This window comes from Macaca thibetana, chromosome 4 (genome assembly GCF_024542745.1).
Source record: "Macaca thibetana thibetana isolate TM-01 chromosome 4, ASM2454274v1, whole genome shotgun sequence".
Taxonomy (NCBI): domain Eukaryota; kingdom Metazoa; phylum Chordata; class Mammalia; order Primates; family Cercopithecidae; genus Macaca; species Macaca thibetana.
The window spans coordinates 10,475,505-10,755,491 of NC_065581.1; the positions used below are offsets into that span (position 1 = coordinate 10,475,505).

At 43.2% G+C, this 279,987-nt stretch overlaps 5 protein-coding genes and 1 long non-coding RNA gene across 17 annotated transcripts; 5 read left to right on the forward strand and 1 right to left on the reverse strand.

Moving 5' to 3' along the window:
• The first annotated feature begins 14,942 nt into the window (after nucleotides 1-14,942).
• LOC126953872 (N-acetyllactosaminide beta-1,6-N-acetylglucosaminyl-transferase) lies at nucleotides 14,943-124,368 on the forward strand. 5 transcript variants are annotated; one of them, XM_050789593.1, is made up of 4 exons: nucleotides 14,943-15,029; nucleotides 22,708-23,913; nucleotides 116,442-116,534; nucleotides 121,449-124,368. In XM_050789593.1, exons 2-4 carry the CDS (start codon nucleotides 22,989-22,991, stop codon nucleotides 121,637-121,639), a joined length of 1,209 nt encoding a protein of 402 aa, XP_050645550.1. In that variant the 5' UTR covers nucleotides 14,943-15,029; nucleotides 22,708-22,988; the 3' UTR covers nucleotides 121,640-124,368. The 5 variants fall into 5 exon arrangements, with proteins under 5 accessions (XP_050645550.1, XP_050645549.1, XP_050645552.1 ...); XM_050789592.1 differs by lacking the exon at nucleotides 14,943-15,029 and having other exon boundaries at nucleotides 22,433-23,913; XM_050789594.1 differs by lacking the exons at nucleotides 14,943-15,029; nucleotides 22,708-23,913 and adding an exon at nucleotides 39,233-51,148.
• Nucleotides 124,369-136,359: 11,991 nt separating this feature from the next.
• LOC126953887 (uncharacterized) lies at nucleotides 136,360-166,043 on the forward strand. 3 transcript variants are annotated; one of them, XR_007725396.1, is made up of 5 exons: nucleotides 136,360-137,007; nucleotides 137,949-138,026; nucleotides 162,112-162,204; nucleotides 163,730-163,845; nucleotides 165,598-166,043. It is a non-coding gene; the product is annotated as an uncharacterized LOC126953887 (long non-coding RNA). The 3 variants fall into 3 exon arrangements; XR_007725398.1 differs by having other exon boundaries at nucleotides 165,609-166,043; XR_007725397.1 differs by lacking the exon at nucleotides 137,949-138,026.
• A 19,857-nt stretch (nucleotides 166,044-185,900) lies between these two features.
• On the reverse strand, nucleotides 185,901-209,243 carry C4H6orf52 (chromosome 4 C6orf52 homolog). Its single transcript, XM_050789608.1, has 6 exons — nucleotides 209,206-209,243; nucleotides 207,933-208,015; nucleotides 201,412-201,493; nucleotides 200,893-201,073; nucleotides 197,150-197,195; nucleotides 185,901-186,077 (listed from the first exon to the last, which is right to left on the reverse strand). The coding sequence occupies exons 3-6, from the start codon at nucleotides 201,480-201,482 to the stop codon at nucleotides 185,935-185,937; spliced, it is 441 nt and encodes a 146-aa protein (XP_050645565.1). The 5' UTR covers nucleotides 201,483-201,493; nucleotides 207,933-208,015; nucleotides 209,206-209,243; the 3' UTR covers nucleotides 185,901-185,934.
• Nucleotides 209,244-209,275: 32 nt separating this feature from the next.
• Nucleotides 209,276-223,293, forward strand: PAK1IP1 (PAK1 interacting protein 1). Of its 2 annotated transcripts, XM_050789596.1 has the most exons (10): nucleotides 209,281-209,654; nucleotides 211,893-212,055; nucleotides 216,708-216,828; nucleotides 216,904-216,978; nucleotides 217,410-217,462; nucleotides 218,485-218,630; nucleotides 218,725-218,822; nucleotides 221,682-221,781; nucleotides 222,515-222,638; nucleotides 222,796-223,293. In XM_050789596.1, exons 1-10 carry the CDS (start codon nucleotides 209,571-209,573, stop codon nucleotides 223,008-223,010), a joined length of 1,179 nt encoding a protein of 392 aa, XP_050645553.1. In that variant the 5' UTR covers nucleotides 209,281-209,570; the 3' UTR covers nucleotides 223,011-223,293. The 2 variants fall into 2 exon arrangements, with proteins under 2 accessions (XP_050645554.1, XP_050645553.1); XM_050789597.1 differs by lacking the exon at nucleotides 211,893-212,055 and having other exon boundaries at nucleotides 209,276-209,654.
• Nucleotides 223,294-233,501: 10,208 nt separating this feature from the next.
• TMEM14C (transmembrane protein 14C) lies at nucleotides 233,502-241,885 on the forward strand. Its single transcript, XM_050789609.1, has 6 exons — nucleotides 233,502-233,814; nucleotides 235,315-235,378; nucleotides 235,706-235,782; nucleotides 236,665-236,766; nucleotides 239,384-239,471; nucleotides 241,371-241,885. Exons 2-6 carry the CDS (start codon nucleotides 235,359-235,361, stop codon nucleotides 241,420-241,422), a joined length of 339 nt encoding a protein of 112 aa, XP_050645566.1. The 5' UTR covers nucleotides 233,502-233,814; nucleotides 235,315-235,358; the 3' UTR covers nucleotides 241,423-241,885.
• Nucleotides 241,886-263,002: 21,117 nt separating this feature from the next.
• Nucleotides 263,003-272,063, forward strand: TMEM14B (transmembrane protein 14B). Of its 5 annotated transcripts, none has more exons than XM_050789616.1 (6): nucleotides 263,003-263,107; nucleotides 264,720-264,786; nucleotides 265,114-265,190; nucleotides 266,071-266,172; nucleotides 270,101-270,191; nucleotides 271,733-272,063. In XM_050789616.1, the coding sequence occupies exons 2-6, from the start codon at nucleotides 264,764-264,766 to the stop codon at nucleotides 271,782-271,784; spliced, it is 345 nt and encodes a 114-aa protein (XP_050645573.1). In that variant the 5' UTR covers nucleotides 263,003-263,107; nucleotides 264,720-264,763; the 3' UTR covers nucleotides 271,785-272,063. The 5 variants fall into 5 exon arrangements, with proteins under 5 accessions (XP_050645573.1, XP_050645572.1, XP_050645569.1 ...); XM_050789615.1 differs by lacking the exon at nucleotides 271,733-272,063 and adding an exon at nucleotides 264,253-264,410 and having other exon boundaries at nucleotides 263,003-263,124; nucleotides 270,101-270,339; XM_050789612.1 differs by lacking the exon at nucleotides 271,733-272,063 and adding an exon at nucleotides 264,253-264,410 and having other exon boundaries at nucleotides 270,101-270,339.
• Nucleotides 272,064-279,987: the final 7,924 nt, after the last annotated feature.

Sequence of the window (279,987 nt, forward strand, 5' to 3'; positions counted from 1 at the left end):
AGGTTTGTTTGTTTTTCTCCCTGGCCTGTACTTCATCCACTTCTTTGCATTTCTTTTAGCATATTTGTCTTTTAATGGCATTTTAATCTCTTTTTAAAACCTCAATATTTCAAAGGCATTTGCTTATTATAACAAATTCAAGCCAGGCGCAGTGGCTCACGTCTGTAATCCCAGCACTTTGGGAGGCTGAGGCGGGTAGATCATGCGGTCAGGAGATCGAGACCATCCTGGCTAACACAGTGAAACCCCGTCTCTACTAAATATACAAAAAATTAGCTGGGCGTAGTGGCAGACACCTATAGTCCCAGCTACTCGGGAGGCTGATGCAGGAAAATGGCGTGAACCAGGGAGGCAGAGCTTGCAGTGAGCGCCAAGATCGTGCCACTGCACTGCAGCCTGGGCAACAGAGTGAGACTTTGTCTAAAAAAAAAAAAAAAAAAAAAAAAAAAAATCAAATGCAATAGGGATGCATAAATTTAAATTTACAAATTAAACTTTTCTCCAAGTCAAAGTGGGAACCCTGGGTCTGGTCAGAACATCTGACTTTTTTTTTTTTTTAAACATGCCTTCATTCTATTCACTCAATTATCAAGTTAGCTTTCTAGTTATAAATGATATACAGGGCCAGACATGGTGGCTCATGCCTGTAAATCCCACCACTTTGGGAGGCCAAAGCAGGTGGATCGCTTGGGCTCAGGAGTTCAAGACCAGCCTGGACAACATAGCAAAACCCCATCTCTACAAAAAATACAAAAAATTAGCCAGGCATGGTGTTGTGTGCCTGTAGTCCCAGGTACTTAGGGGGCTGAAGCAGGAGGATCTCTTGAGCCCGGGAGGTCAAGGCTGCAGTGAGCTGTGTTCACACCACTGTATTACAGCCTGGGTAGCAAAGCAAGACCCTGTCTCAAAAGAAAAAACATAAAAGATATACATGTATTTTCAGACATTGTATAATTCACTTAGACATTACCCTACCAAAGGGGACTGTATTGTCAAACAAGCTCACATATGGCCACTTGTGGTGGCTCACACCTGTCATACTAGCACTTCAACTTTGGGAGGCTGAGGCAGGAGGATTGCTTGAGCCCGGAAGGTTGAGGCTTCAGTGAGCCATACTCCAGCTTGGCTGACAAAGCAAGACCTCGTCTCAAAATAAAAAAGAAACTTAGCTAAAAAAATGAGTTGGGGCAACACTGGGAGAAATAAAGCCAAGCAAGTTTCTTTACTGCTTCTCAGATCTTCTTCTGAGCTAGTTTAAGCCATCAACCTTCAGGATGGGAAGGATTAGCCTTTTTCAAATCGCCTTTTTGTGTGAGTAAATCCATAATAAAAGTTGATCAATAACCAGTAGACATTTATTTTTGTATGAGTAAATCCATAGTAAAAGTTATCAATAACCAGTAGACACTTAAACTTCAAATATAAGGCAATAAAACAAAAACACTGATTTTAGGCACTGTTTGAATTAATCACGCCAGGGCTCCACTTTACAAGCATCTGTCTCTGAAGGTTATTAAATGTGGCGTTGGCCTGTGCGCTTCAGTGGCCAGGAGATCAGAAGGCAAGGGAGGGCCGGAAATGACTGCTTCCCTCCACCACACCCTCTCCTGGATCTGGAAAGAATATATAGAAAAATGGATAGTGTTTCAATTTATTCTTGATTAATCTCTTAATTTCATTAAAGTGAATTAAGTTTTTCAGAACACAGAAAAGAACTTCATAAAAATACCAGACGATATATTTTTTCTCTTTGCATGAATATAAACTGCCCAGAAGTCTCTGGGATTTCAGTTTGAAGTGCCATAGTTTGAAACACGGTACTGTCTCAGGACTAGTATTTGGTCCACTGTGATACTCCTGGAGCAGATGCGGTTTCCACTTTGACATTTCTGGATTTCAGAAATAAGCTCTGCAAATTGAGACTGAACAAAATCTTTTTCCCGCTTATAAAAGCCGTGCAAGCTCTGGAATAGAGTAAAAGTAATAAAAATAATCCATAATGCTACAGCTCAGTGAGAACCACTGTTAACATTCTTGTGTATACATCCCCGTCTTTTTATTCTGTGTATGTGCGAAAGTATGTGTGTGCATCTGTGTAGCAAGAAATGTGTCTGGGCCGGGCACGGTGGCTCACTCCTGTAATTCCAACATGTTGGGAGGCCCAGGCAGTCGGATCACCTGAGGTCAGGAGTTCGAGACCACCATGACCAACATGGTAAAACCCCGTCTCTACTAAAAATACAAAGGTTAGCTGGGTGCGGTGGCAGGCACCTGTAGTCCCAGCTACTGAGGAGGCTGAGGCAGGAGAATGGCTTGAACCCGGGAGGCAGAGGTTGCAGTGAGCTGAGATATGCCACTGCACTCCAGCCTTAGTGACAGAGTGAGACCCTGTCTCAAAAAAAAAAAACTGTAACTGTCTCTCACCCCTGTATTTCAAGTACGTAGCACATATCTACCTCAGTCCTTGGTATAGGAAAGGCATTTCTTAAGTAGAGCATGAATAAATATTAAAAATTAGGGGCCAAGCATGGTGACCCAAGCCTATAATCTCAGCACTTTGGGAGGCCAAAGTGAAAGGATTGCTTGAGCCCAGGAGTTTGAAACCAGCCTGGGCAAGATGGTGAGACTCTACCAAAAACAAAAAAAGGGATCACAATGGGTCTGTTCTTAACCACTTTCAAGTATTCCATTGGAGCTGCCTGATCTCCACCCGGCGATGGCCTAGTACAGTGAGAACTCCCAGATGTGCCCCTTCTGGTGAGAGGCAAGCTTCCTGACAACGCCACTCTGAATGTTTGATTGGCCAAACCTGTTCATAGAGTATTTCACAAGCTGTCCTTTCTTATGCAAACTAGCTGGGAATAAACGGGCCCCCTGTGGGTCTTAGAACTAAAGCAAACATGAACATGAAAGAACAAAGGAAAATCCTTACTGGTGGCAGGAATATGAGGGTGCTTCCATAATACTATTTCACAAGTCTTTTCTACGTGGGCTTCAGTCACAAATGTGGTTTGACAAACATTCACTGAGCAGCATGGTGATAATTCTAGAACACTTATTCTATCCCTGAGCTATTTCTGTGATACAAATATTGTTATATTCTATCCCTGAGCTATTTCTGTGATACAAATATTGTTAAAATATGGCTGGGCACAGTGGCTCATGCCTGTAATCCCAGCACTTGGAGATACCGAGGCAGGCAGATCACCTGAGGTCAGGAGCTCGAGACCAGCCTGGCCAACATGGTGAAAGCCCGTCTCTACTAAAAAGGCAAAAATTAGCTGGGCATGGTGGTGTGCACCTGTAATCCCAGCTACTCAGGAGGCTGAGGCAGGAGAATCACTTGAACCCTGGAGGTGGAGGTTGCAGTGGGCTGAGATTGCGCTACTGCACTCCAGCCTGGGTGACAGAGTGAGACTCTGTCTCAAAAAAATATATATATATATATATATATATATATATACACACACACATAAATATAAATAATGCATTTTAACTATATATATATAATATTCTTGACAAAAAGAATGCTATTGTTTACTCTAACAAAACAAACACACTTCTTCTCTTCCAAAAAAGATGTGAGACAGCTTAGACTGTTACAGTACTGTGAAGGGAACTATTAAAATTTATACCATATTCTAGTTGTGAAATGTTCAGAATAGGAGAAACTTTAGAATCAGAAGGTAGATTAGCAGCTCTCGGGGACCCAGGGAGGTGGGACAGGGACGTAATGGTTGGATGGTTTCTTTTGGGATAATACAAATATTATGGAATTAGATGGAGATGACGGTTGCACAACCTTGTGTGAATATACTGAAAACCACTGAACTGTACATTTCAAATGGGAGAATTGTATGGTATATGAATTAAGTTTCAATAAAGTCGTTACAGAAAATTTACATCATAACAATGGCTTGCGTGTGTAACAAGTTCCTACTTTCAAAGTACCTTCCTTTTATTATATAACTTTAATATCATTATAACCTTATAAAGTACACAGGGCAAGTTTATTTAATCTCCCTTAACAGTTGGTAGAACTGGGACCCAAAGAGACTCAGTGATTTTGCCAACATCACACATCTAATTAGAAGTAGAGGCAGATTTCGAATAAAAATATTTCAGTTCCTATCCAGTGAACCTCTGTTGCTCAATGTCCCATTACTGGGTTTTACTCAATATCCAGCTACTCAATTTCATGTATTTCATATGATGTTATTAAATAATAACAACTCTTATTTATTAAGTGCCTGTTATGTGCCAAGTAGCTTCAAACACTGTTTTTGTTTGTTTTGCTTTTTAGAGAGCAGATCTTGCTATGTTGCCTAGGCTGGAGTAAGTGGCTATTCACAGGCTGGATCACAATGCACTGCAGCCTTGAACTCCTGGGCTCCAGCAATCCTCCCACCTCAGCCTCCCCAGTAGCTGGTACTACAGGTGCATGTCATCATGCCCTGGTATTACAAGTCATTATACAAACCTCACATAGTTTTGCTAGCTGCATTTTACTTCTTTTGGAAGGTAGCTTATTGGTCCAAGGTTGTCCCATAGGGGACATTTAGCAATGTCTGGAGACATTTTTGGTTGTCACAGCTGGAGGGGGAAGATGCTACTGGCATCTAGTGGGTAGACACCAGGTATGCTGCTAAACATCCAACAATGATCAGGACAGCCCCCACCACAGACAATTATCTGGTCTAAAATATTGATAGTGCTGAGGGTGAGCAACCCTGCTTTAAATGATGATGACATAGTATGTGTGAAAACCCTCTACAAATCCATACTGCTATTGTTACCATTTTACAAGTAGATTTTTCTAGTACAACAGCTATTCCTGGCAATGTTAGCCAGCTCTAGGCCCTCAGCTCATGTTTGTTGGGTAGACCCATGTGTGTCAAAGATGCTTAGGAAACATTATGCTAAGTGAAATTAGCCAGTCACAAAAAGAAAACTACTACATGATTTCACGAATGTGGGGTATTTAAAGTAATCAAACTCATGAAAACAGAAAGCAGAATGTGGTTGCCAGGAGCTGGGGGGAGAGGAAATGGAGAGTTGTTCTTTGATGGGTCTGAAGTTTCAATTATGCAAAGGTGAGAAAGTTCGAGACATCTGTCATACAACAATATGCAATAGAGTTAACACTACTCTATTGCAACTCAAAGGTGGTTCAGATGGTAAATTTTATGGTAGGTGTTATTTACACAGTTTTTAAAACTGTTCAGGCCGGGCACGGTGGCTCATGCCTGTAATCCCAGCACATTGGGAGGCCGAGGCAGGTGGATCACTTGAGGTCAGGAGTTTGAGACCAGCCTGGCCAAGACAATGAAACCCCATCTCTACTAAAACTACAAAAAATTAGCTGGGCATGGTGGCACATGTCTGTAATCCCAGCTACTCAGGAAGCTGAGGCAGGAGAATTGCTTGAACCCAGGAGGCAGTGGTTGCAGTGAGCAGATAATTGCACCACTGCACTCCAGCCTGGGCAACAGAGCTAGATTTCACAAAATAAATAAATAAATAAATAAAAACAAAACAAAAAACTCTTTTATCAAGTCTTCAACATTAGTGATTAGGGATAGAATTTGAAGTTTCCAGGTTCCTATGGCAGTGTGTACACCTGATAAAACACTACTCTTCCATCCCAGCTAATTTGACAGAAATGCAACAATATGTTAAATATGGAAGGAGAGGGGCGGGTGATGGGAGAGAGAAGTGTGAAAAGCCCCACAATATGTCCTCATCCTGGAGACACTGAGTACGTGCTTGAAAATAGGCTGATGTATTGAACTAACCTTGGAATTGTGAGAAATAATTTATTTGCAGAAGATAAAAGATTTAGAGGACATTTATAAATGTAAATGTTATTAGAATTAGGTGACCTTCAAAGGAGTATTGAATACACCTGTTGATTTTGGTCACAAAGTTTCCCAAATCATTTTTGTTTTGCTTTGATTATATTTACCTAATCCTGATAAGATTCACCCGAGTGAATAAATGTTATCGCTCTGAGGTTCAAAGTGCAAATATTTTACCAGCCTCGTTGAAAAGCACAAATATTATCTTTAGCATAGATTGGTTTCTCAGGGTAGAAACTGCATATAAGAACAAATCTCACGAAGTTAAGATTATCTCATTCCCGATTTAATTTGTCCTTTAGTTGAATAGTGAGTTAGAGCTAGAGACATGCTTATAAAATTTTGTTTTCTGGCGTCTTTGCTGTAGGACAAATGAAAGGAAACGCTTTTGGAAGCAGCTTCTTGTGTCTGACCAGTTATGCTCAGCTGCCACTCCCAGGTCTGGGGCTAGATGGCTTTGTGACTTTCCTTCTCTGGATGGCATTTTGCTTTCCTCTGTAAAATGGTGTGATGGGTGAGATGACCTCTAAGCCTCTTTCCATGTCTGTCACTGGACTGTCCTCTTACGTAGCCATTTAAGTTTTCTGAATTTAAAAAAAAAAGAAATTTAAAACTTGATGCTCAGTTAAGTTACATCAAAGTAATTAAAATGAAACTACAAGTTGAGTATCCCATATCCAAAACGCTCGGGACCAGAGGTGTTCTGAATTTCAAATTTTTTCTAGTTTGGAATATTTGCATATACATAATGAGATGTCTTGGGGATGGGACCCGAGTCTGAACATAAAATTCATTTATATTTCATATACAACTTATGCACATAGCCTAGAGATCATTTTATACAGCATTTTCAATAACTGTGTCCAAGAAGCAAAGTTTTGACTGCTATTAGACTGCGACCTATTGTATGAAGTCAGGTGTGGAATTTTCCACTGATGGTGCCACATCAACTCTCAAAACATTTTGGATTTTGGAGCATTTCAGATCTCAGATTTTCAGACTAGGAATGCCGAACCTCCATTTAATTTTGCTTTGAGTGTGCCTGGGATACTGGGGAAATTTTGATTTTTAAGATTCATCTCTAATTCTGAAAACAACCTGGTCAGGTGCAGTGGCTCACGCCTGTAATCCCAGCATTTTGGGAGGCTGAGGCGGGCAGATCCCCTGAGGTCAGAAGTTCAAGACCAGCCTGGCCAACATGGTGAAACCCTGTCTCTACTAAAAGTACAAAAATTAACTATGCATGGTGGTGCACACCTGTAGTCCCAGCGACTTGGGAGGCTGAGGCAAGAAAATCGCTTGAGTCTGGGAGGCAGAGGTTGCAGTGAGCCGAGATCGTGCCACTGCACCCCAGCCTGGGCGACAGAGGGAGACTTGGTCTCTAAGTAAGTAAGTAAGTAAAATAAATAAATAAAACCTAAGTGATGGCATGTCACCCTGGGGTGCCTTTCCACCTTCACGTTCTCTCCCAGGTGCTTGACCCGCCCTGCCAGCACAGTCCAGAGGGCCCTCGTTAGCATCCCACATGCCAGGCCTTGCTTAGATGGAAGGCCTTTTCTTCCATCTAATCTAACCTGTCTCTGGTCCCATTTTTCCAGAACCTCTATTGGATGGCATTGATTACTTACTCATGGTGTAATGAGATATATAGAGGTTATTGCTAGGTCATCCTTCTTGACTCAAATCTTATTTAAGCAGTTAGCTTCCTTACGAAACCTCCTAAGGGTCATTGTGGAACCCTTGGCTGGCTGATGGGGCTGCGACCTTGGGATAGGCAGGTTTTTCCGTGCGCCTCAAATGCCACATTGAATATTCCTCATGTCTTTGGAGACATGTCCTTTCCTTCGAGCTGCTCCCAGTCAGGTGAGGAATAAAATGCTATGATGGTGTGAAAACTCTCCCTCGCTCTCATCCATAGATTTGCAGTCACCTAAAAAAAAAGGAAGAGTGTGCCAAGCCACCCCTTATAGGGCCACTGTGTGGCAGCACTGCATCCCGCCAAAGCTTGGGCCACCCAGTGTCAGGCAAAGTGCAGTGGAGTGAGTTTCCAGTTCACTGGCGGTACAGGTAGGCCCTAGAAGTGACCATGCCCAGTAAGAATAGCCAGCATTTCAAAGTATTCACTACACGTGAATACCGCTCAGAGTGCATTCTACTTATTAACACATCAACTCACAAAACAGCCCTACTGGTATTATCTTTATTTTACAAAGAAACTAAGACAGAAAGGAAAAGTGGTTTGCCCGAGGTCACACAACTAGGAACCAGCAAAGCCAGGATCTAGACCCACACAAATCCTTTGAAGCTCATGCTTTGCTACCAAACATCATGTCATTCTGGCATTCACAAGGAAATCTTGAAAATAAAGCAAAAAGTTGTAAAATGGTATCAAGACCACAATCGCTATCTTGATGTTGTGCAGACACAAAGGTATGCAAGGGACATCCGTAGATACAGAGGAGAGGGTCAGCAAACCTTTTCTGGTAAAGGCCAGATGGAAAAGATTTTAAGCTTTGGTGGCCAGATGTGGCAACAACTCAACCCTGTTAATGTAATGTGAAAGCAGCCGTAGGCCCTGTGTAAACAAATGAGCACCGCTGTGTGCCAATAAAATTGTATTTATGGACACTGAAATTTGAATTTCATGTAATTTTCATGTGTCACAAAGTATTTTTCTTCTTTGGATTTTCTCCCAACCATTTTAAAATATAAAACCATTCTAGCTGAGAGATTGTCTAAAAACATGTAGTGAGCCAGATTGGACCCCCCAGCTGTGGTTTTGCTGATCTCTGGTATAGAGGAAAGAAGAGTGACTGAACTTAATTCAGTGAGTGCCTACCATAAGCAAGGTGTTGAAAATGCAGTGACCAGTAGACAGAAATAGTTCTCCATGGGACATTATGTTGAGTGAAATAAACCAGGCACAGAGAGACAAATATTGCATGATCTCACTTATGTGGAATCTAAAAAGTTGTTATCATAGAAGTAGAGAATAGAACACAGTGGTTACCAGAGAGTGGGAAGGGAAAGGAGCAGGGGGTGATGAGAGATTGGTCAACAGGTGCCAAGCTATAGTTAGAGAGGAAGAATAAGCTCTGGAGTTCTATTGCATAGGAGGAGGATTACAGTTAATGACAATGCATTGTATATTTCAAAATACCTGGAAGAGCAGTTTTCGAATGTTCTGATAACAAAGAAACAATAAATGTCTAAAGTGATGGATATGCTAATTACCATGATTTGATCATTACACAATGTATACATGTATTGGAACATCATGCTGCACCCCATAAATATGTATACTTATTACCTGTAAATCATACATTAAAAAATAAAATATTAATTTTTTGTTTTAAAAACAAATAGTCCTCCACGGACTAGTGGTAGAGCAAACAAACAAGCAATTGTAGGAGTACAAGGTTTTATTAGGGCAGGTGAAGGGCTTCTAACCCTAACTTGGAAGAGCAAGGAAGGGTCACCAGGGAAGCAGTGTCACATAGGGACCTGAAAGATGAGTAGGAACTCAAGACAAGGCAGGGGGAGAGAATATTCCAGGTAGATGGCCTACGCAGTCAGAAGAGATAAGCTTGCAGCTAGGCACAGTGGCTCATGCTTATAATCCCTTTGGGAGGTGAAGGAAGGAGGGTTCTTTGAGCCTAGGAGTTCAAGACCAGCCTGGGCAACATAGTGAGACCCTGTCTCTACAAAAAAAATTTTAAGTCCAGGCCCAGTGGCTCACTCCTGTAATCCCAGCACTTTGGGAGGCCGAGGCGGGTGGATCACCTGAGGTCAGGAGTTCAAGACCAGCCTGGCCAATATGGTGAAACCACTTCTGTACTAAAAATACAAAAATTAGCTGGGCATGGTGGTGGATGAGTGTAATTCCAGCTACTCGGGAGGCTGAGGCAGGAAATTGCTTGAACCTGGGAGGCAGAGGTTGCAATGAACTGAGATCGCACCATTGCACTCCAGCCTGGGCAACAACAGCGAAACTCTGTCTCAAAAAAAAAAAAAAAAGAAAAAAGAAAAAGAAAAGAAAAAAAAAAAAAAAAAACCCTTATTTTAATTAGCCAAGCAATGTGGCTGGCACCTGTAGTCCCAGCTACTCAGGAGACTGAGGCAGGAGGATGGTTTGAGTCCAGGAAGTTGATGTTGCAGTGAGCCATGATTGTGCCATTGCACTCCAGCCTGGGCACAGACCCAGACCCTATCTCTAAGAAAAAAAGAAGAGGAGGAGTTAGGTTTCAAAACCCCATGCTACCCTTAACTAATTACTGGATATCAGGCAAGCTAGCATATCTTTGGGTTTAATTTCTTCATGTGCAAAGTGGATATAATGTCAATGCTTACCTCTCAGGCCATCAGTGAGAAAATGGAGACAAGGTGTTATAGAGTAGTCATTATAGTTCATTGTCAGTGTCCTTCATTTGTAAACTGAATAAGTTGGTGGGAAAAATCTGCAAGATTCCTTCCAATCCTGAAATACTATAAATTCTTGATCTTTATTTTTAGGTAAAGAGACCCCACTATTGAGGAGTTCTGGGTGCTGTCCACGTAAATGGTGACCTACCTCAGGACAACTGTGATTGCCTGAAATTGAAGAAATATAGTGTCCCTTGTATTCAAAGGTGACGTCAGTGATGGCGATGGTGGCTCTGCATGGGGAAAAGAGGTGCCGAATGAACACACATTCCACCCTTACTCTACGTGGGAAAACACCCTGAGCTGGCAGTTGTGGCCGATTTGTTTGGGTCTTAATTTGTGGTTGACTTAGACAGAGGTGCCCAAATGTGCCTGGCGTTCGCGAAGTGGTCAGCTGGCCCCACTGGCTCATGTTCAAAGAGTCACCTGATTTTTTTTTCAATATAAGAGAAGAGTTACCGACTTGTGGTTGATCCTCCTTCTTTTAAGTAAATGGTCATATTGCCCTTCTTGCTGAAAATAAGTTGCTAGAGCAGATTTCTCAAGTCTGGGCAGGGAACTGCAGACTGACTTCAGCAATGGCATAAAATGAGGTGAGTGATGAACCGAGAAGAGGCCACAGGAAAACTGAAGGTGAAGGCATTTGAGGTGGTCCTAGGGCTTACGGCCATGTCCATAACTCTTTTATTCCTGTATGCCAACCATTTAGTCCTGCAAAAACCCCTTCCACAGGGGAAATCCTCAAACTCTTCAGTCCTTGCAGAAGTGTGTGGCATGATTGTGACAGACAAGAAAATGTTCTTCAATGAAAATATACCAGTGACGCCATTGAGAAATGTAACTTGCCAGCAATACTTGATCCGAAATCACTACAAAATGGAACCTCTGTCCGAAGACGAAGCCGAGTTCCCATTGGCCTATGTCATGGCCATCCACAAAGACTTTGATACATTTGAAAGGCTCTTCAGGGCCATCTACACTCCCCAGAACATCTGCTGTGTTCATGTGGTTCAGAAGGTCCCACTCGCTTTCAAAGACACTGGAAGAAAGCTACTGAGCTGCTTCCCAAACGTCTTTGTGGCTTCTAAGAGGGAGTCTGTGGTCTGCACGGGGATCTCCAGGCTCCAGGCTGACCTGCATTGCCTGAACGACCTGTGGCCTTTGAGGTTCCCTGGAAGTATGTCGTCAACACCCGTGGGCAAGAATTCCCCCTGAAAATCAACAGGGAAATAGTTCGGTATTGAGGGGACTGAAAAGGACAAATATCACCCCCGGGGTGCTGCCTCCTCCTCACATTATCAGAAGGACCAAATACATGCACTTGGAGCAGAGATACAATTTGTTTTCCTTCATGCTGTGGACTTGGGTGAGAAAAATGCCTCCTTCCCACCATCTGACAATTGACTTTGGCTCTGCCTATGTGGTCCTTACAAGGGAATTTGCTAATTTTGTTCTTCAAAACAGAGGGCCATTGATTTTCTTGAGTGGTCAAAAGACACCTCCTCTCCTGATGAGCATTTCTGGGTGACACTCAGTAGGATTCCAGGTATGTGGAACTTGATTTCCAATCTACATACAGTCTAAACTGTGTGTGTGAATGTGCACATGTGTGTTACACATTGAAAATGGTCTTGATGAAGTTATGTATACCCACCTATGTTTCTAGACTTAATGAATATCCTGTTGACTGCTTTGCATATCTGTTTCAATGAATTAATATAAAATAAATTATACTTCCGGCCAGGCGCGGTGGCTCATGCCTGTAATCCCAGCACTTTGGGAGGCTGAGGTGGGAGGATCACTTGAGGTCAGGAGTTTGAGACCAGCCTGGCCAACATGGTGAAACCCTGTCTCTACTAAAAATACAAAAATCAGCTGGGTGTGGTGGCACTGGCCTGTAATCCCAGCTACTGAGGAGGCCAAGACAGGAAAATTGCTTGAACTTGGGAGGTGGAGGCTACAGTGAGCCAAGATTGCAGCACTGCACTCCAGCCTGGGTGGCATGGCAAGACTCCATCTCAATGAATGAATGAATGAATGAATGAATGAATGAATAAAATAAATCATGCTTCTATGTGTCACTAAATATACTGTTAGCTTATTTCTCAAGGAAAAAATTGCCCCGCTGCAATGATTTGACTTAACTGGCTCTTTCCCAATAAATAGACCCAGTCCTGAATCTCCAGAACAGTCATCATTTTTTCCCTACTTTCATCACCAGACTCTGGGTTTGCACAATACTGATGTATACTTGGATATTTGATGATTTTATTCCTTTGTTGGTAAAAGGCATAGAATTGCGTGGAGCATTTTATTTACCTCTCCAGCAAAATTCCCATGGACTGGTCTCTATTTTTAATACTTTTACAAATAGTACGGAATGACAGGCCATGAAGAAATGATGAGTCATGCGTTCATGAGGAAGCTGAATTGCAGATCTGGGCCCAACACACGCGGTGCAGTGTAAGATGAAGGAGAAGATAACCAGGCATGACCATTAAAATGGTTCCTTTCCAATTAGAAAAAAATAATTCATGACCATTTTAGAAAACATGGAAAATAGGAAAAAAATATGAAGAAGAAAGTAAAATTTCTCATAATCCTAAAACTCTAAAAAAAATTCTGTTAAAAGAGTTGGGCTTCTTTTAGTCTTTTCAAAATAGGTAATTTTAAGAATTGTTGATTTGGCCAGGCGGGGTGGCTCATGCCTGTAATCCCAGCACTTTGGGAGACCAGGCAGATCACTTGAGGTCAGGAGTTTGAGATCAGCCTGGCCAACATGGTGAAACCCCGTTTCTACTAAAAATACAAAAAAACAGCCTGGCGTGATGGCAGGCGTCTGTAATCCCAGCTACTCGGGAGGCTGAGATAGAGAATTGCTTCAACCCGGGAGGCAGAGTTTCCAGTGAGCCGATATCGCACCACTGCATTCCAGCCTGGGCAACAGAGCAAGACTCCATCTCAAAAAAAAAAAAAGAGAAAAGAAAAGAAAAAGAGGCCAGGTGCGGTGGCTCACACCTGTAATCCCAGCACTTTGGGAGGCCGAGGCGGGTGGATCACCTGAGGTCGGGAGTTCAAGACCAGCCTGACCAACATGGAGAAACCCCGTCTCTACTAAAAATACAAAAAATTAGCTGGGTGTGGTGGTGCATGCCTGTAATCCCAGCTACTCGGAGGCTGAGACAGGAGAATTGCTTGAACCTGGGAGGCGGAGATTGCAGTGAGCCGAGATCGTGCCATTGCACTCCAGCCTGGGCAACAAGAGCGAAACTCGGTCCCCTCCCCCTCCCCCCCCCCAAAAAAAAGAAAAGAAAAGAAAAATAATTATTGATTTGGGCTGGGTATGGTGGCTCACGCCTGTAATCGGAGCACTTTGGGAGGCCGAGGGGGTTGGGTCACTTGAGTCCAGGAGTTCAAGATCATCCTGGTCAACATGATGAAACCCTTTCTGTACTAAAAATACAAAAATTAGCCGGGCATAGTGGCGGGTGCCTGTAGTCCCAGCTGCTTGGGAGGCCAAGGCAGGAGAATTGCTTGAACCAGGAGGCAGAGGTTGCAGTGAGCCGAGATTGTGACACTGCACTGGGTGACAAAGCCTTGCTCTGTCACAAAAAAAAAAAAAGTTCAAAAGTTCAATATTTCTTCAGTTTATCCTGGCTTTATGACTGCAAAATTTTTTTTGTTTGTTTTAACTCCGTTGGATTTTTTTTTATTTTTGTTTTAAGTTGATGTCTCACTATGTTGCCCAGGCTGGTCTCAGAATTCCTGGGCTCAAACAACCCTCCCGCCTCAGCCTCCCTAGTAGCTGAAACTGCAGGTGCACACCACCATGCCCTGCTTTATCCCCACTAAATTTTATCAGCTGCTTCTAACTGCAAAGTGTTTGGCAGAAGAGAGGCACACGGCTAAGTACACGGTATGTCTAGCTTGTTCCCTGGGATAGGAATCAGTTCATTCCTGAAAGGGTATGTAAAGAGCCTGTTTGCCTGGCCTGGGAAAAGCCAGAGGTTCAGAGAGAGGAAGTTACTTGCTCAAGATCTACAGCTTGCATTAGAGACGAGAGAACGTGCCTTCTGAAAATGCCCAGGGTATTTTCTACTAAATTCTACTGCCACCTTAGGATTTCCCTTCCTCAGTGAGGGGCGCATTTGAGAAGAACACATATCTAAATCTGTTAGGGGTTACCCTAGGGCAGAGACTATAAGATTTCCTACCAATAACTAAACGTAAGGATGGAACCTTAAACACAGGGGTCTGTGAGGGAATCCAAAACTTCCCCTCTGGATACAGCAGCCTCTAAGGGGGCAAAATGGAGGGTGGTCTTAGGAAAACACCCAAATAATTATCCTGAGGTCTATCTTGGAGTGTCCTCGTGAAAAACCCAATTACACCCAGGGCAGTTACCTTTCTGAGGAGTTTCTTCTTATAACATTCCTGGAGTGGAAATTGATCAACTCAAAGCCCTCCAGGATTCTGGAGGCAGGGGATGAGCTGGTGTCAGGTAGCACCTGGTATCCAGCAGTTTAAGAAATCAGACTCCAGACAGGCTCTCCGTAGTTCTGTCTCTGAGACTCTCAGGGCAGGCCTTGGGGGTGGGACTGAAAGCAAACAGACCTTCCCTCTTTCACATTCCAGCGTTTGTTATTCCACTTAAAACACTAGGGTTAAACTGCGTTTATCTCAAACAGGCTTACTGTGTTCACTGCTGGACGCCTCTGGGCAATCTTATCCTCCTGGGAACCGAGAGAGGTAGGTGCAGGGAAACTGGTGGAGGGAGGAAACTGCAGGGAGCTGGTCTTCCCGGGTTACCTCTGTTAAATCCCTGACAGCAGTTTAAGGTCCAATAGACTGGTACTCACATGGGCTGCACGGATGTTTTATATTTCCAGAACCTAGCACAATGCCGGGCATAAAGTAAGTACACCAAAAAATGTTGAATGAGTCATTTGGTCATGAGATTTCTGTTTCCAAAGGTTTTTTTTTTTTTCAAAGAATAGCATGTTTGTATGTTGTTTCACTACGTGATGGGCCTACTGGGCACTAGGATTTTCCATCTGTCTCTTTAAATCATTAGTATCCTTCTATATCTCAGTTACAACTTTTAACTTTGTAGGAAAGGACAACACTCACTTCAGACTTCATAGTTTATGTTTCTCCGTTCCCTTCAGGCAAGGGAAAATGTTTCCAGAATTTGACAAGGTACTTGGCACTGTCTGGCGTTTAAATTTTTTTTTTTTTTTTTTGAGACATAGTCTCACTCTGTCACCCAGGCAAGAGTACGGTGGTGCAATCTCGGCTTACTGCAACCCCCACCTCCTGGGTCCTGCCTCAGCCTCCTGACTAGCGGGACTACAGGCATGCGCCACCAAGCCCGTCTAATTTTTGTATCTTTACTAGAGACGGGGTTTCATCATGTTGGCCAGGCTGGTCTCAAATTCCTGACTCCATGTGATCCACCTGCCTCGGCCTCCTAAAGTGCTGGGATTACAGGCGTGAGCCACCGTACCCAGCCTAAAATGTATTTTATTTAATTCGTTCTTTTGAAACATTCCTGTGAGGTATGAACCTCATTTGATAATAGGTAAAATTGAAAATGAAGCTCTGGGCCATGTAGAAAAGTAGCAGATCCATATTGCCATTCTATGAAAACCCACCTTCTGATATTAAAGACAGGTCTACTAAGTAAATTCAGGTTTTGCCAAATTCAAAGCTACTTTTCTGTTTTCCTTGTTTTTAAATGTAGGCTTTTGAGAGTCGTCACTTGTAGAGTCTTTCCGCACCTGGTAGCAGATTGGCCAAATAGAGGGTAGTTACCTGTAGGCTGTGGTTTTCCAGAAGAAATAGGGAGACTGTAATCCCAGGCCCTGGGGACCCTGTAGCGTAAAGGATTTGTTTCTTTGCACTCTGTTCTGATTGCACAGTATATTGCAATCATCGGAAGAAGGGAGGCTACATTCTTTCATGTAATTATTCTTAGTGATCAGAAGCTTGAGGTCTCCCTTGTGGAGGTATTCTACCTATGGCGGTGATTTTTGGTTCCTGTAACTTCAAAATCCTATCAAGGACTTTCTGAGGGATAGAGGGCTGGAGGGTAAGAGCAAAACTCCACAAAGGTGAAAACAACAAATAAAGCCCGGGGCACCGAGATGGGGCTGCTGTTCTAGCTTCTCATAATATCCAACTTAGAGAAAACACTCAGTCCTCAACTCCGGGGTAACTTTCTGCAACAGTAAAATTAGACTGCTAAAATGTATGAGGTTCTCTGGCTTCTCCCCTAGCCCCTGGCTTGGAAAGCCTGGAGTTGTCAGATATCTTTTCGTGTGCAAATGCAGGTGGAAAGTACCTTTAAGGCCTGGACTCTGCCTAGTAACTGAGCTGCTATTTAACTGTCCTCAGCCTTGCATTGCCTCAAAGTTATTTAATTGACTGGATTGAAAAGACCGGCTTTCGGCCAGGCACGGTGTAGCTCATGACTGTAATCCCAGCACTTTGGGAAGCCGAGTCAGGTGGATCACCTGAGATCAGGAGTTCGAGACCAGCCTACCAGCATGGTGAAACCCCCATCTCTACTAAAGAGAAAATACAAAAATTAGCCAGGTGTGGTGGCGCATGCCTGTAATCCCAGCTGCTCAGGAGGCTGAGGCAGGAGAATTGCTTAAGCCGGGGAGACGGAGGCTTCAGTGAGCCTAGATGGTATCATTACACTCCAGACTGGGAAACAAGAGCGAAATCCGTCTCAAAAGAAGAAAAAAAAAAGGACCAGCTTTCTCTTATATTTTCCTATTACATTTTTTCCCAGCTATTTTTTGTTAAACGATCGCAACCCACTTCATTTCCCCCTCGTAGCCTCTTCTTCCCCGCAGCTTTCCACCCAGGTCTGGAATTAGCTCTGACTTCTCTACAAGCCCCGAGCTGAGGACGTTAGGTGCCCTACCTCCAGAATCCTCCCAGCATGACCTGGAGATTGCTGTTGCCTTGACTTTAGACTTGAAAAACCTGGCTGGGCGCGTTGGCTCAGGCCTGTCATCCCAGCACTTTGGGAGGCCGAGGCGGGCGGATCACGAGGTCGGGAGATTGAGACTGTCCTGGCTAACACGGTGAAACACCGTCTCTACTAAAAATACAAAAACATTAGCCGGGCGTGGTGGCGGAGCCTGTAGTCCCAGCTACTCGGGAGGCTGAGGCAGGAGAATGGCGTGAACCCGGGAGGCGGAGCTTGCAGTGAGCCGAGATCGCACCACTGCACTCCAGCCTGGGCGACAGAGCAAGACTCTGTCTAAAAAAAAAAAAAAAAAGAAAAAGAAAAAGAAGAAGAAGGAAGGAAGGAAGAGAGAGAGGAGAGAGGGAGGGGAGGAGGGAGGGAGGGAGGGAGGGAGGGAAGGAAGGAAGGGAAGGAAGGAAGGAAGGAAGGAAGGAAGGAAGGAAGGAAGGAAGGAAGGAAGGAAGGAAGGAAGGAAGGCCGGCCAGACTAAGACTAAGAGGCGTGGTGATCTAGCTAGGAAGGAAGCCACAGTTGGGAGTTGGAGGCTCTAAGTAACTGCAGAGTCCCTTCCAGCCTGCCAGATCCACGCTGGATCTCGGTTTGTTTTTCAACAAATGGGTGTTGTTTTCTCAAATTCACTCCAAGAAGAAGCTGTGATTATAAATAAAATGACTTATTCAAGGGTTCCAAGCCTGTCAAGAGTGGCCTTGGTCCACGGAGACTTTCTGACACATAATCCAGGGCTTGTTTTTGGGAACGGAGTTTCGCTCTTGTTGCCTGGGCTGGAGTGCAATGGCACGATCTCGGCTCATCGCAACCTTCGCCTCCCAGGTTCAAGCGATTCTCCTGCCTCAGCCTCCCGAGTAGCTGGAATTACAGGCATGAGCCACCTCATTTTGTGTTTTTAGTAGAGACGGGCTCATTTTGTGTTTTTAGTAGAGATGGGGTTTCTCCATGTTGGTCACGCTGGTCTTGAACTCAATCCAGGGCTCTTTTTAACCATACTATTTAAGCCCTGTTGCTCGAAGCCTGTGGTTATAACCTGTGCTTAAAAAGAAATAGTGATGAGGATAAAACAGGGTACCGAACTTGTCAATAGAAAACACATAAATAAGAAAGAGGAGGCAGACAGGAGGATAGGAAAAGGTTGTCTTTTTGAAAAAGGACAAAATGATACAAAAATTAGACAGGTATGGTGGCGCACACCTGTAATCCCAGCTACTCGGGAGACTGAGGCAGGAGAATGGCATGAACCCGGGAGGCGGAGCTTGCAGTGAGCCGAGATCGCGCCACTGCACTCCAGCCTGGGCAACAGAGTAAGACTCCGTCTCAAGAAAAAAAAAAAACAAAAAACCCAGATTATTCCAAGCTGTTCTTCCTCTGAGACCGCATCAGGCTTTCATAAACATTGAGAAAGTTTCCACTGGCCCCGGCTGGTTTCTAATTTGGGCACACAGATGATGTCATGGTAAAATGAACATGTGAAAAACGCTTCGGGCGTCATATGGTCCATGAATAATTAAGGTGAGGATGATGGGATTCTTGTCTGTGGAAAGAGACAGACTGCTTCTCTTTCTACAATCAGTTATTGAGATTAAACTCTAAATGCAGTATCTTAGTGCAATAAAAATTAGTTTATATCCTGGAGTGAGAATTTATAAGAGTATGTGTTATGGAGAAATAAGCAATTAGAGATTGAACATAATATACACCCTGCCAGTTACTGAGCAACCAAACTACAAGTCTTTGCTGGTTCCCCATTTGTTCAGAACTCTCTATCCCACCTGATCAGTGCCTCCAACTTAGAATTTGGGAGTATTAATTTTGATCTGAAGTTCAAGCTGGAATGAACAATCTCTGCTCTTTTTGGTCACTCCCTGATTACCATCTCCTCGCATTATGTTACACAAATGCAAGAGTCTAGAGCCCAGAATTGAGGAGAGTGATTAGTGATAGATTGTACAAGGGCATCGGGAAAGCTGGAGGGTCAGGAAGACCAGCGTGTCCCATATGCCTACCAAAAAGAAATGCACCAGCTAGCACTGGGTTGATGAAAAAGGAAATAGATTCATATTAATTATTTTTTAAATGTCTAGCATTGTCAAAGATACTATTTTACATAATCATAAATGCTCCAGAGCTCAAAATCAAGGGACCCTCATAGCATTTCAGGTAAGGTACAAGATGTATGAACTTTGCTTGTACTTGCAGCAGAGCACAAAATACAAGTGTTCGTTACCTTGCAACTGAATCAAGTGAGTTGTAAATTCGAAGAGCAGGCAAATGATTCAAGATGCTTCTATGCCTGCAACGTCTGGAGGGATAGAACTAGGCCAAGAATGAGGTGAGAGTCAAAGAAAGAAAGACCTGATGTAATTGTCGGGATAAATTGGGAGAAAACATGGTAAAACTTACTTGACTAGTTTAGATAAGCATCATTCAGCATTGACATTTTCATTTAATCATTCCTATAGTCAATTTCATTTGATATGGACAGGGTCTAAAGAGACATTAAAAGTCAACTAAAAATTAGAGAAATTTTAGCCATTTCAGAAAAGATTGATTTTGTATGCGTACTGTATTGAAGAAGTGATTTGTTCAAACGAATTCTGGATAGATGCCTGAAAGATAGTTAAGAAAATAGATATTTGGGTTGATTAAATTCTATTTTGGGGGCCCTATGGGCACGACTGGGTGTTCCTGAGTCACGCTGTAGAATCTGATTCCAGAAGCAACTAAAAACTGACTCACTGAGTTCTAGAGAATTTTCCCTGTGTCCTTTCTTGTCATCATTTCCTGTGTTCCTGACGCTGTGAAATGGGGTTAGCCGCCGTCTCAATGTGTTCGCTGTTAGCTGGGATAGCGGAAAAACCAACAAGAATAACTCCAGATTCTAAAGTAGTGATTGTGAAGATAATACCCGAGGCACACCAGGAAGCACTATGGAAAATGTTATGGTATAATAGTACGTGCAAAATGCAGGATTTAAGCTTGCATCTTCCTGCATTCTTTTTTTAATTAGAGATGGGGCCTGGCCATGTTGCTTAGGCTGGTCTCAAACTCCTGGCCTCAAGAGCTCCTCCTGCCTTGGCCTCCCAAAAGTGCTGAGATTACAGGCATGAGCCACTCCACCCAGCCTCTCCTGTGTTCTTGATAAAATAAAAATGTGTATGTCCTGTAGGCAAGAGGTAAATGAAAGTACAGGACGTGGAAACACTGTGTTTAGAAACTATCTACAATATCATGTTGTCTTTGTGATTAAGAAAATGAGCCGGGTGCAGTGACTCACAGCTGTCATCCTAAAGCTTTGGGACGCTGAGGTAGGAGGATAGCTTGAGGAATTCAAGACCAGCCTGGGCAACACAGTAAGACCCCCACCTCTTTGAAAGAGTAAATTAATTAATTAATTAAATTTAATAAAAATCAGAAGATATATTAGAAAAATTAGGTATGTTGACTGCACCACATTCTTAGATACAAATATATGTCTCCGACGAATCAGTATTACCTGGAATTTCTCACTAATGTGATCAGGGAAACAGGGACATGAAAACTTGAGCATTCAATCAATAAATAGTTGATTGATGGCTGGGCAGGTGGCTGACACCTGTAATCCCAGCACTTTGGGAGGCTGAGGTGGGTGGATCACCTGAGGTCAGGAGTTTGAGACCAGCCTGTCCAAAAATGGTGAAACCCTGTCTCTACTAAAAATACAAATATTAGCCGGGCATGGTGGCAGGTGTCTGTAATCCCAGCTACCTGGGAGGCTGAGGCAGGAGAATCGCTTGAACCTGGGAGGCGGAGGTTGCAGTGAACCAAGATCGCGCCATTGTGCTCCAGCCTGGGCAATGAGAGTGAAGCTCTGTTTCAAAAAATAAATAAATAAAATAAAATAAAATAAAAAGTTGATTGTCTACTACACACAGACAATGCTAGGAGCTAGAAACATGAGGAATACGTGAGCTCGGCACCAATGGAACATGCTTTCACACCAGGTGCAGCTGACTACCACATCACACAAAACTCATCGCTGCTGTTTTATTTATTTATTTATTTATTTATTATTTATTTATTTATTTTTGAGACAGAGTCTCACTCTGTCGCCCAGGCTGGAGTGCAGTGGCCGGATCTCAGCTCACTGCAAGCTCCGCCTCCCGGGTTCATGCCATTCTCCTGCCTCAGTCTCCGGAGTAGCTGGGACTACAGGCGCCTGCCACGACGCCCTAATTTTTTGTATTTTTTAGTAGAGACGGGGTTTCACCGTGTTAGCCAGGATGGTCTCGATCTCCTGACCTCGTGATCCGCCCGTCTCGGCCTCCCGAAGTGCTGGGATTACAGGCTTGAGCCACCGCGCCCTGCCTCGCTGCTGTTTTAGATGTATAATCTGATTGGCATGGGCTCACAGAGGAGGGAGTAAGGGAAGAGTAAGAAGATTTCAAAGGAGAGGTGGTAATTGTGTCATTTACTAGAAGTGTGAATGTGGGGTGAGGGGTACGTGTGTATGCATGTGTGTGTGTATGCACATGTGTGTGTGCGTGTGTGAACGGGCTTCTTGTTTACTCTGGTACAATTTCGCGCTTATTTACCACCCCAATCTGTTCCTGGACACAGTGATGGACTCTGTATATGTTATGTCATTTTATTCTCACAATTGATCTATGGTGGTAAAATTATTCTCATTTTTTACACCTCCTTTAAAGCATTTGTAAATCTGGACGTAAGAGCCTCTCTCCTAAAGTTCAGGAACATTCAAAACTGAGATGCTCTTCTCTCCTTCCTCTAAGCATCAGGGTTCTCTGTCTGCATCCTATGTGGACCAGGGCAAAATAAACTTGAAATTCACTGATGTTAGCCTCTATGCAATTTTGGGTGCTGATGGGCTGTTAGTTATTTTGTTGTTTTAAAAAAGAAGTTAGCCTTTATTCATCAGAGTGCCACAGTGACTTTGTGCAGTAAGTTAAGTGGTAAGGTAAGCTTGCTAATTAATGTGCCTTTTAAAGGACTTTACCCAGCAGCAGACAAAATTGAGCCCTGGAAAGAATTTAGCCCCATAGCCAGTCGTATACCATGCCGTATAGCATACCCAGCCAATGGGGGGAGAACGAGGTACGGCTGTGGAAAAAGACAGGGTTAAGGAATTTTTTTAAAGCACTACATATTTATTGACAGAATATAACTCCAGGCGGTATTCACATGCTTTAAACTGAAGCTCTTAACTTGGCAGCGCAGTTTAAGCAAACAAACTCAGGCTGTTGAACACAATGATTAACAGGAAGCAGGGGAGGGGACACAGTTACTAGACTCTGGCTGGGAGAAGAGGCTGAGGTTAAGGTCTTAGAGCCGATGACTTGCAGAATGGTCACCTCATCCACTTGCGATTTCACGGTGGGAACAGGTGGACTACCCGGAATCAGAACCTCTCTGAGGATATTTGTTTTTGTGTAGACACAGGTTGCAGGTTAGCGGGAGAACAGGCAAGCCAAATGCAAAGGAGCCACTTCAGAAATGTGTCAAAGAAAAGTGAAAATGCAGCCTAGTGGTAAATGAAGAGGGGAAGAAGAAAGAAAAAGGACTAGAACTGTGAACTGAAGGGACGGGGAACAGCCAGACCAGAGCTTCAGCCATCAAGAGGATGATTTCGGAACGTGGAGAAAATGTAAGTTAAATATATCTACACTCTGATCCTATCTTAAGAGAGGGATCTTTTACTCATTTCCTGGTTGTGAATGATGGGCTCTTGGAAGCACTGTCTTTTTAGCGTGTCTCTTATTTCTGCCCTGATTTTTGTATTTGTTTACAATACTGAGTTATGGGAGAATAGACGTTTTCTGAGGGCAGCGCTCTCCAATGCTTCACTGTTAGCAGAAGCCTGTCATCAGATTTTTGAGGGGAAAGTTTTTTACCCAACAGAAAATGCGTTGAAAACTACCCTTGATGAAGCTACCTGCTATGAGTACATGGTTCGAAGCCACTATGTAACAGAAACACTCTCCGAAGAAGAGGCTGGGTTCCCTTTAGCTTACACAGTGACAATCCACAAAGACTTTGGCACTTTTGAGAGGCTCTTCAGGGCGATTTATATGCCCCAGAACGTGTACTGTGTGCACCTGGATCAGAAGGCGACGGATGCCTTTAAAGGTGCAGTGAAACAGTTACTCGGCTGCTTCCCAAATGCTTTTCTGGCTTCCAAGAAGGAGTCAGTCGTCTATGGGGGGATCTCCAGGCTCCAGGCTGACCTGAACTGCCTGGAAGAACTTGTGGCCTCTGAGGTTCCCTGGAAGTATGTCATCAACACCTGCGGGCAAGACTTTCCCCTGAAAACCAACAGGGAAATAGTTCAGTATCTGAAGAGATTTAAAGGGAGAAATATCACCCCAGGGGTGCTGCCTCCTGACCATGCTGTTGGACGGACTAAATATGTCCACCAAGAACTGTTAGACCACAAAAATTCCTATGTGATTAAAACAACAAAATTAAAAACTCCTCCTCCTCATGACATGGTGATTTACTTTGGCACGGCCTACGTAGCTCTCACAAGGGACTTTGCTAACTTTGTCCTCCAAGACCAGCTCGCACTTGACTTACTCTCCTGGTCCAAGGACACCTACAGCCCTGACGAACATTTCTGGGTGACACTCAACAGGATTCCCGGTACGTACGTCTCTTAACTTTTATTTTTACGAAAAACACTGCATGGCCAATACTGAACAAGTTGCTTTGAAAAGAGTGGAAAAAATGGAACAAATTTCTTTACAGTTCTAAATGTCAAATTAAAAAAAAGCCTTTCATCTGTAAAATGGTAAAATGGAGATGTGTTATATCACCCACTTTTGTGAACCGCTCTGTTCACAGGACGAAAGATTGAAGGAACACTGGCCATATAAATAAAAACGTGGCCGAGCACGGTGGCTCAAGCCTGGAATCCCAGCACTTTGGGAGGTGGAGGCAGGTGGATCACTTGAGGTCAAGAGTTTGAGAGCAGCCTGACCAACATGGTGAAACCATGTATCTACTAAGAATACTAAAAAAATTAGCCAGGCATAGTGGTGCACGCCTGTAATCCCAGCTACTGGACAGGCTGAGGCAGGAGAATCGCTTGAACCCAAGAGGCGGAGGTTGCAGTGAGCCAAGATTGTGCCACTGCACTTCAGCCTGGGTGACAGATCGAGACTCTGTCTCTAAATAAATAAATACATAAATAAATAAACCTTATTCTCCTTTAAGCGTAATGCATTTAAAATCAGGAATAAGTATGATAAATAAAATTTGAATGACAATTTGAACACTTCAATAATATTTTTGTCTCTGTTGAAGCTCCCATCCTTTCGAAATGGGAGCAAGATACAACTTTTAATTTTTTTATTTGCAAGCTCTTTTCTGGTCTTGAATCAAAAATTTAAAGCATGGCCAGGCATAGTGGCTCATGCCTATAATCCCAGTGCTTTGGAAGGCTGAGGCAGGAGGATCTCTTGAAGCCAGGAGTTTGAGACCAGCCTGGGCAACATAGTGAGACATTGTCTCTATTTTTTTCCAAGAAGTTAAAAAAAAAAAAAAAAAAAAAAAACCTTAATGCACCTTAAAGATTTCTAGGCTGGGCGTGGTGGCTCACACCAGTAATCTCAGCACTTTAGGAGGCCGAGGCGGGTGGATCACAAGGTCAGGAGTTCGAGACCAGACTGGCCAACATGGTGAAACCCCATCTGTACTAAAAATACCAAAAATTAGCCAGGTGTGGTGGCGCGTGCCTGTAATCCCAGCTTCTCAGGTGGCTGAGGCAGTAGAATTGCTTGAACCCGGGAGGTAGAGGTTGCAGTGAGCCGAGATCACGTCATTGCACTCCAGCCTGGGTGACAGAGGGAGATTATGTCTCAAAAAAAAAAAAAAAAAGATTTCTAGACCAGTGCCTCCATTTTATAGATGAAGAAACTTCAATGTGATTACATGATGTGCTCAGATCCCACAGCTAGTAAGTAAGCATATGCACCAATTATAAACCAGGTCTCCTAAGCCTGATGTTCTTTTTAGGTTGACTTTCAATTAGGTCTCTATTGTTGCTAAATCAACTCCATCTCTCCTTTGGTCCAAGTTCCAAATGATTTTTGAATCATCTCAAGTTGTTTACAGTGAACCAATTTAGTTCTGCTAGTTCAATTCAAAATAAGAATTCATATTCGCAGTTCAAAGGAAAAAGTAACTGGAATCCATATGAAGATCACAGTCATGGTTTCTTTGGATTGCTGGTTCAACCCCGGATGCACATTGTGATCATCTGGGGCTTCTAAAAATACCTAAGCCAGGGCCTGTTTCCCTCCTTGGGGCAAGACCTAACTATTGATATTTGTACAGTTTCTGAGTGATTCTCATGTACAGCCAGGAGTGCAAGCCATTGCAGGTGCTTGTTTTAGATATTGGCATACAAAGCTTCATAGGCTTAGAATTCTCTTTAAATCTGTGATTTTCTTAGAGCCAGAAGGGGAAGTGTAGTGATCAAAAGAAATTACGGCTCAGGAAAGTCATGGGGAAAGCACAGAGCTGTTTAAATAGAATTGTAGTGTCCAGAGTAAGGGAAGTGAAAGCCCCACTTCTCTCCCATGTGCTTGGAGAAGGATGTAGACTCTTCAGGTCTGGCCACCCTACTGTACTGGGAGACATTGACACAGCAGTTCCCAAGAGAGCAGTCAGGGAGGTAAAAAGGCCAATCCCCCCGCCCCCCTTTGTTTTTTTAAGAGACGACCAAGACAAAGAAACAGGATAATTGATTTGAAAAAGACTTGAAGAGGGATCGGTGTCTTCACTTAATTAAAAGATTTGCTCAGGAAAGAGAAATTAGACCAACTCTGTCGTTTTGAAAGTAGAATCTAGGGCCAGCGGGTGGGAGATGAGAACACGTGGAGCTGGGAATAGAATGGGCAGCTTCCTCAGTGGTGAGCAAAGCCAAGGGAAGCAGGGCTGGGGAAGTGCTGCCCAGGACAGCTCAAGGATTGGACTGGATGGTCTCCGAGTCCCTTGCCACTCTCAGAGTCTGTGATCCTCATCAGCTGACTGAACAGAAACTTAAGGGAAACCCCCCCCCGACTTCTCAACTTGGTGTATCTATTGGAGCTGGATTTTTACTCTCCGTGTTAGCAGTAACAGATTGGCAAAGCAATAGAAAACAAATGCACCAATTAATGTTTTTTAGAAACTTACAAAAGTTAGCCCCTGAAATCATTTCTGTGTTATGCGTGTGGAGGATCACTGCCTGAGGACCCTGACCAGCCCTATCAACTCTTTCATTTTTGGAATTTTTCTTTCTTTCTTTCCTTTTTTTTTGCATCTCACTCTGTTATCCAGGCTGGAGTGCAGTGGCACAATCATGGCTCACGGCCTCAACCTCCCAAAGTGGCGGGATTACAGGGGTGAGCCACAGCACCCAGCCCGTGCTGGTCTTTACCTCCCAGGCTCAAGCCTTCCAAGAGGCTGGGACTACAGGCCCGTGCCCCCATGCCTGGCTAATTTTAACTTTTGTAGAGATGAGGTCCTGCTGTGTTGCCAGCGCTGGTCTTGAACTCCTGGGCTCAAGCGATTCTCTTGCCTCAGCCTCGTGAACCACCACATCAGGCGAGCCTTGACAACTCTTTCACGACCTAAGGCAGGGCTGAATGTAAGAGGTTAGGGAATTAGAAACCTAAGGGGTTGTTTTGTTTAATTATTACTCCTACTATGTGGCGATCTGAGCCATTGTCCATTGTAAGGGTCCTTCTGGTTGATGTGTATGCATTGCAGTTTCGCGTTGTTTTTTTTTTTTTTTTTGGCAGGGGATGCAAGGGACATTTTGATATTGTTCCAACTGATTATAGTGATTGAGGGATTATGATTAGGATTCTCCAAAGTAACTAGTCCAGGCCAGGCGCTGTGGCTCACCCCTGTAATCCCAGTACTTTGGAAGGCCGAGCCGGGTGGATCACCTGAAGTCAGGAGTTCAAGACCAACCTGGCCAACATGGTGAAACCCTGTCTCTACTAAAAATACAAAAATTAGCCTGGCGTGGTGGCACGTGCCTGTAATCCCAGCTACTCGGGAGGCTGAAGCAGGAGAATCATTTCAACCTGGGAGGCGGAGGTTGCAGTGAGCCAAGAGCACGCCACTGCACTCCAGCCTGGGTGACACAGTGAGACTCCATCTTAAAAACAGAAATTAAAAAAATAAAGTAACTAGTCCAGAAAAACATCTCACAGCTGAAGTGGTCTCATGGGAAGGGAGAACAGCACTGCACAACAGGAATGCTACAATGGGAGCCATACATCTAAAATCAAAGTTTAGATTTTCCAGGAGCCACATTAAAAGAAGTAAAGAAGCAAATGATATGAATTTAAAGAACGTATTTTATGCTGGGTGTGGTGGCTCACACCTGTAATCCCAGCACTTTGGGGAGCCAACGCAGGCAGATCACTTGAGGTCAGAAGTTTGAGACAAGCCTGGCCGACAAGGTGAAACCCCAATTCTACTAAAAATACAAAAAATTAGCCAGGCGTGGTAGCTTGTGCCTGTAACGTGAGCTATTCGGCAGGCTGAAGCAGGAGAATTGCTTCAGCGATTTAGGGAACCGGGAGGCAGAGGTTGTGGTGAGTCGAAATCATGCCATGGTATTTCAGCCTGGGCGACAGAGCAAGACTCTGTCTCAAAAAGAAAAAAGAGTGTATTTTATTTAACTCAGTTTGAAATATCACTTCTGCATGTGGCATGTGGCTGTGACCACAGGCAGGGGAGGTGGACCTTGCATCCTCATTGCTGGTGTAGTAGTCAGGCTCTGCTGCCCTAGCGGCACTGAGATGTTGGCCATCCTCATGTCGCAGAGTCTCCACCTCTGCTCGTCTTGCTTTGCCTGCTTCTTTTACATTATTTGAAATTCTTGCCTGTGCTTCAGCGCCTCCCCTGGTTTATGGGCTCCTCCACCCTGTGGCTTCTACTTCTTATGTCTTCCCCTGGTATCTGCCAGATTCCATGCTGCTCTTTTTTTTTTTTTTAAGATGGAGTCTCAAGCTTTGCCTGAGCAACACAGAGACCTTGTCTCTACAAAAAAATAAAAAAATAGCCAGGCATGGTGGCATGCACCTGTAGTCTCAGCTACTGGGGAAGCTGAAGCAGGAGGATTGCTTGAGCCCATGAAGTTGAGGGTAGAGTGAGCTGCAATAGCACCACTACACTCAGACTGGTCAACGGAGTGAGACTCTGTCTCAAAAAATGGATAAATAAATAAGCAAGCAAAGCAAAACATGGGGCCGGGCACAGTGGCTCACGCCTGCAATCCCAGCACTTTGGGAATCTGAGGCAGGGGGATCTCCTGAGGTCAGAAGTTCGAGGCCAGTTCTGGCCAACATGGTGAAACCCCGTCTCTACTAAAAATGCAAAAATTAACCAGGTGTGGTGGTGCACACCTGTAATCCCAGCTACTCAGGAGGCTGAGGCAGGAGAATCGCTTGAACCTGGGAGGCGGAGGTTGCAATGAGCCGAGATTGTGCCACTGCACTCCAGCCTGGGGGACAGAGCGAGACTCCGTCTCAGAAACACAAACAAACAAAAACATGGTCCATCCCCTGTACCTAAGAGGTCCCTTAAGAAGCAGCAGGTCCTCTGGAGGCCTCTCAGAGGATAAGACTCTCTGCATGGCCTGCTCAGGTGAAGGTGCCCATGAGGAGAACGGTGTTACAGAAAGGGAGTTCACATATGGCTTTAAAGATGTCCAAGAAGCCTCACTAGCTGTTGTGAAATTAGGGCTTCCTGCCCTCCTTTTTTCCTCTCCCCGTTTCCGTCTTTTACCCTTAATCTGGTCCACAACAAGATGGCATGCCTTTTAGTTTCTTGTCTGATTCAGCTGTGGATGATTTCCATTTATAAGCCCAAGATGCAAATTCATCCACCTCCCACTTTCCTCCTGAGTTGGATCCTCTGGGTTGGATGGCTCTGCCTGTGATAGGGACATTCAGTGAGTTTATTCCATTGGTCATGTGTGCCTTGGATTTTACACATTTCAAAACTGACCAGTGATTTCTGTTTCACTTGCTACGAAGCAATATTTTGCATATAACTCCATGGGAGTTTATTTCAAACTCACATTAAAATAGGAATGAATGCAAAAACAGCCTTTCCTGGGAGCAGGCTTTGCTGGGGGTGGGAGGAAGAAGGAGTGCCAAGGTGTCCAAAGGGGAAGGAATAGAGAAAGGAAGATACCTCGCAGGTGATTGAGTGCCCGGAAGACAGACCCTCCCTGCTTCCAATTTGTTTTTCCCCTGGAGCCAGCCTGTGGACCGGCCCTGTTGATATTCCATGGCAGACATCTTCCCCTGAACCCTAAATGTGGGTGGCTCATTGTATTTCTATTTGCTGTAGAGTCCATACTGGCCTGACTCTTTGTCACTGTTTGAGGCTGGTATATCCCGTTAATTCCTCTATAAGTAAAAATGCAATGCTGAGGTTCCAGGTGCCAAGACCTTGAGAGATGCAACTTTGGGAGCAGAGAAGGGCAGATCCGAATCAAGGTGGTCTTGGGAACTCATCCTTTATCCCCAGGGATGTGGCTGGGGTCTTACTGCGTGCAGAGGGAATTGCTATGCCCCAAACCAATCGTGCGCACAGAACTTCTGAGATGCTGGGCGAATGGACAGACTTGAAGGGGAGGAAAATGTGGGGATTTTTACTATTAGTTCTGCTTAAGCAATCTTTGTTTTTTATATCTGCCAGAAATACCGATTTTTGTCAACTTCTAGAAAAGGAAATCAGAGAGTTGGGACACCTGTGAGTTCTTTCTTTCTTTCTTTCTTTTTTTTTTTTTTTTTTTGAGATGGAGTCTTGCTCTGTCACCCAGGCTGGAGTGCAGTGGCATGATTTCAGCTCACTGCAACCTCCACTTCCTGAGTTCAAGTGATTCTCCTGCCTCAGCCTCCCGAGTAGCTGGGACTACAACCTCTGCTTCTCGGGTTCAAGCGATTCTATTACATCAGCCTCCTGAGTAGCTGGGACTACAGGTGCCCACCACCACACCTGGCTAATTTTTGCCTTTTTAGTAGAGATGACAGGGTTTCACCATGTTGGCCAGGCTGGTCTCGAACTCCTGACCTGGTGATCCGCCCACCTTGGCCTCCCAAAGTGCTGGGATTACAGGTGTGAGCCACCATGCCTGGCCACCTGAGAGCTCTTCTCAGGGAAACACGGTTTCTTAGGAAGGTGGTAAATGGCCTGACAGACTTCATTTTTTAAATAGGTAGATGATCAAGAAAACAATGGCATTAGTTTTAGCACTTCCCTAGAATAAGAAAGGAAGAGTTTAACCTGCAAGTGATCTTATCTTTGTCTACCTTCTTCACTGATCACTGAGTTTGTTCTTTGGGCATTCTGTAGCTCACACTCTTATCTTTACTTTCTTCTTCCTCCTTGCCAGCTCATTGCAAGTTGAAAATACCAGAAATCAAAAATGCATTTAATGGCCACGTGGGGTGGCTCATGCCTGTAATCCCAGCACTTTGGGCAGCTGAGGCAGGCAGATCACCTGACGTCAGGAGTTCGAGACCAGTCTGGCCAACATGGTGAAACCCCGTCTCTACTAAAAAGGCAAAAATTAGCCGGGCATGGTGGTGGGTGCCTGTAATCCCAGCTACTTGGGAGGCTGAGGCAGGAGAATAGCTTGAACCTCGGAGGTGGAGGTTGCAGTGAGCTGAGATCACACCATTGCATTCCAGCCTGAGCAACAAGAGCGAGACTCCATCTCAAAAAAAAAAAAAAAAAATATATATATATATATATATATATATGTGTGTGTATATATATATATGTATAAGTTGAACTCATATAAGTCAGGGACTCTCTTTATTCTTTCCTGAATTCATACCCATGACACCTTAAATATAAACCCTGATAGATCTGATGGCATCTATGTTTCGTTCTGGAATAACAGGTTTAGTTGCTGAAAGTCATAAAGTGACACAGCACAACTGAGGACTGCTAATGATTTTGACATTTTATTGAGTTTATAAAAAGATTGTAATTTCCCCAGATCAGAAATTGCCCCAATATGTAGTTTAATGGATTTATATGCATTTTATATATCCATATATATTACCATCGAAAATGGCTTACATAATAATGTATATGAATAGTTTTGCTTTGCCAATTATACCATCTTCTGGGATCTCAGAGGAATAATCAGAGATGTGACCCTGTTTTAATATTCTGTTGCTCCTTCAGGTAGCAATTTCCTTTTTAAAACCAAAAAATAGTGTTTCTTCCTATGGGGACCTATCTTAATTTTATACTGAGGAAGCTAAAAGTAGATTGATGAGAAAGAAAAAATTAAGGGTTGGGCCCAGCTGGAGTATAGTCAGATGACATCAATTAGAATGCATTTAAGATTAAGTGGACTGGTAAATGGGTTGGAAAAATAGTCTAAAGATTTGTTTACTCTCTATGAGAGTCAGAAGGCAGCTCACACTCACTGGTGGGGTTTAGAAACAAACAGGCCTGAATTTAAAGCCTGTCTCTACAGCTCACCATCTCTCTTTTTTTTTTTTTGAGATGGAGTTTCGCCCTTGTTGCCTAGGCTGGAGTGCAATGGCGCGATCTCGGCTCACTGCAACCTCTGCCTCCCAAGTTCAAGTGATTCTCCTGCTTCAGCCTCCCGAGCAGCTGGGATTACAGGCATGCGCCACCACGCCTGGCTAATTTTTTGCCTTTTTAGTAAAGACGGTGTTTCTCCATGTTGGTCAGGCTGGTCTCGAATCCTAACTTCAGGTGATCTGCCCACCTCAGCCTCCCAGAGTGCTGGGATTACAGGCATGAGCCACTGCGCCCCGGCCCTCATCTCTCTTTAACTTTAACTCATTTCACTGAGCCTGAGTCTTCATCTATATCCTGGGGATAAAATATCTCTTTGTAGGACTGTTGAAGGATCAGAAAATATGCAAACTATACCTGGCACATCATAGAAACTCATTAAATTTAGAGACAACAGATGAACTTCTCAGGTGTTGATTTTTGAGGTTTTAATGTTACTATTCTAAAAATTCTATGTGCAACTAAAACAAAAAACAAAACCCACTTACATTTGGTTTTGAAAGTGTAAGGTCTAATTTTTTGTTAGAAATCAGGTATGTGAGGAGGGGTGTGATAGTTTATGCCTGTAATCCCAACACTGGGAGGCCAAGGCAGGAGGATCAGAGGATTGCTTGAGACCAGCCTGGGCAACATAGTGAAATTCCATCTCTACAAAAAATATAAAAGTTAGCTGGATGTGGAGGCGCATGCCTGTAATCCCAGCTACTTGGGAGGCTGAGGCAGGAGGATCACTTGAGCATGGGAGGTTGAGGCTGCAGTGAGGGGTGGTTATGACATTGCACTCCAGTCTTGGTGACAGAGTGAGACCCCATCTCAAAAAAAAAAAAAAAAGAAAAGAGAAGGAAGGAAGGAAGGAAAGAAAGAAAGAAAGAAAGAAAGAAAGAAAGAAAGAAAAGAAAGAAAGAAAAAGAAAGAAAGAAAGAAAGAAAGAAAGAAAGAAAGAAAGAAAGAAAGAAAGAAAGAAAGAAAGAAAGAAAAGAAAGAAAGAAAGAAAAAAAGAAAAGGAAGAAGGAAAAAGAAGGAAGGTAGGAAGGGAAAGAGGGAGGGAGGGACGGGAATAAATTAGGTATGTGGCTGCAGAGGTCCCCTCGGGTATAATTCTTCTTAGCAATGTCACCTGTGTGTAGTCTTGTACCGGGAAGCAGCATTCTGTGACTAAAGCCTCCTACCTCGCCAGGCTTCTCACTTTAGACTGGTTCGAAGCCAATGGCCTCCACAACCTTGTTCATGCTGTCTTTTTGTTCTGGAATACTCATTATCTTTTCTTTTTTTTTGAGAGAGAGAGTCTCCTTCTGTCGCCCAGGCTGGAGTGCAGTGGCGCGATCTCGGCTCACTGCAAGCTCTGCCTCCTGGGTTCACGCCATTCTCCTGCCTCAGCTTCCCGAGTAGCTGGGACTACAGGCGCCCGCCACCACGCCCAGATAATTTTTTGTATTTTTGGTAGAGACGGGGTTTCGCTGTGTTAGCCAGGATAGTCTTGATCTCCTGACCTCGTGATCCACCCGCCTCGGCCTCCCAAAGTGCTGGAATTACAGGCCTGAGCCACCGCGCCCGGCCTTGGAATACTCTTTATCTTTGCTGCTCATTCTCATCTCATCAGTTCTCTTCAAGATCCAGTTGAAAAGTCACTGCCTCAGCTGCTTTACACTCCTGCAGAAGGAGCTCCCCTGCCCCCACTTTATCCACACTTCTCTTGCAGCGCCTCCTCCATTGCATCTTAACTATTTGTGGATCTCAGTCCCCTCTACGCCGGGGCCCTGCCCACCCCCCACCACCAACACACCAAATGTGAGCATGCAACCGAATGATTGGCCCAGGACCTAGACTTTTATCCAGCTTCATCACTGAGTGGGCTTCCAATATCACTTTGCATGAGGAATGAAGACATGGGAGAGAAATGGTCTGCGTGTCTAATAAAATGTTCTCTACAAATGGAGAAAATTCCCCTTCAGCATTACAGGAAGTTTATTTTCTGATTTTTCAATTCTAGCTCAGCTTTTAAGCAGTCGACAGGGTGGGATTCTTAAACCTAAACCCCAGCTCCCTCATCACCTCCACCAACTTTTCCAAAGGACACACATCCTTTGCTGCCACCTATGCTAAATCCATTAGCAAACACGCTTGGGAGTGTGGGCTGCCTTTGGGAGTTGTTAGTCAACTGATTGCTAGGGTCAGTATCAGTTACCCTGTATGCATTTGAGGACTGAGTTTGTATGTTGCTTTTGTTCTTTCAATTTTGATTTTAAGTTCAGGGGTACATGTGCAGGATGTGCAGGTTTGTTACATAGGTAAACGTGTGCCACAGTGGTTTACCGCACAGATCATCCCATCACCTATGTATTAAGCCCAGCGTCTCTATTAGCTCTTCTTCCTGATGCTCTCCCTCCTGCCACGTCCCCCACCAGCCCCAGTGTGTGTTGTTCCCCTGCATGTGTCCATAAGTTCTCATCAATCAGCTCCCACTTATGAGAACATGTGGTGTTTGGTTTTCTGTCTCTGCGTTAGTATGCTGAGAATAATGGCTTCCAACTTCATCCATGTCCCTGCAAAGGACATGATCTCGTTCCTCTTTATGGCTGCATAGTATTCTATGGCGTATATATACCACATTTTCTTTATCTAGTCTATCATTGATGGGCATTTAGATTGATTTCATGCCTTTGCTATTGTGAATAGTGCTGCAATGAACATATGTGTGCATGTATCTTTATGACAGAATGATTTATATTCCTTTGGGTCTAAGAGATTGCTGGGTCAAATTCCTGTATGTTTTAGTTCAGGTCTAAAAAAGTAAAATCATTAATTAAGGGAATTTAGCAGAGTTATTTTGGCCCTGAGAGGATGTGATTTAAAATATTCAGAAAATGTAGTTGAAGTAGTTGATTTGGCAGGTAATTGTGTAATTGCAGGGAATTCAAGGGACTCTGAATTCAATTCAGGGAATTCAAACAGACCTCTTTGCCTTTGAGCCAGTTTTCCCCCTAGGCTTTTCTTGGCCTGCAAAAATCCTGGTTGTCTTTGAGGATCCAGTTGAGTTGCTCTTGCTCCTGAATCATTGACAAGCCCCTACTCCCAGGCAGAGCAGTTTGTTCTTTGTGCCCCAAGTACTTTTTGTTGTCACTTTTGTTAGGGTTTGCGGTTTCATCATCTGTTGCTGCTGCCAGAAAGCAAAGTCTTGGAGAGTAGGGAGCTTTATATCTTTGTGAGCCTCAACCCACACAAAGCTTGGTGTCAGATTGAATTCAAATTCACCTTATGTTGCTAGTATGAAATAAATTGTGTTGTTGCTTTCATACAAATACAGCAGTTTTCTGCTAATAAGACCTGCAATGTGAAATTAAAAAAGAAAAAAAAAATAGGTTTCTACCGTCCAAGTCACTGACAGAATCTACAACAGATTGACAGAGTTACAGCTGTTTCCAGCCCCAGTTTTAGACACCATACAGCCTTTCTAGAAGGCTTGCCAGTCATCATCATCCCTTAAGATCTTACAATGCCAGGCACTAAACTGATGGCCTTTTCGGGACTACAGGAACACACCACCACACCCAGCTAATTTGTTTGTATTTTTAGTAGACAGGGTTTTGTCATGTTGTTCAGGTTGGTCTTGAACTCCTTATCTCAAATGATCCGCCTGCCTCAGCCTCCCAAAGTTCTGGGATTACAGGTGTGAACCACTGCGCCCAGCCTCCTATGTTAATTCTATACTTAACATTTTAAGGAACTGCTAAACTGTTTTCCAACGGGTTGCAACATCTTGCATGCCCACCTGCAGTGTATGAGGGTTCCAATTTTCTCACATCCTTGCCAATACTTGTTATTGTCTATCTTTTTTAGTTTAGCCCTTCTAGTGAGTGTGAAGTGGTATCCTCTTATAGTTCTGATTAGCATGTCCCTAATTAACAACGATGTTGGACATCATGTACTTGTTGGCCTTTGATATATTTTCTTAGAAGAGGACCAAGTGCCCTTTGGACATTATTTCTTTGAATTAAGATTGTTGCAATCGCTGAGGACACTGGGATATGGAGTTTGTATTACTTGCCCAAGGACACCCAGCTAGTAAGTGTCAGTGTCAAGATGATTACATTTGAATTTTAAATGGGGTCTATTAGGAGATGAAATTGTCTGACATTGAATTAAGGACACACTATATGGACAAAATGTTAGTTTAGGTCTGTAACTCCTAAATCCTATGACCAAGAAAATAGCTAAGACTCATTTAAAAAATAAATAAATGGGCCGGGCCTGGTGGCTCACGCCTGTAATCCCAGAACTTTGGGAGGCTGAGGTGGGCGGATCACCTGAGGTCAGGAGATCGAGACCAACCTGGTGAAAGCCAATCGAGCCAATATGGTGAAACCCCATCTCTAGTAAAAATACAAAAATTAGCCAGGCGTGGTGGTGTACGCCTGTAATCCCAGCTACTTGGGAGGCTGAGGCAGGAGAATTGCGGGAACCCAGGAGGCAGAGGTTGCAGTGAGCCGAGATCACGTCACTGCATTCCAGCCTGGGCGACAGCAAAACTCCATCTCATAAAATAAAATAAGCCGGGCATGGTGGCTCAGCCCTGTAATCCCAACACTTTGGAAGGCCAAGTCAGGTGGATCACGAGGTCAGGAGTTCAAGACCAGTCTGACTAACTTGGTGAAACCCCATCTCTACTAAAAATGCAAAAAAAATTAGCCGGGTGTGGTGGCAGGCTCCTATAATCCCAACTACTCAGGAGGCTGAGGTAGAGAATTGCTTGAACCTGGGAGGCAGAGGTTGCAGTGAACTGAGATCACCCCACTGCACTCCAGCCTGGGTGACAGAGTGAGACTCCATCTCATAAATAAATAAAATAAAATAAAATAAAACATTAAATCAATTAATTAATGGGGCCGGGCGCAGTGGCTCACGCCTGTAATCCAGCATTTTGGGAGGTGGAGGCGGGCAGATCACCTGAGGTCAGGAGTTCGAGAGCAGTCTGGCCAACATGGTGAAACCCCGTCTCCACTAAAAATACAAAAAAATTAGCCAGGTGTGGTGGTGGGCGCCTGTAATCCCAGCTACTTGGGAGGCTGAGGCAGGAGAATCACTGGAAACTGGGAGGCATGGGTTGCAGTGAGCTGAGATTGCACCACTGAACCCCAGCCTGGGCGACAGAGCAAAAACTGTCTCTAAATAAATAAATAAATAAATAAATAAATAAATAAATAAATGGGATGGTCAGAGAGCTGCTGGGAAAATAAATAAACAAATAAACAAAGCAATTTAATCCTAATATGTAGTTACTGTGATTCGATTCCTTTTCTGCGATTTTATGTAAACAATCATCCCTCTTTTTAAGAATCAAGTGGGTACAGCTCCCTCCTTTCTAATAAAACTGTATCTTGTGTTTCTAGTCTATGTCCTTTTCCTCTCAGCTCTTGCACGATGAGCTGAAGGGTTTGTGCTGAAGTCCTAGTTGGTGCTTTTTGCTTTTACTTTTTTGGCTTTTTTCCATTTTGCAAGAGCTGTCCCTTGGCTGTGGTCTCCATTTTTGTGGGTGCTCATTGGTCTCTGCTATGTACATTTGACCACCTAGAAACTTAAGAGTTTTGTTTAAATCCACATCAAGCCGGCTCACTCCAAACTTCCTTAGTGATTTTTGCTGCTTTAAATACTACCTTTTGTGTTCCTGAGCTTGACAAATTTAGGAGTGTCTGACAGGGTTTCATGTTCTTTTGTTTTTACCTTGAAGGATTCATAAATGTGTCTCTTTCTAGTTTTCTCCTTATTAGGAATAAAGTGAACTTCAAATTCCTGTGATCGTTGCAATCCTAACCTCTTTCGTGCCTTGGTGAAAAATCATAACAGTTTTCATGAAGGGTAAATCAGTCACCCTTGTAGAATTTTCCATTCAAATACTGAGCCATGCGAAGCTGTTTTTAGCTGTTCTCGTGACTTTCCCGAGTTTAGTCCTGGTCTGGGAGACTCAAGTGTCTTCAGGCAAAAGCCAGCAGTGGAGTAGGGTGTAAGGCTTCCTTGCTTTTCAGCTCCCAAGCAGTACAAGGGATGGTTAAGATGGCAGGGGAAATGAAATGAAAGAAAAGGCAAGGTTAAGGAATGAAATCAGTTACAATGATAGGTCACTGTTGACAAGATGTGGGGCCTGAAAGTAGAAACTTGGAGTTGTTCCAGAGGTTTCAGGGTCTAGTTCCAAGGGCAGCTAGAAATGACTTGATCTTTTCCCCGTGTGTAATTTTTTCCCAATGTGTGTTTTTAGCTTCTTAAACTGATTTCTGTAAGGCAGCCTCTTTTGCTGTTCTTTATGCCTCACTGCTGAGCTTCCCTGCCATGTCTGTGCATGCTGACGTGCTGGGACTGGGTTACAGACAGGCTACACTTTGGTCTCAGCAGCATATATGGCAGGCAAAACCCAGGGCAGTTGAAACCTTTTGGCCAGATACCTCTGGCTGAGAGCAGCTGTGTCCATTCTAACCGCAGGTGTCAGACAAATGCAGCTGACCAATGAACAATGTGGGGGTTAGGCCCACTGAACCCCTGTGTAGCCAAAAACCTATGTATAGCTTTTGATTCCCCAAAAACTTAACTACTAAAAACCTACTGTTGGCTGGGCACATTGGCTGATGCCTGTAATCCTAGCACTTTGGGTGGCTGAGGCGGACGGATCACGAGGTCAGGAGTTCGAGAACAGCCTGTCCAATATGGTGAAACCTCATCTCTACTATAATATAAAAAAATTAGCCGGGCATGGTGGTGTGCATTTGTAGTCCCAGCCACTTGGGAGGCTGAGGCAGGAGAATTGCTTGAACCTGGGAGGCAGAAGTTGCAGTGAGCCGAGATCATGCCACTGCACTCCAGTCTGGGCGACAGAGTGAGACTCCATCTCAAAAAAAAAAAAAAAAAAAAAAAAAAAAAAAAAACACAAAAAAACCCTGCTGTTGACCGGAAGCTTTACCAGTAACAATTATATACTGTGTTATTACAATAAAGTAAGCAATTGTAAATAAATATTTGCCAAGGGTCAACTTTAATTGCTTTCAATATGTGTCATCGTTGAAAAGCACTTCCTTACTGAATAACTCATCCCACGTTAAACACTAGATTTCAAAATATCAGAAAGGCAGTTTCCATTTGGTCATAAAAGGCAGGGAAGAGCCATATCTGTTAATAGAGTATCGATCTTTAGGTGGAATCACATTTTAATAAATATCCTATGTTAATTTTGTTGAGTCAGACAATTTCTATCAATCAGACAACCTAGGCAACTCTAACACTGGCACCGTTTTGTTGATGGGAATGTAAATGTTTTCTAAAGAGGAAATTCTTTTTTTTTTTGAGACGGAGTCTCTCTGTGTCACCCAGGCTGGAGTGCAGTGGTGCGATCTCGGCTCACTGCAAGCTCTGCCTCACAGGTTCACGCCATTCTCCTGCCTCAGCCTCCGAGTAGCTGGGACTACAGGCGCCCGCCACCACGCCCGGCTAGTTTTTTGTATTTTTAGTAGAGACGGGGTTTCACCATGTTAGCCAGGATGGTCTCGATCTCCTGACCTCGTGATCCACCCGCCTCGGCCTCCCAAAGTGCTGGGATTACAGGCTTGAGCCACCGCGCCCGGCCCTAAAGAGGAAATTCTATAGGACAAATATTTTATCAAAGAGAGAGCAGAGAGACTAACACTGATGCTTTATTTGGTTAACTCATCTGAACTTCACAGAAAACCTCTGAGGAACATGGTTATTATCTCCAATTTGCAGATGAGGAAGCTGAGGCTTCAAAAGGTAAAATTACTTCATCTAAGTGTGTTTCACCCCTGATTCATGATCATTCTAATCTACATACTGCTTCTCTGAAGTTCCTGTAAGTTATGCAACTTATTTAATGAAAATATTGGCCGGGCGCGGTGGCTCATGCCTGTAATCCCAGCACTTTGGGAGGCCGAGGCGGGCAGATCACCTGAGGTCAGGAGTTTGAGACCAGCCTGGCCAATATGGTGAAACCCTGTCTATACCAAAAATACAAAAAAAATTAGCCAGGCGTGGTGGTGGGTGCCTGTAATCCCAGCTACTCAGGAGGCTGAGGCAGGAGAATCGCTTGAATCCAGGGGTTGGAGGTTGCAGTGAACCAAGATCGTGCCACTGTACTCTAGCCTGGGTGACAGAGTAAGACTCCGTCTTAAAAAAAAAAGGAAAGAAAAGAAAATACTGCTCTTTGAAGATCTATAAAATGTTGAAAGATCTCAGAGAGGTTTTCAACCTTTTATTTATTATTTATATTTTAAAGCTGGTTTTTATGAAAGTAGTATATCCTTATTTTAAAAATTTAAATAGTACACAAAAGATTAAGAAAAATAAAACATGTCCATACTTCCTCATCCTTCTCTGTATACATCCTTTTTCCAGAGATAATCAACATTAATAATATGTTGGTAATCTATGACATACCCATCCACATATAAAAATATGCTTTATGGAATCATTACACTTTTTTTTTCTTTTGTGGTTCATGATTTTATGTCCTACCTTAAGAAATTTTTGCCATCCCGAGATCACAAAGATTTCCTTCAATCTTTTATTTTAAACTAGTTCAAACTTACTATACTTACAAGAATAGTATAAGGAGCTCTCGTATACCTTTTACCCATGTTTCCCAAACCATAATATTTTGTACACTTGCCTAATCATATTCTCCCCTCTCTCTTATTCATATATTTTTCTTAAACTATTTGCAAGTTATCCCTTAAAATTTCAAAGCATATTTCCTAGCAACAAAGACACCCACCCCCACGTAACCACAGTACAACTATCAAGTGATAGTAGCATTACTATTTAATCCACAGACCCTATTCCAGTATGCATGGTTATACTCATCACGTCCTTCACAAATCTGGGATCTGATCAAGAATCTTGAGCTAAACTTGGCCATCATATCTCTCCAGTTTGGAACAATTTCTCAGTCTGTCTTTGTCTTCTAAGATCTTCTCATTTTTGAAGAGTGCAGCTCTGGTGATTTCTCATGATTAGATTTAGGTTATACCTTTTAGGCAAAGATATGGCAAAAATAATGCTGTAGAGCCTTATGATGATGATGACTTTTTATCAGTTGCCTAAGATAGTACCTGACACATTTCTTCAGTGAAAAGCTAGGAAGTGTTTTTATTTATTACTAAGTAGATATCCTATTTATCAAATAATCCTTCCCCAGTTTTGCCATTCATTGGATCTTGCCTGACTCAATTTTTACTGTGATAGTTACCAAATCATGATTTTTAAATAAAATTCATCCTTCTTCTATGTTTATTAGTTGACATTCAACTATAAGGTAGAGCCACCTCTTCTTCTGTGTGTTGGCTTATTTATTTATATCTCCAGGGAGTTAGATTTCTATTTATTCAATGGGTTATAATCCAGTACTCTTTTTACTTACTTTACTGCTCAAATTGTTCCAGACTTGGCCAGTGAAAGCCTGTTCAAGCTGGCTTGTGTGTTCTTTCAACAAGTCCCCGTGATTCTTTTTGGCAGAGATGTTCCAAGCTAATCCTGCACTTAACCTGCCCCAGTCTTGCAATCAGCCATTCTCTCCAAGAAGGAAGCCCTGGTTCTGTTGAATAGAGAATGGTATTTAGAGATCAAAATCTGGGAGGCTGAAACAGGAGGATCACTTGAGCCCAGGAGTTTGAGGCCGCAGTGAGTTAAGATCTTGCCACTGCACTCCATGCCCTCCAGCCTGGGCAACAGAATGAGACCCTCTCTCTAAAAAAAAATTGAAAGTAAATAAATGAAAGCGAACACCACAGTTCTCCTTATGTCTCAGGATTTTTCCATGAAGCGGATCTGGGCCCTGACACCAAGATGTTCCTGGGCCTCCCAGAAAGGGCACTGCAAAAGGACGCATAAAAGAGCAAGAGCTTGGGAGCCAAGCCGTTCACATTCAGGTCTCAGGTCAGCCATTGCTACCTGAGTGACTGGGGGCAAACACCAGTGACCTTCTGAGTCTAGCACCTAATGCCAGTTATCAGCGTGGTAAGTCATACTTTCCTGGTACACTGTTATTACCATCCACTCCACTTGCCAGGGCAGCCGCCTCCCACTCCTGGTATAATCTAGATATATAAAACCTTGTTTTTGTACTTTGTGTAAGTGGAAATATACAGCATGCGTTGTTTTTTCTATCTGGCTGGCTTTTGTTCAACATTATGTTTGTGAGATTCACCTTTTTTTGTTGCAGGCAGTTGTATTTCTTCTTCATTCATTCTCATTGCTGCATAGAGAGAAGAACCCATATTTGAAGAGGTTTTTTTGTTTGTTTGTTTGTTTTTTTCTGAGATGAAGTCTCGCTCTGTCGCCCAGACTGGAAGGCAGTGGCGTAATCTCAGTTCACTGCAACCTTCACCCCCTGGGTTCAAGCAATTCTCTGTCTCAGCCTCCTGAGTAGCTGGGATTATAGGCTCGTGCCACCACGCCTGCCTAACTTTTGTATTTTTAGTATAGAAGGGGTTTCACCATGTTGGACAGGCTGGTCTTGAACGCCTGACCTCGTGATCCACGTGCCTCAGCCTCACAAAGTGCTGGGATTGCAGGCGTGTGCGACTGCGCCTGGCGCGAAGACATTTTTGGTTGTCAGAGGTCGAGGGAGGGAAGCAAAAGGTGCTACTAGCATTAGTGGGTAGAGGCCAGGGGTGCCCCTCAACATCCTACAATGCACAGAGCAGCACATCCCACAACACACAGCCCTTACAACATGGCATTTTCAAGCCCAAAATGCCAATAGTGCCAAGGCTGAGAAACCCTGCTGTTGGTGGAATGCCCACCACAGTCTCCAGTTTGGCTCTATTATGAATATGGCCACAGTGAATCTTGACTTAGGTGGCTTTTGATGAATATACTGCATTTCTGTTGAGTAAATACTGGAGAATGGAATTTTGAGTCACAGGATATAGATATGCTCGACTTTAGTAAACATTGTTGGTTTTTCAACGTTGTCATACCAATTCACACTCCTCCATCAGGGCATGAGGATTCCCGTTGCTCCATATCTTCATGAATTAAGTTGGTATTTTCTGCCTTACTTCCTTTCTCTCTCTCTCAATCTCTCTCTCTCTCTTTTTGTTGAGAAAGGGTCTCGCTCTGTCACCCAGGCTGGAGTGCAGTGGCACAATCTGGGCTCACTGCAACATTCACTTCCAAGGCTCAAGCGATTCTCCTGCCTCAGTCTCCCGAGTAGCTCTCTGTCTCTTTTTAAAAATCCTTTTCTTACACCCTTTTCGAATTCAGCTTATGCCCACTACTCAATGCAGCAGTGTTTATTGTTAAATAATTCTGTTCTGTATTTTGTAAAATATGGATTGTGCCTAGATGTGGTTGCTGTGTGTAGTAATTAGAGATGGCGTTTGGGAGATGACTTGTAACCAGGGCTTCTCTCATTTAAAGATAAGCACCAGCTGTTTGTGTATTCATTTTCTCCCACTACTGCCACCAATTAGTTTTCCATAGTAAATTTTGCTGTAGTGGTTAGATTATCCATCATTTGAGTTCATGTTTACAAAGTATTTCCAAATTGTACAGTACTGTTTACCCCATTTTTTGTTTGTTTGTTTGAGATGGAGTTTTGCTCTTGTTGCCTAGGCTGGGGTGCAGTGGCACAATCTGGGCTCTTCCTCCCGGGTTTTCCTGTCTCAGCCTCTCGAGTATCTGGGATTACAGGCGCCCACCACCATGCCTGGCTAATTTTTGTATTTTTAGTAGACATGGGGTTTCGCTGTGTAAGCCAGGCTGGTCTTGAACTCCTGACCTCAGGTGATCCACCTGCCTTGGCCTACCGAAATGCTGGGATTACAGCCATGAGCCACCACGTCCGGCCTAACATTTTTTTTTTTCCTTACAATATATTAGTTACAGGGAAAGTAGAGATGGGGTCATTGAGGAAAAAAAAAGTCAAATAATTTTGGTCTCTGGTCCCTTGACTCCCAAACTTTGGTCCTAGGATGAGTACTTTCAGCTTTATCTGGGACCAAAATGCAAATTATTATTATTATTGAGACAGGATCTTGCTTTGTCACCCAGGCTAGAGTGCGGTGGCACCATCATGCCTTACTGCAGCCTTGATCTGCCAAATTCAAGTGATCTTCCCACCTCAGCCTCCCAGGTAGGTGGCATGCACCACTGTGCCTGGCTTTTTAATGGTTTTGTAAAGACAAGGTCTCACTATGTTGCTCAGGCTGGTCCCAAACTCCTGAGCTCAAGTAATCCTCTCTCTCGGCCTCCCGAAAGTGCTGGGATTATAGGTGTGAGCCACCACACTTGTCAGAAATGTAAATTATTAAACTCACCTGGAACCTACTGAACTCTTAGGGCCCTGTAACCTGTATTTCTACAGCTTCTCCAGGTGATGAGATGTAAAAGTAAAGTTTGCAATCCACTGATCAGTACTATCCTTATCCTCAAGCTACAGACACACCCAATATGGCTGACAGTTGTGGAGACCAATGTTTTGGTAACACAATTAATGAGTCAGTCACCCTCCCAGTGTTAAACAATTTCCACAAGTAAATTCAGTGGTAAGTCTTGTCTTGAGGTGTTCATTGGCCATGACCTATTTTTGGCAACTTATTTTTCATTTTCCAAGGCCCCAAATGTCAGGATTTTCATATTTCCAATTGCTAGATGTATGCTAATAGAAGACTGCCCCTAGCCACATGTGCCTTAACATTTGCCTATTTAAATACGTTGTATACAGTCTTTTGCAGGTATTTGCTTGGCATCATTCAGCATCCAGGAAGTGTTTCCATGGTAACTTTGCTGTATCAAAATCAGGTGCAGATTACACCAGCTCACACAGATGGCAAGATCACCTCTGGACTTGCCACCTGGGTCTTTAAAATTCTGCATGTTAAACTTCTTTCCCGCCTCTGAGATGATAATTTATCTTTTTATTTTTAAATTATTATTATTATTTATTAGTATTATTTTTTGAGATGGAGTCTTGCTCTGTTGCCCAGGCTGGAGTGCAATGGTGCGATCTCGGCTCACAGAAACCTTCGCCTCCCAGGTTCAAGAAATTCTCTGCCTCAGCTTCCTGAGTCGCTGGGACTGCTGGTGCCCGCCACCATGCCTGACTAACTTTTGTATTTTTAGTAGAGACGGGGTTTCACCATCTTGGCCAGGCTGGTCTTGAACTCCTGACCTCATGATCCACCCGCCTTGGCCTCCCAAAGTGCTGGGATTACAGGCATGAGCCACCGCGCCTGGCTATTTTTAAATTTTTATTTTTTATTTATTCATCTTTTGAGATGCAGTTTCTCTCCTATCACCCAGACTGGAGTGCAGTGGCGCCATCTTGGCTCACTGCAACCTCTGTCTCCCAGGTTCAAGCAATTCTCCTGCCTCAGCCTTCCGAGTAGCTGGGATTACAGGTGCCCGCCACCAAGCCCGGCTAATTTTTGTATTTTTAGTAGAGATGGGGGTTCCACCATGTCGGCCAGGCTGGTTTCAAACTCCTGACCTCAGGTGATCCACCCGTCTCGGCCTCCCAAAGTGCTGGGATTACAGGCGTGAGCTACTGCACCTTGCCCGAGATGAGAATTTAAAATAATGCTTTGGGTTCTGTGATCTAGACAACAACTTCTTTTGTTGCTAATTAGATGAATGGTATAGAAAGTAAAATGATTGGGCCTCCAGAGAAGCAGGATTTTCCTCAGGGAATCCAGTTGGAGAATGTCTTTGTTACGGGAGGATTGTTGTTTTAGTTAAAGATGTGCTTTGGAAATGTCTTCTTTCTTCACGTTAGTATCATGATCATTATTGTGTAAAAAAAAAAAAAAAATTTACGGCCAGGCACGGTGGCTCACCCCTGTAATCCCAACACTTTGGGAGGCCGAGGCGGGCGGATCACAAGGTCAAGAGACCGAGACCATCCTGGCCAACATGGTGAAACCCCGTCTCTACTAAAAATACAAAAATTAGCTGGGCGTGGTGGCATGCACCTGTAGTTCCAGCTACTAGGGAGGCTGAGGCAGGAGAATTGCTTGAATCCGGGAGGCAGAGGTTACTGTGAGCCGAGATCATGCCACTGCACTCCAGCCTGCCAATAAAGCAAGACTCCATCTCAAAAAAAAAAAAAAAAAAAAAAAAAATGTATAAACCACCTGGCCACCCAGAACAGAATTACAGTCAGCACTCTGTTTCCTCAGGTCCTGAATCCTTAGATTCAACCATCCTCAGCACTGTTTCCCCAGGTCCTAAATCCTTGGATTCACCCAACCTCAGCATTGTTTTCCCAGGTCCTGAATCCTTGGATTCAACCTTGGGCGGGGAAAAGAATGGTTGCTTCTCTACTGAACATGTACAGGCTTTTTACAGGCTTTTTTTTTTTTCTCTTGGCATTATTCCCTAAGGAATATAGCATAACAACTGTTTACACAGCATTTACATTGTATTCGGTATTATAAGTAATTTAGAGATGATTTAAAGTACCAGAAAGGCTGTGAATAGGTTATATGCAAATACTACATCATGTTATATCAGGGACTTATACATCTGTGGACTTTGGTATCCTCAGAGGTCCTCCAAGGGATGACTGTACTTAACAGGTTGTCCAAAATGAATTGGACTGCCAGCATTCTCTACTTTTCCATGTCTTACTCTTAGGTTGGGGAAAAAACAAATCCCTGTATTTTAAAATTAAGAATGAATCCCTGAGTCATTTGACTTTCTTCAATAACAAAGCAAACCACATAAAAATACCCTTCCAAGGAAAGCCATCAGAATGGATACAATCTCAGCCCATTTACCTAACCTTTCTGCCAGTGCAGCTGAGCCTCTCGACACGACTTTAACAAACTCTCTCAGAGCCAGTCTTCTCAGTGCCATCTTTGCTTTCATTTAACTTTACATGTCTAGTGTTGCTGCTTAAACCTGTGTCCCCTCAAGTCCTTTCCCAACTAAAGGATGGTGGTTATTTGACAATAGACAAACAAGTCTGAGAACAATTATGAGGGTGTAATGAAGTTTGCATTCGTACATGTAATTAAATAGAGGAAAGATGCATGAGCGAATGCGGACACAATCCTCCTCCAGCTGGCACGCCTTGCCTGGAGGTGCTCCTCTGGCAAGGAGATGAAGTCCCAGATTTTTAGTGCATTATGCAAGGTTGTTTCCACCTCCCTCACTGGTTGACTTAACCTGGCAGGTAGCAAACTCTTAGTTTTGTCTGCCTCCAACTCAGCTTTCCCCAGGTCTTTCGCACCTTGACCTTCAGATGGGAAGCCAAGAGGTGCTGAGCACATGGAGGAGGCAATCTTTCCCCCCTTTGATTATGATTATTTTAATTCATTGAGATTCTAAGTCCTCTGTCATTTCAAAGAAAGGATACTGTCTTCACTTTGGAGCTATGTTCTACATATCATCCTAAGTGATCTACAATCATTAAATACGCCGGGCATGGTGGCTCATGCCTGTAATCCCAGCACTTTGGGAGGCCAAGGTGGGTGGATCGCTTGAGCCCAAGAGTTCAAGACCAGCTTGGCCAACATGGCGAAATCCCATCTCTTTTAAATACAAAAATTAGCTGGGCGTGGTGGCACATGCCTGTAATCCCAGCTACTTGTGAGGCTGAGGCAGGAGGATTGCTTGAGCCCAGGAGGTCAAGGCTGCAGTGAGACGTGATGGCGCCACTGCACTGCAGCCTGGGTGACAGAGTCAGACACTGCCTCAAAGGAAGAAAAAGCAAACATACCTCAAATTATGTCTGCAAAATAAAAGACTTCTGAATGGAACACAGAGAAAGCCTCTAAGATGGCCCCAGGGGAGTGTTAACATGTCTAGCCTGATTAATTGGCTAGTTTGGAAATAACTGTATCCAAAGTGAGTGACAAGGCATGGCTGGCTAGTGTCAACTTTGTCCTCAGCTATAGTTAAAGCAGGCTGGGAGGACTGACTTGTTCGGTCTCAGTAGCAAAAAAGTGCATGGTGTCTGGATAAGCAGGTTGTACAGCCTATTAGAAAAGAAAGGTAACAGGTAACAGTCTTCCTCTAATATGATAAGTTATTTTTTTTAAAGTTCTCCTGTCAAGATTTTTTAATACCGGAATCTGAGAGTGGAGAAAATTGGGCCAAGGACAGACAAAAGAGCTGGGAGGAAAATCGACTGTATTTTTCAACACACAAACAATGCCATTTGAAGTACTGGATTGAGTACAGAAGTATCATGAACATTCCTAATTTGGTTAGTGTCTATATTTCTTAATATAGTAATACTATTAATATCTGTCTCCTAAGTTTGTATAAATCCAAACCCCCATTTATTGGCCAGTTGGAAACAATAATGTAAACAGACTCTGTTGCCCAAATTAAGTTATGTGCACTGAATGCTTTGTCAAACTGTAACTATTTTAATATTCATTCTAGCCACAAGTCTTTGCCAAACAAGATCGCTCTTTTGTTTAGGAGTAGAATACACAATAACCTAATATTTAAAAGTATTATTCAGAAGAAGAACAGCTTGGGATTGAATTTTTCTTTATCATAAATTTTAGATCATTCTCTTTGCTCTACTCCGTAGAAGACACTAAGAATTAGATGGATCTGCTTCCTCATTTTATTGTTTTCTACTTGATCTAAAAATCCAGAGGTGGGTTATATAGAGAGTTTATTCAGGAGACTTTGGTAAGGGAGGGAGAAAAATAATGTACAAGCTGGAAACTCATGAAAAATGTAAACAATGAGAGCTAGAAGAATGGAAGCGACAGTGTGCTCAGGAAATGATGTGTCATTCTGTCGGAGTTCAGGGTGCCCTGAATCCCATGAGAGTAGCACTGGCTTTCCTGCCCATTGTGAAGGCAAGGAATCCGTGTGTTGTCCTATCAATTCCATTCATGGCAGGGTAGAGAATTTTCAAATGGAAGAAAATGTGCATTAAAGGACATTCTTTCTTCGTGGGGTGGGGTAGTGAAGGTGTTGGGGTTGAGGCACTGAGTTGTTTAGGTCAGGTAAACAGTGAGGGGAAATGGGCAGGCAGTCAATGGTTAAGTTGGTGTTTTGCAAGCCATTTCAAGAGGATACCACATAAAATGCATTCATCTACATTTCATTAAAAATTAGTTGGTGGGAAAGTGGAAAGCTGAAGGCAAGAACCTTCCAAGTAAAACAGCTTGATACTTACTCCTTGGCCAGAACGCCACTATATTTACAAATAGGGGATAACAACATTCACTTCCTAGGGGGTCCATAAGCTTAACTGGGCAGGCATATGACACTTCTGAGCATTCAATGTCATGATGGATTTTTAGGTCAAGTAGAAAACAAGAAAATGAGAAAGCGGATCAATCTAATTCTTAGTGCCTTCTATGGAGTAGAGCAAAGAGAATGATCTAAAATTTATGATAAAGAAAAATCCAGTCCCAAGCTGTTCTTCCGAATAATGCTTTTAAATATTAGGTTGTTGCGTATTCTACTCCTAAAGAAAAATGATGCTCCCCTGTCTGAGCATCATTTATGACCAAGATTGAAATGATTTCCCATGAAGTTCTAAGGTCTCATCTAACTCAGTGGATGTAGCTCACGACTTGTTCGTTTGACCCCAGTATTCTAATACAAACACCACAGCCGATGCTGGAAGTGAGAGGAGAGGGGTTCGTTTCAGTGTGGAGCCCAAGCAATTTCAGACCCCCTGGGACAGGAACTCCTCCTCCAGTAAGCTCTTGTTTTGAAAAACAGTGGGGTGGGGCAAAAAAGCATTACAATGGAGCTGGGGTGGATGAGGCTTTCTTCTATTTGAGATGTCGCTTGTGTCAGGTTTCATGAAACAGCGCATTGGAAAACAGAAGCTATTTTCTATCCCGTGGGTTGCGCTGGAAGAGCCGAGAGGCCAGGCTGTGGATCCTTGCCACGAACAACAAGAGAGGGCAAGTCCAGCCGCCTGCTAGGGGACTAGCAGGAAGCAGCACGCCTGCCAGAGCTCATCACTTCAACTCTGGCTTTCACTGCGCTCATTCCCTGAATGGCAATAACCAGGGGGCGGGAGTGGCATGGGAAATGAAAGACAAGAGATCTGGGAAACTAAATCTGCCGGGGGAAAGAGAGTTACCGGAGTTTTAGCCAAACAGCTAGCAGATGCAAACGGGGAGGCAGAGGGAGGAGGGAAGGCTGGGCTTCAGCAACCTGCCACGGGGATTTAAACAAAGGAGGTTTGAGAGAGAGGCGGGATCTGGCTGTAATATCGGCACGGGGACAGAGACAGCAGCTGGACTCGCGGGATGAAGCGGAATCAATTCCCAGCGTCTGCAACAGGGCAGGAGTGACTGGAGTATGTCCCAAAATAAGAACTCAGGGAAACGAGTGAGTTTGGAACAAAGACTTACAGATTGTGACGGTCTCGGACATTTCACCCTTCTTTGAGGCATGCCTTTATCAATGCGTTACCTCTTTGTAATTTCTGTCTCTAGTGTAATTATTTTTATCGTCTTCTCTGTGTTCAATTTTGGGGGAGATCAAAGCTTCCAGAGGCTAAATATCTCAGACCCTTTGATGCTGACTCAAGTTTGCACATCTTTTATCAATGGAAAAACACGCTTCCTGTGGAAAAACAAACTAATGATCCATGAGAAGTCTTCTTGCAAGGAATACTTGACCCAGAGCCACTACATCACAGCCCCTTTATCTAAGGAAGAAGATGACTTTCCCTTGGCGTATATAATGGTCATCCATCATCACTTTGACACCTTTGCAAGGCTCTTCAGGGCTATTTACATGCCCCAAAATATCTACTGTATTCATGTGGATGAAAAAGCAACAACCGAATTTAAAGATGCGGTGGAGCAACTATTGAGCTGCTTCCCAAACGCTTTTCTGGCTTCCAAGATGGAACCGGTTGTCTATGGTGGGATCTCCAGGCTCCAGGCTGACCTGAACTGCATCAAAGATCTTTCTGCCTTGGAGGTCTCATGGAAGTACGTTATCAACACCTGTGGGCAAGACTTCCCCCTGAAAACCAACAAGGAAATAGTTCAGTATCTGAAAGGATTTAAAGGTAAAAATATCACCCCAGGGGTGCTGCCCCCAGCTCATGCAATTGGACGGACTAAATATGTCCACCAAGAGCACCTGGGCAAAGAGCTTTCATATGTGATAAGAACAACAGCGTTGAAACCACCTCCCCCCCATAATCTCACGATTTACTTTGGCTCTGCCTATGTGGCTCTGTCAAGAGAGTTTGCCAACTTTGTTCTGCATGACCCACGGGCTGTTGCTTTGCTCCAGTGGTCCAAGGACACTTTCAGTCCTGATGAGCATTTCTGGGTGACACTCAATAGGATTCCAGGTACGTACAACTCGGTATTTCACGAAAAGAAATGTGTCATATTTGAAAGGTCTTTAGAATAACCAGCCACTTTTTATTAGGAAGTAGAAGATGAAAACCGGAATGAATATATGTAGTTCTCACTCTAGTCCTTTCTAAATGCAGAAGATGTTCTTTTTTTTTTTTTTTCTTTTTTTGAGACAGGGTCTCGCTCTGTGGCCCAGGCTGGAGTGCAGGTGCGCCATCACAGCTCACTGAAGCCTGGACCTCCTAGTCTCAAGTAATCCTCCCACCTCAGCCTCCTGAGTAGCTAGGACTACAAGTGCACACCACCACGCTAGGCTAATTTTTTAAGAAATTTTTGTGGAGACAGGGTCTCGTTATGTTGCCCAGGCTGGTCTCCAACTCCACAGCTCAAGCTATCCTCCCCGCCTTGGCCTCCCAAAGTGCTGGGTTTATAGGCAGAAGCCACCATGCCTGGCCCAGAATGATGTTCTTTATGTGATAATTCACATGTTCTAGCACTACTAAGTAATACCTTTCCATGGTATCACTCTGTGGTCCGTTAAGTTCTTTTGCACACATCATTGTATTACATCTTTACCACAATAGCTATTAGTCCACACTGCTGTTCTTTCTTTCCCCTAAATTTGTCAAGCTTGCTCTTACCCCAGGATCTTTGCCTTGGCCACCCTCCTGCTTACTCCAGGCCTCCACAGCCTCCTCCCCCTTAGCCAGATCTCAGCTTTCAGGTGTCAGCAATGCTGATACTCCCCCTCATTGACCAGCACACCACCCTGCTTTTCCTTTAAAGAGTTTTTCCGCCGTGCGGAATTAGGATATTTACCTATTTGCATGGGTTTGTTCTAGGTCTTCTCTCCATTTGTTCCATGAAGCCAGGGTTATTTTCTATCTCATTAACTGCTCCTCAGTGCTTAGAACAGAGAGTAAATGCTCAATAAGTATATACGAGATGAATAAATGAGTGAGTGAGTGAATGAATGGTAAAGCATGAGGCTTTACTATGGCACCAGAGCTGTCTCCCTAAGACACTGTTCAGCTGAGAAATATTTGGACTCATGCATGTGCCATTTTATATGTGTAGCATTTTTAAAAATACATTTTATTTCAGATAAAATAATGAGATTCTAGGAGAAACTCTTGGCTTTCTCATCCGAATTTTCCTATCTTTACTAATTTACCAGACCGATTGTTTTTTAAAGTGTATAAAACATGATAGGATTTCTTCTGAAGGAAACAACGTGCTTTGGACTCAATGAAAAATACAAAATGGATCTCTGATGAACTAGACAGCATTATTATAGCAAGAGAAAAGCAATCATTGTTCTGGCTGTTGGGGGGTTGCCAACTTGGAAAGGCTGGTAGGTGCTCTCAGGCTGCAGGGCAGGGCCTGCTGGGCAATAAACACGCCAGCATTCTCTGGAAAATACCATGGCTGGTGTCTGAATCCCAGAGTGGCTTGTCTGGTGAAGGGGGCTCACTTGTACGCTGCGCACACTCTTTCCGCACCTGCCCCTCCCTGGGTTCATCCTCTCTTCGCTCTTGATCTGTTGTTTCTACCATTTGCATATCATTGAGGAGAATTAGGTACTTAGGAGCTGATTTTCATATTTAAATATTCCCTTTCTATTTTCATTCTTCCTTTAAAATTCATAAAAATTGGGTCCCAGTCAAGTGGTTCCATAAGTATTGTGCTGAGATGAGGGCATTTCGTAAGTTAACAAAAGTCTGAACTGTTGCTTTTTTTTTTTTTAAGAAAAACATGGGTTTTGGTTTCTAATAAATGTAAATATTTGTGGTTACTTTGCCAGAAGCCTGGTCAGTTTTATCAATGTCAAATAATATAAGAAAATCAAGGGAAAAAGAATTCCCCTTTTTTCCTTACCCCTTTCTGATCTCTTGGGAGACCAAAAGAATGATATCTGGATAGGTATAGGAGAGAATGCTATCTAGATGGGTAGAGGAGAGAATGACATCTAGATAGGTAGAGGAGAGAATGGTATCTAGATGGGTATAGGAGAGAACACCTTGTTTGCTGTAGGTTTATGCCATGGCATGCTGGCTTCTGCCTTCTCACTGCAACAGTATGACCCCATGTAAATCACAGAACCTCATGGGACCTCAAATCTCTCCAGCTACAAAATGGGGAACCCAGGTAGAAAGACCCCTTTCATTCCTACACATACCTTTCTTTGCAGAAGACACAATGTCTAGAACAATGTAAAGACCTTGCACGCTGCTACTAGGAATCTGTAGAGAAAGGCGGAAGTGCTGGTGAGCCTGGATCATGTACTGCCCACCAGCTTTGGGAAGTGCATCCCATTTCCCTTGCAGAAATCGGAGGCGAGAGCTCCTCCAGAGAGCAACTGCCTGGAGAGAAAGGCCAGTACGGCCCATGTCAGTGGTCTGTCGTGTCTGATTCTGCAAGACATGCCTTTCAGGATAACGTGCTATGTCCTGGGGCTTTGTCTCTTTCCTTTCTTAGACTCTGGGCAACATCCTGGTTCAGGGAGAAAGGATATCCTGCTTCTAGGTAGGGCCTTCACAAATTACAAGTGAATTACAGCAAACAAATCTTCAAATGCTCTAGCCAGAGCGGTGCCTCTCTCTACCTTCAAAGGCAATGGAAAATCTAATCCCACGCTCGAGTAACTCTCATGGTTTTACACTTGAGCATTCTTTGTGATTTAAGATTTGGCATGTGAATCTGGTTCTTATATAACCACACAGCCTTTAATCAATATCAGCTCTTCTGTTTTCTCTTTTTGGAGACAGAGTCTCACTCTATAGCCCAGGCTAGAGTGCAGTGGTGCGATCTCGGCTCACTGCAACCTCTGCCTCCCGGACTCAAGTGATTCTCGTGCCTCAGCCTCCTGAGTAGCTGGGATTATAGGCCTCCACCACCATACCCGTTTAATTTTTTTGTATTTTAATAGAAACGGGGTTTCACCGTGTTGCCCAGGGTAGTCTCGAGTTCCTGAGCTCAGGCGATCTGCCCACCTCAGCCTCCCAAAGTGCTGGGATTACAGGCGGGAGCCACCGCGCCAGGCCGAGCTCTTCTATTTTCAATGTCATGGTTTAAGGGGAAACATTCTTCTGTACGTACAGCGTAAACATATTTTTGCCAACGTGCACGCGCAGGCGGTGCTGTCCATTTCTTCCTCAAAGCGACCGCCTCCCTTTCTCCGAAACACCTTAAATTAAAATGTGTTAGCAAGATCCTGTGCAGGCATTTCAGGTTTCCCAAAACACCCCCAAGAGCAACATGACCAAGAAAATGATTAGTACCCTAGATTAGATAGTTTCAGAAAACAAAGTGAAAATCGGTTCGAATTGGCGAGACTGAAGAGAAGGGATATTCATAGAAGTAGCACTAAATCACAGAGCTTCACACTGCCTTTTTTTTTTCTTGGTGCCTTTCAACTGAGAGTGACTTCTCTTTTGGTTTTCAACCATTAGGCTCCCTCCACACTGTTAGAAATGGTGATGGAACAGGCCAGAAAGAGGTCCTTAGGGGCCCCAGTCTCACACTCCTCTTCAGGGGAACCCGGTAGAGTGGCTGTCCTTCTGTTCTGTGTGGCTAGTGCACAGATCGGGTGTCCAGCTGCCTCCTTTCTGGCCACATTCTCAAAGGAAATTCTCCAGGATCACAGATTTCTCCAACCCACCCTACAGAGCATCAGGCTGTGACAGCAGTAACTTCCCCTGACTTCCGGTGCGCCCTTATGTTTTGTAACATCTCTGATCTTTGTAATGATTGCTCTAAGTCACTTTAAGAAGAGCCCATGTGCTCTAGCTCTTCTGGCTATTCTTTCAGCATTTTCTTTTTTTTTCTTTCTTTTTTTTTTTTTGTTCTGAGACGGAGTTTCACACTTCCTGCCCAGGCTGGAGTTCAGTGGCGAGATCTCGGGTCACTGCAACCTCCACCTCCCTGGTTCAAGTGATTCTCCTGCCTCCTGAGTAGCTGGGATTACAGGCGTAAGCCACCACGCCTGGCTAATTTTGTATTTTTAGTAGAGACGGGGTTTCTCCATGTTGGTCAGGCTGGTCTCGAACTCCCGACCTGAGGTGATCTGCCCACCTCGGCCTCCCAAAGTGTTGGGATTATAGGTGTGAGCCACTGCGCCCGGCTCTTCCAGCATTTTCATCTGCCTACCTTCCCCAAGGCAGAGCACCTGAAGCCATTTAGATTTTTGCTTTACGCTTTGTGAAATTGTTCAGTATGTACCCAAGTGGCAGCTGGTTGATCTTCTTCACAGTCCGTTCCCATGGCTAGATTGTCTTCTTACACTTCGGCGTGGTTTTGTCTCTAAGGAGCAGAGCTACCCCACTCTGGCTTCAGTTCCCTTGTTTCCCTCACTGCACTAAGTGTGTTTTTGGAGTCTGCTCATTCATTACTCTGACCTTTCTCATGCCATGATCTTTTTCCTCCATAAGAATGTTTTCATTTGTCTCGTTTCCTTTTTCCATTTTGTATACGTTTTCTTTTTTTTTTTCAGAGCCCCTTTGTCAAATTCTCTCGACCTCAGAAGGGACCACATGATCCCATTTCCTTATTTTTTAATTCTAAAAATACCGCGTTTCCTACTTTGATTTATTTTGCTTTTTTAACTGTGACTTTTATTTATATGCGCACATTCTTTGGGAGGGTGTTAGGACTCTTTCAGCTGCAAGTGTCAGAAACTCAAGTCAAAGGAACTTAAATAAGCACCAGAAGTTACTGGGTCACATATCTGAGATGCCCAAGGGAGCTCCCAGTCAAGCTGGATCAGTGAGTGAAACTGTGTGCTCAGGACCCTTTCTTGCTAGGTCGTCTCCCTGTGGAGTGACCAACTGTCCCTGTTTGCCCAGGTCTGAGGGGCGGTCCTGGGCATGGGCCCTTGATGGGTACAGCCAGGTCGAGATGGTCCCTCTATCTGTCTGCATCTCTGTGCTGGCTTCCATCACGCAAGTTCTCTCCGGAAAGCCAGAAGTATCTCCAAGTGTACTTGCTTTTCGTTACTCCTGGACTACAAGAAACCCTTTTTCCTGAGACTTCCAGCAGCAGCTTAAGGGAGACCTCAGATTGGCCCTGCTTGGCCAAATTCCCATCCCTGGTTGGGCATGGTGGCTCACACCAGTAGTCCTAGCACTTTTTGAGGCCCAGGCGAAAGGATCCCTTGAGCCCAAGAGTTTGAGACCAGCCTGGGCAACAAAGTGAGACCCTGTCTCTACAAAAAATAAATTATTCAACAGGCATAGTGGTGTGCGCCTGTACTTCCAGCTACTCAGGAGGCCAAGCCAGAAGGATCGCTTGACAGAGTCAGACCTTCTCTGAAAAAAAAGAAGAAAAACCCACAAAAACAAATTCCTATCCCTAAACAAATCACGGGGGTGAAGAATGCTCACCAGCGTTTCTTGGATCCCTTTCCTACCCTGAAGCCAAGGGCTAGGGGCAGGCTTTGGTGGAGGAGGCTGCTCAGGGTGACGCTGGGCAGAGTGAAGCACAGGCCCGCTGCTGGATACCCCTTGTCCTACACTGGGTGGCGGGGTGGGTTGGTGGTTGTTAGCAGCACTTTGGGAGGCTGAGGTGGGCGGATCACCAGATGTCGGGAGTTCGAGATCAGCCTGGCTAACATGGTGAAACCCTGCCTCTACTAAATATACAAAATTAGCTGGGTGTGGTGGTGCACGCCTGTAATCCCAGCTACTCTGGAGGCTGAGGCAGGAGAATCACTTGAACCGGGGAGGTGGAGGTTGCAGTGACCCGAGATCGCGCCACTGAACTCCAGCCTGGGCGACAGAGTGAGACTTGGTCTCCAAACAAACAAACAAATAAGCACATCCCTCCTGTGATATTAGAGGGGCAAGATTTAGTGATATGCATATGGGTGTGTGGGTGGATACGACTTTAACCACTTGAACAATTTTAACTGACCTAACTGTACCCTTTTCTCTCATAAAAACATGCTTAATAATAATGCCACTCTATTATATTTGGACAGTACTTAATTTGCAAGGGAAATTTCTTACACATTATCTCCTTTAATTCTTATGAAACCCCATAAGAAGGGGACTGTTCCCATTTTACAGATGAGAAAGTTTAAGATGAAAATATGTGACATGGCTTAGCGTGGTGGCTCACGCCTCTAATCCCAGCAGTTTGGGAGGCTGAGGCCTGTGGATCACCTGAGGTCGGGAGTTCGAGACCAGCCTGGCCAACATGGTGAAATGCCTTCTCTACTAAAAATACAAAAATTAGCTGGGCATGGTGGCAGGACCCTGTAATCCCAGTTACTCGGGAGGCTTAAGCAGGAGAATCGCTTGAACCCAGTAGGCGGAGCTTGCAGTGAACCGAGGTCGCACCACTGCACTCCAGCCTGGGTGACAGAGTGAGACTCCGTCTCGAAAAAAAAAAAAAAATCTATCTATCTATCTGACTTGTCCAAAGACAAATAATGCGTATGCCTAACAAGAAATCAGAATAAAAAGAAATATCCAAGGGAATGAGGTAGCACGTTATCCGCTTATTTTAAATTGAACCCAGTTTAATGAATTCTTCATTGAATGATTGCAATTACTGCGAGTGTTCCGAAGATGAAACTTAGCTAATTCTAAATCTTATTTAGCTTGCAGAATAGTCAAAAACTCTCTTTCATCCTGATATTCAGCCCATTTTCCTGGAGATTTTGGCTTTTTTCATGTGAGCAGAGGTGCAGGAAAGATGAAGGCAATTAACATTTACTGAACATGTGCCTATGGGTTTAGAGTATCTCAGTTGAATCTCCACAAGAATCCTGTCCAGTGGGTACTTAAATCCACATTTTGCAAATGTGAAGACGGGATCAGAGGGGCTGAGTAATGTGCCCTGTTCCAAAAGCAGGAAACAGAGTACAGAATGTGTGCGGTGGGCCCCTCGAATTACACATGTTCTGAACTAAACTCAGACTCTCCCCTTTGCAAGTCCCTGAATTTGACACCATTCTCTGTTAGCTCAGAACTGTGGGCTGGATTCTATCTCTCCCTTAGCTCTCCCTTCCCTCATCCCTGCTGATCTGGCTCTTCCTGGAGTGTAGGAGTCAAAGGCTCAGACTCCAGAGTCAGAGAGAACCAGGTCGGACTCCTGGCTCCTCCATCACCAGCCATGTGTCCCCTGACATCTGTCAACTTTAGTCTCAGCACCGCAATACGGCACAGATGGCAGAAGCCTGGACCCTGCATCCAGACGGCCTGAACGTGAATCCCGGTCGGTCACTTAGAAGTTGTGTGACCTCAGACAAAGTACCTAACTTTTGTGTCCCAGTGACTTCATCTGTAAAACGGGACAATAATAATAGATAGCAAATATGTAGGGTCTAAACGAGTTAGTTATTGTTATTGTATTTTCATCTATAAAATGGATATTCATTTAGTAAATATTTATGGAGCACCCAGACACTTTGCTGGATACTGAGAAATAGCAGTGAATGAGATACATAAGGCCCCTACCTCATGGAGGACACATTTTAGAAGGGAGAGACAGCCAATAAATAGTAGAGAGAGAGAAGGCGGATCATTAGAGATGATGAGAAGTGCTATCAGGGAAATATACAGGGAGCAACCTACTGTAGATGAAATGGGACAGGAAAGCTTCTTGGTAACAGTAGCACATGAACTGCCTCCCAAAATGAGAGTGAGCCAGCCATGCACTTGTGAAAGAGGTCCCAGGCAGAGGGATTAGAGATTGCAAGGGTCCTGGGTGAGCCTGGTGTCTGCAGAGGCAGAAAAGCAGCCCATGTGGCCATGGCAAAGCGAACGAGGATGACAGCTGGACTGGGCATGAGGCAGGCAGTGCATGAACCACACAGGCCCTTGCAGGAGGCCAGAGAAAAACAGATCTGGCAGGTCTGCTCGTGGGCAAGTGCTGAGCACAGAGTAAACACTCAGCAAACTGGATCTTGCCACGGGCCTGTTTTCTGTGGAGTCCTAGTGAGGGAAAAGGACTCAAGCTGGTGGAATCAAGGAAAAGCGAAGAGGGAAAGCAGAGAAGCTGCAAGTCCGCCTTTCTTCATGGTCCAGGACACAGCCTCCTGAGCAAATAATTCATGATTTCCCCATGACCAGCTATCACCAGACACCTGCACATTAGCTCCCTGCAACCTTGGTGTTGTCAGTACTGCACAAAGCTTTCCTCAGCATGAATGCTCTCCTGTAAAATCTCCAGCAAGCCTTTGTTCCTTTGCAGTCAGCTTCTGCTGGCCTGCCCATTGCCTTCTTGCAATGTATCTTCCTACTTTCTTGCATAAATCTACCTTTCTCGGCCAGGCGCGGTGGCTCACGCCTGCTATCCCAGCACTTTGGGAGGCCGAGATGGGCAGATCATGAGGTCAGGAGATCGAGACCATCCTGGCTAACACAGTGAGACCCCGTCTCTACTAAAAAATACAAACAAAAAATTAGCCGGGCGTGGTGGTGGGCACCTGTAGTTCCAGCTACTTGGGAGGCTGAGGCAGGAGAATGGCGTGAAATCAGGAGGGGGAGCTTGCAGTGAGCCAAGATCGTGCCACTGCATCCCAGCCTGGGCGACAGAGCAAGTCTCTGTCTCAAAAAAAAAAAAAAAAAAAAATCTACCTTTCTCTACCTACAACTGTCTTGGTGAATTCTTTTACCCCAATACCACTGGCCAAGATAGTGTCACTCCTCCATGACACTTGCCACTTCTGGCGCTATCGTCTACTCCTCTTCTTTCTCTTAAAGTAGTATTTCTTCCTAACTAGTTTCCCTGACCCGTGCTTTAATCCATCCTCCACAGTGACAGGATGACCTTTGTAACATGCACTCATGATCATCCAATTGCATCCCTCTCCTCCTTAGAAACTGTCTATGGATTCCCTTCCCCTACGGTGTGTGGGTAGCATCCCAGCGCCTTTGCCAAACACAGAGAGCTCCTCGAGATCTGGCCCCCTTGGCCTTTCCAGTGACTTTTCTAGCTGTGCCCTTCCCCAGATAACTTGCAGGTCCCTGTTCTGCCACTCCCAGCCTTCCTGCCCTGACACATGCAGTCTGTCTCCCGGGAGCCTCCCGGATGCGCTTCCTCCCTCTCCTGCATCTGACTGATGTGTGCTTTCTTTTTTTTATTTTTTAAGATTCAGCTTAGAGTCACACCCTGTAAAATTCTTTTCCTAATTCTCACTCCCCTGGACTCCTATACCACGTTGTACTATTATTGGTCTTTTTATTTTTATGTTTTAAAAAAATTTTAGGAGACAAGGCCTGGCTCTGTGGCCCAGGCTGGAGTGCAGTGGTACCACCATGGCTCACTGAAGCCTCGACCTCCCAGGCTCAGGCAGTTCTCCTGCCTCTGCCTCCTGAGCAATTGGGACTATAGGTGCCACCATGCCCAGCTAATTTTAAAAATCTTTATAGAGATAGAATTTCACTGTGTTGTCTAGGCTGATCTTGAACTCCTGGCCTCAAGTGATCCTCCTGCCTTGGCCTCCCAAAGCATTGGGATTATAGGCATGAGCCACTGCGCCCAACCATATCAGTTTTGCCATGCTGTGTTGTGTATTCCTAGTGACCTTTTAGACTAGGTTTCAAGGGCAGCCACTGCACAGGCCTATTTCTGTTTACACCTAGCATACCCCAGGCACATGAGCAGTACTCAAGATGATGGAGTCCCAACTTATATTCGTTTAACCTACTCAAACTTGATTATATGCATGCACACATGTACACATGCACATGCACATGCACACGTTTTATATGGGTTTAAATGGTGTTGGCCATGCTACCCTGCCCTTCATTTCACCCAATGAGTGGGGTCCAGAGTAAGCCAAGGATTCTGCTCATTCTCTTGATGGGGTTTGCTTCCCAGGGCTCACTAATGTTAAAGGACTGTGTATGTCTATCTCATAACATAGCTCCTCTGCTCAAACTAACTTCTTCACCTAGTGCTCATTAGAAGAAACAACCAACTGGACCAAGATTAAAGAGAAGGCTAGACTTATGCCTATAATCCCAGCGCTTTGGGAGGCCAAGGCAGGAGGATCACTTGAGCCCAAGAGTTCAAGATAAGCCTGGGCAACATAGTGAGACCACATCTCAACAAAAAAAATAAAACAGTAAAATGAAATTGGCCAAGTCTGGTGACACACACCTGTATTCCCACCTACTCAGGAGGCTAAGGTGGGAGGATCACTTGGCCCCAGGAGCTGGAGACCAGCCTGGGCAACACAGTGACTCATCTCTACAAAATATACAAAAATCAGCTGGGCATGGTGGCACGTGTCTGGGGTCCCAGCTACTTAGGAGGCTGAGGTGGGAGGGTCATCACTTAAGCCCCAGAGGTGAAGGTTGCAAGGAGCTATGATGGCGCCACTGCATTCCAGCCTTGGCAACAGAGAAAGATGCTATCTCAAAGGAAAAGAAAAGAAATTAAAGGGAAGACTGACCATGTTGGAATGTGGTGCATTCCTAAGGGATGTCTCTAGAGGAATTTTCACTATTAGGCTTTTTTCCCGTTACTCATTGACTCTGCAACCTCACTTCTGTGTAAGATGTATAGCTACTGTACATATTTCTTGGATGTATTGAGCAGCTAATAATTGCCAGAGCCAGGGCACAAACTGATCTCTTCTTACTTCTAATCCAGTGCTCTGTCTCCTGTCCACAATGCAATGTATAGAATCGATCTTTTCTGGAAGTTGTTATTGAGAAAGGCAGATAAGGTTAGAAGTGCTAGCAAGAGAATTAGCAAAGATGGAAGCCATAAAATTTATCATGGAATTTTGACTTTGCCCTCGAACTCTCAGCCGAAACCTCAGGATGATGAAAAGGCGATCACGTTGCCAATTATAAAGGGGTTTTATAATCCCTCGCTGAAAAACTTGAGTGTAAATGAAGAGTTCTTTTCATCATCTTACTTACTATTGAAATGAGACTTAGCTATCAGTTGAGTTTTGGAGCCACTATTCTCAGTGAAATTCAGAATTCAAGAAATGTTTTCAGGAAACATCCTCCTCAGTTCTTTCCTCAGTTTACTTCGTGGCTCTTGCAGTTCTTTTCCCTTTGGTGATCTCATTACATCTACAGTTTCTCACTACCACCTCATTACTGACCATTCATTTCCCTGCGGTGAGCTCCCAGGCCTTCTGCCACATCTCCTTATCTTTTGGATATCTCTTCTCGAAGCTTCCACGAGTGCCTACTGACCCCTACCTACTCTCCACACACCCAGCTTTCCACTCACAGTCTCTATGGTATGGCCATCCTTCAAGTCAGTCAACTTCCCCCCTTCTGGTACCCCCAGATCCAGCCAGCACATTCTGTACATTTTGTCTGTGAGAGTTTTCTAGCAAGTTCTACCCTTCCTGTTTTCACCATTACTATTCTTAACTCTGGCCCATCACACCTGTCAAGCAGATTATTGTCAGACTCATTCCAAGTGGTCTCTCTCGCCCGAGTTTCCCTCTTCAAACCATTCTAACACTCTTAACATATTTTGCTTCTTACGACATAGCCCTAAGAAAAACCCCAGAGGTGAAGGCTGCAATGAGCTATGATGGCGCCACTGCATTCCAGCCTTGGCAACAGAGCAAGATGCTATCTCAAAGAAAAAGAAGTCCAAAAGCTTTAGTGAGTGTCAACAACTTATTAAATTATTCAGTATAGACATCTCAACATGGCAGGTTGGATGTCAAAATCTCCCTGTTGGAGATCCCCTCAGTATTACCTGTGTTACCCCACCATCAACTCCCATTGCTGCCTTCCCTGAAAGGGACCCTTCAGAAAAGCCACCATGCCTGTAATCCTGCCATAGGTCCTTTTCTTCATGTCACCCTCTCTGTTTGGGCCATTGTCTTCCATCTCTTCATTTAAATAATGGCCTTATTTAATCGTATGTCATTCAATGGTAACACATCATGTCATTGGTGTGTCATTTAGGAAGCTTTTTCTGATCTCATTTTTTCCCAATTTTATACCTTTATAAACCTCTGTTGTAATGCTTTTACGTCATTCTAGAATCTTTGCATTATCATTATTAATGTGAATATCATATTACCCTGACTAGACTATAATGTCTTTGAGGTCTTTTGTAGTTTTGGCAGCCTAGCATAGTGAGCATTCAGTGGGTTGACAGGAAACATTTATTGAGTTGAATCAAATGGAAATAATTTTAGGATGTTGGTGCCCCACAGCACTGCTGCCCAGTCAACTTCAAATCATCACCACCTGCATCACCCCCTGCCACCTGCTCCCCCCACACACACACACACACACACACACACACACACACACACACACCCCGGGTAATTTGCCAAATCCTGAAGGGTCAACTTCCAACAGTATCTTTCAGCTATGTTTTCTGAGACAGGGTCTCACTCTGTCTCCCAGGCTGGATTGCAGTGCATGATCTTGGCTCATTGCAGCCTCAAACTCCTGGGCTCAAGCAATTCTCCCACCTCAGCCTCCCAAGTAGCTGGTATTATAAGCATGAGCCACTGCACCTGGCCCATGTTCAATTTTTCTTTGACGTTTCCTAAATGCTCCTCTGCTCTTGGGCATCAGCAATGACAGTTCTCTCCCACTCAGTTTTTCCAAAGCATCCTGCTTATTTTGGGAATGCTTCTCATTCTGAGCCCAGCCTGGGGGCAGCATCTGCTCCAGACAGGCTGTTCTTCAACCCAAGGTCCAGCCACATCATAGTGGACCATTTGCTGTGTCAGCTATGCCCTAAGCAAAAATATGTTAACTGCTTTTCTAACCATTTCTCAATGTAGTTTTTCGATGCTAGGACTGCTCATGCACCTGTCTTTCTCTCACCCTCTGACCTCATGTGGATTTCTTTCTCTCTTTCTTTCTTTCTTTCTCTCTTTCTTTCTTTCTTTCTTTCTTTCTTTCTTTCTTTCTTTCTTTCTTTCTCTTTCGTTCTTTCTTTCTTTCTTTCTTTTCTTTCTCTTTCTTTCTTTCTTTCTTTCTTTCTTCTTTCTTTCTTTCTTTCTTTCTTTCTTTCTTTCTTTTCTTTCTCTTTCTTTCCTTCCTTCCTTTCTTCCTTCCTACCTTTTTCCTTCCTTCCTTCCTTTGTCTCTCTCTCTTTCTCTTTTCTTTTCTTTCTTTCAACAGGGTTGCACTGTGTCACCCAGGCTGGAGTACGTGGCGTGATCACGGCTCACAGCACCCTCAACTTACCAGGCTCATGCGATCCTCCCATGCGCCACCATGCCCAACTAATTTTTGTAATTTTTGTAGATATGGGGTTTTGCCATGTTACTCAGGCTGGTCTTGAACTCCTGGACTCATGATCCACCTGTCTCAGCCTCCCAAAGTGTCAGGATTACAGGCATTAGTCACGGCACCCAGCATGTGGCATTCTTTCTTAAGTGCTTCTGGACAAAGCCATGAGTGGCAGAAGGCTTTTCCTGAATCCACTTACCTTGTGTCTCCTTTTGACATCACATTTCTGGAGAATGGATGGATGGGAGTTGCGCTTTTGAAGCTTTGCCCTTCAGCTCTGTACTTTTGTGAAATGTATTCTACCATAACCTTCCTCCTCAGCCAGGTTTAAAAGATCAGAACTTAACTGTGAAAATATCGGAGGATACAACTTCAGTCTTTCCTGAGTAAGCTGGAGATACTCATGTCATCCTGATAAATTTAACTTCGTGCTACCATCGGCCCTCTCTTCTGGACATTTCCTGGTTCATTTTCTTTCTAGCCATCTCCTTCCTTAGACCCAATCTTCACATAATTCTTCCTTCACTGAAAATGTAATTCTGCTCTTGGTCCAAGTCTGAGCTCCTTCTTCAGGTTCTTTGGGGGGCCTACTGAAAAAGGCCCTCCTGCCTTGGAGTCCAAATCCCCTCTTGTGTCCTATGTGAAAACTACTGTCCCCAAGACCCTGAAGTCCTTGCGAAGTTTTGGGCCATGTCCTAGAGAGGCTGAACACGTCCCTGTCTGGTTTCTTCTCTCCCAGGATTTTGGTCTGTTGCAGTTAACCAGCTTCCTCCCCACTTCTAAGCCTTCTAGATTTATCTCTGCTCCATTATCCTACCACTTTATGGACTTTGTTTGTCAGGTACTCAATCTAAACCAAGCCTCTCAAGTACAGTCTTCCCATTAAAAACAGCCTCCTCTTTATTCTATGCTGAATCTAAAATAATGACAGCATTAAAAACCACAAGGGGCCTTAGAGAGCATCCTCTAATCCGAGTTATACAAATTTGGAGATTGTGAGCCAGAGAGATCAAGTGGCTGGCTGATTGTCCTGCTCCTTAAAATGAGTTTACATTTTCTAGCCTCACTGCCTATTTCTTACAAAGCTTAGAATAAGCATTCCATCCCTACAATCCCATATGTTTGTATTAATCCCACCCCATCCTGAAAGAAGATCTCTCAAGTTACACGTGATATAGAGGGAGGGGTGTTTAGAAACTGTAATGCTATAGTAGAAATTATTATTATTATTATTATTATTATTATTTGAGACAGAGTCTTGCTCTTGTTACCCAGGCTGGAGTGCAATGGTGCAATCTCAGCTCACTGCGACCTCCGCCTCCCAGGTTCAAGCAATTCTCCCTGCCTCAGCCTCCCGAGTAGCTGGGATTACAGGCACCTACCACTATACCTGGCTAATTTTTGTATTTTTAATAGCAACGGGGTTTCACCACGTTGGCCGGGCTGGTCTTGAACTCTCGACCTCAGGTGACCCACCCACCTCGGCCTCCCAAAGTGCTGGGATTACAGGTGTGTGCCACCGCACCAAGCCCTATAGTAGAAATTATTATCTCTTTATGTTCTCCCATTATTGTTTGTTACCAAAACCTTCCTATATCCACTGGAAAACATCTGTGTAGCTGGTATAATTTAAATGCATTCTTTTGGGTTCACTGTAAAGCCATCCCATGAATATTAATCATTTGTCCCCATGCCTCAGTGGTTCACGGAAATGTGAAGAAGGATCACGCAGAGATTTTCCGCACTATAGACTTAGTGATGATTTGCATGCCTCCCCCTCCACACCCCCGAGATAATGATTTGAATGTTTCTTTTCCTTTCACACTGAGCAGTTATTGTATATCCCTAATCAGTAATACCTTCAGTAGTAATTGTCTGTCTGGGAGTGGTTAGGACTGATGCTGTCTAGAGTGAACAATTCTCCCTGGTCTGCCAAAGCTTCTCTAGTTCTAGTACTGAAATCCCGTGTTCTGGGAAATCCCTCAGCTCTGGGCAAACCGGGACAGTTGATCACCCTAAGCACCTCCCACCCCATTCCTGCTCACCTTTCCATGTCAGGATGAAGAATTCAGTGCCCAATATGTTTATGTTCCACAGAACAGCACTGATCAATAACCTGGAAAGAAAAAGATACTTGAAACCACTCATTTATGTAGGTTACAACACATTGAAGGGTAGTAATCAAAGCTACAATATCAGTTGTGAAGACCCCATCCAAAGTGGACCCGGACTGGACCTATTCCATTGATAACGATTTTCCGATTGTTTTTTAGGAGAGAGGATAGAGTTTAAGGATGTCATCTAAAAGGATAGATGGCAGGCCAAGCGCGGTGGCTCACACCTGTAATCCCAGCACTTTGGGAGGCTGAGGCAGGCAGATCACGAGGTCAGGAGATCGAGACCATCCTGGCTAACACGGTGAAACCCCGTCTCTACTAAAAATACAAAAAAAGTTAGCTGGGCGTAGTGGCGGGCGCCTGTAGTCCCACCTACCCAGGAGGCTGAGGCAGGAGAATGGCGTGAACCCAGGAGGCGGAGCTTGCAGTGAGCTGAGATTGTGCCACTGCACTCCAGCCTGGGCGACAGAGCAAGACTCCATCTCAAAAATAAATAAATAATAAGTAAATAAAATAAAATAAAAAGATAGATGGCTAAATATAAAATGTGAACTTAAAACTATATTACCCAGTGAGAGCATCAAATGCAAAAATTGTCTCCAGTTAGGTACAAATACAGGATGTATCTTGGAGGCAGATTTGTTCCTGATTTAATTTCTGGGAAAGCAGAAGAAACATCTGGTTTTTGGGATCTATCCAAGTCCTCTGCCCTAACAAACTGTCTAAACTCAGGCAAATGGCTGGCTCTGTAGGAAAGGAGCTAGTGTAAGAGTGGACTGAGTAAACTGAAAATGAGTCCAGAATTTAATAGGGCTATTAACATTAGAAGTTGGAAGAAATCACTGCCTATCTCTATTTTAAGACTTTTGTTTCCATTTATTTGAAAGTGTTCGGAAGATATAAAAGACGGGATGTTCTAGATATAGATCTCTGGCAGCAGCTAGATTGTCAAATAGTGTCTCTTGGAATTTCTAATCTTTTTTTTTCTCGGATGAGACATTCGGTGCAGAAAGACAAATAGTTACCTATGCTGTTCCTTGAAATTTAACAGAATATAGTCAAAGATAAAGTTTTCATGTGTGGGTTTTGTTGTTGTTGTTGTTGTTGTTATCTTTGCTTGGGTATTTAGTGTTAACAGCTGGGCAGTTAACACCAGAAGGGAAAGAAACTTTCTCTCCCAGTGGGGTTGCTAGGGAAATAGAGAAAAGCAGGGTGACCCTGGAAGAGCAAGGTAAGTTGGGGTGGGGGCAGGTGGTGTAACAGACAGAGAAGCCATGGAAAGCTTCTTAGATTTACTTTCCGCCACTTGGATAGGCTTTCTCCTACGGCCTTTTAAAAATTGGAAAGCTAAGGCACAGTAATTTTTAGAAGCTTTCTCAGGGCCCCCTTAGCAAACCGCAGGGCCAGATTTAAATGTGGTCTTCCACTGAAACGCAGTGGTCTTCACCACCATGCCACATATGGACCCCATCATTGGTTTTTTGCAGGTGCACCAGCAGGCCAGCTCACTGGAGCAACCAAGTCAGATGCAGCATCAAAGACCAGGCTGCAATTGGGAATGAAATGCAGTTCCCCCACACTGGGCTGAGACTGCCCATGACAACAGTGGCCTTGAGGGCTTCTGCCTGTGCTTAGGGATATTTCAGGTGACGGAACCACCCCTGCACACCAGCCATTCTGCTTCACTAAACCTACCCTGGAAGGTGGTCAGGGTGCTCAGGGGCCTAGATGAGCTGGGTTTGGCGACAGAGAGAGATGTCTTGAGATTTGTCACGTACTAATTACGTGCAAGGCATTGTTCTAAACTCTTTTTATATACTGGCCTATTTCAATCTCTTAAGAACCCTATGAGGTCAGCGTTCTTAATGTCTCCATTCTATAGAAGACGAAAGGAAACGGAGGCATGCAAAGTGGCATCTGACTCTGCCCTGGCATATCTAGGACTGGCCAAGAGAAGCTTGTCCACTCATGGGTTCCTTGTCACCTCCAGCAGAAACCAGGTTTGGTGGGCACCAGGACATGTGCCTACATTTATATGCATGTGTTTATATACCTACCATCCCCTTTAACTCTCACTGCCTTGTGAGGTAGTTTCTATTACCTGCATTTTACAGAAAAGAAAACTGAGGCTATGAGTGTAAATTACTTGCCTACATTCTCTATAAATCCACCCCTTTGCACTGCAACTCAGATGGTACATGTAAAGGGGGCGTGGGGAGAGGGATGCTCAACACTGTTATTTTCCCTCATTTCACACTTCCTCATCTGGAAAAACACAGAAATTACAGGTGGTGGTAAAGATCCCCAAATTGCAAAATTTAGGATGGGGGGAGCATGATTATAATCTAGAGCAGAGATCAGGGAACTATAGACCATGGGCCAAATCTGCCTATTTTGGTACTGCCCTTGAGCCAAGAATGTTTTTTGTCTGTTTGTTTGTTTTACGGTCCAGAGGTCTTTTATTTTGTTAACGCCTATGATGCCATGAATTCATAGGGAAGAGGCTCCAGCAGCTCAGGCTCCTTCCCACCGGCTCTCATAAAGTGTGGTTCTCTGGGTAGAGCAGGCTGGTGCTTCAGCTGAACCCAGACACCATTCTCTTTGGCTTCTTTCTTTTTCTGTCATTTTCCTTCACGCGTTTCAGGAAGCTAGCTCGGCTCTTAGAGTGTTTAGTGTGCTCAATACGCGCATTATTTCTTTTGGCAAGAATCTTGCCCTTAACTTGTTTGTTTACAATGATGGCAACGGCATGCTGGGGAACAGACTCTTCCAGCTTAGCCACGGTAACATTTGGGGGCATTCCTTTTTGAACAGGACCCATTCCCTTGATGCCTACAATGTCACCTTTCTTATAGATTCGCATATACGTGGCCAAAGGAACAACTCCATGTTTTCTAAAAGGCCTAGATAACATACACTGGGTGCCTCTCCTCTTTCCCTTTTGTTCATCATCTTGGCAAATTAATTTTTATGTGGTAAATTAAATCCTCTTTCTTGTCAACCAAATTTTCCGTGATAGTGTATCTCATATAGCATCTATTTAACTGGAAGACGGCAGTTGTGGCCAAAAGGCTGGGTTGACATTTTCTTTCTTTCTTTTTTATTTTTTGGAGATGGAGTTTCACTCTTGTCATCCAGGCTGGAGTGCAATGGCGCGTTCTCAGTTCACTGCATCCTCCGACTCTCAGGTTCAAGCGATTCTCCTGCCTCAGCCTCCCAAGTAGCTGGGATTACAGGCACCTGCCACCGCGCCCGGCTACTTTTTTTTGTATTTTTAGTGGAGAGGGAGTTTCACTATGTTGTCCAGGCTGGTCTCGAACTCCTGACCTCAGGTGATCTGCCCGCCTCGGCCTCCCAAAGTGCTGGGATTACAGGTGTGAGCCACCACGCCCGGCCACATTTTCAAATGATTGAAAAAATATCAAAAGAAGCAACTTCGTGACAGGAAGAGTTGTAGGAAATTCAGATTTCGGGATCCGTAAAGAAAGTTGTATTAGGACACAGCCATGCATTGTTACGGCTATTTTCACACCTCAACAGCAGGGTTGAGTTGTTGCAACAGAGACCTAGTGAATGGCCCACAGCTTTAAATACCTACTACACGGTCCTGTGCAGAAGAAACTCTGAAGACTGAAGTAGAATCACATGGCAAATACATTTGCTTCACGTTACCTGAGGTAACAGTTTGGTCATAATTGTGAGTTTCCTAGATAATTGAAGCCTGCCCTTTTGTGCACAGAATAGTTAATTTAAAAAACGAAAACCTATTCCAGGAGGCTGGAATTCAGGATCCAGAGGAAGAAGCATTTGAGAGTGGAATGGAAAGACTTAGGGGGAGGTAGGAGGAATGGGTTGGGGAGCTCCAAAATGAGAGAGGGCCTTCGAATAGGACAGAGACAGAAAGAGATTTGGGGAGAGATAGAGAGACACACATAGAAAGAAGAACCGGGATTCAGAGAGATCATTGCAATCAGAAAAGGGGGTAAAGTGTTGTTAAGCAGGAGCTCAGAAGCACTCAGGAAGCTGGATACAGTGGCTCAAGCCTGTAATCCCATCACTTTGGGAGGCCAAGGCTGGAGGATCACTTGAGGCCAAGAGTTCAAGACCAGTCTGGGCAAAATAGCTAGACCCCATGTCTAAAAAAAATATATATAATAATAATAATAAAATTAGCCAAGTGCCTGTAGTCTCAGCTATAGGAGGAGGCTGAAGTGGGAGAATCTCTTGAGCTCAGGAGTTCGAGGCTGCAGTGAGTTATGCTCTCACCATTGCACTCCAGCCTGGGTGACAGAGTGAGATCTCATCTTTAAAAAATTACATGAAAATGAAAAATAGAAAAGAAGCACTCAGGAGGCTGGTGAGAACTGGGCGCGTGTGACTGTGGCCTAGCAACTTGACCTCCCTGAGGCTTTCTTGCACATCAGATGGAGAGAAGTCACACCTTGGCTCCAGGGGGCTGCTGTGCAGTGTGAGGGAGGTGACAGCCATGTAGGGCAGGGGGTGGGGCTCTGCACTCTGACGCCCCCCGCGGCTCCTGGAGTTGCCTCCTCTCATCCCAGGCAAGTGACTCCACTCCCTGACGCCAGGGAGCTCAGCCACAAAGTGGGCAGAGTGGGCTCTGTCGCCCTGGGAATTGGCGAGATGCAGGGAAACCTCCTTCCTGGGAGGTCACCGAGCAGTCTGCCCAGAGCCCCAGGAGCAGAAGTGCTCACGGGCCAAGATAAGGGGCTCGAATTCCTTGGTTTGTTGAATGCGTTTATTTTTATTTTATTTTATTTTTTTGAGACGGAATTTCACTCTTTTCGCCCGGGCTGGAGTACAATGGATCTCGGCTCCCTGCAACCTTCCCCTCCCGGCTTCGAGTGATTCTCCTGCCACAGCCTCCCGAGTAGCTGGGATTACAGGTGCCTGCCACCCTGCCCAGTTAATTTTTACATTTTTAGTAGAGACGGAATTTCACCATGTTGGCCAGGCTGGTCTTGAACTCCTGTCCTCAGGTGATCCACCTGCCTCAGCCTCCCAAAGTGCTGGGATTACAGGTGCGCGCTGCTGCACCCGGCCTATTGAATCCATTTAAAGCAAACGCCAGGTCCTTGTTTTTGAACTTTGTGGTGGTAGGAGGTGTGCCTTAAAATTAGCACTTTGCAAACACTTATTCCTTGATTTAACCCACCACCAGTATGACCACCCCTCACTGATTCATCTAAAAGTGGGTTTATTTGTAGTCTTTTTTCTAACTTCTGTAGTTGATTGACCTCATTCAAGAAATATCTGTTGGGTACCTCTGCTCTGCACTGCCATTTTCAGTGGTAAAGAGTAGAGGAAGGGCCGTGTGCGGTGGCTCACACCTATAATCCCAGCACTTTGGGAGGCCGAGGCGGGTGGATCACCTGAGGTCAGGAGTTCCAGACCAGCCTGACCAACATGGAGAAACCCCGTCTCTACTAAAAACACAAAATTAGCCAGGTGTGGTGGCACATGCCTGTAACCCCAGCTACTAGGGAGGCTAAGGCAGGAGAATCGCTTGAACCTGGGAGGCAGAGGTTGCAGTGAGCCAAGATCATGCCATTGCACTCCAGCCTGGGCAACAAGAGCGAAACTCCGTCTCAAAAAAAAAAAAAAAAAGAGAGTAGATGAAGCTGGCCAGGTGCAGTGGCTCACACCTGTAATCCCAGCACTTTGGGAGGCCAAGGTAGGTGGATCACTTGAGGTCAGGAGTTTGAGACCAGCCTGGCCAACATGGTGAAACCCCATCTCTACTAAAAACACAAAAATTAGCTGGACATGGTGGCGCGCGTCTATATATAATCCCAGCTACTCTGGAGTCTGAGGCAGGAGAATCGCTTGAATCCAGGAGGCGAAGTTTGCAGTGAGCCGAGATTGAGCCACTGCACTCCAGCCCCTGGGCAACAGAGTGAGTGAGACTCTGTCTAAAAGTTAAAAAAAAAGAAAAAGAAAAAAAGAGTAGATTTGAAGCCCTGTCTTCATGGAGCTTACATTCTTGTGGAGGAGAGAACATTGAAAAGGATAAGCATACAAAAATGAAGTTAACTTAGATCCATTTTTTTGTTGTTGTTGTTAAGATCATCACTTTTGAGCACTTGTTTAAGGCAGATATCTGGATTAACCATATTGAGGAACTGGGAGGAGGCGGAGAACTGGAAACTGTCTTAAGTAAGGGTTGACTAAGTCCTGCTTCTGGTATGAGAAAGTCCAGCTTATCTTCAGAATGGATGCTGAAGCAACATCAAACTATAGGAATTTACCGCATTGCATAATTTTGTTTTAATATGAATTTCTCTGACCTCTAGTGTGAAAAGGGTGTGTTTCTATATGTTCATTGGCCATTAGTTTTTTCTGCTTTGTGATTGTCATGTACTTTGTGATTGTCATGTGATGTCATGCATTGTGATTGTCATGTACCTGCTTTTCTCTTTGGTTATTTACCTTTTCTTATTGATTTATAGGCTACCTCTTCACAAGAGGAATATTAACCTCTAGTCTTATAAAACTGTTATCCCAGTCTGTTATCTCTGTATACTGTGCTATTAAAAACAGTGCCTCAATGAAAAAACCCATTATATTAAATAAACATTTCAGAAATGCCTTTTTAAATAGAATGTGCAGAATATATATATAACATGTCTATTAATCCATTTCTATTTGTTTCACTAAATGTTTGTATTCTGCTTATATTCAAAGAAAGCTAGGTTGGCCTATTTTCTTCACAGTTTTCAAGTCTTTTCATAGAAATTAACTTGTTTGATCTCTATAAGTACTAGAGATATTGATCTAGTAAAATAAGATGGGGCTGGGCACAGTAGCTCATGCCTGTAATCCCAGCACTTTGTGAGACCCGAGGCTGGTGGATCACTTGAGGTCAGGAGTTTGAGGCCAGCCTGGCCTACAGGGTGAAATCCCGTCTCTACTAAAAATACAAAAATCAGCTGGCTGTGGGGCTGGCACCTATAATCCCAGCTACTCGGGAGGTTGAGGCAGGAGAATCGCTTGAAGCCGGGAGGCGGAGGTTGCAGTGAGCCGAGATCATACCACTGCACTCCAGCCTGGGCCACAGAGCAAGACTCTGTCTCAAACAACAACAACAACAACAACAACAGCAACAACAAAAAACTAAAACCAAAAACAAGTAATAAAATGGGCATGGAGCTGTATAAATGCTGTTATCCTTACTCCAAATGATCTCATGCAGCTCTGCATTTGTAGTTGAACTTACTTCACCTACTGCTGTCAGCAGGGGACCTGAACTTGCCAGTTTTGTTTGCCTGTTCTAATTTGTGACTTTGTATCTGTGTAGCTATAAGAACATTTGTTATGATGGTGACTAAACTAAGAGTTAATAGGCTAAGCCTCAGAGGGATTTAAAGGATGTAAGCTTTGATGCTTAAACCAAAGAAGACAAAACTGGCATCCTGAGGGCCAAATGCAGTCCTTAGGGGTAAGTTTGAGAGTTTTTCTGTTAACATTCAGGTTTCTCACTTCTCTGAAAACACTGGAAGAGCTGGCAGCCCTGGGCTCATGACCCCATGTGGCATTAATTGCGGGGGGTAGGGGAGTGGGGAGGGATGCAAGCTCTCTCATTCCCTGTGGCCCCCACCCAACCCTCCTCAATGTCCGCTGCCCTCTGTGAACTCATCGGCTCTGCTCATCTGACCCTTCACCAGCTTCCCGCACTGTGCCTTACCTGCCTGTAGGCATTTGAGTGCCTGAATCCGTCCTACAATGTGTGATGATTATTGTGGTTGCTTGGAGATCTGTTTTCGCTTACTTCCTGCATCTCGCTTGTGGCCAAAGAGTTTGAGGTTGTCAATCGGACACAACTAAAGCCTTAGACACAGATCAAGATGGAGTGGTCTTGGTGGAGATGAGAGGACTCATCAAAAAGCATTGCCTTAAAAAAAAAAAAAAAGGTACTGCCTTGATTCAATAGCCACTCATTCTGCAGAGGGTGATGAAGAACAGTAAGGTTTGAGAGCAGGTCAGACTCGGGTTCCAGTCCTGCCCCTCCCCTGACCGGCATCTGCCTCAGCCTTTATAAACTCACCTGCAATGGAAGCAGAGCTCGTGGAAGGTTAATGAGAACTAACTCATTGTGAGGGAAGAGAAATCCCAGCACTGCTCAGAAGGACCCCCCGGGCAGCCCAGCCCTTGGTTTTCATGTTGAGTTGAGATGATGACGTGTTGTTAGCCATAGTCCTCGTGCTGTCTTCTTGTTTGTGACTGTAAAGTTTATCCTGGGACAGAGAGAGGTGGGATTGATACAGAATGACCACTTAACGCCAATTTTCAGTCTGTTGAGCCAACTAAAGTGGGCAGAGCAGAAATAATGCCCTGGTTGGAAGTTAATAGCTTAGCCTGCCCAATTATTTACTGGAAGGAAATGTCTGTTCAATTGCCACAGACACCAAAGAAAACAAACCTACTGCTAGGGCCAGCCACTCGGAAGGCATTACATGCTAGGCTGGGTCTGTTCATCTAAACCACTGTAAATAAGTCAGGACAAATGATGGACGTGGTTTTGGGGTTTTGTTTTCTTTATGTATTTATTTATCATTTTTTAGTTTTTGAGACGGGGTTTTGCTCTTGTTGCCCAGGCTGGAGTGCAATGGCGCGATCTGGGCTTACTGCAACCTCTGCCTCCTGGGTTCAAGCCATTCTCCTGTGTTCAAGCCATTCTCCTGCCTCATTCTCCCTAGTAGATGGGATTACAGGCATGCACCACCACACCTGGCTAATTTTGTATTTTTAGTAGAGACAGGGTTTCTCCATGATGGTCAGGCTGGTCTCGAACTCCCAACCTCAGGTGATCCGTCCGCCTTGGCCTCCCAAAGTGCTGTGATTACAGGCATGAGCCACCGTGCCCGGCCTCGTTTATTTATTTTTGGATGCTGCTGTTTTGAACTATAAATCACGCTGCCACTCCCATCTGCAATCTGCTTTGGCTAAATCATGATGAATGATTTCTTGAGTTTGTTTTGCACTGGCGCTTATCAGAGCTCCTTATTGTAGGATCAGGGCTTGAGGCAAAGAGAAGAGAAAAAACGGACTGAACCTGCAATGAAAGCCCTTTGCCTCCCTTTTCCGACTCCAACTTTCCTCTTGTGTTCTCCACAAGACCTGCCAAGGACAAATTTTACAGAAAAGGGTGTGGTTCTAGTAAGAATGAAGAGACGTGAAGGCATCAAAATGGTTATTGGATTGTTCCCTTCATACGGTCACATTTCTAGAGTGTGTATGAGAATATATATAATAAAATAGTAATATATATATACACACACCTATATGCATGTATAAATACATTTATGTGTATATATGTATATATCATATGTATTATATGTATATATATTTTTAAATATATATTTTAAAATACATATGTAATATATACTTTAAATATGCATACAAAAATATATTTCTTAAAGTACATATATAAAAAATATATTTATAAATGCATTTTTATGTATGCATATATATGTGTTAAAATATTTTTATACTTATATAAAAATATTTATATGTTTTTATATAAATATATTTTCCCATGGGCTAAAGGGGAGGCAGTGATGGGGAAGGAAAATGGAATTTAACCTCCGGGAATAAAGCATTTGAAAGCCTTAAGGTAAATGTGGTTTTTTTTTTCCATTACTAAGAACAGAAATCAAAATATCAGTTCATTAGCAGGGTCAGAAGTGTTAGATATTTTCCAACAGAGAAACAACAACAGCAACCATAGCTAATGCTTATGGAACATGTACCAGGTGCCCAGATTCTTGCCAAACCCTCAGCAAGAGGTGTCTCATTTAGTCTTCCTGACAACCATTTGAAATAAGAGCCACTGTTCTTTATCTTTTCACAGTGGGAGGGCCTGGTTGTGTAAAGAGGTTAAGTAACTTTACCCTGGCACTGCGAGCAGCTGGGATTTACCCAAACAGACTGGCTTCAGCACCTGGACCAGGGAACTGTAGAATTAAGGCTCTGGTTTCTATCCAGCTGAATGACGTTGGGGAGAATATTTTTAAAGGCCCCAATTTGCTCATCTGTGAAAATAACGGGGTTGTGATGGGTGATCTCAAAGATCCCCGCCAACTCTCTAGCAGCTCACCACATTAATATCCAAATCAAGATCCATCACATCCATGCCACTGTTGCCATTCATTCCTACAGTTCACTGTAGGAAATTAAGGGGTGGAGTGGAACAGAGAGGGGGCAGGGAAATGGCTGCATTGTTCATCAAATGTTTTCCTAACAGGAGCAGCTGTTCCAATTGGCACAAGCCCTGGCAGGTAGGATTGCTAGGTGACTACGGGAGTAAGATGGGAGCAGGGCCCACTCTTAACACACCTTGTGTGGCTGCCACAGTTGATCTTTTAGTTGGACCAGTTAATTTCTCCCTTGGAAGTGTCCTTACTGTCCACATCAATCCCCAATATACTTCACATTGGCTGCGAGATCGCTTGCAGCACTGGAAGCTGGTGAACTCTGAGAACCCTCTGTAATGCCACCAGACCTGTGCTTTTCCTGGTTCCCCTGAATTACACTGACTGATACGTCCAGGAATTTTGCAGCAGCCCTGGTGGTTTTGTTCTTTCTTCAGAAAAGGAAGTTGGAGAGAGGGTTGGGTGGGATGGAGAATGAGAATCCTTTAAGTTCTTTGAAATGACCTCAGAACTGAGGTTGTCAGGCTTTTAAAGAGAGCCGGTAGGTAGTCACTCCACATATTGTAGATAATACTGTGTCAACAGCTCAAGTTATCTGAAACTCTCTTTGTGAAATGGGATCCAACTTTTGCTCTCTGGGAACACTATCACATTTCTCAGGCATGCAAACTTAGGTGTGTTTGATGAAGGGAGCCTGCCTCTCCACTCCAGTGGGTATTTCTTGCAAGGTGGAGACGAGAGACTGAGAAAAGAAATAAGACACAGAGACAAAGTACACTGGAAGAAAAGCAGGCCCAGGGGACCGGCGCTTAGTAAGTGAGGACCTGCACTGGCGCTGGTCTCTGAGTTCTCTCAGTATTTATTGATCACTATTTTTACTGTCTTGGCGAGGGGAATGTGGCGGGGCTATAAGGTGAAGGTGGGGAGAGGGTCAGCAGAAAAACATGTGAGTAAAGGAATCTGTGTCATAAATAAGTTTAAGGAAAGGTGCTGTGCCTGGATGTACGCGTAGGCTAGATTTATGTTTAACTTTACATAAACATCTCCGTGCAGTAAAGAGTAGTATTGCCACCATGATGTCTCGCCTCTAGTCATAAGGCGGTTTTCTCTTAGAATAGAATGTATGGTTGGTTTTCCACCGAGTCATTCCACTCCCAGAGACGTGCGGGAGACAGATGGCTTCCTCTCATCTCAACCGCATTGAGGCCTTCTTCTGTCACTAATCTCCTCAGCACAGACCCTTTACGGGTGTCGGGCTGAGGGGCTGTAAGGTCTTTCCCTTCCCAGGAGGCCATAGCTCAGGCTGTCTCAGTGGGGGGAACCTCGACAATATCCAGGCTTTCTTGGGCAGGGGTCCCTGCGGCCTTTCACAGCGCATTGTGTCTCTGGTTAATAGAGAATGGAGAATGGCAATGACTTTTACAAAGCATACTGCCCGCAAACACATTTTTAGCAAGGCACATCCTGCGCAGCCCTAGATCCATTAAACCTTGATTCAATACAGCACATGTTTTTGTGAGCACAAGGTCGGGACAAAAGTTATAGATTAACAGCATCTCAAAGCAGAAAAATTTTTCGTAGTACAGATCAAAATGGCGTTTCTTATGTCTTCCTTTTTCTACATAGACACAGTAACAATCTGATCTCTTTCTTTTCCCCACATTTATTTCATTCTATGATATCAGCACTGACTCTTTCATGTAAAATGTCACTCCTAGGTTCCTTCTGCCCTGTGTGTGACTGTGCTCCCAAGGGTGTAATTCATTGTTCCTTCTTGTCAGTGTGTGTGTGTGTACACGCGCGTGTGTGTATACTATATTCTGACACATGATTAGAATCTAAATCTACCTTGTTATATTTTTCTGCCACTGATAATCTTCTACTTAGACACGTTACAAATGTATTTTTTAAAATAAGTTTTTGAAGAGACAGGGTCTCACTGTCACCCAGGCTGGAGTGCAGTGCTGCGATCATAGCTCACTGCAGCCTTGACCTCCTTGGCTCAAGCAGTCCTCCCGCCTCAACCTCCTGAGTAGCTGAAACTACAAGTGCATGCCACCATGCCTGGCACACATTCATTTTTCATTATTTGTGTCTGTATGTGCCCAGAGGTAGAGATAACACTAAAATGAAAAGAAGTGGCAGAGAACAGGAAGAGAAATAAACCAGAGAAGCTGATATCCTTAAATGCTGTAGCTTCCAAGGACTGCCAGCAGGTTGTGGGGCTAGCCAGAAAAAATAGAGCCTCTGATTCTAGAAGGCTTGGAAAAAGCGTGAGAAGGGAGATCAGATCGAAAGAGATTGATGGAAGGGGAAGGCAGTGAGGGTGAAGCAAGGGAAACAGCTCCTGTGAAAAGGACCCGTCATTCCATTCCAGAACGTAATTTGCATTTCATATGTAAATGAGGAGGATTCCTGGAGGCTGGGCTGGGCTGGGCTTAGCTGAGCCTCTACAAACAGCAGGGATTCAGCCCTGGGGAACTGCAGACCAAAGTGCAAGAGGGATGCACCGCATCTCCAGGCACATCCAAAAAGGATGGACGAGACACTGAAGCAGAGGATACAGGAGGATTAAAGGATTCAGGAAAGCAAGTAGCTCTCTGGAGAAGCTGTCGAAATTTAAGACTGGCAAGAGAAGTAAATTCAGCCTCTCACACCAATCATTTCTCATCCCCTGAAAAGAAGAGATTGCTTCCCCAGGGAAGTGAAAACAATGAACTTTTGGAGGTACTGCTTTTTTGCTTTCATTCTGCTCAGTGTGGTCATATTTGTGAGATTTTACAGTAGCCAATTGAGCCCGTCAAAAAGTTACGAGAAGCTGAACAGTTCCAGTGAAAGATATTTTAGGAAAACTGCCTGTAATCACGCCTTAGAGAAAAAGCCAGTCTTTTTGTGGGAAAATATATTGCCGTCACCTTTGCGAAGTGTCCCTTGCAAGGATTACCTGACCCAGAATCACTACATCACAAGTCCCCTTTCGGAAGAAGAGGTTGCATTCCCTTTGGCCTATGTCACGGTCATCCATAAAGACTTTGATACCTTTGAAAGGCTCTTCAGGGCTATCTATATGCCCCAAAATGCCTACTGTGTTCACGTGGATGAGAAAGCCCCAGCTGAGTTTAAGGAATCTGTGAGGCAGTTACTGAGTTGCTTCCAAAATGCTTTCATTGCTTCAAAGACAGAGTCTGTGGTTTATGCAGGAATTTCCAGACTCCAGGCTGATCTGAACTGTCTGAAAGACCTTGTCGCCTCTGAAGTTCCCTGGAAGTATGTCATCAACACCTGTGGACAAGACTTCCCCCTGAAAACCAACCGGGAGATAGTTCAGCATCTGAAAGGATTTAAAGGGAAAAATATCACCCCAGGGGTGCTGCCTCCTGACCATGCAATTAAGCGAACTAAATATGTCCACCAAGAGCATACAGATAAAGGCGGCTCTTTTGTGAAAACTACTAATATTTTGAAAACTTCACCTCCACATCAGCTGACCATCTACTTTGGCACTGCCTATGTAGCGCTTACCAGAGAGTTTGTCAACTTTGTTCTCCATGACAAAAGGGCCATTGATCTGCTACAATGGTCAAAAGATACCTATAGTCCTGATGAGCATTTCTGGGTGACACTCAATAGGGTTTCAGGTAGGTACTAATTTCCATTCTGATTGATAGATTGAGTTTGCTAACATTCTGCTCACCTAGAGAACTGACTCATTTGAAATTATTATGAAATAAATTTAAATACTTAGAAAACTATTAGTTTGGTTGCTTGTAGCAACAGTTTATTGTTGACTCCGTTGTCTTATCAATATGTGTGATATAGTGATCTAAGAAATGCTGGCTGCAGTCGCCCCAGTAAAACTAACTTAGATTACATAGTTGCTGAATTTTAACTGTTTTTTGAATTAATGCTTTTCATAGTCCTTGATAAACACAACTGTAACATAACAAAATTAACTTTTAAAATAAGCATTCTAGAATTTATGAGTTGAAATAGGTGATGTTTCTTTCAGATGGATGTTAGACATCGTTTTCATTGATGCAGTCCCATTGCTCAAAGTTCGTGGAGCTGTTACAGGGGTACTTACTGATTTTAGAATCTTGGAAGCTGCTTCGGATGTTCACAAATCATCATTCTGGCTGAAATATCTCTAGTTTAAGATCTGAACAAGTAGCCAGGTTTCAGCTCTTCTCGGTTACACAAATCTAACCTGATATTTTAGTCTGGAGGAGGGGGTAACAATGAGTTGAAACATACAGAGAGAGAATCTAGCTACAGATGATCCAAAGAGAGTTCTCAATTTTTAAGTCATAGGTTTTTATTGGAAATTCCAATTTGCAGCTTATTGTTTTTATATACTGTGCAGTCTTCAGTTGTTTATGTTAATTTGGGAAAGCGTCCAAGGTATGCCAGGCAGCTGAGGCAGAAGATAACACCAAGCTCCCTCTTTGGTTCAGGACTGGGTTTCTTTTCTAAACTCTGTTTCCCATAGGTGGTCTGTGACCTGCATTACATCTTTCCCCTGTGTCCCCATGTGCTTGTTTTCAACAGTGACCCAGCATGCTTGTGGGTGACTGGTGACGCGCATGGGCACAGTGACCCTGACAAGCCTCACATACTTAATGTCTACACACACACACACACACACACTACACAACCACGCCACACATACACACACACCTGCCTGCCATTCTTGAAATAACTCCCAGCTCTTATGTCTAGTGTCATTATCACTGGCATACTTTCGAGTGCTGTTTGAAGCCACCTAATGCCTGAAAGTAGACTCAATGCAGAAAGGTCCCCAATAACACGGCATTCGTAAGAACTAAACTAGAGTGGTGGTCACAAAAATCTACTTAGAGAGGGACAGAAAGAGGATGGGCAAGGTGGCTGGAGACGAGAGAATTATGCTATCTCATGAGCAGTTCATTTTCAGAGATGCTAAACTGTCAGGTCACAAAGACTTGTAGGAGGGGCAGTGAACCAACATTTATCATGGTGTGAGTGTTAACCCTTTCTTTACAATCACCAATTTTAAACACATGTAAATATTGCATACATGGCATTTAATCTTATTTTTGCTGGTATAGTTGGTGATAGCCTACATCATTCCTTTTAATGATAGGAAGTCATCGTGTTAACCTCACGTACAGATGAAAAACATGAGGCTTAGAGACACTGAAGCAATAGTATGTTCACATTGTTCACATAGCTTTTCCTAGGCAAACCTGGAATCTGACCCCACATTTGTGTGGTCTGAAGTGTGAGCCGTTTCTCTTGCACTAGGAAAGGAAGGAATGACTATTTCTTTTTTCCCATATATCTAAAGCAAATTTCCTACAGAATTCCAAAAAAGAGAAAGGATTGAGGGTGTTCAGAAAAAATGAGGAGGGCTGTGGAAGGAAGTTTCACCTGATCACTTAGAGCTGGAGATGAGGTTAGCAGGGATATGGTTTGTGTGTGTGTGTGGTGTCCCAATATGCTTGTGTGGTGTGTGTGTGGTGTATTTGTAGTATGTGTGTGTGTGGTGTGTGTGTGGCTGTGTGTGGGGGGTGTGTGTGTGGTGTGTTTGTAGTGTGTGTGTGGAGTGTGTGTGTGTGTGTGTGTGTGGTGTGTATGTATGTGGTGTGTTTGTAGTGTGTGTGTTGTGTGTGTATGTGTGGTGTGGTTGTGTGGTGTGGGTGTGTGTGGTGTGTATGTATGGTGTATGTGCGTGGTATGTGTATGGTGTGTGTGTGGTGTGTGTGTAGTGTGTGGTGTGTTTGTAGTGTGGTTTGTGTTTGTAGTGTGTTTGTGGTGTATGTGAGATGTGGTGTGGGTGTGTGTAGTATGTGTGGTGTATGTGCATGGTGTGTGTATGGTGTGTGTATGTGTGTGGTGTGTGTTTGCAGTGTATGTGTCTGGTGTGTGTGTGTGTGTATGTGCGTGGGGTGTGTGTGTGTAGTGTGTGTGGTGTGTAGTGTGTGGTGTGTTTGTAGTGTGGTGTGTGGTGTGCAGTGTGTTTGTAGTGTGGTGTGTGTTTGTAGTGTGTGTGTAGTGTGCGGTGTGTTTGTAGTGTGTGTGTGTTTGTAGTGTGGTATGTGTTTGTAGTGTGTGTGTGGTGTGTGTGTATGTGTGGTGTGGTTGTGTGGTGTGGGTGTGTGCATGTCTGTGTAGACAGCAAGTATGTGAGGCTTGTCTGGGTCACTGTGCTCATGAGAGTCACCAGGCGTCCTTTCTGGAAGGAACCACCATCCCTCACAGGCTTCTGTACTGTGTGCTGGGTCCGTCTGGAGCAGGCTTTGGTCTGGGCCAGTGCCAATGGGAAGTGGCCCTTGGTTGATGTTCTCAGAAGCTGGGGAGTAAGAAGCAGCCAGGCAGATTTGAATGGTTGAGTGTTAAGTTTTACTGACTGTTTCATAAGAGTGTATTGGATTAAGTTTCCCTCACCTCAACCACTTGCAAAAAAATTTTTCATGAATATCTGTCACTATTTTAAAAAATATTTTTTTGGCCGGACTGGGTGGCTCATGCCTGTAATCCCAGGGTGGCTCATGCCTGTAATCCCAGCACTTTGGGAGGCTGAGGCGGGTGGATCACCTAAGGTCAGGAGTTTGAGACCAGCCTGGCCAACATGGTGAAACCCCGTCTCTACTAAAAATACAAAAAATTAGCCGGGCGAGGTGGCGGCGCCTGTAGTCCCAGCTACTCGGGATGCTGAGGCAGGAGAATGGCGGGAACCCAGGAGGCGGAGCTTGCAGTGAGCCGAGATCGCACCACTGCACTCCAGCCTGGGCGACAGAGCGAGACTCTGTCTCAAAAAAAAAAAAATTAGCCATGCGTGGTGGCGGGTGTCTGTACAATCCCAGCTATTCGGGAGGCTGAGGCAGGAGAATCGCCTGAACCCGGGAGGCAGGGATTGAGTGAGCCGAGATCGCACCACTGCACTACAGCCTGGGTGAGAGAGTGAAACTCCGTCAAAAAAAAAAAAAATTAAAAATTAAAATTTTTTTTTTTTTGCCGGGCGTGGTGGCTCACGCCTGTAATCCCAGCACTTTGGGAGGCCGAGGTGGGCGTATCACGAGGTCAGGAGTTCGAGATCAGCCTGACCAACATGATGAAACCCCGTCTTTACTAAAACTACAAGACTTAGCCAGGAGTGGTGACGCGCGCCTGTAGTCCCAGCTACTCAGGAGACTGAGGCAGGAGAATCCCTTGAACCAGGGAGGCGGAAGTTGCAGTGAGCAGAGATTGTGCCACTGCACTCCAGCCTGGGCGACAGAGTGAGACTCCATCTCAACCAAAATAAATAAATAAATAAATTTTTAAGTTAGCTTTTTAAAAACAATAGGAAATATATTTTAAAGGTACCAAATTTTTAAAGTTTTCACTCCATCAGCTACCAATGTTAATACTTCCTTGTACATCTTTCCTGAGGTACTTTATTATGTTTATAGACAATACAACTGATTAAACATGTGGAGAACATTATATGCGGACTTCAAGTTCACTACGGATATACTTGGAAAAGGAAAAATGGTCCTCATTTTAGGTGCCATATTGTCTGTGAGAAACAAAATACAGTAAAATGTGTCCTTTATTTAAATACATCATATGCAGACATTTAAGAAGCTCTTTTTTCATTACTTTGAAGCATTTTTAAAGCTAGCTACAAGGAACTTTCTGGATGAAAGTTACCAGGGACCTTTGCCCCACAGCATCCAACCCTCATGAAGTGCAGAACTCTGGCTGTGGAACACCCGCTATTCCCTTGCTCCAGGCTTTATAATGGCTTCTCCTGATCTAAAAGGACCCTTAAGTCTTGGCCAGGCAAGGTGGCTCACACCCATAATTCCAATATTGTGGGAGGCCAAGGCAGGAGGATTGCTCGAGGTCAGGATTTTGAGTCCAGCCTGGGCAACATAGTGAGATCCCTGTCTACAAAAAATTTAAAAATTAGCTGGGCATAGTGGTGCATGCCTGTAGTCCCAGCTGCTCAGGAGGCTGAGGAAGGAGGATTGCTTGAGCCTGAAAAGTCAAGGCTGCAGTGAGCATGATTGCACCACTGCACTCCAGCCTGAGTGACAGAGTGAGACTCTGTCTCAAAAAAAAAAAAAAAAAAGGCCAGGCTTAAGCTCTTCATGTGGCATGACTTCCAGGACCTGGCCCCCCACCACCTCTGTCTCTACCCTCATTTCTTTTTATTTGATGCCTCATACTTTCTGTTCCAGCAACTACTTAGCCCTACACACTTCTGCAATTTTCACCTTTTTTTTTTTTTTTTTTTTTTTTTTGAGACGGCGTCTTGCTCTGTTGCCAAACTGGAATGCAGTGGTGTGATCTCAGCTCACTGCAACTTCCACCTCTCAGGTTCAAGCGATTCTCGTGCCTCAGCCTCCCAAGTAGATGGGATTACAGGCACCCACCACCACGCCTGGCTAATTTTTGTATTTTTAGTAGAGACAGGTTTCACCATGTTGTCCAGGATGGTCTCGATTTCCTGACCTCATGATCTGCCTGCCTCGGGCTCCCAAAGTGCTGGGATTACAGGCATGAGCCACGGCGCCCGGTCTAATTTTCGCCTACTTTTTTATGGCTTTTTATGACATCCTCTCATAAAGAATGCCCTTCCTGTCCAATGCCTTTCCTATCTAACTCTTCATCCTTTATGTCTAACTCTGTCTAACTCTTCATCCTTTGTGGCCCACCTTGGAAGTCACTTCCTCTGGAAGCCATGTCTGATCACCTCCCTCCCAGATCGTTGTGTTTCAACTCTGGGTTCTCCTGGACCTAATGCCACTGCTGCCAGCATTGAATTGTAGTCACCTATTAACTGAATAGCTCTTCTACCAGACCTCCTCAGTATTTGAGCTCCTTAAGCATAAGAAAAGTGACATCTTTTGTTCTTTGTGTTCTCCACCACTACTTCTATGCTGCATGCATCACTATGCACCTGCCTGATCTGACAATATGCAAGGTGCTGGATGGGTGTGGAAGGGTCTGGGGAGGGGCAGGAATGTGCTGGAGAGTTCTGAGAAGATGGGCGGAACATATGAAAGTGTACCGGGTACCTAGGGTGGGGATAATTTTTGGTAGTAAGGATTAGAGAAACAGTAGGTAAAAGTCCACAATGGCCAGGCCAAGAAATGATGTCAGTAAATATGAGAGAGTCCTGAGCGAATTAGCAAGCCCCACTTTATTCCAGATAAAATGTTAATGGGATAGAGTCTGTCCTTAGAAAATCTGGCTCCCACACAACCAACCTGGGCCCATGATGCATTCGGATTCTGATGCCAAGAGAAAGTCGCTGCAGGCGGCGTATGCAGACGCCTCCACTTAGTTTCTGCCTTCCTTGCACCTGGTGTGAGTTTCTTCCACACCTGCCACCCACTCCCTCCTCCTGCTGGTACCACTCCCGGGCTACTCACATTCATGCACTGGGCTTCTTCTGACTTAATTTGATGTAGACTTCTCCTGAATTGCTGGCTTAGGAAAAAAAACCAAGGCTGTAAGAATATGAGAGGCTAAGAAGAGACAACAATAGAAAGAAACTCACAACATCTCTCCAGCTCTCAACAACTGTAAACACTGAGCTATTTAGAAGGTATATGTTCTCTGCAGGAAGGTCACTGGGGCCTTACATCTGGGTGTGGCTGGATCAGTCCCAGTCTTTTTCAAAGTATGCATTGTGTTCTCTGTACATCAGCCCAGACTTTGAATTCAGTTTCTAGGACCACAAAGGATGCATTCACTCGTGCTGATTGGACCGGTGACTGAGAATTATAAACGTTGAATGATGGGGTAGAATCATGTCTTAACAAACGTCACCAGGACATTCGGGTCTGTAATAACACTATTTGGGGGGCCGGAGGACAATCCACACTGGTATTTGTCTTGTCAATATGGAGATAAATTCTGGCTGAAGGAGAAATTCCACAAAAACAAATACTTCCATAGGTTTGTATCCATTGAACGGACTCTTAAAATAATATTTTTGGACAGCTAGATAATATTAAGTAAGCATAATAAATGTGAACATGATTTTCAAAATATTGTGTTAGTGATATGGGCCTGTTTGGCTTATTTAACCTCTGTAAAGGGCTCTTGGCTCTTCCCAGGTCAGTAATTCAGGTAGGATCACAGGGGAAGATTTTGATTTACAATGTATCCCAGCTCTTGAGCACCTAGATTGATGGGTCTACATCATAAGATGCTGAGCTCCTGGTAGAGAAACCTTAGGCAGGTTATAAAGTATAGACAGAATAAACAAATGGCTATAGCCATTTGTAGAATCATTTATGATGTTTCCAGCCACTGGCTCCACTGTACTATTGGGGAAGGATCATCTCCTTCATTGGAGAATCTGTACCCTAAAATTTCTGCTTGCCACCCCTAAAAAGGAAATAATTGGGAAACGCTACTCTTAATTAGCTCTTTTTTTTCTTTTTGAGACAGAGTCTCACTCTGTCACCAGGCTGGAGTGCAGTGGTGTGGTCTCGGCTCATGCAACCTCTGCCTTCCGAGTTCAAGCAATTCTCCTGCCTCAGCCTCCCAAGTAGCTGGGACTACAGGTGCCTGCCACCACGCCCAGCTAATTTTTTTCTATTTTTAGTAGAGACGGGGTTTCACCATGTTGGCCAGGATGGTCTGAATCTCTTGACCTCGTGATCTGCCCACCTCAGGCTCCCAAAGTGTTGGGATTACAGACATGAGCCACCACGCCCAGCCTTAATTTGCTCTTAATTCCTAATCTCTAGAACAACATGTTATAAAACAAGACAAATTGGATTAAAGTATATATTAGCATAAAATATATAAAAAGTGAATACTGAATTAAGTATAAGTACAATCATGGCTGGTAAACATCTACTAAGCTGAACTGATCATGAATTCAATTCTAAACCAGCAAGATCATTTCTCCAGCTCATTCATCTTCCTGTCATTCCTTACCAATTGTATACGAGTTTTTTTGTTTTTTTGTTTTTTTGTTTTTGAGACTGAGTCTCGCTCTGTCGCCCAGGCTGGAGTGCAGTGGCACAATCTCGGCTCACTGCAACCTCTACCTCATGGGTTAACGCCATTCTCCTGCCTCAGCCTCCTGAGCTGGGACTACAGGTGCCCGCCACCACGCCTGGCTAATTTTTTGTATTTTTAGTAGAGATGGGGTTTCACCGTGTTCACCAGGATGGTCTCGATCTCCTGACCTTGTGATCCGCCCGCCTTGGGCTCCCAAAGTGCTGGGATTACAGGTGTAAAAGCAGCAGTTGTTTTTGTCTTTGTTTTGTTCTGAGATAGGGTCTCCCTCTGTCACCCAGGCTGGAGTGCAGTGCCACTAATTTGGCTCACTGCAGCCTCAGCCTTCTGGGCTCAAGTGATCCTCCTGCCTCAGGCTGCCAAGTAGCAAGGACTACAAGCATGCGCCACTACACCTGGCTCATTTTCAAATTTTGTGTAGAGATGGGATCTTGATATGTTGCTCAGGCTGGTCTCAAACTCCAGGGCTCAACTGATTCTCTCCTTAGCCTCCCACAGTGCTGAGACTACAGGTGTGAGCCATCGCACCTAGACAGTTGTCTTTGTTTTAGACGAAGTATTGCATTTCGATGGCTTTTAAAAACAATAAAATATTAGTTGTATATCAAAGCTATATATAATTGATACATGTATATATTAATGTACATAGTACAATAATCAATATATACTCGACCTCTAAATTATCTCTTGAAAATATATATCTCTACCCTATTTCTCTCTACACAATACAAAAGCATCTCCTTCCATCCTTTGTTTGAGCCCACATGCTATTAGGTAAACGACTTTGGAGACAGACATAGTATAAGTCTGTCCTCCCAATATTTGCTAACTGTGTGACACTGGTGTTAGTTTATGCTGAGCCTTAGTTTCCTCATCTGTGATGATGGAGATAATAAATAGTACTTAGTTCCCAGAGAACTTATGAGTATTAAATAAGCTAATGCATATAGTACAGGGGTTCTTAGGCTTGACTATGCCTCAGAATCTTTGGCAGGTCCTGTTAAAGCACAGATTTCTGGGCCCTACCCTGAAGTTTCTGATTCAGCAGTCCCCAGAATTTGCATTTCTTTTTTATTTACTTACTTATTTATTTATTTATTATTTTATTTATTTATTTTTTTATTATACTTTAAGTTCTAGGGTACATGTGCACAACGTGCAGGTTTGTTACATGTGTATACATGTGCCATGTTGGTGTGCTGCACCCATTAACTCGTCATTTACATTAGGTATATCTCCTAATGCTATCCCTCCGCCCTCCCCCCACCCCACAATAGTCCCTGGTGTGTGATGTTCCCCTTCCTGTGTCCAAGTGATCTCATTGTTCAATTCCCACCTATGAGTTAGAACAAGCAGCGTTTGATTTTGTTCTTGCGATAGTTTGCTGAGAATGATGGTTTCCGGCTGCATCCATGTCCCATTACAGAATTTGCATTTCTAACAGCTTCCTGGGTTATCCTGAGGCTTCTCCTCTGGGGGCCACACTTTGAGAACTGCTGACTCGGACCATCTTTTACCGAGACTGCCACATGTATATAGATTTGCAGCAAATGCTGATTCTGTTCATTTCCAACCACCAGTAAAAATAAAAACTAGTTGATATAAGGAAAGGCTTTTGGTGTTGACTGCATATGGCGGACTTCATGAAAGTGGTATGCAAATGACTGATGTTTGGGAAGTACTCTATTAAGGAAATATTATGGACTCTGGAGTGACACAAACCCAATATTGAATTTTAGCTTTATCTCCATTAGTTTGATGACCTTGTGTACCCTGAACCTAAAACTCTTCATTTTGTAGTCACCATAATGATGGCTACTTAGTAAGGATGTTTTGAGAATTAAATTTTAAAAATGGGGTAAAATGATAGGTTAAGTGTTTATCCACTTATTAATGTGAACATTTATTAAGAAAAACCTAAATGTGGTCTTGTATTCCTATACTAATGAGATCCTCAAGGCGTTGAATAAAAGCAATTTAAATTTCACTATGGAAGGATGTCCATGCCATGGCTCACCAACCATATAAAACTAGATATAGATGTACCCAAAGATGGATAGGAGGAAATGTGTGAAACTTTAAGTAAATTGACATGTTCAGATGGATATCGGTTCTTTTTTTTTTTTTTTTTTTTTTTTTTTGAGACAAGGTCCCTGCTCTGTTCCCCAGGCTGGAGTGCAGTGGTGTGATCATGGCTCACTGTAGCCTCAACTTCCTGGGCTCAAGCAATCCTCCCTCCTCAGCCTCCCCAGTAGCTAGAACTATAAGCCTGCCTCACCACGCCCTGCTCATTTTTAATTTCTTGTAGAGTTGGGGTTTCATTATGTTGCCCAGACTGGAATACTGTTCTTGATCATTTTGATTTCCATTAGTTTTATTGATGTAATTTTTATGACCACCAAAAAGTGTCACTTACCCCATACATAACACTATGAAGTGTGTATTATCCATTAGAAGAGTGTTTCCTTAAAAACATGAAGGATGTCAATTATCTGTTTTTGAAATCCATCATATCACAGGAAAGGAGCAGGAATTGGGTTGCTTTAGTTTCTTTTTTGTTTGTCTGTTTGTTTGTTTGTTTTGAGACGGAGTATCACTCTTTCGCCCAGGCTAGAGTGCAGTGGCACAATCTCGACTCACTGCAAGCTCCACCTCCTGGGTTCATGTCATTCTTCTGCCTCAGCCTCCCAAGTAGCTGGGACTACAGGCGCCCGCCACCACGCCCAGCTAATTTTTTGTATTGTTAGTAGAGAAAGGGTTTCACCGTGTTGGCCAGAATGGTCTCGATCTCCTGACCTCGTGATCTGCCCATCTCGGTGTCCCAAAGTGCTGGGATTACAGGTGTGAGCCACCGTGCCCGGCCGGTTGATTGGATTGCTTTATTTTGTTAAGCTGTATCATGTTCCAGAAGTGACTTAAGATGTCATAATATAATTCCTTGGGAAAGGAAATCAACCTAACCAAGATCTGAAAAAAATGAGAGCCTTTTCACAATTATTCTATATAGGTTTTGACTGGCCTGGCCACATCCTTCCCATTTTGAGTGTTCAACCTCCTCAATGTTAAAACAAATTTTGCCCATCCTCTTTGCACAGGAGTAATTTTTAAACTCTAGTAGAAAAACTTATAAACACACACCACAGTGCAGAGAACAGTACCGTAATCCTCATGTGCCCATCAGCCAGTTTCAACAATCATCAACTTGTTGTGCAAACTCAAAGCAAAAAAACCTAAAATGTATGACAAATCTTTGAGTCGACTCTATGATTCTCATAAATGAGTAGCTTCCTCTTTGCAAGGAAAGTGCAAAATTCTGATATTCCAGACTAAGGCTTTCTCCACATCCCGTAATAACAGTTCACTGAAAAGTAAAAATACAACTTTTAGGATATACTACATGAACCAGACTGAGTTTTCTTTTTCTTTGTTTTTCAGCGACAAAGCTGAATCTACAAGCACAAGCTCTTTAGGCATTCGAAGTAAGAGGCAGAATGTGGTTTGTTAAGATTTCCATTCAGCCGGGTGTGGTGACTCACACCTGTAATCCCAGCACTTTGTGGGGCCCAGGCGGGTGGATCACGAGGTCAGGCATTCGAGACCAGCCTGGCCAACGTGGTGAAACCCCGTCTCTACTAAAATACAGAAAGTAGCCAGGCGTGGTGGTGCATGCTTGTAATCCCAGACACTCAGGAGGCTGAGGCAGGAGAATCACTTGAACCCGGGAGGCGGAGGTTGCAGTGAGCTGAGATCGCGCCACGGCACTCCAGCCTGGGTGACAGAGTAAGACTCCGTCTCAAAATAAAAAAAGATTTCCATTCTCTTGGCCTCCCTTTTCCTGGAGGAAAAATGGGAAGGAGTATGGTACTAAGAGTAGTAAATTGGTTAGTGGGGTACACTGGTATCCCACTGTATGGTTAGTGGGGTACACTGTTTCTTGTATATGCCTCTAACCATTAAAGTTCCCTTGTTTTCATCTCTTCTCCAGACTGAATATTCTGCTTCCTCTATTAAAAAAAAAAAAAAAGACAGTGAGTCCAAAGTATGTTTGAATATAGAATTGACACGATGATATTTTGCCTTCAGCCAAATCTGAATGTATTTTCCATTACTGCGTATTCTCACAGAGGCTTCTCTGTGAGATTCAATGTTCTTGTTAATTTTTCACATCTGTAATTTAATTTGAGATGCCTCAGTTATTAAACCTGGTTACTTTGCATGAGGTCTTTAGTCTTGCAGTGTGATGTGGATGAAAGAATACAAACTTTGGAATAGGACAGACCTTTTGAATCCTAGGCCTCACTACTTAACAGCTTGTCAGTCACTGAACAAGTTATTTAACCAAACTGAGCCTCAGTTAACTTTGGCTTTAGGACATTAAAGAAAGTTTTCAAGGTGTTTGAGAATTTATTAGAAAGTAGGAATTGCCTTTTGTTTTTGTTTTTGTTTTTGAGACACGGTCTTACTGTATCGCCCAGGCTGAAGTGCAGTGGCATGATCTCGGCTCACTGCAACCTCTGCCTCCTGGGCTCAAGCAATTCTCATGCCTCAGCCTTCCAAGTAGCTGGGACTACAGGTGTGCCCTACCATGCCTCGCTAATTCTTTGTATTTTTAGTAGAGACAGGGTTTTGCCATGTTGCCCAGGCTGGTCTCAAACTCCCAAGCTCAAGCCATCCGCTTGCCTCAGCCTCCCAAAGTGCTGGGATTATAGGTGTGAGCCACCATGCCCGGCCAGGAATTGTCTCAATTCAACTTCCACCCCATAAAATAGATCTGGAATTGGTCTGGAGACAGTCTTATAGCAGTGACTATGACTTGCTAACATTTCTTTTCAAAGATATTTGTAAAAGGGCCAGAAGACTCTCTGGGTGGCTCCAAGGCTGTGAGGGGTTTTTTGCTGTTGTTGTTTTGCTTTTTTACTAGAGGTGGGGTCTCTCTGTGTTACCCAGGCTAGTCTTGGACTCCCGGGCTCAAGCGATCCTCCCACCTTGGCCTTCCAAAGTGCGGGGATTACAGGTGTGAGCCACCACGCCCGGCCAGGATATGAGTGTTGATGACCCCAGAAGACACTAAAGATTGGAACAGTAGCTCGTGAACTTTGACTTTTTAAACACTTCACACTGCACAGTTAAGAAGACTAGACTAAGCAAAAGGAAAATAAGGATTATGAGCCATGTGTGAATGTTTAATTTCCTTTTTTGTTTGTTTTTCTGTTTTTTTGTTTTGTTTTGTTTTGTTTTTTGAGACGGAGTCTCGCTCTGTCGCCCAGGCTGGAGTGCAGTGGCGCGATCTCGGCTCACTGCAAGCTCCGCCTCCCGGGTTCACGCCATTCTCCTGCCTCAGCCTCCTGAGTAGCTGGGACTACAGGCGCCCGCCACCGCGCCCGGCTAATTTTTTGTATTTTTAGTAGAGACGGGGTTTCACCGTGGTCTCGATCTCCTGACCTTGTGATCCGCCCGCCTCGGCCTCCCAAAGTGCTGGGATTACAGGCGTGAGCCACCGCGCCCCGCCTCCTTTTTTTTTGAAGTGCTTTCAAGTACTGTGTAAGAGAGGCTTGTGACTTAGATACCCACACTACGCAATTCTGTTCTAAGTTCTAGCCTTTGTCTGTAAATAACTGTTTGACCTTGGACATGTCACTTAATCTTTCTGGGCCTCAGTTTCCTCATCTGTAAAATGAAGAAATTGGGCTAGGTCATTTCAGAAGAGATTCCTGTATTATTTTGCTTTAACTCTGGAGCATGCAGTGAAAAAGCAAAAGTATTTGAGGCAGGCAGACTTAGGCTTTATTTACCTGCTGTCAGATCTTGAGCAATGAACCTATCTTAACATGGGCTTCCGCTAACTCATCTGTAAATTGAGGGCAATTCCAATTTCATAAGATCATTGTGAGAGTTACAGCAATGGGGATATATCTCCCAGCTCAGCCATTGTTAATCCTGTTATCACCTCCATCTCTCCCCCTTCTCCCTCTCTACAGTATATTAATGTCATGACATTCCTATTTATATTACACTGTGGACGGTAGGATTAATGAAACAATGGTCTCTGGGCATTGAATTTCTCTCTTTGTCACAATCACCGTGTCCACATCTGGATGCCAACCACCACTACTGTCACAATTTAGAACTCAGGCCAGCCACCATAGGCAGTGCATGGGAGTGATTTTTGTGCTGTAAAATTCTGACCAAAGGAGGAAACTGAGTACCAAGTACTTACACATAGCTTCACCTCTCTGATTGTTCTTAATATAGTACGTTTCCCCTTGTTTCCAAGAGTATTTTCTCAGTGTGCCCAGGGACACTGAGCTGGACGGGGCTAGTGTGGTGTATTCAGTGTTGGGGAGGGAAGGGACCCTCTGGAGCCAGACCATTTGGCTTCCAATCCAGCTTTGCAGATTCCTAGTGTGTGTGACGTGAGGCTAATTATGTTATCTCTCTGATTCTCAGTTTCTGTGTATGTAAAATGGAGATACTAACATTACCTACCATTGTGCAAATGAAATGTATGAATACATATCAAGTGCCTGGAATGGTGCATGGTGCCTAGTAAGTGTAAATAACTTTTGTATTTATTCCACCCAATTGCCCTTGTTTTTCTTGTTGTTGTTGTTTGGTTGGGTTTTTTTTTTTTTTTTTGGAGACAGAGTCTTACTCTGTCGCCCAGGCTGGAGTGCAGTGGCACCATCTCGACTTACTGCAACCTCCGCCTCCTGGATTCACGCCATTCTCCTGCCTCAGCCTCCTGAGTAGCTGGGACTACAGGCACCCGCCACCACACCTGGCTAATTTTTTGTATTTTTAGTAGAGATGGGGTTTCACCATGTTGGCCAGGATGGTGTTGATCTCCTGACCTAGTGATCTGCCTGCCTTGGCCTCCCAAAGTGCTGGGATTACAGGCGTGAGCCACCGCGCCTGGCCTCCAATTGCCCTTATTAAGGGGAAAATTAACGATGAACAATTTCCCCTTGTTAAGGGACTAGAAAAAATGCAATACCCCAAAGTGCTACTCCAAAGGATCTGGAAGATTTTCTGAAACTCAAACAAAAGCAGCTTGAATTCCCTCCATCCCTCAGCTTCCCATACTACCAGAGCTCATCCTGCACAAGGAGTGAGAGGAGCAGAGTAACTGCTCTGGGTGGTGAATGGGATTGATTGTACCATGTGCGCTGTTCATAGGCACGTCAGTTCATGCACTGCAACGCTAGGAAACACAGGTAGCCAACAACAATCCTAGGCCAATGTTAATTGACTCTTGAAAAGAGAACACCTACAATTCCCAAATAACCTGAATCTTCTCTCTTTCCGCCTCGGTAAAATATGTGGTGTTGTTTCCATCAGAATGAGGGAGCACCTGAACCAGACTGAAACAGGGTGTTTCACTGAGGGGCATCTTGCCCATCTCCCTATCAGCTTCCATCCATTGTATCCCAGCGGAGGTAAGAGCAGGAGACAGTGTGCCATGTGAATTAGACATGAGGCCATGTACCTTCAGAGTCCGCCAGTGGTCCCCAGAGAATTGAGAGCTATGGTAGAATGAAGACGGTAGCTTCCCCTGTCTCCAAGGGTACGGGGCTCACATCATGGCTTCTTGTAGCTTACGGTCTTGGACAGATCTTTTCAACTCTCCACACTTGCTTTTCTCAGTCAAGGAATGATAATAACCGCTAATCTCATGGTGGCAAGGGAGGGGAAGGCACATGCTGTGAACCATGAATGATGAACTCTTTAATAACTTATGTCATTAATTCTAAAGCCAAGAGCATCACTCCTGGCACATAGAAAGAGGAAGCTTGTGGCGATGAAGTTTTTTTTAGTAGAAGATACGAAAGAAGCAGAAACTCAGGCTCCTTCACGAATAACAGAATGATTTTGTGAAGTGGAATGGGTAATTCTGTGCTAGGGTTGGAAGGAATACTCTCATCGTTTAAAATCAGAGAAACCAAGCACAAGGAGATGAAATGATTTGTTTGTGTTGCATGATTTAGCAGCTGAACTTGGTCATAAAGATGGGATTTTAAGTCCTTCAAGATAATAGTCTTTATATAGTTAGTGCTTCTTATAATTTCTTTCTGAAACGTAATAGATATCGGAGCAAAGGGGCAGTATGAATATTTTGGTATCTATACTAATACTGAAATATGGGTTTGAATGACAGGATTCTTAAGAAGTGTTCAGAATTTATGGAAAAAGAGTACCTATTAGTATTACTCACATCAAAGTCTTATAGGTATACTATATAATACAGTTTTTAAAATGTATACATTTACCGTGAAGGAGATCCACTCTGTTTTACATTGTTGTTGATTTTGAAGCAGCCTCTTTGTATTTTTTGATTTATATACATACAGTTCACTCTCTTTAGTGTGTAGTTCCACGTGTTTTGACAGTGGCATAGAGTCACGCATCCACCACCACCATCATCAAGAACAATTCCGTCAGTCCCCAAAATTCCCTTTTCCAGAACGTCATATTTTTATCATAGAGTATGTAGCCATTGGGGGCTGGAAAAGCGCTGCTTATTCTTTCTTTTCTATTAAATGAATGTCCTTTGCATGTTACAAGGTGATTATGAGTGTCTCTCATAGATCCTCTGGCAGTTTTATTTTTATTTATTTATTTATTTATGAGACAGCATCTCACTCTGTTGCCCAGGCTGGAGTGCAGTGGTGCAGTCTTGGCTTTTTGCAGCCTCCACCTCCCAGGCTTAAGCAATCCTCCCACCTCAGCCTCGTGAGTACCTGGGACTACAGGTGCATGTCAACACACCCAGCTAATTTTTTGTATTTTTTTGTAGAGATGGGGTTTTGCCATGTTGCCTGGGCTGGTCTAGAACTCCTGGACCCAAGCGATTTACGTAACCGCCTTGGCCTCCCTAAGTGCTGGGATTATAGGCATGAGCCACCGTGCCCAGCCCTCTGGTAGTTTTAATATCTATTGAGTATTGGTTCCTTTTGCCCTGCTTTTCTTTTCCCATGTTATTTGTTTTTCCTATAAATAACAGAAGCAGTTGGGCCTGTTTTTTATTTTTTTGAAAAAGTAGGGCTGTTTTTAGTAATATTATTCATTTGGGGTAATAAACTAAAGTAAGTACAGCATTTAATTATGTAGTTAAACTTGTACTTTTTTTACCTTTGATTTTGCAATATCAGGGATTCAGAATAAATAGTAGAAACACCATGAACTTAATTGGAAGAACAAGAACAACCAAAAGTGTGTTCCACTTTTATTCTGAAAACACATGTGACAGACTCACAAAACTTGCCACCAATCAATCAGATTATACAAGAGTGTCATGGTGAGCATGCCACAACACCCCAATATGATTTCTTTTTTTTTTTTTTTTAGACGCTGGAGTGCAGTGACGCGATCTCGGCTCACTGCAAGCTCCACCTCCCAGGTTCACGCCGTTCTCCTGCCTCAGCCTCCTGAGTAGCTGGGACTACAGGCGCCCGCCACCACGCCCGGCTAATTTTTTGTATTTTTAGTAGAGACCGGGTTTCATTGTGTTAGCCAAGATGGTCTCGATCTCCTGACCTCGTGATCCGATCCGCCTGTGTCGGTCTCCCAAAGTGTTGGGATTACAGGCGTGAGCCATCGCGCCCGGGCCCCAATATGGTTTCTTATCAGAATTCATACAGGAAAAGCTCTGCTTAGGTTTACAGATGGCTCAATGGTTTATTTTTTCCTATAAATTGAATATATTAGTCATTGGTATCGATTTGAAGATGTCCATAATTCTGTTTCTAAAATATTCAAGTATTTAAAAGTAAAGCCCTTGGCCAGGTGCAGTGACTCACACCTGTAATCCCAGCACTTTGGAAGGCTGAGGCAGGTGGATCACGAAGTCAGGAGTTCAAGACCAGCCTGGCCAAGATGGTGAAACCCTGTCTCTACTAAAAATACAAAAATTAGCCAGGCATGGTAGTGGGCGCCTGTAATCCCAGCTACTCAGGAAGCTAAGGCAGAGAACTCCTTGAACCTGGAAGACGGAGGTTGCAGTGAGCCGAGATCACACCACTGCACCCCAGTCTGGGCGACAGAGCGAGACTCTGTCTTATAAAAAAAAAAAAAAAAAAAAAAAAAAAAAAGTAAAGCTCTTGATGCCGGAAAACTGGATACTGGAAACTGCTACTGCAGTCCCTAAATTGGCCCTGGGCAGAGGAGAGGGTACGAGGGCAAACCACTGAAGAGGCCAACATTTCTTTGAAGTCTCATTATTATTTTACAAAGTTATTTGAATATTACATTTTTGTCTACTCTGTAACTTTTGTAAACTTTTTATTGAAATATAATCCTATATACAGAAAACTGCACATAACAGAATTGAACACATCACTGAATTTCTACATTACTGTTACCTGTATAAGCAGCCCAAGAAACCATGTTCCTGGTACTCCTAGAACCCACTACCCACCAAGGGCTCCTTCCCAGACACGTTCAAGATTAACAATTGTCCCGACTCCATTAATTAGATGTGTGTGTTTTTGTGTCGCTGTGTAACTTCTAACTGAAGCCCAGGGCTTTTCATCCAAATGTCCAGGTTAAATGGGTATTTCAGGAAGAAGTGCCAGGCCTAGGTTCCCTGTATTTCTGCATATTCTCTGTGGCCAGGGGACGGGGAGAGCTTCCCCTGCACATCAAAAGACGCTGTCTCCCATGTCTTCCCTCTTTCTAAAAGTTTATTTAGGTGTTTCTTCATATTTGTAGAATAAGACTGTGAACAGAACTGCCCTGCTGTTCTTTATAAAACATTAGGCTTGCAATAGATAAGGACTTAGTTCCCAGACTGCGCAGTCTATATACACTCCAGTACATGCAGCGACAAATGGAATTTACCACTGACCTTCAACAACTTTTGACCTGTCTTGGTTTGTAAATAGGGGTTAAAATTAAACAAGAGTCCTAAGTGAGCATGATTTCTTATTTGGCTGCTCTTACATGGAATTGGAGGGAAGGTTTTACAAGTTGCGAATGAATTCTTGATTTATATCCAGCTGGGTGCAGCCTGGTGCCTTGTTTTGAAGGTGAAGAAGGCACTGTGTCCAGGGCAAGATGTAAATTTGTCTAGTGGAGTCATTAAGAACTTTTCCCGGCCAGACACGGTGGCTCACGCCTGTAATCCCAGCACTTTGGGAGGCCGAGGCAGGTGGATCACGAGGTCAGGAGATTGAGACCATCCTGGTGAACATGGTGAAACCCCGTCTCTACTAAAAATACAAAAAAATTAGCCAGACATGGTGGCGGGCGCCTGTAGTCCCAGCTACTCGGGAGGCTGAGGCAGGAGAATGGCGTGAACCCGGGACGCAGAGCTTGCAGTGAGCCAAGATTGTGCCACTGCACTCCAGTTTGGGTGACAGAGCGAGACTCCGTTCCCGCCACCCCCCCAAAAAAAGAACTCCCCACCCCTGTTACAAACAAAACAGTACAGGGCATACTGTGTTCTGTTGATTTCAGTGAAAGAGACGACCCTGCTGTGAGAAGCAAATCAATGCGGTACTTTTATTTGAAAGAGTCAGTAAAACCTAGGAAATGCCACCTGAAATGCAAAATACCTACGTCAAGCTGTGAACAAACACATCTGAATAAGTAGATGGCAAAAAAAAAGCTTACTACTTGATGTTCAAGTGCTGCAAACAACATACTCTCTCATTTCTGGAATCCAATAAAACTTAAGTCCTAAGGAGGCAGTTTTTGAACTCAAAAACCGATCAAAGTGATAAACGTGTACATGAGTGATGCCTCACCTCATTTAATGTAAGGAAACCTCCTATATCTCAATGGTACAGGTCCCTTGTGAAAGGTTGTTTTCAATCTATGTTCAATATAGGTTAGTCAGCTATTTAATAGTTACATTATTGTCATGAGCTGACGTGGAAGTATTTATTTGTGCAGGAAGATGTTTTAGGAAATGGTATTTTCTTCCCTTTGTTTTCTGCCATTAGAAGAAAACTTTAATGTTATTCACAGTTGCCCTAGAAACAAGAGGCACAGCACACCACACAACGCCACAGCGGGAAGCACCCGTGTCAGTTCCAGATGCAGACGGGGGAGGGAAAGGCATAAGCCACAGTCTTTTTTTAGTTTTTGAGATAGAGTCTCTGTCTGTTGCCCAGGCAGGAGTGCAGTGGTGCAATCTCAGTTCACTGCAACCTCCGCCTCCTGGGTTCAAGTCATTGTTGTGCCTCAGCCTCCCGAGTAGCTGGGACTGCAGGCGCCGGCCACCATACCTAGCTAATTTTTGTATTTTTAGTAGAGATGGGGTTTCGTCATGTTGGCCAGGCTGGTCTTGAACTCTTGGTGTCAAGTCATCCACCCACCTCAGCTTCTCAAAGTGCTGGGATTACAGGTGTGAGCCACTGTGCCTGGCTAACAGTCTTTCTTTTTTTTTTTTCTTTTTTTTAATAATGCTATCTTAATGTGTTTTTTTGTTTGTTTGTTTGCTTGTTTTGAGATGGAGTCTTGCTCTATCACCAGGCTGGAGTGCAGTGGTGCAATCTTGGCTCACTGCAACCTCTGCCATCCCGGTTCAAGCAATTCTCCTGCCTCAGCCTCCTGCTGGGATTACAGGCGCGCACCACCACGCCCGGCTAATTTTTTTGTATTTTAGTAGAGACAAGGTTTCACAATGTTGGCCAGCATGGCCTCGATCTCCTGACCTCACGTGATCTGCCCGCTTCGGCCTTCCAAAGTGCTGGGATTACGGACGTGAGCCACTGTGCCCAGCCTATGCTTTCTTAATGATTGTTACTTGTAGGTATTAGATTTCATAATGTGTTTTTTTAAATTTGATCTTTGTTTTTTGTACTTTTATGTATTATTTGAAATTATTCTAATAACCACTGTTCTATTTGGCACAAGTTACAGAATAATAGTTTTAAGAGAAAATAAGTAAAGACTCACAAGGTAAATATGCCAAAATGCTAACACTAGCTAATTTGAGGGAGTTGGAAAATAAACAATTGGCTACTTCTTTGAACTTTTCTGCACTTTGAAAATCTCCAAGACTTAAAGAAAGTTGCTGTATTTGGTGAAAATTAAACTCTCTCCTTACTGAGACACAATACTTGGTGCTTTAGTACTATAGATAATACTATGAAGTATTATCTCTGGACCAGGTGTGCTGGCTCACGCTTGTAATTCCAGCACTTTGAGAGGCCAAGGCAGGTGGCTGTCTCAAACCCAGGAATTTGAGACCAGACTGGGCAACATGGTGAAACCCTGTCTCTACTAAAAATACAAAAATTAGCCAGGCATGGTGGCACACCCAGCTAGTCCCAGCTACTTGGGAGGCTGAGGTGGGATCACTTGAGTCTGGGGAGGTCCAGGCTGTGGCGACCTGTCATTGAGCCACTGTAGTTCAACCTGGGTGACAGAGTGAGACCTTGTCTCAAAAAAAAAAAAAAGAAAAAAATGTATTATCTTTATAAAAAGATGTTCAATAAAAGACTTCTATGAAGAACAGGTATTCCTAGCCCAGGCAATATAGCAAGACCCTGGCTCTACAAAAAAGTTTTAAAATTAGCTGGGCATGGTGGTGCACACCTGTGGTCCCAGCTACCTGGGATGCGGAGGTGGGAGGATCACTTGAGCTTAGGAAGTAAAGGCTGCAGTGAGCCATGATCATGCCATGTGCTCCAGCCTGGGACACAGAGTGAGATTCTATCTCTTTAAAACAAAAAACAAAAAAGCAAAAAAGAGGTGTTCTCAACCTTGGCCACATATTGCTTTCATGTAGGAATTTTTTTTTTTTTTGGAGACATAGTCTCATTCTGCCACCCAGGCTGGAGTGCAGTGGTAAAATCTTGGCTCACTGCAACCTCTGCCTCCCAGGTTCAAGTCATCCCTCTACCTCAGCCTCTCAAGTAGCTGGGATGCACAGTGCCATGCCTGGCTTTTTTTTTTTTTTTTCTTCTTCTTCTTTGTAGAGATGGAATTTCATCATGTTGACCAGCCCAGGCTGGTCTTGAATTTCTGGGCTCAGGCGATTCATCTGCCTTGGTCTCCCAAAGTGCTGGGATTACAAGCGTGAGCCACTGCACCTGACCATCTAGGACATTTTTTAAAAATACCAATGTCTGGGCCCCACCTCCACCCAGGTATTCAGAATGCCTGGGAGATGGGGCCCTGTCATTGGTACTTTAAAAAAGTTCCATAGATGATTCTAACATGCAGCCAGAGTGAAGAAATGCTGGTACACCTGAAAGCTAAAGTCGGGGATAAAAACCGAAGAATGGCATTTATTCACTTATTGACTTGGACCTCATTTATTCCCTACCATTTGCACCTGCTATCTACTTTCTAAAAAAAAAAAAAAAAAAAAAAATCTGTTAAGATTTTCCTGGGAGAAAAAGAACTTCCTAAACTTGGTGGCTTGAAAAAAGCTTTTTAGTGATTCTTTGAGTTCTTCTGATCAAGACCAGCTCCACTAGGGCTAGATGGTGTTGGATGGTATCACTCACCTGACCTGGCCTTCTCCCCAGTGATCTCTCCTTCTCTGGTGGGCTTGCCTCGGCTGCTTCATTTGATGGCCTCAAAGAGAGGACAAGCCCTGATCAACAAACATTAATTTTAAGTCTTTGGCCGGGCGCGGTGGCTCATGCCTGTAATCCCAGCACTTTAGGAGGCCAAGGCCAGTAGTTCTCCTGAGGTCAGGAGTTTGAGACCAGCCTGGCCAATTTGGTGAAACCCCATTGCTACTAAAAATATAAAAATTAGCCGGGTGTGGTGGTGCACGCCTGTAATCCCGACTACTTGGGAGGCTGAGGCAGGAGAATCGCTTGAACCCAGGAAGCAGAGGTTGCAGTGAGCCAAGATCATGCTATTGCACTCCAGCCTGGGTGACAGAGTGAGACTCCTTCGTGTCACGTTTGTTAATGTCCCATTGGCCAAAGCAAGTCACATGGCCAAGACTAGATCCAAGAGGTAGAGAAACATTTTCCCCCTCTTAATGGAAAAGCTGCAAAGTCATACTGAACAATGACTGCATATAGCAGTGGGACACATTTGTGGCCATTTTTTGCAGTCTGCCACAGTAAATCAAAATATATCCTTGTTTAGCGGAAACATACGATAAAGAAAGATATTTATTGGGATTTCTTTTAAAAATAATTTTTTTCTAGTTAATTTTGGGAATGTATCTTTAACTTCCATTATAAGAAATTTAATAGTGGTTAAGAAATTTTTAAATTTTAAAATCACTACCTGCCCAATAACATTTTAAAAATAAAGAAAATGCAGAAAACTGTAAAGACTAAAATAAAAATCGTCACTAAACTCAATACTCAGAGATAATAGTTCAGTATATGTTTTTTATATTAAAGCATAGTTTTACACGTCTTCACTGGTTTTTCTGACCAGTTCTCCTCATGTATTAGTCCATTCTCATATTGCAATAAAGAAATACCTGAGACTAGGTAATTTATTTACTTATTTATTTATTTTTATTATTTATTTTTCTGAGACAGAGTCTTGCTCTGTTGCCCAGGCTGGAGTGCAATGGCGTGATCTCGGCTCACTGCAACCTCTACCTTCTGGGTTTAAGCAATTCTCCTGCTTCAGCCTCCCAAGTAGCTGGAATTACAGGGGCATACCACCACACACAGCTAATTTTTTGTATTTTTAGTAGAGATGGGGTTTCACCACGTTGGCCAGGCTGGTTTCGAACTCCTGACCTCAGGTGATCTGCCGAGACTGGGTATTTTATAAAGAGAAGAGGCTTAATTGGTTCACAGGTCTACAGGCTGTACAGGAAGCAAAATGCTGGCATCTGCTCAGCATCTGGGGAGGCCTCAAGAGATTTTCAAACATGGTAGAAGGCAAAGGGGGAGGAAGCATCTCACACAGCTGGAGCAGGAGGAAGAGCAGAACGGGGAGATACCACACACTTTTAATCAACCAGATCTCATGAGAATTTGACAGCACTAGGGGGATGGTGCTAAACCATTAGAAACCACCCCCACGATCCAATCACCTCCCACCCAGGTCCCAACTCCAATGCTGAGGATTACAATTCAACATGAGATTTGCGCAGGGACACAGATCCAAATCATTTCACCTCACCTAACAGTATGTCATGGCTTTCCATGTCATGAAGAATTTGTCACCATAATTTTTAATAGCTCTGTAGTGTGCCATCATTTGAATGCAATGTAATTTATTTAGAAAAGCCCTAACTTATGGATATTTGGGAGGTCTTATTGGTAATCAATTGTTTGTTAATAAAGTTGATAATTAATGATGATAGATACTTTAATAGTACTTACTATGTACCAAACACCATTCAGAGTGTTTTAAGTATATTATGTACTTCACAATAAGTTCATGTGGTAAACGTGCTGTTTTCACTCTAATTTACAGATGGGGAAACTGAGGAACAGAGAGATTAGATAACCTGTCAATGGTCTCACAGTAATTGACAGAGCAGGCACTTGAATCCTGCTTAGGTTCGAGAACTTGCTTAGGTTTCAGAATATCTCCTCTACCTCAGATAATAATTTATAATAACTTCCTTATAATTATAATAATAATTATAAATAACTTCCTTAAGACAGATGCCAAAGATTGAAATGCTGAGTCAAATAGTATGCACCTTTTTTTTTTTTTTTTTTTTTTTGAGATGGAGTTTCGTTCTTGTTGCCCAGGCTGGAGTGCAGTGGCAAAATCTCAGTTCACCGCAACCTCCACCTCCCAGGTTCAAGCGTTTCTTCTGCCCCAGCCTCCTGAGTAGCTGGGATTATAGGCATGTGCCACCACGCCGGGCTAATTTTGTATTTTTCGTAGAGATAGGATTTCTCCATGTTGGTCAGGCTGGTCTCAAACTCCCGATCTCAGGTGATCCGCCCACCTCGGGCTCCCAAAGTGCTGGGATTATAGGCGTGAGCCACCACGACTGGTGATATGCACATTTTTAAGGCTTTTAATCCAGAATATCATATTGCTCTTCCAAAAATTGTACCAATTTATACTCCCACTTGCAGGTTTAAGAGCTCCATTTCACTCTACCTTTTCCACCATGGGTCATTATTATTTTCTAAATGTTTGCCAGCTTTAAGTATAAAAAGAGGAATTACCAGGTGCAGTGGCACATGTCTGTAATCCTAGCCACTCAGGAGGGTGATGTGGGATGATCCCTTGAATCCAGGAGTTCAAATCCAGCCTGGGCAATATAGCAGAGACATCATCTCTAATAAACAAAACAAACACAAAAAGAGAGGCTCTCTTAGGATTTTAACTTTCATAACTTTGGTTCCTAATGAGGTTGAGCATGTTTTCTTGTGTTAGACATTTGCGTAAGCCAAGGTGCAAAGAGCTATGTGAAAATGGAAGGCCAATTCAGGAATTCCCACCTGTGTGGCAGGACAGTTGGATGTGTGTGGACAGTGTTGAAAGATGAGGCCTGGAACCCAGTTTTGCAAACTACATGTCAACAGGGCCAGACAATGTAGGTGAATGAAACACATTGGGGCCAGGGTAGCCAGAGAGCTCTCGGATGCCCCAGTGAATTGTTGTCAAGGGACAATAGGAATTCAGACTTCCATAGAAAGTCTGGTTTTCCCATGTTGGCTCAATTCCACCCTACTGCGGGGGTCAAACCAAACAGACCTAGCAATCAAATGTGGTTTATGGGCTCCCAGTCTGCTGTTTGTAGTCTGGAGGTGTCTTAGTCTGTTTTCTGCTGTGTAACAGAATCCCTGAGACTGGGTAATTTATAAAGAAAAGAAATGTATTTGGCTCCTGATTCTGGAGGGTGGGAAGCTCAAGAGCACAGCAGTGGCATCTGGTGAAGGCATTTGTGCTGCATCATCCCATGGCATAGGGTAGAAGGGCAAGAGAGCACGTAAGAGTGAGAACCAAGAGAGGGTCAAGCTTGCTTTTACAATAAATCCATTCCTGTGATAATGAACCCAATCCTGCAATAATGAACTCATACGCAAAATAATGACATTAGTCCATTCATGATGTCAGAGCCCTCATGACCTGATCACTTCTTAAGGTCCCACCTCTCAAACTGTTGCACTGGGGATCAAGTTTCCAACATAAGAATTTTGGGGGACACATTCAAACCATAGCAGAGGGCAAGATTGTAAAAGCTCTGATGTGTTGTGGTCAGCATTTTGAGATCTTCCTGGCCAGGACGTGATCTATAGAACTGAAGTGATGGGTCCGGCCAGGGTTATAATTCTGAGGAGCTGGCTGGGGCAGTCTGCTTGGTTAGTGACAGTTTGAAGCAAAGGAAAGAAATGACAGTTGAGAATCTAGCTCTTGAGGGAGGAGATAAGCATGAAGCTGGGTCCAGGGGGAGCACATGTAGAAATGTAAAATAAGAAATGAGGTGAGGAGTTGGAATTCTGGTAAGAGGTGGTAAGAGGTGGCAGAAGAGGTCTAGGATGAGGGCAAGTCTGAGTTTGCTTTTGTTTGTTGGAGGGTGAGTGGTTGTAGGGCATCTCAAGCTAGCTTGAAAAATCAGATACAGGGTCAACCACTCAAAGTAACCTGCCCCCACCCTCCGAAATAGAAGGGTGACAGGATCAGTGCTGATTATAGGAAGAGCCATCTGGTGGTATTGACAGCATCTAGTGGAAATACTGCAGACAGAGAGACTCATTGGCAGGCAATTACAATAGTTTTGATGAGAGATGTTGAGCACCTGAGTGAGGACTGTGGCATCAAAGGAAAGCAAAAGGTATGTGTTTGAGCAACACTATTATCAACCAGTTTGGAGAACTGCTGGTAGATTGGAAATCCATTGGGGACTCCTGTACTATGCGAAATTTCAACAGTCGTAGCTGGAAGGGAATAACTAGTGGATCAGGTTAATCACGAAGGTGAAAGATTTTGAAGTATGTCAGGGTTTAGCGGAGCAAAGAAGGGAAAATTCTCAGGCTTCATGTCTGGGAGTATGGAAGCTGAAGGCCTTCACCACCTTAGGAAAATCTGCTATAATTAGAAGAGTGTTTGACAAAAGCTAAAAATTACAAAGAGCAGAGATGTGTAGGCAGGCGGCCAATGGACCATGTCAGCATTGTAATGAAATCTGAACTGCTCTGAGCCAAGGATTGCCTGTGTTTCTCAACTTTCCACTGATGTTGCCTAGTCTTCACCAGAAAACCGTCCAAGAATGACTCTGGCTTGAAGGCATTTAGGCTGCTACTGAAGATATTGATAAATATAAATTCTCTAGATACATTAAGCTGAAAACACCAAGATTATCCCGTTCATGGCTTTACCCCCACCATCTACTCTGGAATGTTGGAGGCATGCAAGAAAGTATTTGAATAAGTGAGTAAATTATCTGGAAACAAAATCAACAAGTTCTTTAGCGCGTCCGCTCTCCTGAACTAGAGCCTAGAAAATTTAAGTGAATTTTCTAGGCTCTAGTTTACATAGCTTGGTAACAAGGAGGAAACATTAGAAAAATTTTAAAATCCATTCAGTTCTAAAATTCAGGGGTTTTCCTCCTTCATTTCATCTTCTCCTTTTAAACTAAGAAGGAGTGAATTTGTTGGTAGTTATGAGAGATGAACGCAGAGATGTCGTATTAAGAATGCTATACCACTATCTCAGGGACTACAAAACTAGAAACATCCACATCAAACAAAACAGGGTCTCTTTTAGTAAGTTTCTTGTGTTAAAAATCCTAAATAGGCCAAACGTGGTGGCTCATGCCTGTAATCCCAGCACTTTGGGAGGCCAAGGTGGGAGGATTGCTTGAGTCCAGGAGTTTGACAGTCTGGGAAACATAGTGAGAGCCATATCTATTTGGGAAAAAAGAAAAAAAAATTCCTATCAGTTGATCAATGAACCAGTACTGGGTGGAAACAAATATATACTTTCAATTTCTAAAAATGACCCAAATTAGCACTCAGAATAAGAGGCGACAAGTTATTTAACACTACAACTCCCTGCCATTGGGCAATTTTCCATTTTTTTGTTGTTAATCAATTTAATTATTAGAATTAGTCACAATTACTAAATCAATGAAGCAAATAAAACTCAGATGTATATCAATAAACTTTTATAAAAAATATAAAAGCAATACAACATTAAAGAAAGTTTTATAAGTAAGGAAAACACTGGTATTGCCTCCACTCACATTTCACATGCAAATATTTGTGCATGGTTTATTAATAGTGTACAATTTCATATTCTGGTGTTTTTGTGGGGTTTTGTTGTTGTTTGCTTGTTTTTTTGAGACAGAGCCTCACTCTGTTGCCCAGGCTGAAGTGCAGTGGCGACATCTTGGCTCACTGCAACCTCTGCCTCCTTGGTTGGAGCAATTTTCCTGCCTCAGCCTCCCAAAGAGCTGGGATTACAGGTGTGCACCACCATGTCTGGCTAATTTTTGTATTTTTAGTAGAAACAGAGTTTCGCCATGTTGGCCAGGCTGGTCTTGAACTCCTGACCTCAGGTAATCCACCCCTTTCAGCCTCCCAGAGTGCTGGGATTACAGGCGTGAGCCACTGCACCTGGCCTTTGTTTTTCTTATAACTTTAGATCAGTAATTCTCAACCAGGGGTGATTTTGCACCTGAGGGGACATTTGGCAATGTCTGGAGAGATTTTGATCTGTCACATCTGTGGTTGGGGGCCTGCTACTGGCATCTCGTGGAAAGAGACCGGGAATGCTGCTAAACATCCTAAACGGCATAGGTCTGCCCCCACAACAAAAATTACCTGGCCCAAATGTCAATAGTGCTGAGGTTGAGAAAGCTGCTTTAGATTATAATAAAAAAGCAGTCTTTTCCACAGATACGTTATCGCCGTGATTTTATTAAAGGGATTATATTTTCAACTATGTATTTAGTGTTTATATATGCCAGGCACTGCAAAGCACTGCACCTAGATTTTTCTCACTTAACCCTCCCAAATCCCTGTGAGGTTTTAAAGACGAGTATAACATGTCTTAAAGAGATTCGGTAGTTGTTCAGAGTTGTACAGTGAGTAGTAGCGATGCTTCTCTATCTGACTTCAAAGCCAGTGCTGTCAGTTATTGTATGAAATGTCATAATGCACACCTTCATATACAGATTTCTGCATTTTACAAGTGACTTCCTTAGCTTATTTTGAAGATATTAAAGAGTCAAAGGGAATTGGCAGTTATGGTGGCTTTTCCTACATGTTTCTAAATTGATTTTCTATGGCTGAACCAATGTCAGCACCACCTTGAATTGTGAGAAAGCCCTTTCAATATATTGTCATCAGCATTGGCTATTTAACATTTAAAAACAAAATTCCTTGTTTACTTAAGAAATTAAAAAGTATATATATGAGCTTAAATCATAAGCAATTTCTGGAACTTGTTACCACAGATAGTTCTCCCAAAATGAGGACCAAGCTGTGTAAGAATAATAAGGAGACCGTCAAGTCAATATAAATAAAGCTTGCATTTCAAAGAATATTTAACAAACGCAGTTATTTGACTAAGAAAGGCTGAGCCCCAAGGAAAACATTCCTGTTACTCTGTAAACTTTGCCTCAAATGCTCTGTTTACATGAGCCTATGAAGAGCAAATGAGATAATTAGATTTTATAGTTTAAAATGTTTTCTCAGATAATATTGACATTTTTTTTGCCCCGTCCTAGAAATAATGAAAAATAGGCCTTTGCTAGGATTCTTGTGAATGAAGGGTACGCTCCTACCCACACTCCCTGTAACTACCCTCCCAGAGTCCTGACAAAGAAGAGTAATAGTGATCCTAACAGCAAATACAATAATAGTAGAATCCAGTCCAGTATTTTTCCAATACTGGTGATATCCCATTAGAGGATACAGAAATCACTTTAGTAGTTTTTGATCCGAATTTTTAAGATGAAACGAGACTAGAAAACAATGTAAAATTAACAAGTGCATAGCATGTAATAAGCATAGGTATTGTTTTATGAAACTTGTTTGCTTTATATACGTGTGTGTATGACAGTATACAGTGCTTTTTCTATGGGTTGCAGTCTAAAAGGTTGAAAAGTCATTGATCAAATCTACCTACTTCATTTGAGAGGTGAGGTTTGGAGACGTTAGATGATGTCCAGGGATACCCAGCTGGTTAATGGCAAAGCTGGAATGAGAATGGAAGTTCCCCAATCCCTAGGCCAGTGTCTACTCCATCATGGTCCTCAGCCTGGGATCAGTCTCTGGCGGGAGGGAGACAGGAAACAGGCTTAATAGACAAGCTTTTGGGGAGTAGTGAAGGAGCAACTGGATATTGGCAAGAGTGATGGGACTGGTAGCTTTGGGATCTCTGTGTATCTTTCAGCCGAAGCCAAATTACTTACTGACCAGTGGGCACATTGTACATTCAGGGTCTTCAATCTTAAGCTTCCCAGTATCTCTTCAAAGTAATAATCAAGTGATGCTTACTAAGTATTCAAATTGAGCTGTCACCAGAAGTCTTGTTGAATATTTTCTCACTTCCCTAAGCAAGTTGAACCAAGCAGGACAGATTCGGAGAAGAGATGATTGCTGGTCACCCAGGTCATTATTGAAGGGCAAACTGAAATGGGTTGGTGCTTGCTAAGAAGGTAGAAGAGGCTGGGCATGGTGGCTCACGACTGTAATCCCAGCATTTTGGGAGGCCAAGGCGAGTGGAGCACTTGAGGTCAGGAGTTCAAGACCAGCATGGCCAACATGGTGAAACCCTGTCTCTACTAAAAATTCAAAAAATTAGCCAGACGTTAGTGGCACGCACCTCTAGTCCCAGCTACTCGGAAGGCTGAGGCAGGAGAATCACTTGACACTGGGAAGCAGAGGTTGCAGTGAGCTGAGATTATGCCACTGGACTCCAGCCTGGGCAACAGAGCAAGACTCTGACTCAGAAAAACAAAAAAGAAAGAAAGAAAGAGAGAGAGAGAGAGAGAGAGAGAGAGAAGGAAGGAAGGAAGGAAGGAAGGAAGGAAGGAAGGAAGGAAGGAAGGAAGGAAGGAAGGAAGGAAAGAAAAGAGGTAGAAGAAATGCTTTTTGGTACTGAGAAGTAGAGATTATTACACCTTAAGTTGCCATGTGCTGTTGGGAAATCAAGACAGGATCCAGGCCTGTCTGATCCTCACACAAGCTAAACCGTCCTCCCCATCAGCACTAAAGACTGACTGAGTCAATGGGGCCACCCTTGCATTGGGAATGGATGCTCATTCGTTCCTTTAACATGGGTTGAGAGTCTCCTGGTGGCCAAGTGCTATGAAGTCAAAGGCACTGTGAGAACTGGCCCTCTGTTCCGTGTAGCTTTCTCCTATAACAGGTGGGCTGATGCCTTCAAGGAGGTGATGTGAGAGGTCTGTTAAAATGCATATATTCCTAGCAGTGGGAACAAGTTAGTTGCAATTAACCCAAGGATATAGGGACCAGATTCGTTCATAGGAGCAGATTTTGAGTGAGAATAGAGTCAGTCAGAGACTAACCTAGAAACCTGATGAAGACGGAGGGAGGGAGGTCAAGGAAGGGAGGAAAAAAGGACAGTGCCGTTGCTCCCTAGGAAAAGCTGCATCCTCCTCCAGCGTTGCTTACAGCTCAGAGCTACTCACACTTGATCATGCACAAGAATCTTCTGGGGATCTTGTGAAGATGCTGACGTTGGATGTTGGTACAAGAGGCCTGGCATGGATCTCAATTCCTTCCTTCCTTCCTTCCTTCCTTCCTTCCTTCCTTCCTTCCTTCCTTCCTTCCTTCCTTCCTCTCTCTCTCTCTTTCTCTTTCTCTCTTTCTTTCTTTTCTTTCTTTTCTTTCTCTTTTTCAGGCTCTCACTGTGACCTGATTTTGGCTCACTGCACCCTTGACCTCTCAGACTCAGATGATCCCTTCCACCTCAGTCTCCCGAGTACCTGGGGCCACAGGCACACATCACAATGTGCAGCTAATGTTTGTATTTTTCATAGAGACGAGATTTCTATATGTTTCCCAGGCTGGTCTCGAACTCCTGGACTCAAGAGATCCACCTGCCTCTGTTACAGGAAAGGGATCCCGATCCAGACCCCAAGAGAGGGTTCTTGGATCTCGCGAAAGAAAGAATTCAGGGCGAGTCTGCAGTGCAAAGTGGAAGCAAGTTTATTAAGAAAGTAAAGGAACAAAAGAACAGCTACTCCATAGACAGAGCAACCCCAAGGGCTGCTGGTTGCCCATTTTTATGGTTATTTCTTGAAGACACGCTAAACAAGGGGTAGATTATTACTCCTTTTTAGACCATAGAGGGCAACTTCCTGACATTGCCATGGCATTTGTAAACTGTCACGGCACTGGTGGGAGTGTAGCAGTGAGGACGACCAAAGATCACTCTCATTGCCATTTTGGTTTTGGTGGGTTTTGGCCGGCTCCTTTACTGCAAACTGTTTTTATCAGCAAGGTCTTTATGACCTGTATTTTGTGCTGACCTCCTATCTCATCCTGTGACTTACAATGCCGTAACCGTCTGGGAATGCGGCCCAGTAGGTTTCAGTCTCTTTTTACCTAGCTCCCATTTAAGATGGAGTTGCTCTGGTTCACATGCCTCTGACACCTCAACCTTCCAAAGTGCTAGGATCACAGGCATGAGCCACCGCGCCTGGCCAGATTCTCCATTTCTTTCTTCTTCTTTTTTTTTTTTTTTTTTTTCTGAGACAAGGTCTCACTCTGTTGCCCAGGCTGGAATGCAGTGGTGCAATCTTGGCTCACTGCAACCGCCACCTCCCACGTTCAAACAATTCTCCTGCCTCAGCCTACCGTGTAGCAGGGACTATAGGCATGTGCCACCACACCTGGCTAATTTTTGTATTTTTAGTGGAGACGGGGTTTCACCATGTTGGCCAGGCTGGTCTTGAACTCCTGACCTCAGGTGATCCGCCCGCCTCAGCCTCCCAAAGTTCTGGGATTACAGGCGTGAGCCACCACGTCCAGCCAGATTCTGCATTTTTAACAAGTTCCCAGGTGCTGCTGATGCCCCTACTCTTTTTTTTTTTTTTTTTTTTTTGAGACGGGGTCTCGCTCTGTCACCCAGGCTGGAGTGCAGTGGCCGGATCTCAGCTCACTGCAAGCTCTGCCTCCCGGGTTCACGCCATTCTCCTGCCTCAGCCTCCCGAGTAGCTGGGACTACAGGCGCCCGCCACCTCGCCCTGTTTTTTGTATTTTTTAGTAGAGACGGGGTTTCACCAGGTTAGCCAGGATGGTCTCGATCTCCTGACCTTGTGATCCACCCGTCTCGGCCTCCCAAAGTGCTGGGATTACAGGCTTGAGCCACTGCGCCCGGCCGCCCCTACTCTTAAGAACCACACTCGAATAGCAAAGCTTTGTGCCTACTTCTGCCAGATATTTCTGTGCCCCAGGATTCTTCGCAAAAAGAGTAGAATTCAACTTGTTCTGTTTGCCCTTCTCCTCGCTTCTGCTTTTAAAAATCTAATGTTTTAATGCACAAACATGAATAAGATCTAAGCACAGATGTGTTTGACACCTGTCATCAAACAGAAAGTATGGAAGTTGAGGTTTGGAATTTCAGTAACAGGAGGTTAGTAGGTGTTGTGTGTTCATTTTATAAAGACAACAGGTCATTAATTATAAATGTCACGATCTTATCTCTGCAATAATGGAATCTGTTTCTGAGTAAGAGTCAGTTTGGGATTATCAATATTAAAGAGAATGAAAAGGAAGAAAAATGTCTTGTGCTTTCAAAAATACAGTCATTTCAACATTAAATGACTTTTTGTCATCGGAATGTACTCTTCATGCTTTTATGATGTAGTTATTTAATAGACATTGGCTCATAATAACACATCAGCTAATCACACAGATGTAGGTAAATAAGCCAGATTCTCTCTTTGCTTTCCAGACTCTCCTTCCCCATCCCACAGCTTAACCAGACAAGTTTTACTTCAGTTCTTTTAAAATGTGTGTTAAGAACAAAACAAGGTAGCTTCTTTTTAGATAGGCAAGCACCAAAATAATTGTAAAGTATTAAAATGCAAGTTAAAGAAGTAGAAATATTGCTTAATAGTGTTTTTCTTGAATACTTGAATACTTTTATTAAATATATGCAAGTTTAGGTAAGAAGAAGAAAAGATCCCTGCCTTATAGAGAGCCCTTAGGGTTTAAGACTCATGCTGTTTACAGGAAAGGCTGTAACAAAATTTAATTTTAGTTAGGAAACCTGGTTACAAATCAGATCATCATATAATCACGTGACATCAGGGCAAAAGAACAGACCTTTTTTCTTCTGAAAATGCACATTTTTATTAATATTTTTAAAAGCCTAATTTAATTAAATGTCTTTAAAATATTGGTCTTGTCCAATTTTTTCTTTATTAAAAATTATTAAAAATACTCATTGTCTTGGCCGGGCACGGTGGCTCAAGCCTGTAATCCCAGCACTTTGGGAGGCCGAGACGGGTGGATCACGAGGTCAGGAGATCGAGACCATCCTGGCTAACACGGTGAAACCCCGTCTCTACTAAAAAATACAAAAAACTAGCCGGGCGAGGTGGCGGGCGCCTATAGTCCCAGCTACTCGGGAGGCTGAGGCAGGAGAATGGTATGAACCCAGGAGGCAGAACTTGCAGTGAGCTGAGATCCGGCCACTGCACTCCAGCCCGGGTGACAGAACAAGACTGCGTCTCAAAAAAAAAAAAATACTCATCGTCTTAAGTAGCTTTTTTCTTCTTTTATTTTAGGAATGATCCCTCTCTTGTCACCCAGGCTGGAATACAGTGGCACTCAAACTCACTGCAGCCTTGAGCTCCTAGGCTCAAGCAATCCTCCCACTTCAGCTTCCCCAGTAGCTGGGACTACAGGAGTGCACCACCATGCTTGGCTAATTTAAAAAAAAAAAAAAAAAAAAATTGTGGTGCTGGTGTCTCTCTGTGTTGCCCAGGCTGGAGTGCAGAGGTACAATCATTGTTCACTGCAATCTTGAACCCCTGGGCTCAAGTGATCCTCCTGCCTCAGCCTGCTGAGTAGCTGGGACCACAGGCATTAGCCACCATGCCTGGCTAATTTAAAAAAAAAATTTTTTTAGTAGTGATAGGGTCTCACTATGTTGCCCAGGCTGGTCTCAGACTCCAGGCCTCAAGCAGTCCTCCCGCCTTGGCCTCCCAAAGCACTAGGATTACAGGTATGAGCCACTGCACACAGCCCTTGAGTTGTTTTTTTCTCATTAGCATGTGTATTAGCTTTTTAACTGGCACTGCAACAAATTACCACAAATTTAGCAGCTTCAACAACATAAATATATTGTCTTACAATTCTGTAGGACAAAAGCCTGACTAGGCTGAAATCCAGGCATTGGCTGGGTCAGGTTCCTTTCTGTAGGCTCTGAATACAATCCAGTTCCTCGCCTCTTCTAGCTTCTAGAGGCCACTCACATTCCTGGCTGGTGGCTTCTTCCCCCATCTTCAAACAGCAAAGGCAGAGTCAGAGGGGAGCCTTCTCACATCACGTCACTCTGTCCAGCTCTCCTGTTTCCCTCTTCCAACGCTGAGGACCTCTGTGATTGATGACATTGGGCTCACCCAGATAATTCAGGACAACCTCCCTATGTTAAGGTCGGCTGATCAGCAACTTTAATCCCCCTTTGCCGTGTAAAATAACATATTCTTGGATTCCAGGGATTAGGATGTGGGCATCTTTGTCTGTTCTGTATGTGTGTGTTTGAGGGGGTGGGTGGAAGCCATTATTCTGCCTACCACAATATATCTTATCAATAATTAAAAAGAATCTTCTAAGAGAGGACTATTGTAATTTGGGTACAGATAGCATTTGCATAGTGCCATTGCATCAAAATTACATTCAGATTGCATTACTCACTGGTGGAAAATGCTGTAACTCTAAAGCAAAGTATTTCTCTTTGGTTGCATTTATGTTGATTCCCATGTTTTCCTTTTCTTTCTTTTTTTAATTTTTTTTTTTTTTTTTTTTTTTTTTTTTTTTTTTTTTGAGACAGGGTCCTGCTCTGTGACCCAGGCTGGAGTACAGTAGCACAATCATGGCTCACTGCAGCCTTGACCTTCCTAGGCTCACATGATCCTCCCACCTCAGCCTCCTAAGTGGATGGGACTACAAGCACATGCCACCACACTCAGCTAATTTTTTATTTTTTGTAGAGACAGGGTTTCATTCTGTTGCCCAGGGATCTTCTTACCTCGGCCTCCTAAAATGCTGGGATTACAGGCATGAGCCACTATGTCTGGCAACTTCTTCTCTAGTAATGATTTATATATTATAATCTTGGAGTCTAACTATGATTAAATAGGCCCTTCAATCTCTATGACCGACCCAAATTTATTTCATAGACAGGGTTATTGAGAAACACTTGGGACAGTGTTTCTCAAATGGGGTGATTTTGCTCACCCACAGGACATTTGGCAATACCTGCAGATGTTTTTGGTTGTCACAATTGAGAAGACGGTGCTATTGGCATCTATTGGGTAGAGGCCAAGTATGCTGCTAAGCATCTTACAAAACACAGGACAGCCCCCACAACAAAGAATCATCCAGCCCAAAGTGTCAATCGCGCTGAGGTGGAGAAACCCTAGCTTAGCAAGATGCCAAGCTACAGCACCCCACCCCCCAACTGAATTAGGTATTAGTAAATGGATCAGAATTGTATTAGTATATTGATTTGTATATTGATTGAATTAGATGTTATACTAATTAGATGATGAGTCAACAACTAAAATTCTGGTCAAAAGATCAACTGGAGGAAACAGAAGATGGGTAGATCAGTACGTACCAATCTGTGTGAAATGTGAAAGGTAATAAACTGAAAGAAAGTAAGCCTGATTTAGAGGCTTAATTGATGCAATTGATGCCCTTCTCTCATGGTTCTCATCGCTACGTTTTTTCTTTATCAACATTGCAGGTGTTCCTGGCTCTATGCCAAATGCATCCTGGACTGGAAACCTCAGAGCTATAAAGTGGAGTGACATGGAAGACAGTCACGGAGGCTGTCACGGTGAGGCTCTCATTCCATGCTTCTAGGCCACTGCCTGTTGGTGTTAGCAGGAAGGTAGCTGTGGAATCCAGGGTTCTCATGGAGAGAGAATTGCTGCTATATTTAGACCAATCTGTTAGTTATTGGAGAAGCCAAAGGCTCAAGACACAGTCCTTCAAAAATAAGTTTAAATATCTCACTGATGTTCTCCGACTTATAATTACCTAGGGAGATGGAAAGATGGGTTCAAATCATAGTGACATTTTTTTCTCCTTGCTAGTTTTCAGCTTTCTTTCTTTCTTTAGAGGCAGCGTCTCACTTGTCATTCAACTAGAGTGCAGTGGCATGAATACAGCTCACTGCAGCCTCAACATTCTGGGCTCAAGCTTCACACCTCAGCCTCCCAAGTAGCTCGGACCACAGGCATGCACCACCACACCTGGCTGATTTTTTTTTTTTTCTTATAGAGTCAGCTTTCTTCTTGTTTATTCGTCTTGCTGTGCCTTCTGAGAGTCTAGCTATTCAGAGGGGAAAGCCATAAGGAGGAGAAGTGATGTCATGTTCTCACCACAGAGAAAGCTGGGCCCCCAATCCTCAAGCCAGTCCCTGCTCCCCCTACAGGCAGCCTTCCCAGTGGCTTGGAGAGCTGTTGGGGTTTGCACAGCTCTGGCATGATGGATGGCAGGTGACACTAGCAAGAAGGGTTCCCCTCCAAATGGAAAAGAACTAGAAATCCTAAGTCATTTCCATTTCTATAGAACTTTATGAAGAAGAGTTTGTATCAGTCCTGGCACATACTGCATTCAGAATATTGCCCAGCACATACCGGGCATGAGTAGTAGTTTGCTAGAGCTGCCATAAGAAAATGACACAGACTGGGTGCTTAACAGAAATTTATTTAGTTCTAGAGGCTGGAAGTCCAAGATCCAGGTGTCAGCAGGGCTGGTTTATTGAGGCCTCTCCACTTGGCTTGTAGGTGGCATTTTCTCCCTGTGTTCTCACATGGTCTTCCCTCTGTATGTGTCTGTGTCCTAATCGCCTCTTCTTCTAAGGAGACCAGTCATACTGGATTAGGGCTCACCCTAAAGGTCTCATTTTAACTTAATTACCTCTTTAAAGACCCTGTCTCTACTCTGAGACACTCAGCGTTAGGATTCAACATATGAATTTAAAGAGACAATTCAGCCCATAATATGTAATAAATATTTATTTAGTAAGTGATTGTTTGAACGAATGAATCAGTGAATGAATGACAATATAGCGGTTTGGCCTTTTCTCCCTATGGTAACAAGGCTTTGCCTCTACTCATCAGTCCATCTTTTTTTTTTTTTTGAGATGGATTCTTGCTCTATCACCAGGCTGGAGTGCAGTGGCAAGATCTCAGTTCACTGCTGCAACCTCCACCACCCGGGTTCAAGCGATTCTTGTGCCTCAGCCTCCAGAGTAGCTGGGACAACAGACGCATGTCACCACACTCAGCTAATTTTTGTATTTTTAGTAGAGACGGGGTTTCACCATGTTGGCCAGGATGGTCTCGATCTCTTGACCTCGTGATTTGCCCCCCTTGGTCTCCCAAAGTGCTGGGATTACAGGTGTGAGCCACCGTGCCCGGCCCCATCTTACCTGCACCTAAATGTTAAATGTTTCAGGTGAAAATTTCCAAGTTGCTCCATCTCTACAACTCTCCATTACACCAACTTCTTTTTCATGTGTCTCTTGATGGTCTCATCCCACTGTGGACAGCAATGTTCTCATGCCACTATAAAGAAATTTCGGTCCATTCTGAAGCATGTTGATATATTTACTTTAATCAGCCCATATTTTCTTCAGGGGATAGTGCATGCCACCTGCCTATGTTCTGTTTTTTTATTTTTTAATTTTTTTAAAGATGGAGTTTCGCTCTCGCCACCCAGGCTGGAATGCAGTGGCACGATCTCAGCTCACTGGAACCTCCGTCTCCTGGGTTCAAGTGATTCTCCTGCCTCAGCCTCCTGAGTAGCTGAGATTACAGGCACCCACCACCACGCCCAGCTAATTTTTGTATTTTTAGTAGAGACGGGGTTTCACCATGTTGGCCAGACTGGTCTCGATCTCCTGACCTCGTGATCCACCTGCCTCGGCCTCCCAAAGTGCTGGGATTACAGGCATGAGCCACCACACCCAACCTGTATTACCTTCATCAGGCCTCTTAGCACTTAGAATGATCTTCAACTTGGAGTGCCCATCTCTGATTACAATGTCTTTGTCACCTCTACTAGTTTCCTTCACCTACTTACATCCTACTTATTTTACTGTCTTTATTCCCAGAGCAGAAACTCCAAGACAGCTAGGATTTTTGACCAGTTTGTTCACTGTTTTATGTCCACACCTAAACCATGTTGTTTTTGTTTGAATTGAACATTTCGAGCTTTTTCCTTCTGTGAACTTCCTTCTGAGGACTCCCTGTCTGACCCGGGTATTGTAATCAGCCACTACAAGATGTCCTCACCAACATTTTCAGTCCCTTTGTCATTTTGACCCTATAAGGCTGATTCCGAACCCTAATCATTACCACCATCTGCCTTTTTTGCCATTTGTACTTCCCTAGGCAGAGTATTGGTGGAGGGTGTTGTGGAACTCTCTTAAGACACGCCCATCATTGGGTCCTGTCACCTAACTTCAGCTAGGCCTCCTAGCTACCTACTTATCGTTTTGTTTACCCATTATTTTCCTAGTGCCCTTCCTAAGGGACACTTTTTCAGCTTTCCTGCTCACCTTTAAGTTCCCAGGGTGTCTTAGTCTGTTTTCACACTGCTGATGAAGACATACCCAAGACTGGGTAATTTATAAAGAAAAAGAAGCTTGATGGACTCATAGTTCCACATGGCTGGGGAGGCCTCACAATCCTGGCAGAAGGCAAAAGGCACATCTTACTGGTGGCAGGAAAAAGAGAATGACAGACAAGCAAAAGGGGAAGCCCCTTATAAAACCATCAAATCTCATGAGACTTATTCTCTACCACAAGAACGGTATGGGGGAACCGCCCCCCATGATTCATTTATCTCCCACTGCATCCCTCCCACAACACGTGGGAATTATGGGAGCTACAGTTCAAGATGAGATTTGGGTGGGTACACAGCCAAACCATATCACAAGGTTATGCTAAAACAGTCTTTCCTATTCTCAAAAGCGACCATTTCAACTTGAAAAAGAACTTTCAAGATATGTGATCAAAATGCATCATCTAGTCCCTTGTCATGTCATGCTGTCCCACCATCTTAGAGCGGTTTGGACACATTCTCTCATTGTTCCCTCCTGTTTCAAGAGGAAAAGTCACCCATCCTCCCAACAAAGGCCACCAGCTATGGTCTCAGCTATCTGTGGGCCCCTCTCTCGGACCCTTACCCTTTTGCATTCTCAGCCTCTCCCTTCCTGCTACCTCTTTTCCTTCTCTCCAAAGCGTGTACCCATTTCCCCTATCTTGAAGACGTCGAGTTGTTTATGAACCCTCTGCTTTCTCCAGGCCGAAAGGTTCTTTCCTTGTTCACTTCCATTTCCTTAAGCACGTGCTTAAGACCTGTGTTTTCGGTTCTCGCCGCCTGGTCATTCTTTCACTTCCTACAATTCTGGCGTTTTTCCCCAGTGACTTCCACTCTCTCTTATGCTTCTTCCCAGCCCACTGAATTAATCACCACATTCTGTCTGTCCTTCTGTACTAGCGTCTTCAATATCGTCCCTTTCTCACTCATCACAGACATTAACTTTGAACGCGCTCTCCAGTTTGTTACTACTGCAGCCTCTTGGTTTCTAATGTACCCTGCAAAACACTTCAAAATTAATCTTGCTAAAATCAGTTTCATCATTTGATTCTTCTATTCAAAAATCTTTAAGGACTGTCCATACTTATGAGAACCCTTCAGTCTGTGAAGTCGGTCAACCAGCAATTGTCCTACTATGTGCCCAGAGGAATCTCTGGAAAATGATTGCAACTTCCTACTATTCTTGTTTCTAACCTATTCCTAACAAAACCGCCTCTCCCAGAAAGTCCCCACCCCAAAAGCTATTGAGGTCAAAAAAAAAATTCAATATTGACATGTTACATCACTGAGGTTTATTACACATCTAGGCAGAGATATAAAGTAGGCACTTGGATAGCCTAGAACTCAGGAAAAAGATGTACCCTATGCAATCCATAAAGACCTCTTCCACCTGTACCACTGTAGGACTTCTCATCTGTAACTCTCATTTAGTAATACAGTAGGCCTCCCTTATCCACGGGGAATACATTTCAAGACCCTCAGTGGATGCCTGAAACCACAGACAGTATGGAACCCTAAATGTACTTTGTTTTTCCCTGTACATGCATATCTATGATAAAGTTTAATTTTTGAAACAGGCATAGTAAGAGGTTAACAATAATAACTAATTATAAAATAGAACAATTATAACAATATGCTGTAATAAAAGTTATGTGAATAAAAGTAAGTTGTGTGGAATAAAAGTCATATGCTCTCTTTCTTTCTCAAAATATCTTAATATTTTTGGATCATGGTTGACCTCGGGTAACTGAAACCTCAGAAAGCAAAACTGCAGATAAGGGGGGACTACTGTATATGAATGGCCTTGTAACACCTATTATGTTACTAACACAATTTTAATTTTAATATTGACATAATAAACAGTAATTAACATAACAATTAAAATATTAACATCTGTTATTTTATGCCTTCTATGATTTAACTCTCTTTTTTTTCGAATAACGTATTTGTACCTCTTGTTCTTCTAAATAGAGTTCCAGTTCTTTGTGGGCTGAGACTGCACAATCATATTTCATTTGAATCCTGTAGCATTGGCACAGTTGTAGTTAGTCAGAGAGTACCTCTAGTATTCTGTAAGTTCATCACCCTTTTGAAAGCAAGCATGTTTTGACTCTGTTTCTTGTTCTTTCTTTTGCAGGCCACTATGTACATGGTATTTGTATCTATGGAAATGGAGACTTAAAGTGGCTGGTTAATTCACCAAGCCTGTTTGCTAACAAGTTTGAGCTTAATACCTACCCCCTTACCGTGGAATGCCTAGAACTGAGGCATCGCGAAAGAACCCTCAATCAGAGCGAAACTGCGATACAACCCAGCTGGTATTTTTGAGCTATTCATGAGCTACTCATGACTGAAGGGAAATGGCAGTTGGGAAGAGGAGCCTGTTTTTGTGAGATACTTTTGCCTTCGTAATGTTAATGGTTTCAGGACGTTTATAGCTTCAGAACCTGGCAAATAATTATACTTAAAATGTCCACTGGACACTGTGAAATACACTAACAGGATGGCTGGGTAGAGCAATCTGGGCACTTTGGCCAGTTTTAGTCTTGCTGTTTCTTGATGCTCACCTTTATATTAGTTTATTGTTAGGATCAACAATAATTTTAAATGACCTCAGATCTTTGAACCAGATACTCATATTCGAATGTTCCAATAAAAAAGAGAATTGTAGATAATACTATCTAAGAAACTAAGAATTAGGTTTCTTTGAAGAAGGAATCTTTTATAACACATTAACTGTCACCACTGTGCTCAACCAGACAGATACTGAAACAGCTTTCTGGGTAATTCACCAATTTCCTTTAAAACATAAGCTACCTGAATGGAGAATAGATCTTGTTTCTGAGTTTCAACACTAGCATTTTTGGTTTACTCATGGCCAAATCTCTGTATATAGTATAAAGTCATTAACAAGAAACAGGATATGCTTTAAGACAGAATTCACTGTCTGTTGCTTCAGTAAAAGGACCTCGGGGAAATAGAACATTTCTCTCTTATATGCCAGAATGTAGGCTGGTCGCTATGTCATGTCTTCCATTGAGAACACTAAAAAGTCCTTGCAAGAATGGAGATATGCATTCAAGAGAGGTGCTATCACATAGATCTAGTCTGAAGTCTGGAACACTTTCCTCTTCTGTGACTCCCCCCTCTCCCTGATATTCTCTTACTTGCAAAATAGAGACCAAATTCTATCCTGTGAAGCTTTTAATTGAACTATAGTATGCTCTGAGTAGCTTTACAATGCCTGGTACTGATAGTAGTGGCTCGATTTTTAAGAGCCTTCAATTGTAGATGAGCATCTCTGTTATTTATCCCTCATCCATCCATCCATCCATTCATTCAGCCTACATTCAATAAACATTTCTTGAGTGTCTCTTATGCACAGGACATGTACTGAAACAAAAAGGAAACACAAGAGCTTTTTCACTCTAAAAATCTTGGCAATAATGTCAACACCGGAAAGCCTCCTCTGGAGAATCTTGCAGAGTGATTGTAGTTTAATACAGGAACGCACAGGGCTGTGTAGCATGATACCAGACCCAGGAGATCAGTAATTACAAATTAAGGGTTAAATCAGAGATTATTCAACAGAGAGGGAGAAAGGAGGAGACGGAGAGAGGGCCTGTTGTGTTCCAGCCATTCTGGTATTCCTTTATGTATCTAATTTCATTCAAACCTCACAACAGTCTTCTGAGGACCTTATATAATTACTCCCATTTTGCAGATGAAGTAACTGAGGCTTAGAAAGGTAATAGCACCAGGGAACAATTTCTCCGTGTGAGAATTAGGACTCTGTTACTAGTCTTCTCGGTTCATTTCCTGAGGTGGATTTACTGAGAGAAGGTGAAATAAAGCCATATTTAGTATACCAGAGAGGGTAGATTTTAAGAATGGTCTCAGTGTTAATATTGAGAAGAACTCCTGTCAGCTCAGAAAAAATGTGAAGTCTACTTTACTACTCCTGTAATACTAAACCGTTGAGTTTCTAAATATTTATTTATTCTAACAAAAAGCAGTTACTACAATGGATGACACATTTAATGAACAATTTTATTTTTTTTCTATAACTGTGCCTGTTGAATGTTAATCATATTTAAAGGGAATGACTTTTAAGTAAAACCTTTTTTCTTGCTACTGAAAAAAATGGAATTGTTTTGGGTGGTAAAGAGTTAAGGAATAGGGAAGGCTGGTCACATAAGCAACCCTCAAAGGCCACATGTAGAGAGGCCAGCCCCGCTAAGGTGGCCAGAGTGGGCTCCAAGCACAAATTACCATTGCTATAGATGGGACTGTGTCCCCGCAAAATTCATGTGTTGGAGCCCTAACCCTCAATGTGATGGTATTTGAGATGGGGACTTTGGTAAGGGAAGTTTAGATGAAGTCACGAGTGTGGGATCCTCATGATGGGATGAGTCCCCTTATAAGAGCTCTGGCTTGGGCCAGGCGCGGTGGCTCACGCCTGTAATCCCAACAGTTTGGGAGGCCGAGGCAGGTGGATCACTTGATGCCAGGAGTTCCAGACCAGCCTGGCCAATATGGTGAAACCCTATCTCTACTAAAAAAATATATAAACTAGCTGGGCTTAGTGGCATGTGCCTATTTGGCAGGCTGAGGCATGAGAATCGCTTGAACCCAGGAGGTGGAGGTTGCAGTGAACTGAGAGCGCCCCACTGCACTCCAGCCTGGGTGACAGAGCGAGACTTTGTCTCAAAACAAAATAGGTGGGGGGATAGGGAGTGCACTCAGGGTCAGCAGTGAAATTTAAAAATTGTCTCTTTTCAACTTATTTCAATGACAGCACCTGAGAAGAAGAAACGTTTTTTACACTGGATGTTTCTCATGTAGAACGAGAAATCTTTCTGGAATTGATGTTTACATGCATGTTGTTGGTCATCTCTCTTATGTCTTAAACACTTTAATGTTGGAAAAGCATGGTGTTTGGGCTAGTGGATTTCTGACAGCCATGAGAATGCCCTGAAACTACTGTATCTGATGTTTGTTTTCGATGAGGTTCCGTGTTTTGTTTTCTTGGGAATAAATTAATATATTGTTTTCCACTTTGGGGATACTGTGTATTTTTATATGACAATTGGTTAAAAATCCACCAAAGGGTATGTCTAAAAAGGCAATTCTCCTGGTATTAAGCAAAATTTACATTCATACATACATGCATACCTGTCTAAGAAACATCCATCCACTGAAAAATCATTACACTTTCCCATTGTGGGGTGTTGGGGAGAGTAACTGGGAGTGATAGAGAGAAGAGGACGCAATAGAAGATCAGTGTCATTTGAATTGGGTATAACCTTTTTTTTGGGGGGGGGGGGTAAGGGTACAACTGTTCTTAAAATTTGAGACAGGAATAGGTTAACTTATTATTTACCTGCCTTTATTATTCATTTGAAAAAATCAAGATATTAATTAGGAAAAAGTTTTATGTTAATATTACCATAATTACTGATCAAGTGCCAACGTTTTTGAGCAGCATTTCAGTTGTAAGTTTGCTAAATATTGCCTCTAACAGACACATGGAAAATGATCAATACTAAAAATAAAAAATAAAAAAATCATTTAAAGGACATCTTATCCATCATATTTTTTCCAAATAAAAATATTTTAAAACTAAAGTGAAAAACATTTTAAACTATAATAGTAAATACATACATGCTCATAAACATGGAAATAATGAAGAATATAGAATAGAAAGTGCACTACTTTCTCCAGATGTAATCACTTATTTGCTTTTTTGGTTTTTGTTTTTCTGAGACAGAGTCACTCTGTCAACCAGGCTAGAGTGCAGTGGCACAGTCATGGCTCACTGCAGCCTCAACCTCCTGGGCTCAGGTGATCCTCCCATCTCAGCCTCCCAAGTAGCTGGGACCACAAGCATGCGCCATCGCACCTGGCTAATTTTTGTATTTTTTGTAGAGATGGGTTTTGCCATGTTATCCTGCCTCATCTCAAACTCCTGGGCTCAAGTGGTCCACCTGCCTCAGCCTCCCAAAGTGCTGGACTACAGGCTTGAGCTACCACACCTGGTCATATCTGGTATATCTTCTTAAATACTTTCTCAGTGTACTGATGTAATCTATACCAGTGCTGTCCAGTAGAATTTCTGCAATGATAAAAATGTTCTACATCTGCACTGCCCAATATAATTGCCACTCACACAAGCTATTGAGCTCTTGAAATGCAGCTAGTATGACTGGGAAATATTCTTTTACATTTTATTTAGCTTTCATTTTAATTTTTTTTTTTCTTTGAGATGGAGTCTCACTCTGTCACCCAGGCTGGAGTGCAATGGCGCGATCTCGGCTCACTGCAACCTCCACCTCCAAGTTCAAGCAATTCTCCTGCCTCAGTCTCCTGAGTAGTTGGGACTACAGGTGCATGCCACCACGCCCGGCTAACTGTTGTGTTTTTAGTAGAGAGGGGATTTTGCCATGTTATCCAGGCTGGTCTCGAACTCCTGATCTCAGGTGATCCACCTGCCTCAGCCTCCCAAAGTGCTGGGATTACAGGTGTGAGCCACTGCACCTGGCCAGGTTTAATTAATTTAGAAAACCACATGTGACTAGTGGCTACCATTGGACAGCACAGTTATAGAGGCAAACTTCAGTTACATGTATGTGCTTGTATATACAGTGGGAATACCATAAACACATAGATATGTGGCATATTTTTTCAAAATGAATTGATTATATAAATAAGAGAAATAATATATCTTTGCAACTCGCTGTTTTAGACTTTTTTTTTTAAGAGAGACTAAGTCTTGCTCTGTCACCCAGGATGGAGCGCAGTGGCATGATCGTGGCTCACTTCAGCCTCAAACTCCTGGGCTCAAGTGATCCTCCCATATCAGCCTCCCAAGTAGCTAGGACTATAGGCGTGTACCACCATGCCCGGCTAATTTTTTTATTAATTTTTGGAGAGATGGGAGTCTCACGATATTTTCCAGGCTGGTCTCAAACTCCTGGTCTCTAGCGATCCTCCCACCTTGGACTCCTAAAATGCTGGGATTATAGTCGTGAGCCACTGCACCTGCCCATAATGCAATTTTAACTAGTAGCAGTGGTAGCAACTTTCCTTGTGTTGTTTCCAACATTAAAAAGCACGTTGAATTACTGTTGTTGGAGATTTGATATAGCTTTTTAGTAGATACCTTTTATTGAGTTAAGAATTACAATAGCAGAAAATAAATATAAATGTTATGATTCTAATTTTTTAAATCCCAGTTTCTATCTCTTTTTTGTTGACTGATATAATTATGAGTGACAATGTGTTGCTGTTTTTAATTTTTTTCCCCACATATTAATTCAAAAGGTAAGGAAAAAGTTTACTGCCCCTGCCTTTTTTTTTTTTGAACAGCTAGAATTGAGTACAGTGGCGTATGCCAAGCAAGAGATTGGAGCAGGGATCCATTTAAACAGAGAGCCACACAGTTGGAGCTTGGGAACACAAATGCCTGAGCTGGAAGGTGTCTATTGTAACTTTTCCCTCTACTGGATGGGATGGTTTAGGGATTCAGGGGTCAAGCCAATTGGAAAACACATAAGTGGACAACCTCCAAGGGCTGACTTCTGACCTTGGAACTACGATGTCTTTGAGAGGAGGAGGACGTGGGTGAAGCTGACTCTGCTCACCTTTCCATGAGGAACACCTACAAGCTCTGAAAGTGGTGGGAATCCACAGTGGCCGAATGGAAGGTCAACCTCGACAATCCTGTTTGAGCCCAGGAAGCCCAACCTGCATCTCGGGAAGGATCTGGGGGGCTATAGGAGACGGGCTGGAAGAACAATCCAAAAGAATACCTGAGAAAGAAAGACAGGACTCAAAAACTGACATTCAACATCAAGTATCAGACTGCAGAAATGAGCCCAGGGAGTAATGTGATGGAGGACTCAGGATATTAGGAGAAGTCACTGAAAAAGTTAACGCCGGGTTAGTTAAAGTAAATGGTTTCAAGTTCAGGCCATTGGCTGTAAGCCAGGCAAAAATGAAGGTTTTAGAGGGCTTTTTTAAAAAAGCTTAATTTTGAAATAATTTTAGACTTAGAGAAAAGTTATAAAAACATTACAGAGTTCTCGATCTTTAACTCAGTTTCTCCTTATGTCAGCATCTTACAGAAACAAAGCTCTATTATCAAAATCAGTTTTGCTGTGTTTTTAATTCTATGTTTGCTGTGTGTCGAGAGTTGGTAACAGCTGCCATTTACCTTTGCACAGGACAGACGAGATGGGTAAGGTGAGTCCCAATAATATGTAGAGATATCAGAGTAGACCAAATGACAGCAAGGGATTGGTCTCAAGTGATATCTCCTGGTGAAAATTGTACTATGGTGGTATAGACTGAATATTCATGCCCTGCCTCCAAATTAATATTCTGAAACCTTATCACCAAGGTGACAGTATTAGCAGGTGGGGACTTTGGGGTGTTTGGATTACTGGCCTTATAAAGGAGTCCCCAGAGAGCCACCTCCTTCCATCATGTGACAACAGAGCATGAAGGTGTAATCTAAGAACTAAGAAGTTGGATTCACCAGACACTACATCTGCTGGCATCTTGAACTGTAAGAGACAAATTTCTGTTGTTTCTACGCCACCCAGCTTATGCTATTTTGTTACAGCAGCTAAACAGGCTGACATATGGAAAAGAAAATTCTCTATTCCAGACTATGAAAATGAGATGGAAGAAGAGGATGGAAGAGAGAGAGAGCAAGTCCATGGTCGCATCCCTTAGAAGACGGTGGAGAAGAAAGCAGATGTGTGGTAATGATGTAGCAGGACAAGCTGCAGACAAAACCCCTCAGACACTGAGTTAAAGAAGGAAGCGGTTTATTCAACTGGGAGCATCGGCAAGACTACTGTCTCAAGAGCTGAGCTCCCCAAGTGAGCAATTCCTATCCCTTTTAAGAGCTCACAACTCTAAGGCAGTCCAGTTGAGGGGGTCATGATCGATTGAGCAAGCAGCAGGTACTTGACTGGGGGCTGCATGCACCAGTAATTAGATCGGAACAGAACAGGACAAGGATTTTCACAGTGCTTATCTATACAATGTCTGTAATCTAAGATAACATAACCAATTAGGTCAGGGGTCAATCTTTAACTCCCAGGCCCAGGGTGTGGTGCCTGGCTGTCTGCTTGAGGATTTCATTTCTGCCTTTTAGTTTTTACTTCTTTCTTTGGAGGCAGAAATTGGGCATAAGACAGTATGAGGGTGGACTCCTCCCTTAATGACAACAGGACTTGTATCTTACAAATAAATCACTGGCTAGAAAACCAAGATTCAGATTCATTTTCTCAGGATTTTCCTAAGTAGGTTTAATGAGTCTTAAACAGGAGGAAAACCACTGATTCCTGCCATGTCTGTGCTTTTAACCTCTGGTGCTTAACACTTTTGGTGAGCTCCTTCCACATACCCTGAGCCAGTGAGCTGAGGTAATGGTGTAATTAGCATTCACACAGTGGCTTTCAAAGAGAACCCAGCAGAAAGTATTCAAGTTAGACTTTCCGGTAGCTGGACTGCTTATCAGCGATGACCCAGTGGAAAAGGAATGGTTTAAAGAGCAACCACGGTTAACAGCATGAGATTCTTTTGAAAGCACAGTGACTTGAGTACAATATAGGCTGCTAGAGACAGACTTGAAAAGGGAGGAAACTTACTAAAACACTGGTGTCCTGGTGTTAGTATGCATGGAAGCTTTTCTATCTGGATATGTGACTGAGAAACTTTGCTAAGGAATGGTGGGAATTGGAGGAAAGGTTATTTGAAAAATTTCCGCAAATATAAAATGGAGGTAAAAACCTAGCATTGTGTTTTCATAGGATTTTTGAGCAGGAATATTCCATTTGTTCTTTTATGTCTTTAACAAACTGCCAGGTTCACATTCTTGGTATATAGCTATGTGTTAAGACTGACAGGTCCTCATAAGGAACAGCTGATTCCAGTTAAGCACATTACAAAGGGGTCGCTTTTTTATTTGGCATCATTTTCTCCTTTTTTTTTTTTTTTGAGTTAGAGTCTTGCTCTGTCATCCAGGTTGGAGTGCAGTGGTGCAATCTCGGCTCACTGCAACCTCTGCCTCCTGGGTTCAAGCCATTCTCCTGCCTCAGGCTCCTCAGTAGCTGGGATTACAGGTGCCCACCACCACGCCTGGCTAATTTTTTGTATTTTTAGTAGAGACGGGATTTCACTATGTTGGCCAGGCTGGTCTCGAACTCCTGACCCCGTGATCCGCCCACCTCAGCCTCCCAAAGTGCTAGGATTACAGGCGTGAGCCACCGTGCCCATCCCATTTTATCCTTTTAAAGCTTTGTTTGGAATATTTGACTCACATATGTATAAAGCCATGCATTTGTTTTTGTTTACTTGCAAATACTTAAGCACCTCCTCCTACCTGCCAGGCACTTGGCTGACTGTTGAAGATTAACAGAGACAAAATCTTGCCCTGGTAGAACTCATTACAAAACTATCTTTGTAAATTTCAAAGACCACTTTGTATTTTGTTTTCTTGCAAAAGGATGTAAAGGATTCTGAATGATCTATCCTTAGTATTTGTCACTGGTTCTGTTCCTTGAAGTAAATTAAACATGATCTCTCCTGATTAGTCTCTATTAATTAAGAAGGAAAAAAGATCCTTTATATTCGAATTGGAGATTGATAGGGAAATTACAAACTATACCAACCAACAAGGTAATTTTAGATAGTCATTAAGTGCTGTGAAGAAAATAAAACAGGGCGCGGTAATATAGGTCACCAGAAGTGGGGGTGAGGGCTTTTCCTCTTGACCGAAGAGACATTTTCAGACTGCAGTTTTGCCATCTGCAAGTGATCACAAAAGCTGTGACTGGACGTTAGGACTTGCCTTCACCATCGTGTTCCCTGGTTTTAGCAAAAGTTCAGCCAATCCTTAAGGGTTCCTTTGGGTAAAAGCTGGTTCCAGCGCTTGTACAGGGAAAGGTTAAGAAGAGCCTGGAACATATTATTGCTCCCGAAAGTAGAGTAGTGCTCAAAGATTAAGGAGAACGTGTCAAAAGGCACAGGAATCCCCTTGAAGGGACTCCTATAAGCAAAATCTGGAACACTTTAGCATCAAAATGAACGATGACAGTAACAGACTGTAATTCAGTAAATAAAATAAGAATTCATGAATATATACATGCGTGTGTATGTTATATATGTATATGTGTGCATATATATTAAATAAAATGTGTACGAGACCACTAACATGGATTGAGTTTTTGCACCAAGTCCAACAACCTCTTGAGCCCCAAGAGGTCAAGGCTGCGATGAGCTGTGATAGCTCTACCGCACTCCAGCCTGGGCGCACAGCAAGACCCTGTCTCAAAAAATATATAAATAAATAAAAATAAATAAACCCCAAGAAAGTAAAAGAGCAGAAATTACAAAGAAAGCAGAAATTAATGAAATAGAAAACAACCACACAATGAAGACTACTCACAAAGCCAAGGGTTAGTTCTTTGTTACTCAGAGATCTCATGAATTATAAGTTTCTTCAGCAATGGAATGTGAAATCGTTCCTATGCATCCCCTCCTCTCTCCCACTGAAACTCATACTGAAACTTGGATATAAATACTTTGATTAATATTATTGAAATAAGTGACTTCAATCTATGAACCAAAGAACAAACTATCAAGCAAAGAGACAAACTTCAAATGAGTGTGTGTGTGTTTGTGTGTGTGTGAAAATGTGCCTAAGCCATTGTTATAGCATATTGAAATTAATGACAACAGATAGAACTGAGGTCAAAGAAAAGTTAAGTTCCACATAAATGGAGTTGGACATCCCCACTAGGGATTACTGAGAGATAGCAAAACCAACCTTATTAAATCAACCATAATTCTCTAACCCAGAGACAAGCAAACTTTTTCTGTAAAGGGACACAGTAAATATTTTAGGCTTTGTGGATCACACAGTTTCTGTTGCATAGAGAACTGCAGTTACAGCAGTTTCTGTTGTAATTGTTCTAAGGCCATTAGGGTCATAGACAAACTGTGAACATGGCTGTGTTCCAATAAAACTTTATCTACAGCCCGGGGCTGTCGTCTGTTGATCCCTGCTCTAAACATTTCTTCTTCCTCAGTATAAGTCTCAGTCCGAAGAGGATGAAAGATCATCATCCTAAATGTGAATTATCAGCCTAACGAGAAGGCTAGCCCTGTCCCCCAACCTACGACCTCCAGCCAAGTTAGGGAATCAGGAGAATAACTTGAAAAAAAAGAGTGTGCAGAAAGGGAAGACCGGCATCTGCTACTCTAGCTAGATCTTCACCCAAGGAATGAAATGACAGTACTGCACTTCATGTAGGTGAGCAAGGAAGATGAGCTAGATAAAGTTGGCAGGGCAGAGAGATGGCAAAATGGAGAGAGAGAAGCAGCAACTGTTTGGTATGACAAAGTCATGTGAGGTTCCCCTGGCTCCAGGGAACACAATGGAAGGAAACTGGACTTGATCAGTTCTGCCCTAATTATACAGAGAGGGGCTTGCAGCCTGCCCGGAAGACTACCCAGTAGTCAGTTGTGGGAGAGTTTGAGCCAGGTCCTGACATCCCATGTCAGAGAACTTGGACAGTATAGAGGCTGCTGGGTTCTGCCAAGGATACACACCCAAGAGAGAGCATGCTGGTGACCTGCCATGCAGTGGTTATCCATAGCCAGTTGTGGTGGGAAAGACAAGTAGCCACAACCAACAAAGTGCCTTGTGAGCAGCCAGATTACTCAAATATTCATTTGTTCCTGAGAAGAGAAAAGTCGGGAACATCTCTGAGGGAGACCACATGTCCCTAAACCCCCAATGCTACCCACTCAGGGTGAGGGAGGGTAAGTGCGAGTCAAGGAGCAGACCTTGCCTCTACTACATGCAGCTTTCCTCCATCCAGGAGGAGAAGCAGCATTGAATGGAAATGAGACTGGAACTGAAAAGAGGGTGGATTTTTCATCACTGAAGAAGGTTACTTGAAAGTTATGGAATCTGCTCAATGTGCTGTTGGGAAATCTGCTATAGAGAAAGAGAGGAAGATTAAGAAAACACATTTGGGGACCATGATTGTTGGGGGGAAACGTTTAGTGTTTATATCTCCTGGGTTGAGACTGTTTGAAACCAAATACCCATATATAGAAACAGCTCGCCATTATACTTACTTAGCATTTTTGGCTACATAGGCCAGAGTCAAGAAACATCACCCACACATTCATACACCCCTCTGTGGAGAGAAACATGCCTCCTTATATATGTGAATTTCTCAATCTTTACTCAGAGTGATTCAACTTAAAAAAACAAACAAACAAAAAAACAAACAAAAAAGAAAACTTGAACAGTGAAAGTTATGCTTGGTTGTATAGTTTCTCATCCCACAGGAGGTAAAACAAAAGCATGTCCTGTGGTATCAGAAAGACTCTGGCTTGATTTCTGCTATCGCTTGGTAGTTGTGTGATTTGGACATGAAAGTTACTCTCATAGCTCTTCATCTCCTCGTAAAATGGAAGATGATAATACCTCATAGAGGGGCTGTGAGGATTAAACTTTGTAATATAGGTGTACTAGTCCATTCTCACACTGCTATAAAGAAATACTTGAGACTGGGTAATTTATAAAGAAAAGAGGTTTAATTGACTCCTGCTTCTGCAGGCTGTATGGGAGGCATAGTGGCTTCTGTTTCTGGGGATGCCTCAGGGAGCTTCCAATCATGGTGGAAGGCAAAGAGGGAGTGAGGCACTTCATGTGGCCAGAGTAGGAGGAAGAGAAAGAGCAGGGAGGTGCCGCACACTTTTAAACAACCAGATCTCACGATAACTCACTCACTATCATTAAAGCAGCACCAAAGGGATGGTGTAAATAATTCATGAGAACTCTGCCCCCATGATCCAATCACCTCCCACCAGGCCCCCACTTCCAACACTGGGGATTACAATTCAACATGAGGTTTGGTGGGGACACAAATCCAAACCATATCATTCTACCTCTGGCCCCCCAAATTTCATGTCCTTACATTGCAAAATACAATTATTCCTTCTCAACAGTTACCTCAAAGTCTTAACTCATGCCAGTATTAACTCAAAAGTTCGAAGTCCAAAGTCTCATCTGAGACAAGGCAAGTCCCTTCTACCTATGAGCCTGTAAAATAAAAAACAAATTAGTTACTTCCCAGATTACAATGGCATTGGGTAAATACCCCTGTTCCAAAAGGGAGAAATCAACCAAAAGAAAAGGGCTATAGGCCCCACACAACTCTGAAACCCAGCAGGGCAGTCATTAAATCTTAAGGCTCCAGAATAACTTCCCTTGATTCCATGTCTCACATCCAGGGCACACTGGTACAAGGTGTGGGCTCCCAAAGCCTTGGTCAGCTCTGCCTCTATGACTTAAAAGGGTTTGGGCCCTGCAACTGCTCTCATGGGCTGGCATTGAGTGCCTGCAGATTTTTCAGGTGCAGGGTGCAAGCTCCTGGTAGATTTACTATTCTGGAGTCTGAAGGATGGTGACCCTCTTCTCATAGCTTCACTAGTCAGTGCTTCAGTGGGGACTTTGTGTGGGGGCTCCAACCCCACATTTCTCTTCTGCACTCCCCTATTAGAGGTTCTCCATGAGGGCTCCACCCCTGCAGCAGGCTTCTGCTTGAACATCCGGGCTTTTCCATACATCCTCTGAAATCTAGGCAGAGGCTTCCAAGCCTCATCTCTTGTACTCTGGACACCCACAGGCTTAACATCACGTGGAAGCTGCCACGACTTACAGTTTTCTCTCTCTGAAGCAATGGTCTGAGCTATATCTTCGTCCCTTTGAGCCAAGGCTGGAGCTGGAGGAGCTGGGATGCAGGGAGCAGTGTCCCAAGACTGCACAGGGGAGTGAAGCCCTGGGCCTGGCCCATAAAGCCATTCAGTCCTCCTAGACCTCTGGGCCTGTGATGAGAGGGGCTGCGGCAAAGGTCTCTGAAATACCTTTGAGGCCTTTTCCTCATTGTCTTGGATATTAGTACTTGGCTCCTTTTTATTATGCAAACTTTTGCAGCCTGCTTGAATTCCTCCCCTGAAAATGGGCTTATCTTTTCTAAAACATCACCAGCCTGCAAATTTTCCAAACTTTTACACTCTGCTTCCTTATTGAATATAAGTTCTAGTGTCAGGTCATTTATTTGTTTACACATATAAGCATAGGTTGTTACAAGCAGCCAGGCCACAACTTGAACTCTTTGCTGCTTAGCAATTTCTTCTGCCAGATACCCTAAATCATCACTCTCAAGTTCAAAGTTCCACAGATTTCCTAGGGCAGGGGTACAATGCAGCCACATTCTTTCCCAAGGTGTAACAAAAGAGACCTTTGCTCCAGTTCCTAATAAGACCCTGATTTCCATCTGAGACCTCATCAGTCTGGCCATCTCTGTCCATATCACTATCACCATTTTGGTCACAAGTCTCTAGGAAGTTCCAAACTTTCCATCATCTTCCTACCTTCTTCTGAGCCTTCCACACTCTTCCAACCTCTACTCATTACCCAATTTCCAAAGCTGCTTCCATATTTTCAGTATCTTCATAGCAATGCCCCACTTCTCAGTATCAATTTTCTGTATTAGTCCATTCTTGCATTGCTACAAAGAAATACCTGAGACTGGGTAATGTATAAAGAAAAGAGGTTTAATTGGCTTATGGTTCTGCAGGCTATACAGAAAGTATAGTGGCTTCTGCTTCTGGGGAGGCCTCAGGAAGCTTCCAATCTTGGCGGAAGGCAAAGGGGAAGTGAGGCATTTCATGTGGCCAGAGTAGGAGGAAGAGGGAGAGAGGCAGAGAGGTGCCACATACTTTTAAACAACCAGAAGTCACAATAATTCACTCACTCACTATCACAAAAGCAGCACCAAGGGGATGGTGCTGACCTGTTCATGAGAACTCCATCCCCATGATCCAATCACCTCCCACCAGGCCCCTCCTCCAACACTGGGGGTTACAGTTTGACATGAAATTTAGTACAGTGACTGGCTCCTAGAAATAACTCAATGAATTTGTTGTTTTGCTTCATTGTCATCATCAATATCATAGAAAAAGCAGGAGGGAGAAAAAGGAGATAAAAGGGGCTACAAATGCAAAGGATATCTAGAGGGCATTAAAGGATAGAATTTATAATAATTAGAAAATAGTAGGCCTGGCACCACAGCTCACACCTGTAATCCCAGCACTTTGGGAGGCTGTGGTAGGAGGATTTCTTGAGCTCAGGAGTTTGAGACAGCCTGGGAAACATGGCAATACCCTGTCTCTAACAAGAAAAAAACAAAAAATTAGCTGGACAAGGTGGCATATGCCCATCGTCCCAGCTACTCAGAAGGCTGAGGCAGGAGGCTTCCTGGAGCCCAGAAGGTTGAGGTTGCAGTGAGCTGTGATCACAACACTGTATCCCAGCCTGGGTGACAGAGTGAGACCCTGTCTCAAAATAATAATAATATTTATTATGTGATTTGGGGAGTCATCAAGAAGCACTTATTTTCATATAGCTTATTAAAGAAGGCAGAGAAAACATATTAACTTTTAGAAAAACTAATAACAATTAAAAGAGAGTTGGGCTGGCTGGGCATGGTAGCTCAGCTACCATGGATTACATATAATCCCAGCACTTTGGGAGGCTGAGGCAGGTGGATCACCTGAGGTCAGGAGTTTGAGACCAGCCTGACTAATATGATGAAACCCCATCTCCACTAAAAATACAAAAATTAGCTGGGCATGGTGGTGTGAACCTGTAATCCCAGCTACTCAAGAGGATGAGACAGGAGAATTGCTTGAACCCAGGAGGCAGATGTTGCAGTGAGCCAAGATCACACCACTGCACTCCAGTCTAGGCAACAGAGTAAGACTCCATTTCAAAAAAAAAGGAGAGAGAGAGAGTTGGCCCATAAAGAAATGCACTCTAGTTATCTGGAAAATTCACATGAGGATACATGAGTCTACCTGTAAAAGCAATAGTTTGAAATTGTATGAATAATCAAAATTATTAATATATATGAGTAAATGGGTCATGTTAAAACTTAGTCCCTAATCCTCCACGATCTACAGCAGTTTATATGGAAACTGTCTCCTCTAAAATCCACAGCCAGTTGTGGGGAGATTTTGCCATCCAATGTCGCGGGACCCTTCAAAAACTAAATGAATGAGGGAAATGAGTCACTCATTCAATTATTCATTGGAAGAATCAGCTGAGTACCCAAATGTGCCAGGCACTATGCTGAGCACTTTGGATAAAAACTCTTAAGACCTGGCTATGCCTCAATGCAGTACTGTTACTTGAACGGACAGAAATCTGGAAGGATCCGCCTGCTTAAAATGTTAGGAATGATAAGCAAGATGGGAAATTACTTGAATATTCCAGATATGCATACTCAGGGGGAAGTTAGCCACAAAAGGAGGGGTGGATACAGAGAGGTATGTAACTTTACACAATTATGACAAATTAGATGATTCAACAATAGAAACAGGAAATGGGAACTAACCCTTTACCCATCTCCTCAGTTACAGCCACATAAGACAGAAAGGAGGGTGAGTCACACTGAGCAGTCTTGGTAGCCCAGCCTGGATGAGGATGCATTGACTAAAAGATCAGAACATTCACAGAGCAAGAAGGAAGAAACATCACAGAACTGACACTCAACTGAGGAACGGCCAGGCATCAAAATAAGCAAATGGGATCTGGAAAAGTGAGTGAAACTGATAAAGTGGCCAAATGTAGAGACTTGTAGAGAAGCAAAATGTTTTAGAAATTGATTTATTTCTTTAACTCTTAAAGAAGAACTCTTTCTCTCCACCCTTCTACCCCAAGGTGTCAAAAACTAAACTGAAGTTTTGTAGCAGTTATCTTTGTATCATTACTCTTCAAATTATAATCATAGTCACAGTATTACACAATGGGCATGTAAGTCAACCAGACCGTGGTCAAATGATGATGTAGGCGGTGAATATCAAGCCCTTTCCCGACTGCACATCTGTGACACAGCCCTAAATGGGAATACGGTGCAAGTGTTGCCAAGTGCTTTATCCACAATGTTTGGAATAGATTCTTACCCTTACTATGTGCTAGAGAACCACTATATCACAACTCCTTTGTCCACGGAAGAAGCTGCATTCCCTTTGGCATATGTAATGACCATCAGTCAAGATTTTGATATTTTGAACAGCTTTTCCAAACTATTTACATGCCTCAAAAAGTCTACTGTATTCACGTTGGAGTGCTTCTCAAATGCATTTATATCCTCACAGTCTGAGTATATTATTTATGGGGCAAATCCAGGCTCCAGGCAGACCTGGCCTGCATGAGAGATCTTATAGCATCAGCTGTTCAGTGGAGATATGTCATTAACACTGGTGATCGCGATTTCCCCCTAAAAACCAACAGGGAGATAGTTCAGTATTTGAAAACAATGAATTGGACAAATATTACACCTAATTGAGTGCCTGTTCTGAATTCTACTGAAAGGATCAAATATACCCATAGAGAGTACAGAACCAGAGCACACGCTTTTGTCCTAAAGAAGTGTAAAAAGAAGAGCCCACCTCCACATCAACTCAAAATCCCCCTTTGGCTCAACTTATGTTGCCCTTACAAGAGAATTTGTCCATTTTGCTCTTTATGATAAAATAGCCATTGAGTTACTCCAGTGGTCTCAAGATACCTACAGTCCAGATGAACGTTTCTGGATTACACTCAACAATATTCCAGGTGAGTGTGGTTTCCTTTCTCATTTCTTTTTTGTTAATTTTTTTTTTTTTTTGAGATAAAGTCTCCCTCCATTACCCAGGCTGGGATGCAGTGGAATGATCCCAGCTCACTGCAACTTCCGCCTCCTGGGTTCAAGCGATTCTCCTGCCTCAGCCTTCCAAGTAGCTGACATTACAAGCATGTGCCATCACACCAGGCTAATTTTTGCAATTTTAGTAGAGATGGGGTTTCACCACTTTGGCCAGGCTGGTCTCAAACTCCTGGGCTCAAGCGATCCACCCACCTCGGCCTCCTAAAGTGCTGGCATTACAGGCATGAGCCACCGCACCCAACCAATTTTTATTTTTCAGTCAAAGTGATGTATAATTATGATTTTAAAATCATATTATTAAAAGCCTTCTTATAACAAAGATTTATAGCCTTATGCCCTGCTTCTCCCCATGTGCAGTCACAATTCACAAAAAAAACTATCGGATTTTAGCTGTTCCTCCTATCAGTGACTACTATGTAAAGAACATGCTTACACTGCCATTTCTTGACACATTAATTTTAACATTAGGTAGCAATATCCTGTTATAGTGATTAAGAATGTTTATATCCTCTACCCACAAACTTTCCTTCACTTATCTCTTTTAATATTCAACTCTTCTTTTTGTTGTTGTTTTTTGAGACAGAGTCTCATTTTGTCACCCAGGCTGGAGTGCAGTGGTGTGATCTCCGCTCAGTGCAACCTCTGTCTCCCAGGCTCAAGCCATTCTTGTGCCTCAGCCTCCTGAGTAACTGGGACTACAGGCATGTGCTACCATGGCTGGCTGATTTTTGTACTTTTAGTAGAGATAGGGTTTCGCTATATCATGCAGGCTGAGCTCAAACTCCTGGGCTCAAGTCATCCACCCGCTTCAGCCTCACGAAGGGCTGGGATTATAGGTGTGAGCCACTGCACCCAGCGATGTTCAACTTCTTATGCCCTCCCAATCTGGCTTCTTGTGCCCTCCCAATCTGGACATTGTCTCTATGGGCCTGTTGTCAGCATTTATCTTACCTGGGAACTCTCTTCCTTGTTATGATGTTGAATTTTATATTCCATAGAATCTACATTATCTATCTTTTATATCTATCTTTATTATCAACCTTGAAATATTTAAGAATTAAATAATATGAACTCACACATGTGCTTCAAAATAATCTGAGGGTAGATGGGGAAGTGAATCATGATTAGTTTATAATTATTGATACTGGATGATGGGTATGTCAGAGTTAATTATTGATCTACAATTTTCGTATGTTTAAAATTTTCTATAGTAAGAAGAATTTAAAACCTTAATAGCTGTTTCTTTTTTGAAGTTATTATAAATAGAACAGTAATTTCTGTTACGTTCTTCTGATTATTTTACTTATAGTTTATTGATTTTTGTATACTATTTTTAAATTCAGCCATATTGCTAAATTCTCTTATCCTTTTTTTTTTTTTTTTTTTTTGAGACGGAGTCTTGCTCTGTTGACCAGGCTGGAGTGCAGTGGCACGATCTCGGCTCACTGCAACCTCTGCCTCCCAGGTTCAAGTGATTCTCCTGCCTCAGCCTCCCGAGTAGTTGTGATTACAGGCACCTGCCACCACGCCCAGGTAATTTTTGTATTTTTAGTAGAGACGAGATTTCACCATGTTGGTCAGGCTGATCTCGAACTCCTGACCTCAGGTGATCTGCCCACCTTGGTCTCCCAGACTGCTGGGATTATAGGTGTGAGCCCGTCCTGTCTTATCCTTTTTAGCAGTTTTCTAGTTGATTCTCTTGAATTTCCCATGTATTCAATTATATAATGTACAAATAAATGATAAATTAACCTAACTTCCAAAGGTAAGGTTCATTTGTTTATCTAATTTGTTAACAACTACTTTCAGAATAATAGTACTGATAATGGTAATTCTCTTATACTTAACTGTAATAAGAAACTTTCTAGGTGTGTGTTTGGTGAGTGCATACTTGTTTGTTGGGAATGGGAAGGGAGCCTTTAGCATCTTTCCCTATGTTTTCCAAAGCAATTGTCTCTTTCGAGTTTTCAGCCCTTCTAGAGTTGGTTTTTGATGAATTATATTGCCCTGGAAAATTATTCATTTCATCTAGATTTTCAAATTCATTTGCAGAGTTGAACATATGCATCTCTTATAAATCTTTTAAATTCTTTATATGTCTACCGTTAATTTCCAACTTATCAATTCTTACTTTGTGTAACTGTGATTTTTCTCTTTTTCTTTAAAAAATTAGCTCAGCTAACAGTTTCTTGCTGTTTGTTTAGATTCAAAGACCCAGCACTTGGATTTCACTTATTGGTTCTGCCATTTTTTTCTTTGCAAAATATTAATTTCTAGTTATTATTAATTCTTCGTTTTGCTTTTATGAACTTTGGTATTCTTTTTCTAACATTTGGTGGTAGATGTTTATTTCTTTTTCTTTTATTCTTCCTTATTAATTATTTAAAGCTACAATTTTATTCTGGTCACTGCATTAGGTATGAGATTCTCATAAGTTCTAAGTAGGCTTTTCATCGCTATTTTCTAGATATCATACAATTTTAATTTCAGCTTCCTCTTTGACCAAGGAGTTGTGTGAGAAAAAAAAGCTGGTTTTTTGGTTTTGTTTTTCAGTTTTTGGTTTTTTTGAGATGGAGTCTTGCTCTATCACCCAGGCTGGAGTACAATGGTGCGATATCAGCTCACTGCAAACTCCACCTCCCTGGTTCAAGCGATTTCCTGCCTCAGCCTCCCCAGTAGCTGGGATTAAAGGTGCCCGCCACCACACCCAGCTAATTTTTGTATTTTTGGTAGAGATGGGGCTTCACCGTGTTGACCAGGCTGGTCTCAAACTCCTGACCTCAGGTGATCTGCCTGCCTCAGCCTCCCAAAATGCTGAGATTACAGGCATGACCCACTGAACCTAGCCAAAAAAAAAAGGTTTTTTAAAAGTGTCAGGTGGCATTAAAAAAATTTCTGGGGGGGGTGTGTGTGTTTAAATTAGTATTTCATTTTTCTCTTTTATTCCATTTGATCACAGAATGTTATCTGTATCATTTCTACTTTGGGAAAGTTGTTTGCTCTGTGGCCGCATCTATGATCAGTTTTAGCAAATGTTTTATGGACACTTGAAAAAAAATGTGTATTCTTGGTTTTCAAGGTATAAAATTCTACATATATTCATATAAATTAATATGCCTTATTTAGTATGTTTTAGGTATTATAACTTTTTGTAATCTGTTTATTGGCTCTGTCAATGCTTAACTAAAGGGAAGTTAAGCCTACTTGAACTTTGTTTCTCTTCCTCTTGCAGTGTCCTTCTCCTGGGTGGTGGTGGTTGTTGTTTTGAAACAGAGTCTCGCTCTGTCCCTCAGGCTGGAGAGTGCAGTGGCACAATCTAGACTCACTGCAACCCCCACCTCCTGGGTTCAAGCAATTCTCCTTCCTCAGCCTCGAGTAGCTGGGGTTACAGGGGCCCACCACCATGCTCAGCTAATTTTAGTAGAGACAGGGTTTCGCCATGTTGGCCAGGCTGGTCTTGAACTCCTGATCTCAGGTGATCCACCCACCTCAGCCTCCCAAAGTGCTGGGATTACAGGCATGACCACCACGCCTGGCCCTTCTCCTGCCTTTCTGACAACAATTGTGAGCTGGCAAAGAAGAAATATTTACAAGTTAGAGGATCCAGATCCATCATCACAAAGAAGGATATACATTTACAGCTGAAAGGCAACAAGCTAGTAACTGGCACAGTCCACCCCTTTGGCTATTGTTTCCATTTGTATCCTACAGGAATTTGGACTTCCATATAACAACAAAACTACTCTCTTTCCACCTGGGACACATCTACTCTTTGTGCAAGTGGGGAAGTTCTCATACTTTCTCTAAAACTAGGAGACACTCAGTCTCGAAAGTCATATCCATCACTGGCTATATGAATTAATTACTCCTCCAATGCAGTCACAGTCCAACAGAATATTCTGTTACCTAAAGAATAAATGATAGAGTTAACCTCCCACAACCAGTATATAAAATAACAATGGGAAGAAGGAAAATTAGAAATGGTTAGCATATATAAATATATACAAGCAAAATGAAAATATGCAAAGCTACTATAGTCTTCACTTTTATAATTGGTCACAAGATCAATTATAAAATCATATCTATGACTTTCTTCTTCTACTTCCCATTCTAGATTTCCCTTGCCTCAGCCAGACCTCAGCTGGTCAAGTTTCTTTACCTGGTGGGGTGACCTAAATCATCTTTGCTGAAGTGTATGAGTCTGCGAGAGTCTTGCCTCTTTTTGGTTGCTGTAGTTTTCCATTAACCTTTACTATTGGCCAGGCATGGTGGCTCACACCTGTAATCCCAGCACTTTGGGAGGCTGAGGCAGGCGAATCAGGAGGTCAGGTGTTCGAGACCAGCCTGATCAACATGGTGAAACTTTGTCTCTACTAAAAATACAAAAATTAGCCACGCATGGTAGCACGCCTGTAAACTCAGGAGGCTGAGGCAGGAGAATCGCGTGAACCTGGGAGGCAGAGGTTACAGTGAGCCAAGATTGCACCACCGCACTCCAGCCTGGGTGACAGAGCTAGACTCCATCTCAAAAAAAAAAAAAAAAAAAAAAAACCTCTTTACTATTAAGCATGGAAGTACTAAGAGATCCTCCTGCCAGAGAATTCCATAGCCCCTTTGCCTCCGCTGAGTATGCATTTTCCTCTTGAAGATTTGGATCAATCACTCCAGCCAGTAGAGTGAAACTTATTTCTTCTCCCTGTTGGTTAAGTGGTGTGAGCAGTTCAGAATGGCCAAGTGGCAACATCATCTTTGCATTCGATGGCTCCACTGTTGTGCCTTCTGGTGACCACACTTCCCTCCTTGGAAACTAAGATCTTCAGATCAGCAGAGCCCAAAGGTGTAAGAATAGGAAGCAAAAATCTGTGCATGGGTTTTTATAAGCCACTCCTACTTTCCGTCCTTCATTCCCAGACCCTTGTGTTCTAGTTATAGAGAAGATAGCACCATAGGAGTGGTCTCTGGTTCAAAACACGTACTGTATCCTTAGACAAAGTATATATGGCACCCAAGGACAGTGGTGAAGGAAAATCCTCCAATAAGCAGTACTTCAAGTCATACATTTGGTAGTCTACTTTGGAAAGAGAAAGATCTATTCTTTCAGGGAGTTGTCTCCCAACTGGTTCTAGAACTGAGCCTTCAGTAAGCGATTACAGATTTCAACAAGGCCAGACACTTCCAGTTGATGAGATATGTGTTGAGAATTGTTAATTCTATGGACATGAGCCAACTGACATGCTTTCTTTGTATCAAATGAGTTCCTTGATAAGAAGGATCAGAATGAGTTTTCTTAACATTGTACAGAGTGACTTGATCACAAATAAGTCATTTTCTGAGGCTGAGCACAATGGCTCAAGCCTGTAATCCCAGCACTTTGGGTGGCTGAGGCAGGTGGATCACCTGAGGTCAGGAGTTCGAGACCAGGCTAGCCTGGTCAACATGGTGAAACCCTGTCTCTACTAAAAATATGAAAATTAGCCAGGCATGGTGGTGGGCGCCAGTAATCCCAGCTACTCAGGAGACTGAGGCAGGAGAATCTCTTGAACCCAGGAGGTGAAGGTTGCAGTGAACTGAGATCTCACCACTGCACTCCAGCCTGGGTGACAGAGCAAGACTCTGTCTCAAGAAAAGAAAACAAAAAAACAAGTTATTCTGTTAGTCCATGGATAGTGGTGCTAGCAGGACGACTGTGGGTAGGGAAGTCACATCCACATTTAGAATGTGTGTCTATGCTAGTGAAAACAAATCTCCATTCCTTCGATGATGAATGAGGTCCAGCATAATGAACCTGCCACCTGATAGCTGACTGGTCCCCTTAGAAAACTGCCATTTCAGTGCTCAGTGTTGGTCTCTGCTGTTAGCAGATTAGGCACTCAGTAGCATTGGCCAGGTCAGCCTTGGTAATGGAAAGTCCATACTATCAAGCTCATACATAGCTTCCATCTCTGCCACCATAGCCACTTTGTTCATGGGCAGATTGAGGAAGCACTGGGTTTTCTGGAGAAAGTGGCTGGCTGATATACACAGAGTGTGTCATTTGTTTCACCTGATAATCAAAAGCTTTCTCTTCTTTCTCTGTAGTGTGTGCTCTCTGGTGAGAATTCACATGGGACACAAATATCTTCATCGTTTGTGCTTATTCTTCCCCAGGTCTCCTGTTCACCAATCTTTCAATCCTGTTTTTTCCAAGTCTAAACATTGAGACCAACTATGCAACTGCTCATGTAATGAGTATAGAGCCATGTGTCTGGCCAACTGTCTCTCCAAAGTAGACAGACTAGCAATGAACTACTCAAAGATCTAACTACTAGAGAATTTTCTTTTTTTTTTCTTTCTTTCTTTTTTTTTTTTTTTTTTTTTTTTTTTGAGATGGAGTCTCACTCTGTGACCTTGGCTGGAGCCTAGTGTTGTGTTCTTGGCTCAGTGCAACCTCTGCCTCCCAGGTTCCAGCGATTCTTGTGTCTCTGCCTCCTTAGTAGCTGAGATCACAAGCATGTGCCACCACGCCCAGTTAATTTTTGTATTTTTAGTAGAGACTGGGTTTCGCCATGTTGGCCAGGCTGGTCTCGAACTCCTGGCTTCAAGTGATCTGCCTGCCTCAGCTTTCCAAGGTGCTGGGATTACAGGCTTGAGCCACCGTGCCTGGCTTGAGAATTTTCTTTCTCCACTGTCCTTCAGTGTCACCCTGATGGGGTCTATAAAGCTGCAGCTGTCCACGTTAAACAGTACCGGTATATCATGCACACCAAGTACTTTGCCTTGGGACAGCTTTTCAAATCTTTGTTTCTATCACTAGCCCCATCTTCTCTCCTCATTTCCCAATACATATTTTTTTTCTGATGCAATTTATTTTTAATATTTTAATATAAAACTTCCAAACATATTTCAAAAATATAGTACAACAAACCTCCATAAGCCTATCAATCAACTTTCACAGTCATCCATATAATGCCATACTTGTTTTGTTTATGGTTCTCCACATTTTTTAACTGCAATATTTTAAAGCAAATCCAAGCCACTATGTCATTTCACCCCTAAATATTTTAGTGTGCATCTCAAAAGAAAAAAATAGACATTTATCACCCAACATAATGCTGATAACACCTATAACAAAATTAACAATAGCTCTTTAATATATAGATGCCCCTCAACTTACAATTGGGTTGCATCTTGATAAACCCATTGTAAGTTGAAAATATTTTAAGTCAAAACTGCATTTAATACACCTAACCTGCCGAATATATCATAACTAGCTCACCTTAAGCATATTCAGAACACTTACAAAATCATCTAACACAAAGTCTATTTTATAATAAAATGTTGAGTATGTCATGTAATCTATTGAATACTGTACTGGAGGTAAAAAATAGAATAGTTGCATGGCCACTCAAAGTATGGTTTCCACTGAATGTGGATTGCTTTTGCACCATCCTAAAATCTAAAAATCATAAGTCAAACCATTGTAAGTCAGGAACCATCTGTAATTGAATAACCAATTTAAATTCTGATTTCTCGAGTTGTCTAAAAAATGTTATACAGTTGGTTTACTGAAATAAGGATCACTCACTGAATATGTTCATAATGTCTCTTAAATCTTTCTTTCCTTTCTTCTAGAATAGATCTTTTGCCTTGTAGAACATCCCACATTTGAGATGTGGCTGACTGCCTTCTTGTTTTAACTTGTTTCTCTATCCCATATATATTCCATAGACTGGAAATTAGATGTAAAACCTTGATTGAATTACAGTTTAATTGGCTAGGAGGGAAGACGACTGTGCTGAGAGTTTCATGCTGTGTGGGATCAGAATGCATATAATGTCTGTCTCACTTTTAGGTGACTACAATTAATAACTGGCTTCAGCAGATGCACTCTTTTCTCTCTGTTTTGTTTTGTTTTGTTTTTTTGAGGCAGGGTCTCATTCTGTCACCCCAGCTGGAGTGCAGTGGCAGGATCGCAGCCTCAACCTTCCCAGCTCAACTAATCCTCCCACTTCAGCCTCTCAACTAGCTGGGGCTACAGGTGCACACACCACCATGCTTGGCTAATTTTTTTACTTTTGTGAAGATGCGGTCTCACTATGTTGCCCAGGCTGGTCTTGAACTCTGGACCTCAAGTGATCCACCTTCCCTCAGCCTCCCAAAGTGTTGGGATTACAGGAATGAGCCACCATACCCAGTCCAGAGGCATTTCTTTCAACTGCTGTCTGAACAGAACTCACGCACACTCTCAACCTTCTCACCCTCCTCTGTTCATCTGTCTTCATTCAAGGCAGAATCTTCTGAAACATCCTGCATTCTTCCCTTTTCAATGACTCCCACATTCCTTTTAGTTTCTAAACCAGGAGCATTTCTTGGATCAGATCCTTCCTCTCCATTCATGCCACACTGCCCTGGCCAGGAAGAAGCCACTGAGATATTTGAGTAGGCTTAAAATAAACAGATCTAAGGACAGAGATTCATTTACCTGACTGTCCCAGGCAGAATTAATCCTTCTTCCCTTCTACTCCCTTATCACTTTTATTTCTCCTCTGTGACTGGATTTCTGACAGTTTATCTAATGTCTATTTCTCTTCATATCCAGGTTGGGAATCCTTTTAGAAAAGGGTCAGTCAGCTGGGCGCGGTGGCTCAAGCCTGTAATCCCAGCACTTTGGGAGGCCGAGATGGGCGGATCACGAGGTCAGGAGATCGAGACCATCCTGGCTAACCCCGTGAAACCCCGTCTCTACTAAAAAATACAAAAAAACTAGCCGGGCGAGGTGGCGGGAGCCTGCAGTCTCAGCTACTCGGGAGGCTGAGGCAGGAGAATGGCGTAAACCCGGGAGGCGGAGCTTGCAGTGAGCTGAGATCCGGCCACTGCACTCCAGCCTGGGTGACAGAGCGAGACTCTGTCTCAAAAAAAAAGAAAAAAAAAAAAAAAAAAAGAAAAGGGTCAGTCATATTCAGTGCCCTTAATTCCTTATACATGGTTGAATTAAATGTTCCCTATTGAGTACTGTATGTAGTACTCCCTTACAGGCAACAGTAAACATTTGAATAACAATATGAATAAGTAGTATCTTTTCCAGTTCTTTTTATTAGTATATTAAATTATATTTAAATGTTTAAAATATTAAATTCAGTTTTGTGCTAGCAATCTTGTTTATAAGAAAAAATTTACAATCCAATATTTCACAGACTATAGCAGCGCTGGTCACAAGGCTTTGGGGCCATGTTTGTAGTAACTATTAACTACGAGATCCATGTGACTTCCATAGAATTCATGTTTATATTCCAAGAGAAATCAGAGTTACTCAGGATCAGCTGAATATGTACAAAAGAGTCACTTTTGAGGCTCACAATTGTTGTTAGATGAAAGGACTTGATTAGCTGGGCATGGATGTGTGCGCCTGTAGTCCCAGCTACTCAGGAGGCTGAGAAGGCAGGGAGGGCTTCAGCCTGGGAGGCGGAGGTTGCGGTGAGCTGAGATCGTGCCACTGCACCCCAGCCTGGGTGATAGAGTGAGTCCTCATCTCACACACACACAAATAAACTTGAGATAATGATTTGGTTCCATGTATAGGTTGAGCACCCCAAATCCAAAATTCTGAAATCCAAAATGCTCCAAAACCTGAAATTTTTTGAGCATTAACATGATGTTCAAAGGAAATACTCGCTGGCACATTTAGGACTTCAGATTTTGGATTTGGGATGCTCAACCGGTAAGCATCACGCAAATATTCCAACATCTGAAAAAATCCAAAATATGAAACACTTCTGGTGCCAAGCATTACAGATTCAACCTGTAATACATCAGCAACATCAATAATTAACATTTATTGACTTCTTAGTATGTGCCAGGCACTGTGCTAAGTGCTTTCTAAAGACTGTCTCAGTTAATCATCCTGACATTCCCAGAGATACAGGCCCTGTGATGATTTTTCCTTTTATAGAAGCAGACATTGTCACACAGCCAACACGTAGTGAAACGAAGATTCAAACCAAACTATTTGATATGAAGCAAGTACTTCTGGCCCCATCTCATGATGACATAGACAATTTTTCCATTTCCAAAACAACCTGACATTTCTTTGCTAGTGGAAGGACGTTATCATGTTAAAATAAACTTTTACAAACATCCCCCAAACCTGCCCATTGCCCCAATATGATTTAATCTAACCACTTCCTTCATCCCCTTGCAGGTTGCATAACTAACGATCACTTCCCCTTTTTCACACATTTTACTCCCTTGACCTTCCCCTTCTCCATTCATCTCTTCCTAGCTTCTTTTTCTTTGCCATTCATAATACTTACTGTCAATCTGTCTTTTTGCAAACATTGTTTTTGCCCCTTTGTCTTTTGGGCTGTACCCATCTGGAAATCCACAGTCTAACGAATTCAGATATCCATCATCTCTATGTTTAGACGGCTGAGTATTAGCACAGAAATTGCACAACCGCAGAATGTTATCTCTGTATGTTCTCAACCTACGGCTTCAACTGGGCCCTCAATTCCAGCCAGGCTTTTGCTATGACGATCTGATCATCACACATTTTCACTACCAGCAACAACTACTTCAGACTTTCTCCACTCTTCTCAAACTTCCAGCCTCCCCTACCAATCTCACTTTCTACAAATGGTCTTGCCTCCCAATTCACAGAGCAAATACAGACAAACAGATGGTGCTATGATTATATTGTGTTCCCCAAAGTTCATGTGCTAGAAACCTAATCTCCAATGCAATAGTGTTGGGAGGTGGGGCCTAATAAAAGGTGATTAGGTCAGGAGGGCTCTGCCATCATGAGTGGATTAATGTCATTATCATGGGCGTGGGTTAGTTATCTTGAGAGTGGGTTGGTTATAAAAGTGAGTTCCACCCTCTCTTGCCTTTCTGTGTTCCACCATGGGATGGTGCAGCATAAAGTTCCTCAGCAAATGCAACCCCTTGATCTCTGACTTCCCAGCTTCCAGAACTGTGAGCTTAATGAACTTCTGTTGTTTATCAATTACCATCTGTAGTATTCTGTTATAGCAACACAAAACAGAGAATACAGATGGAAACTCCCTCAGCTGTCTGAATTTGTATACATTCTTTCTTCTTGTAACAACAGAGAAAAATCCTTCCATTCAAGGTCAAAATATTTCTTTTTCTTTTTTTTTGAGAGAGGGTCTCGTTCTGTCACCCAGAGTGTCACCCAATACAGTAGTACAATCACAGCTCACTGCAACCTCTAACTCCTGAGCTCAAGCGATCCTCCCACCTCAGCTTCCTGAATAGCTAAGACTGCAAGTGTGCACCACCACGCGGTGATAGTGATTTTATTTTACATATCTAGTGTGTGTGTAAAATAACTATATATTATAATGCAAATATTATATCTAATACATATTACATATTTGCATATTATATAATATATAAATATTAAATGTATTATATATTTGTATTATATAATATTTATAATACAAATATTTTATACATGTATTTTTTTTTTCTTTTTTTTTTTCCCCCTTTAGTAGAGACAGGGCCTCACTGTGTTGCCCAGGCTGGTCTTAAACTCCTGGTCTCAAGCAATTCTCCCACCTCGGCCACCCAAAGTGTCAGAATTACAGACATGAGCCACTGAGCCTGGCCAAAATATTTCCTTATTTGCGCTCTGCATCTCCTCATTTATTCAGACTATTGAGGTCTAATTTAGATTGGTGGGGATAGGGTGAGACAATTGGGCCTCATTAAGGGAACGACAAAAAGAAATCTGAGGGGCAAATGGAACGTTGGACCAGAAGAAACAAGGGTGATGGGATTGGTTAAAAAAAATTTGTAGGCTAAGAAAAATAATCCTTTTTTTTTTCTGGGAGGCGAAGTCTTGCTCAGATCCCCAGGCTGGAGTGCAATGGCACAATCTTGGCTCACTGCAACCTCTGCCTCTTGGGTTCAAGCGATTCTTGTGTCTCAGCCTCCCAAGTAGCTGTGACTACAGTCATGTGCCACTATGCTGGGCTAATTTTTGTATTTTTAGTACAAACGGGGTTTCACCGTGTCAGCCAGGCTGGTCTCAAACTCCTGACCTCAAGTGATCCACCCACCTCGGCCTCCCAAAGTGCTGGGATTACAGGTATGAGTCACTGCACCCAGTGAGAAAGGATCTATTTATGCACATCTTGAAATAAGCAAAACCTACCCATGTTCAAGGAAACTTCTTTCTCAGGAAACTTGTACAAACGATGATCCTTTCTCTTCTAAATCTTCATCCTATTCTATTCTAATGGCTTCTTTCTTTTTGCCTTTCGATATATTCAAGTCTCTTCCATCTTAATAAAAATAAAAGATAAATTAGTCTGCCTTAGGCCTTTATGTTCCTCAAGACACTTCATCTCCTCTCATCCAGCCACAGTTATGGAAGGAGTGGTCAACAGCTGCCATCTCCAATTCCTTCTATTCTTTGTATATGCCTTGCTCCTCAACCTACCTCATCTCCATTCTGTCACTCTTCCTCCCTTGACCTCTTCTTTCAAATAACCTCCAAAGGACATTAATGACCTCTGTGTCAATAAATCAACTGGTCACCCTTGAGCCACGCCTGGTTCTCCTAATTCTCTGGCAGCTTCTTAGCTTCTTTTGTCAGTTCATTATCCTTTAATAAACCACAGATACCGACACTTATCAGAAAGTGGCCTAAAGCCCTATTCACTTATCATGCTTTGGTCTTCGTCTAAGTCAGGGGTCAGCAGAGTGTCTGTAAAAGGGCCACACAGTGAATATTTTAGGCTATGCAGACTACACTATCTCTAGTCTCTGTCACAGCCACTAAACTTTCAAACCATCTCAGCTTGAAAGCTGCCAAATGAATGGGTGTGGCCATGTTCCAATAAAACTTGATTTATAGACACAAAATTTGAATTTCATATAATTAACACATGTCAGAAAATATTATTATTCTTTTGATTTTTCCCCTAACCTTTCAAACATACAAAGACAATTCTTAGCTTGTGGGCTATACAGAAACATATGGCCAGCCCAAGGATCAGAGTTTATGCCTTGCTCTGGGTGTTCTTGTCACCCTTACAACCTTAATTACTATCTACACACAATAATTCCAAATTTAAACCTGGAGCTCGAATACATTTTAAAAGTTCCAAACACACATGCCCAACTGGTTTCCCAACCTCTCCTCTTGGGTGTCTCACTGGGTCCTTAAAATAAGCATATCCCAGAATGACCCCAACTCCTCCCTCACTCCACAAATCCAAACAAGCACCAGGTTCTGCTGAGCCCACAGCCTGTCTATTTCTTGTAACCATTCTCTTCTTACCATTCACTCTGCAGTCATTCCAAACCATGCCATCTTCATCATTTGCTCTATAGCAACTGCTTCCTGAGTGGTCTCCTAATATCTCCCCGTCCCCTTGCAACCTATTGCAACTTAATATTTAAAAACACAGATGTGATAGGATTACTTTCCTGCTTCAAGCACTTTTGCCACTTTGCCAAAAAGTCTTTAACTCATTAAAGCCTGCAGGTTGCCACAGGGTCTGCCCAACTCTTGTCCCTCCCTCCTCACCTTGGGCCTCTCACCTTTTCTTTCTTTCCTTCCTTCCTTCCTTCCTTCCTTCCTTCCTTCCTTCCTTCCTTCCTTCCTTCCTTCCTTCCTTCCTTCCTCCTTCCTTCCTTCCTTCCTTCCTTCCCTCCTCCTCCTTCTTCTTCTCTTCTTTCTTCTTTCTTTCTTTCTTTCTTTCTTTCTTTCTTTCTTTCTTTCTTTCTTTCTTTCTTTTTTCTTTCTTCTCTCTCTCTCTCTCTCTCTCTCTCTTTTTCTTTCTTTCTTTCTTTCTTTCTTCCTTTCCTTTCCTTTCTTTTTTTTCTTTCTCCTTCCTTCCTTCCTTAGTTTCTTTCTTTCTTTGTGGGGCAGCAGGGTGGACAGCTTCTTACTCTGTTGCTCAGTCTGGAATGCAGTAGTGCAATTACAGCTCACTGCAGCCTCAACCTCCTGAGCTCAAGCAATTCTCCTGCCTCAGCCTCCCGACTAGCTGAGACCACAGGTGTGTGTCACCATACCGGGCTAATTTTATTTTTATTTTTTGAAAAGACAGGGTCTCCCTATGTAGCTCAGAGTGGTCTTGAACTCCTGGTCTCAAGCAATCTTCCTGCCTTGACCCCCCAAAGTGCTGGGATTACAGGCATGAGACACCACACCCAGCTTGCACGTCCTCCCTTGTTACTCCAGCCTTCCTGGTACTATAATGGTCTCTATATTTTAAGCCTTCTCTAAGAAATCCTTCCCTACCCTGAGACCATAAAAATATTCTCCCATATTTTCTATTAATGATTTTTCTGGTTTTACCATTTTGATATATCTGAAAATTATTTGTGGGGGGCAGCAAAAGCAATACATCTAATATTATCTTTCTCCATTTGGATAGCTAATGTTTCCAGTACCATTTATTGAATAGTGCTGATTTTTAGTGCCATTTCCTTCTCAGTCTAAGTTCCTTGGGTCAGTTTCTAAGCTATTATCTTCCATTAGTCTATTTTTCTAATAGCAATAGCATCATTTCAGTTATTATGCTCAAAATGTTCTTGGCTATTTTTGGTCCTTGCACTTGCCAATTAGTACTAGGATTAGCCTGTAAGGTTCTGATAAGAATTTGGCTGTGATTTTTACTGGATGATGTCAATAAAAAGTTAGCAATCCCCTTCAGTGGATAATATCCAAAAGCCATAAGGAAAATGAGAACTACAAACTCTAACTTTATTGAAACTAGAAGAAATGGAAACTGTAAACCATGAAGTATGTGAAGGAGCTTCCAAAGCAGCAAAGATCACAGTGTTGCATGTGGGAAGAAGCAGGCAGGGGATATTGATTTCCACAAATCTCAGAAAGAGCCAGCAAAGTCGATTTCTTCAAGGTGAGAGGACACTCTTAGAGGAACAAAAGCACGAGTCCTGGCTTCTTTTTATAGCAGTGCAATAACAATGTCTGAACTGACAGAAAGAATGTCTATGGACCTGGTTTGGTTCCAAAGAAGCAAAGGAGAAGAGGCTAAATGAGGAAACTCACGGATAAGTTGGATGTATAACTACCTACCAAAAATCTACTGCAAACATGTTATTCCTTTTTTTTTTTTTTTTTTTGAGATGGAGTCTCGCTCTGTTGCCCAGGCTGGAATGCAGCAGCGCGATCTTGGCTCACTGCAAGCTCCACCCCCTGGGTTCACGCCATTCTCCTGTCTCAGCCTCCTGAGTAGCTGGGACTACAGGTGCCTGCTACCACACCCAGCTATTTTTTTTTTTTGTATTTTTAGTATAGACGGGGTTTCACTGTGTTAGCCAGGATGGTCTTGATCTCCTGACCTTGTGATCCACCCGTCTCGACCTCCCAAAGTGCTGGGATTACAGGCATGAGCCACTGTGCCCAGCCCAAACATGTCATTCTTAAAGATGAAATATCAGAAGTATTTTATTTAAAGTAATAAGGATGACATTACCACTTTCATATTCAACATTTTAAAGGAAACTGTAGCCAGCTCAATAAGGCAAGAAAAAGAAAAAAGCTATAAGAGTTGAAAGAGAAAGACCTTTTCTATCAAAAGTAGAAATTAGGGCAGGGAGAGAGAATACACCAGATTTATCTAATCTTTGCTTCTACTTTTTAGGCAATTCTTAGGCAATTTCTTCACAATTACCATGAGCATCAAAGTAATGTTATCAACAACTACTTACACTTAATTATGAGTTTAACTTATTTCTCTGCTTGCTATGTTTTCTTATATTCCATTTGTCTCTTTCTTAAATTAATATTTTATACAATTAGAGTACATCTTTTGGTAATTATTAATAAATGTTTTGAAAGTAGTGTACACTATTTGAGTTCTTACATTTGTTTTCACTCTTGAATGATAGGTTTGTTGGGTACATAATTCTGAATTTAAGATAATCTCCCTTGGAACTTTGCTCTGATCACTTTTTGTATCAAATGTCACTAATGACTCTGTTACTAATTAGATCTCTTTCCTTTCTAGATAATCTATTCACTATATAATCTTTTAGGATCTTTTTTTTCTTTGACTTTGAAGACTTGAAATTTTATGAGAAAGTATCTAATGTGTGGATTTCTTTTAAAAATTAACTGTCTGGCACTCAATAGGTACTTTCCAAGCCAGGCTCAATGGCACATGCCTATAATACCAGCTGCTCAGGAGGCTGAGGTGGGAGGATAATTTGAGTCCAGAAGTTCAAGATCAGCCTGGGCAACATAGAAAGACTCCACCTCAAGTTAAAAAAAAAAAAAAAAAAAAAAAAGGGTACTTTTAATCAGAAGATTCAAATTTTTCTTTAGCTATTGAAAATGGTTTTCTAAATTTTTTTGATAGGTCCTCTTACATTCAAATAGAGGTACTGGGCTTCAGAAGGTGGCAGTGAACTCTGGCTCCCACCAGAATAGACACATCTTTCCACGTGGCCTTGAGTTTCAGCAACAATATCCAGTTAACAGCTTTGGGGGCAGCAACTGTAGCATCACAGCTGGCACTGCAGCATCACAGCTGGCACTGCAGCACCAAGGGGGGCCCTGGAGTCTTTCCACCTGAAAGCAGCTTGTTCTGCTCATCAGAACAAGTGGGGATTCTGGAAGTGCTGTTCCCACCTCAAATAGTAAAGCCAGACCCCACCATCTAGCCCACCAAGCTACAGTATATAAAAGCCAAAAAACAACACTTAAAATGTTCATTTATCTCAGGATGTGTATTAGTTTCATATGGCTGCTATAAGAGATTACCAAAAACTCAGTGGCTGGTTTTGTTTGTTGTTTGTTTGTTTTTGAGATGGAGTCTCGCTCTTGTCACCCAGGCTGGAGAGCAATGGCATGATCTTGGCTCACTGAAACTTCCGCCTCCTGGGTTCAAGCCATTCTCCTGCCTTAGCCTCCAGAGTAGCTGGGATTACAGGTGCATGCCACCACACCTGACTAATTTTTTTTTTTTTTTTTTGTATTTTTAGTATTTTCTAGTAGAGATGAGGTTCCACCATGTTGGCTAGGCTGGTCTCGAACTCCCGGCCTCAGGCGATCCATCCACCTTGGCCTCCCAAAGTGCTGGGATTACAGACGTGAGCCACCGCACCCAGCCTTGAATGACGTATTTCTTTATGACCTTACATATAGGGATTTTGTAAGGCACCACAGGGTCAAGATTAGGATGAGACATGTGAAACACCTGGAGTATAAAACTCAAGAAGGTGTTCACATTCAGGATCAGCACTCACATAACCCTGAGAGTGAATGCCTCATCACTTGACCCTAGTCCTGGCCTGATACACAATAAACCCGCACATAAATCGTTAATACAGAAACAGTGTTACTCTTACTCTAAGAGTGTGATGCAAGTTATTCAAATAGCAGATTCAGGCATCACATATCACCAATGAAGTGGGACTGTACAAATAAGTTTTAGGAAAACATGTGCTTTACCTTAAGTGATAGATGCCTTACATTGAAACATTCTAGACCCAAATATTGCTACGCCAAACATACACCTCTGCAGTCTAGGGTTAGTGTCAGCAAATCACGCTATAACAAATTAAATTGTAAGTCTAATAATAATAATTTAAAAACAAGAAAAGCAATTGAAAACACCAACTCAGCACTACACTGATAACAAAGTACCCTATGGAGTTCCAATGAGATCCATTCATGTGTGTGTGCAATAGGAGCTTCACAAGATTGGCAAGCCAGACTTAGCAATGGTATATTGAATATAAACCCTGGTAATGCATTGATTTTAATTTTTGAATACAAAATTATACTTTCCTTTACTATTTAGTAATTAGTTACTAAATAGTAAAAACTATTACTGTTAGTAATAGTAAATAGTAAAGACTCCTCCGTTGCCATAAAAATTAAAGTCTATTCAATTCCACATTATATCACCATAAGAAAAGAGGAATATGTGGATTGCTTTGCTGCCAAAAAGGATCTTCAAGGTATACTAGGCTGGGCATAGTGGCTCATGTCTGTAATCCCAGCACTTTGGGAGGCCGAGGAGGGTGGATCACCTGAGGTGAGGAGTTCAAGACCAGCCTGGCCAACATGGCAAAAACCCATCTCTACTAAAAAATACAAAAATTAGCTGGGCATGGTGGCAGACACCTATAATTCCAGCTACTCAGGAGGCTGAGGCAGGAGAATCACTGGGATCCAGGAGGCGGAGGTTGCATTGAGCCGAGATTGTGCCACTGCACTTCAGCCTGGGTGACAAGACGAAACTCTGTTAAAAAAAAAAAAAAAAAAAAAAGGTATACTAGTTAACTACTGACCACTCTTTGACAAGATAAGGTAAAGGTGAAAATGGAAAGGGTGAATACAATTTGGAGTGCATAGTTCAGTGGCCTCAGGCATATTCACACATAAGTGCAACCATCAGCACAATGTGTTTAGAACATTTTCATCACCTCAGAAAGAAACTTCGTGCCCTTTAGCTATCATTCTATTCTTCTCTCCCCTCTCCTCTTTCCTCGTTCCCGTCCCTATCTCCCAGCCTTAAACAAGCACTAGATTAATTTCTGTTCTAGAGATTTCTCTATTTTGGATTTTCATATAAATAGGATTATATAATATGTGACCTTTAAAAACTGGCTTCTTTCACTTAGCATAATATTTTCAAGGTACATCCATATTGTAACATGTATCAGTACTACATTTTTAATGGCTAAATAATATTTCATTGCATATCACGTTTTGTTTGTCCATTCAATAGTTGATAGACATTTGAATTGTTTCCACTTTTAAGCTAGTATGAATAATGCTACTATAAACATTTATGTAAAAATGTTTGTGTGGACATAATTGCTTTCATTTCTTTTAGGTATACACCTAGGAGCAGAATTTCTGGGTCATATTCTTGCTTAATTGAGGAATTGCCAGACTGTTTTCTAAAGTGGCTGTACCATTTTATATTCCCACTAGCAATGCACGAGGATTTCAATTTCTCTACATCCTTGTCAACACTTGCTATTATCTGACTTTTTAATTCTAGCCATCCTAGTGGATGTAAATTGATAACTCATTGTGGCTTTGATTTAAATTTCCCTGATAACTAATTATGTCAAGCATCTGTTTATGTGTTTATTTGCCATTTGTGTATCTACTCAGCAGAAATGCTTTGCCCATTTTTCAATTGGGTTATTTGTCTTATTATTGAATTGTAAGAGTTCTTTATATATTCTGGATACAAGCCCTTTATCAGATATATGATGTGCAAATACTGTCTTTCATTCTGTGGGTTGTCTTCTTTTCTTTTTTTTTTTTTTTTTTTTCCTGGAGACAGAGTCTTGCTCTGTGGCCCAGGCTGGAGTATAGTGGCATGATCTCAGCTCACTGCAACCTCTGCCTCCTTGGGTTCGAGCAATTCTCTTGCCTCAGCCTCCCAAGTAGTTGAGATTACAGTCACGGGCCACCACGCCCAGCTAATTTTTTGTATTTTTAGTAGAGGCAGGGTTTCACCATGTTGGCCAGGGCTGGTCTCGAACTCCTGACCTCAGATGATCTCAGCTTCCCAAAATGCTGGGATTACAGGCATGAGCCACTGCGCCTGGCTTGTCTTTTCTTAATTGTATCTTTTGAAGCACAGAAGTTGTTAACTTTGATGAAGTCAAATTTTTTATTTTGTCACTTGCATTTTTGGTGTCCTATCTAAGAAACTATTGCTTAATCCAAGGTCATAAAGATTTATTTACTCCTACGTTTTCTTCTGTGAGTTTTACTGTTAACTCTTGTATTTAGATCTTTGATCCATTTCGACTTAATTTTTGTTAAAGATATGAGGTAGAGATCCCAATTCATTCTTTTTTATGTGGATATTCAGTTATTTCTGTGTTATTTGTTGAAAAGACTATTCTTTCCTGCCTCAAATTGCCATGGAAACCTTGTTGAAAATCAATTGACCATAGTTATCTGTATCGGGGTGTCTAATCTTTTGGCTTCCTGGGCCACAGTGGAAGAACTGTCTTGGGCCACACAGAAAATACACTAACACCAACGATAGCTGATGAGCTAAAAAATAAATAAATAAATAAATAAATAAATAAATAAATAAATAATTGCAAAAAAACTCATGTCTTTTAGAAAGTTTACAAATTTATGTTGGGCTGCATTCAAAGCCACCATGGGCCACGGGTTGGATGGGCTTGATCTATGTCATCGGTACTGTTATGTCAATACCACATTGTCTTGATTACTGTAGCTTTATGGTAGGTTTTTAGATCAGTAAGTGTGAGTTCCTCATTTTTGTCCTTTTTAAAGATTGCTTGGCTCTTTTGGAGTCATTGACTTTTTAAACTTTGTCTATTATTTCATCTCTTTCTATTAAACATAACTGAAGTGCCCTTTCTGTTTTCCTTTCAATTGCCACAAGCCTTAGTTCATTTACGACCATAATTTGCTCCCAATACTTACATGAGTTCATGCTATTTATTTTTATTTTTATGCCATCTGTCTCTACCATTTTAGAACACAGATGATCAAATAGCCCCTGTGTCTAATTTCTTTTTGGAGTCATTGGTCACAATGTTGTTTGATTCTTGTTCTTTAGAACCTCGCATTCCTCTTGGGCTATCTTTCTTAAAATCATGCCCTAGGCTTTTTGTCTTCATTGTTATGGGCCCTTGTTTGCTAATGGACCCTGACTCTGCATGCTCCTGTTGAGGCAGGAGGTGCCAGGACCACATGCTTAAGAGCACTCTCTCTCATATAACCTGTGGCCTAGAAAAGAGACACAGTGTGGTTAGCTACAAAGACCAGATTATGTCATCTATCTAGGCTCCTCCATTCTGAAAATGTTGGCCAGAAGCTGTAACAGAATCCTATAAAAACGAACTGCATTTTCCCTCAATCTGTGGGCTATCTATTCTAGATATTTAGACTAGACAGATCCATTCACTAATAGTGCAAAGAAGTACAGAGATGCCCTCCAAGCAGCCTTCCTTCTAGTTGTAATTATGGCAAGACACCAGAATATTATGATACAAATTCCCTCTCTTCTTCAAGGTCTGCGGCTCCTTTGCACATAGTCCACAGAACACTCACTTTTTTCAGCAGAGTCAGAGACTGACCAAAGTGGTGTCTGAGAGTTGGTCAGAGGTCTGGGCAATCGCTGAGTCACCTGGGATTTCTTATTTCTTTCCATCTTTGTGTGACTTCCTAAAAAGATAGGAAGGAACTAAAACATAAGACATTCAACAGCTTTCTTATAATAATCACCAAGAAATATAATGGGGAAAGATCCCACTAACACAAAATATATATAAACAATTTAAACAAGAAATGTTCGAGATAAAAGACAAGGTGGGGAAAAAAATGTTCAGTTTATGTAACTGATACAGATTTAATCATCTTTTTATATAAAGTGGCCAACTACAAATCAATAAGAGAGGATTGTCTTTATTAAAAATTGTGGGATGAGGAGGAGCTGGATGCTAGTCCAGACTGTTTCACAGTTGCCACCAAGGGAAACACCAGGAAAGAAGAAGGAGATGGTGAAGTGGCAGATTTAGTATTTATGTGAAACTATATAGTTGTCCTTCAGTATATGGGGGGATTGTTTCCAGGACCCCCACATATTGTCTTATGCCCAATTTCTGCCTCTAAAGAAAGAAGAAGTAAAAACTAAAAGGCAGAAATGAAATCCACAGGCAGACAGCCCGGCGCCGCACCCTGGGCCTGGTAGTTAAAGATGGACCCCTGACCTAATTGGTTCTGTTATTTATAGATTACAGACATTGTATAGGAATGCACTATGAAAATCCCTATCCTGTTTTGTTCCGATCTAATTACCGGTGCATGCAGCCTCCAGTCACGTACCCCCTGCTTGCTCAATCAATCACTATCCCCTCACACGCACCCCCTTAGAGTTGTGAACCCTTAAAAGGGACAGGAATTGCTCACTCGGGGAGCTCGGCTCTAGAGACAGAAGTCTTGCCGATGCCCCTGGCCAAATAAACCCCTTCCTTCTTTATTTCGGTGTCTGAGGAGTTTTGTCTGCGGCTTGTCCTGCTACACCCTAAGGAGCTCAGTATAGGAAAAGTCAGCCCTTCCTATATGTGGATTTCACATCCCACAAATACTGTATTTTCCATCGACTTTTGGTTGAAAAAATTTCTGGTATAAGTGGATCCACTCAGTTCAAATCCACACTATTGAAGAGTAAATTATAATTAAAAGAAAACCCTATAGGACCAATCTCCTCAATTCCACCTATGTTTTGGGAAGATGGAGTGGAAGAATGTTGGGATCTCTTCGCTTCCTCTACAAAATAAGTATAAAACATGCTTTTTAAAATTAATTAATTAATTAATTATTTTTTAGACAGAGTTTTGCTCTTGTTGCCCAGGCCAGAGCACAGTGGCACAATCTGGGCTCACTGCAACCTCCACCTCCCAGGCTTAAGTGATTCTCCTGCTTCAGCCTCCCAAGTAGCTGGGATTATATGCATGCACCACTATGCCCGGCTAAGTTTTTGTATTTAGTGGAGACACGGTTTCTCCATGTTGGCCAGGCTATTACTGAACACCAGTGAACACCAAAACAAACCACTGGGGAACCATTTATTCCTTGATCCACCTCCATGAATCTTTTACTTAATGAGACATGGATATTGAATGCATTAAAGACTTAATTTTTAGAATATAACATATTAGCCTTTAAATATGATTTAATATCTATCATAAGGATTCAAACACACAAACCACTTAGCTGAATTTCTAAAACACATTACAGGAAAATTATTGGCTACCCCTCCCTGCAGAGTGCACGCCTATAATCCCAGCTACTCAAGAGCTGAGGCAGAATTGCTTAAAGCGGGGAGGCAGAGGTTGCAATGAGCTGAGATTGCACCACTGCCCTCCAGACTGGGCGACAGAGTGAGACTCTGTCTTAAAAAAAAATAAATAAATAAATAAATAAATAAAATAAAATAAAATAAAATAAAAAATAGAGATGGGATCTTGCTATATTGCCCAGGCTGATCTCCTACTCCTAGGCAAAAATGATCCTCCCACCTAGGTCTCCCAAAATGCTAGGATTACAGGTGTGAGCCACCATGCTCAGCCCAAAAGGGGCATTCTAAGATCATCATCAAAAAGTATAGTTTCTTGTACGTCTGCAGTTCTCAAAGTATGGTTCCTGGAGCAGTCAGCACTGGAAACTTGGAAATGAAATTATCTGGCCCTCCCCAGACCCGCAGAATCAGAAACTCTGCAGGGAGGGGTAGCCATCTGCGTTTTCAAGCCCAGGTGATTCTGAGGTATGCTAGCCTTTGAGAACACCCGTCACAAGGAAATACTTTTCCTGTAATGTGTTTTAGAAATTCAGCTAAGTAGTTTGTATGTTTGAATCCTTATTATACATATTAAATCATATTTAAAGGCTAATATGTTACATTCTAAAAATTAAGTCTTTAATGCATTCGATTTCCGTGTCTCATTAAGTAAAAGATTCACGGAGGTGGATCAAGGAATAGGTGGTTCCCTAATGGTTTGTTTTATTGGTTCGTTGGTGTCTCAAGAAAAAGAGTCCATAGCCGGGCACGGTGGCTCAAGCCTGTAATCCCAGCACTTTGGGAGGCTGAGACGGGCGGATCACAAGGTCAGGAGATCGAGACCATCCTGGCTAACACGGTGAAACCCCGTCTCTACTAAAAAATACAAAAAACTAGCCGGGCGAGGTGGCGGGCGCCTGTAGTCCCAGCTACTCCGGAGGCTGAGGCGGGAGAATGGCGTAAACCCGGGAGGCGGAGCTTGCAGTGAGCTGAGATCCGGCCACTGCACTCCAGCCTGGGCGACAGAGCGAGACTCCGTCTCAAAAAAAAAAAAAAAAAAAAAAAAAAAAGAAAAAGACTCCATGGTTGGGCCAACAGCAAAGGGAACAAATAGACAAATTCCCAAGTCCTGCAGGAAGAACACGGCTTGTTTAGGGACCCTCCACAATTCCCTGACTGATTCCAACCACTTCTGTCTCTCTCCTCACGAACACTGTAGATGCCCCTGGATCCATAAACCAAGAAATCTCAGCTGCGAGTCTTAGAGCTGTGAAGTGGATTTTTCAGGAAACTATGCACATAGCCTGTCACGGTAACACTTTCTCCTTTTTTCTTCTCTAATGGAACTTCCATTTTCACCATTAGAATAAAGAGAGGGAATGAAAGAATGACAGTATCTGTCTGGAATGATCACAGAAATGATTGTGCCTGGGTCATAATGCGAGTGGTCAAGAATTAATAGCCCTCAAAACATGCCAGTAGATTTGCAGTAATTATTTCATCTTATAGATTTAGAGCTTTAAAATCCTCCTCATTTTATAGATAGGGAAACTGAGGCTCTGAGAAAGAAAATGACAAGCCCGTGAGGTGCCAGTGAGAGGCAGGACCAGGAGCAGAACGTGGCCCTCTGACTTGGAGCCTAGGGCTTTGTCACTGCAACCTGCCTCCCTTAAGTCTCTGCCTCCTGCAGTAATAGCTAGATGGAAAGCAGAAAGCCCTCCAAGTCCTAGGAACACACTGCACATGGTAGCATTTGACTAGACTTCCCTGCTCACACACACACATATTTGCTTGATGTGGAACAAGTTACAAAATTCTTTGGTGTATTCTTAGTTCATGAGTCATCTTAATATATAGACGGGTGTGAAAATGACCTCCTGTTTGTGAACCGCGGAGAGATTTGCTCTGGTTTTGTTCTTGGTGCCTTCAGGGAAAGAGTCTGTTTGAAAGCCCCTCCTCACTTCCCCTCTCTCTTCCTTTTGGACCCAGCAGCTGAGAACTCATTTTTCTTGGAGTCATTTTCACAGCCTAGTCTATGAAGAATGCTGCTGCGTGATAAAATCCTCACTGAACCGCGGCAAAATGAGAAAAAGGGACAATGTAGCAAGTTTTTAAAAAAGCCATGTTTCCAAAGTTTAAAGGACCGTCCTTTATTTGAAATTAAGTCCTTCCTCTTTTGTATGTATGTTAAAATACCATATTTAGAAATAGATGATGGAAGTCACTTAATTAAATGGCAAAACAAAAAGTTGGCCATTATATATTTGTTAATCTTCTTAGTATTTCTAATCCATGAGATTCAAATGTCTGAGAACAAGGCCAGCACAGTAGTTCACGCCTGTAATCCCAGCACTTTGGGAGGCCGAGGCAGGCGAATCACCCAAGGTTGGGAGTTTGAGACTAGCCTGGCCAACATGGTAAACCCCGTCTCTACTAAAAATACAAAAATTAGCTGGGCATAGTGGCACATGTCTGTAATCCCAGCTACTTGGGAGACTGAAGCAGGAGAATCACTTGAACCTGGGAGGTGGAGGTTGCAGTGAGCCGAGATCGTACCACTGTACTCCAGACTGGCCAAGACAGCGAGACTCTGTCTCCAAAAAAAAAAAAAATCTATGAGAACAATGTCTTTAAGTCATTGCTTTTTTTAAAAGTGCTTCTTACCCATATGTGAAGAGCCAGTTTTTTCTTTCCAGTCAGTTGTGCAACATTATTATAAAATATAATGAAAAGAATTAATTTTTAAAAAAACCAAAATGCTGCCTGGATGTTGCGGTACTGTCAGATTGTTATAAAAGTTCCCCTATCTGCCCAATTTCTTCATTTTCTCACTGCAGACTAGTGGTTAAATAGTTGGGAAAACAGCCCCCATCTGTAGGACACCCCTGCAGTACATGAAGTTGGAACATCACACTCTGTAACACCAGACTCTGCAAGGATGTGATGAGAAAAGGTATGGCCCAATCCATTTGGGAAACGCTGAGAAAATAATGCAGAAATTTCAGAGCCATTCATCTGGTGATACGGGGAGCAACATGCAATCTTTTTCCAACTTATCTGACCATAGAACCACCACCCCTATTTTAGTAGTTCATCTCGTTCATGTCTTTCTCTTAACTCTCGTGTTTCACAGATCGCAGTTTGGGAAACCATGCTCTGAAACATAGCAGCTGCCTGTTTTCTAGGAGAGAACACTGATGGCATGCCCCCTAGGCCAGCTTTGCATTTAGAACACTGAGATGGGCCACACTGCAGTATGTGGATGTGTCTGTGTGCCCACATCTCTTCACACAACTTTACTTCATCGGAAGCAAAACTAACCCAGTGTTTTCCTCTCCCTTACGCCAATTGATGTCACTTCTAACCTTGCCTCCTTTCTCTGACCTGCACCCGTGGTGCCAGTGAAAGCTCCTGTGCCTTGCTACCTTTCTCCTTTCTCCAGTTCAGCTCACCCAGCCCCTTCCTACTGTCGATGTCTCTCGTCCTTTCCTGTTGTGCACGTAAATTCACCGTGTGCCTGTCAGTAGAAGTCATCTTTATCCTTTAAATCCTTCCTTTACACTCCTGCCAAAGTCAAAGTCATCTTCTAAAGCCACGCCTCTAACCACACCATGCAGGGCTTACGATTCTTCCCTACTGTCCATGTACAGGGTCCTTTCGACACACAAGAACATAATGTCCCTCTTCAACCCTGTGCCTGCCAACCCTGAACCATCCCCCACCACCATTGCGTGGTCACACCCCGTGAACCCTTTGGGTCTCAGCTTCCCCCTAAGGGCAGGATAGCAGCTAAAGGAGCAATATGATAAAACAAGGAAAAGAAGAGGGCATGGCATTTTGAGGTCAGGCTTCCCAGCATGGTTTCTGGGGCACTCCAGGTTGCTGTGAAGGTGAAGCATTGTGGGAGGGAGGGAGAAGTGTGTGGCTTCTAGTTCCAGCTTGGAGTTGGACAGAGGAGGCAGTCAGTGAGAAGGGGCTATGTGGAGTGGAGAGGATTCTTTGGGAAGGATGTACTGACTAGAGTCATTAGGAGAAGAGAGATACTTCATTTCCTAAACTTGCAACCATACACATAGCATGATACATATACACATAGCATGATAGTGCTGTCTTCTGTGTAAGACCACGTGTGCTTAGTCATCCAAATTCTTACTTATTGGCTATGCAAAGATGCTTAGGAAACTAAAGTATAATTTGAGACAATTTTTTTAAAAAAACTTACTACCTCATGTAGGCCTTTATTTGTACTCCTTGACCTAACTTCCACAGTACTCCATAGGTTTCTGGGGCATGTAGCATATTTTATTCTGTACTTCAGTATTTGGGGAAATTCTCTTTTCCTTATATATGCCTCTCCAGATGTGATCAGATGCCTGATTCATCTTGCAAATCTGAAGTGTCACCTGGTAGTAGGAATAACCATTGTCATATTTACTGAATGAATTCGTGCTATAAATTTCTACAACTTGTCAGCTTGAAACTTGCATTCACCCACAAAATTCTATTTCAGACTCACCCTTGCTGCTTTTGCAAATAAATGCAGTTGAGAGATTCATTTGCAAGTGAAGCAGCGTATCTTACACCACAAACACTCATCTCAGAGAGCTGAAAGAATCCAGAACGCTTTCTCTCTCCGGATGCAAGATGTTTTTGTTTGGTTATTGTTTCACTTGGTTTCTCTTGATGTCTTCTTGTTTACTTGCAGGTCACTATCAGCGAGATACCTGCATCTATGGACCTGGGGATTTAAAGTGGCTCTATGAATCTTCCAGCATGTTCGCAAACAAGCTGCAGACATATCCACTTACTGTGGAATGCCTAGAACTGAGGATTTGAGAGAAAACTCTGAATCAGGGTGAAGTCCCAGTGGAACCAGACTGGTATTTGCTCCAAGAGTAAGAGCTACTTCAAAGAAAATATAAAATATCAACAATAAAAAAACTAATAACTCTTATTTTGGAATATGTGCCCTACTTTCCTCATACATCTTGTCTAGGACACGTGGCAGCCCTGGGGACCGCCTATGAGCCTGCAGGAAGAACATCCCTGGATCACTGTGAACATGGAAGGCATGAAAGTTCAATTGACTACAGCTGGCACCTTAGCCATGAGCTGCTGTTTCTTAACTCCCAATCTAACTTAACTCCTAATCTAACCCATTCTTATCATAGTCTTAAATATAATATTACATATGTTGTAGAATGCCCTAATTAAGGAGTGTCCCTCCAGAAATTAGTGGTTTTTCCCTGTCTCCCTTAGTGAGAAAGAAATCCAGCTTTCTTTTTTTTTTTTTTTTTTGGAGACAGGGGCTCACTTTGTCATCCAGACTGGAGTGCAGTGGCATGATCTCAGCTCACTGCAGTCTCGACCTCCTGGACTCAAGCCATCCTCCTCCCACCTCAGTCCCCCAAGCAGCTGGGACTACAAGTGCACGCCATCATGCCTGGCAATTTTTTTTTGTACTTTTTATAGAGACGAGGTCTCACCATATTGCCTGGGCTGCCAGCTATTTGATATGTAAGCAAGAACGGGAAGTTACCTTAAAGCAAAGTAGTTTCTTCTTGCTGTGCCAAGAACCACTAAATTACTGAACGCTTATGTAAGTACAGAGCCAAGAGCCTTGTTATTCTGGGAAAAAGGTTTAACCAAGCTCTTTGAATTTTGAGAGCTTTGTGAAAATTAGTCTCACTTCTTAGTGGAAGAATTGGCCACCAAGAAGAAGACAGTGGAACTCTGTTGCGTGGGGCTCACGCCTGTTTATCAACGCTGATCTGCTGGCAGAATGTAACCCTCAGCCATTACTTTCCCTTAAAAATCTCATGTATTTATAGCAGCATTATTCGCAATAGCCAAAAAGTGGAAGCAACCCAAATGCCCGTGGACAGACAAATGGATAAACAGAACGGGGGGCACATACATTCGATAGAATATGATTCAGCCTGAAAAAGGAAGGAAATTCTGACACATGCCACAACGTGGATGCACCCTGAAAACATCATATTACGTGGAAGAAGCCAGACATTAAAGGTCATGTATTATATGGTTCCATTTATACGAAATGTCCAGAATAAACAAATCTACAGAGACAGAGAATGGTGGTTGCCAGGTGGTGGGAGGAGAGGGAGAGTGGGGAGTTTTTATTATTCAATGGGTACAAAGTTTCAGTTTGGGAAGATGAAGAGTTCTGGAGAGGGATGGTGGTGATGGTAGCCAACAACACAAATATATTTAATGACATTGAACTGTACACTTAAAAATGGTTAAGATCGGCTGGGCACGGTGGCTCATGCCTGTAATCCCAGCACTTTGGGAGGCAGAGGTAGGAGGATCACGAGGTCAAGAGTTCAAGAGCATCCTGGTCAACATGGTGAAACCCTGTCTTTTCTCAAAATACAAAAATTAGCTGGGTGTGGTGGTGCCTGCCTGTAATCTCAGCTTCTCAGGAGGTTGAGGCAAGAGAATTGCTTGAATCCGGGAGGCAGAGGTTGCAGTGATCCAAGATCGCATCACTGCACTCCAGCCTGGTGACAGAGTGAGACTCCATCTCAAAAAAAAAAAAAAAAAAAAAGAAAAAAGGTTAAGATCTTAAATTTTATGTTATATTTATTTTTTACCTCAAAGTTTTTAAAATTATAAAACAGCCACACAAATGTTCTGCTCCATCCAGAACCTGTAAGGTCAACCACAGCAGGGGGTCAGCCTCCATCACAGAACCTGGACCAGACCTTCAGTAGAGAGTGAACAGGTGCTTCACTACCCTACAGTCCCCTTCTCCTCCTTTCCCCAGAGTCAAAAGCTCAAAACTCACCTTCCAGCTATAGCAGTAAATTCACGAAGCTGTCCACCTCCCCTCTCTCAGGTCCAAATCCCTCCCTGTCAAGGGCATAGGGATCCCCAAGTATTCACCCCATTGCTTGATAGAGTGTGGCATTTGTTGACGTAGGTAGAATTGGGAGCAATGCATTACAAATATGCTAATTTTGAAATGCCTATTTGGCACCCAAAATGAGTTATCAAATAAACAGCAGGACATACAATGGGAAGCTCAAAAGAAAGGCTGGGTTGCAAAAATGAATGCGGGCTCCTAGCACAGAAAGCGTAGACTGGAATGGAAATGGATAAGCTCACCCTGAGAAAAGCAGAGACAGAAGAGCAAGTGTGTGGCCAAAGACTGAGTTAGCTGGACGAATGAAAATGGAGGAAACATCACCCAAGTCTTTCTAACCCACCCACATGAGATGGCCAAATTAAGGACAGAATTCAATCGGGACACTTTGTGTTCCAGTGAGAGAAATTGAACCAAGAGGCTTGTATTGGAAACTTTGTGATTTCCAAAAGAAACAGGATGCAGAAACTGAAAAACCAGAGAATAAACCACATGACTCTTGCTCTGGCATAACTCCCTGCTCTCTGTAAATCAACTTTATGCCACAGCAGGAAACACTGCTATGGCAGCAACGGAACTCATCTCCTCCAGCTCCGCCATCAAGGACAACTGAGCTTCCTTTCAATTCCAGTTCAAAAAATTCCATGGAAGAATAGATGGGTTCAGCTTAGGTCATGTGACCACCCTATTGCTATCATCTGAATGTTTGTGTCCCCTCGAAAACTTGTAAGTTGAAATTCTAACCCCTAAGGTGATAGTATTTAAAGATGGGATCTTTGGGAGGTGACTGGGTCTTGAGGATGGAGCCCTCATGAATGGAATTAGCGTCCTTGTAAAAGAGGCCCCGGAAGGCTGGGAGCAGTGGCTCATGCTGTAATCCCAGCACTTTGGGAGATGAGGTGGGCGGATCACAAGGTCAGGAGTTCAAGACCAGACTGACCAACATGGTGAAACCCCGTCTCTACTAAAAATACAATTAGCCAGGTATGGAGTCACGTACCTGTAATCCCAGCTACTCGGGAGGCTGAGGCAGGGGAATCACTTGAACCCAGGAGGCAGAAGCTGCAGTGAGCCGAGATCGCACCATTGCACTTCAGCCTGGGCAACAGAGCAAGACTCTGTCTCCAAAAAAAAACAAAAAAAAAAAAAAAAAAAAAAACGGGTCCGACAGAGCTGCTTGGCCCCTTCCACTGTGTGAGACAACACTGTGAGAAGGCACAATCTATGAACCAGGCACAATTTATGAACCAGGAACCTCTCACCAGACACTGAATCTGCCAGTGCCTTGATCTTAAACTCATCAGCCTCCAGAACTAAAAGAAATAAATTTCTGATGTTTATAAGCTACTTAGTTTAAGGTATTTTTGTAATTACAGCCCCAAAGGACTAAGATACCTGCCAATATTGGATAGGTTGGGTTGGAGCCAGTGCCTAGACCAGTCTGTAACTGTGACCAGAGAGGAAGGGTTTGTGAAAATAGGGAAGTCCTCACCAGAATAGCCAGATTTTTTTTTTTTTTTGAGACGGAGTTTCACTCTTATCGCCCAGGCTGGAGTATAATGGTGCGATATCAGCTCACTGCAACCTCCCCCTCCCGGGTTCAAGCGATTCTCCTGCCTCAGCCTCCCAAGTAGCTGAGATTACACGCATGCGCCACCATGCCCGGCTAATTTTGTATTTTTAGTAGAGATGGGGTTACTCCATGTTGGTCAGGCTGGTTTCAAACTCCTGACCTCAGGTGATCCGCCCGCCTCGGTCTCCCAAAGTACTGGGATTACAGGCGTGAGCCACTGCGCCCTACCAGAATAGCCAGATTTGAGTGAGAAGAGCATTTCCTAAAAAAGGTTGGAAGAGGCCCAGGCAGACAAAAGTAAGTCCCCACTATACAACATCCAGACTCTTTGAGGCAGAAGCCTGTGTACAAAGATACGGTAACAAAGGAAGTAGTGACACCAGCCACACACACCCTCTCCCTCTAGTTGCCATTCCTTGTTTCTAAAAGAGATCATATCTTAATAATTATAGAACTCTAGCTGGCCTGGGGTGTCTGCCGCTGAAACTTCAATTGCAGCTCATTCAGGAGAAGCTAAGGCATATCACAGGTCTCAAAGCATCAGGTACACTATAGCAGTCCCACCCAGGGGACTGGGGTGGTCTGTTCTCAGCATTTTCCACCAATTTTGTAACAAGTAAGAGCCTAATTCTTCCAGACCCCATCTCCCCAAAGGCAACTAAATCAGAAGGAAAGATCTACTGAATACTGGTTCACAGAAGCCTAAAGCCGCCTCATCAGAGCCTGGGGATTCCATCCTGTTGACCCAGTGGACTTCTTTGTCTTATCACAGCAGAACATATCAGCACTAGAAATCAACACGTTGTTCCAGGCAGTGGTCATCAACCGTGATGAGGACAAGATGGCTTTTGCTTTCTTATCTCTCTACTCCCAGCACAGAAGCATTGCCTGTCCTTGCTCTCATATGCTCATCCCTGTGGATGAGATCATCACAATTAAAACTAGAGCGTTCACTATTGATGATCGATTACCTACATTGCTCACAAAATACGCCCAGAAGGGCTTATCTTATATATATATACACACTTTTTTTTTTTCAGAGACAGGGTCTTACTATGTTGCCCAGACTGATCTCAAACTCCTGGCCTCAAGTGATCCTCCCACTTCAGCCCCCAAAGCACTGGGATAACAGGCGTGAGCCACTGTGCCCAGCTGACATATTTTTTTTCCGAGTGGGATCAGGGTAACTTGGAAGGTAGCCAAAGCTGGGGCAGAGAAGGCAAGAAAGGCCCTGCTCTCACTGACTGTTGGAGAATGATAATTCTTTCAGAGTTTTCTGGGTTAGCAATGATGGGACCAAAAAGTCTAAGGTGAACAGTGTTATGGCAGGGACAAGACAGGGGCAACCTATGTATGAGAAGCAATGATTGCAGTCCATTGAAACAAATTACAGCTACAAAAAAAACATCCAATGCTCCATGATTCTGAAAAGGAGACAGGTGAGCAAAAGCACAGATTCTTACATAGTGTTGATTATTTCTATCCGGGGTTGCTGTAGATAGTGAGAGGCCTGTACTGAAGTTCTGGCTAACAGCTGTGTTATCAATCATTGATTGTTGGGGCCCTATCAAGTCCTACCCTGTTTAAGTCCTTCTGTTTAATAGTGAGTGAATGAATGAATTGTGATAAGCCCTTCTGGGCGTATTTTGTGAGCAATGTAGGTAATCGATCATCAATAGTGAACGCTCTAGTTTTAATTGTGATGATCTCATCCACAGGGATGAGCATATGAGAGCAAGGACAGGCAATGCTTCTGTGCTGGGAGTAGAGAGATAAGAAAGCAAAAGCCATCTTGTCCTCATCACGGTTGATGACCACTGCCTGGAACAATGTGTTGATTTCTAGTGCTGATATGTTCTGCTGTGATAAGACAAAGAAGTCCACTGGGTCAACAGGATGGAATCCCCAGGCTCTGATGAGGCGGCTTTAGGCTTCTATGAACCAGTATTCAGTAGATCTTTTCTTCTGATTTAGTGTATATATATATACACACAGACACACATATATATATGTAGCCAGGTGTGACAGTATATGCCTGTAATCCCTAGCTACTCATGAGGCTGAGGTGCTTGAGCCCAGGAGTTCAAGGTTACAGTGAGTTATGATCCTTGGGTATATCTTCTAGGTATGTATACATGTTTTTTTGTTGTTTTTGTTTTTGTTTTAAATTTGAGATGGAGTCTCACTTTGTTGCCCAGGCTGAGGTGCAGTGGTGCAATCTTGGCTTACTGCAACCTCCGCCTTCCAGTTTCAAGCGATTCTCCTGTCTCAGTCTCCCGAGAAATTGGAATTATAGGTGCGTGCCACCACGCTTGGCTAATTTTTTATATTTTTAGTAGAGATGGGGTTTCACCGTGTTAGCCAGGATGGTCTTGATCTCCTGACATCATGATCCACCTGCCTCGGCCTCCCAAATACCTGGGATTACAGGCGTGAGCCACCATGCCTGGCCGTATACATGTTAATAAACACCACTGCACTCCAGCCTGAGTGACAATGCAAGACCTTGTATTTTTTTTTTTTTTCTTTTTTGAGATGGAGTCTCGCTCTGTCACCCAGACTGGAGTGCAGTGGCACGATCTCGGCTCACTGTAACCTCCACCTCCTGGGTTCAAGTGGTTCTCCTGCCTCAGCCTCCCAAGTAGCTGGGACTACAGGCGTATACCACCACACCTGGCTAATTTTTGTACTTTTAGTAGAGACAGGGTTTCACAATGTTGTCCAGGCTGGCTCAAACTCCTGACCTTAGGTGATCCATCTGCCTCAGCCTCCCAAAGTGCTGGGATTACAGGTGTGAGCCACCATGCCCAGGCATAAGACCCCATCTTTTATTTGTTTGTTTTTTGAGACGAAGTTTTGCTCTTGTTGTCCAGGCTGGAGTGCAGTGGTGCAATCTTGTCTCACTGTAACCTCTGCCTCCCGGGTTCAAGCGATTCTCCTGCCGCACCCTCCTGAGTAGCTGGAATTACAGGCGCCCGCCACCATGCCTGGCTACTTTTTTGTATTTTTAGTAGAGACGGGGTTTCATCATGTTGGCCGGGCTGGTCTCAAACTCCTGACCTCAGGTGATCCATCCCCCTTGGCCTCCCAAAGTGCTGGGATTAAGGTGTGAACCACTATACCCAGCCGCAAAACCCCACCTTGAAAAAAAAAGAACACATGTGAAGACAGCCTTCATGATTAAGCTGGATATTTATCATTTCACAGGAGTACTAGTGAGGAGCAGAATGATATTAGAGGCAGCGTGTAGTGTGGGCTACTCCAGCCACAGAGCAGGAGCCTCTTAAACATATGAATGTATGCTGATGCTTTCATTTTATCCTGAGCTCCCTCCTCACACCCTAAATCCAGACCTTCTTAATCAAGCTTCATCAAGTTCCGCATGTCATGTTATATGCTGCTCCACCAAACTGAGTTTCACAATGCTGTCCAAGACTTTAGAAGCATAATCTGTTAAATTCTATTCATTCTCATCAAGCCTTATTGTGTGATACTATGTCCCTTACAGACATACACACTGTGTTATTGAACCTAAAATTCTACTAATTATAAGTTCCATAATTTCTTGTACCACTAAAAAATATAAAAGCTTGCCAATTAAACTATGACAATGCTTTTTTATAACCGCTTATAATTTTTATTTTAAAAAATTTAGACAGGGCGCAGTGGCTCATGCCTGTAATCCCAGCACTTTGGGAGCCCAAGGAGGGTGAATCACGAGGTCAGGAGATCAAGACCACCCTGGCCAACACAGTAAACCCTGTCTCTACTAAAAATACAAAAAGTAGCTGGACGTGATGACACGTGCCTGTAATCCCAGCTACTCGGGAGGCTGAGGCAGGAGAATCGCTTGAACCAGGGAGTCAGAGGTTGCACCAAGCTGAGATCGCGCCACTACACTCCAGCCTGGCGACAGAGCAAGACTCCATCTCAAAAAATAAATAAATAAATAAATAAATTTCAAGGGTGTTTTTTTAGACCAAGGATTTGCAAACTATAGCTCATGGTCCAAATCCAACCTGCTACCTGTTCTTGTAAATGAAGTTTAACTGGGAGGCAGCCAAGCTCACTGGTTTCCTTTTTGACTGCTTCTGCAGGATGCCTTCAGAGTCAGAAATATTTATCTGGCCAACCCCTGCTCTTGCTTCATTTAGACACATTTTTAAAAATCATACTTTATTTTTTATTTATACACAAGATTGACATAAATGAAATAAATTGGTCATTTCTTTACAACAAATATGCAAGAAAACATGGATTTGTGGTCATTTCTCTGAAAACAAATATTTGCTCCACTAAATTCAAATTTTGGCCCTGCTGATTTGTTTTCTGTGCCCTTTTCATTTCACTGCCAAATCATAGTGTCATCTTTTTGAAAATATTTTAAATAGGATCAGCAATAAAGATCGGGCTTCTCATGTGGGATCACTGCTAAGGCTGGAGTCCTCTGAAAGTTCTATGGGGGAGGAAAGATATTTTTTTCCTATACCCTTCATAGTTTTTAGGTGCCCTCCCCACCATAATGAAAGATGGATTAACAACAGAAAAGCTGACATTTATTAACATGTATACATACCCATACCCAGAAGATATGCAGGGAAAAATAAGTGACTTTCAGAGAGATGGCTTAGAACTCAGGCTTTAACACCATCTTCATCTCAAAGGAAATTGAGGGAGGCAAGTTATGGAGAGGTGACCAGGAAACGCACAGTAAGCAAGGGTAAATTTCATCATGCAAATTTAAAAGTCAGTGCCTTCTTCATTGATGGGCATCTTTATTGATTTAATCCTCCTCTTTCTGGTGCAGAGGGAAACACCCTTATAAATAGAGATTTCCTTACATGTAAAGTTCTCTTACAAAAAGGTAACTTTAGCAGGGCTCAGTGACTCATGCCTATGATCCCAGTACTTTGGGAGACCGACGTGGGTGGATCATGAGGTCAGGAATTCCAGACCAGCCGGACCAACATAGTGAAACCCTGTCTCTCCTAAAAATACAAAGATTAGCCAGGTGTGGTGGCGGGCGCCTGTAATACCAGCTACTCAGGAGGTTGAGGCAGGAGAATCACTTGAACTCGGGAGGCAGAACTTGCAGTGAGCAGAGATCGCAGCACTACACGCAAACCTGGGCGATAGAGTGAGACTCCAGCAGAAAGAAACAAAGAAAGAGAGAAAGAGAGAAAGAAAGAGGGAGGGAGAGAGAGAGAGAGAGAAAGAAAGAGAGAGAGAGAGAAAGGGAGGAAGGGAGGGCACGGTGGCTCATGCCTGTAATCCCAGCACTTTGGGAGGCCGAGGCTGTGGATCACCTGAGGTCAGGAGTTCAAGACCAGCCTGGCCAACATGGTAAAACCCCGTCTTTACTAAAAATACAAAAATTAGCTGGGCGTGGCAGCATGTGCCTGTAATCCCAGCTACTGGGGAGACTGAAGCAGGAGAATTGCTTGAACCTGGGAGGTGGAGGCTGCAGTGAGCCAAGATTATGCCACTGCACTCCAGCCTAGGGGACAGAGCAAGACTCCATCTCAAAACAAAACAAAAAAAAAAAAACAAAAACAAAAGATAAGGAAAAATATCCCAACCCTTTCTTTTTTGTTAGTAACAGAAATCTCAACAAGAGAGCTTAGGTGCCTCATCAGATATCATAAAAGCCTTTTTAAGGAAACAGCATATAGCTATAATATAACCTAATGCTTGATACCTCCACTAGTTTTTCCTCTAGTATAAAAAAAAAAATCCATTTTCAAAGTTTCTTTGAACTTCAAGAATTAAGGTGCAAAGCCCATCCTGTTATTTATGTATTTATTTATTTATTTATTTTCAATTTCTGCAGAAGTTTTCCCTTTTGCCTATTTCTTGCTATTAGAGAATATTCTGGTTAAGAAGACTCTGGTTAAACAAAGCATGCATATAACAAGTTTCCCTTTAGGTAGGTCTACCAATGCGCACATCTCAGTCATGGTCCACATTTTGCTGAGAAGGTAGAAAGGGGTGAATCCTTACTGGAGTAAGGTTCTTTCTGGCAGGGGTGGGATCAAGAACAGTGATGGAGTAGCTACATTTCAGGAAGTTCAAGCAGTCCCTGCTTAAGGTCTGGCAGACATCTTCATTCTGCCAGACCCATGACCTACCACACACCATGATGCTATCCCAGTTTCCTCCTTTTCAGTAAATGGAACCACTATCCATGCTATTACTCAGGCCAAAAAATCCTAGGGGTAACTCTGGATTCTGCCTGTCTCCCTCATTACCATCAAAAAGAGCTGTCATTTTGTCAGAGGTATTTGAACCAGAGCAACTCCATCTTGAACACGGGCTGGGTAAAACACGACTGAGATCTATTGGGCTGCATTACTAGGAGGTCAGGCATTCTTAGTTACAGGATAAGACAGGAAGTCAGCAGGACTGATATCACAAGATACAGGTCATGAACACCCTGGTGATAAAACAGGAGGTGCTGGTTGGGTGCCGTAGCTCACTTGCTAGTAATTCCAGCACTTTGGGAGGCCGAGGTGGGTCAATCACTTTAGGTCAGAAGTTTGAGACCAGCCTGGCCAACATGGTGAAACCCTGTCTCTACTGAAAACACAAAATAGTAGCTGGGCATGGTAGCATGCATCTGTAGTCCCAGTTACTTGGGAGGCTGAGGCAGGAGAATTGTTTGAACCTGGGAGGCGGAGGGTGCAGTGAGCTGAGATTGCACCACTGCACTCCAGTTTGGGTAAGAGTGAGACAGTGTCTCAAAAAAAAAAAAAAAAAAAAAACCAAAAAACCAAAAACCAGGAGGTGCTAAAGAAGCGGACCAAAACCAATATGGCAAGAAAGTGACCTCTGGTCATCCTCATTACTCATTATACACTAATTATAATCCATTAGCATGATAAGACACTCCCACCAGCACCATGACAGTTTACAAATGCCATGGCAACATCAGGAAGTTACCCTATCTAGTCTAAAAGGAGGAGGAACTCTTAGTTCCAGGAAATCCCTACCCCTTTCCTAGAAAACTCATTAATAATCCATCTTTGTTGAGCATATATTCAAGAAATAAGCATAAAAATAGCCTATGTCTATTCTATTTTCATGTCTATGGAGTAGCCATTCTTTTGTTCCTTTCTTAATAAACCTGCTTTCACTTTACTTTATGGATTTGCCCCAAAATCTTTTCTTGCGTAAAATCCAAGAACCCTCTCTTGGGGTCTACTCTGGGACCCCTTTTTAGTAATAATTTTATCTCTAAAATGCACCTTAAAGTTCTCCCCTCTCTCCATATACACCACATCCACCCTGGAATTAAACTCCAGTCTCTAGTCCAGGACAGTTGCAGTAGTTTCCTAACGGCTCTCCCTGCCTCTCCTCCTATCTCCCTCCACACTATGTTCCATAGAACAGTCGGAATGAGTTTTCCCTTAACTTTAAGTTCAGGGGTACATGTGCAGGATATGCAGGTTTGTTACAGAGCTAAATGAGTGCCATGGTGGTTTGCTGCAAAGATCATCCCATCACCTAGGTATTAAGCTATTCTTCCTGATGCACTCCCCAACGACTCCAACAGGCCCCAGTGTGTGTTGTTCCCCATGCGTTCTCATTATTCAGTTCCCACTTATAAGCGAGAACACGTGGTATTTGGTTTTCTGTTCTTGCATTAGTTTGCTGTGAATAATTGCTTCCAACCCCATCCATGTCCCTGCAAAGGATGTGATCTCCTTCCTTTTTATGGCTGCAGAGTATTCCATTTAGGTTAATTCCATGTCTTTGCTATTGTGAATAGTGCTGCAATGAAGATACATGTGCATATATCTTTACAATAGGATGATTTGTATTCCTTTAGGTACATACCCAGTAACGGGATTGCTGGGTCAAATGGTATTTCTGCCTCTAAGTCTTTGAGGACTCACCACACTGTCTTCCACAATGGTTGAACTAATTTACACTGCCACCAACAGTGTAACAGCATTCCTTTTTCTCCACAACCTTGACAGCATCTGTTGTTTATCGACTTTCTAATAATAGCTACTGTGACTGGTGTGAGATGGCATCTCGTTGTGGGTTTGATTTGCATTTCTCTAATGATCAGTGATGTTGAGCTTTTTTTCATATGTTTGTTGGCCGCACGTATGTCTTCTTTTCAGAAGTGTCTGTTCATGTCCTTTGCCCACTTTTTATGGTTTGTGTGTGTGTGTGTGTAAATTTGTTCAAGTTCCTTGTAGACTCTGGATATTAGACCTTGTGAGATGGATAGATTGCAAAAATTTTCTCCCATTCTGTAGGCTGTTTATTCTGATGATAGTTTCTTCTGCTGTGTTTCTTTTGCTTTTTAGTTTAATTAGATACCATCTGTCAATTTTTGCTTTTGTTGCAATTGCTTTTGGCATTTTTGTTATGAAATCATTGCCTGTGCCTATGTACGGAATGGTATTGCCTAGATTTTCTAAGATGTTTATAGTTTTGGGTTTTACATTTAAGTATTTAATCCATCCTAAGTTAATCTTTGTATACGGTGTAAGGAAGGGAACCAGTTTCAATTTTCTGCATATGGCTAGCTAGTTCTTCCAGCACCATTTATTGAATAGGGAATCCTTTCCTCATTGCTTGTTTTTTGTCAGGTTTGTTGAAGATCAGATGGTTGCAGATGTGTGGTCTTATTTCTGAGTTATCTATTCTGTTCCATTGGTCTATGTGTCTTTTCTTGTACAAGCCATGCTGTTTTGGTTACTGTAGCCTTGTAGTATAGTTTGAAGTCAGGTACCATGATGCTTCCAAGTTTGTTCATTTTGCTTAGGATTGTCCTAGCTATATGGGCTCTTTTTTGGTTCCACATGAACTTTAAAATAGTTTTTCTAATACTGTGAAGAATGTCAATGGCAGTTTAAGTGAAATAGCATTGAATCTATAAATTACTTTGGGCAGTATGGCCATTTGCATGATATTAATTCTTCCTATTCATAAGCATGGAATGTTTTTCCATTTGTTTGTGTCCTGTTTTTTTGTTTTTGTTTTTTGATTTTTTTTTTTTTTTTTGAGATGGAGTTTCACTTTTGTTGCCCAGGCTGAAGTGCACTGGTACGATATCAGCTCACTGCAACCTCTACCTCCTGGGTTCAAGTGATTCTCTTGCCTCAGCCTCCCAAGTAGCTGGGATTATAGGCACCCGCCACCACACCTGCCTAATTTTTTGTAGTTTTAGTAAAGACGGGGTTTTGCCATGTTGGGCAGGCTGGTCTCAAACTCCTGACCTCAGGTGATCCACCTGCCTCAGCCTCCCAGAGTGCTGGGATTACAGGCATGGGACACTGTGCCCGGCCCCTCTCTGATTTCTTTGAGCAGTGGTTTGTAGTTCTTCTAGAAAAGGTCCTTCACTTCTGTTGTTAGTTGTATTCCTAGGTATCCTTTCTGCAACAATTGTGAATGGGAGTTGATTCATGATTTGACTCTCTGCTTGGATGTTGTTGGTATATAGGAATGCAAGCAATTTTTGTACGTTGATTTTGTATCCCAAGACTTTGCTGAAGTTGTTTATCAGCTTAAGTAACTTTTGGGCTGAGATGATGGGATTTTCTAGATATAGAATCATGTCATCTGCAAACAAAGATAATTTGATTTCCTCTCTTCCTATTTGAATACCTTTCTTTCTTTCTCTTGCCTGATTGCCCTGGACAGAACTTCCAATATTATGTTGAATAGGAGTGGTGAGAGAGGGCATTCTTGTCTTGAGCCGGTTTTCAAGAGGAATGCTTCCAGCTTTTGCCCATTCAGTATTATATTGGCTGTGGGTTTGTCATACATGGCTCTTATTGAGGGACGTTCCTTCAATACCTAGTTTATTGAGAGTTTTTAACATGAAGGGATGTTGAATTTTATCAAAAGCCTTTTTTGTATCTATTGAGATAATCATGTGGTTTTCATCTTTAGTTCTGTTTATGTAATGAATCACATTAATTGATTTGTGTATGTTGAACCAACCTTGCATCTCAGGGATGAAACCAATTTGATTGTCGTGGATAAGTTTTTTGAGGTGCTGCTGGAATTGGTTTGCCAGTATTTTATTGAGGATACTTGCATCAATGTTCATCAAGGATATTGGCCTGAAGTTTTGTTTTATCTCTGCCATGTTTTGGTATCAGGATGATGCTGGCTTCATGGAATGAGTTGGAGGAATCCCTGTCCCTCCTTTTCAATTTTTTAGAATAATTTCAATAGAAATGATACCAGCTCTTCTTTGTACCTCTGGCAGAATTCAGCTGTGAATCCATCTGATCTTGGGCTTTTTTTTTTTTTTTTGGTTGGTAGGCTATTAATTGCTGCTTCAATTTCAAAACTAATTATTGGTCTATTCAGGGATTCAATTTCTTCCTGGTTTGGTCTTGGGAGGGTGTATGTGTCCAGTAGTTTATCCATTTCTTCTAGATTTTTCTAGTATATATGCATAGAGGCATTTATAATATTCTCTGATGATTGTATTTCTGTAGGGTCAGTGGTGATATCCCCCTTATTATTCCTGATTTTATTTCATTCTTCTTTTATTCTTTATTAGTCCAGCTAACAATATTTTTTCAAAAAACCAACTCCTGGATTTGTTGATTTTTGAAGGGTTTTTCATGTTTCTGTCTACTTCAGTTCAGCTCTGATCTTGGTTATTTCTCATTTTCTGCTACCTTTGGGGTTTGTTTGCTCTTGGTTCTCTAGTTCTTTTAGTTGAGATGTTAAGTTGTTAACTTGAGATGTTTCTAGCTTTTTGATGTGGTCATTTAGTGCTATAAATTTTCCTCTTAATACTGCTTTAGCTGTGTCCCAGGGATTCTGGTATGTTGTCTCTTTGTTCTCATTAATTTCAAAGACACTTCTTGATTTATGTCTTAATTTCATTATTTACCCAATAGTTGTTCAGAAGCAGGTTGTTCAATTTCCATGTAGTTGTGTGGTTTTGAGTGAAATTCTTGAGTTCTAATTTGATTGTGCTGTGGTCAGAGAGACTGTTCTGATTTCAGTTCTTTTTCATTTGCTGAGGAGTGTTTTACTTCCAATTATGTGGTCAATTTTAGAGTAAGTGCTGTGTGGTGATGAGAAGAATGTAAATTCTGTTGTTTTGGGGTGGAGAGTTCTGCAGTTATCTCCCAGGTCCACTTGATCCAGAGCTGAGTTCAGGTCCTGAATATATTTCTTTTCTATATCAATTATCTAATATTATCAGTGGGGTGTTAAAGACTCCCAATATTATTGTGTGGGAGTCTGGGTCTCTTCGTAGGTCTCCAAGAACTTGCTTTATTAATCTAGGTGCTCCTGTATTGGGTGAATATATATTTAGGATAATTAGCTCTTGTTGTTGAACCCTTTACCATTATGTAATGACCTTCTTTGTCTTCTTTTAATCTTTATTGGTTTAAAGTCTGTTTTGTCAGATACTAGGACTGCAACCCCTGTTTTTTCTGTTTTCCTTTTGCTTTGTAAATTTTCCTCCATCCCTTTATTTTGGGTCTATGTGTTTCTTTGTACATGAGATGGGTCTCTTGAAGACAGCATGCTGATGGGTCGTGGCTGTTTATCCAGCTTGCTATTCTATGTCTTTCCCACCCCCACCCCACCCCATCCCCACCAAGGGAGTCTCTCTGTCACCCCAGGCTGGAGTTCAGTGGCGTGATCTTGGCTCACTGCAACCTCTGCCTCCTAGGATCAAGCAATTCTCCTGCCTCAGTCTCCTGAATAGCTGGTGCATGCCACCACACCTGGCTAATTTTTTTATTTTTAGTAGAGATGGGGTTTTACCATGCTCACCAGGCTGGTCTCAAATTCTTGACCTCAAGTGATCTGCCTGCCTTGGCCTCCCAAAGTGCTGGGATTACAGGCATGAGCCACTGCATCCAGTCTATTCTGTGTCTTTTAATTGGGGCATTTAGCCCATTTACATTTAAGATTAGTATTGTTATGTGTAAACTTGATCCTGTCATCATGATGCTAGCTGGTTATTTTTCAGACTTGTTTATGTGGTTGCTTCATAGTCACTGGTTTGCGTACTCCAGTACATTTTTGTAGCGTCTGGTAACGGTTTTCCCTTTCCATATTTAATGCTTCCTTCAGGAGCTCTCGAAAGGCAGGTCTGGTGGTGATGAATTCCCTCAGCATTTGCTTGTCTGAAAAGGATCTTAATTTTCCTTCACTTATGAAGCTCAGTTTGGCCAGATATGAAATTATTCTGGGTTGGAAATCCTTTCCTTTAAGAATGTTGAATATTGGCCCCCAATCTCTTCTGGCTTGTAGGGTTTCCAATGAGAAGTCCACTATCAGTCTGATGGACTTCCCTTTGTAGGTGACCTGGCCTTTCTCTATGGCTCCACTTAACATTTTTTCTTACATTTTGACCTTGGAGAATCTGATGATTATATATCTTGGGGTTGATCTTCTCATGGAGTATTTTACTGGGGCTCTCTGGATTTTCTGAATTTGAATGTTGGCCTGTCCTGCTAGGTTGGGCAAGTTCTCCTGGATGACGTCCTGAACTATGTTTTCCCACTTAGTTCCATTCTCCCCATCTCTTTCAGGTATCCCAATCAGTCATCGGTTCAGTCTCTTTACATCCCATATTTCTCAGAGGTTTTGTTCATTTTCACTTTTTCTCTATTTTTGTCTGCCTTATTTCAGAAACAGTTTTCAAGCTCTGAGGTTCTTTCTTATGCTTAGTCTATTTGGCTATTGATACTTCTGATTGCATTGTAGAGTTCTCATGTTGTGTTTTTCAGCTCTAAACTGTTCCTCTCTAAACTGGCTATTCTAATTATCAGCTTCTACATTGTTTAGATTCTTAGCTTCTTTGCATTGAGTTACAACATGCTCCTTTAGTTCAATGAAGTTCAATATTACCCACCTTCTGAAGCCTACTTCTGTCAATTCAGCCATCTCAGTCTCAGCCCAGTTCTGTGCCCTTGCTGCAGAGGTGTTGCAGTCATTTGGAGGAAATGAGGCACTCTGGCTTTTTGAGTTTTCAGTGTTTTTGCATTGATTCTTTCCCATCTTTGTGGGTTTTTCTACCTCTGATCTTTGAGGTTGCTGACTTTTGAATGGGGTTTTTGTGGGGTATTTTTTGTTGGTGCTGTTTTCTAGTCAGGAGATTCTTCCATAGGGTTTCTGTGGTTTGCTGGGGGTCCACTCCAGACTCTTAGTTGCCTCAGTTTTTCCCATACCTGGAGGTATCACCAGTGAAGACTGCAAAACAACAAAGACGGCAGCCTGCTCCTTCCTATAGAAGTTCCATCCCAGGGGGGTACTGATCTGTTGCCAGCCCAAACATGCCCGTAGAAGGTGGCTGGAAACCCCTATTGGGGGGCCTTACTACCCACTGAAGAGAAATGGGATCAGGGACCCACTTATAGAAGCACTCTGGCTGCTTTTTGGTAGAGCAGGTGTGCTTCACTGGGGGGAACCCTTCCTTGTCTGGACCGTTTGTATTGTACAAAGCTGACAGGCTGGAACAGCTGAGTCTGCCAAACCAGAGATGGCAGCTACTGCTCCCCTTGGGAACTCAGTCCCATCTCTGGCAGACTGTTGCCACTGGCTGGATGTAATTCTAAGTCAGCGTATCTTAACTTGTGAGGTGCCATGGATGTGGGGCCCACAGAACAATGCTGCTTGGCTCCCTGGATTCAGTCCCTTCCTAGGATTATTTACAGACGGATATCCTGCCTTGCCAGGGATCCCAGGGTCAGAGTATGTAAAACTCCTGGGTCTGTGTGTGTCTGAGAAGCTGCTTTGCCAAGACGCCGCATAGCTTTGTGTATTGGATTCAAGGCCCTGGTTGCATGGGCTCATAAAAGGATCTCCTGATCTGCAGGTTGCAAAGATCCATGGGGAAATTGTGGTTTCCTGAGTGGGACTGCACAATCACTCACCACTAACTTTGACTAGGGGCAGGGGTTCCTTTGGCTCCATGCTGTTCCCAGTTGGGCCATCACCCCACCCTTCTTTTCTTTGTTCTCCGTGGGTCAAGTTGTTTGCCTAGTCAGCCCCAATGCAATAAGCTGGATATTTCAGTTTAAGGTGCTAAATTCACTCCCTATTTTCATTCCGCTCCATGAGTACTGCAGCTGCTTCTAATCAGCTATCTTGGCCCCTCTGCCTTTGGAGTGACTTTCTAAAGGCAAAACTGACTACGCCCATCCCATCCTTAAAATTGTTTCATTGCCTCCTAATACAATTTTAATAAAATCCGAATTATTTACAGTGACCTAAAATCCCTGCCTAAAATTACTTACGACTACCACACTAGCCATATATTTGTAACAGGGGACAATATCAACCTCCAAGGAGGTGAATATTGGTTCTGGAGGGGAAGAGAGGGGATAAAGTAAATCTTTCTCTTTCCGGTGTATAAAGAACAGGTACAGATACAGCATATATAATATATATGGAGGGGGAGCAATTAGAAAAAGAGTTTAAAGAAAAATTGAGAAATCCACCTAACCTAATCTCAGGTTCCTCTTCCCCTTACCTGTAAGACCAGTGCTACACAATATGGCAGCCCCTAGTGACATGTGGCTACTGAACACTTGAAACATACCTAGTGCAAAAGGAAAAGCAAAGTTTTAATTTTGCTTAAATAAAATTTCAATAGCCATATGTGGCTAGTGGCTACCATATCAGACCACACAACTCTAGACACTCAGACCTCGTTTTGGTTCAAGGATATCAAGCCCTTTGCACATGCTATCTGTATCTATCCATGCTAGGTCAGGATACTTTTGCTACAAATAACAAAAATTCAGAGTGGATTAAACATAAGTCCAGATAAGAGAGAATCCAGGGTTGGCTAATTCAACAGCTTCAATGCCATTATCATGGATCCAGGTTCCTTCCATCTTCCTTCACTGCCATCCCTGGTGCATGAGCACTTCCCTAAGATTGTTCCCCTAATAGTCATAATATGTCTGCCAAAGCACCAGGCATCACATCTAAACCTAATGCTCAGTACGAGACTGTAGCTGTCTCTTTTTTGTTCCCTTTAAAAATGAGATAAAACATCACCTCACATCTCGTTAGCCAGAATTTTATCATATGTCTCTATCAATCACTGGCAAGAGGAATGGGATCACTACATATGGCTCAGATGCTACAAGAGCCATCCCCTGGAGCTGAATATAGTGCTGGTCCCCAAAACATATGGCTAGAGGAGGATGGTGGATACTTGATCAAGCCAGGGCCCTGTAGGAAAGTAGGGACTTGCACACCTTGTATTAAGGAGGGGAGTGTGAAAGTAGAACTTCACCCTCTGTTCTAGGTAGAACTAAGCTGAACTAGTGGAGAACGTGCCTGTGCCAGTGGTTTTCAGAGTGTTGTTATCCAGAAACTTTTTAGAGAACTGGAAATTGTCAGGTCCCACCCTGGACCTATTGAATCAAACTCAGGATGGTGCCCAAGAATCTGTGTTTCAGCAAGTCTTCTAGGAGATTCTGATACATCCTAGAGTTTGAAAACATTTCCCTATTCCAGTGGTTTTCAACTGGGTGGTGGTGGTGGGGATTTTGCCCCCAGGGGACATTTGACAATGTCTAGAGACATTTTGTTGTCACAATTGCAGTGCAGGGTGCTACTGGCATCTAGTAGTAGAGGTCAGTACAACGTGTAAGACAGTCTCCCACAGCAAAGAAGTGTCCAGTCCCAAATGGCAATAGCTCCAAGGCTGAGAAACCATGGGGCAGAGGAAGCTCCTTTACAGTGGCTACAGCCCTCCCGGCTCTCCATGTAGGATTCAGGTCTTTGAACCTGGTTAGCACAAGGATTAGCATCTGTCAAGCACCTTCAGAGCAGAAGAGATGTCAGATTGCCTTTGCCCACAGTCTAATCGACTTGCTTCTAAGCAATCAGTCTTCTAGCAGTCAACTCAGTCAGATCAGTCCCAGGGGTCACTAAAGTATCCATCCATAGCAAAACAATAAAACAGGACACAATGATCATCTTCAGGACAAAAAAAAAGACATTTTATAAGGAGCACAGTCAATATACACATTGGCTGGCTTTCATGAGGGCCTAATTCCTCTGTCTTAGAAAGTTGACAGGCTGTTTGGATCAAGCAAATTTTTTTCCATGCTTAGCAATCTTTCTGTTCAATTGAGTCTCTACTGCCACATCTCTCTCTCTCTCATGGGGCCAGGAAACGGAGATCAAACATCCAGTTCTAACTAACATTTTCTAGACAAGACACAAGCAAGAAACCATGCATTGTCTTTGGATACAATTTCTCTCCATGAGAGTTTGAAGTTAGCGAAAGCAGCAAATCATATCAGAGTAGCCAATGCCACCATCAGCTCAGCTCAAGCCCACCTCATATTAAACCTGTTTCCAAGGGTTTTATGGCACAGCTTGCTCTACCATGATCACCACGTGAGCTCTTCCGGCACTTACTTAATATAACACTTCCAGGAACAGATGTGCTGGCAAAGTTTATTTACATTAATGTTCTCTCATGTCAATCACACATAAGCCCTGGAAGTTGGTTTTTATATACAGAATCCAGTGCCTTCCTGGGAGAACTACTTTTTTCCAAAACAAAAGAAGACAAAATTAGTATGATAATTGCAGAGTTTAATGAACACCTCGCTTCACTTCGGGGTCTCATCTGGAATTTCGGAGTGAACTGTGTCCAGAGGCTGCCAGTGGCAATTCATGAGGGAGTCGTAGAGTTCTTCACTTTTCACCATAAACTCTTGGTTTGATTCTTCAATATTCAAATGAAGATGTGGATCTGCAGAAGCCAATCATGGATATGAAAAAGATAGAGTTTTACAGGACACATACTAGAAATAGTTTAAAATTAGAAAGCTTTTAGAAAGCATTTGCAGGAAGTATTGCAGATAGTAAAGGTTAAAATTCCTAAATTCCCTTTGGGAGACCGAGATGGGTGGATCACGAGGTCAGGAGATCGAGACCATCCCGGCTAACACGGTGAAACCCCGTCTCTACTAAAAAATACAAAAACTAGCTGGGCGAGGTGGCGGGCGCCTGTAGTCCCAGCTACTCGGGAGGCTGAGGCAGGAGAATGGCGTGAACTGGGGAGGCGGAGCTTGCAGTGAGCTGAGATCCGGCCACTGCACTCCAGCCTGGGCGACAGAGCAAGACTCTGTCTTAAAAAAAAAAAAAAAAAAAAAAAAAAAAAATCCTAAATTCTGTATTTCCTTTCAATAAGCTTGAAAATAGAAATTTAAGCTATAAAAGTAGTAGTATCATCAAACTCAATGAGCATCCAGCTGACAGAAGAGATGGAGAAAAAAAATGGACAGATTTGAGATGCCTGGGGGATGGATTCAATTTGGGAGGAAAGGGAAAAAGGAAGGTCAAGAATGACTGCCATGTTTCTGGCAGGTGCCAGGTAGACACAATGCCAAACAATGAACCAAGCCAAGGGCTCCTTAGACAGGGGGTTGTAAAAATAAACATGCTACTTTAACTGCTCAGTTAACAGACTAATGTAAGTGAATAAATTTTATACAGCAACTAATTCAGAAACACAGGAGGACTCGGCCTTCCATCTCTGAAACCTGGAACCCTGTGACGAGATGGTGGTGTTATTGCGAACGTATTAAACCTGGATTTTCAGCCCAAGTTGCCAGGTTTCCAGAGCTTTCCAAGGCTTTCAAGGTCATTAGTTTTTTTTAACGTAATCTATTTTTTTCCTCTCCTTGTACTGAACGTAACTGAAGAAGCCTTTTATGTTTTCCTTTGTAATTTTTGCAAGCCTCAGTTCCTTGTGGATCATAATTTGCTTCCTAATACTCATATGGGTTCATGCTATTCATCTGTATGTCTATTAAGGACTAAATCTTTGCCCCACAAAATTCTTCTATTAAAAGCCTAACCCCCACAATGTGAAGGCATTTGGAGATGGGGCCTCTAGGAGGTTAGATGAAGTCATAAGTGTTGGGTGCTGGTCTGATAGAAGTAGTGCCCTTACAAAAAGAGACAGCAAGCAGGACACAGCAGCTCACACCTGTAACCCCAACACTTTGGGAAGCTGAGACCAGTGAATTGCTTAAGTCTGGGAGTTTGAGATCAGCCCGGGCAACATATTGAGACCACATCACTACAAAATATAAAAATAATTTTTTTAAAAAAAAGAACAGAGAACTTGCTCACATTCTCTCCTACAATGTATGCATAAAGAGGTCAAGTGTGGAAACAACAAGAAGGCTGCTGTCTGCAAGCTAAGAAGAGAGCCCTCGCCAGAAACCAAATTAGCCAGACCCCGTATATTGGATTTCCAGCCTCCAGAACGGTAAGAAAATAAATTTTTGTTTAAACCACCCAGTCTATGGTATTTTGTTACAGTAGCCCTAGAAGACTAATGCAGTACCCTTCTGTATTTATCATTTTAGAACCAAAATGGTCAAATAGGCTTTAGTCATCATATTAATTTCATGAGCTACTTCTCACTTTTCTTCACTGGAGTCATTCATGATTGTGTTGTCTGATTCTTATTCTTTAGAGCTTCCCATCCCTTTTGAGTCATCTTTCCTTTGAGCATTTCTGGTCATAAAAGTAGATGTTTCCCTTTTTTCCCCCTAAACATTCTGAAATTTTCTTATACTTCTGTCCCCAGTTCCTTTCCTTTAGCGTTATGGGCAGTTGTCTGCTAACGGGTCCCTGACTGCATGCCCCGGGTGGGGAAAGAGGAGTTAGGATTATATGCTTATGAGCATGCTCTCCACTTAACCTGTGGCCAAGAAAACAGACACAGTGTGGTCAGCTCCAAGCCCCGGATTATATGATCTCTGCTCTTCCAGTGATGCTGACCAAAACTATAATAGAAGCCTATTTAAGACAAACTAATTATATTATCCCTAAACCTGTGCATCTTCTAGACCAATGTTGTCCAACACAGTAGCCAGTAGCCACTAGCCACATGCAGCTATTGAGCATTGCTGGCCCTCATTGAAATGTGATGTAAGGATAAAATATATACCACATTGAAAGCAGAATGGTGGTTGACAGGGGATGAGGGAAGGGAGAGTGAAGAGTTGTTATTTAATGGGTATAGAGTTTCAGTTTATATAATGAAGAGTTCTGGAGATGAATGGTAATGGTTACACAACATTATGAATGTACTTAATACCACTGATACATTTAAAAGTCTATTGCTTCTTGGCCTTTTGGCTAAGATCAAGTGTGATACATTTAAAAGTCAAGATGGTAAGTTTTATGTTATGTGTATTTCACCACAATAGGAACAATTTAAAAATCTGCTTGAAGGTAATGTCTGAATAGCCCTCAGAATAAGGGTCCCCTCAATCTGCAGATGAGGGGGTGGCCATTAAAAGAAAAACGATAGAAGAAATATATGCTGCATTTCAAAGATTTGATGGAAAAAAAAAGTTGTTTTCATATTGATTGCATGTTGGAATAATATTTTGGATATTGTCTTAGTTTGGGCTGCTAACAACATATCAGAGACTGAGTAGTTTGTAAACAACACACAGTTATTTCTCACAGTTCTGGAAACCAAAAGTCCAAAATCAAGGTGTTGGCATAGTTGGGTTCTGGTGAGGACCCTCTTCTGGGTTGCACACTGCCCAGAAGTCATATTTTCACATGGCAGAAGGCAGAGAGAGGAATCAAATTCCCTCGTGACTCTTGTAAGGTCACCAGTTCCATTCATGAGGGCTCCACCCTCATGACCTCACCTAATCCTAATCATCTCCCTAAAGATCCACCTCCTAAAACTATCACATTGGGAGTGAGGGTTTCAACATATGAATTTGGCGAGGGAGAGGAACACAAATTCAGTCCATAACAGATATTAGGTTAAGAAACATTATTAATTTCACCTATCTCTTGAGTTGGTTAATTTGGCTACTAAAAAATTTAAAATTACCCACATGGATAGCTTTGTGTTTCTCATTGTCTATTTTTTAATTTCTACATTTTCAGACTGACAGAGAAAACTGTATGTATTTACCACATATAACAATGTTTCAAGTATATGTTCATTGTGGAATGATCAAATGATCAAATAACTACCTCATATAGTTATTTTTCATTTTTGTGGTGGAAACACCGAATATCCACTAAGTATTTTTCTTTATTTTTCCTTTTTTTCTTTTTAAAGACTAGTCAAATGCAGCAGTAAGAAGCAAAGAGTAGAACAAAAAATTCAATCTGCAACTGACTGAACAACCAATTGCGATAACTCACTACCTTCGAATTAACCTGTATTTTTCACTATATTTCTTCATTAACTATAGTCACCATGCTATAATATATAGAGTAAATATATATACTATAGTATATACTTTATATTATATATAATATACTGCATACATATGTATATAATATATAATATATAATATACATATTATGTATATAATATATAATATATAATATACATATTATGTATATATACTATATACATATTATGTATATTATATATTATATACATATTATATATTACATATAATTTTTTTTTTTTTGAGACGGAGTTTTGGTCTTGTTGCCCAGGCTGGAGTGCAATGGTGTGATCTCAGCTCACTGCAACCTCCACCTCCCAGGTTCAAGCAATTCTCCTGCCTCAGTCTCCTGGGTAGCTGGGATTACAGGCGCGCGACACCACACTCGCTAATTTTTTGTATCTTTAGTAGAGACGGGGTTTCACCATGTTGGCCAGGCTGGTCTCAAACTCTTGACCTCGTGATCCACCCACTTCGGCCTCCCAAAGTGCTGGGATTACAGGCGTGAGCCACTGCGCCCAGCCTACAATAAATCTCTTGAAAGGTATTCCTCCTAGCTATCTGAAATTCTCTATCTTTTGACCAACATCTCCCTATCACTCTCTCCCTGCAACTACCCCAGCCTTTAATAACCACCATTCTATGTTCTACTGCTATGAAATAAGCTTTTTAAGATTCCACATGAGTGAAATCATATGGCATTTGTTCTTCTGTGCCTGGTTTATTTCACTTAACATAGCGTCCTCCATGTTCATCCATGTTGCCACAAATGACCAGATTTCATCATTTTTATAGTTTAATAGTATTCTATTGTATATATACATATTTTCTTTATATATACTATATATATAAAGAAATCTCTCTCTCTCTCTCGCTCTCTCTCATCCACTTATGGGCACTTAGTTTGATTCTGTATCTTGGCTATTGTGAATAGTGCTGCAATAAACACGGAAGTACAGATGTCCCTCTAACATACTGATTTCATTTCCTCTGGATATATGCCCAATAGTGGGACTGCTGGATCATATAGTAGTTCTACTGTTAATATTTTGAGGAAACGCCATACTTTTTATAATTGCTGTACCAATTTACATTCCCACCAACAGTATGCAAGGGCTCTTTTCTCCACATCCTACCCAACATTCATCTTTGGTCTTTCAGGCTGTCCTAGACCTGGTGAGCTCTTTCCGGGTTTGGCAAAGGCAGACGCTGACCGCGCCGAGGAGTGGGACCGGCAGTGCTGGACCACCCTTTTCCAAGCGCGGAGGTGCCCTGCCCGCCGGCTCTCAACAGGGCGAGTGGCCCTCCCGCTGCGTAGAGCGCAACCTGGGGATCCCGGGTCCTTGCGCGGTCACTTACCTGGCCCCAACTATCCGCTGAAAACAGTGTGGACCGCCTCCCAGGGTCCCGGCCGATATCGCGCGGGGCGCCGCGGGGCAACTTGTGCGTGTGCGTTCATGCAGGACTGCTGCTCACCCAGCAGTCCACGATTAGGGCTATTTTTGTATTGTTAATAGAGACGAGGTTTCACCATGTTGAGCAGGCTGCTCTTGAACTCCTGACCTCACGTGATCCTCCCACCTCAGCCTCCCAAAGTGCCAGGATTACAGGCGTGAGCCACCACAACACTCGGTCATTTTTTCTTATTTCTATGAAGAATGCCATTGGTATTTTGATAGAGAGTACATTGAATCTGGCTGGGCACAATGGCTCATGCCTGTAATCCCAAAACTTTGGAAGGCCAAAGCTGGTGGATCACCTGAGGTCAGGAGTTCAAGACCAGCCTGGCCAACATGGAGAAGCCCTGTCTCTACTAAAAATACAAAAAACAGCCAGGCGTGGTGGGCACCTGTAATTCCAACTACTTGGGAGGCTGAGGCAGGAGAACTGCTTGAACCCTGGAGGAGGCGGTTGCAGTGAGCTGAGATGAAACACCACTGCCCTCCAGCCTGGGCAACACAGTGAGACTGCCTGAAAAAAATAAATAAATAAAAGCCGGGCACGGTGGCTCAAGCCTGTAATCCCAGCACTTTGGGAGGCCGAGACGGGCAGATCACGAGGTCAGGAGATCGAGACCATCCTGGCTAACATAGTGAAACCCCATCTCTACTAAAAAGTACAAAAACTAGCCGGACGAGGTGGCAGGCACCTGTAGTCTCAGCTACTCCGGAGGCTGAGGCAGGAGAATGGCGTAAACCCGGGAGGCGGAGCTTGCAGTGAGCTGAGATCAGGCCACTGCACTCCAGCCTAGGCCACAGAGCGAGACTCTGTCTCAAAAAAAAAAAAAAGAGAGATTGCATTGATTCTGTAGATCACTTTGGGTAGTATGAACTTTTTAATAATATTCATTCTCTTAATCCATTAATCCATAAGCATGAGGTATCTTTTGTATCTTCAGTTTCTTCCATCTACACTTTTTAGTGTTCAGTATAGACATCTTTCACCTCAGTTAAATTTACTTTTTTTGTTGTTTTTTTGAGACAGAGTCTCGCTCTGTTGCCCGGGCTGGAGCGCAGTGGCGCAATCTCGGCTCACTGCGAGCTCCGCCTCCCGGGTTAAATTTACTCTTAAGTTTTTGTTAAAGCTATTGTAAATGGGATTATTTTTTTGTTATCTTTTTCAAATAGTTATTAGTGTATAGAAACAATTTTGTGTAGTAAAGTAACAGGATACAAAACTAGTAAGTTTATTAGACCTAACAGTTTTTTGGCAGAGTCTGTAGGATTTTCTTTACAGGCATACCTTGGAGATATTGCAGGTTTAGTTCCTAACCACTGCAGTAAAATGAATATTGCAATGAAGCAAGTCACATGAATTTTTTGGTTTCCCAGTGCATATAAAAGTTGTTTATATTGGCCGGGCATGGTGGCTCATGCCTGTAATCCCAGTACTTTGGGAAGCCGAGGCTGGAGAATCACTTGAGCTCAGGAGTTCTACACCAGCCTGGCAACATAGTAAGACCTTGTCTCTATTTAAAAAAATTTTTTTTAAAGAACAAATTTGGCCAGGCACAGTGGCTCACGCCTCTAATCCCCACACTTTGGGAGGCTGAGGCAGGCAGATCACGAGGTCAGGAGATTGAGACCATCCTGGCGAACATGGTGAAACCCCACCTCTACTAAAATACAAAAAATTAGCCAGGCATGGTGGTGCATGCCTATAGTCCCAGCTACTTGGGAGGCTGAGGCAGGGGAATCACTTGAACCCAGGAGGCGGAGATTACAGTGAGCAGAGATCGTGCCACTGTGCTCCAGCCTGGCAACAGAGCAAGACTCCATCTCAAAAATAAAAATAAAAAAACAAAAAGAATAAATTTGTTTACAATGTAATTACCTTAAGAAATAGTTTATTGCTGTCGGGCACGGTGGCTCACGCCTGCAATTCCAGCACTTTAGGAGGCCGAGGTGGGTGGATCACCTGATGTCAGGAGTTCAAGACCAGATTGGCCAACATGGTGAAACTCTGTCTCTACTAAAAATACAAAAATTAGCCAGGTGTGGTGGTAGGTGCCTCTAATCCCAGCTACTCAGGAGGCTGAGGCAGAATAATCGCTTGAACCCGGAGACGGAGGTTGCAGTGACCCGAGATCATGCCACTGCACTCCAGCCTGGGTGACAAAGAGTAAGACTGTCTCCAAAAAAAAAAAAAGAAAAAAAAAAGAAAAGAAAAAAATAACTTATTGCTAAACAGTGCTAACAAAATGAGCACATACTGTTGGGAAAATGGCACAGATACACTTGCTCAGTTCAGGGCTGCCATAAACTTCTAATTTGTTAAAAAAAAAAAAAAAAAAAAAAAAAAAACCACATAGTATCTGTGGAACATAATAAAGTGAAGTACAATAAAATGAGGTATGCCTGTATATCACATCATGTCATCATCAAACAAGGACAATTTCACTTCTTCCCTTCCAACCTGGGAACCTTTTATTTCTCCCTCTTGCCTAATTGCTCTGGCTAGACTATTATGGTTACTTCTATTATGTTGAATAGAAGTAGTGAAAGGGGGCATCCTTATCCGGTTTCAGATCATAGAGGAAAAGCTTTCAATTTTTCCCCGTTCAGTGCAATGTTAGCTGTGAGTTTGTTATATGGCCTCTATTGTATTGAGGTACACTTCTTTTATACCTAATTTGTTGAAAGTTTTTATCATGAAGAGATACTGAATTTTGTCAAATGATTTTTCTGCATCTACTGAAATGATTGCCAAGAGCAGTTGCTCATGCCTGTAAATCCCAGAACTCTGGGAGGCTGAGGCAGGCAGATCACCTGAGCTGAGTTCAAGACCAGCTTGGGCAACATGGCGAAACCCTGTCTCTACCAAAAATACAAAAAATTAGCTGGGCATGGTGGCATGCACCTGTGGTCCCAGCTACTTGGGAGGCTGAGATGGGAAGATTGGTTGAGCCTAGGAGGCAGAAGTTGCAGCCAAGATCACACCACTGCACTCCAACCTGGGTGACAGAATGAGACCCTATCTCCAGAAAAAAAAAGAAAAGAAAGAAAAGAAAAATAGGCCGGGCGCGGTGGCTCACGCCTGTAATCCCAGCTCTCAGGGAGGCAGAGGCGGGAGGATAGCTTGAGCCCAGGAGTTCGAGACCTGCCTGGGTAATATAGCGAGACCCCGTTCTCCACAAAAAGGAAAAAAAAAAAAAAAAAAAAAAAGACAAGAAAAGAAAAATAATGTTTTTTGTCCTTCATTCTGTTGATGGGATAATGGGATGTATCATGTTTATTAATTCGTGTATATTAAACCATCCTTGCATCCCTGGGATGAATACCACTTGTTCATGACAGATGATTTTGTTATTGCGCTATTGAATTCAGTTTGCTAGTATTTTGTTGGGGACCTTTGCATCTATGTTCATCAGGAGTACTGGCTGTAGTTTTTTCTTGTTGTGTCCTTTTCTGGTTGTGATATCAGAGTAATGCTGGCTTCATAAAATGAATTTCAACGTATTTCATCTTCGATTTTTTGGAGTAGTTTAAGACGTGGCATTAGTTCTTCTTTAAATGTTTGGGGGCCGGGCATGGTAACTGTAATTCCAACCTGTAATTCCAACCCTTGGGGAGGCAGAGCTGGGAGGATCGCTTAAGCCCAAGAGTTTGAGACTAACCTGAGCAACAAAGTGAGACTCCACCTCTACAAAAAATAAAATGAAAAATAAATGTTTAGTAGAATTAAACAGTGAAGCCAGCCATCAGGACCTGGGCTTTTCTTTGATGGGAGACTTTCTGAGATAGGGTCTCACTCTGTCACCCAGGCTGACATGCAGTGGCACATTCATAGCTCACTTAAGCCTCGACCTCCTGGGCACAAGTAATCCTCCTACCTCAGCCTCTCAAATATTTGGGACTACAGGCACATACTATTATACCTAGTTTTTTTTTAAATTTTTGGTAGAAATAAGGTCTCACTGTATTGCCAAGGCTGGTCTCAAGCCCCTGGACTCAAATGATCCTCCCCCATCAGCCTCCCAAAGTGCTTGGGATTACAGGCATTATCCACCAGGCCTGGCCTGATGGGAGACTTTTTATTACTGTTTCAATTCCTTCCTCATTATTGGTCTGTTTAGGTTTTCCATTTCTTCATAATTTAATCTTGGTAGGTAGTAGATTCTATGTGTCCAGGAATTTACTCATTTCTTCTATGTTATCGAATTTATTGATGTATAATTGTTTATAATTGTCTTTTATGTTCCTTTGTATTTATGTGGTATCAGTTGTAATGTCTCCTTTTTCATCTGATTTTGAGTTTCTTTTGTTCTTAAAGGTTTGTTGACTATCTTTTAAAGAAATCAACCCTTCATTTCATTGATCTTTTGTATTGTTTTTCTAGTTTCTATTTATTTTTGCTATAGTCTTTATTATTTCTTTTCTCCTACTAATTTTGGGTTTACTTTGTTCTCGTCTTCTAGTTCCTTGAGGTGCAATTGCATTACATTTCTACTGACCAGTACTGTGCCAGATTGATGACCAGCCAATACTTGAGTGGTTATCACATGGCAGAAGCTGTTTAACCACCTAAAAGTACTTTAGACCTAGCATGCCCACACTTCCTATGAGAAAGGTAACAATGTCCTCACTTTACAGAAAGTGAAGCAGACACACTAGAGATTAATTTGTCTGGAACTACAGAGCTAATAGGTGGGATCTGAACCCCGTGGCAGTCTGTATCCCAAAAGCAGACCTTTACCTCTATTATTTTGATGAGACAGGGGACAGCCAAATGCCTAGGCAAATAGGGAAGGGTCCCTGAAGAACCTCCAACCTGCCCAAGTCATTGTGCACAGGGGTTTGGCTAAACATGCCCACAGTGAAAAATTCCATCCCTTAACACATGTGTAGTAAGGGAAATAAATCAATGTGGAGTGGCTCAGACTAAGGGCCCACATGCACACTGGAAGAATGAGGAGGAGCCACCAGGAATTCACACCTTATGCAGGGGAGGAGCCTGGCCTTTTCAACTTGTGTGTGGTAGCCTGGTATTCAATTTGTGAGGTGGAAACCTGTGTTTTGGATCCCTCTTTTTTGTTAAGAGCTTTCCTTTTGCTTAATTAATTCCATTCTCCTCACCCTTCAATGTGTTCGCATGCCTAATTTTTCCTGGTCGTGAGACAAGGACCCAGATTTAGCTGAACTAAGGAGGAAGAAATCCTGCATCAATTTTAATAAATTGCATAACTGATGAAGGCAGGAAGAGACTCACACTTAACCTGAAAGAAATCCCAGAAAGTTTAAATAAGCACCCTTTACTCATGTTTAAATCAAAGTACTAAAAATAGAACTGCTCAATAGCATATGAAGATTTCTTTTCAACACCAATTTGATGTAAACACTGAGCACCTACCAACATGCGAACTCTGAATTAGTCACAGGGGCTACAAAGACTGATAACAACATGCTCCCTTCTTTGATAAAGTCATAAGGCAGTGGGTGGGTTTGTCTGGTAGGGGCAGGGGTTTGGGCAAGAGAGAGAAACGAGACAAATGTGATAAGACAGACATGTGATAAGAAAAAGGCAATAGTGTTCTCTGTATTTCTCCTCTAGTTTTCTTTCCCATTACTTAAAGTAAAAGAAGAAAACATTTTTTCCCTTCCTCAAATAAGACACATTCAGAGTGTTTGTCCCCAGGCAGACAAACTTTGTTCTTTCCAAAACAAATTGAGAAGTACAGGAAGCACCACACAGACTGACACTACAGTGCCATCCTATCGGGTACCCCAGGATCCAATAATCCTGAGGCCACAGCAATTACCTCATGCTCTCCACACTTGAAAAACAGAATTAAAGCATAATTTTCCTCAAAGTCTAAACTTATAGAGGAAATGGAGCTTAAGAAAAATGTATTGGCTTGTTATTGTTTGGGAATGTCCCCTTTTCTCAGTCCTTCAGAAAGACCCAAAGAGGTGGTTCAGCTAAAGTTGTTCCCATAGAACCAGTTTCTAAAAACAAGAGAAATTACTGAAGCATATGGCTTAGGCAACCTACATTGGAATTTTCCAATAGAACCTCCCAGTTTCTAGCAAGCTGAGTGAATGAGAAACCAGGAAATGGGGTTTTGTTTCCAACCACTTCAGTACAAGGTTTATGTTACCTTCTAGTGGGTCTTCATCTTGGTTTTCAGCTAGAGGTGTGGTTTCCTGCAACAAAAAATTATCTCATGAGAAAATAATTTCACTTAAAGGTTTAATATCAATATATACTTCATTGAGAAAAACTCTAGCTCTTAAAAAAACTACCTAAAATAAAAATAATATTAAAAATTAATCTCTTTAAATCAACTTTTGAATTTGATTCAAAGAATCTTTAGGTGACAGTACAATTATGAAAGAAGTAAACTGAGTCACAGAAGAAATGTCACAAAGAGGAGCCAGCCTAACAAGGGCCTCTGGCCCCTGGATTTTCTGGGACCTAACTAGCATCCTAGAGCCTGAGCTAGGAACCAGACAGCAGGGACCCTGGAATCCAGGCTCCTTATTTCCTGTACTACATGCCTGTACCTCGAGTTCTGCTCCTCCTTCCAGAAGACAATCTGTAAAGTCTCCATGAACACGTTTTCCTCATGGCCTTCTAATCACGTCCTCAAACCCATGGCTCAGCTAAGAACCAGGACATTAGGTGCTCAAGAAAATGCAGAGGCTACAGCAAAGCAAACCAATCATATTCTTACATAATGAGAGAAGTAAACTGCAGAGGCACTCCCAAAGTAAATCTTAGTTGGTTAACCCAGAGCCTGTTGGCTCTACTGGGGCAGCATACGTTTTTATGATTCCTCTATGTAGACCTGTTGGGAACCTGTATTTTTAAGGATGGCCAGCTATTCCAAGGAATCATTCTATCAAGAAAGGGCTGATCTAGCTCCTGGCACCTAATTAAGCTTCTCTTGCTAATAAGAATGACAAGATACTAAGAGCCAAAGACTTTTCAGTCTATCTGAAAGTATGCCTCCTCTTCACTCTGAAATATATTGAGGTTTGGAAAATAGGTTATATAGTTACCATAAATTTCAAAAGACAATCTGTGTCTTTTTTCTACTTAGATATGGCTAAGACACCAGGCATGGTGGCATGCAGCCGATAGTCTCAGCTACTTGGAAGCAGGAGGACCACTTGAACCCAGGAGATCAAGACTGCAGTGAGTTATGATGGCACCACTGTACTCTAGCCTGGGCAAAAGAGCAATACATCATTTCTAAAAACTAGTTATATAAGAAGGAAAGAAAGAAATGGCTAAAACACCAAGAATCCACACTTCCATAAGTCCTCTCCTATAATACAAGACTAAGTAAGCTCACATTTCCTCCTTTCAATGTGTGTTCTGGTAAATGTGGATGCTAAATAACCAGGATGAGGGAAGCAGGAACTATCTGGAGACAGAGCATTCTCTCTGGTCTGATGGCCACCTGCGCTGTGTATGCAGCTGGCTGCCTTTAAACAAAAGCACATTTATAAAAGGCTTTCCTCAGCTAGATATAGTCTGGGAAAGCATGCTGATGGACCACAAAGACCTGAGAATCACTTTGGAGACACCCACCTCCACAATGTCAAAATGTAAAGGAGAGGGCTGGAGATCTCCCCTTTAACCTGGGGAGATAAAGGTTATGGACAGAGGCACAGCACATTGGGGGAAGCAGGGAAGAACTAGGACATCTTGGAGAGGACACGCTTTATTAGAGAAGACCAAAATGGGGACGTGTGAGTAAAAGAGCGCCACCACGGAGCCTTATCATCTTTAATTCTGCTCAGCAGCTTCCCAACAGGGAACACCCAGCAGGATGGCAGGCAGATGGCACAGTGGGGTCACCACAACCACAAAAGATAATATATTTCTATAATTCTTATACGAAAAAAATGCATGTTATAGTAATAATTTGGCTAGAGGGTGAGATAAAAATTCCAGAATATGCCAACAAAAAATGGACAGAGGAATGGAGAGAAAGGGTAGCCAGGTGAGAAAAAAAGGATATTCATTTCTTAATTTTCTCAAGAGTGATGAAAAATCAAGAAATACTTTCGTTTCTGAAGTTGATAATATACTCATTCTTATACTTCTCTATTTAATGATATAAGGGTAACCACCAAAAGACACTGTCTCCCAAAAAAGAGCAAAAAGGGAAGAGGCGAAAGAAAAAAAAAAAAAAAAGAGTGCCAAAACCTCAGGCAATGTAGTGAAAGATTTTTGTTTTTTAAGTGCTGCAATATCAAACATTTGTTAAAAGGGAAAAACCCAAATTGGGTCAAAAGGGGGAAAAAATGACAATAAATCTAACAAGATATTTTATACAAGAGGCACAACTAAAACAGACTTGAGAAAAATTGAAAACGCAAGTTTGGGCAGTAAAATATCACAATATAAAGCAAATGTAAGTTTTAAAAGCCAAGGGACTAGATATAAAATTCAACTTCGGTTTTAAGGCAAAGATCACACAAACGGTGTCACTCCGAATATTAGGAGACAAGCCAGGGTGGGGGAAGTCCGTAACATTTAAACTCCAAAATGTTAATTTCTCTAACATGTGAATATCTTACTCAGTCAAGCAAGAGGGACATAACTCAACAGAAAAACTAGAAAGAGGATATCAAAGTCACAGAACACAGATGCCAATAAACATTTCAAGAGGTATTTGCCCTCAATAATAGACAAATGCCTCTCTGCCCTATTAGATTGGCTAATCATACACAGAGAAATGTAGAGTAGCAAGAACACCCACCACAATAATGAAAAGTACAAATTCATGCAGACTTTAGGTAATTTGCTATTAAAAATTTTTAATGTTATATCCTTTAATCCAGCCCTTTCACATCCAGAAATATATTCTTGGGGGAAAAAAGCAACACTCAGACAAATGCTTGAAGATAAGTAAAAAAGTTTGTTAAAGCCCTGAAAATATTTAAAATGTCAGATAACAGATGAGCTAAAAATCACACTATGTCTAAATGAGCTCACTCTATTGCTCAGGCTGGAGTACAATGGCACAGTCATGGCTCACTGCAGCCTCAAACTCCCGAGCTCAAGTGACCATCCTGCCTCAGTCTCCCAAGTAGCTGGGACTACCCGCGTGAGCCATCTTGCCCAGACCATAAGTGTGCAATTTTTTAAAGAAAGGTCTCCTTATGCAGAAGCAAAGAAAACCAGTATATACTACATAGTTCATTCTTGCCTAAATCATCCCCTAACCACCAAAACAGAAAGACGAACCACACTGATTGAGCAATAGTACAGGAGAAAGATCTAGAAGACACACATCCACTCCACAGTACTTTCTTCTAAGTGGGAGGGGAATGGGGAAGGAGGAGGGGTGTTTGAGGAGGAACTTTTCCCTTACTTCAATACATCTTTGTGTGATTTGAGAAATATGTCACTTCAGTAATTCAAACTATTAAAATATCTTTTTAAAGTGTATTTATGTCCAACTGCTATAAAACAAACCCCAAAACTACCTTTTGTCCTATATTAAGTGTTAAAGAGTAAAATATATTGAATTATGATAATCTAAAATTTAGTAGCAAGAATTTAGACAAAGACTTCATTAGGCTTTTGTTTTGTTTCTGGAAGAGAATGGGAAATTATCTGCAAGTGAACACTTCTAGGTTACACATGTCCAAACTCAGCAAAGCATATAAATTAAGCATGTACAGAGACTTTTTGTGTATTATACCTCAACAAAGCTATAAAAAATTTTTCTTAGGCTATCAGCTTTACTCTCTAGTATTAAAACAGGTAGCAAAAGCCATGCTGTGGGAATTTTGATGACAAGACACCGATGTGTGAAGATAGGAAAGTGATGTTTATTATTGGGCACACAAATGACACAAGACTCATTCCAGCAAGGGATACCTTAGGCATAACCAGAATTCCAGCTGTGTGTTCAGGAGTCTCATGCGCAGAAAAACAGTCCCGTCCATTTCCATCCACTGCACAGCCATAGCTGTAGCCAGAAAGAAGGTATGAGCTGTGCTGTCGCGCATACCAGTTGCCATAAAGGTAACCCTGGTTGGGCTGGAACTCCTGCTTCACTCTAATAGCAGAGGGGAGACTACAGGAATGAGAATCGTCACCAACCAATGCAGAATCATCCACAAACCCCCAAACCCTTTCTTTTCTCCAGGAAGTTTGCAATAAATTGAACACCTGTGTTCAAAGCCATAGTTTGATACCTAATGTAGATGACGGATTGATGGGTGCAGCAAACCACCATGGCACATGTATACCTATGTAACAAACCTGCACATTCTGTATCTGTACCGAGGAACTTAAATAAATTTTTAAAAAGCCATAGTTCGTAAGTTACCAACAATTATATAGCAAACAGAACAGTAACAGCTTTCCTTTTCAAAGTAGGAGAAAAACACTCACCTTTGCCAGTAGCAGTAATAGTTACTTTGTTGAGCTATGCCAAAACCTGCAAAACTCTCTCGTTGGGCCATTTATCCAGAAACTTTACAAAAAGAGAGCAGAATCCAGTTTTTATTCCCGCATCAAAAATTCCAGCTTGTGGGCTAAAACCTCTCAACCCTGACAAATAAGTCTCGCAACTACATCTGAGAGAATTACATTTAGTGGCAATTCCTGCTAGGCAATTAATTGCTTGACTTTCCTGACAAATGGGGCAAAGGTGTGGGTGGGGGAGGGGTGTACTGAGGCACCTGGGGGAATTTCTGGCTTCCACCTGCCAGCCCTCTCTACCAACTGTCAGGCCAGGGGGAGTCAGCAGAACCCCAAGGAGGGACAGAAGGGGTAGGTGTGTTGGTTGACAATGAAGGATAGTCTCCACTCCACCCCTTACCACAACACAAAAAAGAGGAAACTTTAGTAACTAAAACCTTAAGACAAATACATTTCTCTCCTCAGCTACCTGCTGAAAGTAACTATTGGAACTAGCACCTACTGGCTTTTTCTTTTCTTAATCCCATGCAGGTGGAAAGCATCATCCAACTAGCTACAAAATTAAGAGGCAGAGAAGAATGTGCTCCCTCGCTCCCTTCCCTCCTCTCTTCCTTTTCTCTTACACCCTACATTAATGAGAGTAGTACAGGATACAATTTTAAAGAAATATTTCTCTGGTTCAGTATTTTTTTTAAAAAGCATGATAAAGCTTCCCAAACTTCCATGTGCATTCAAATGACCTGGACTTGTTTAAAATGTAGGTTCTCTAACTTGACAGATTTGGAGTGGAGCCTCAGATTCTGCCTTTATTAGCCAGCTCCCACCACTTTAAGTAGCAAGGTTACACAGTGTCAAAATTCCGGATAACTTTTAAGTCCATATGGGGCACTTAGGGTTTGGCCATTTCCCTGCAGCTTGCTAATAACTAAGTTCTTAATGTATTTTCTATTTACCTATAATGTGAAAAATAGCAAACATGATGAATTCAAAACATTCAGATCATTCAATCATTCACCAGTTGTGGAGCCATTACTACACTCATCCCTCCATATCCATATGAGATTGTTTACAGGATCCCCCTCAGATACCCAAATCCTTGGATGCCCAAGTATAAAATGGTGTAGTGTTTGCAAAGAACCTACACACACCCTCCCTCCCATAAACCTTAAATTCTGTCTAGATTACTTATAATATCTAATGCAATGGCTATATATTACTTCATGTGGCTTCACCAGTAGTTTCCGGCATGTGGCAAATTCAGGTTTTACTTTTTGAAACTTTTTGAGTTTTGGGTTTTCTTTTTCTTTTCTTTTTTTTTTCTTTTGAGATGGAGTCTCCCTCTGTCACCCAGGCTGGAGTACAGTGGTGTGATCTTGGCTCACTGCAACCTCCACCTCCCAGGTTCAAGTGATTCTGCTGCCTCACCCTCCCCAGTAGCTGGGATTACAGGCACCTGCCACCACGCCTGGCTAATTTCTGTGTTTTTAGTAGAGACAGGGTTTCACCATGTTGCCCAGGCTGGAGGGCAGTGGCATGACCTCGCCTCACTGCAACCTCTGCCTTCCATGTACAAATGATTCTCCTGCCTCAGCCTCCCCAGTAGCTGGGATTACAGGCGCCCACCATCATGCCTGGCTAATTTTTAGTAGAGACGGGGTTTCACCATGTTGGCCAGGCTGGTCTCAAACTTCTGACCTCAGGTGATCTGCTTGCTTTGGCCTCCCAAAGTGCTGGGATTACAGGCGTGAGCCACCGTGTCCTGCCTCCCAAGTATTTTCAGCCCACGATTGGTTGAATCCAGGGATGCAGAACTCACAGACTCTGAGGGCCGATGGTATCTGCAAGGCAAGGCAAGGCAACTAGCATTGATGATATACTGGAGTTTATATGGAGTGGATTTCCACATGTCTTCAAGGGAGATTTTACTGATTAGCAGCTGTGGCAGACATTGTTAAGTGCCACCCAATATGGGTTTATTTTCTTCCTTAATAACAATTCTGATTTCACTTGGGCTAGCAATAGGCCCAAGCTAAAGCATTACATTTCCTAGCTTCTCCCTTGCAGCAAGATGTGGCCAGGTGGTCAGTCCGGCTAAGAAGATGTAAACAGAACTAGTAGAAGGGGATAGGGGAAAGCTGTGTGGGAAAATGGTATTTGCTTAGCTGGAAAGGGGCCTTTCTGTCTTCTCCCCTCTCCCCAGGTCTGGTGCTATGATTACAAATACGATGGTTTGTGTCAGAATAACTGCAGCTGCCAGGCGCGGTGGATCACGCCTGTAATCCCAGCACTGTGGGAGGCCGAGGCGGGTGGACCACGAGGTCAGGAGATCGAGACCATCCTGGCTAACACGGTGAAACCCCGTCTCTATATAAATACAAAAAAATTAGCCGGGCGTGGTGGTGGGCTCCTATAGTCCCAGCTACTCAGGAGGCTGAAGTAGGAGAATGGCATGAACCCGGGAGGCGGAGCTTGCAGTGAGCCGAGATCGCGCCACTGCCTGGGGGACAAAGTGAGACTCTGTCTCGAAAAAAAAAAAAAAAAGAATAACTCTGCAGCTATCTTGGACTGAGGTGACATCAGGGAAGAAGTCATGCAGAAGAATACTGGGATCCAAGACAGAATGAGTCTGGGTCACTGACGACTAAGGACTCCTTCCACTAGCACTAGATTGGCCTACCGCTGGTTTATTTTACTTAATGTCTTGTTTAGACCACTATCGTTATGTCAGGTAAAATACAATTCCTAACTACTATAGCTTAGACAGCCAATAAAACATGTCAGTTAAAGATTCTTTTTCTGTAAAATTTTTTTTTACTTCTCTCATTTTAGGACTGACTTTATTTTACACAAAGAAAATCACAATTATAGCTATGACCAGGTAAGCATTGAGGCTGCAGTTGGAAAGGAACGTGGAAGTTGAACACTGAGCAGGTGGTAAGGAGGCTGAGGAAGACAGAGGTCGATGTAATCATGTTGAAACCACCTAGGAAGATGGCAGCAGCTATGGAACAGAAGGTTGTAAGCAAGATCCCAGGGTAAAGATGGACACTTAGGCCTTGGAGATGACAGTAACAAGGACTCACAAGCGATGTTCTGCTCGCTAAAAGCCCCAAATGCAAACCTTCTGTTTCAACTAGATTAATCCCATGAAGTGGGTGAAGCAAATTTCTATCAGGGCACACTACTGGACAGGTTCAGGGCAAGTACAGCATTATCTCCACTTCCCTTCGTGCTGGGAAATACAAAGGAGACCAAAACCTCCAGGAATACATTCACATGCAACCTCCATAGTCCTTGAATTTAAGAGTTGCTACCTGCCGCACTGAGAAAGGAGGGGAATTCAGCAGGAATATGAGATTCTCGTGGTATTTCTAACAGGGCTTTTTCTCTAACGTATCCTGCTTTTACCCCAGGATATCCACCTTACCACCCTCGCCACCCAAGAAGAAAAACTAGCTTTTACTTTAGCAAACCAAAGCTAGGCACTCAACAAATACTTGTTGAATGAACGAATGAATCAGAGCATAGCTCAAGTGCAAAAATCTTTTCAATCAATAATTTACAAACAAAGCTACAAAACAATATAATCCTCTCTTGCTTTAGTGTTGATTAATGAACTCTCAACATTGGTTGTTTCTTGGCAACTGCAGATTTCACAAGACTGAGATTAAATGGCTTTTTACATCCTGTGTTTAGAAAGGGAATAGAAGGGTTTATGGGAAGTTATGCTCAGGTCAAATCCAGTTAAACAGATATATAATTCTCCATTGTCTTTCTTCAGACAATGAAAATCCACGATCTAAGATCTGAAACTACTGCCACAGCCATGCATAAAATGAAATGCTGCTGCTTTCCTCTCTGTTAAAGAGAATGTTCAAGGCCGAGGACACATAAAAAAAGAGCAGCATTACTGGCTCTGTTATTTAGCTGTGTGTTCTTGAAAAAGTCACTTCTCCAGACATATCTCAGCGTTTATAACCTGAGACTAAACCTAAGAGTGAATCACTGCATTTTACCCTTAATGAGGTACCTTTAAACTAATCTTTTTGAAACAGTACTTAAATTGTAGCAGGACAAGCCGCAGACAAAACCCTGCAGACACCAAGTTAAAGAAAGAAGGGCTTTATTCGCCCGGAGCTTCGGCAAGACTCATGTCTCCAACAACCGAGCTCCTGGAGTGAGCAATTCCTGTCTCTTTAAAGGCTCACAACTCTAAGGTCCGTGTGAGAGGGTAGTGGTAGATTGAGCAAGCAGGGGGTACTGCATGCACCGGTAATTAGAACGGAACAGAACAGGACAGGACAGGACAGGGATTTTCACAGTGCTTTTCTATACAATATCTGTAATCTACAGATAACATAACCAATTAGGTTAGGGGTCGATCTTTACCAGGCCCAGGGTGTGGCGCCGGGCTGTCTTTGGATTTCATTTCTGCCTTTTAGTTTTTACTTCTTCTTTCTTTGGAGGCAGAAATTGGGCGTAAGACAATAGGAGGGGTGGTCTCCTCCCTTAAAATCTTAATGCGCTCCTCCAAAAATGTATATCCACATATTTGCATATAATTTCATGGGATTCAAAACCCCTGAAACTGATCCAGAACCCCCAGATTAGTAACACCTGGACTAGATGTTGTCTAAGTTCTCTGAGCTCTATAATTGGTTCCACTGATTTCTAAGTTTTTGGGGGTTTTCTTTTTTGTTTTTTTTTCTTTTTAAAGTAAAACCACTTTGAGTTATGTTCATGGTACTTACACCATGGTTTCCATTCTAGAACCAACTATATTCTAAAATTCCTGGTTGGAACAAAAGTTACTTAAGCAAGTAAAAGCGTGACAGCCTGGTAACAGATTCTAAATAATCACCTTTTTATGGTGATAAGCTAAAATTTATTTTTAAAAAGTATTAAACAAATATTAATACTTCTCAAACAGCTGTTGAGATGTCCCTAGGGTAAGGAGACAGGGCACCAGGGACATTCCAGAAGTAACAATATACAAAACATGATTTTGAAAGTTTTAGTGTTTTTTAAAAAATTTTTGGCTGAGAGCATAATACTTTTGCATTAATATGAACAGATATGTTGTGGAGTAAAATGCATAAAGGCACATTTTTAAAGATAAAATGTGAAACTTAAAATGTCCCGCAGGGCACCATGGCTCACGCCTGTTATCCCAGCACTTTGGGAGGCTGAGGTGGGTGGATTACGAGGTCAGGAGATCGAGACCATCCTGGCTAACACGGTGAAACCCCATCTCTACTAAAAACACAAAAAATTAGCTCGATGTGGCGACAGGCACCTGTAGTCCCAGCTACTAGGGAGGCTGAGGCAGGAGAACGGCGTGAACCTGAGGCAGAGCTTGCAGTGAGCTGAGATGGCGCCACTGCACTCCAGCCTGGGCAACAGAGCGAGACTCTGTCTCAAAACAACAACAACGAGTCCTGCTTATTAATATCTAGTCTAATGTCCAGAGGACACTCACTTCACACTCCTCTAATCTTAGTGGTTCTCTGGTGGAAAGTTACACATTACAAAAAAAGTAATCTAAATCGTAAAATAATTTGACTTTTTGTAACACAATGAAGATAACTAGTACAGAGTGAAAGAAAGAATGCCTTTTTTTTTTTTTTTTTTTTTTGAGACAGAGTCTCACTCTGTTGCCCACCTTGTAGTGCAGTGGTGGGATCTCAGCTCACTGCAACCTCCACCTCTCTAGTTCAAGCGATTCTCCTGCCTCACCCTCCCGAGCAGCTGGGACTATAGGCACACACCACCACATCCAGCTAATTTTTGTATTTTTAGTAGAGAAGGGGTTTCACCATGTTGGTCAGGATGGTCTCGATCCTCGATCTCTTGACCTCGTGAAAGTGCTGGGATTACAGGCGTGAGCCACTGCGTCCGGCCTTTTTTTTTTTTTAAGACAGAGTCCTGACCTCAAGTGATCCGCCCGCCTCGGCCTCCCAAAGTGCTGGAATTACAGGCGTGAGCCACTGCACCCAGCCAAGAATGATTTTAGAAGGGTGAATTAATACAAGGATTTCCACTAGACTGAAAATTAGTTTGTCAACAGCATTTCAGTGTCTGAGAAGTGCTTACATTTGGCCTTGACAAAGCTGGCAGATGATATAGGAAGTAAAAAGTTTCCTCTTCAAAGTTTCCCTTCTTGTTAAAGAATAAATCCTAAGTGTTAGAAACAATAGTTTCTTTTAAAGACTGACTGACTTCAAGCCTCCTTGCCTTGTGCTAATAACTCTTTATTAAGCCCTATCCTATGTAACTGTGGGGCATGCTCACAGGCACGTTCCAGCTCACAGCCTATTTAGCAATCGGGTATCAGTTTAAGATTATGAGGTCCAGCTACAGCCAACGGATGCAGACAGCAGCAAGGACAACCCAAATGCGTAAGGTATGTCTGCTTTGCCTTTGTTCAGGTGTGCTCTCGCTCAATTGTCCATCTGCAATTGAGCACCCTTTCTGCAGAAAGTAAAGATTACCTTGCTGAGAAATCTTTTGTCTCCGTGTTTTTTCTTCGTGGCACCGATTATCTATCTCTAACGATGACAAGGCCTTTCCTGCACTGCAATGACAACCAAAGCATCCCAAGTGAAATCATTTCCGCAAGATTCAAACCGGCCTCTATTAATTAACATGTACTGACAATTCAGAATACCAGAGAAGAAAAGTTATCGGAAACGAAAGGGTCTAAGCGCTGAAGCACTGTATTGCACTTGAAATGGAGGCTTAAGATTTGACAAGGATGGACTATGCATCTCATTTACCAAATGACCTACTACAGTGTTTATGAGAACTATACGAACCAAGATTTACTCTGTTCGGAGCTTGTGGGAAAGCTGTAATGTCTAATACAAACCTGAATCTCTAAACCTTATTAAACAAGACTTTTTTTTTCTTTGAAACGGGGTCTGGCTCGTTCCCCAGGCTGGAGTGCAGTGGCACGATCTAGGCTCACTGCAGCCTCCTGGGCTCAAGCAATCATCCCACCTCAGCCTTCCGAGTTGCTGGGAACACAGGCGGGCGCCGCCACGCCGAGCTGATTTTTAAACATTTTTGTAGAGACGGCATCAAAATATGTTGCTTAGGCTCACTCTATCTTCCTAACTTCCACATGAAGGCTCTGGCCGGGCGCGGTGGCTTACGCCTATAATCGCAGCAACTTTGGGAGGTCGAGGCAGGCGGATCACCTGAGGTCGGGAGTTCAAAACCAGCCTGGCTAACATGGAGAAACCCTGTTTCTACCAAAAAATAAAAATTAGCCAGGCGTGGTGGCGCATGCCTGTAATCCCAGCTACTCGGGAGGCTGAGGCAGGAGAACTGCTTGAACCCGGGAGGCGGAGGTTGCGGTGAGCCGACATCGCGCCACTGCGCTCCAGCCTGGGCAAAAAGAGCGAAACTTTGTCTCAAAAAAAAAAAAAACCGGAAAAAAAAAAAACAAGGCTCACTGCTCCCTCCCCAGGAGGTGCCGCAACCCTGGACAACAGAACCCCAGAGTTAGGCAAGCGGGCAGATAAAGTGTGCAGGGCGGGGATTCTGGCCCGGGCAGACGGGAACGCGGACACATCTAGCACACCGGGTCCGTCCAGGCAGAGTGACTGCTGCGCCGCTGGAACAGGTCACCGCGAACCCTAATCCCACCCCTCCTTGCCCTGTTAGCAACAGAAAGGCTCGTTCCGCTGTTTCCTGAACAAAAACTTCTATCCTAGTAGTACATAACCCACAACAATACGCGATGCCGGCGCCACTACCCACCCGGCCGGAAGTTGGCCCCGCCTCCTCCTGACGTCACGGAGATGAGGGGCTTCGTAGAGGAAGTCCCGCCCGCTCCTCTCAGGCCCAGCTCGCACCTTCCTGAGATATGCCTGCTTGCCCCCGATTTTTTTCTTCTTGCAGGGAGAACCTTCTCATGTGGCATCTTTACTTATTCTCCTCTTGGGAAATCCATGTGACCTCCTCGAGCTGAAAGTGTTTCCACGTTTACAGGAGACTTAAAGGCAGCCCTGGAACCTGACGTATAATTCGAGCGCCGATGCAAAAAGGACTCAGACTTTTTTTTTTTTTTGGCATCCGGTTCTGTCACCTCCAGGCTGAGCCGGGCGAGGCACGTGCGCTGCTGAATGGAGCTGGTCGCTGGTTGCTACGAGCAGGTCCTCTTTGGGTTCGCTGTACACCCGGAGTCCGAGGCGTGCGGCGACCACGAGGTGAGATACCGCGTACCTAGAGACAGTCGGAGGCGGGGCCGGGAAGGTCGGGTTTGGTTCCTGCACAGCAGAGGTAAACATTGGAGCGCCTGCTGTTCACTGGATGATTTGGTGAATGAAACCTAGGAGACTTGAGAAAAGCAAACCTTTGAATATGTAGAATGGATATTTTATCAAAATGAGACAATATCTGCCTTTTCTAGTAGACAAAAGGTCCACGGGACACAGAGGAAACCGGCATTTCTGCATACGGACAAATGAGTCGTAGATTGTGGATTTAAGGATCGATCCCATAAGTTGACAGTATTCAGAATTTAATGAAAGAAGATCTCGCTCTTTTGCTGAATTTCTGTCCTGGAATTTTACAAATGACTAAATCTAGATTAGGATAAATCCCGTATAGATAAAGCGATACCAATTCGTTATTTGTTGGGAACTTATGGCGAGCTGGGCGGTGGAGATGCAAAGATGCTGGAGGTATGGATCGTGCCTTAGAGACGTTCCCTACATAAGGGATGGCGGACTGAGGAGACACATAGATGGAGAGAAATTACAGCAGAATATGGTATTACTAGATGTGTGAATAAATAAAAAGGTCAAATAAATTGCCAGTAGTCAAATAGGTAGATAGGACTATACTCACGACTAGAAATCCGACCTCCTAACGTCTAGCTCACTTTTATTGTCGAAGCAATTCTAAGCATTTTCTAGAAACCCGTTTTATTGAGTACAGTACTTCTTTATGAAGTCAAGGCGTCCATCTTTAATTATCCAGAAAATTTGGAAGTATATCACTTGACCTATTGCTTTTGTTTATTTTGTTTCCTACTCCAGTTATTTGCTCTGTCTTTGGCTGAAAAGTGACGTGTTTTGAATAGTCAAAGATGATACTAATTTTTTTTTTGTAGTGAAATTACTTAACTATGTTCCAGACACACAGTAGGCCTCACAGCAACCCTCTGAGGAGGATGCAGTTATTCTCGCTTTGCAGATGAGGAACCAAAATGTTGGTCCTAGATAGGTTAAGTGACTGCTGAAGGCCACACAGATAATAATTGGCAGAGCTGACCCCAAAGTGTCAGGAGCCCCCAAGGGTCTCTGACATTTGAAACTCTTAACCATTACCCTATACTGCTACTAAATCTAAGCAGCAGCCTAGATAACCTACAATATGTGGATTTTAAAAGGTTATTATTTGATTTAAGGCCGTAGCAGAATACTTGATTCAAAGGAGGCCCCCTTGGTCTTAAATGATGGAAGGAGTATCTGTTGCTGTAATTATTAAGGACCCAATTTGCAGTAACACATGTTCAGAGAAGTTTGATGGGTTTTTTTCTTTTTCGGTTTGTTTTGCAAATACTTTTTGATGCAGTTCCTTCAGTTTAAGGAGTGTGTGTGTGTGTGTGTGTGTGTGTGTGTGTATTTTGCTGTCGTGCTTTGCACTCATCCAGTCAGACTTCTCATGGCAATAAGCACAGAGTTCCTGAGATTTCATTATTGGTAATTCTCTAGGGCTTATGTTGTTACTCATGGAAACATACCTTTACTCTGTTGGGTTTTCTTTATAAGACTTGTCGGCCAGGTGCGGTGGCTCACGCATGTAATCCCAGCACTTTGGTAGGGCGAGGAAGGTGGATCACCTGAGGTCAGGAGTTCAAGGCCAGCCTGACCAACGTGGTGAAATCCCGTCTCTACCAAAATTAGCTGGGCATGATGGCTAGTGCTTGTAATCCCAGCTACTCAGGAGGCTTAGGTGGAAGAATCGCAGTTCACTGCTATATGTCAACTGCTTGGAATAGTGCCAGACACATAGTAGGCATTCATCATTTGAAAGAATAAATTCAAATAAAAATTTGAATATCTGAAAAAATAAATTAAGTCTCACATATAAAGTAACAACATTAAAGAGTTAAAGCTTTGTGTAGGATCTAAAAGTCTTCTGTTGTCCAGTCTCCATTACCATGTTCTAGAGTGATGATACCCAGTGTTGCCTGCCCACCTCCTTGCTTTACCTTCCTTATCAAGTCTCAAGTCCTTTGTGTAAACTACATGTCATTTTGTAGTTTAACGTGTCATTTTTCCCTTTATAGGATCCATTGATAGTTTTCATGAATCGTGGAACAGTTTATCTTTTCAGAAGCAGATAAATGGTTCCATGATTCATGAAAACTGCCAGTGGATAGTTGGTAGAACTGTGGTGTGACTGTGGCATTCATTGTATGTTTTCATCTTCAACAGCAATGGACTCTTGTGGCTGACTTCACTCACCATGCTCACACTGCCTCCTTGTCAGCAGTAGCTGTCAATAGTCGTTTTGTGGTCACTGGGAGCAAAGATGAAACAATTCACATTTATGACATGAAAAAGAAGATAGAGCATGGGGCTCTAGTGCATCACAGTGGTAAGAAAATTGTATCTCTTACGATGAGAACGTGGATGTGTTCTTTACAATTTGACTTCAGTTGAACAATTTGTTTTGTCTACTTTATAGCAGATTCTGTGCTAGAAGATAGAGGAATGTTTTAAAAAATGGTTTCTTAGCCGGGCGCAGTGGCTCACACCTGTAATCCCAGCACTTTGGGAGGCTGAGCGAGTGGATCACCTGAGGTCAGTAGCTGGAGACCAGACCTGTCTCTACTAAAATACAAAAAAAAAATTAGCCAGGTGTGGTGGCACGCACCTGTAGTCCCAGCTACTCGGGAGGCTGAGGCAGGAGAATCGTTTGAACCTGGGAGGCAGAGCTTGCAGTAAGCTGAGATCGCGCCGCTGCACTCCAGCCTGGGCGACAGAGTGAGACTCTGTCTCAAAAAAAAAAAAATGGTTTGTTGCTCTGGGTTGGCTTTCAGTCTGTCTTGGGAGACAGAAAGGAGGCATTTAACCCAGTCAGAGAGTTAGGGAGTCAGAGTGAGGTTTTCACTGAAACCTTCCTTAAAATGGTATCTGAATTATCTTAAAAGAGAAATGTCAGTTGTTAGGCAGGTAAAGTTTGCAAAGAGGGAGAAAGGACATTCCAGGCAGAGGTGGCAGTATGAGGAGCACAGGTAGTAGCATCATAGCAATATCTAACTTTATTGAGGGCATATTAAGTACCCCTCTGTGTGCCAAGAAAGTAAAAGAGAACACCTAGTTTCAAAGATGTTACTTGACTTGCCTGAGGTCTCAAACAGTGGAACTAGAACTTGCACCTAGGTCTGGAGCCCATGCTTTTACCGCTGGTGTTCATGGGGAACTGTAAGCAGTTCTGGATTATGAGAAGGTTAAACTGGGAGTTTGAGGGGCTGGAGAAGTAGATGGGACCAGATCCTGGAGTCCTTGAGAGAGCCAGGTAGAGACTGAATTGGGAGGGAGGGAGAGGGCAAGCTAGCGAATGAATGATGTGGGCTTGAGGAAAGTACTGCCAGTTTGTATAGGAGGGATGCTGACTGAGAACCCCAGCAGAAGGACTGATGAAGGCCTGCGCCATTGGAATCGGCAGCTACGGATTGAGTAACATCAGTTTGCAAGATTTTCTGAGTTTCTTCAGTAATAAGCCACAGACATTTCCCTAGAGAGGGGAAGGTTACTTGGTGTGTGCGGTAGAAGGATTGAGTTACAAAGGAATTAAGAATTTTGGTGAAGGAGTGGATTAGTTTTTCAGCATAGAGAAAATGTGTTGTCAAAGGCCGGGCGTGGTGGCTCACACCTGTAATCCCAGCACTTTGGGAGGCTGAGGTGGGCTGAGCACTAGGTCAGGAGATCGAGACCATCCTGGCTAACATGGAGAAACCCCGTCTCTACTAAAAATACAAAACCTTAGCTGCGCGTGGTGGCACACACCTGTAGTCCCAGCTACTCGGGAGGCTAAGGCAGGAGAATCGCTTGAACCCGGGGAAGCGGAGGTTGCCGTGAGCCGAGATTGTGCCAGTGCACTCCAGCCTAGGTGACAGAACAAGACTGTGTCTCAAAAAAAAAAGAAAAAAAAAGAAAAGTGGTGTCAAGGGCCTAGAAGTCTCTGAAATACAAAAGCAGGTGGAGTGTGAGTGCAGGAAGGCGTGAAAGGGATGGGAAGATGTGAGCTTGTGGTCAGCAAATAGGTTCCTAGAGGTCAAGTATTATACCGTGGAACAGCTCTATGTGGTAACGACGCCCAGCCTGTGGGTGTAGGGGACTGAAATGCAGGGGAGGCAAAGGTCACTGGAGTTGAAGTCAAGAAGTAGTACTACAATGCCCAGCTTGTGGTTTGGTTTTCCACCCTGGTGGTCAAGGTACCCAGGATAGTGGCAGAATCAAGGGAGAGAAAGACTGAACAGGTAAATTTTTTTCTTCAGTACCAAACATTTTATGCTGTTTTTATTGCATTTTCCCAGGGGACAGAGAATGCGGAGTAACTCAGCTAAGAAAGTTGATTTATTGCAAAGAAAGGTGCCCTTTTCCTACCCAATCTTACATGTATTTCAGAGGATCCACACCAGCCGTTGGTTTCCAGCAGTAAATTTGCAGCCATAAATGGCTTCCTTCTATTAGATGTTCCCTTAGTTTATTCAGACTGCTATAACGAAATACCTGAGAGTGAATAATTTATCAATAATAGAGATTTATTTCTCACAGTTGTAGAGGCTGGGAAGTCTAAGATTAAGGCACCAGCAGATTTTCACATCTCATAAGGACTGGCGCTCTGTTGTTGTTTCCTCATATGGTGGAAGGGCAAAGCAGCTCCCGACACAATTTTGTAAGGTCAAGCTTGAGAGTTGGAGCCAGTTTTAAAAAAGAAAACAAACAAAAAAAACTTTTGGGGAGCGGGGGGCGGAGTCTCGCTTTGTCACCCAGGCTGGAGTGCAGTGGCGCGATCTTGGCTCACTGCAACTTCTGCCTCCTGGGTTTAAGCGATTCTCCTGCCTCAGCCTCCCAGGTAGCTTGGATTATAGGCACCTGTCATCACACCCAACTAATTTTTGTGTTTTCAGTAGATACGGGGGTCTCACCATGTTGGCCAGGCTGGTTTTGAACTCTTGACCTGAAGTGATCCACCTGCCTCAGCCTCCCAAAGTGCTGGGATTACAGGCGTGAACCACCGCGCCCAGCCAAAAAAAACTTTTAGAAGGTCGCAATCCTCTAATCCCGTTCCTGGGGGCTTGCCCTCGTGACTTAGTCACCATCACCTCCTAAAGGTCTCACCTCTTAAACTGTCACATTGGCAACTAAGTTTCAGCAGATGAATTTTGGGGGACACTTTCAGACCGTGGCAGACTGTCCATTGCTGCTTTGACAGCTATCTTGCTCTTCATCAGAAGCTGTGCTTTGAGTGATTAAAATATACATTCTTTTTTTCTCTATCTCCTAGTCCCAGTTCATACAAAGAAGTCTTCTCTCTCAGGTTTGGAAGAAATAAGTTAAATTTGACCTGCCCAAACCCATTAGTACGAGTTCAACAATAAGAAAAGGAATTACATAAAAGGAGTTTAGATTGGGGGGTGAATGAAGTAGGGCTCTTGGTTTCTTCTGTTTCTTGTATAAATCCTTTTTTTTTTTTTTTCCTTTTTTAATTCTTTTCTTTTTTTCGTTCAACTTTTATTTTAAGTTCAGGGGTACACATGCAGGATGTGCAGGTTTGTTAGCTAGGTAAACGTCCCATGGTGGTTTGCTGTACAGATCATCCCATCACCCAGTGTCCATTAGCTGTTCTTTCTAATGCTCTCTTTCCCCCCACCCTTCCGCTGCTACAGGCCCCAGTGTGTGGTGTTCTTCCCCTGTGTGAGAACATGCGGTGTTTGGTTTGGTTTTCTTTCTTTTCTTTTTCTTTCTTTCTTTTTTTTTTTTTGAGATGGAGTCTTGCTCTGTCACACAGGCTCGAGTGCAGTGGTGCGATCTCGGCTCACTGCAACCTCCATCTCCCGGGTTCAAGCGATTCTTGTGCCTCAGCCTCCTGAGTAGCTGGGACTACAGGCACACACCACCACATCTAGCTAATTTTTGTATTTTCAGTAGAGATACGGTTTCGCCATGTTGGCCAGACTGGTCTTCAACTCCTGATCTCAGGTGATCCGCCCGCCTTGGCCTCCCAAAGTTCTGGGATTACAGGCATGAGCCACATTGCCCAGCCAGTGTTTGGTTTTCTCTTCCTGCATTAGTTTGCTGAGGATAATGGCTTCCAACTGCATCTACATCCCTGCAAAGGATATGAGCTCATTCCTTTTTATGGGTGCATACATCCTATTTTAGAGAGTTGCTAATAGATAAGCTTTTTTCTAGGGAAGCAGATGTGGGAAAGCAAACTTTCCAAAGTGAGAAATAGGATAATAAGGAGAGGAAAATATGAACAAATGAATGCGAAATGTGTGGAAATGGATCAAAACAGGTCTGAGTGATAATGATTGGATTGTGGCTGATTGGGTAGCTCATTCACTGTTTAGAAAGTGGAAGTCATGTGGCAGTACACCTGGTTTGTTCCCCAGATTAGCTTGTTAGCTGGTTAGTTTTGTTTACTTCTGCTCAAACTTTCCTAGCCAGCCACCTTCTAAACTTATAATTTGAAGAGGTAAAGCAAGGACGTGAACTGATTTGTTCAAATGTGTATCTAAACTGGAGATACTCTGCTGAAAATATTTGCATAGATTTGAACAACAGTACTTATATGAAAAAATTTAAGGTATATTTTAGTAATATTAAGACATTGAGGCCAGTCACAGTGGCTCACCCCTGTAATCCCAGCACTTTGGGAGGCTGAGGTGGGCAGATCGCTTGGGCCCAGGAGTTCAAGACCAACCTGGGCAACATGGCATGGTGAAACCCTGTGTCTACAAAAAATACAAAAATTAGCTAGGTGTATTGATGTGCACCTGTAGTCCCAGTTACTCAGGAGGTTGAGGTGGGAAGATTGCATGAACCCAGGAGGCAGAGGTTGCAGTGAGATAAGATTGTGCCATAGCACTTCAGCCTGGGTAACAAGAGTGAAACCCTGCCTCAAAAAAAAAAAAAATATTGAGTGTTTTACTTAGCATAGCATAGCCTTCAAATCAGAAATGGAGTTTGTATTTAAAATGAATATTATTTTTGCCTATTTTGGTTTTTCTATAGGTACAATAACTTGCCTGAAATTCTATGGCAACAGGCATTTAATCAGTGGAGCGGAAGATGGACTCATCTGTATCTGGGATGCAAAGAAATGGGAATGCCTGAAGTCAATTAAAGCTCACAAGTGAGTTGGGCTCTTTCCCTTTGGCATCCTCGATGTGCCAGTCAAGTTGGGGACTAACTGTTGGTTTCATTATAGAGGACAGGTGACCTTCCTTTCTATTCACCCATCTGGCAAGTTGGCTCTCTCGGTTGGTACAGATAAGACATTAAGGTAAGTCATTAATGCTCAAGAGCATTTTTCTAAGGTGTATCTTTTACTACAGCTCTCCACCATTTAAAAATACTGTGATACAAGGGAAACCTCAAAAACTGGTGAAGCTTTTCACAGTGGTAGGATAAAAATGAAAAACTATTTTCAAACGTGCAGTTATGCTGCAGTCATCATAGCTGTGAACTGAAGATTTTAGAAAGGGAAACCTTTTGAAAATACAATGGATACGACATGTTAAAGGGATATGGGAATAGAGCAAGTCTTATTCCTGCCTCATAATATTTCATAATGTTGCTGTAAGAAAGATAGCAGGTCTTTTAAATAATCAGTATTTACTATGTCACTTGAGTAAGCCTTCATTATGCTTGTTCTTTTACGTTTAGTAAAAGGTAGTTGGTGATCACACCATAAGTAAGCTTCCTGTTTTGCAGAACGTGGAATCTTGTAGAAGGAAGATCAGCATTCATAAAAAATATAAAGCAAAGTGAGTATTTTTGTTTGAAATACAGGTTGAGCATTCCTAATCTGGAAATCTGAAATGCTCCAAAATCTGAAACTTTTTGAGCACTGATGTGATGTCTCAAGTAGAAAATTCAACACCTAACCTCATGATGGGTCACAGTCAGAACTTTGTTTCATGCACAAAATTATTTAAAATATTTTGTAAAATTACCTTCAGGCTAGATGTATATGAAACATAGATGAATTTCATGTGTAGACTTGAAACATGAGTTTCATGGGTTTTATCCTCAAGATATTTTATTGTATATATGCAGATATTACAAAATCCAAAACAGTTCTGGTCCCAAGTATTTTGGATAAGGGATGCTCAACCTGTATGTTTTACAGTGACTTATGGAATATGAATATAGATACACATTTTTACGTGTGTGTATGTTACATATTTATTTCTCTGAATGGTGGTGGTTATCTCCGAGCAAATGCCTTGGGTTTCTTTCTTTTCCCATTTTAGGTCTAGATTCTTGTTGTGGCTCTGCCACCTGCCTTTGATTTGATTTGATTTGATTTGATTTTTTGAGATAGAGTCTCGCTCTGTCACCCAGGCTGGAGTGCAGTGGTGCTATCTCAGCTCACTACAACCTCTGCCTTCTGAGTTTAAGTGATTCTCCTGCCTCACCCTCCCAAGTAACTGGGATTACAGACGCATGCCACCATGCTTGGCTAATTTTTTGTATTTTTTGGTAGAGATGGGGTTTTGCCATGTTAGCCAGGCTGGTCTCAAACTCCTAGCCTTAAGTGATCCACCCATCTTGGCCTCCCAAAGTGCTGGCATTACAGGTTTGAGCCACTGCACCTGGCCAACCTTTGACTTTTGGAACCTAGATTGTTTTCTAAAAAACTTAACTTGTAAAATGTGTTATGAAGATAAACTAGGATAATAAATTTGAAAATACACAGTATAAATATTTTCTATTTTATTATTGCTATGATCATTTTATGTTTTATTTACAAAATAAATAAACTTCATTTTTTTTCCACTTATAGATGCTCACATAGTAGAGTGGTCCCCAAGAGGAGAGCAATATGTAGTTATCATACAGAATAAAATAGACATCTATCAGCTCGACACTGCATCCATTAGTGGCACCATCACAAATGAAAAGAGAATTTCCTCTGTTAAATTTCTTTCAGTAAGTAATCAGAAGTCAGTGATGAAAGTTTGTGGTGATGGTTGGAACTGTTGATGACATTCTGGATGTTATTACTCTTTTTCCTCTCTCCTAGGAGTCTGTCCTTGCAGTGGCTGGAGATGAAGAAGTTATAAGGTTTTTTGACTGTGATTCGCTAGTGTGTCTCTGTGAATTTAAAGCTCATGAAAACAGGTATTTTTACTAATCTCTGGTGTATATGTTTAGTCTTAATAAATGGTATATATGCAGTAGTTTCATAAACCAGGTTATATGTTTTTATTGACAACTGCAGAAATAATCAGACATATCTACACGTACAGTATATGGTATCTGGAGTCTAATAAGATGGTAGAAAATGTTATCTTCCTGGCCTTTAATAATGCAAAAGTGGGCCGGGTGCAGTAGCTCACGCCTGTAATCCCAACACTTTGGGAGGCGGAGGCAGGCGGATCAGGAGGTCAAGAGATCGAGACCATCCTGGCCAACATGGTGAAACCCATCTCTACTAAAAATAAAATAATTGGTGTGGTGTTGCGTGCTTGTAGTCCCAGTTACTCGAGAGGGAGAGGCAGGAGAATCGCTTGAACCCTGGAGGCGGAGGTTGCAGTGAGGCAAGATCGCATCTCTGCACTCCAGCCTGGTGACAGAGTGAGACTCCATCTCAAAAATAATAATAATAATGCAAAAGTGATGAAATTGTTTTCAGGACTGTCATTTGCACAAGATATTTTTTAAATGTCTGTTAGACTTGGAGCCTGCAATCAAGCATATTTGAACAAACAAAAGACTAAACAATCTTGAGCTTTGTTCCCATCTACTTTTGTCCTTGTATGTAATTCCCCTTGCCTACTTCTTCCCCTTTTCCGTGTGATTTTTCTTTTCCTGCAGGAGAAGTGAATTGACGTTATTGAGTTCCTGTTTTGTGCCAATTTTTATTAACTTTTAATGCTTTCTGTATTTCTAGCAGGTGGATAGTCTCAAAGTAAGTAGTTAAGTGGCTTGGCCAATATTACCCCACTCTTAGGTAAAGGAGCTGAGAGCTGAGCCCGATTTTATCTGACTCTTATATCCCTGCTTTTTCCTGTAATTTTGAAAAAGGTGATTTAATATACAGAGTTAGAATTTAATGTGTTCCCTTTGTATGTTCTATGTCTCAAATGAGTCTTAGTTCTTATTTCTTAAACAGTGGTTAAGTTTTAAGAAATCTGTAAGAGTACTGCAGTCAGTAGTATAAAGGCCTTACTCTTCTGCTATATTGGGAAGTAAACATATTCTTCAAGGTCGCCATTCCAGATGTACTAGTAACACTTCAGATATTTGACCATTCATTTATTTAACAAGTATTCATTGAGCATCATTATGAAATACTACACGAGGTATTTAATGATGAACAGAAAAGATGGGAGCTTGTGCTCTCATGGCTTTTATATTGTAAGGAGGCAATAGATTACAAACAAGCAGATCATTATGACAGGATGGAAATAGAAAAGTAGAGTGATTAAAGATTAACAAGGGGGCCGGGCGCGGTGGCTCAAGCCTGTAATCCCAGCACTTTGGGAGGCCGAGGCGGGTGGATCACGAGGTCAGGAGATCGAGACCATCCTGGCTAACATGGTGAAACCCCGTCTCTACTAAAAATACAAAAAACTAGCTGGGCGTGGTGGCGGGCGCCTGTAGTCTCAGCTACTTGGGAGGCTGAGGCCGGAGAATGGCGTGAACCGGGGAGGCGGAGCTTGCAGTGAGCCGAGATCACGCCACTGCACTCCAGCCTGGGAGACACAGCGAGACTCCGTCTCAAAAAAAAAAAAAAAAAAAAAAAGATTAACAAGGGTAATTGGTTTAGATAGGATGATGAGGGAAGAAGATGTGAGACCTTAGGAATGAAAAAGGAGCTAGTTTTTAAAAGAAGAGAGAGGCACAGGTGCAAAGACCCTGAGGGAGAACAGAGCTTGGTGTATTTTAGGAGCAGATAGAAGAACTGTGTGACTAGGTGAGAATGAGCAAGGAGAGGATGGTGGAAGCCAAATGGTGCCCATAATCATCATAATTTTTCTTACTATGGAAAAATTTAAAAGCATTTAGACTGGTTTAAGGTGCTAACCCTTTAAGACCCGCCACCAGCTTTAGCAACTATCACTGTGTGGCCAGTTTTGCTTCATCTATATGCCCAGCCACTTCCTCCTCTCCCATGTTATTTTAAAGTAGGTCCCAGTTTTGTAGGGTTTTAAGCCTGGAAGTTACAAGATTTGATTTACATTTTTAAAAATTGTTGGCCGGGTGCAGTGGCTCATGCCTGTAATCCCAGCACTTTGGGAGGCTGAGGCAGGCGGATCATGAGGTCAGGAGTTCGAGACCAGGCTGACCAACATGGTGAAACCCCGTCTCTCCTAAAAATACAAAAATTAGCCGGGCATGGTGGTGCACACCTGTAATCCCAGCTACTCAGGAGGCTGAGGCAGGAGAATCGCTTGAACCCAGGAGGTGGAGGTTGTCGTGAGTTGAGATCCCGCCACTGCACTCCAGCCTGGGTGACAGAGCAAGACTCCGTCTTAAAAAAAAAAAAAAGTTGTTAAGGGGCAAAATAGAAGCAGAAAGGCCAATTAGGCTACTTCTGTCATCCAGAGGAAAAATAATAGTGGCTTAGACTAACAGTGGTGGGACTGGAGATGAGGGAAATGGGTGTGTGGGAGAGGCCTTGATTCATCATTTCTGTTGTCTTTTCTCTCCTTACTGAACTTGGAGTTTCTTGTGGTGATGGGCTTTGTTTTACTCATCTTTAGTTCCTTTGTAATAACCTGATTATTTATTATCTGTTATCTTTTCAACTTTTCCTTCAGATATAGTTGGCAGTTGATTTTATCTTGTATTTTGGGCCTGAATATATCTCATTAATGGGAATGCGAAGCATAGTTACGTTTTAAGGCACCTTTCATTGAGCAGTTTGGAAATACCTGAAACAGTGAGAAAGCACTAGTCTGTGTGTGTAGTTTTTAACAATATTAGACTTTTTGGAGGACAGGGTCTTTTATGGTGTTAATATTTCTCTCCTAGGGTAAAGGACATGTTCAGTTTTGAAATTCCAGAGCAACATGTTATTGTTACAGCATCGAGTGATGGTTTCATCAAAATGTGGAAGCTTGAGCAGGATAAGGTCAGTGCCTTAACACAATCTAAATGTACTTTATTACAAATCTTGCTCGTAAGTGAGGTGGAATATTTTTTAAGGGTCATAAGACATAAGTCTTTAAATAAACGTTTTAAATCTCTTCCAGGCATGATTGCTATTAATGGTTTTAAAATTAGGGTTCCCGTGGAGCTGCCTTGATGGTTGTCATTTCTGAGTGTGAGCTGGCGGTTTCCCAGAACTCGCGCTGCTCTTTTTAGTCAGAGAAGCTCCACTTTCCTCTCTCTTGAGTATTGGAGTTCTCTGGAAGCTCTTAGGTAAAAATACTGCCATTGCTAAAAATAATTTGGAAGCTCCTGATCAATTATGAAATTAACAAACCATTTGAACCAGACAGTTTGGAAAATTAAATTCCCTCCTGTAGTCTCCTTACAGTCTCTCTTGGTTTATTCTTTGTTCTCTCATAAACACATTCTGTGAATATGGTTTGTTGAATGTCTCTTTTTCCAAGGTTCTTTGTTCAGCCCTGGAAATAAGACCTGATTCCTTTCTTTAGAATTTTCAAATTCTGAATACTTCTTAGAAATTGGCTCTGTGAATAACATAGTCAAACCTAACCATGAGTGAACATTATATGTTGCTTCTGAATATCATATTTTGTATTCAAGAAAATATAGGAAGTTTTAAATTAAGGTAACTTGATTATGGAAAAAGAAATTATTGAAAATGCACATTCTGAATGTTTGTTTCTTCTGTTTAGAAAGTTCCCCCATCTTTACTCTGTGAAGTAAACACTAAAGCCAGGCTGACATGTCTTGGAGTGTGGCTAGACAAAGTGCCAGACACGAAAGAAAGCTTTCCTCCAGCAGCAGAGCCTTCTCCTGGTAATCGAATTTGATTGTTCTGACATTTTGAATAATCTGTTATCTCTTAAATTGTGGAAGTGGAGGAGATCCAGATAATTTCACTTTATTGACAGCCTGTGTTTATTTCATTCAAAGGGGAAAACAGTCTTTAAAAGCACTCTCTTTTGTGTTGTAGTAAGTAAAGAACAGTCCAAAATTGGCAAAAAGGAGCCTGGTGACACAGTGTACAAAGAAGAAAAGCAGTCAAAACCTAACACAAAGAAACACAGTTTAGCAGGTGACAGTGAGAAAGCAACAAAAGAAAGTGGCCTGGTATCAACCAAGAAGAGGAAAATGGTAGAAATGTTGGAAAAGAAGAGGAAAAAGAAGAAGATAAAAATAATGCAGTGAATCCCAGATGTCTCCTGAAAGAACTCTTTTAGATGAAATCATTCTACTCAAATGTACATTAATTTTCTTTTTTTCCCCCTGAGTAAAAGCAAGAAATTTCTTCCTTTGGAGAAGATATACATATTATAAAACGACTTTTAGATGGGGGTTGTTTTTTTTTTAAACAGTGGTAAAATTACTTTTGGCAGACAGTGTTTTATGAATTATGTATCCTGTTGATATATAATATGTTAATGTGTCATGCAATTTTTGTACAAAGCAAATAAAGATCTTTCTCAAAATATACTGTAAAATGATATAAAATATTGAACACATTCTTTATCAGATTTGGATGAAGGAGTCGTTATTCAAAATTTTCTCCTAAATGGGGAAGAATTTAAGAACTGCTTTTGGCCTCTTCAAATGGTAAGTAGTAATTTTAGATTTTCATACCAACAGGACAAACTTAAAAGATTATACATATATAAGATATATATGTATGAAACAAACATATGCTTAAGTATAGGACCGCGTACCTAAGATTATAGAGAGATTGCCGGGCTTGAAGCTACTTTGCTTCCAAGCAGTAGATGTATAAAATAAGGATGGGAAAATGATCTTTTTTTTTTTTTTTTTTTTTTTTTTTGAGATGGAGTCTCACTCTGTTGCCCAGGCTGGAGTGCTGTGGCGCAATCTCAGCTCACTGCAACCTCCGTCTCCTGGGTTCAAGCGATTCTCCTGCCTCAGCCTCCCAAGTAGCTGGTAGCTTGAGCCAAGGAGTTTGAGACCAGCATGGGCAACATAGGGAGAACCTGTCTCTCCCAAAAAATCAACTGGTGTGGTAACATGCTCCCAGCTACTCAAGAGGTGGAGGTGGGAAGGATGGCTTGAGCCCAGGATGTGGAAGTTGCGGTGAGCTGAGACTGCGCCACTCTACTCCAACCTGGGCAACGGAGCCAGACCCTGTCTTAAAAAAAAAAAAGAAAAAGACATTATTGGGGATCCATAGGTTTGAATTAGCCAGGCAGATATTAGACACCTGAGGCCATCAGGAAAATCACTTGTGATTAGGCAGAATAAGAACAGGCACTGGAATTACCACTCCATAGGAATAAATTGTCCAGGAAATGAACCAAATTGTGTGTCTTAACATCAGTCTACTCCTTTGTTAGCTTACTTCATAAGCTATCAACATAAATGTAGGTCATTGGCTTTGTTTTGTCAATTCAACTTAAAAATTTTGAGGCCATTGTAAGAAATATATACTTGTAAGAAATAACATAAAGATTCCGCCTGGTTTTCCCGATGATAACATCTTGCAAAACAAGGGCAATATCCCAACCAGGCCAAGATATAATAGAAATGATAAGATCAAGATACAGAACATTTCTATCACAATGATCCCATATGTCCTTACAAGCCATACTCAGTTTCCTCTTGTGCTTGTATAGCTGCGCCCACCTTCGTAACCTCTGGTACCAGTGGTCTGTTCTCCATCTCTGTAATTTTGCCAAAATTATGATTGGATTATACTTTCTTTTGGGATTGGCTTTTCACTCAGCATAATCTGGGCATTGATCCAGGTTGTTGCATCAACAGTTCTGTTTTTAGTATTGAGTGGGATGTCCGTATAGAGGTACCATAGTAAACACCTGTAGAAGGACGTCAGCAATTTTTCCTGTTGTTAGGTACCTAAATAAAGTTGCTGCAAACATTTGTGTGCAGGTTTTTATGTGAACAGGAGTCTTCATTTCTCTTGGATAAATGCCCAGGAATTCCAAAGTTTGCAGAATAGCTGTATGATTTTACATTTCTACCAGTAATGTTTGAGTGATACAGTTTCTCTGCATCTTTCCAGCATTTGATGTTAGTCTTAGCCATTCCAGTAAGAGTGTTGTGAAACTTTATTGTGGTTATAACTTACATTGCTCTGATAGCTAATGATGTTAATAATCTTTCTTTTTTGCTGTTGAATTCTGAGAGTTTTTTTTTTTTTTGAAATGGAGTCTCATTGTGTCGCCCACCCAGGTTGGAGTGCAGTGGCCTGATCTTGGCTTACTGCAACCTCCGCCTCCCAGCTCCAAGTGATTCTCCTGCCCCAGCCTCTTGAATAGCTGGGATTACAGGTGCGTGCCACCATACCCAGCTAATTCTTGTATTTTTTTTTTTTTTTTTTTTGAGACGGAGTCTCGCTCTGTCGCCCAGGCTGGAGTGCGGTGGCTGGATCTATTTTTTTTAGTAGAGACGGGGTTTCACCATGTTAGCCAGGATGGTCTTGAACTCCTGATCTCTAGTGATCCGCCCTCCTCGGCCTCCCAAAGTGCTGGGATTACAGGTGTGAGCCACCGCGCCTGGCCAAGAGTTCTTTATATATTGTAGAAACTCAACCTTTGTCAGATACGTGGTTTGCAAATATTTTTGCCTAGTCTGTAGCTTGTGTTTTTATCCTAATGGCCTTTTGCAGAGCTCAAGTTTTTTATTTTGTTGAAATCCAGTTCATCAATTTTTCCTTCCATGGATCATGCTTTTGGTGTGAAGTCCAAGAGACCTTTGTCTAGCCTTAGATCCTGAAGAGGTTCTATATATTTTTTAAAGGTTTTGTGGAGTTTAACATTTTACATTTAGTATGTGATCCATTTTGAGTGTATAAATGTGAGGTTTAATTCCAAGTTTATTTTCTTGGCTATGGATATCAACTTGCTCTAGCACCTTGTTGAAAAGACTGTTCTTTCTCTATTGAAATACTTTTGCATCTTTGCCAGAATTCAATTGAGCGTATTAGTGTGGGTCTATTACTGGGCTCTCTATTGTGTTCTATTGATCTCTGTTGATGTTTTTGCCAGTACCACGCAGTCTTGATTACTGCAGCTGTATAGTAAGCTTTGAATTTGAGTCGAAGGATTCTCCCCCTTTTCTCTTTTTCAAAATTATTTTCACTATTCCAGTTCCTTTGCCTTTCCATATAAAATTTAGGATAATTCTATCCTTCTCTACACAAAAGAGTACAGTCATGTGTCACTTATTGACAGGAATACATTCTGAGAAATGCCTCATTAGGTGATTTAATTTTGTGTGAATATCATAGGGTGTACTTACACAAACCTGATGGTAGAGCCTGCTGCATACCTAGGCCATACGGTATAGTCATAATCTTGTGGGACCACCATTGTATATGTGATCTGTTGTTGACCAAAATGTCATTATGCAGCACATGGCTGTACAGATCTTTGATTTTTTTTTTTTTTTTTTTTTTTTTGAGACAGTTTTGTTCTTGCCACCCAGGCTGGAGTGCAATTTTGCGACCTCAGCTCACTGCAACTACTGCCTCCTGGATTCACGCGATTCTCCTGCCTCAGCCTCCCGAGTACCTGGGATTACAGGCGCACACCACCACACCTGGCTAAATTTTGTATTTATAGAAGAGACGGGGTTTCACCATGTTGGCCAGGCTAGTCTCGAACTCCTGACCTCAAGTGATCCACCCGCCTTGGCCTCCCAAAGTGCTGGGATTACAGGCGTTAGCTACTGCACCCGGCCAGATCTTTGATTGTTTTTATCAGTGTTGTGTAGTTTTCACATACAAATCTTGCACATGTTTGATTTATTTCTAAGTATTTGGGGCAGGGGAATTACAAATGATTTTTTTTTTTTTTTTTTTTTTTTTTTTTTTTTTTTTTTTTTTGAGATGGAGTCTTGCACTATCTCTTGGGCTGGAGTGCGGTGGCGCCATCTCTGCTCACTGCAACCTCTGCCTCCTTGGGTTCAAGCGATTCTCCTGCCTCAGCCTCCCAAGTAGCTGGGATTACAGGTGCCCACCACCATGCCTGGCTAATTTTTTTGTACTTTTAGTAGAGACAGGGTTTCACTATGTTGGCCAGGCTGGTCTCAAACTCCTGACCTCCTGATCTGCCCGCCTTGGCCTCCCAAAGTGCTGTGATTACAGGCATGAGCCACTGTACCTGGCCTACAAGTGATATTTTTAATTTTGGTGCTCACATTCATTGCTAATATATAGAAATACAATTGATTTTTGTGTGATCTTACATCCTGCTATCTTGCTGAATTCACTTATTCTAGGAGTTGTTTTGTTGGGGTTTTCTATGTAGACAATTATGTTATCTGCAAATACAGTGTTATTTCTATCTGTCTTTTCTCCCATTTTCTTGCCTTGTTAACTGACTAGAAGATGCAGCACTGTGTTGAATAAGAATAGTGAGACATCTTTGCCTTGTTATGATCTTTGGGGGAAAACATTCAGTCTTTCACTGTTTAAGTATAATGCCAGCTGTAGGGTTTTCGTAGTTACTCTTTGTCAAGTTGAAGAAAGCTCAACTCGATATCCCCTGTTTCATTCCTGATATTGGTAATTTGTGTGCTCTCTCTTTTCTTTGTCAGTCTTGCTAGAGCTTTGTCAGTTTTATTATCTTATCAAAGAACCAGTTCTGCCGGGCGCGGTGGCTCACGCCTGTAAGCCCAGCACTTTGGGAGGCCGAGGTGGGCAGATCACCTAAGGTCAGGCATTCGAGACCAACCTGGCAAACATGGTGAAACCCTGTCTCAACTAAAAATATAAAAATTAGCTGGGTGTGGTAGCAGGTGCCTGTAATCCCAGCTACTTGGGAGGCCGAGCCAGGAGAATCGCTTGAACCTGAGAGGCGGAGGTTGCAATGAGCTGAGATAGTGCCACTGCACTCCAGCCTGGGCAACAGAGTGAAACTCCATCTCAAAAACAAAACAATCAGTTCTTTGTTTCATTGACTCCATCTGTTTTCAATTTCATTTTCTGCTCTTGTCCTTATTTCCTTCCTTCTGCTTGCTTTGGGGTTTCTTTTGCTCTTATTTTTCTAGTTTCTTTTTGGTTTGTTTTACGATTTTTTAGAGACATGGTCTTACTATGTTGCTCAGGCTGGCCTTGAACTCCTGCGCTCAAGTCATCCTCCCACCATGGCCTCCTGAGTTGCTAGGACTATAGTTGTGAGCCACCACACGTGGCTTTTTTTCTAGGTTCTTGAGGCAGGAGCTTATATTATGTGAGTTTTTTCCTCCTTTCAAATGTGTACTCTTAGGGTTTTTAGCACTGCTTTTGCTACATGCCACTGTTTTTGTATGTAGGCATGTATCTATCTATTTAAAAGAGACAGGTTGTGCTATGGTTGCCCAGACTGGTCTCAAACTTCTGGCCTCAAACAATCTTCTGGCCCCAGCCTCCAAAGTATCAAACACAGTTTGGTTTTTTGTAATACTTTGAGACGTAATTCACACAACATAGTATTCACCCATCAAAAGCATACAATTCAATGTTTTTCAGTGTATTCACAGAGTACAACTATCACAAAAATCAATATTAAGACATTTTAATCACTCTAAGAAGAAATCTTGGACCCCTTAGCAGTCATTCCCCATTTCTCCCTCCCAACACCCCTAGGCTTATGCAACCACTGATCTATCTTCCGTATGTATAGGATTTGCCTAGTCTAGACATTTCATAGAAATGGAATTCCATTTGTGGTCTTTTGTGATTTCACTTCACATATTGTTTCAGGGTTCATCCATATTAGTTTTTTGTTGTTGTTTTAGATGGAGTTTCGCTCTTGTTGCCCAGGCTGGAGTGCATTGGTGTGATCTCAGCTCACTGCAACCCCCACCTCCTGGGTTCAAGCAATTCTCCTGCCTCAGCCTCCCGAATAGCTGGGGTGCCCGCCACCATGCCCAGCTAATTTTTGTAGTTTTAGTAGAGACGGGGTCTCGCCGTGTTAGCCAGGCTGGTCTGAAACTCCTGACCTCAGGTAATCCGCCTGCCTCGGCCTTCCAAAGTGCTGGGATTACAGGCGTAAGCTACTGCACCTGGCCAGGGTTCATTCATTTTGTAACATGTTATCAGTATTTCATTTCTTTTTATTGCCAAATAATATTTCATTGTATGGATATAACACAGTTTTTTTATTCTATAGCTGATGCATACTTGTTTCCTCTTGGCTAGTATGAATAATGTTGCTTTGAAAATTCATTTACAAGTTTTTGCATGAACATATGTTTTCATTTTTTGGGGGTACATATATATCTAGAAGTAAAACTGTCGCATCAGATGGTTACTCTTATGTTCAACCTTTTGAGGGACTGCCATACTGCTGTAAAGCAGTCGCACCCTTTATATTTGCACCATCAGTGTATGAGTGTTCCAATTTTGCCACCCCTTTGCTGACACTTGGTTTTTTGTTTTTATTATAGCCATTCCAGTGGGTGGGAATTAGTAGCTCATTGTGATTTTGATTTGCATTTCCTGATGGCTAATGATGGTGAGCCTCTTACCTCATTTGAAAAAATGTTTATTACTCCTGACCTCAGGTGATCCACCTGCCTCAGCCTCCCAAAGTGCTGGGATTATAGATGTGAGCCACCGCGCCCGGCCCTGGATTCACAATTCTAATCCATTGATTTATATGCCCATCCTTATAATAGTACAATACAGTCTTGATTACTATAGGTTTGTAGTAAGTTTTAAATAAGGAAGGGTGAGTCTTGCAACTTTATTCTTTTTGAAGATTATTTTGGCTGTCCCTTGAATTTTTATATGAATTTTAATATCAGTTTATCAATTTCTGCAGAGTCCAGCTTGGATTTGATAGGAATTGCATTGAATCTATAGATCAATTTGAGGAATATTATAACCTGAAAAATTTGAAATCCTCCAATTCACAAACAAAGGACATCTTTTTATTTATTTAGTTATTCTTTCATTTCTTTCCACAGTGTTTTTTTAGCTTTCGGTTTATAAATTTTGTACTTATTTTATTAAATTTATTTCTGAGGATTTCATTCTTTTTGATGCTGTTGTAAATTGAATTGTTAATTTCACTTTTGGTTTATTTGTTGCTACTAATGCTATATATTTTAATGTGTTATATTTTCATTTTATTCAGGATAATGCACTTTTCTTGGTGGGGGGAGTGGGCAAGGTCTTGGTCTGTCACCCAGGCTGGAGTGCAAAGGCGTGATCTTGGCTCAATGCAGCCTTGGCCTTCTAGACACAGGCAATCCTCCCACCTCATCCTCCTGAATGGCTGGGACTACAGGCACATACCCCCACGCTCAGCTAATTTTTTTGTATCTTGTAAAGACAGGGTTTCACCATGTTGGCCAGCCTGGTCTTGAATTCCTGGACTCAAGTGATCCTCTCACCTTGGCCTCCCAAAGTACTGGGATTACAGGCATGAGCCACCATGCCTAGCCTTTTTTTAATTTCTAGAGACACACGGATTTTTCTCTTTGACCCACAGATTATTTTAAAATGTGGTTTAGTTTCCAAGTGTTTGGAGATTTTCTTGTTATCTTTCTGTTACTGATTTCTAATTTGATTCCATTGTTGTTGGAGAACACATTCTGTATGATTTCCATTCTTTTAAATTAGTTGAGATTTGTTTTATGGCCCAGGATATTATCTCTCCTGATAGATGTTCTGTGGACACTTGAATATGTATCTTGCAGTTGTTGGGTGCAGCATTCTATAAATGTCTATTAGATCCTGTTAGTTGATGTTATTGGGGTTTTCTATATCCTTCCTGACTTCCTGTCTACTGCTTTTATCATCATTTAGAAGGACTGAAGCCTCCAACTATAACTCTGGATTTGTCCATTTCTTATTTCAATTCCTTCAGTTTTTGTTTCACATCTTTTGCAGCTCTATTGTTAGGTACATACACATTCAGGATTTCTGTTTTCTTGTGAATTGACTCTTAAATCTTTATACTATGTCACTGTCTCTGGTAATTTTCTTTGCTCTGAAGTCTATCTGATATTAATGTAGCTACTTCTGATTTATTTTGTTTCCATGATGTATTTTTTCTATCTTTTATTGCAACTTGCCTGTATCCTTATATTTGAAGTGAATTTTTTGTACGCAGCATATAATTGTGTCATATTTCTTAATCCATTCTGATAATCTGTCTTTTAATTGATGTATTTACACCATTTACATTTAATGTCATTAATGATATTTTAAGACTTAAGTCGGCCATTTTTTTTGTTTTGCTTTCTGTTTGTGCTGTTTTTGTTTTCTTTTTCCTACTTCCTACTTTCCTGTGAGTTATATAAACATTATTTAAAATGCTGCTTTTCTTTATTTACATAGTTTTTTTGTTTGTTTCTTTGTTTTTGAGATGGGAGTCTTGCTCTATTGCCCAGGCTGGAGTGCAATGACATGATCTTGGCTCATGGCAACCTCTGCCTCCTAGGTTCAAGTAATTCTCCTGCCTCAGCCTCCTGGGTACCTTGGATTATAGGGGTGAGCCACCATGCCTGGCTAATTTTTGTATTTCAGACCTTACTTTAAACGATAGCTGTACCACTGACAAAGATTGTAGATAATACAATTCTCTGAGGTTTAGTTTCTTCAAGTATAAGGTCGGGGGGAGAGTGCGGGAATCATAGTGGATGATCCTAATTAAGGTTTGAGGCTTCCGCCTGCATAGGGAAGAATGAGCCCCTAAAGCCATTCCCTGCAGGTGAAGACAAGTCTCCTTATTAATTGTTCAGGAAAGTCTTCAATTAAATTGAAGGTCTGGCATACTGCAATTCCTGCAAGTTCTTAGTCATTATCAGCTTTAGCTGGTTAGAATCAGCTTTAGCTGGTTATAATCAGCTATGATAAACACGTGCTTCAATTTTGCTATCTGGAAGGTAGGTGCTGCTGCAAGTGGAAAGTCTGTCTTTAAGAATATGCGCTGTAGCTGGGCGTGGTGGCGCACGCCTGTAATCCCAACACTTTGGGAGACCCGGGCAGGCGGATTGCTTGAGGTCGGGAGTTCAGGACCAGCCTGGCCAACATGGTGAACCACCGTCTCTACTAAAAATACAAAAAATAGCCTGGTGTGGTGCTGCGCATCTGTAATCTCAGCTGCTCAGGAGGCTGAGTGGGAGAATCACTTAAACCTGGGAGGCGGAGGTTGCAGTGAGCCGAGATCCTGCCACTGCACTCCAGCCTGGGCAACTGTTAGGAATGCTTGTTCCCCGGCACCGCAAAGAAATAGCACTCAGACATAAATTTAAATCTCTCAGCAAGACCATTTTTACTTTCTGCAGAAAAGGTGCCTCTCGCAGATGGAACGATGGTGAAAGCACACTTGGACAAAAGAAAAGCAGACCTATTTATGCCTCACACATTTGGGTCGGCATTACTCTGTGTCTTGCATCCTTTGGCTGGTGCTGGACCTCACAGTCTTAAACTGATACCCGATTTGCTAACATCCTGAAACTTTCCTAAATAGATAAGTGAAGGGAGGATAAAGAAGGAGAGGAAGTTGCTTATGAAAGATTTAAGGAAGCAATAACATTTCCAAATAAGGAGGGGCATAAGCTATGAGCTGAGACTTGCTTGGGCCTCTCCAGACATGCCTGAGTAAGCCAAAGCAACTAACTGGGCTAAAGTGTAAGAACTGACAGTTGATAGGAGGCTTTAGAGTAAGAAGTGATTATTCTTAGTGTCTATTATTTTATTTTTAAACCAAGACGAGCTTTGAAGAGGAAATTTCTACTTTCTACAGCAACAGAGTGAGACTCCGTCTCAAAAAAAAAAAAAAAAAAAAAAAAGAATATGCGCTGCAAAAGCCGGCACGGTGGCTCAGCCTCTAATCCCAGCACTTTGGGAGGCCAAGGGGGGCGGGGGGCGGATCATGAGGTCAGGAGTTCGAGACCAGCAGGGCCAACATGGTGAAACCCCATCTCTACTAAAAATACAAAAAATAGCCAGGCGTGGTGGTGTAGGCCTGTAATCCCAGCTACTCAGGAGGCTGAGGCAGGATAATCAGTTGAACCTAGGAGGCAGAGGTTGCAGTGAGCCGAGGTCGCACACTGGACTCCAGCCTGGGCAAGAGCGAGACTCCGTATCAAAGAAAAAAAAAAAGACCGCGCTGGAATCTGCTTTATTCCGAGACGATTATATTGATCAGATTTGTCTATGTTGATACTTGTAGGGGATGAAGGAGAGAGAGAAGTCAACGATGACAGCAAACTTTAGTGTAGAGCAACTGACAATGGTGGTGCAGGAAACACAGGGAACAGGAGCGGCTCGGAAGTGGAAATGGTGATAACATCATGCTGTGGGCATTCGGGATCCACAGAGCTGGGTAAAAATCAGGTTTAACTCACTCCCTATCCCCCCTTATGATGCTTCTCAAGTAGCCTCACTCCCTAAAACAAACAGATATTTGGCATTGAGCCACATTATTCTGCAGCCGCCATATTTTCTTGCAGGTAGAAGGCAGGCCCTTCCTGGTGTAAACAAACAAGATCGGGCTTGAGTGACACTCCTCCCTGATGACCGGCATCTGGTTTATACCCTGTAACTTGTCCCTCTGTTAATGGGGTCCTTCAAAATCCAGCCTCAGATGCCCTCCTCCCGCAGCGGTGGCCTCCACCTCTGGCCTGGCCGAGCTCACGTGGTCCAGCTCGTGCAACTCCGGGTTGCCGGCTTTTGGCCACTCAGGGTTGGACCTGGGACTGGTGCTGGTCGGCCCCGCAGGCGCTGTGGACTGGGGAAGCACAGAGATTCCCCGCCCCGTTCCCTGGACTGGGGCGCTCGCCGCGATGCCCCGCCCCACTCCTCACGCCCTGAATGCAGGGCGCTAGCTGCTACTCGGTGGCTCAAGCACCGTCCCCGTTCTCTGCCCGCCCCTCTCCCGGGACACTGCGCACGCAGCACAGAGCCGCGCCCCTCGCCTCACCCCGCCACCGGGACGTAGAGCGTCCGCCGCCGCGTTTCCGGCGACATCTCGCTGTTGTCACCGCGGCTTGCGCGCCCTTGTAGACAGCCCGGGCCTTCGTGAGACCGGTGCGAGTATTTGGGATTATTCTTATTATTTCTGCCACTTTTAACTTTTAGGGATTATTTAGGAGTTTCACGGCCGTCTGCTTTTCGTCCCCCCGATTCAGCCGGGTCTTTAGGCCGTGTGGTCGGTGCTTTTCTCGTTGGGTATTTTCTGCTTTTCTTTTTTTTTTTTTTTTTTTGTTTTTTGTTTTTTGAGACGGAGTCTCGCTCTGTCGCCCAGGCTGGAGTGCAGTGGCGCGATCTCGGCTCACTGCAAGCTCCGCCTCCTGGGTTTACGCCATTCTCCTGCCTCAGCCTCCTGAGTAGCTGGGACTACAGGCGCCTTTTCTGCTTTTCTTAAAAGAAGTTGTGCACGCGCGGAGTCCCTGACCTCCTGAGCAAAGGCTTACCCATGTAGCGTAGTGTTGCCTGGTTTCTTGGTGGTTTTGTTGCTCCATCTCTTTAAAAGCCTCGCTAACTCAGTGCCGCCTCGAGTTAAGAACTGTGGGCAAGATCCCAAGCCCCCTGCCCTTCTCTGTTTTATGGAAACTTAATTTTTGTTTTTTTTTGGTCCTTGAGGGAGGCTCTCACTCTGTCGCCCAGGCTTGAGTGCAGTAGCCTGAATATGTGTCATTGCAGCCTCTGCCTCCTGGGCTCAAGCCATCCTCCCACCTCAGCCTCCCAAGAAGCTGGGATTACAGGCACATGCCACCATGCCCGATTGCTTTTTAAATATTTTTTAGTAGACAATGGGTTTCACCATGTTGGCCAGGCTGGTCTTGAACTCCTAACCCTAGGTGATCCGCCTGCCTCGGCCTCGCAAAGTACTGGGATTACAGGCGTGAGCCACTGCACATGGCCTAATTCTTTAAACAGAATACACGGGGTGTGCATTGCTTTCATCTTGTTAGGCTCGCTGCATGCTGGATACTCTCTGTAAGAAAATAGGAGCTGTTTTTCCGAGGATGCAATGTCACATGTGAATATGACCAGTGTTTCCATACATTTTATCCTCCCCTTCTGCCCTCCTAACAAGAACTGTGAGTTGGACACAGAAGTTTCTAAAAAAGTTGAGTATTGAAATTGGCTGTTGCAGCAGGGATGAAAAGCAGCAGTCCTACCTTCCCTCAAAAGAGACATTAAGGTAGTTGGGTTAAGGGCACAGGAGTACTTGCTTTTCAACTTTGTGGTAATGTGGGTAGCTAATGAAATGACTAATGCATCACCTGATTATAGAGCTGTCAGTGGATCTTGCTGAGTTTCCTGTGGGCCTATGTGATTAGAACTAAGGTTTTTGTGACAATGGTTGGCATCTGTTCAGCGTTTATTATGTGCTAAGCACCTTTACATGTGAAATCTATTGAATAGTCACAACAGCCCCAGGAAATTGGTACCAGTGTTATCCTCATGGTACGTGAAGGATACTGAGATTTAGGGTGCGTAGCTTGCGGGTTGGACACACTTCTTTTGGACTGCGGGAGAGCTGTGCTTTTAACCACCTCTGATCCAGCTTGTTTTCCGCAGGTGCAGGCCTGGGGTAGTCTCCTGTCTGGACAGAGAAGAGAAGAATGCCGGACACCGGCTCAGTGTGAGTGGACAGGAAATGGGTATGGAGTAGCCAGGAGCTTCTGGAATCCAGAGTTCCTTTCCTCAGCTGAAAAGAACCCTAAGAGTAGACTGCCTGGGATTGCGTGGGGGATGGGAGGATCACTGGACCTGTGGGCCAGAGACTTGGGTTTGAGTCCCAGCTCTGGCTTTGCTAAGTTGTGTGACTCTCAGAAAGTCATTCAACCTCTGTGGGCCTTATTTTCAGTGATAGAACCTGTGGGGAATGATTACCTTTTAGTCTCATCCTATGACAATATGGTTTGTTTTTAAAGCCAGGTTAACACTGACTTCTCTCTCGTGTTTTCAGAGTGCCTTTGCATTGGTTTGGCTTTGGCTATGCAGCACTGGTTGCTTCTGGTGGGATTATTGGCTATGTAAAAGCAGGTATGGTTTTGTTGTTACTTAGCCTCTTAACATTTTCACGTTGTTCCAGTGAAATGTGAGTGCCCGGGTACCCCTGAGAAGCAAGCTCATTTGAGTCAGGTTTGCTGTAGGTCCCCAAGCTGGAGTGCAGGCTTCCTTGTCAGTGTTGCAGCTCCTGCACTTGCCTTCTGGTTATCTGGTGAAGCTGAGCCAGGCCTCTTGTGGAATTACTTGTTTTTGCCTCTTTATCTAAAGATAGGCAGGGGTGGTTGTAGTTTGTTATTATCATTGACTACCGTGCATCAGCCACAACCCCCAAGTGCTATCTCCAGGCTCAGGTAGGAGGAAACCTCTGGTCTACACAGACTGGTATTTTGAAGTCTCCTCATTAGGCCAGGCAGGGGTGTGTCAGTGGCTGTGCTTGTTTCTGCCCCCTAGTCCTTGCCTGCATTCCCACCCCAACCCCCACACCAGAATTCTTATTGTCCAGGTCTTTGTATTTTTATTTAATTGACTGGCCCTATTTCCCTCTCCTTTTGTGATTTGCTGGAGGTCCTGCCTGTACACAGTTCCAGCCCTTCATGGTTGATCAGGCCTGTTTAGAAAGAAGGCCTAGCCACTAGCCATAGTTCCATCTAAGGAGGGAAGATGGCCTTCTTTCCTTTCCTTAGATGGAAGTGCCCTGCCTATTAGAGGAGAGAAAAATGGGGTGGGAAGACCCTGACTTCTCTGAGAAGATAGCACACTCCCCGAAACATCTTCCTGCTTGAGTCCACCTTGGCTATGAGCTGTGTTGAGAGTTCTCTGTGCTGTCCTCCTTTGTAGGGATGGGGGTCTGGTGGATTCTGTTAGTGAAATAAGTGCCTCATGTTAAAAATGCGAGCTGTGTTTGCTTCCCTTTAGGCAGCGTGCCGTCCCTTGCTGCGGGGCTGCTCTTCGGCAGCCTAGCCGGCTTGGGTGCTTACCAGCTGTCTCAGGATCCAAGGAACGTTTGGGTTTTCCTAGGTATGTCTGCTTCAGCGTCTCCTTAGGGCAGCTGTGTTTCCAGAATACTCTTTTCCAAACGACCCTGGTTTGGTGGGATGGGGTGAGGTCTTCACACTTACCCTATGACAGTTTCACTTCTTCTACCAAGTCCTCAGAAAGTTTTAAAATGAGGGTGCAGAGGCAGGATTTGTACTGGGTTCTGTTTATCTTTTATGTACAGAACATGGAAGGATTTCCATACCTCGTGAATGTATTTACCCAGTAGCATTAAACTTCTATAAGGGAAATCTGTCAGCCGTTGAGGTTGCCCATGGAAGACCACTGGCCTCAGCATCCCTAAAACATCACACATCTGGGTTAGGTTTGCATCCGAGTTGCAATTTCTCCATTTGAAAATCACCTCTTTAGCAGTTAGCTAAATGTGACTGCTCACACCAGTAATCCCAGCACTTTGGAAGGCCGAGGTGAGCGGATCACAAGGTGAGGAGTTCAAGACCAGCCTGCCCAACATGGTGAAACTCCGTCTCTACTAAAAATACAAAAATTAGCTGGATATGGTGGCAGGCGCCTGTAGTCCCAGCTACTTGGGAGGCTGAGGTAGGAGAATCGCTTGAACCCGGGAGGCAGAGATTGCAGTGAGCTGAGATCACGCCACTGCACTCCAGCCTGGGAGACAGAGCAAGACTCCGTGTCAAAAAACAAAAAACATGGGCATAGAAGCAGAACTGGAAATGTACCCTGTGAGCGGCATGGACAGTGAGTGGGGTGGGGGACCGAGGAGTCCTTCTTATCAGGGTGGCTTTCAGCACATTTCTGTGGGGCTCCACCCATGTGTCAGACACTGCTGGGAGTGTGGGTTCCTCACTGTCTCCACAAACCCCGTGTGAGAGTGAGTGCCATGTGGGAGGGAGAAGCCGTGTGATCTGTACACGTCAGCCGGGGTTGGGAAGGGAGGTCAGTGATGGCTAATGGGGTGTGCTGGGGAAGGAGGTGCGTCCAGGTCGCAGCTCTGCCTAACAGCTCCCTCCCTCATGCTCCAAAATGAGTTTCAGCCTGCATTTTTCCTTTCTGTGATTGTGCTCCACTCAGCAAATGACCTCATGCCTACTTCAGGGAAAAAAACAGCAGCCATCAGGTGGGGACTCCCCGGAGCCTTTAATCTGCAAGCCTCACCTCGTCCTGTTTTCCCTCCTCTCCAACACCAGTGTCCTCCTCTGTGCTCTGAGTGTCTTCTCCCTGACCTTCTCCAGACCTTTACACTGGCAAGGATCCTGTCTTGTATTTGTATTCCTCCTTTTAGGTGGATCCCCCCATTGATATTCAGATGTACTTGTCTCCTTCCCCTTCATAAACTTCCCTTTTTTTGAGACAGAGTCTCACTGTATTGCCCAGGCCAGAGTGTAGTGGCGCGGTCTTGGCTCACTGCAACCTCCACCTACTGGGTTCAAGCAATTCTCCTGTCTCAGCGTTCCGGGTAGCTGGGATTCAGGTGTCCGCTAACATGCCCGGCTGATTTTTCTATTTTTAGTAGAGACAGGAGTTTCACCATGTTGTCCAGGCTGGTCTGTAACTCCTGACCTCAGATTTGGGAGGCCAAGGAGGGTAGATTGCCTGAGCTCAGGAGTTCGAGACCACCATGGGCAACACGGTGAAACTGGGTCTTTAATAAAATAAAATAAAGTTAGCCAGATGCGGTGGCGGTCGCCTGTGGTCTGAGCTACTCAGGAGGCTGAGACTTGAGAATTGCTTGATCCCGGCAGTTGTAGGTTGCAGTGAGCCAAGATCACACCACTGCACTCTAGCCTGGGCGACAGAGCGAGAATCGGTCTCAAAAACAAACAAAAAATGCGACTCTGTTCATGTGTCCTTTTGCTTAGTAGCCTTTAACAGCTTCTCATTGCTCTTAGGATGAAAACCCAATCCCCAGTATGACCTTCAAGGCTCCATGTGGTCTGGCCCCTCTTACTTGACTTCTGTGCCACACTGGCCTTTTAAGGTGAATGTGCCATGCTCCCTGTCACCACCGGGCCTCTGCATATACTGTCCCCTCTGCCTGGAATGGGCCTTCCCATCCTTCAGCTCATTAATTCCTGCTGTAATTTCAGATCTCAGCCAATCTTCACTTTTTTGGCTAAGCCTTTTTATTTGTGTGAGTCTTTAAAGTCTGTCCCATCAGACCTGAAGCACTGTAAAAGGGCAGAGACAGTTACAATTACCTTTGTATTCTCCAGCACCTAGCACAGCGCTTGACATGTAGTAGGTGCTTTGACAGTTACCCAGTGGGAATTGCATGCAGGGTAGAGGAAATAGTGTCTGCAGGGTGTGAGAAACAGCAGCATTTTGGAGAAAACTAACACGTTGATGGCTAAAGTGTGGGTTTTGCAGAAGACAAGTGGTAAGAGATGAGGCTGGAAGGGCAGGCAGGGCCCAGGCTGTGAAGGGCCCTATTTGGCCAGTATTGATACTTGGACCCATAGGATGTGGGCAGCCAGTAGTCTCCACCCACTTGGAGAAGGAGGAATAAGCATAGGATGAGGTGTGAGCCTTGAGAGATGGGTGGGGCTTGGCCCACTTCTGATTCCCCTGTGTAGAAGATGTAATGAGTTTTAACCCTTCTTTATATTTTTTTCATCAGCTACATCTGGTACCTTGGCTGGCATTATGGGAATGAGATTCTACAACTCTGGAAAATTCATGCCTGCAGGTTTAATTGCAGGTGCCAGGTACTTTCATTTGTTACTCTTCTTTACCATGTAGAGTTCAGTTTATTCCCCAGGATACTTGATGCATTCAAAACCTTACTTGTTTCAGGATATCTGATGCTATGCATCAGCTGACATTTGATTTATACACTAATAGGAGATGCTTCAGAAACAATAGCTGGTTTAATGTCAGAATGGCATGAGTATATCCATTCACTGTGGAGATGGGTTTGTTCTCATGTTTGCTTTCTGGTCCATCCCAGCTCCTCCCTATATGGTGGCAGAAGTTTTCCTGCAAAGCCATGACTGCAGCCTTTTGTGTGACTTGCATGGAAGATGCGGGGGTCCCATATTTCTTAGATGTGTAGATGTCTTTTACAGAAAATTTTGCTAAAAGGGAATTTTGATTGAATCCTCTTTTCTAATTTTTTTTTTTTTTGAGACAGAGTATTGCTCTGTCACCCAGGATGGAGTGCAGTGGTGTGATCTCTGCTCACTGCAATCACTGTCCACCTCCCGGGTTCAGGTGATTCTCATGCCTCAGCCTCTGGAGTAGCTGGGATTACAGGCGTGCACCACCACACCTGGCTCATTTTCGTTGTTTTGGTAGAGACGGTGTTTTACCACGTTAGCCAGGCTGGTCTCGAACTCCTGATTTCATGATCCGCCCACCTCGGCCTCCCAAAATGCTGAGATTATAGGCGTGACCCACTGCTCCCGGCCCTGTTTTCTAATTTTGATTATAAAACCTAAACCAAATTGTGGCTTTTAAAAAATTTAGTTGTGGCCAGGCATAGTGGCTCACACCTGTAATCCCAGCACTTTGGGAGGCCGAGGCTGGCGGATCACCTGAGGTCAGGGGTTCAAGACCATCCTGGCCAACATGGTGAAATCCCATCTCTACGAAAACTACAAAAATTAGCCGGGTGTGGTAGTGGGCACTTGTAATCACAGCTACTCGGGAGGCTGAAGCAGGGAGAATTGCTTGAACCTGGGAAGTGGAGATTACAGTGAGCTGAGATCATGCCACTGCACTCAAGCCTGGGGGACAGAGCAAGAGTCCATCTCAAAAAAAAAAAAAAAAATTTAGTTGTAGGCCAGGTTTGGTGGCTCGCGCCTATAATCCCAGCACTTTGGGAGGCCAAAGCGGCCAGATCACTTGAGGTCAGGAGTTCAAGACCAGTCTGCCCACATGGTGAAACCCCATCTCTATGAAAAAATACAAAAATGAGCCAGGCATGATGGTGCACGCCTGTAATCCCAGCTACTTGGGACACTGAGTCAGGAAAATTGCTTGAACCTGGGAGGCACAGGTTGCAGTGAGCCGAAATTGTGCCGCTGAACTCCAGCCTGGGCAACAGAGGTGAGTGAGACTCCGTATCAAAAGAAAAAAAAAAATTTTAACCTTCTTTAAAACAAAAAATTTAGTTGTTAAGTATTATAAAGACATCCTAAAGGCAGGAGAATTTTTTAAAATCTGATTTGGAGAAAGATTGCATACTCCGCTCTGATCATAGTTGTGACGCTACCAGTATAATGTTATACCTGAAGCAAAAGAGTCAGTGTGGAGCAAGGTCTAGAGCAGTAAACTGAGAGGCTGGAGATTCTACCATTATCAGATCCCTGAGGGTGGGGCGGCCTTGCTCTCTCTTGCCTCCATTTCTTCATCTCTTCAAATTATTGGCAGTTGGATTAGGATCCAGCTCATGTGTGCTATTTTAAGACCTCAGTGTGAGACTGTCCCTTGGCTTGCTTTTTCTCTGGTTCCTCCAGGGATGGAAATTTTACCTCTGGCCACTCTTGCCTTAGTACCTCCTCCCCCACGCAGTTATGAGGAACCTGCAGAGTTTAGTTCCTTAAAAACATAGTTGCCTGTTCTGTCCTTTACCTGACATTTTCTATCTTGTTTCTTTTAAACAGTTTGCTGATGGCTGCCAAAGTTGGAGTTAGTATGTTCAACAGACCCCATTAGCAGAAGTCATGTTCCAGCTTGCACTGATGAAGAATTAAAAATCTGCATCTTCCACTATTTTCAATGTGTTAACCGAAATAAGTGCAGCATTTTTGCATCTGACATTTTACCTAAAAAAAAAGACATCAAACTTGGCGGAGGGGTGGAAAATCAGTTGTCACCATTATAACCCTACAGAGGTTATAATGAGGATGTAACTTGAGCTCATTGAGACCCTCATAGAGATTGATTCTTGTATATTGATGTTCTCTTCTTTCTGTATCTATAGGTAAATCTCAAGGGTAAAATGTTAGGTGTCAACTTTGAGGGCCCTGAAACCCCATTCCGTGCTCTGAGGAACAGTGTGAAAAAATCTCTTATGAGATTTAGAATATCTGTTCTTTTGCTCATCTTAGATTACAGACTGACTTTGAAATTATGTTAAGTGAAATATCAATGAAAATAAAGTTTACTATAAATAATATTTCCTATGTGGTCTTCATTGCCAGAGCTGGTCTAGTTCATAGAATGAGATGTTGCTAGCAGCAAGATATAGAAACTTGAAAGTATTTTGTTAATATTTAGAAATTACCTATTTTGAATAACTTAAGGACCAAGGAAAGTTATTTGATTATACATTGCATTGAAGCTTGTTTCAAAAATGACCTCTCAGGATTTTTTGTTTTTCAAGAGACAAGGTCTTTTGCTGTCACCTAGGTTGGAGAGCAGTGGTGCAATCATATGTCACTGTAGCCTCAAACTCTTGGGTTCAATCATCCCACCTCAGCCTCCTGAATAGCTGGTACTACTGGTGCATACCACCACACCTGGCTAATGTATTTTATTTTTTTTGTAGAGATGGGGTCTTGCTCTGTTGCCCAGGCTGGTCTCAAACTCCTGGTCTCAAGGGATCCTCTCGCCTTGGCCTCCCAAAATGTACTGGAGTAATAAGCATGACCTACTATACCTGGCCACTGAGGTTTTCTTCTTCTTTTTTTTTTTTTTTGAGACGGAGTTTTGCTCTTGTTGCCCAGGCTGGAGTGCAGTGCCACAATCTTGGCTCACCGCAACCTCTGCCTCCCAGGTTCAAGCAATTCTCCTGCCTCAGATTCCTGAGTACCTGGAATCACAGGCATGCGCCACCATGCCTGGCTAATTGTGTTTTTAGTAGAGACAGGGTTTCTCCATGTTGGTCGACCTGGTCTCAAACTCTCGACCTCAAGTGATCCGCCTGCCTTGGCCTCCCAAAGTGCTGGGATTACAGTTGAGCCACCATGCCTGGCGGCCACTGAGGATTTCTAAGGTTAGGACTGTGGGCTGGGCCCGGTGGCTAACGCCTGTAATCCCAACACTTTGGGAAGCCGAGGCAGGCAGGTCACAAGGTCAGGAGTTCGAGACCAGCATGGCAAAAATGCTGAAACCCTATCTCTACTAAAAATACAAAAATTAGCCAGGTATGGTGGCGGGCGCCTATAGTGCCAGCTACTCTAGAGGCTGAGGCAGGAGAATCACTTGAACCCAGGAGGCGGAGGTTGCGGTGAGCCAAGACCGTGCCACTGCACTCCAGCCTGGGCGACAACAAGACTCCATCTCAAAAAAAGAAAAAGGACTGTAGCAAAATTAAAAGGTGATTTTGTTGTTGTTGTTGTTAATTAGTTCATACATAAATGTGAAACTAGAATACCCATCTAGAGCTTGAATCATCTAGTTTGGTGTCTACGTTGGACACATTTACTGGATACTGGTACTGTTTCAACGTGAAGAATTAATTCAATCTGGTGCCCCTTGCTTTAGTTTTCATTCCCTCTTTAAAAAGGAAAACATACTTAACTACTGTTCTCTACCCTGTTACTGCTTTAGAGTATAATTCAGGCACTTTATGTATTTGCCTAAGCCCCTTGAAAGTGGTCCTAGTTTTCTATCTATTTTTATAGGACTCTGGACAATTAAGGGCACTTGTGTTGCAGTGGTAGAGGCATCAGAAGGCCATAGACCATCCAAACCTACCAGCCTCCCAGGCTTCCATAGCTAAGAGTTTGCATCACGGTGTTGGCCCTGTTTTCATCTATCATGAAGTTTTTCCAAAGGGCACACAGTTTTGCCACCTTCAGTCCTAGAGGAGCACCTGAATCCTGAATGACAAGGTTCCCTGAAGGTAGGAATTAGTTTAGGTGCTAAGTAGATCCCTGTGTGACTATTTGGTCCTCAGCAATCAACCTGGAAAATTCTAAGGCTGCCCGCAGATGAGAGGCAGGAGGTCTTCATAGCCCTTGCCAAGTCCCCTCGTCCCTGCTTCTCTGCAAAGGTCCCGGAGTATTTACTGCTAAGGGTTGCGCTGGGTCCTAGCAGTGCAAAGAACAAGCCATGGTGCTTGCCCTTTTGGAGTCTAGTGGAGGCGGCGGACGTCTAAACAAAGGCAGTAGAGAAATAAGTGTATAATGGAGGTAGATCCCTATTACTGTGGGGGCACAAGGAGGGGAGTGGGCATTTCTGTTTAGGGAGTCAAGGGAGGCTTCACAAAGGAACCAATAGTTAAACTGAGTCTTGTCAGTTGATTCACAAGTCAGTTGATGTGAACTTTTGTGAGTTGTCTGTGAGGATTTCATAGACAAGGACAGGGGCAAATGTGTCATGTAGATGGAGCAATACATACATGCCTCAAAGGCATGAAACTATGTACTACAACTGGGTTCAACACTTTCCTCACAGATCTAATTCTTTTTAATGACTTTTAAGTTGTATGGATGTTTACTATTTACCATTCCCCTACTCATAGAAATATGTCTTATTTAATGCCTTTGATAGCTGGGTGCAGTGGCTCTTTGGGAGGCTGAGGTGGGTAGATCATGAGGTCAAGAGATCGAGACCATCCTGGCCTATATGGTGAAACCCCGTCTCTACCAAAAATGCAAAAATTAGCTGGGCGTGGTGGCGGGCACCTGTAGTCCCAGCTACTCGGGAAGCTGAGGCAGGAGAATCACTTGAACCCAGGAGGCTGAGGTTGCAGTGAGCCGAGATCACCCCACTGCACTCCAGCCTGGGCGACAGAGTGAGACTCTGTCTCAAAAAAAAAAACAAAAACAAAAAACAAAAAAAAACGGCCGGGTGCGGTGGCTCACGCCTGTAATCCCAGCACTTTGGGCGGCTAAGGAGGGCAGATCACAAGGTCAGGAGATCAAGATCATCCTGGCTAATATGGTGAAGCCCCATCTCTACTAAAAATAAAAAAATTAGCTGGGTGTGATGGCGGGCACCTGTAGTCCCAGCTACTCGGGAGGCTGAGGCAGGAGAATCGCTTGAACCCGGGAGGCGGAGGTTGCAGTGAGGGGAGATCATGCCACTGCACTTCAGCCCGAGTGAGATTCCGTCACAAAAAAAAAAAAGATGGTGTACCAAGGAATGTCTTTGGAAATTCCCGTGAACATGTGCAAAGGAATCTGTAGGTTACATTTCTAAACGCTGAGTCAGAGCATCTCAGCAGTTAAAATTGTCATTGCCCTCAGAAGAAAATGCACCAATTTACCCTCATTCCAGTGATGGCTAACTTTGTGGAATTGGACGTTTTAAAAATTTTTGACACATGAAGCTAGGAGTCTGAAAACTTTTTCTGTAAAAGGCCAGATATGAATATTTTAGGCTTTGCAGACCATCTCTGTCCCAGCTGCTCACCTCTGCCTTTGTAGAATGAAAGCAGCCATAGCCAATAGGTAAACAAACGAGGGTGACTGTTCCAATAAAACTGTACTTAGGAGCCTTGAAATCTGGATTTCATATAATTTCTACATATTACAAAATAGTAATCTTATTTTGATTTTCTTCAACCATTTAAAAATGCAAAACCGTTCTTAGATTGCTGTCTGCACAAAAACAGGCAATGGACCAGAATTGACTCGCTGACCATAATCATGCCACCTCCTGATCTACCCCCAAAATGTTATCTAATGGTTTCAGTGATTTAGTTATGAATTATTAAGCATCTTTCATACATTTATTGACCAGTTATATTTTTTCTGTGAGCAGCCTTTCATCCCTTTTGTCCATGTTTTTGGGTTTTTTTTTGTTTTTTAATCGAAAACACTGGATAGTCTGAGACTCTCTGTATAGTATAAAAATGTGTTCCCTATCATATGTATTGAAAATATTTTCCTCTCACTTGTTATTTACGTCTTGATTTTATTTATTTATTTATTTTTGCTGTTGTACAGAAAGTAAACATTTATGAAATCAAATTTATTATATTTTCTTTATGGCTTTCAGATTGAAACCACTATTGCAAAAATTTTTTTTTTTTTTTTTGAGACAGAGTCTTGTTCTGTCGCCCAGGCAGGAGTGCAGTGGCGCGATCTTGGCTCATTGCAACCTCTGCCTCCCGGGTTCAAGCGATTCTTCTGCCTCAGTCTCCTGAGTAGCTGGGACTACAGGCACTTGCCACCACGCCTAGCTAATTTCTTGTATTTTTAGTAGAGACGGGGTTTCACCATGTTAGCCAGGATGGTCTCGATCTCCTGACCTTGTGATACACCCTCCTCGGCCTCCCAAAGTGCTGGGATTACAGGTGTGAGCCACTGCGCCTGGCCACCACTGCCAAATTATAACTGAGACAGTGAAAGAGATCTGACCTAACCAACGCCATCTTGCTTCTTCTACCCTCCAAGCTGTCCTTGTTCATTCTGGTGTGGGCTGAACTAACTGGGAAGAACTTAGTTTATAGTTTATTTATTTTTTTCTGAGTTGGAGTCTTACTCCATTGCCTAGGCTGGAGTGCAGTGGCACGATCTCAGCTCACTGCAACCTCTGCATCCTGGGTTCAAGGGATTCGCCTGCTTCAGCCTCCCAAGTAGCTGGGATTACAGGCGCGTGCCACCATTCCTGGTTAATTTTGTATTTTTAATAAAGACAGGGGTTTCCAAACACCGCATGTACTCACTCATAGGTGGGAATTGAACAATGAGATCACTTGGACACAGGAAGGGGAACATCACACACCGCGGCCTGTTGTGGGGTGGGGGTATGGGGGGAGGGATAGCATTAGGAGATATACCTAATGTAAATGACCAGTTAATGGGTGCAGCCCACCAACATGGCACATGTATACATATGTAACAAACCTGCATGTTGTGCACATGTACCCGAGAACATAAAGTAAAAAAAAAAAAAAAAAAAAAGGACGGGGGTTTCACCATGTTAGCCAGGCTTGTCTTGAACTCTTGACCTCAAGTGATCTACCTGCCTCGGCCTCCCAAAGTGATAGGATTACAGGCATGAGCCACCACACCCGGCCTGAAATCATCTTATTTTCTTTCAACACTTTTATAGTTTTATCTTTTAGGTTTCTATTTTTAAAATTTATTAATTAACAAATAATTGTCCACATTATGAGGTACAATGTGATGTTTTAATCTCTGTATACATTATAGAAAGATTCAGTCAAGCTAAGCTATCATATTACCAAATTACCATTTCTTGTGTGGTGAGAGCATTTCTATTTTTAATGCTACTTTAGAATTTATTTTTGTGTGTGATGGTGCAAATGAGGGATCTGATTATTTTCTCCAAAATATAGCTATTACCTTAATATTGTTTATTGAAAAATATTAATTTCTCATTGCTTTGGAATGCCACTTTTACCATATGCTGAATTTCTGTATTTAGAATTGATTCTGGGTTTTCTAGCCTCTTCCAGGGATTTCTTTATTTTCTGTCCCAGTGCCAAATTGTATTCATCACTGTAGCTTTGTACTATATGTTGATATTTAGTCGGACAAGTCTGTTGTTACTTTTCAGATTTTTCTTGACACAGTAACTTTACAAGATAAACTCAGAATTAGGCTTTTTGCTTGTTTGTTTGCTTTTTCTTTTTTTTCCTTTGTTTGTTAGAATTCGCCTTTTAATTTTTAAAATTTACTTGGGATTTTATTATGACACATTGATAGATAATGGAGGAGATTGAAAGCTTTAAAATATTTCCTCTTATCCAGGAACATTGTATGTTCCTTCATTTAATTCAGGTTTTGTTTGTTTGTTTGTTTGTTTTGAGACAGAGTCTTGCTCTGTTGCCCAGGCTGGAGTACAGTGGTGCGATCTTGGCTCACTGCAACCTCTGCCTCCTGGGTTCAAGTGATTCTCCTGCCTCAGTCTCCTGAGTAGCTGGGATTACAGGCGTGCACCATCACAGCCGGCTAGCTTTTGTTTTTGTATTTTTAGTAGAGACGGGGTTTCCCCATGTTGGCCAGGCTGGTCTTGAACTCCCAACCTTAGGTGATCCACCCGCCTTGGCCTCCCAAAGTGCTGGGATTACAAGTGTGAGCCACCGCACCCGGATTTTTGTTGTTGTTTTTTATTTTTTGGTTTTTTTTTGAGAGTGTCTCGCTCTGTTGCCCAGGCTAGAGTGCAGTGGCATGATCTCAGCTCACTGCAACTTTTGCCTCCCAGGTTCAAGCGGTTGTCCTTCCTCAGCCTCTCAAATAGCTGGGATAAAAGGAGCCTGCCACCACACCTAATTTTTGCATTTTTAGTAGAGGCAGCGTTTTGCCATGTTGGCCAGGCTAGTCTTGAACACCTGACCTCAGGTAATCTACCCACCTCAGCTGGCAAGTGGATTACAGGCATGAGCCACCACACCCGACAAGTTCAAGTTTTTAAAAAAATGTCCTAAAACAATATTTTAGAGCTTTATTCACATAGTACTTTACATTTTTAGTAAGATCGTGGATTATTTTATAGTTCTGTGGTATTTTGAATTTTTTGTATTTTGTAGTATTTTATAGTTTTGTTATTATGAATGGGTACTTTTTCATGTATTTTCTAACTAGGTAACAATCTGAACAAAATGAATTCCTGACATTAATGTTACTGCTTCTGTCACCTCAATCAAGCATATTACTTGCTTTAGGTTTTTATTAGCTGCTCTTTATCTGATTCTATGGCTTTATGTTAAAGTTAGAAATAATAGGATGTTTGCTATCACTGGCAACATTCAACATAGTTCTACAGAAATTAGACAAAACAATAAAAAGATAATTTGAGAGGTATACATTAATAGTAGAAAATAACTTAAATATTTTTAACAGCTGATAATTGTCTATCTGGAAAATCCACAACAAGCAACTAAAAACCGATTGGAACTAACAGAGATCTTTAAAGCAGCAAGAAACAAGATCAATACTAAAAACCAATAGCTTTCTGTCAATAGCCATAATTCATTCTCTTCCATACTATTGCTAATAGCCAAGTCCAACCCTTTCTATCTTTTATGTGGCTATTTAAATAATCTTCTGCAAGGAATACTTCTTTTCATGCTATGACCCTACAAGTCATTCTTTACCCAGCAGGCAGAGCATATCTCAAGTATAATTAGACTCCAAGACTTAAAACTACTCAATGGTCCCTGACTACATTTATATTTCTCTTTTAGCTTTCTATAACATCCTGTTCTTTTTCTTAATAGCACCCATCATAATTTGCAAACATACATGTTTTTGTGTATTTATTGAATATCTGCCTGTAGAATAAATGTTGTATAAAGGCAGGAAAAACAACATTTTTGTTACTACCATATATACTTAGAATATAGTAGGGAATTTAGTAAGTCTTTGCTGAATACATTGATCAAATCTACTAGGTTTTGTTTGTTTGTTTGTTTTGAGTCAGAGTCTTACTCTGTTGCCCAGGCTGGGATGCAATGGCGCGATCTCAGCTCACTGCAACCTCCACCTCTCAGGTTCAAGTGATTCTCATGCGTTAGCCTCCCAAGTAGCTGGGATTACAGGTGCCTGCCACCATGCCTGGCTAATGTTTGTATTTTTAGTAGAGATGGGGTTTTACCATGTTGGCCAGGCTGGTCTTGAATTCCTAACCTCAGGTGATCTGCCCGCCTCAGCCTCCCAAAGTGCTGGGATTACAGGCGTAAGCCACTGCACCTGGCCATAGTTACGTCTTGTTTTCAGGTGTTTCTCCTTGTAGAGTTTTTTTTTTTTTTTTTTGAGACGGACTCTCGCATTGTCGCCCGGGCTGGAATGCAATGTCGCGATCTCGACTCACTGCAAACTCTGCCTCCCAGGTTCAAGCAAGTCTCCTGCCTCAGCGTCCTGAGTAGCTGGGATTACAGGTACCTGTCACCATGCCTGGCTAATTTTTTGTATTTTTAGTAGAGTTGGGGTTTCACTATGTTGGCCAGGTTGGTCTCAAACTCCTGACCTCATGATCTGCCCACCTAGGCCTCCCAAAGTGCTGGGATTACAGGTGTGAGCCACCGTGCCTGACTAGGGTTTTTTTTAGTGATTGCTCTAAGTATTAAATTATATATTCATAAACTATCATAGTCTACTACCGTTGTTTTTTACAAGTTGAGTGAGTCATAGAAACTTTACCTCCTTTTACATCTCTTTATCCTCCCCAGCTTATAATATAAATTGTCTTAAATATTTTATTTATATAATTTAGAATATTAGATAATATAATTTTTGCTTTTTTGTCACATATAATTTAGAAAAGTCCAGAGGACAAGGCAGGCTTATTTTTAAAAATTTTTTTGAGATGTAGTTTCACTCTTGTTGCCCAGGCTGGAGTGCAGTGGTGTGATCTCGGCTCACAGCAACCTCCACCTCCCAGGTTCAAGCGATTCTCCTGCCTCAACCTCCCCAGTAGCTGGGATTACAGGCATGCACCACCACGCCCGGCTAATTTTGTATTTTAAGTAGAGACGGAGTTTCTCTTTTTTGGTCAGGCTAGTCTCGAACTCCCGACCACAGGTGATCCGCCCGCCTCGGCCTCCCAAAGTGCTGGGATTATAGGCATGAGCCACTGCGCCCAACCAAGGAAGGTTTATTATATTTACACAAGTATTTGTTTATCATGTTCTTCGTTCCTGATGTTCCAGGGTTCTTTTTTTATTTAGAGAAATTCCTTTAACCATTCTTTAGGGTAGATTTCCTGGTGTGAAGTTAAAATTTTTCTTCATCTGTGATGGTTGTTATTTTTCTCATATTCCTGAAAGATCCTTTACTGGATGGGATTCTGGGTTGATAGTTCTTTAAGCACTTGCAAAATAGTGTGCCGCTTCCTCTGGTCTCCATGTTTTCTAGCAAAAATTTTGCTGTCATTTGAACTGTTTTTCCTCTATAGGTAAAGTATTTTTCTTTGGTTACTGTCAAGGTTTTTTTTTTTCTTTGTAGTTTTCAGAAGTTCGATTATGGTATGTTTTGCCATGGTGGGTTTTGTTTTGTTTTGTTTTGTTTTTTGAGACAGAGTCTGACTCTGTTGCCCAGGCTATAGAGTGCAGTGGTGCAATCTGGGCTCATTGCAACCTCCACCTCCTGGGCTCAAGCATTCTCCTGCCTCAGCCTCCGGAGTAGCTGGGACTATAGGCAAGCACTGCCACACCTGGCTTATTTTTGTATTTTTAGTAGAGACGGGGGTTTCACCGTTTTGGCCAGGCTGGTCTTGAACTCCTGACCTCAGGTCATACACCCACCTTGTCCTCCAAAAGCTCTGGGATTACAGGCATGAGCCACCGTGCCCAGCCTGGGCCTGACTTTTTTTTTTTTTTTTTCCTTCATCCTTTTGTGGGTTTGCTCTCCTTGAATCTAGCTTTGTGTTTCTTACCAAATTTGGAAAGTGTTCAGCCGTTATTTCTTTGAGTCGTTTTTCTACCCTGCCTTTGTTCTCTTCTCTTTCTAGGATTCTGATGTGAAGAATATTAGATATTCTGTTATAGTCCTTCAGGTTTCTGAGGCTCTGCTCACTTTTTTCCCCAGCCTCTTTTCTCTGTGTTGTTCATATGGTATGAGATCTATTATTCTGTCTTCCATATAACTGATTCTTTCTCTTTCTCCTCCATTCTGCTGTTTAAGCCCCTCTACTGAGCATTTTATTTCAGTTATTGTATTTAATAGTTCCAAATTGTCCATCTGTTTTTTTTTATTGTTGTTATTTTTGGCTGAGACCTCTGTTTCTTTGCTGAGCCTTCTATTAGTACATTTGTTTCAAACATGTTCATAGTTATTTGAAGTATTTTTATCATGGCTACTTCAAAATCTTTACTAGATAATAACATCTCTATAATCTTGATGTTGACATTCATTGATTGTCTTTGGTTCTAGGTATAGTCATGTGTACTTAACAGCAGGGATATGTTCTGAGAGATGCATTGTTAGGCGAGTCCATTGTGCAAATATCAGATTGTATTTACACAAACCTAGCTGGTAGAACCTACTACAAAACTAGGCTATATGATAGAGCCTATGGCTCCTAGGCTGCAAACCTATACAGCAGGTTACTGTAGTGAATACTGTAGATAATTGTAACACAATGGTAAGGGTTTTGTGTTTTGTTTTTTTGAGATGGAGTCTCCCTCTGTTGCCCAGGCTGGAGCGCAGTGGCAGGATCTCGGCTTTCTGCAGCCTCCACCTCCTGGGTTACAGTGATTTTCCTGCCTCAATCTCCCGGGTAGCTGGGATTACAGGCCCGTGCGACCACACCAAGCCAATTTTTGTATTTTCAGGAGAGATGGGGTTTCACCATGTTGGCCAGGCTGGTCTTGAACTCCTGACCTCAGGTAATCTGCCCACCTTCGCCTCCCAAAGTGCTGGGATTACAGGCATGAGCTACTGCGCCTGGCCAATGGTAAGTATTTGAATGTCTAAACATAATTAAGCATAGAAAAGGGACACTGAAAATATGGTTTATAATCTTACCATACTCACATCATAAATGTGGTCTCTCATTGACCAAAAATAGTTATGTGGCATATGACTGTATATTGGGTGATTTCTATTGAATTCTGGACACATTTGTATGTTAGCAGACTCTGGCTCTTATTTTTTAAAACAGTCTCCGCCAGGTGTGGTGACTCACGCCTGTAATCCCACCACTGTGGGAGCCCGAGGCCAGCAGATCACAAAGTTAGGAGATCAAGACCATCCTGGCTAACACAGTGAAACCCCACCTCTAGTAAAAACACAAAAAATTAGCCAGGTGTGGTGGCGGGCTCCTGTAGTCCCAGCTACTCCAGAGCCTAAGGAAAATGGAATGGCGTGAGCCCAGGGCAGAGCCCACAGTGAAACAACACCGCGCCACTGCACTCCAGCCTGGGGAACAGAGCCGCGTTCCATCTCAAAAAAAAAAAAAAAAAAGAAAAAAAGAAAAAGTGTCTGCCAGTTTGGAGTGCAGTGGTGTCATCCCGGCACACTGAAACCTCCGCCTCCTGGGTTCAAGCGATTCTCGTGACTCAGTCTCCCAAGTAACTGCAATTACAGGTGTACACCACACCTGATTTTTGTATTTTTAGTAAAGACGAGGTTTCAGTGTATTTACCAGGCTGTTTTGAACCGACCTCAAATGATCCACCTGCCTCAGCCTCCCAAAGTGCTGGGGTAACACACAAGACCAGCCTTTGGTTCTTATTTTTACCTTTTAGCAGATTTTCTCCGACATTGTTGGAGAAAAGGAGGAGGATGCTACTGCCAGATAGAAGTAGGTGACTTTTGGCAATATATTGTGTCCAAAATTCGTGGGCTCTAACCTCACTTAACAGAATGAAGCTGCAGACCCTCACAGTGTAAGTGTTACAGTTCTTAAACATGGTATATCTGGAATTTGTTTCTTCAGACAGTCAAAGCTTTACTGGAGCATTTCCCTTCTGATAAGTTTGTGATCTCACCAACAAAAGCGAAGCTGCAAACCTTCAGTGAGTATAACACTGTAACAGCTCTTAAAAGTTACACATCTACAGCCGCTCCTCCTGGAGGATTCACGGTCTTACTAACTTCCAAAGAAGAACTGCATACTTTCTGCAGTGACTGCTAAGGCTCTTAAACGCAGCTTTAAAGACACCATAAACCAACTTAACAGCACCAAGAATTGTCCCAAAGACTAAAAGAACGATACTCCCACAGTACAGAAGCTTAATCCCAACAAGTTACCTCTACTAGCCCCGGCGGCCTGCTTTTATTCCCTTATCTGACCCCACCCACATCCTGCTGATTGGTCTATTTTACAGAGAGCTGATTGGTCCATTTTACAGAGCGCTGATTGGCCCGTTTTGACAGAGTGCTGATTGGTGTGTTTATAATCCTTGAGCTAGACACAGAGTGCTACACAGAAAAGTTCTCAAGCCCCCCTAGGTTAGCTAGATACAGAGTACCAATTGGTGCATTTACAAGCCTTGAGTTAGACAGAGTACTGATTGGTGTATTTACAAACCTTGAGCTAGACAGAGTACTGATTGGTGTATTTACAAACCCTGAGCTAGACAGAGTGCTGATTGGTGCGTTTACAATCCTTTAGCGCTAGACATAAAGGTTTTCAAGTCTCCACTAGACTCAGGAGCTCAGCTGGCTTCACCTAGTAGACTCAGCCCAGCTCCGCCAATCCCCAGCCGCGCGTGCACTTCTCAGCCTTTGGGTTGTCGATAAGACGGCGCCGCACCCATCTGGGAGCCTCCGGCTGTGCAGGAGCCCACCGTGGAGGAGAGTCTCGGACATGGCGGGCTGCAGGTCCCAAGCCTTGCCCTACGGGGAGGCGGCTAAGGCTCCGAGAGAATACGAGCGCGGCGCATGCGGGCCGGCAGTGCTGAAGGACCGAAGCAACATCCGCAGCTGCTGGAGCGGGTGCTAGGCCCCCTCACAACCTTGGGCCTGTGGCGCCGGCCGCTCCGTGTGCGGGACCCGCCGCGCCCGCCGGAACTCGCGCTGGCCCGCGAGCGCCGCGCGCAGCCCCGGTTCCCGCCCGCGCGTCTTTGTCCACACCTCCCCGCAAGCAAAGGGAGGTGGCTCCGGCCTCGGCCAGCCCAGAGAGGGGCTCCCACAGTGCCGTGGCGGGCTGAAGGCCTCCTCGAGCGCTGCGGAGGGGTGACAGTGTGCTAACCAGCCCTCACTCTCAGCGCCTCCTCAGCCTCGGCGTCCACTCTGGCGGCGCTTAAGGAGCCCTTCAGCCCGCCACGGCACTGTGGGAGCCCCCTCCCTCTGCTTACGGGAAGGTGTGCAGAGAGAGCGCGGACGAGAATCGGGGCTGCGCGCGGCGCTCGCGGGCCAGCGTGAATTCCGGCGGGCGCGGGCTCGGCGGGCCCCGCACACTGAGCAGCCGGCCGGCACCGCCGGCCTAGGGCAGTAAGGGGCTTAGTACCCGGGCCAGCAGCTGTGGCGGTTGCACGGGGTCCCTCAGCAATGCCCGCCCGCGGGCACCGCCGTCAAATTCTCGCCGGGCCTTAGCCTTCTTCCCGCGAGGCAAGGCTTGGGGCCTGCAGCCCGCCATGTCTGAGCTCCTCTGCCGTGGGCTCCCTCGCGGCCTGAGCCTCCCCGAAGGGCGCCGCCTCCTGCTTCCTGGTGCCCAGCCCCTATCGGCAGCCCAAAGGCTGAGAAGTGCAGGGGCGGCTCGGGACTGGCGGACAGCTCCGCCTACAGACCCCGTGCAGAATCCACTGGGTGAAGCCAGCTGGGCTGCTGAACCGGATGAGGAGTTGGAGAACTTTTATATCTAGCTGGAGGATCGTATGTGCACCAATCAGCACTCTGTGTCTAGCTCAGGGTTTGTAAATACACCAATCAGTACTGTGTATCTAGCTAACCTAGTGGAGACTTGGAGAACTAGCACTCTGTAACTCTGTGTCTAGCTCAAGGATTGTAAATACACCAATCAGCACTCTGTGTCTAGCTCAGGGTTTGTGAATGCGCCAATTGGTACTCTGTATCTAGCTAACTCTGTATTTAGCTAATTAGCACTCTGTGGCTTTCTCTAGCTCAAGGATTGTAAACGCACCAATCAGCACCCTGTAAAAATGGACCAATCAGCTCTCTGTAAAATGGACCAATCAGCTCTCTGTAAAATAGACCAATCAGCAGGATGTGGGTGGGGTCAGATAAGGGAATAAAAGCAGGCTGCCGGAACCAGCCGGTGATTTTTGTTGTTGTTTGTAAAGCGTTTGGCTGTTGCTTGTGTTTTTCGTCCATGTTTCCTTATGAGCTTTAGCACTTATTGTGAAGGCCTGCGGCTTCACTTCTGAAGCCGTTAAGACCACACGTCCACGCGAAGGAATGAACAACTCATAAGCGTACTGTGTTTAGGAGCTGTCACTTTTATCACGAAGGTTTTCAGCTTCACTTGTGACAGCAAGGCTATGAAACCCACCAGGAGAAAGAAAGATTGAGATACATCTGAATGTCTGGAGGAGCAAACTGAGCACACCATTTTTAAGAACTGTAATGCTTACTGTATCTGTGGCTTCATTCTTGCAGTGAGTGAAGTAAAGAACCCACTGATTCTGGATACTGCTAGAGTGGATGTTGAGGGTAAAGCCGATTCTGGACGCTGCGGGAGTGGATGTTGTGCTCCTTGTGTGGTCCTTAGGCTACAAAGAGTAGGAATTTTATTGCACATTTTATTTGGTCCATGTGTGTCCATTAAGGTAATTTTTTTTTTTCTGAGAGGGAGTTTAGCTTTTAGTTGTGCAGTGGTGTGATTTTGGTTCACTGCAACTTCTGTCTCGTGGGTTCAAGTGATTCTTGCTTCAGCCTCCTGAATAGTTGGGATTACAAGTGCCCACTACCACGCCCAGCTAATTTGTGTTTTTAGTAGAGACGGGGTTTCACCATGTTGGTCTGGCTGGCTGTGAACGCCTATCATCAGGTGATCCACCTGCCACGACCTCTCAAAGTGCTGGGATTACAAACATGGGCCACAGCGTGTGAGCAGCCATTTTTGCACGTTTTCACCTTTTTTTTTTTTTTTTTTTTTTTTTTTGGCATTGTCTTGCTCTGTTGCTCAGGCTGGATTGTACTGTGATCTTGGCTCAACTGCAACTTCTGCCTCCCAAGTTCAAGCCATTCTCCTGTCTTTAGCGTCCCTAGTAGCTGGGATTATAGGCGCCTGCCACCACACCCAGCAAATTTTTTGTATTTTCAGTAGAGCTGGGGTTTCACCATGTTGAAGTCTTGAATTCCTGACGTTAGGTGATCCACCTGCCTCAGCCTCCCAAAGTGCTGGGATTACAGGCGTGAACCACCGTGCCTCGTTAGTTTTCACATTTAAGTCTGGGATATATAAGGGAAACAATTTTAGGGAATTTACCATGTCATTCCTGAGTCCCAAGGTCCCTGACTCATCACCCTTTTCTCCACCTTTCAGTGCCTTCTTATGTGTCATTTATATATGATGTGTCCAGAGTTGTTAGTTGCACTTGGTGAGCCGGGAAAGTACGTTTACTCTGTCATCCCAGAGAAGCAAGTTTCTGAATGATTTTCTAGGTGGAATTAAAAATGGATACAAATGTAATTCCTGTTACGCCATTCTCCCTAGAATCAATGTAGGATCACCTTAAGGCAGTTACTTGAGGCTGGGTGCGGTCGCTCATGCCTATCAATCCCAGCACTTTGGGAGGCAGAGGCAGCAGATCCCCTGAGGTCAGGAATTCAAGATCAGCCTGGTTGACATGGTGAAACCCGGTGTCTACTAAAGATAAAAAAAAAACTAGCCAGGTGTGGTGGCTGGCACCTGTAATCCCAGCTACCTGGGAGGCTGAAGCAGGAGCATCGCTTGAACCTGGGAGGCGGAGGGTGCAGTGGGCCAAGATGATGCCACTGCACTCCAGCCTGGGTGAGAGAGTGAGACACTGGCTCAAAAATAAATAATCGACTTGATGAAGCTTCCAGGTATTTAATTCTAGTCAGTTCCTAGGGAATGCATATTACAGCAAGGTTGAGTATAATGCAGATATTCCTGAGAGGTGAAGCCAGCTGGGAGGGACTTGGAGAACTTTTCTGTCTAGCTAAAGGATTGTAAACTCACCAATCAGCACTCTGTGTCTAGCTAAAGGTTTGTAAACGCACCAATCAGCACTCTAAATTGGACCAGTCAGCAGGATGTGGGTGGGGCCAAATAAAGGAATAGAAAGCAGGCCACCCGAGCTAGTAATCCCCCCCAGATTTGTTCTTTTTCTCGCTCTTTTGGGTAGATATTATCTTTATGAGCTGTAGTACTCACTGCGAAGGTCTGCAGCTTCACTCCTGAAGCCAGCGAGCCCACGAGCCCACTGGGAGAAGAACAATTCTGGACGCCCGGTCTTTATGCGCTGTAATACTTACTGCTAAGGTCTACACCTTCGTTCCTGAAGCCAGTGGGATCACGAACCCACCAGGAGGGATGAACAACTCTGGGCGCGCCGCCTTTAAGAGCTATAACACTCACAGCAAAGGTCTACGACTTCACTCCTGAGGCCTGTGAGACCACTGAACCCCGCAGAAGGAAGAAACTCCGGACACGTCTGAACATCTGAAGGAGCAGACTCTATACATACCATCTTTAAGAACTAACAACTGACAGCGAGGGTTCGTGGTTTCATTAAGTCGGTGAGACCAAAAACCCCCTGGAAGGAACCAATTCCGGACCCATTCCCATCAAATGTTTAAAATTCTTGGTGGGGACCGGGAGCTGTGGCTTACCCTGTAATCCCAGTACTTTGAGAGGCCGAGGTAGGTGGATCACAAGGTCAGGAGTTGGAGAACAGCCTGGCCAACGTGGTGAAACCCCTGTTTACTAAAAATACAAAAATTAGTAGGGTATTGTGGCATGTTCCTGTAATCCCAGCTGTGCCTCCTCGCCTCAACGCGGGAGGCAGAGGTTGCCGTGAGCTGCAGCCTGGGCGACAGAGCAACACTCTCAAAATAAAATTCTTTGTGCGAAGTTTAACTGAAAGGCTGAAACTGGCTGTTTAAGTCTGTTTTAAGACACTGGGTCTCTGTCACCCTGTGTAGTGGCACGATTACAGCTCCCTGTAGCCTTGAACTCCTGGGCTCAAGCAATTTTTCTGCCTCAGCCTCTTAAGTAGCTATGAGTACAGGCATCCACCCCCACACCCAGCTAGTATTTTTTTTGTAGAGACCAGGTCGCACCATGTTGGTCAGGCTGGTCTCGAACTCCTGACCTCAAGTGATCTGCCTGCCTTGGCCTCCCAAAATGTTGAGATTGCAGGCGTGAGCCACTGTGCCCAGCCAGAGGGTGTTTTTTTAATGTGGCATTTAAAAAGAAAGTTGGAAAATACATTGGTTTCTGAGAGTATTCAATACTATTAAAGAAGATTAATATGTTTGTGACATAGGGGAAAGCTTTTCAGTACGAGTTAAGTATAGATAAATCTTAAAGTTTTTAAAACATAGGCAGATCTTAGAAGATTTGTTAGGTAGTAAGTAAATAGAACATGTGTTAAACAGAAAGGAATAAAGTCCAGGATACCTAACATTCCTAGCCACCAAGTATACATGAGACACCTGAGCATGAAATATTTGATACGTTAAATGTCCAAGAGGCACTAAATACAGGGCGCATAATATACATAAGCATGAAATAGTCATGAGGTCCTAAATAACGTTATTCACCTCTGTCCCAAGTGTCCTCTGTCCAAGAAACACAGTAAAACCCATGGTTGCTCCACAGGCCAACAGCCAAAGCTCAACTCTTTGCCAGGCTTGCTTGTACCTGCGTCTCGGACAGAGCAAGTGTGTGTCATTGGCGCAAGGCACCTAGCTTTTGAGTCTCCTTGCTCAAACCTCTCGTCTTCAGCACCACCATCCACAGAAAAGTTGATGTCACAGAGAGGGGTGGGAGGCTGGGGCAGGTGGGGGATGGTAGCCCCTTAAACATTGTATGAGGCAGGCTTTAGGTAGCGGGCATTTTCCACCAGATTTGCACCCTCTCAACAGCATTTACTTATCCCACCACTTTCCTCTTGCTTTTCACTGTTTCTTTAAATTGATTTAAATAAGAGATTCCAGCATTTTAATTTGATCTGTGAGCCTTTCTGCTCACTGATCTCTGAGAAGGTAGTATACCTGGAGGCCATTGCATTTCTCACATGACAATTCAAATCAAAATATGGAATCCTTTTGGGGAGGTCAGGTTGATAGCTTCCCTTTTCCTCCTGGGAATGGATATTCTGCATATTGTTTTAGTCATCCACGTGTTGAATGATCAACTTTGCTATTTATGTAGACCAGGTTTTCATCACACATACACTACTTCCTGATACAATTCCCCATATGTAAGCATTCACCTCCACCTTCCCTTGCTCCATTGTTTCTCTGTAGTGAGTGCTCACCATGTGTGCCAGGTGCTATCCTAGATTCTGGGGGCTAGAAGGAAAAACACAATCCCTTCCGAAATACATAGCTTTGGTAAATAAATTAACATATTAAATGCAATGGCCTGGGGCAGTCATGGACAGCTTGACTGATAACTCTAGTGAAATGTTGAGTTTTTGAATGACACAGGGTACATGATGTTAACTCAAATTTTCTTTTTTTTCTTTTTTTTTTTGAAATGGAGTCTCCCTCTGTCACCCAGGCTGGAGTGCAGTGGTGTGATCTCGCCTTACTGCAACCTCTGCCTCCTAGGTTCAAGCGATTCTTCCTTCTCAGCCTACTGAGTAGCTGGGATTGCAGGCGTGCACCACCACACCCGGCTTTTTTTTTTTTTTTTTTTTTTTTTTTTTTTGTATTGTTAGTAGAGACAGCGTTTCACCATGTTGGCCAGGCTGGTCTTGAACTCCTGACCTCAGGTGATCCATGTGCCTCAGCCTCCCAAAGTGATGGGATTACAGGCGTGAGCCACCGCTCACAGGCTGTCTCAGATTTTAAAAGACTCTTCACTGAAAGACACAAATGCAACTCTGGATGTCCTAAGCTTCGACAGAGGGCGTGGGAGTAAGTACGTGAGAAGGACACAGGTGTATCTGGCTGAGGCCAAGATAGGAAGAACCAGAGCCAAGATACAGCCAGGGCAATCTGTATATGTGGCCTTTGTTCTCTCTGCCAACCACCCCGTTCATTTCTCATTCCATATCTACTTGTCCATTCAACACATGTTTACTGAGTACTGGTTATGGGCCAGGCACTGTGCTAAATGCTGCATAATTATCACTCCTGTGAAACGAACACGCGAAAAAGGGGGAGGTAGGCTCTACAATGGTTAAGCCAGTTACGGAGCAGGTTAGCAGGGAATTGTCATGGAAGGAAAGAAGCTGTCAGGGGAAATGCAGATGAGTTGAAGTTTTAAATCAGGTGATCAGGGAAGGCCTCTCTGAGAAGTGACATTTGTGTAAAGACAGAAAGGAGGTGAGGGAGTGAACCGGAAGATTGTCTGGGGAGGGGTTCCAGGCAGATGAAGCAGCTGGGAGCAAGGAAGAAAAATAAATACCAGTGAGGGGGAAAGAGAAGATGCTGATGTCAGGGAGGTGGATGTGTGGGGCTTTGCAAAGCGCTGCCTGAGAAAAGGTTGCCACCAGAGGGTTTTGGGGAGAGAAACGGCACAATAAGACTTATAACACAAGCGCTCTGGTCACTGTGTTGAGAACACACTAAGATACAGAAAAAAGCCTCTTCACTGCAAGAAACAAATGCAGAGTTAGGACAGCTCTGCCATTTGCTGTGTGACCTTATACTCTGTGCCTCAATTTCTTCCATGTGTAAAAGCAGGAGATATTCATAGTCCTCACTGCACAGAGTTGGTATGAAGTGTAAGTTAACATATGTAAAGCGCTTCCAACAGTGGCAGATAATAAGCACTGCATATGCTTTTGCTAATATTTTTATGACTCCAATAAATGTGATCTAGAAGTAAGGTGGCAGCTGGGGTAGGTTAAGAAAATAGGCGTTTTTTTTTTTAATGATTTCTTTTATTTCTTGGGGAAAGAGTTATTGACCTTGCTCTTCAAACAAACCTGTAAAATACTCACAAAGATGTAGAAATTGGTATTGTAGACACTTGATAGACATGAATTACCCGGGCGGACTGCAACTCGGGATTTGTTTTTTACCTTTTTGTTCAGGGACCTGTTAATTTGTAAAGTTCAACACATTCAGGCTCCAAAAATGATAAACTAATGCTTAAATTGAAGCTCAATTCCCTTTCTTCATGAGCTCTTCTGTTGTGACAGATGATCTCTCCTGCTCTTGCTGTGTGAGTACACACCTGTGTGTACCTGTGTTTGTCTATCAGACACAATTCTTCCTCAAAGCCTCGTTGTGGGAAAAACAAAACAAAACACCCAAACCTACTGATGGGCCTCAGTGACCAAATACTAAAAACTTAACATTCCCTGACATGGTCTTGATCACACCCTTTTGACACATTTGTGTTTCAGGATTCCGATACCTCAGTGGGCCCCCAGTGAAAAGCTATCTCTTAACAACGTTAATGCTAGCTAGCAACATTCCCAAACACAAATCATTGATTGATTTACTCTGGTACTAATTGAAATAGAGCAGAAACCAATTTCTTTAATTTATGACATGTTTTGATGGACTTTTCCTACACAGAAGAGCTATGTGTTCTGGTTGAGGAACGACACTACAAGAAGCAGCATATGGTAGAGTTAAGGATGTAAGCTTTGACATTAGACCTTACTTTAAATAATAGCTCTACCAGTGACCAGGACTGTAGGTAATTTAATTCTCTGAGGTTCAGCCTCTTCAAATATAAGGTGAGGGAAGGGCTCGAGGATCATCGTGGATGATCCTAATTAAGGTTTTAGGCTTGCGCCTGCATAGGGAAGAATGAGTCCCTAAAGCCATTCCCTGCTAGTTAAGACAAGTCTCCTTATTAATTGTTCAGGAAAGTCTTCAATTAAATTGAAGGTCTGGCATACTGCAACTCCTGCAAGTTCTTAGTCATTATCAGCTTTGGCTGGTTAGAATCCACTATAATAAACACGGGCTTCAACTTAGCTCTCTGCAAGGTAGGTGCTGCTGCAAGTGGAAAGTCTGTCTTTAAGAATATGCGCTGCAATTTGCTTTATTCACTGATGATTATATTGATCGGATTTGTCTATGTTGATACTTGTAGGGGATGAAGGAGAGGGAGAAGTCAACCATGACAGCAAATTTTAGTGTAGAGCAACTGAGAATGGTGGTGCAGGAAACACAGGGAACAGGAGTGACTTGGAAGTGGGAATGGAGATAACTTCATGCTGTGGACATTCGGAATCCACAGAGCTGCGTGGAAATCAGATTTAACTTGCTCTCTCTCCCCCTTTAAGATGCTTCTCAAGTAGCCTCACTCCCTAAAACAAACGGATATTTGGCATTGAGCCACATTATTCTGCAGCCGCCATATTTTCTTGCAGGTAGAAGGCAGGCCCTTCCTGGTGTAAACAAACAAGATCGGGCTAGAGTGACACTCCTACCTCATGGCCCACATCTGGTTTATACCCTCTATTAATGGGGTCCTTCAAAATCCAGCCTCAGATGCCCTTCTTCCGCAGCGGTGGCCTCCACCTCTGGCCTGGCCCAGCTTACGTGGTCCAGCTTGTGCAAGACCCAATTCCAGCTCCGGGTTTCCGGCTTTTGGCCACTCAGGATTGGACCTGGGAGTGGAGCTGGTCGGCCCTGCAGGTGCTGGGCCTGGGGACTGAGGAAGCACAGAGATTCCCCGCCCCGTTCCCCGCCTTCGGCACTCGCGGCTAGGCACCGTCCCACTCCCCGCCCCCGGGATGCCTGGCGCGTGCGGCTATTCGGCAGCTCAAGCCCCGCCCCCACAGTCTCCATTCTCCGCTCTCCCCTCTCCCAGGACACTGCGCAGGAGACACGACGCCCCGCCTTTCTCCCCGCCCTGCCGCGCTCCAGGGACGCAGCGCGGACGCAAATGCGTTTCCGGCGAGACCTGGCTGCTGTGCCTCGCGGCTTGTGCGCGCTTGTGGACCGCGCGGGCCTTCGGGAGATCGGTGCGGATCCTTGGGGAGTATGGTTATTATTTTCTGCCACTTTTAGGGATGATTTAGGAGTTTCACGGTCTTCTGCTTTTCGTCTTGCCGATTCAGCCGGGCCTTTAGGCCGTGTGGTCGGTGCTTTTCTCGTCGGTATTTCCTGCATGTCTTGAAAGAAGCTGTGGATGGGCGGAGTCCCTGAGCTCCTGAGGGAAAGGCCTACCCATGTCGCATAGTGTTGCCCCGTTTCCTGGTGGTTTTGTTTCTCCATCTCTTTAAAAGCCTCCCTTACTCAGTGCCGCCTCGAGTTAAGAAGTGTGGGCAAGGCCGGGCGCGGTGGCTCAAGCCTGTAATCCCAGCACTTTGGGAGGCCGAGACGGGCGGATCACGAGGTCAGGAGATCGAGACCATCCTGGCTAACACCGTGAAACCCCGTCTCTACTAAGAAATACAAAAAACTAGCCGGGCGAGGTGACGGGCGCCTGTAGTCCCAGCTACTCCAGAGACTGAGGCACGAGAATGGCGTAAACCCGGGAGGCGGAGCTTGCAGTGAGCTGAGATCGGGCCACTGCACTCCAGCCTGGGCGACAGAGCGAGACTCCGCCTCAAAAAAAAAAAAGAAATGTGGGCAAGATCCCAAGCCTTAAGCCCTTCCCCATTTTATGGGAGCTTAATTCTTTCTTTTTTTTTGGGGGGGGTGGGGGGAGCGTCTCGCTGTGTTGCCCAGCCTGGAGTGCAGTAGCCTGAATATGTGTCATTGCAGCCTCTGCCTCCTGGGCTCAAGCCATTTTCCCACCTCAGCCTCCCAAGTAGCTGGGATTACAGGTGCACGCCACCATGCCCGATTTTTTTTTTTTTTTTTTTTTTAATAGAATATGGGTTTCACCATGTTGGCCAAGCTGTTCTCGAACTCCTAACCTCAGGTGATCCGCCTGCTTGGGCCTCCCAAAGTACTGGGATTACAGGCGTGAGCCACCTTGCCTGGCCTAATTCTTTAAACAGAATAAACGGGGTATGCATTGCTTTCCATCTTGTTAGGCTCGCTGCATACAGGATACTTTTCCGTAAGAAAATACCAGCTGTTTTTCCAAGGTTGCAATGTCACATGTGATTTTGACCTGAGTTTTCATATATTTTACCCCCTCTTCTGCCCTCCTAACAAGAACTGTGAGTTGGATGCAGAAGTTTCTAAAAAACTTGAGTATTGAAATTGGCTGTTGCAGCGGGGACGAAAAGCAACACCCCTGCCTCCCCCCGAAAGAGACATGAAAGTAGTTGGATTAAGGGCACGGGAGTATTTGCTTTCCGATTTAGTGATAACGTGAGTACTTGATGAAATGGCTAACACATTCCCTGATTATAGAGTTGGTCAGTGGATCTTGGCTGAGTTTCCTGTGGGCCTATGTAAAATGATCGGCATCTGTTCAGCGTTACTGTGTGCTAAGCACCTTTGCATGTGTCATACGTTGAATGCTCACAACAGCCCCAGGAAATTGGTACCAGTGTTATCCTCATGGTATGTGAAGGATACTGAGACTTAGGTTGCGTAGCTTGCGGGTTGGACACACTTCTTTCGGACTGCTGGAGAGCTGTGCTTTTAACCACTACTGATGCAGCTTGTTTTCCCCAGATGCAGGCCTAGGGTAGTCTCCTTTCTGGACTGAGAAGAGAAGAATGGAGAAGAGCCCCTTCCCATTGTGAGTGGACAGGAAATGGGTATGGAATAGCCAGGAGCTTCTGGAAACCAGAGTTCCTTTCCTCAGCTGAAAAGAACCCTAAGAGTAGACTGCCTGGGATTGCGTGGGAGATGGGAGGATCACTGGACCTGTGGGCCAGAGACTTGGGTTTGAGTCCCAGCTCTGGCTTTGCTGAGTTGTGTGACTCTCAGAAAGTCATCCAACCTCTGTGGGCCTTATTTTCAGTGATAGAACCTGTGGGGAATGATGACCTTTTAGTCCCATCCTATGACAATATGGTTTGTTTTTAAAGCCCGGTTAACACTGACTTCTCTCTCGTGTTTTCAGAGTGCCTTTGCATTGGTTTGGCTTTGGCTACACAGCAGTGGTTGTTTCTGGTGGGATCGTTGGCTATGTAAAAACAGGTATGGTTTTGTTGTTACTTAGCCTCTTAACATCTTCACGTTGTTCCAGTGAAATGTGAGTGCCCGGGTACCCCTGAGAAGCAAGCTCATTTCATTCAGGTTTGCTGTTGGTCCCCAAGCTGGAGTGCAGGCTTCCTTGTCAGTGTTGCAGCTCCTGCACTTGCCTTGCGGTTACCTGGTGAAGCTGAGCCAGGCCTCTTGTGGAATTACTTGTTTTTGCCTCTTTATCTAAAGATAGGCAGGGGTGGTTGTAGTTTGTTATTATCATTGACTACCGTGCATCAGCCACGACCCCCAAGTGCCATCTCTGGGCTCAGGTAGGAGGAAACCTCTGGTCTACACAGACTGGTATTTTGAAGTCTCCTCATTAGGCCAGGCAGGGGTGTGTGAGTGGCTGTGCTTGTTTCTGCCCCCTAGTCCTTGCCTGCATTCCCACCCAAACCCCTGCACCAGAATTCTTATTGTCCTGGTCTTCTATTTTTTTTAACCACCTGGCCCTATTTCCCTCTCCTTTTGTGATTTGCTGGAGGTCCTGCCTGTACACAGTTCCAGCCCTTCATGGTTGATCAGGCCTGTTTAGAAAGAAGGCCTAGCCACTAGCCACTAGTTCCATCTAAGGAGGGAAGATGGCCTTCTTTCCTTTCCTTAGATGGAAGTGCCCTGCTTATCAGAGGAGAGAAAAATGGGGTGGGAAGACCCTGACTTCTCTGAGAAGATAGCACACTCCCCGAAACATCTTCCTGCTTGAGTCCACCTTGGCTATGAGCTGTGTTGAGAGTTCTCTGTGCTGTCCTCCTTTGTAGGGCAGGGGGTCTGGTGGATTCTGTTAGTGAAATAAGTGCCTGACATTACAATGCAAGCTGTGTTTGCTTCCCTCTAGGAAGGGTGGCGTCCCTGGCTGCAGGGCTGCTCTTCGGCAGCCTCGCTGGCCTGGGTTCTTACCAGATGTCTCAGGATCCAAGGAACGTTTGGGTTTTCCTAGGTATGTCTGCTTCAGCATCTCCTTAGGGCAGTCGTGTATCTGCAATACTCTTTTCCAAACGACCCTGGTTTGGTGGAATGGAGCGAGTTCTTCACACTTAATTTACTACAGTTTCACTGCTTCTCCAAGTCCAAGTCCTCAGAAAGTTTGAAAATAGGAGAAGGGTGGCGGGAATTGTCCGGGTTCCTGTTTATCATTTATGTAGAGAATATGGAAAGATTTCCATACCTCATGAATTTTGTGACTCTCAGAAAATCTTCCCTCCTCTGTGGGCCTTATTTTCAGTGTTTACCTAGTAGAATTAGCATCAAACTTGTGTTACCCGTATTTACCCAGTAAAATTAGCATTAAACTTGTGTAAGACAAATATGTGTCAACCGTTGAGGTTTTCCGCTGAAAACCATTGGCCTCAGCATCACTACAATATCACACATCTGGGTTAGGTTTGCATCCACGTTGCATTTTTCCCGTTTGAAAATCACCTCTTTAGCAGTCAGCTAAATAAATATGTAAGACATAGGCCATGCCTTCCAGGAGCTTTCAACTGACTTCACTGGGGAAGTAAGACATGAGCATAGAAGCAGGACTGGAAATGTACCCTCTGAGCAGCATGGACAGTGAGTGGGGTGGGGGACCGAGGAGTCCTTCTTATCAGGGTGGCTTTCAGCACATTTCTGTGGGGCTCCACCCATGTGTCAGACGCTGCTGGGAGTGTGGGTTCCTCACTGTCTCCACAAACCCCGTGTGAGAGTGAGTGCCATGTGGGAGGGAGAAGCCGTGTGATCTGTACCCATCAGCCGGGGTTGGGAAGGAAGGTCAGTGATGGCTAATGGGGTGTGCTGGGGAAGGAGGTGCGTCCAGGTCGCAGCTCTGCCTAACAGCTCCCTCCCTCATGCTGCAGAATGACTTTGAGCCTGCTTTTTCCCTTTCTCTGATCCTGCTCCACTCAGCAAATGACCTCATGCCTATTGTAGAGAAAAAACAGCAGCCATCAGGTGGGGACTCCCTGGAACCTTTAATCTCCAAGCCTCACCTCGTCCTGTTTTCCCTCCTCTCCAACACCAGTGTCCTCCTCTGTGCTCTGAGTGTCTTCTCCCTGACCTTCTCCAGACCTTTACACTGGCAAGGATCCTGTCTTGTATTTGTATTCCTCCTTTTAGGTGGATCCCCCCCATTGATATTCAGATGTGCTTGTCTCTTTCCTCTTCATAAACTTTTTTTTTTTTTTTTTTGAGACAGAGTCTCACTGTGTTGCCCAGGCTGGAGTGCAGTGGCGCGGTCTTGGCTCACTGCAACCTCCGCCTCTTGGGTTCGAGCGCTTCTCCCGCCTCAGCCTTCTAGGTAGCTGGGATTACAGGCACCTCCCACCACTTCAGGCTGATTTTTGTATTTTTAGCAGATACGGGGTTTCGCTATGTCCAGGCTGGTCTGGAACTCCTGACCTCAGGTGATCTGCCCGCCTCGGCCTCCCAAAGTGCTGGGATTACAGCCGTGAGGCACCATGCCCAGCCAAGAGGGCAAGAGGGAGGAAATGGGAGGCCAGAAACCTACAGCACCTGGTATTTTCCCCAAGGTGGGGTGGTATTCTCCCATCCAAGTACCATGCAGGACCGACTTTGCTTAGCTTTTGGGAGCAGACAAGATCGAGCGTGTTCAGGGCGGTATGGTGGTAGACCAAACACTTCTTAAAGATCATTTATGCAGCTGGGCGTGGTGGCTCACGCCTGTAATCCCAGCAGTTAGGGAGACCGAGGCAGGTGGATCACCTGAGGTCGGGAGTTCGAGACCAGTCTGACCAACATGGAGAAACCCCCGTCTCTACTAAAAATACAAAATTAGCCGGGCGTGGTGGCTGGCACCTGTAATCCCAGCTACTCGGGAGGCTGAGACAGGACAATTGCTTGAACCTGGGAGGTGGTGGTTGCAGTGAGCCGAGATGAAGCCACTGTACTCCAGCCTGGGCAACAGGAGCGAGACTCCGTTTCAAAAAAAAAAAAAGATCATTTATGCTTCCTTTCCCATCACACATGATCAGCCCATCTCAGTCTCCGTTTCTGTCCCTGTGTTTGTGGAACAGCTCTCCCTGAGGCTGCCAGTGACCTGTGTTTGTACAAAATCCAATCTACATTTTTCAGTCCTCATTTTACTTGGCCATTTAGCAGTTCTCAGCATGGTTGACCAATCATTTTCCATTCTCCTGGTTTCCCTTTTTATTCTCTCATTTTCTTTTGGCAACTCATTTTCCTTTTTGGCCACTAGACATTGAAGTTCTTCAGGCTCTTTTTGTCTACTCACTTGACAGTTTATAAGTACCATCAAAGCCTATGCCTTTAATTTCCACCAATACACAAATGACACAAATTTCTCTCTCCTCCAGGCTGGATTCTCATGTATTCATTTGCCCACTTTCCTTCAGATGTCTCTAGGAATCTGCCCAGACCTAACCTCATGGCCACACACTCCTCCTGTCTTCTGTTCTCCATCCATTCGGGTCTTGATTGCTCTCTTTCCCCTCCACCGCCCCCTTTCTGACTAATCCATCAGCAGGTCTTGTCAACACTATTTCCGGCCCTTATCCTGAGTTGTCCTCTTTTTCATCTGCACAACCATCATCCTAGTCCCAGTTATCCCCTCTTTCTTACCTGCATTCCCAAGGATGTTCCTTAGCTGGTATCCCCATGTACCCTCTAGTTTCCCTGAAGTTTGTTCTGTATGGTACAGCTAGAATTATGCTTTCAAAATGCAACTCTGGGCCGGGTGCAGTGGCTGACGCCTGTAGTCCTAGCACTTTGGGAGGCTAAGGCAGGTGGACTGCCTGAACTCAGGAGTTTCAGACCACCCTGGACAACATGATGAAATCCCATCTCTACTAAAATTAAAAAAAAATTAGCCGGGCATGGTGCCAGGTGCCTGTAGTCTCAGCTACTTGGGAGGCTGAGACTTGAGGATTGCTTGAACCGGGGAGGTAGAGGTTGTAGTGAGCTGAGATCATGCCACTGCACTCCAGCCTGTGTTGCAGAGTGAGACTGTCTCAAAAAATAATAATAATGCAACTCTGTTCATGCATCTTTCTGCTTAGTAGCCTTTAATAGCTTCTCATTGCTCTTAGGATGAAAACCCAATCCCTAGTATGGCCTTCAAGGCTCCATGTGGCCTGGCCCCTCTTACTTGCAAACTGCATCTTGACTTCTGTGCCACAGTGCCCATTTAGGGTGAATGTGCCACGCTCCCTGTCAACCACCGGGCCTCTGCATATACTGTCCCCTCTGCCTGGAAAGGGCCTTCCCATCCTTCAGCTTATTAACTCCTGTAATTTCAGATCTCAGCCAGTCTTCACTTCCTTGGCTAAAAGCCTTGCATGATCTCCCTGAATAGGTTGATCCCCTGTTGAGCTTTTTTGTGTAGCATCAATTATACCTGAAGCACAAATTGTACCTTGGTTTTCTTTGTGTGATTGTTTAAAGTCTGTCCCATCAGACCTGAAGCACTGTAAAAGGGCAAAGACAGTTACAATTACCTTTGTATTCTCCAGCACCTAGCACAGCGCTTGACATGTAGTAGGTGCTTTGACAGTTACCCAGTGGGAATTGCGTGCAGGGTAGAGGAAATAGTGTCTGCAGGGTGTGAGAAACAGCAGCATTTTGGAGAAAACTAACACATTGATGGCTAAAGGGGGGGTTTTGCAGAAGTGGTAAGAGATGAGGCTGGAAGGGCAGGCAGGGCCCAGGCTGTGAAGGGCCCTGTTTGGCCAATATTGGTACTTGGACGCATAGGATGTGGGCAGCCAGTAATCTACCCCTACTTGGAGAAGGAGGAATAAGCATAGGATGAGGTGTGACCCTTGAGAGATGGGTGGGGCTTGGTCCACTTCTGATTCCCCTGCGTAGAAGATGTAATGAGTTTTGACCCTTCTTTGTATCTTTTTCAGCTGCTACATCTGTTACTTTTGTTGGTGTTTTGGGATTGAGATCCTACTACTATGGAAAAGTCATGCCTGTAGGTTTAATTGCAGGTGCCAGGTACTTTCATTTGTTACTTTACCATGTAGAGTTCAGTTTATTCCCCAGGATACTTTATGCATTCAAAACCTAACTTGTTTCAGGATATCTGATGCTATGCATCAGCTGACATTTGATTTATACACTAATAGGAGATGCTTCAAAAACAATGGTTGATTTAATGTCACAATGACATGAGTATATCCATTCACTCTGGAGATGGCTTTCTCTGGTCCTAGCTCCTCCCTGTATGGTGGCAGAAGTTTTAGTGCAAAGCTATGACTGCAACCTTTTGTGTGACTTGCGGGGAATGTGTGGGGGTCCCATATTTCTTAGATGTGTAGGTGTCTTTTATAGAAAATTTTACTAGAAGGGAATTTTGATTGAATCCTGTTTTCTAATTTTGATTATAATACGTAAACCAAATTGTGGTTTTAAAAAAATTTAGTTGTAGGCCAGGCACAGTGGCTCACACCTGTAATCCCAGCACTGTGAGAGGCCATGGCGGGCATATCACTTGAGGTCAGGAGTTCGAGACTAGCCTGTCCAACATGGTGAAACTCCTCTCTATGAAAAATACAAAAATTAGCTGGGCGCGGTGGTGCATGCTTGTAATCCCAGCTACTCGGGAGGTCGAGGCAGGAGACTCGCTTGAACTGGTGAGGCGGAGGTTGCAGTCAGTTGAAATCGTGCCGCTGCACTCCAACCTGGGCAACAGGGTGAGTGAGACTCCGTCTCAAAAAAAAGAAAAAAAAATCGGTTATTAAGTGTGATAAAGACATCCTGAAGGCAGGGGAATTTTAACAAACCTGTTTTGGAGAAAGATTGCATACTCTACTCTCGTAGTTGCGACGCTGCCAGTGTAATTTTTTTTTTTTTTTTTTTTTTTTTTTGAGACGGAGTCTGGCTCTGTCGCCCAGGCTGGAGTGCAGCGGCCGGATCTCAGCTCACTGCAAGCTCCACCTCCCGGGTTTACGCCATTCTCCTGCCTCAGCCTCCCGAGTAGCTGGGACTACAGGCTCCCGCCACCTCGCCCGGCTATTTTTTGTATTTTTTAGTAGAGACGGGGTTTCACCTTGTTAGCCAGGATGGTCTTGATCTCCTGACCTCGTGATCCGCCCGTCTCGGCCTCCCAAAGTGCTGGGATTACAGGCTTGAGCCACCGCGCCCGGCCAATATTTTATACCTGAAGCAAAAGAGTCAATGTGGAGCAAGGTCTAGAGCAGTAAACTGAGAGGCTGGAGCTTCGACCATTAATCAGATCCCTGAGGGTGGGGCGGCCTTGCTCTCTCTTGTGTCCATTTCTTCATCTCTTCAAATTATTGGCAGTTGGATTAGGATCCAGCTCATGTGTGCTATTTTAAGACCTCAGTATGAGACTGTCCCTTGGCTTGCTTTTTCTCTGGTTCCTCCAGGGATGGAAATTTTACCTCTGACCACTCTTGCCTTAGTACCTCCTCCCCCACACAGTTGTGAGGAACCTGCAGAGTTTAGTTCCTTAAAAACATAGTTGCCTGTTCTGTCCTTTACCTGACGTTTTCTATCTTGTTTCTTTTAAACAGTTTGCTGATGGCTGCCAAAGTTGGAGTTCGTATGTTGATGACAGCTGATTAGCAGAAGTCATGTTCCAGCTTGGACTCATGAAGGATTAAAAATCTGCATCTTCCCCTATTTTCAATGTATTAAGAGAAATAAGTGCAGCATTTTTGCATTTGACATTTTACCTAAAAAAAAAAAAAAAGACACCAAACTTGGCGGAGGGGTGGAAAATCAGTTGTTACCATTATAACCCTACAGAGGTTATAAAGAGGATGTAACATGAGCTTATTGAGACCCTCACAGAGATCGATTCTTGTATATTGATGTTCTCTTCTTTCTGTATCTATAGGTAAATCTCAAGGGTAAAATGTTAGGTGTTGACATTGAGAACCCTGAAACCCCATTCCGTGCTCAGAGGAACAGTGTGAAAAAATAGAGTATCTGTTCTTCTGCTCATCTTAGACCACAGACTGACTTTGAAATTATGTTAAGTGAAATATCATTGAAAATAAAGTTTACTATAAATAATATTTCCTATGGTGTCTTCATTGCCAGAGCTGGTCTAGTTCATAGAATGACATGGTGCTAGCCGCAAGATATAGCAACTTGAAAGTATTTTGTTGATATTTAGAAATTACCTATTTTGAGAAATTTAAGGACCAAGGAAAGTTATTTGATTGTACATTGCACTGAAGCTTGTTTCAAAATGATCTCTGAGGATTTTTTTTGTTTTTTAAGAGACAGGGACTTTTTCCATCACCTAGCCTGGAGTGCAGTGGTACAACTATATCTCACTGTAACCTCAAACTCTTGGGTTCAGTCCTCCCACCTCAGCCTCCTGAATAGCTGGTACTACTGGTGCATACCACCTCGCTAACTTATTTTATGTTTTTGTAGAGATGCCGTCTTGCTCTTGCCCAGGCTGGTATCAAACTCCTGGCCTCAAGCGATCCTCTCTCCTTAGCTTCCCAAAGTCGTGGCTAATGAGCATGAGCCACTGTACCTAGCCACTGAGGATTTCTAAGATTAGGACTGTAGCAAAAAAAGTGTGATTTTTTGTTGTTGTTGTTAATTAGTTCATATGTAATTGTGAAACTGGAAGACCCATCTAGAGCTTGAATCACCTAATTTGGTCTCTACATTGGACACATTTGCTGGATACTGGTACGTTTTTAGTTTACTTTATTCATGTTTCAATATGAAGAATTAATCTGGTGCCCCTTGCTTTAGTTTTCATTCCGTTTAAAAAGGTAAGGAGCTGGGCGCGGTGGCTCACACCTGTAATCCCAACACGTTGGGAGGCCGAGGTGGGTGGATTACAAGGTCAGGAATTTGAGACCAGCCTGGCCAACACGGTGAAACCCTGTCTCCACTAAAAATTCAAAAATTAGCTGGGTGTGGTGACATGCACCTGTAATCCCAGCTACTCAGGAGGCTGAGGCAGGAGAATTGCTTGAACCCGGGAGGCGGTGGCTGCAGCGAGCTGAGATCGCGCCGCTGCACTCCGACCTGGGCGACAGAGCGAGACTCTTGTCTCAAAAAAAAAAAAAAAGGTATTTGCTACTGATTTCCCCTAACTGATACTGGTTGAGTTTAGAGTATAGTTCAGACACTTTATGTATTTGCATAAGCCCCTTGATGGTGATCCTAGTTTTCCATCCTTTTTTATAGGACTCTGGACAATTGAGGGCACTTGTGTTGCAGTGGTAGAGGCATCAGAAGGCCATAGACCATCCAAAACTACCAGCCTCCCAGGCTTCCATAGCTAAGAGTTTGAGTCTCAATGTTGGCCCTTTTTTCATGTGTCATGGAGTGTTTCCAAAGGGCACACAGTTTTGCCACCTTCAGTCCTAGAGGAGCACCTGAATCCTGAATGACAAGGTTCCCTGAAGGTAGGAATTAGTTTAGGTGCTAAGTAGATCCCTGTGTGACTATTTGGTCCTCAGCAATCAACCTGGAAAATTCTAAGGCTGCCCGCAGATGAGAGGCAGGAGGTCTTCATAGCCCTTGCCAAGTCCCCTCGTCCCTGCTTCTCTGCAAAGGTCCCGGAGTATTTACTGCTAAGGGTTGCGCTGGGTCCTAGCAGTGCAAAGAACAAGCCATGGTGCTTGCCCTTTTGGAGTCTAGTGGAGGAGGCGGACGTCTAAACAAAGGCAGTAGAGAAATAAGTGTATAATGGAGGTAGATCCCTATTACTGTGGGGGCACAAGGAGGGGAGTGGGCATTTCTGTTTAGGGAGTCAAGGGAGGCTTCACAAAGGAACCAATAGTTAAACTGAGCCTTGTCAGTTGATTCATGAGTCAGTTGACATGAACTCCTTTTGTGAGTTGTCTATGAGGAATTCATAGGTAAGGAAGGGCAAATGTCTCGGATAGAGGGAACAATATACGTACAGTGCCTCAAAGGCATGAAACTCTGTAGCACAGCTGGGTTCAACCCTTTCCTTTGGGATCTAATTTTTTTTTTTTTTTGAAATGGAGTATGGCTCTTGTTGCCCAAGCTGGAGTGCAATGATGCGATATCAGCTCATTGCAACCTCCACCTACCGGGTTCAAGCGATTCTCCTGCCTCATCCTCCTGAGTAGCTGGGATTACAGGTGTGCACCACCATACCCGGCTTTTTTTGTATTTTTAGTAGAGATGGGGTTTCACCATGTTGGCCAGGCTGGTCTTGAACTCCTGACCTCAGGTGATCCACCCGCCTTGCCTCCCAAAGTGCTGGAATTACAGGCGTGAGCCACCGCTCCGGGCCAAGATCTAATTCTTTATAATGGCTTTTAAGTTGTACGGATGTTTACTATTTAGTTTACCATTCCCCTACTGATAGAAATATGTCTTGTTTAATGTCTTTGATAGCCGGGAGCAGTGGCTCACGCCTGTAATCCCAACACTTTGGGAGGCCTTTGATATTACAAAGGATGGTGTACCAAGAAATACCCTCATGGAAATCCCCATGAACATGTGCAAAGGAATCTGTAGGTTACATTCCTCAATGCTGAGTCAGAGCATCTCAGCATTTAAAACTGTGATTGCCCTCAGAAGAAAATGCACCAATTTACCCTCCCACTAGCGGTGGCTAACTGTGGAAGTGAACTTTTTAAAAATCTTTTTGACACGTTAAGCTGAAAGTCTGCAAACTTATTCTGTAAAGGACCAGATAGTAGTTTAGGCTTCGCAGCCCATCTGCGTCCCAGCTGCTCACCTCTGCCTTTGTAGAATGAAAGCAGCCATAGCCAATTGGTAAATGAGTGTAACTGTTCCAATAAAACTGTACGTATGGGCCCTGAAATCTGGATTTCATATGATTTCTACATATCACAAAATAGTAGTCTTATATTGATTTTTTTCAACCATTTCTAAATGCAAATCCATTCTTAGCTTGCTGTCTGCACAAAAACAGGCAATGGACTAGAATTGGCTCACTGACCATAGTCATGCCTGTAAGAGTTGAAGAAAGAAGAAAGAAACATGAAACGTGGCTTTGCAGTCAAAGACAGGTTTTCTTTAGTTAAAACCTGAGAGGCCTCCCAGCCGATTTCAGTTAGGAGCACTTTCTCCTACAGATGAAGAGTGTAGATTGGTTTTAGGGTGAGGGGACTTACCAGAAGCTTGGAATGTTTGTGTGTGTTCATGGCGGGGTTGGAATCTCTGGGAGGAGGGGTTATCTTGGGACAAACATCTTCCGGCTGGAGGAGTCTTATCTTGGGGCCACCATGTCTCTGGTCTGAGAGGAGTCTGGAATGTTTCTGGTTGAAGATGTTGTGGTTTATGGTAGTGCTGACCTTAGCCATTAGGCTGATGCCCTTTGAATTTAGGCAGTTTTTTATTAAGGTGAACTTTAGAATGAGGATTTGTCCAAGATGGCGATGCTCCTGCTCTGTCCATGCCAACCCCTAATCTATCCAAAAAATGTTATCTAATGGTTTCGGTGATTTAGTTATGAATTATTAAGCATCTTTCATACATTTATTGACCAGTTTTTTTTTTTCTGTGAGCTGCCTTTAATCTCATTTGTTCATGTTTTTGGTTTTTTAATTGAAAACACTGGATAGTCTGAGACTCTAGTATAAAAATGTGTTCTTTATCATATGTATTGAAAATATTTTCCTCTCATTTGTTGTCTCTTGATTTTGTTTATTTATTTTGCTGTTGTACAGAAAGTAAACATTTATGAAATCAAATTTATTATATTTTATTTATGGCTTTCAGATTGAAACCACCATTGCAAAATTGTAACTGAGATAGTGAAAGAGATCTGGCCTAACCAACTCCATCTTACTTCTCACCTCCAAGCTATCTTAGTTCATTCTGGTGTGGGCTGAAGTAACTGTGGGAGGAACTCAGTTTATAGTTTAAAACAAAGATGAAGGCCCGGCGTGGTGGCTCACACCTGTAATCCCAACACTTTAGGAGGCTGAGGTGGGTGGATCATGAGGTCAGAAGATTGAGACCATCCTGGCCAACACAGTGAAACCCTGTTTCTACTAAAAATACAAAAAAATTAGCTGGCATGGTGATGGTGGGCGCCTGTAGTCCCAGCTACACGGGAGGCAGAGGCAGCAGAATTGCTTGAACCTGAGAGGCAGAGAATGCAGTGAGCCGAGATCGCACCACTGCACTCCAGCCTGGCGACAGAGCAAGACTCCGTGTCAAACAAAACAAAACAAAAAACCCAAAGATGAATAACAGTCCTTTCCCGAAACAAACCCCTTCTTACCTGGAGACTTGACTGCCTTTGTAGCACTAACAAATTAGCCAAAAGATTAGAAAATATGATTTAGGAGTCACAAGGAGTTGGAGGCTACAAGATTCTGACCCTTCCCAAATTGCTCCTGGGGTAACATCACTATTGTAAAGCCTAAAATCAGCGCTTGAGATATTTTGCAGTCCCTGCACTTGATGGATCACCTGGCATCACCCAGATTGATACACTGGCTTATCTGATCTTGTAGCCTCCACCCAGGAACTGACTGAGTGCGAAAGGACAGCTTGCACTCTCTATGACTTAATCTCCCAGCGGACCAATCAGCACTCCTGACTCACTGGCTGCCCCCGGCACACCAGGTTATCCTTAAACACTTCCATCCCTGAATGCTCTGGGAGACTGATTTGAGTACTGATAAAACTCCAATTTCCTGCACAGCTGGCTCTGTGTGAATTACTCTTTCTCTATTGCAGTTCCCGTCTTGATAAATCGGCTCTGTCTAGGCAAAGGGCAAAGTGAACCCATTGGGCCGTTACAAGATTTTGTGTCTTTGGAAAGTACTTCACATTTTTACTCTTTTGTTTGAGATAGAGTCTCGCTTAGTCACCCAGGCTGGAGGGCAATGGTGCGATCTCGGCTCACCACAACCTCTGTCTCCCAGGTTCAAGCGATTCTCCTGCCTCAGCCTCCCGAGTAGCTGGGATTAAGGGCATGTGCCACCACGCCCAGCAAATTTTGTATTTTTAGTAGAGACAGGGTCTCTCCATGTTGGTGAGGCTGGTCTCGAACTCCCGACCTCAGGTCGGGACCTCTCGCCTGGGACCTCTCGCCCAGGCTGGAGTGCTGTGGCACAATCTGGGCTCACTGCAGCCTCTACCTACTGGGTTCAAGTGATTCTCCTGTCTCAGCCTCCCTAGTAGCTGGGACTACAGGCGTGTGCCACCATACCCGGCTAATTTTGTATTTTTAGCAGAGCTGGTGTTTCACCATGTTTCCCAGGCTGGTCTCAACCTCCTGACCTCAGGTGATCCACCCACCTCGGCCTCTCAAAGTGCTGGGGTTATAAGCATGGGTCACCACTGCACTTGGCCATTCATGCATTCATCCATGCATTCATCTTAGTATGGACTCATGGATAGTTCTTTTTTCTTGGGGTTGTAACACTTATTTTCTTGCTCAAATTGTTGCAGCTTTGGCCATTGGAAACTCAGTTGACCTCTGTGTCCCTTTGGCATAGCCAAAGGGTTTGTGTGTTTGTAGAACTTCCTTATTGGGCTAGTTTGTGTGTTTGTAGAACTTCCTTATTGTCTGGCACTACAAGACGTTCTAGGCTCATCTTGTATATTTCCTGTCCTAGTACTAGAATCAGCCATTTCTCCAAGTAGCCCTGGTTCCTTTTATTGAACAGTGGTATTGGAAACCAGTATCTGAGTACTAGGTATCTTGTTGCTACTGGGCTGAAATCTACTTAAAAACATTTTTTTACATTGTTACTCTTTTTCTAGCTTCCTACATTAAATGCTCAAATTCAGCATATTTTCCATGCTCGCTTCTTTCACAAATAAACCATGAGCATAATTTTTTTCTGAGATCTGTTTTGGCTGGATGTTACACCTGTTAATATAGAGGCATATTATTGTCCATTTCTAGAAGGCTTTTCATTTCAATTTTGATATTTCCTTTTTGAAACATTTATTTAGAACAATATTTTTGAATTTTTAAGTGGATAGATTTGGGGGCCATGGCTTTTTGTGATATTCCAATTTTATTACACTGTAGAGAGAGATTGTGGCTTGCATATTTCTACATTTGAGAATTTAAGATTTTTTTTTGCAGCCTAACAATAGGGTTACATTTTTTGTGAATGTTACATGTATTTAAGAAGAATGTGAAGATTTGCCTTGTTGGTCAAAGTTCTATATGGTATACTTTTGAAAAACTTAGTTTACTGTGTTATTATTTCTTTACTTATTTTAGGTCTCTAGATATTTTTTTCTGAGAAAAACCTCCCACTCTGATCATTTCTTTCTATATTTATAAATCTTTGCTTTATACATTTATGTTGTTTTAACATTTTATTTTGAACATTTTCATATCTACAGGAAAGTTTCAATAATCTTCAGGAGCAGCCACATACCCTTCACCTAGTCTCACTGATTCACCCGTTGTTAGCATTCGGCACATTCTCTCTCTCTAAATACACACACAGACACACACACGTGAACAGAAATGAAAAAGCCTCTAAAGTATCAGCAAATCAAGTCAAACAATATAGAAAAGGAATAATACACCACAATCCAGTGGGATTTACATGCAAGGCTGAGTTGCAAGATTTGAAAATCAATTAATGTAAACATCACATTCACAGGCCGATGAGGAAAAATCACATGAGCACATCAATAAACGCAGAAAATGGATTTGACAAAATCCAACATCCGTGTATAATACAAACTCCCAGAAAACTGGAAAGAGGAGCTTTCTCAAATTGGTAAAGCATATCTATTTAAAAACCCCTACAGCTAACATCATACTTAATAAGGGGAGAAATTAGATGTTTTCCCTGCTAAAACCAGAACAAGGTAAGGCTATCTACTCTCACCACTCCAGTGCTATACTGGAAGTCCTAGCTAATGCAATAAGACAATAAAAGCAAGTAAAAGGTATACTGATTAGGAAGGAATAAATAAAACTGTTTTGCTTGCAGATGACCTGATTGTCTGTGCAAAGTCCCAAAGAATCAACAAAGAAACTCCTGGAACTAATCAGTGATTATAGCAGGTATGAGGATATAATGTTAATATATGAGTATTTGCTTTCTTATATACCAGCAATGAAGAATTAAAGTTTTAAATTAAAAATACAGTATTGGAGGGGAAGAAAAAATTACAGTATAATTTACATTAGCACCAAAAAGCCTCACATATTTAGCTATAAATCTAACAAAATATGTACAAGATCTATATGAGAAAAACTACAAAACCAATGAAAGAAGTCAAAGAAGATATCAGTTCTCCCCAGCTTGATCTAGATTCAGTGTAATCCCAATCAAAATCCCAGTAAGTTACTTTGTGGATATCGACAGTCTGATTTTAGAGTTTATATGGAGGAGTAAAAGACCCTAATAGTCAACATAATATATTGAAGGAGACAGACAAATTGGAGGACTGACATTACTCAACTTCAAAACTTTTATAAAGCTAAAGTAAATAAGACAGTGTGGTATTGGGAAAGAATAGACAAATAGATCTGGAACAGAATAGAGGACCCAGAAACAGACCCACATAAATACAGTCAAATGATCTTTAACAAAGGGAGCAGAGGCAAGTCAATGAAGAAAAAAGGTAGACTTTTCAACGAATGTGCCGGCACAGTGGCTCATGCCTGTAATCCCAGCACTTTGGAAGGCCAAGGTGGGTGGATCACTTGAGGTCAGGAGTTCCAGACCAGAGTGGTCAGTATGGTGAAACCCCATCTCTACCAAAAATACAAAAATTAGCCAGGCATGGTGGTGGGCACCTGTAATCCCAGCTACTCAGGAGGCTGGTGCAGGAGAATAGCTTGAACCTAGGAGGT

What these genes read in the sequence shown, in the direction of transcription:
- LOC126953872 (XM_050789593.1), top strand. Translation starts at nt 22,989, where the DNA reads ATGATGGGCTCTTGGAAGCACTGTCTTTTTAGCGTGTCTCTTATTTCT. An exon ending in GACACTCAACAGGATTCCCG is followed by an intron (nt 23,914 to 116,441) that starts GTACGTACGTCT and finishes TCAACATTGCAG; the next exon opens with GTGTTCCTGGCTCTATGCCA. An exon ending in CAGTCACGGAGGCTGTCACG is followed by an intron (nt 116,535 to 121,448) that starts GTGAGGCTCTCA and finishes TTTCTTTTGCAG; the next exon opens with GCCACTATGTACATGGTATT.
- PAK1IP1 (XM_050789596.1), top strand. Translation starts at nt 209,571, where the DNA reads ATGGAGCTGGTCGCTGGTTGCTACGAGCAGGTCCTCTTTGGGTTCGCT. An exon ending in AAGTCAATTAAAGCTCACAA is followed by an intron (nt 216,829 to 216,903) that starts GTGAGTTGGGCT and finishes GTTTCATTATAG; the next exon opens with AGGACAGGTGACCTTCCTTT. An exon ending in CATAAAAAATATAAAGCAAA is followed by an intron (nt 217,463 to 218,484) that starts GTGAGTATTTTT and finishes TTCCACTTATAG; the next exon opens with ATGCTCACATAGTAGAGTGG.
- TMEM14C (XM_050789609.1), top strand. Translation starts at nt 235,359, where the DNA reads ATGCCGGACACCGGCTCAGT. An exon ending in TATTGGCTATGTAAAAGCAG is followed by an intron (nt 235,783 to 236,664) that starts GTATGGTTTTGT and finishes GCTTCCCTTTAG; the next exon opens with GCAGCGTGCCGTCCCTTGCT. An exon ending in GAACGTTTGGGTTTTCCTAG is followed by an intron (nt 236,767 to 239,383) that starts GTATGTCTGCTT and finishes TTTTTTCATCAG; the next exon opens with CTACATCTGGTACCTTGGCT.
- TMEM14B (XM_050789615.1), top strand. Translation starts at nt 264,764, where the DNA reads ATGGAGAAGAGCCCCTTCCCATT. An exon ending in CGTTGGCTATGTAAAAACAG is followed by an intron (nt 265,191 to 266,070) that starts GTATGGTTTTGT and finishes GCTTCCCTCTAG; the next exon opens with GAAGGGTGGCGTCCCTGGCT. An exon ending in GAACGTTTGGGTTTTCCTAG is followed by an intron (nt 266,173 to 270,100) that starts GTATGTCTGCTT and finishes TATCTTTTTCAG; the next exon opens with CTGCTACATCTGTTACTTTT.
- C4H6orf52 (XM_050789608.1), bottom strand. Translation starts at nt 201,482, where the DNA reads ATGGCCCAACGAGAGAGTTTTGCAGGTTTTGGCATAGCTCAACAAAGT. An exon ending in GAATTCTGGTTATGCCTAAG is followed by an intron (nt 197,196 to 200,892) that starts GTATCCCTTGCT and finishes TTTTTGTTGCAG; the next exon opens with GAAACCACACCTCTAGCTGA. An exon ending in AGATGAAGACCCACTAGAAG is followed by an intron (nt 186,078 to 197,149) that starts GTAACATAAACC and finishes TGGCTTCTGCAG; the next exon opens with ATCCACATCTTCATTTGAAT.